The 288,358-nt window shown below is 36.5% G+C and overlaps 10 protein-coding genes and 1 long non-coding RNA gene across 24 annotated transcripts; 6 read left to right on the forward strand and 5 right to left on the reverse strand.

Moving 5' to 3' along the window:
• Nucleotides 1-8,909: 8,909 nt before the first annotated feature.
• LOC131438829 (oxysterol-binding protein-related protein 9) lies at nt 8,910-148,490 on the reverse strand. 7 transcript variants are annotated; one of them, XM_058609148.1, is made up of 15 exons: nt 148,246-148,490; nt 50,266-50,394; nt 49,968-50,198; nt 49,824-49,901; nt 49,707-49,757; nt 33,815-33,896; nt 33,612-33,719; nt 29,558-29,654; nt 12,036-12,598; nt 11,826-11,933; nt 11,574-11,748; nt 11,375-11,510; nt 11,097-11,314; nt 9,843-9,948; nt 8,910-9,777 (listed from the first exon to the last, which is right to left on the reverse strand). In XM_058609148.1, the coding sequence occupies exons 1-15, from the start codon at nt 148,351-148,353 to the stop codon at nt 9,691-9,693; spliced, it is 2,277 nt and encodes a 758-aa protein (XP_058465131.1). In that variant the 5' UTR covers nt 148,354-148,490; the 3' UTR covers nt 8,910-9,690. The 7 variants fall into 7 exon arrangements, with proteins under 7 accessions (XP_058465131.1, XP_058465138.1, XP_058465137.1 ...); XM_058609155.1 differs by lacking the exons at nt 29,558-29,654; nt 33,612-33,719; nt 33,815-33,896; ... (3 more) ...; nt 50,266-50,394; nt 148,246-148,490 and adding exons at nt 20,678-20,940; nt 21,117-21,174; nt 21,455-21,589; XM_058609154.1 differs by lacking the exons at nt 29,558-29,654; nt 33,612-33,719; nt 33,815-33,896; ... (3 more) ...; nt 50,266-50,394; nt 148,246-148,490 and adding exons at nt 20,678-20,981; nt 21,117-21,174; nt 21,455-21,589.
• On the forward strand, nt 27,641-28,641 carry LOC131438835 (uncharacterized). Its single transcript, XR_009230994.1, has 3 exons — nt 27,641-28,048; nt 28,116-28,334; nt 28,395-28,641. It is a non-coding gene; the product is annotated as an uncharacterized LOC131438835 (long non-coding RNA).
• Nucleotides 33,591-54,700, forward strand: LOC131438834 (elongation of very long chain fatty acids protein 7-like). 3 transcript variants are annotated; one of them, XM_058609162.1, is made up of 7 exons: nt 33,591-33,729; nt 52,698-52,826; nt 52,883-52,979; nt 53,045-53,138; nt 53,200-53,443; nt 53,506-53,648; nt 53,704-54,700. In XM_058609162.1, the coding sequence occupies exons 2-7, from the start codon at nt 52,787-52,789 to the stop codon at nt 53,878-53,880; spliced, it is 795 nt and encodes a 264-aa protein (XP_058465145.1). In that variant the 5' UTR covers nt 33,591-33,729; nt 52,698-52,786; the 3' UTR covers nt 53,881-54,700. The 3 variants fall into 3 exon arrangements, with proteins under 3 accessions (XP_058465145.1, XP_058465146.1, XP_058465147.1); XM_058609163.1 differs by having other exon boundaries at nt 33,637-33,776; XM_058609164.1 differs by lacking the exon at nt 33,591-33,729 and adding an exon at nt 33,803-33,910.
• Nucleotides 96,244-98,217, forward strand: LOC131438830 (elongation of very long chain fatty acids protein 4-like). Its single transcript, XM_058609156.1, has 4 exons — nt 96,244-96,898; nt 96,953-97,290; nt 97,349-97,488; nt 97,544-98,217. The coding sequence occupies exons 1-4, from the start codon at nt 96,714-96,716 to the stop codon at nt 97,772-97,774; spliced, it is 894 nt and encodes a 297-aa protein (XP_058465139.1). The 5' UTR covers nt 96,244-96,713; the 3' UTR covers nt 97,775-98,217.
• LOC131438831 (elongation of very long chain fatty acids protein 4-like) lies at nt 115,600-116,945 on the forward strand. The gene is made up of 4 exons (XM_058609157.1): nt 115,600-116,053; nt 116,111-116,448; nt 116,512-116,651; nt 116,725-116,945. The coding sequence occupies exons 1-4, from the start codon at nt 115,884-115,886 to the stop codon at nt 116,938-116,940; spliced, it is 864 nt and encodes a 287-aa protein (XP_058465140.1). The 5' UTR covers nt 115,600-115,883; the 3' UTR covers nt 116,941-116,945.
• Nucleotides 122,021-141,326, forward strand: LOC131438832 (elongation of very long chain fatty acids protein 7-like). 4 transcript variants are annotated; one of them, XM_058609160.1, is made up of 6 exons: nt 122,024-122,359; nt 122,453-122,573; nt 138,426-138,522; nt 138,608-138,701; nt 138,800-139,046; nt 139,127-141,326. In XM_058609160.1, the coding sequence occupies exons 3-6, from the start codon at nt 138,452-138,454 to the stop codon at nt 139,435-139,437; spliced, it is 723 nt and encodes a 240-aa protein (XP_058465143.1). In that variant the 5' UTR covers nt 122,024-122,359; nt 122,453-122,573; nt 138,426-138,451; the 3' UTR covers nt 139,438-141,326. The 4 variants fall into 4 exon arrangements, with proteins under 4 accessions (XP_058465142.1, XP_058465143.1, XP_058465144.1 ...); XM_058609161.1 differs by having other exon boundaries at nt 122,456-122,573; XM_058609159.1 differs by lacking the exon at nt 122,453-122,573 and having other exon boundaries at nt 122,021-122,359.
• A 15,231-nt stretch (nt 148,491-163,721) lies between the features above and the next one.
• LOC131434077 (putative gustatory receptor 28b) lies at nt 163,722-178,513 on the reverse strand. The gene is made up of 7 exons (XM_058600726.1): nt 178,219-178,513; nt 165,244-165,373; nt 164,909-165,187; nt 164,312-164,506; nt 164,002-164,200; nt 163,859-163,945; nt 163,722-163,799 (listed from the first exon to the last, which is right to left on the reverse strand). Exons 1-7 carry the CDS (start codon nt 178,511-178,513, stop codon nt 163,722-163,724), a joined length of 1,263 nt encoding a protein of 420 aa, XP_058456709.1.
• Nucleotides 178,514-178,623: 110 nt separating this feature from the next.
• LOC131436676 (putative fatty acyl-CoA reductase CG5065) lies at nt 178,624-208,880 on the reverse strand. 2 transcript variants are annotated; one of them, XM_058605535.1, is made up of 10 exons: nt 208,280-208,880; nt 194,930-195,042; nt 194,771-194,861; nt 184,358-184,612; nt 184,131-184,276; nt 179,764-180,066; nt 179,430-179,672; nt 179,192-179,343; nt 179,011-179,116; nt 178,624-178,949 (listed from the first exon to the last, which is right to left on the reverse strand). In XM_058605535.1, the coding sequence occupies exons 2-10, from the start codon at nt 195,040-195,042 to the stop codon at nt 178,847-178,849; spliced, it is 1,512 nt and encodes a 503-aa protein (XP_058461518.1). In that variant the 5' UTR covers nt 208,280-208,880; the 3' UTR covers nt 178,624-178,846. The 2 variants fall into 2 exon arrangements, with proteins under 2 accessions (XP_058461518.1, XP_058461519.1); XM_058605536.1 differs by lacking the exon at nt 208,280-208,880 and adding an exon at nt 195,162-195,180.
• Nucleotides 208,881-218,628: 9,748 nt separating this feature from the next.
• LOC131434078 (sodium channel protein Nach-like) lies at nt 218,629-224,964 on the forward strand. The gene is made up of 8 exons (XM_058600727.1): nt 218,629-218,912; nt 218,969-219,229; nt 219,390-219,498; nt 219,561-219,743; nt 219,799-219,886; nt 219,961-220,094; nt 222,128-222,224; nt 222,304-224,964. The coding sequence occupies exons 1-8, from the start codon at nt 218,629-218,631 to the stop codon at nt 222,423-222,425; spliced, it is 1,278 nt and encodes a 425-aa protein (XP_058456710.1). The 3' UTR covers nt 222,426-224,964.
• Nucleotides 224,965-224,966: 2 nt separating this feature from the next.
• LOC131436206 (FMRFamide-related peptides) lies at nt 224,967-284,793 on the reverse strand. Of its 2 annotated transcripts, none has more exons than XM_058604802.1 (2): nt 284,580-284,793; nt 224,967-226,328 (listed from the first exon to the last, which is right to left on the reverse strand). In XM_058604802.1, the coding sequence occupies exon 2, from the start codon at nt 226,321-226,323 to the stop codon at nt 225,307-225,309; it is 1,017 nt and encodes a 338-aa protein (XP_058460785.1). In that variant the 5' UTR covers nt 226,324-226,328; nt 284,580-284,793; the 3' UTR covers nt 224,967-225,306. The 2 variants fall into 2 exon arrangements, with proteins under 2 accessions (XP_058460785.1, XP_058460784.1); XM_058604801.1 differs by lacking the exon at nt 284,580-284,793 and adding an exon at nt 250,632-250,882.
• LOC131434079 (uncharacterized) lies at nt 260,218-272,749 on the reverse strand. The gene is made up of 4 exons (XM_058600728.1): nt 272,453-272,749; nt 270,588-272,168; nt 260,451-260,585; nt 260,218-260,391 (listed from the first exon to the last, which is right to left on the reverse strand). Exons 1-4 carry the CDS (start codon nt 272,747-272,749, stop codon nt 260,218-260,220), a joined length of 2,187 nt encoding a protein of 728 aa, XP_058456711.1.
• Nucleotides 284,794-288,358: the final 3,565 nt, after the last annotated feature.

The following is a 288,358-nucleotide window of genomic DNA, read 5'->3' on the forward strand; positions in this document are numbered from 1 at the left end:
GCCAATAATGAGACTTGTAGAGGAATTCAGGGGTATATCTTGTCATTGAATCGTGATTACTTTGGACTTCGCTGAACGCTTCGATCAGTAATGAGATGGATAGATAGATACCTCATTGTGCTTGTAAAAAATCAACCTACACTTTTTGTTTTCAAACAGCAGGTGTTGCGATTCATCTATTACATAAAGAAGGTGAATGAACTATGAACTGTATAAACTTCTGGAAGGATCAACACTCGTGTAATGGACTAGATCGGGTGGCGAAATGGGTCTTTATAAACCGATATAAACAGAAGAGGCTCGCAGCTGGCAAATGGATGGATCGATCAAGTATAGAATGACTTGCGGACCCTTCGCTGCTACCGGGGTTGGCGGCAAACCTGCCAATTTTGCGATACGTTATCCGATAAATGGGTACGAAATATTGACTATTACTGTTTCAACTTAATTTTAATAAGACTGGGCAAACAAACAGGCCCGTACTCAGGATTTCGTTTCGGGAGGGGCCCAAAAATAAACAAAAAAATAGTGTTACTAAAGATTGCTGATGTACCTAATTCTCGGAGTGCCCTATACGGGTGTTTTTAACAGACGCTTTAAACTTTTCCACTGGAACTGTTATTGTATTACATTTCTTTACGTTTAATGTTTTGTTATTTATGTCACATATGAGACCTTCTAAATAATTATATATCTGTTTTTGATTTCGGGAGGGTACATGACTGCAAACAAAGCAACTACAGGTTTGTATTTAAGAAACCTCCGTCTCCGACTGCAGGTTTTGATGATTGAAATGATCATTCCGGCAAAATACCTTTCGGTGGTTGTCCAACTAATGAGATGACTATTGCTACAGTCACCCTAGAAAAATATCATAAGAGTGAGTTCTGCCTCTGTTTAAAATCTTGGATCAAATAAGGTGAAAATGACTGCATTCGTCTCGGGCTCTCGTATTGTTTTGTTTGTTAGAGCTGAAGCAAAGGTATTATATCAGAATGCATCACATTTTTTTATTGTATGTGAAATTATCAGCACAATGATGTACTGGTTTAATTAATGAGATGCCTGTTGGTTTTATTGCCCTAGGTACTTTAAAAAACATGCAGTTGTACGTCGAATTTTGGATTTTTGAACATATTGAAATTGCATTACTATGATAACGAAAGAAATGTGATATAACATGTACGAAATTAGAGTATCAGGAATCAGAATAAAATGGCTCAAAAGGCACGTTCCCCGTGTTTTTTCGTGGATTTGTGCCTTGCTGTGAGTTGTCATCATTTTCCTGATGGGAAATAAAGGGAAGGGAGGTGTGGTATTAAGGAGATGTAGGGTTACAAGACGGCACAAACATACAGCAGGCAGTTTAAAACTTACAAGAAGTATAAACCACTAGCGAGAGAGCTAGAGATCTTTTCCACATTGAGTTAAAAATCCAAGGATATCTCCAAGTCTTAGTCCCTTAAACAGCGGTTCATCTATGTAATAGTAACCGAAAACACGATGTCTTAATGGTGAAACTGCAGGGCAATTACATATTAAATGATATGAAGTCCCATAATCTGATTCACAAAGGTCACATGAGAACGATTCAGCCCGCTGTACAGTGGCCATATGATAATTCAATCTGCAGTGACCAGTCAGACCTCTTACAAGTACACCGCAGTTACGTTTCGAGAAATGTAAAAGGTCCTTCGAAACGGCTCGGGAAGGTGCCTCCAAAAATATTTTTGTTTGGCGGCAAGTCTGCAAACGCATCCAGTTGCTTTTATGCTCAGAAGAAGCCCAAGTCAGAATCTTCTGCTTTATCCAACACTTCGAAATAGGTAAGGCCGGCTCAGGGCCAATGAAATTGATCTCTGCACCTGCCCTCGCCAATTCGTCAGCCCATTCATTTCCTGTTATATTGGAATGACCTGGTGCCCAAACGAGATTTACAGCATTATATATGCTGAGTTCTTCTATCTGAGTACGACAATCGATCACTAGTTTGGATCGTGAGTCATCAGAGCTTAGTGATTTAATTGCAGCCTGGCTGTCAGAGCAAAAGTCTATTATATTAACACCGCACATAATTGCAAAAATTTCAGTGCAGTAATTACCCAAGGAATAAGATTGCTCCCATCCCATTTCCCTACAATATACGCCAGCGCCAGCTCGACCCTCCATCAGTGAACCATCAGTATAGCAGACCACGTGTTCTTGCAGTTGGCTTTCAATGAAACCTGACAAACACTCCTCTCTAGAAGGAATTATTACATGAAAAGTCCTATATGGGAAACTACACGTGAGTGTGATGTCACTAGGGGCAAGGATCATCTCATCCCATGAGATCAATTCGGACCTCAGAATTGTATGGCTGTTACCCGAGTTTATTCGATTTTCTTTCCAGAGACTAGTCGCCTGTAGTCTGTAGGCACAAGATAGCGCTTCTTGTTTTATGTGCACGTGTAAAGGCCTTATATTGAACAGAGCCTCGAGAGCAGCAGTCGGAGTAGTAGTGAAAGCTCCTGACAACGCCATAAGTGCCATTCTTTGCAATTGATTTAGCTTTGATTGGACAGTCACCACTGCTCCTCTTTGCCACCACACTAGACAGCCGTAAGTCAGTATTGGACGTATGATTGATACATAAATCCAATAGATGTATTTTGGCTTAAGACCCCACGTTTTGCCAAAGGCCCGTCGACATTGCCCAAACGCCTCTTTTGATTCTGAACTCTATATGAGCATTCCAGTTCAGTTTGGAGTCAAGAATAACTCCAACGTACTTAACCGTGTCAGAACACAGCAATTCAGAACCATTGAACTGCAGAGGACGGGTTACGGTTGTTATTCGCTTCTTTGTGAAAAGAATCAATAAATTTTTAATAGAATTTACTGATAAGCCAACTTGTTGACACCATTCTTCGACTACCTTTAATGCCTGTTACATTATGTCAAAGATTGTAGTAATGCATAGTCCAGTAATTTGTATAAGATAATCATCTGCGAAACCATATGTAGGGAATCCAAGTTCGTTCAATTTTACCAGCAGTCCGTCAGCAACAAGGATCCAGAGTAAAGGTGATAGAACTCCACCTTGTGGACAGTCGCGAACGCTCACCTTCCTTATCTCTGCCTGTCTCAATGACGAATGAAGAATGCGATTGCTGAGCATTGCGCTTATCCAGCTTGAGACGCAAGTGGGTACTCGATGTCTACTCATCGCTAGATCTATGGAACGAAAAGATACATTATCGAAGGCACTCTCTATTTCTAAGAAAGCGCCCAAGCTAGATTGCTTTATAGAAAAGGTTCTTTCGATATTATAAACAACTTCGTGCAGATGCGTAATTGTTGATTTTCCCCGTTGATAGGTATGCTCATTAGTGTGCAGTGGATACTCAGCAAGGCACACATCTCTGATGTGATGATCGACTATGCGTTAGAGGGCCTTCAGCAGAAAAGAGCTTAAGCTTATAGGTCTGAAGCTCTTGGCATCCTCATAGTTCGGACGTCCACCTTTTGGAATAAATTTTACACATATTTATCTCCATGCTTTTGGGATATAGCCGTAGGCTAGACTGCAAAGCAAAGTTTTTTTCAAAACATGCTTAATTATATTGAATCCCCTTTGCAGTAAAGCTGAGAAAATTCTATCATTTCCAGGGGATTTGTATGGTGAAAATCTGTCAACGGCCCACTTGATCGATTCAGTTGTGACAAGTGACCGTGCCAAAGCCCACGACTCAGGAGTACCGTTATGAGGTTCGATATTTGTTCAGCTCTCCACCACGGAGTACCTCTCGTAGATTTTAGAACACGAGAAGGACATGCCTCTTCATAGGATAGGACGATGAGTGAGTTCATCGTGTCAACAGCAATGTCCTAGTCTGCGGGACATTCGATAGTAGGAAAATACCCGTGAAATCTGGGGTGGAATCACGTAAGGTGATTATCACCAAGTGATTATCACTTTTGAAAATTTGGAATCATGTAAGGTGATAATCACCGCAAGTTCTGTCACCACTGCTGAAAGGCTAACATCACTATCAAATATTGGCATTACGTAAGGTGATAGTCACCACGATTTAATCACCTTCATGTCAAAATGGAGGTGATAGCAATTTAGTTATCACTTTTAGTAGTGATTTGATTTTTTGAGAAGTGGCTTTATAAATTATTGTCCGTTAGGTGAATTTTAAGCCACTGATATAAACATAACCTACTAAAATTGGTCGGAGAGGATAATTTTTCAATAAAATTCGTACTGATATTGTGTCAAAATTAAATACCTAAATGAAAAGTAGCTTAGTTTGTATAGTTTGAAGAATTCATAGAATGAACGGTAGTATTTATCAATTAAATCAATTCATTTATGTTGTAATTATTATTTGAAGGAATATCATTGGGGTATTCGTAGAGTCAAAAATAAATTGCTTACTGGAAAAGTGATAAGTTTATGAATGTAGACATCTCCTGTTGCACATAACGTAACAACATAAAAAAAATCTATGCTAACATTTACAGTAGAATTAGATGGTCGTGACTTAGTGAGCGACATATCAGTCTCGTTCAACTGAACTAGTAAAAAATTAAACGTTCTTAATTTTCTTCTTGTGAGTTGAACTAAATGAGGCAATATTTTTGGACAATTAGTTGCTAATCATAGTGGATATTCGTAATGCCGGTGGGTAAAATTTCCAAAATGGAACTTGCATTCGAAAGCTCTGTGATCATGGTACTACAAGATATGCCATAATCGTAAAGTGAATGAAAACTATACACAAAATTAAATAACGGATCTTTCTCATTCCAGAGGAATGCCATCGTTGTGAAACTTCAAGAAGATCTAACAATTCGTGTTATTTCAAAGCTAGCAAATTTATCCCAAATAACTGACTGTAACATTGATTTCCATTGAAAAATAAAATTCGGCACTAAATTAAACCAACAAGTGAATTTTTTATTTGTTTGTGCCATACTCGCGAGGCAATTTTTTTCAACGTTACTCTTCGATCCATACAAATCATGGTTGATAAACATGACTCGAATTAATGAAAAGGGTTGAAAACTATGGGAATAAAAATTTAGATTTTAAAATATTATATGGGTACACGCCACTTGCATATGTTACACCTCCTTATATCAACGGTATACGCCACATTCATATTTTACTCCTGAAAAATTGACGTTTCTTGACAGGTGATAAATGAGTGAAGTTGGCTCAATCACCGGTGATGGTGATAGTAAAGTGATCACCTTCGGTGATTCCAAACATTCTGGTGATCACCTCTTTATCACCAGGAGGTTATAGTCACTTATCACCTTACATGATTCCACCCCTGGTTGCCAAGTTTTCACTATAAAGATCCCAATTTGTGGATTTAGGATTTCGATAGGTCGTCGTATTTGTGGTGACACCTAGGTAATCAAAGAATATAAACTTATGATCAGATAGCGAAGGTTCCGCTTCATCTTCAACTCACCAGTTACCTAGTTCATGGATAGCTTGGTTAGTGCAAAGCGTTATATCCAAAACTTCTTTTCTACCAGATTTAACAAAAGTTGGCCGACTTCATACATTGAGAATATGAAGACTTGCACTACTAATGTACTCCATAAGCTCAAAGCCTCTCTGATTTATGTCAGTGCTACCCCAAATGATATGATGAGTATTTGCATCGCTTCCAATGATGAGTGGAAGGCCGGTTCTTTCACAGTGCAGTACTACCTTTTTAAAATCATCAGTAGCAGACGGTTCATCATTAGGCATATACCCCGAGCAATAGACATACTTTTTTTTAATGTTACCAAGAGTTGCGTTGACTAAAACTGTACAAATGTCACGAGTGGTTAGTTCGGGTAATAGACACGCTGCAATCGAGTTGTTCACAAGAATACATGCGCGAGGCATAAGCAATGGACTGCTCATATCTACTCTGCTAAATACACTATAAGCAGGATTTATTAAATTTTCAACATATAAATTTTCTTTCCTAAAGTAAGGCTCTTGAACCAGTGCAATACTAACCGTACTTTCCTGTAATAGACGTGACAAGTTCAAAGTTACAGTGCGCTTATGCTGAAGGTTGACCAGTGCTACCTTAATCATGTCCAAGAGTCATGAAAGCACAAGAGACTGCCAAAAAGCAAAAACACAGTAGCAAAAGAGAACCAGTCAAGATGTGAGAGTATCGCTTTCAGCGACATTGTTCGCCCCAATAGAATGTCTATTGTGATAGTCGCTCGTATGACGAGGGGAGCTTCTCCTTCAAATATTCGAGAGATGATGATATGCATTTGGCAAATTCGCAGGAAGACTGTCCCCAACTCATGTGTCCACCCTAAGGAAGAGACACAACAGCAAGAGAAATAGTAAACCAGAACACGTTCAGTAAAATCACCGAAAGATGCTTTTGATTCTATAATACACCAAACAAGCAGGAATGCTGCACCAACCCAGTGATGGCCTCTTACGTCAGAGACAGGAAGACTCTTGGGACTATTCTTTGCTAGTTATAAGGTAATGGTATTAACCTGCCGGTCACCACACGGCAAAAATAAAGTTCTATGTAGATGAGAATTCGTTTTGATAGAGAAATTCATTTATTTAGTTCATCAAACACTGTATATGATTTCAAACATTCTGATTTCAATTTTGTAGATTGCATTTATACATTTAATTATTTATTTTTGTAATATTTTGATCTTGAGTCCGTCCTATAACTTTCTTGTCGTTGCACCGCAACTGAATAAGTGTGAAACGTTAGAAAATCTGAAAATTGCAGCACTCCAGATCCACGAAGGATGCATCGTCGACACCAAGAATTATGTTCCTCCGATCGTACGAGCGGTTACCGGTCAGGGCTAGGATTCTCCAGCCGTCCGTAGAGAAGTCGTTTTCGCCCACAATTGGGGAAGACTCCCATTAATCTGTGTAGAGGCGCCGGGGGTGAGTAATCGCGCACTGTTAGGTTCATAGCGGGGTTTCTTAACGAAATATTATGAATTGACGCTTTAAGCCAGTCAACACTCGACAGGTTAGCAGCCTCTATCCAGAGATCGCCCGTCTGGAAACCGAAGCCATTAAACTTAGGCGGGACCTGATCCATTGGAACCGCATCCTGGAGCACGTATAATTCGTTGAAAATAAGGCTGACGTGATTATCAAGAGTGCCACTTGTTGCTATGATCTCTTTTCAACCTTTTGCTATTTCTATTATCTTCGGGACGCGGTGCGGAGCTCTCACGTCTCCTCTTGGAAGATGATGACGCGGCATCTTCCTCACTTTTCTTGCACTTTTGTTCAGTCTCAACTACACCGGATTCTAAAAGTTTGTCCTCATCGATAGAGTCCATAATTGAGTCAGCTTCGTTATTGTTACTCATTTTGACCACTGCTAATGATAACTTCCCGCGGAATAAACGATATGTACGCGCCTAATTGAAAGACCAATTACAATTGTAAAAGCTGATGGTTGAGGTTGCTTCTGACTACTACTACTACTGAACCAACACACTTATGGGAAACTTAATATAAGTGATACGAGTAACACCGTTACTAGGTCAGAGCTCACATCCAATGGATGCTGTTGAGCCAAGAGTGATGTCTGAGCAAAATACTGTTGAGCAACTGAATGATCAACGTAAGCAAGCAAATATACGCAAATTCACGGACAGTGTGATTTCGTATGATTTGTTCTAGCTCAGTAACTTTATTCGCCTGATAGCTAGCAATACCCAACAGGGCAGAAACCGCGAGAGTGCGATTCGGGTTCACTGAGATGTTAATTTCGGGTGCACTGTGCGTGTGTGATTTCGGGTTCACTGAGCAGTCTTATATGTAGATCGTTATTTAGCGAAGATGAATAATATAAATTTACAGTATACGTATTATATACGAATGCCCACTTCTCAATGTAGTTGTGATATTGAAAAGGTAAAAAGAGTACTTATCTGAGCTAATGGAAACCATGTTTGTTGATTTGGTCTATCAAGAGATGAAGATTTCACCCGCGATTATAATTCACACAAAACACTATAATTATCACTGAACTCGATCTTGATAGCAGATCGGACACAAATTAAAACAGTTTGCGCAATAATCGGAGTTGTAGCAAAGCACATTTACTGAGAAATAACTGGAAATTCCACAGTGATCACATCACAACCAATCCAGGCGGCGGCCATTACCCGGTCATCACAACCAATCCAGGCGGCGGCCATTGATAACGAAAGGAATGTGATATAACATGTACGAAGTTAGAGTAACATAACCTTTTTTATTATTTCAATATCTATTAGCTCAACCACATTAGTATCCATACACACTTTAGCGTCAGATAAGAATTCTCATATCATCACGTTGACCATTCTTTTGGTGGCATCATCTATACCACCAATGTTCATGATGTTTAAAATACATGCTCAACTCGTTACGAATTTTATAATGCAACTGCTCCACGAAGTATTTTCTATATCATCTGTTTTTTTTTTAATTGGAGTGTGACCGATTTCTTTTTGCTGTTCAAGTATCTTGGGAACTTGTGGGCTTATTTTCTATGGTGCATTCATTTTTTAAGTTAAATGTTGCCATTCAACCGATATTTTAGGCTCATGTCATATTTCAGTAGACAGTTTATTCATAATATAAGATACTGATAATGATAATAATAATGATTCACAGCATGTGCCATTTCGCCGTATTATTAATTTACCATCTCGTATTATTTTGCTTACCACGAGACTATGTTAACATGTTACAAGTTATCGTTTGGAGCATTTCCTTTTCTGTTGCATTGATTTTCAATCAATCCGCGTATGTTTGTTTGAATTATATTCTCTGCTATTAATAAAAAGGAATTGCTTCTTTTGAATAGTAAGCGCTCAATAGAGAAAATATTAGTCATTCATTTCGTGTGAAATAACTGTACTATGTAACGTTTATTGTGGTATATAAAACAGATTTCTGTTTAATTTGTGCACTATCACAAAGAGCGTTCTCTTCGTTGGTAAACCTATTGTCCAACGTGGATTTAAACGTTGTGCAATGTGTTTATTTTATTATGTTTAAAGAACTAGTGGAAGAATTACTGGTCTTGCGAATCGCCGTAATGCATTAAAAATCTCCCAGAAAAGATATCCAAATAAGAGCAAAGGTGGTTAAAAGACATTAAGCGAATTAGAAGCTGTGCTTCCAACAGACAAAAAAAAAAGAAACAAATAATTTTTACGTATAAACTTACTGTGTGCTATTAGTAAACTTCATTTATAGATTGCAAATACGCAGGGCACGCATTGATACGTTTCGGCTGATTACCTAAGTTGTAATTATGGATTGGGTATAATTATTGGTAAACTAAACGTGCGTGTTTTTATATTTAATAACTTTTGGATTTGGGCTATTTTCGTGAAACATATTACTTTTTCGATAAGTGGTTCTACCATGTTGCTACCGTTTTTCGCATGTCTATAGAAATTTATTTGATCAACATATGCTGAATAAATAAACTGACTAATGCAAATTAATAATTTAGACACATAAAATAATGAAGCTTAGCAAACTGTGAATTTAACTATTATGCTAATATTTGTTCGTGATACCACAGTTGCAGGCTCTTTCCAATCGATTCTCATTAGTAACAAGTGTAGCTAATATTCTATCTTTAATACCTATCTTTGCTAGAAATCTTAGTTTTTAGATTGTTATCTTTTACTGTCGCGGTTTTCCAGAGTAAGTCTATGTAGAAGCGGATTGTTATAAATCCATGAATCTCCAACTGCTTTAAAATACTAAAAAGTCAAATATTTATTTTAGAAACGATGTGATTGAATAATAATACTATGATAAGCAGTACCTTATTTTCCCATTCGCCACTGTTTTCTTTTCGCTCCCGAGCTTCGACACGTTGTTTTTGCTCTACCTGGAACTTTGCATTCGTTGCTTTGTCGATATCGTTCATCCTATGAAACAAATGAACAAATGAAGATTAAGTACTGATTACCTATTTCACTAACATGTTCATGATAATAACGGTTTGCCTTTTTTCAAAATGTTTGGGTCAAATGACAACATTTAAACGTATATTTTAGCATTTCAACAGAATTGTAGTCATTGTTGACGGTTCACACATCAGACGTCAGTGGGTTTCGAGCTGCGGAAGAGAAACTATCCAAAGTCAAATTCGGGGTAGTCTTAGTGCTAGTAGAGTCGAAGAAACACCTTGCTTGAACGATATCGATATCGATGCAATGGTTCTGTACGTTTTGAATCGGCTGCGAAGTCCCTTGAAACTGAAGGTCAAATTTTACAAAAGGATTGTAAAGACCTTGCTCACTTGAAGCTATTTTATCTCTACAACTGATTGAGAGCATACCATACCTACCAGAAGCATCTTAATTTTATTTGAAAACGATCATCTGTTAACATTTACTTGGAATAGGAATTCCGTAAGTTTAGGAGAGTTATTTATAATAATTAACATACAAAAAACATCCACGAAGAAAATGCTTCCAAAGATTCACAGTAATCACAGCTCTGAATCACAAATATAGAATAGACATAATTCGATCGAATCTTCAATTAAATCGATTTGCAGTTCATAAGACAGCTTAGAAGTTTCTCTCATCTATTCAAGATGACAAAAAGGTTTACCAGTTTACCTACAACAAAAGTCACAGATTCGTGGAGGTAATTACCGGTGCTATATTTACTTATTTTTTTATCTCTGAGATAAATTAGTGACATTGCTTGACACAAACACAGATGCCTTTTTACCTCGATAATCTGAGTCTAATAGCATACCAATTTGTGCGAAGCAAACGTAGGTTCATAGATGTTGAGTTCCAAAAGTAGTTCAAACTTTTAACATTACTGCGCTTAGGCAATATATTAATCCTGATGTAACAGACCAAGACATGAAACATGACAGGATGATTGGTCGTTAGCAGATTTCGAAGCCGTTGAAATTAGTTGTACTGTACTCTGTATACTTTCCGTGAAAAAGATAACTTTATCATTACTGGAATAATTGGAGTAAATGTTCTTTCGTAACACATGATTTTTGCTACCGCATGTTGAATTGAACCAAACTATGATAATAAGTACTCACTTCAACCCGGCTGTAACTTCTTTCCACACTTTTCGAGACTCGAAATCGGATTGGTCGGCTATCGGGCGAACCTTTTTCTTGAATATCGGTATACTGTTAACGTCGACAAATGTCTCGAATTTGGATGGTTTTCCTCCGTCGTTGAATTTGTACTCCATTAGGCCGCTCCATTCGCCAGTTATCGAAACGAATGATTTCTTATCATTAGGGCTATAGATCTGAAATTAGAAAGTCATTGGTGTCATGAAGTCTAATTGAAAAGGGTATAGACAACCTACCTCGCCCTGAATTTTATTGCGCTTCCCACCATAGAAGGGCTTTGTGAGGAAATCTATATCAGCATGATAACCAGTCTGGGGACACGTAATGGTTACGGTTCCACCGAGTTCTATCCACGGAACAGTTAGAATTGATCTACAAAACGATGTGGTAGTTTTTGTATATGATCACAGTATTTTAGCATGTAGTGTACTTTACCGTCCATAACCGTTTGGGAAAGTTACGATGTACTCTTCGTTGAGATCACACAACGTCACTGTTCCTTGACCGATATTGTGCACACCGATCGATAGTCCTAGAAATTTCGATTTCGTCCAAACATGTGCCGAAAAGCTAATCTTTTTGTTGTGATGCTCAGCATAAAACGCTGAAACTGAAATGACATAAAAAACACATGTATGAATCCTTGAGTAATAAACAAAATGGTAATGTAGCCTATTTGTTAATTACTTGGGGGATGATGCGAGACCTGCTCGGCAATAAACGTTAATTGATCTTTGCGACACCACGGAACCGGTCCATCTTTTACTTCTATATTGGAGTTATCATCTCCTGTTGCTGTAGATGTAGAATAAATTATAGTTTTTAATTCTTCGGGGATTTCTTTAGATCTCTCAATGAGAAATGATTGGTAAATGATTGTTTTCTAGCATTACTTACGCATTTCAGGAGTGTCCCAGTGGCATTGAAACACTTCACCCAAAATGGGATTGTAGGGTTTCTTGGCGACGGAACTTTTTCGGCCTGCATGATAAGCACTGAGGTACCAGCGAACAACTTGCATCATTCGTTCCCGGGGATCTTTGAGGTCAGCAATCCGCAAAAAAAGATCCGGATGCGCAAAATAGTCAGCGTACATTTCAAGCAATGACCGTCGTTCCAGAATAAACGTCGGTAGGACTACCTTCGTAAGATCCATGCCGATTTTCACCTGTGAGAGAAGGTGGGTTACCACGGAGCCATGCGTCTCCATCGACAGATCGTTATCCGATTCGTCTTCGTATAAGGCATCGTAGTCCAGGCTACCGTCGTTCCGTATCGGCAGTGATTTTCGACTACCGGTACCGTGATAACCAACATCATTCGGAATAGTTGAAGCTGCTGATGTCTCAAGGCTGTCCTGCTTCTTGAGTGAGACACTGTTGCTAGTGTTATCCTCGGCGGTAACGAAGTGTTCATCAGCTGACAGCCGAACAGTCGGATCGGAAAGCGTGCGAGTGTTGCTAGAGAAATGAAAAATTGATGGAACAGTTTAATTGAGATTTTAAGGCTAAAATAACACTTTCTCAAAAAGAACCAACGGATTGTTCTGTGTAATCAATGAATACACTGAAATAAATTCGCTAAAATGACAGAAACAACAAATGAATGAAAAAATTGGCTAAATGATAGAAACAACGAATGAAAAAAAAATTGGGTGAATTATGAATATCACGCAATCTAGCTGGGTTCGATTCACAGTCCAAATTGTAAAAACCTGTTTTAATCCACCTAGTGGTGTAATGATGCCTTTCTCATATCAATCATACTATCATATATATTACTGTGACATTCTACAAAATAATTTTCTTCGTTTCTTAAAAGGATAACCGAAATCGGTTTGTTTGGCTATCTACTGATATAAATTATCAGTCCGATCCAAATAAAATGAAGGAATTTTGTATAAGACCACAGAACTTTTCATTTGAATCTAAGTTTGTGAGAATCGGTTCAGCCATCTCCGAAAAAAGTTGGTGCACTTATTTTCACTTTTTTTTGCACATTTTACCCCATAATTCCGAAACCGGAAGTCGGATCCAAATAATATTCAGGAATTTTGTATGGAATCACAAGACTTTTCATTTGAATCTAAGTTTGTGAAAATCAGTTTAGCCATCTCCAAGAAAAGTTAGTGCAAAAATACGTTACAAACACACACACACACACACACACACACACACACACACACACACACACACACACACACACACACACATTTTGCGTGCTCGACGAACTGAGTCGAATGGTATATGACACTCGGTTCGAAGGTCGGTTTTCACAGTGATTGCATAACCCTTCTATACGAGAAAGGCAAAAACGGATAAGGAAATGATTGAAATTGCCAAGTAACTCTACTCGGAAAATTTGAGTAAAATCTAAGAACCTTGGCAATTCCTAATTGGACCATTGCCAGTTATAATCGAAATCGTTTACTGTTTGTCCGGCGTCAGAAGTAAATAAAATATCTGATAATCCGGCATTTCAATCGTGTGATTGAACGAATCAAGCAAAATGCCTCTTTGTTGTTTGTTTGTGGTCAGATAATGACGTTTACGTTGACAACAATATTTACTCTTCGTTTAGCTTTACAATCTTTTATTTAGTTTGATTATCACGATGCACTGGTCGTTTTGGGTTCAATCTAATGTTTAACAGTACCCAACGAGAGAAAACACTGGAATAAGACTGACGAATGAAATAGCACGAATGCAATCTGCGAAATAACTCGTCTGAACTAGAATCCGCAATGTGAAACACAACTCAGAGGTGACTAGTCCGCACCCAATGACTCTTTTTCAGTATGACGGTTCATTAGCAATGTTATCGATTAAAATGTTGAACGTAATTTTGTTGCTTTTCTGTTCAATTGGAAACTTAAATTATTTTTTCTTCAAATGAAAGCATATGTCGCATATATGGAACGAAAATATGTAATATCATAGAGAAAGAAATATGAATTATACTGTCTGTGTAGGGTTCGGGTGTCACGACATTCCGACTCTTAATTTTAGTTGCTTCAAACATTTACCATTGGTTATCGTAATAGTCAGATATGTAACAGGAGATAAAAATGAGACAAGCACAACATGAAATTTCCTTAACAACCACTTTACTTGATGCATAGTCGATTGTACGAATAGGATCGTTGAAAAAATGGATGATAGACGGCAATTTCAAATTGAATAGTCTTCATTCAAAATTAACTCAATATTTGGCTCTCGGAAGAGATAAAAAGTCAAAAATTCTATACTACTATGTTATTAATAACATTTCGTCAGCATTCAGACGGCAATTATGAATGATTTTTAGTCTTGTAGGTATAAAATATGAAATAATTTTTCATGTACGTTTATGTATGATTGGCTTCGTTCGACTACCACCATTAATAAAATAAACATAGATTTCCCATTGTACGGAGACACTAACAGCGCTTCTAGTGAGACACGGGTGTACTTTTTTCCATTTGCTACTGTGGTTGTGTTAAATGCGCAGGCAGCTTTGTACATGCATTTTAGGAGCATTTACGCACTCATTCTACACCAGACGGCGCTTTTGGCGTCACGGGTTGCTCAACTACAGTACTATTACACTGGGGAATCTTGGTTTATTTTATCTATGCTACTACACTGAGCGTATCACATCAAAATAAAAATATTATGTGTATTATCGAACATATCATGCAATTAGGCTTCGTCGCAAATCGAAATTTCGATTCTTTATTCATTGTTGTCGTTTAAACGTAAGTATCAACAACTGTTGAACTAACATTCTTTGACAGTGGTTTTTCGCGTACTTGTATAGTTATGCCATTGACGATTACTGTTGTTATGAACATTTCACTTCGCTTTCCGTAGGTGCTTATAGTATCCATCCTGCTCCACGCATCCTGCTCCACACATGCACAATATTTTTTCACGGGTCTCCACTTGACTCTTTTCCATCTTGAGTGCTACAAACCACACACTCAATTAAAAGTTCACGTTCAAATTACTTGAAAAATCACGTGAAATGGTGTTTAAACGTCAAAGTGATCAACGCAACGAAATTGAATGTTTTTCGAGTATCCTCTAAAACTTATAGGATCCTCACAAACATGAATGTGAATTAACGTGCACCAATCGTAACGAATTGTCAAACAATCTAAATGAATTTCTACTGTGACAAACTCCATCCTAAAAATTGTGAGCAGTGAATCAGGATTAAAAGAGCTTGCATGGCTTTCGGCCAATGCAGACGAGCTTTTGGAAAATCATGGGGACTCAAACCCAGATATATTCATTGGATCTACACAACTATTGTTAGACCAATTTTAGCATATGGATGTCTTGTATGGTGGCAGAAAGGAGAAGTCGCGACAGTTCAGTCAAAGCTAAATCATCTCCAAAGGATGGTCCTAATGGCGATGACAGGAGCATTCACGACAACTCCTACTGCTGCTCTAGAGGCGCTACTGTCCATTAAACCACTTCATGTCTTCCTAAAACAAGAAGTATTATCTTGTGCTTACCGTCTTAAGGTTACAGGGCTTTGGAACAGCTACCAGCCACACTCGCTTGTGGTCTCAAATGGTTACGTGGGATGAGTATTTACTCGCTCCTAGTGACCTAACTCTCACATGCAGTTTTCCTTTCAAAACATTCAATGTGAGCTATCCTCTTCGTGAGGAATGGTTGTCTGGTTGTCTGGAACGACAACTTGATGAACACATAGTTTGTTATACGGACGGTTCTCTGTTGAATGGTCGTGCTGGTGCTGGTGTCTACTGTCGTGAAATGAGGCTGGAACAGTCTCATTCGCTTGGTAGATACTGTACTGTGCTCCAAGCAGAAATCTACGCGATTCTGTGCGGAGTACAATCGGCACTTCAGCAGAGGATCTGTGGTAAACGAATTTATTTTTGTTCCGACAGTCAGGCAGCCTTAAAAACACTCAGTTCGAATGACTCACGGTCGAATCTAGTGATCGCATGTCGAACTCAAATTGAAGACCTCAGCATTTCAAATGCTGTTTACTTCTTATGGGTACCCGGCCATTCTGGTATTACTGGAAATGAATGGGCTGATGAGTTGGCTAGAGCTGATGCAACGAATGATTCCGTTGGTCCTAAACCAGCTTTACCACTTTCAACTAGTTGGATAAAGCACAAGATTCGTTCTTGGGCTGCATCCAAACATGGCAGCTACTGGCGCAGCTTGCAAACTTGCGCTCAGACAAAAGCATTTCTACCAGATTTAAATCTGAAAATGTCAAAGTGTCTACTGCATTTCTCCAAGCATCATTGCAGTATTCTGGTCAGAGCTCTGACTGGACATTGCAAACTCGATTATCACATGGCTACTATTCAACGTGCTGAGTATTATTCGTGTGATTTGTGTGAATGCGATTATGGTACTTCATATCATCTGATATGTAACTGTCCCGCATTGACGCAGCTACGTATCCGGGTTTTTGGCTCTCCATACATGGTTGAGTCTGTGTATGCGAAGCTAAAATTGAAGGATATTCTCTCGTTTCTCACCCAATGTGGAGCTATAGTCGGAAGGGTTCATCGTTGTTCTTGGAGTGAATGAATCCCTTATGTATTCACCTTAAATAGGGTTTAGCAGATTGTTTGGCATCCTTTAGGGGGTACCGAATTTACTTCTGCTCGTAAATACTGCGAATCGTTCTGCATTCTTCCGGGAGTGCAGAATGGTGTCGCTTTTGTAAGATCTCTAAATCCTCTCGGGGGTTGGAGGTTTTATTAACAGCAGACTGTTCGGGACCTCGTAAAGGTTCAGAATTTACTTCTGCTTCCACTAAATGTGATCCTCAGCAGATTGTTCAGCATCCCTTAGGGGTGCAGATTTTTCTGCTGCTTTTATGTGTTTTTGTGTCGTCAATTTTTCCCATCCTTCTAGTCCAACCCTTACCATTTCCTTTCAATCCTTCCCTCTTATATATCGGGAAAATGATGCTAAAAACAAATTGATGGCAAGGCACAAATTTCCAAATATCAAGGGAAACGTGCCATTTGAGCCAATTTGTTCTGATTCCTGATCCTCTAAAACTTAAAGGATCCTCACAAACATGAATGTGGATTAACGTGAACCAATCGTAACCAATTGTCAAACAATCTAAATGAATTTCTACTGTGACAAACTACATCCTAAAAATTGTGAGCAGTGAATTCTTAAAGTGTAAATAGTTTCGTTTAGCTAATTTTCCAAACTTGACAGATTTTATCAGTTTATAACATAATCCGCCCACACCCACCATCTTATCGGTTGCAATTGAATATTATCAGAATTCGGCATCTGGTGCAGAGTAACACGTGTTACAGTTACTCGGATTGGCGGTTTAATGCATAGAGCGATGGTCTCACAAGCCAGTTGTCGTATGTTTGAGCCCCGACCTGGAAGGATTTTTGTAAATTTTCATATATTATACGAGGAAAGCCTTTAGAGTCACCGTGCAAACCGATTTTTGAGCCAAGGCCCTAAGCCTACTGATTGTTTTTACAAATCCGACTCCCTGTACCGGCACTACATGTTATGAGTATTAGACAAATTTTAAACTGCCATCAGCATTCGCATTTTGCACCAAAAGTCGCATACAAACCCAAATAAATGAATTTGTACACGAACACGTGCACACATTGTCAAATAGTTTTCCATTCCCTAACTTCTTATGTTGTCTAAGCATAGAGCTTAAATATTTACGCCGATTCCAAAACAATTCACTTATTTACCATACAGTAGAAAGCAATAACCAATGCATATTTATACACCAATCTTCAATAACTATCTATAATTACAATATTATTAGATGAACAAAAAAAACATTTTTATTCTCTTAGTGGTGTGATGATGCCTTTCACATAAGCGTCACACTGTGGAAAACTTTTTCTTGTCTCTTGAACAAAAGCAAAAAAAAAGTTTGAATATCAACACACAAGATCATTATTAGAAGTCATATAGTGGTTTTGGTACCTCGTGGGTGTTAGCGTTATGAGTTGCTTCTTAAAAGTCCCTATCTCATACCTCATATCATATATGTCTCATGATGACCGACGTCGATTGGGTGCTATCGCTTTCCGCGGTAGTAGCAGAATGAGAGGTTGCGAACGAGCAAGGTACAATAACCCTACCGCAGGCATATTTAAATACCAGTCGCAGGTGTGGTAGACAACAAAGGAACCCCCGAGGTAGGGACTTGGGACAGGCCTAACGAGCCAACAATGCTTGCAAGGAATACGAATCGTAACAATCAGTATCGACCTATGCGACGAATAAAGGACAACGATAGGAAGCTCGGCACATGGAACTGTAAATCGCTTGGCTTCTTCTGAGTGCGATTGAATACTTGCACCCCCTTCCGGTAATGAAATAGTGACATATACAAAATCGCCGCCTGCTGACTGTAATAAGATTCCAAGGATAAAGAAGTATCCCGATGATCCTTAGCTTTCGGCCGGTACCTATGTGGTTTATTTCCGGACCAAGAACAACAACAAATTTAACCTTATTAAAATATCTCCGATACTCTACTATTAGACGTATTGATAAAGTACGCCCAGAGAGGTAGAGGCACGCAAAGTAGAGATAGATGGCGTGGTCACAGATGCGAGTCTAACATGTAAAGATCTTCTTGAGTGCGGGGTTGGCGAATTTAAAAAACCCCTACTTAAGAATGTGAAAATAATGGATTGTAAACGATTGCATTCAGTACCGGTCGCTGAGGACGGAATAATGTCTTATCCCTAATCAGACTCTTATCGAGTGACTTTCGCCAGTTCGGTGTTGCCCAACTACGTTCTCTTGGACTGAGTTCGTTTGACTGTTCATCTGTTTGTACCGCGGGTCATGAGCTGTACCAATTGTAAACAATTGAGACATACAGCCTCTCGTTGTGGCAATAGACCTCGTTGTGCTACCTGTTGAAAAGCTCATGCGGATGGCTTTTGAGGAAAAACATTGAAAAATGTCTCTACTGTAGAAAAGGGCCCGCATGACCGAATCCGATGGGTACGGGTCCGGTTTGGGTTCAGAAAAAAAATGTTTGTCGGGTTTGGATGGGGTACGGGTGACGATTTCATTTTACACGTATACAGGTCAGGGTCGAGTTCAAAAACTTGGTCGAGTCTTGGGTATTCGAACCCGATTACCAAAGTTTTTTTCGGGTACGGGTAAAGATTTTTGTTTTTTATCGGGTACTTCTTGAATCTCGAGCACAGTGAACAGAGTAGATCGATCAAGTGGAGGGGGATTCACGAAGTATTCGGGTCTTGAGTGGCTGGCAAAGAGTGGTCATGGATCGAGCTACATGAAGACGTTTGCTATATACAGCAAATAACAAAAAACAACAATTAGGAGTTTATAGGCTAGATCGAATACGTATCGACTTTTCATTTTAATCGAAGTTGGGTCAGCCTTCTCTGAGAAATCGATGTGAGTTCCTTTTTGGAGTTTTTGGCCGTTACTTTCGGTGCTTCCGGAATCGAGAGCTGGGAAGGTGAAGTTACTTTGTACTTTGTAACAATATCTACGAATGAGAATAGTTTTAGAGAAAAAAATTTCCCAGTTAGGAGTTTGCTACGGGTTTGAGTCCCGTCTCTGCGGTAACATTTTCGCGGTTTTCATTACATCATTGTGTTCATATGTCCATTTTTCAATCTGTTTTCCCCGTTTGATACTGATCATTTTAAAACTAGCTCAAGACGACTCTACGTCTTAACAAAGACTAAAAACAAATCGTGAAAAAAAGTTGTTTATTATATTTTTTGCGTCGTCACTTTGGATAATGAATAGTGATTTACAAGATTCAACACCTCATATTAACGGAACCGAAAGTCGGACTCGGATTAAACTAGATTGGAACTTATGTGACTGTAAGATCTAATATTTGAATCTAAGTTCGTGAGAATTATTCGAAGTGTGCAATAGAACGACGTGTACAATAGAAGAATTTACTGACTAGTTTTGAGGAAATAGGTAATTTTCATTTATTACCGTAGGTTATTCTCATTTATTAACGTATGTTATTTTCATTTATAATTTCATCATCCTATCATTTCGGAATCAGAAGTCGGATACGGATGAAATTAAAAAAAAGGTTTGAGATCGTAAGACATTTCATTTTAATCTAATTTAGAAAAAATCAGTGTAGTTATCTCGGAGAAAAGTGAGACCATAATTCGTACATTTTTTAAATCACCACATTATCTTTCATAGTCGCGCACTGAATGGATAATTACACATCCACAGTAGCATTATCTAATAGATTTTGTCTTGTCACAAAATAATGATTATCCAGTAGAGTGAAAATGGTAGAACTTCCTATTGTTTCTGAAAAACAGTCACTTCGTCTTCAGTGTTCGCTGTATGGCATAACCAGCATTAGACGGGTGCATTGACGTCATATTAAGCATTGCAGCGTTTAGGGTGTCATAAATAATTGAAGAAGGATTCTCATAAAGAATGCCAAAAAAAAAATAGAGAAATGCGGCGTGAATTTCTGATCAAAAAAATAGGAATAAATACAAAAGGGTTTATTTGATTTACCTATCGACAGCCACGGAGCTACTTCTGCGGAAAGAAAATTTTTCTGCTAATGATCTGAACATGATTTTTGTTTCGTGAAAATTCGACTGTCACAATTTACGATAGTAGAATTTTTTACATCGTTGTTCGCAGTTCAGCTCTGAGTCTCCTTGGAAGCACAAATGTTTTTATCACTTTACTTTATCACATGATTTAATCCTAATCCGAATGACGGATCTCATCAACATAAATCTTACTTTCACCGGAACCGAATGTCGTACACGCTGTTAGTGTCAGAATAATATGCGGTCAAAGCGAAAGAGAACTGTAATAATATAAACTAATCGATAAACATACATATAGTTATACTATGTGCAACATCGCTCTCTATCCTATGATGGTTTCTCACATTCTCATGTGTCGCACAGTGCATATTCTAAACAGGAAAAATTTTATATACCCGTCTGTATAAACTATACGCTCTGGTTACGCTCGCCAAACTCGCATGGTTTGCTACACTGTTCAGAAAAATACATAATAATACCACCGTGGATTTAGGCGAAAATCAGGTGAAGAGAGAAGAGAAATGTTTGTCATCAAATCTAGCAGTGGCTGTAATTTGACTCCTAAGAATTTTCACTAATTTGATCAATACTGAGAAAGAATAAAATTTCACACAAGTTTATAGGAAACAGTACGCTCATTTTAAGGTAGCGAAAAGCTTAACGCACGTTATTCTATTGATCTGGTTTCAGAAACAAAAAATAACTTATTTGAGCAAATGAATTATTTGTTCACATCTCGATTATTATGCCAATTGCTTAATCACATGTCACTGCGAAACGCGATGAGCGAGTAGTGAAAAATGATTGCGGTGTTTCCTGCGAAAACTAGGACTGAGTTCATGGCTCTGTTAAAGAGAGCTCCCAAAATACGACTGGGCCCGAAATAGCCTGTGAGATGTTGAGAACCCCTAGTCAATGAGACCCAATGTCGTCATGTAAGACGATGTTGCCGAAGAAAAGAGAAAATGACGTCGATGACGATGACAAAGATGTCGACCATGATTTTTCTTATCATGGCTCGGGAGAAGGATATCGAAAAAAATCGCAGAAAGAGCATGTCGAAATTTTCAGAGAGCTTTTCCGAAGTATGTTCCTTTCTCATAAATGAAACCATTCTATACGTATCGAATAACCTTTCATGTATGTAGTTTTATTTTTTAAGCAGAATTCTTGGAATTTTATTCAGAACATAAGAATCAAAATATTCTACGATTGACGCTTTACGGTCTGTGATTTCGAGTAATATCGACGACAATATATTTTGTCATTATAGTTTCATGACTTCATGATTCATTGAATCTCTGTAGTATTCAGTTAAAAAAGGTGTTGTGTTCAAAAAAGTACTCATCAGAAAAGCAGAATAGATCTATAATCGTGTGTTTATATTCGTAACATAAGTTCATTAAGTTCATTCACCTTTTCCGCAATAGAATAATTTATGCTAGTAAGCAGTAGTACTGGTACTGAAACGAGTTAATCTCTTATATGAATCATGCGATTCCGAGAGTTGAAGTTCACATATTGAAAATTCATACCATATCTATTGGTCAAATTTGAACACAATCTTCGAATGTATTACGTTCATCAAATTGTATTTTATTTACTTTCATGATCTTTTTGCCTTTCTCGGATAGAAAGGTTATACAATCACTGTGAAAACCGACTTTTGAACTGAGGCCCTGAGGACCGAATGTCATATACCATTCGACTCAGCTCGACGTTCTGGGCCTATGGCTGTGAGTGTATGTGTGTGACAAATGATGTCACTCGATTTTTTCAGAGAAGACTAAACCGATTTTCACAAACTCAGATTCAAATGAAAGGTCTTATGGTCCCATAGAACTTTATCCCGATCTGACTTCCCGTTCCGGAATTACAGGGTGATATGAAAAATGAAAAAAGGTCACTTACTTCTCTCAGAGATGGCGTGACCGATTTTCACGAACTTAGATTTAAACGAAAGGTCTTATGGTTTCATAGATCGCTATTGATTTTTTTTATCCGACTTCCGGTTCCGGAATTACAAGGCAATATGTGCAAATCTATGAAAAAACTACTAGTGTCCGGTTTCCGTTTTCGAACGCACCGGTAATTGTGAAGAAAAGCTTCAAATATGGAACTGACTTCGTTTTCTCAGGAACGGTTAATAAAATTTTCACAAATCATAATTCAAATTAAAGCTCTCATTGTCTTGAAAGATACTGCGCAATTTCATCCAGATCTGACTTCCGGTTCCGAAATTATAGGGCAATGAGTATCAAAACTTTCAAACTATCATATAAAATGATGCGAAATCGGTACGCATCGGCACGTGCTGGTACGGAAGAAAAGGAAAACGTACCCGCCTAGCACACATCGTGCTTTGTTCAATTTTGTATAGCGTGCAGGGTTGCCACATTCAAATCAATATTAACTTGACATAACTGTTTACAAATTGAAAAGGCGATGGTTGTTTACACCGAAGAAAATTAAAACACTTTTTGCAGGCTGATTTTTCTAACGGTTCTTCGGTTGGTTTAGAATTTCTTGGCGATATCATAATCCGACAGCCCAGGGTTTGTGCTCAACTGTTCTCAACACCTTTAAATACAGCTTCCGATTCTTCTTTCCATTATTACAATGCTTGCTATGATCCTGTCGATCGATTATATGCCGCTCACGGAAATGTTTGAGAATGCGGTACACGGTCGAGTCTGCCAATTTAAACGACATTGAAATTTTTTAACTTGATCAAATCGGATTTTCAAAGTGGGTGCCCAAAATTATTTTCGGTTTGCGACTCTCGTAAAATATAGCTTTTTCGAAATAAAATGAATCGTAACGAAATGTTCAATATCTTATTTTTCTTCGCGGTGTCACTAACGTTACATGCTAAGGCCTGTAATAACCTATCTTGCAAAGTTTAGTACTGAAAGAAAATCATTTCAAAACTAACTGCTACCTAAACATTTTAGATTCAACCACTAGGTGCGCTACAGTAAAATAAACAGTGTGTTCAGGTATTAAAAGATTCACTTTGTGTTCATATTCTTATGAAATTGGTTGACAATCACATAAAGTAAAGTTATCATTTATTCCTATGTAGCAGGGTTTGGAATAATCATTCATCGGTGAATGAATATATAGTTTCCATTGCATTGTGAGCGAACAATTCCACCGCTCACAAAGAGGACGCCTTTCCAGCCAAGAAGAACCACACAAACAAAACGCTAGCGGAAGCAAATATATTCCACATATACACAGATGATACAGTGTGCTGGTATCAGAGTCTTCATGAAGCACAGAAGCCATGAATATAATTTTCTCTCTGGTGGTCTGAACGTCGTTCTTCTCACAAAACAATTCATTGCAAGTAAACTATCTTCACGGGGCTAGGAAGTGATGAAGATTATATATTCAGTTTTCGCTAACAGACTGATGACTGGCTCTTCGAACGCGAACGGCTGTTGATGATGACTTTATGCCACGAAAACTGTTGCATATCACTTATTTCATTCGTGTCAAGTTACTAGAGGGTAAGAATTCTTAGTTATACTTGAATATTATTAACACAAGTAGCAGGAGCGAAGCAATTAGCAATGGCAATCTGGTGATCTCACCAAATACTGCAAACAAACAAACGCTTCGTTTCCTAGCTGTTAGAGAGAAACTAGTTCCTGCACTCTGTTACTTCTGTAAATCAAATTCCTGCTGAATAGCTTTTAATTGGGTTTAATCGAAATAGTGCATGATAGTTAATCAACCAGTAGGATAAAAAATAAGTCTTTTAATTAGTATTCCGCATTGAACATTTTTTCATTGGATTTTAATTGTGTATTGCTATGAGCTGTGAAAGCTGTGAACAACACATGTCCCCATTACAGCAAAACCTTTACTCTAATAAACGCTCTAGCGGTGGCATTGCACACAAAATGAATCCTGTATAAACAAATGTGAATCGCGTTCGGATCTCCAAGAAACATGCGACAGTTAAGAGCCAGTCATCAATCCGCTAGCGAGAACATAATATTTAATCTTCATCTCTATCTTGCACCGTGAAGCTAATTTGCTTACTCTGAATTATGGGGCTAGAGCTTCTCTCTTACCGAGAGAAGGAGAAACAGTAGTAGGGGTGAATATTGTTCGCTCTCTTCCATTTTCGTGCATGGATAGCCATTTCAATAAAGCAACAAAGTTCACGTTTCCTCAAAAGCGACATGATCCATAAAGCAGGTATATTCATGAACATCATACGCCGTGAAGCATGTATACTCATCTTCACTGCTTCGTTCATCCAAACCCTGCTGTGTAGAGAAGATTTTCATGACCCGACCCGACCCGACCCGAACCGGAACCCGACAGGAATTGGTCGGGTTCGGGTTCAGAAAAAAATATGTCTGTCGGGTTCGGGTCGAGTACGGGTGACGATTTTTTCATTTTTAACGAGTACGGGGTCAAAAATTTGGTCGGTTTTCGTGTATTCTAACCCGAATACTCTAATTTTTTAAGGGTTTGGGTCAGGTACGGGTAAGGAATTCTTCTTTCATCGGGTACGGGTCGGGTTCGGGTTTGGAAGAAAAATTATTTTCGGGTTCGGATCGGGCTTAATTATTTTCACCTTCGATCGGATACGGGTCGGGTTCGGATTTAAGAAGTTACTTACCCGATCATCTCTGGTAGTATATGGTAATACTGGTAGTATAGGGTAATTGTATGAATAATGCGTCTTTAACCGAGGCATTACATAGCTTTCCTGATTACTGGATCCAAAATGGATGGTATAGTAATCGAGGTCAATGTCTTCGCTTAGGTTTCAATAAACAAGTAGTAAATCGCAGCAAGTTTAAAAATAAATACTGGATTATGTTGAACCAATAGCGCAAATGAGTTATTTTCGTTGCATTGATGTATATGCATATATGTAGCATAAAATTCATTCCACAGCAAAAAAAACTAAAAAACGTGTTTAATCCACCTAGCAGTGAGATGATACCTATTTTTATCAATCCGCATGTGTTTTTTGCATGAATATTCTTCGGTGTTTAAGTTTTCATGACATTATTTTAATGACCCTCGTTTTAAGCGACAATTTGAGATTTTAATCACTCATTACTCTGTAATGTCGAAACTGCAAATCGGATCGAATTTGAATCTAGAAGTGTGATAATCGATTAAACATGCCATGATATGTAAGTTCCACTCTAGAGTTTACGGTAATTTAAGGTACTTCCAGAGCCGGTATTCAGGAACCAGCATAACCCAAACCGATTCGTATGGCCATATGACGAATAAATTACAACAGTTTTGAGTTCAACTTTGAAGCTTTTCGGGATTGTCATCTTCTATATCGGTTTGAATTTTAAAAATTCATCATCATGTAATTCGAGAACCGGAAGTCATAATTGGATAAAATAATTAATTTTTGTATATAAGTTTGTTTTAATTAAAATTTTTGTTTCGGAAATTTGATTAGGCTTTTTTTGAGAAAACGATTGAGCTTTGAGAAACGATTTTATACTGGAACCGGAATTCTAAAAGCGGTATGGCCGAAGTCAGATAAATTCACCTGAGTAGCTGTACACTTTACATTTGTTTCAAAACATTTGAAAATCAGTTAAGACATCTTTGAGAGATCATAGCACGAATTAAATTTTTAGGTGCCTTCTGATCGACAACTGAATACCACTAAAACTGAAAAAAGTTAATTTTTTTATCGACTATCCAAATCTGCTAACCCGATAAACCTGATTAAATTATGTGGAATAGACATTTTTATACAATCCCCGAAACCGGAAGTTGGATCTGACTGAAAAGCAAGATGTTTTATAGAACTTTGAAACTTTTCATTTGAATCTTAGATGATTCTTAGATTTCATTTGCATCTTAGATCGGTTCAGCCATCTTCAAGAAAAATGAGTTACACAATTTTGATTTCGTTTCACATATCATCCTGTAGTTCCGAAACCAGAGGTCGGAACCAAACATAATGCAGGAACTTTGTTTGGGAGCATATGACTTTTCGTATGAATCTGAATTTGTAGAAAAGAAATTTTCCGAGAAAATTAATTGAAATTATTTGTCACACACGCCTTTGCTGATCTCGACGAACTGATTCGAATGGTATATGGATGTTATGTTGTTCCAGCATTTATTGCTGTAAGTAGTTTAAAACAAAATAATTAAAAAAAATTCTGCCATCATCTGGTTTATATATGTCATATTCGAACGATTATGTTGCCAAAAACGAGCCGTGCCAAAATCGGTCCGAGGCTAAATGTCATGAAAAAGAATGCTGTAAACAATCCTTTTGGTTCTTAGAAACAATTGTATGTAACAGTATAAAAAATCGTGTTTTCCGTTGCTCCCAAGCATTTCTTTGTCATACAGCGCTCAAAACTCCTACTGCTGGAATAGGGGGAAAAGTCGCTTACAGAAAAATTTCGATATCTCCGTTAAAAATGGACGGATTTTAACAATCTATGGCTTGTTGGATAGGTATTACCGTGCGGAATCTAAGTCTGAAAACATATTCTGTTTTCAAGGTCAATTGTGACAGATACTGTCAAAAAACTGAAAATTTTGACATAAAACTTTGTATAACTCAAAAAGTAAACATCTGATCTCAAAACCATTCAATAGCGTTTTGGGTGACGGGGAGACCTTTCATTTGCGACTAGTTTGATGAAAATCGGTCCAGCCATCTCTGAGATCTCGACCTCTTAGTTGACAACACACATACGGACACACACACATACACACACACACACACACACACACACACACACACACACACACAGACATTTGCTCAGTTCGTCGAGCTGAATCGATTGGTATATGTCATTCGGCCCTCCGGGCCTCGGAAAAATTTTCGAAAGTTTGAGCGAATTCTATACCTATTTTTTATATATATAAAAATAGGTAAAAAGGCATAAAGGTTTATTTCTCAAAAGGATTACTTTTCGACTCACTCGCATTTGTGATATTGAAGGGAGTTTCATAAAAGATGCAATGTGCTGATAGATGTTGTATTCCAAAACAAGATTTATGCAGCTGCATGCGAAATTCAAAGGTGACGGTTAAACATAGGAATGAGGATCCAAACATCCATCTATCACTCCTCCTGAGCATTTCCAAACACAAATATTATAGTTACTCGAAGGTAATCGATTATTCGATGAAAATTTAATTGAACCTTTCAATAATTAAGGTTTGGTAAATTTCATCCGAAAAGTTACGCTTATCATCGATTTTGTTGATTGTTGATTACTCGGCTCGGGAATAATATTAAAGAAAGTGTGAATAATGTGTAACAAGGTAAAGATATCACTCTGGGAGAGATAACAAAAAGGTATGGAAAATAAGCGAATCATATTTTATCTGTAAATGTTTATAACCGACTGTTAATTCTGTTGCAGTGATCGAAATATTTATTTCGCGTCGCGTAAAAGATGGTATTCAATTCGAAATTCATCTCAAAATAATGACACATTTTTTTTGGTGACAGATAGAACGTTGTCGAAGATATTTTTTTCGTCGTCATTTGGAATTAGGCGGCGTGTATACCTACGAATCGGTACAGACGCTGCTCAAAAACTATGGTTGAGATGCCGCTTTTTCTATATGAAACTCGTGACGTAAGATGCGTCTAATACTTAAAAAATTGATTGTGAAAAATGTTTTGTTTTTTTTTACAGCAGCAGCAGCAGAATGCATACCCAATATAAAAAATAACAAGTGTAATACAAAATCTGTGCTCACCCGAAAATTTGGAAGCAGCCATGAAATGTATCAAATAAGAGCAGTAGACATTTTCAAATTTTCTTGCCTTACCCATCTCGCTCGCATTAATTCACAAGTGACATCTTACCCTTTAAAACGGCATCTCTCCAAAATAAATATTTTTATTTGTTGCTAATAATTTATTATGATAATCATTGTTTTTTCTCCGAATAAATATATTGGAATAATAAGTGATATTTGTAGTATATTAAAAATAGTCAAAGTAACGGTTCGTTACATCCGGTTCATTTTACCTTAATTTAAGGAAAAGTTCGGCATCTCTCCCCATTTTACCCTATATATGTTACACAGGAGAGATTATTTATCATTTCTTTTGATCCAATGCATTGAACAAAAATAGCAGATTTCATTCTAAGTGAGAGAATATATACTTGAGATACTAGGGTAACAAAGGTATTTTGGCCCACTTTAGGATTGATTTTATTTTAGCCCACTTCGTAAAAATATCCACCAAATGTTGTAATATCTTTGAAAAAAAAAACCCTCCGCAATCGGTAATTTAATGTGATTAGCTTCAAATTGATGCAACTTGGCTTACTTAACATCGATAAAATCGATAAAGTTTGTCAGGTGAGCCAAAATATATGAAGTGGCCAAAATACCTCTGTTACCCTATTGCTGTACGACATACGAGGTAATTAGTTGTTCAGCTTTGTCAACTATCAACTACATAAAAATACGTATGTTCAAAAGTATTCATAAATCGAAATAAATCGAATTTAGCAGGTTTGATAACAACATTTATTCTGATCGCCGTTTTCATGCTTTTGAAATGATTTGCTCTTTTTGAATCTAGCCGTTATTGAAAGAATGGCACAACATGAAGGTACAGTGAAAAATCGCGTGTCTTGCTTTCATGCATAAATGCTGACATGATGCGCAAAAATGGAATGTTGTCATTTGTTGGCACATTCGGGTTGTTGCAAAAAATAATAATATGAGTTCTACCACAATAGCATTTCTGTGTTTAGTAAGATATTCCATTTACCAATGACAATCTAGTTGTATATAAAATAATTTAATTACTGTCATCCAGGTTTGTCTCGGCAGTATTTACCTTGTTGGTGTGTTCAGCTGACTAGAGTTGAAAGGATCATCGTTTGCGTCGAAGAAGTCGTCCTCTCCCTCTGAACTCGAGTAGGAAGTTTCCGGAACTGTGGAAAACATTGAACACTTGGTTAGCAAGGATTTTCGGTACTTGGTCAGAACATTTCGCGCGAGTAGTAAAATCCACAACGTTGCGAGGGCACCGCAAAACAGAACACATGCACACTCCAATATTTACAGATTTTCGTCAATCGAGAAATAATAGCTAGTTTCGTGAACAGTATTTTTGAATAGCTTCTTACGGACAATGACAGGTTGTTTCCGCAGTGGAGAAGTGGGTACTGGAGAGAGCCAGTAGCGTGAAATTTGTATAATACATATACTACTCATTGGTGCAAACTAACACATCAAGAAGGTCAACTGAGCACGTGATTTTAGTAGTTGTTATGAGAGAGCAAGATTCACGTGTCGTGAGATGTAGGGTTTGTTCACAAATTACATAATCACCAATAGAGGCCAAAGCAATTCAATAGTAAATCCATTCAATTAAACTTTATGTCTATAAATAAAGTTTTCTACACCAGAACACGTATCCTTCTCCCTCCTTCATCAATACCTCATTCACATTGAAGTATGCTCTCTCTAGCACTTTACGTTTTGAGTGAATGTACCCCAGTGTCAATTGTGATGGGCACAGGGTCTTTAGTTATTATGGAAACATTGAGTATTGTGATGGATGTTATTTTTATAGGTTTCTGGAAATGTTCATCTCAAACTTTCTAAAGCGCTACTGTAGGAATGCGTTAGCATCTTAAAATAAATGTTCTATGCAAAATTTGAGCTAAATCAGACATGGTTAAGTGGTGTCACCCGTTGGTCATAGTTGAAAATTTTCAATCTTTAAAAATCACCATGGGAGTGAAAGTGAATCTTCCGAAATCTGCTATCTTTGAAAGTTATTCGCCAAGTTATTGTTTGTATTTTTCTATAATTCATACGCTTTTTTTACTAACTTAAATTGAATTATTAATTTAGGTTTTAATGCATAATCTAAGTCGTCTGTAACTAAATTCATAGATAACATTGTAAAGGGGTCAATCATACACCACATAAACTCTCTGGGTTGGAGAGGGGGAAATTCAAAAACGTCTATGTGGAGCGAGGGGGGAATTTTGTTCGAAGTCTACGTAGTCTCATCATTTTGTTTAATTTAAAAAAATATTTTGCTGCGAAATTCAGTCAACCCATCCAAAACAATTTTTCATCAGCATGTCTAGTATTGCGAAAAATACACCTCAGAGGCTGAACTTGAGCATGCAAACTATTTCTTTTTCGTAAAATAGATCATTTGAACAACTTTTTGAAAAAAAAACCTATTTATTTTCCCATCCATAAGAACGTTTGAGATTCATTGTACACAGAAAAAATGATGAATTTTACAGGTGACATAATTCCACAAAAGGTACAATTCATAATTACTTAATTTTTCAAATAACGAAATATTCCACTCGCATAGAATTTTACATGCTACGAGTGTAATTTGAACTCCGGTATCGAGGGCCGCTGTACAGATTTATATGTATCAATTTTTCAACAAACAGATAAGTGCCTCTGTGGTTCAGTCGAGTAACCGGTGAGCTTATGATCTAATGTTTCTTTGTTCAAGTCGCGCTGCTATTATCAATCTTTTGTTTTTTATTTAATTGGAATTGAAGCCATGTTATTTTCAAATCACACAATTTTACATGTTCTTGAATATAAATTTGTGTGAAATACGACGCTCCATTTATGTGCATCTTATAAAATGTAAAATCCCAAGATTTTTTCGAACTGTGTATCTCATTGTTGCTTGTGTATCTGTAATACCTTAGCATTTATAGAATCACCCAATGAACGGCTTTCAAAGTTAAAAACGGGACAAAATAAACGATATAGCTAAGTAACTTCCAACACAAATAGTGTATTGTTGCGCTCGCTGTGTGGCATGTAGTCTCATCTTGTTTATAAACAAAACCTGTCTAGACCACTTTTTTAAGTATTTCTAGCAACACTAAGTACAAAAAGCAAAGTAAGGCTTGTAAGACCAGCGGCCTATGCGTTGAACCGCCAATCCGGGCAAGAACACTAAGAACACCAACGTTCAATTTTATCGATCACCTTTAATTGTATCACTAGATTTAAAGATAAATAAAGGCTGAAACATTTCATTTAAACAACATGGACAGAATACTGGTTATTGTTTTCGATCTGCTACTGATTAGTGCTTGAAAAAGGCTAAACAATATAATGTCTCGTACTTGGGCTCAGTACTGCGATATTTTTGGTCATATTCAGCTGACCGATTAAATTTATTAGTAACACTATTTCGAAGCGTTCACGAAACGCTTGGTTTAAATTTTACTGGATATTTTTTTTCAATTGTGTTCATGAATTTCCCCAAGGAAACTGTTAAACGAATTCTTAGCTATCAGAGAATGAATTCATGATAACAATATTCGTCACCGAAAATAGATTTAACAAAATTTTCATCATGTTTTGTGAAAACGGAAAATCTACGTGGATCTAAATAATTATTGCGAAAATAAAACGCGAAATATTTAATATAACAGGGATAGCTTCCTACAGTGGACTATCCGGAATTTTGCAAAATTTCAAAATTTTATTTTTGAGATTGGAGTTTGTTCCGGAAAGTATTCAAACAACTCTTAGATCATATCGAACTATGTTTTACATTTGATATTTTATATCAAATTACAGTCTCATCTTAGTTAAAGTTTTTTGTGTCCCAATGAGTAGATTTTCATCAGTTTTTTAGATCTCGACGTTTCACTATTTTTCGACTGTACATTTTCCGATTTTGTTTCAATTATAGAGATTATACACCATTTTGAGGCAGAAACACTTTCTGACCTTTTTATGCGGGGTTGGGAAACGAACCCAGATGGGCTGCATCGGCTTACTAAATACGCTATACCCGGTCCTGCGGAATATTTGCATGCAAAAATCAATGTTTTAAAGACATTTGTTTGAGGCGATGAGTGAGAGCTCGCATTGTTGTGATAGGATATAATTCTTTTTTGACGGCTCATTTTTCCGAAATCGTTGCTCAAATGGAACAGTGGCATATATCGATGATTTATCATTCGTCGCGATCTCGGAAGCACCACGATTGCATTTTCTCAACATTTCCGCCATTTACACACTGTAGGTCGCGATAGTACTTCATCACCAAAATTTTAAGCGAATTGATCGGTACACTGTCGTTACATTAACCATGGGTATAGTCGAGAGTTTTCTCGAGATAATTTCATTTTCTTCCGAATCAAATTTCGCAACTCACTACAAATAGTACAAGTAGACTTGAATGACAAAGTTTTCTGAGCAAGCATAACATATCATTTAAAATATTCAACCAATCGACGCTGATACCAGATTTGACGTATTGAACATTTTTGGTAAATTCTAGGAACACTCTCTTTTTGCTCGATTTATTGTTGAATTGGAAGCGAGTGAAAATTTTAAAATGGCAAAAATTGTAGTCAAAATCTATTTTTAGATGCATATTAACACTAAAAATATGTACCCAAAAGTGTAAGAAATATAATAACGACTACAAAGCATCACCAAAGTTTTGTTTTCATCATAGTGGAACTTTATCTTCAACAAATATGTTCTTTAAATCACTGTAATATTGCATTCTAAATTTGTTAAACCTATTTAAAAAAACGCAATTCACACACACAAATTAGAGTTAGAATTTTACAATCAGTATGATTGATTATTTTTTATGAAAGCGTTCAAACAAGCGTTTAAGTCCCTGTGCAAAAAGAAAAGCCATTGTGTGCCAGAACAGCTGTGACTCTAACTAAGAAATATTAGCTCTGCTGATAGTCAACGAAGGGTAACCTGCATAACAATCAAAAGAGAAAGTGAGAAGTACAAAGAGAGAGAGAGAGAGATTTCGGAAAATTTGCACAGCCATACCAATACATTCAGACATATTAGCCAAAATAACGCATTCAAAGGCTTTTCATTTCTCATTCAGAAAACAGAACGAAACATACCAGTAATCGAAGAATGTGCTAAGTTGCTTCGTCGCCGGTTTTCTCGACATTCGGATCCAACTTCGATACCAGTCTGCACCAAGGCTGGCGTTGTGACGGGCACATAATCTGTTTTGAGGTATTCGGTCGTTTGAAAACGGAACATTGGATGAAAATTTTCTCACGGTTAGATTTATTAACAAATAAGAGTTAGAATAACTTACCGGTGTCGCTGGCTTCGGTTTCCGTTTCCGATTTACTCATAATCGGTCCCTGGTAGATACCGTTTATTGGATTAGCAGTATTCTGAAATGAGACAAGTATAAAAAAAAGAATTTTTGGGTATTTGTTCTGAAATTAGTACGCATAATATACTGTGGAAAATCAATTCGTTTATTTGTGAGGTTTTAGAAGCAAAACGTTCGTTTTTCCTTCTCGCTTACGTTTCGTTCGCTGTGTCCTAGTGCTTATAGTGTTTTTCAATTTTCGAAGTGTTTCGTTAGTTGTAACTATTCGTGTCTATTTAAAATATCAGCTGGTATATACAGCAAACTTGTGCTGTCAAGTAGATGACCGTGATCTTCATTTGATATAATTTAATTATTAATCGCTTCGTGCTCAATGAAACGTTACTGTCTCATACTTAGCAGTTTTAATCCATCAGCAGAGTTATTCTGACTGAGCCCGTGTACTGAGTCGAAATTTGGTAATCGTTTTTTAAAGAGTGTACTCCTACAAATTCTTGTTTTTTTATTATAATTCAGAAAATTGAAACCTTTTTCGAGTGCAACAGTTGGATGCAGATTTTGGAAAGTAATTGAAGATAGTAAATTGTTCGTAGTAGTTCATATTTTTTAATTCCTGCGCGGATTGACGATTTTACAAGGATTATTGAGAGAATTTCATTTGATAATTCTATGCAAACATTTCGAAAAGTAGTAGTATCAAATTAAAGGTGCCTTTGTTTATTTTCTCTGTTTTAATTTGCAAAATGAAGGTTTTGGGAAAAATCTTACACATACAGTTGGTAAGGAAACGCAAAAGTTTGTGGTCTCATGAAATGTTTACATCGAATTAATGTCATATCTTGAAGCACTTTTTAAGAAAAGCGGTTCTCTTTATTGTCTTGTTTCTACACGTTCCACGCGAATGTAGTTTCAGTGAATTTAGTAAATGTTTCCATATAACGTTTTGGCGAGGAAATCTCGTGACCGAAACAATATTCGTACCTAGTACAAAACAACTGCTCTAATTTTTCAGAGCGCTATGTCGTACTTTTTCTAAATGTTATGAGAAGCAATCTGGATTGGATACACAAATTATTTACAATCGATTGGAAAAAGCACTGATCATAGGAGACCAACGCGGTCGTTGTATATTTCAGTAATATGAGTTAAAGCATGAAATGTAATCCGTAACGTAATCCTGGTGAAAGGTGCGTTTCAAATAACAACAATCTACACTTTCAAGTAAGAGTGGCAATGAAACAACGCCTCCAGTTAGAAAATGCGAAACTAGAGAATTCCCGGTAATTTCTCATCACGAGCTGACCGATTTTACTATGTTCAGTATCCATTGTTATGATTACATTGAATCACGAAAACTGCTGAAATATTTCAACATAGCAACCTAAATTAGCCCATCGCATTTAATTAAATGATGTCCGCTAAACGTGCAGTGACAATAATAGCTTTTAAGCAATAAAAAAGATAGCAACGATAGCTTTTCAGCAATAACATAGATAGTGCTAACTCATCAATTTACTTACATTTAGTAGCTATTTGAAAAAACAAATTGTATCATATTTACAAGTGACAGGGTATCAAAAGCATGGCGTTAGTCCTGGTTAAATTTGTTATCGTCATCATCACATAGTTCATAAAATATCAATAGCTGCAATTCACTTGAATATCGGTCAAGATCCATTTTTGAGTTCATGGTGCTTCTGGAATTGGAGAACGACAGCCAGGATAGTCGAAATCGGTTCATCCGGATCCATACGAAATTTCTGAATTACATCCGGATTGTAGGGTAAAGTGTGTTGAAAATTTGATATCGTCACCTGAAGCGGCGAAACAAAACACGTAACAAGTTTTCTGTACTACTCCTATCGGTAGTCGCTATCACTAGACGACCAAACAAACCGATTTCGGCTATCCTGGTTCCTGGTTTTCTATTAACGACCGGAGTCATGTACTCAAAAATGGATTTCACTATTTTTTCTCAGAGATGGTAGAACCGATACTCCTAATCTTAGGTCCAACGGAAAGGTCTTATGTTTCTATGAAAAGGAATGAATTTTTTTCGGATGCTACAAATTTTATAAAATCTTTAAAATTTGAATGAAATCTAATACCGTATTTGTTTATTGATCAGAGCAGTCCAAATACTGACCCAGAGTCGTCCGAACAACTTTTGAGATGTTTGTTTTAGCAACCTGGGGTCGCTCTAGATCGGACTCCAATTGCGTAGTTTCGCTCTGAAAATTTTCTCGGGTTGCACCACTACATCCATGCGAGTTTGTTTATTTTTTCATTTTTTATAAGCTGTTGTTTAGGGCGCGTTTTGCGTGTTCGTTTTACTCGGAGTCAGAGTCACCCGCGTGTAGGTTTAAAAAACGAAAATGATATAATAGAGTTTGTACGTCATGTTAGTTGATGGCCATACGAATCGTTTTCGATTATACCGGTTCCCAGGTTCCGGTCCCGGAAGTACCTGTAATAGTGGAACTCATTCTGTAGTTGATGTACAAACAAACCTTTTAGCTTTCTTTAAAGAGTCAATGAAAATTATTTTGGAGAATGCCACAACATTGTATATAAGAATTTGAATGGTATTTGAACACCATCATAAGAGTTTGCGGAAAAATACACCCCAGAGGCTGAGCTCGAACCTGTAAGCTTCCTCCGCCACGTAAAATGGTTAATTCAAGGAGAAAGCACATTTTCTTTTCAATGGTTTATACGATAGAAATGTTCGAGATATGTTGTATCACTTTTCCGTTTGAATATTTTGAATGACTTAGAAATAATGGTAACGTTTCAAGATTGCGAGATTACTTTTAGTTTAGATATTTCCCCTTTCTCAAGTTATACAAAGTTTTATGTCAGAATAGTTTTTTGGCAATATCTCTCACATTTGACCTTGAAGACAAAATATGATTCAAAATCCAGATACATTATGGTAATATCAATGTTTTCACGTCTGTCCATTTTGAACGAAGATATCGATATTTTTGTGTAAGCGACTTTTTCGCCCTATCTGCTAGGAGTTTTGAGCGCTGCATAATAAAGCGATGTTTGGAATAAAAGTTTTTAAAGCTGTTGTAAGAAATTGTTATTAAACATTTGAAAGACTTTTTCATGACATTTTGCCACGCTTCGATTTCAGCACGATTCATTTTTTCGCACAGTTCATCGAAAAACACTATTTCACAAAACAATCATAATCAAAATTGTTGATTCGTAAAAAATTAAAAATCAAAAACAGGGTAAAAAACTTTGCCATAACTAATGGCGTTTTCGTTTTTAATTTGCACTACACCGGTGCAGTGCTACACTGAGGCATGAATAAACGAACAAAAATGACGAAAACAAAAACAGTAACCATTGACTACAATAAACGATTCCATTGCACAGAGCTACACCAAACTTTTGATGAGTGCTACACCAGTGGTATCGGTGCAGAAAAAGTGTAGCACTGGTGTAGTGCAATTGGTAAAAACGAACGGTTTCAGTGCAGCTTTCGCTACACCGGTGTAGTGCAATTTAAAAACGAAAACGACATAAGTTCAGTTTTTGCAATGACTGAATGAAAACATATATTGGAGAAACCAAATGAATGAAAAAAAATGTTAGGTGGATTAAGTATGCTTTTTTGTTTTATTCGTTTTTACATGGTAGTTTTTTTTTTTTTTTTTTTAATAATTATTTATTGGAATATGAGTTAAAATTAAATTATTAAGATTCAAATTGGGTGTTCAGCCACAAGTGGTGACTTTTCAGCCCTATTATATATATGATTTGGTTATTACCATGAGGACATTATTTGCTTCCGCAATTCTGAGATTTTTGTGTAGGGAAAATTCTAAACCTACTTGTATTGTGTTTTTACATGGTAGTTATTTTTTTTGCATTGGTAGTTAGATTTACTTGCAAATACGACTGTACAATGAACGAAATCCTCAGATGATTTTTCATGCTTTTGTTATGGAAATCATAAATCTAATGATTGGCAATGTCCTGTCATATAAAATATTTTCAATTCTCATCCCATCAAATCCAACTCGAAATCATTACAGGGTCCGGCACTCGAAGTGTAACCAACTTCAGACCGCTCGCGCAGCTGACGCACGGGCATCAGCTCTCTAGAAATTTGCTGAATGACAGTTCGGAGTTGTATTGTTTACAAGCGCAAGAAAGCATTTTGCCAAAAGTGAACGCGAAAAAAAAATCTTGACTTGAGAGAGCGAAGGAGTTGCTTCGTTTGGCCGAAAGCGGTCAATTTCCGAACATTGTATTTTCCGATGAGAAAATTTTTCCAATTGAGCAATTCGTAAACTCTCAAAACGATAGGGTTTACTTGACCGACCGTTCATACGAGAATTTGAGTCATCGATAGGCCACCAGGAGGCAGCACCCGCAACAGATAATGGTTTAGGCCGCTGTAACCGCAGATGGGCGCTCTCTAATCGTTTTCATCGAGCCTGGCGTCAAGTTATATGCGACATATTATCGGGAAAGTATTCTGGAGGTTGCTTTGAAGCCGTGGGCAGACAAACATTTCGGTGGCAGACCATGGACGTTTCAGCAGGACTCGGCACCGTCTCACAAAGCTCGAGTGAACCAAGAATGGCTGAAAAACAACGTTCCGAACTTCATCACGTCCACACAATGGCTCTCGATTTCACCAGATGCGAATCCAATGGATTATTCTCTTTGGGCCATTTTGGAGAGCAAAGTCCGAACTAAAAGATACACCAGTCTCGAGGCGCTGAAAAAAGTTATTGTCCGCGAGTGGGCCTAAATACCTGCAAGTCACATTCGGCAACTTGCGATTCGTTTTTTGACCGTCTCAAGGCCATAGTCAAGGCAAAAGGTGGTCATATCGAGCAAAAGTGAATTTATTCTGAATTTTGTATTATTTTTACACATTTTGTACTTTGAATTAAGTAAAAGTAATTTTCCAAACTGAATTTATGGCCTTTTTAATTGGTTACACTTCGAGTGCCGGACCCTGTAGATGTACATATACCTAAAACTTAGAAAATCCGTTCTGCTACCATGTTAACAATATTTTCTAATATAACCGTTAATGGACAAACGACAGGTACATCCACCATGTCATCTCACGTTGAAAATGAAGTTGATGAGCAACTAAATTTCTTCAAATGCGAGTTGCAAAAAATCACAAGATAACGCTCTATTATTCTTAATAGGCTTCTGATTGCCAAGCTTCTCTTGAGGAATAACCAGAAAAATAACTAGAAAGTACGAGTCCTTTGCTGGTTCATAGTTGAGGACCTCACAAGGAAATTACACTTAGATTCACTGAACAAATCAAACCATCTTCTTAACCAGATTTCAATCGAATATTCGTTGTAAGCGGTGGATAAATTCAAAGTTGATAACTACAGTTCGGTTTTACATCTCATCCAAGTCAGTCGATAAAACAAAACCGCTTACGTTCGGGACAGAAGAAACCAAGTACAGTATTGTGTAGTGAACAATAGACCTCGAAATGAGTGAACCAAACGAACAAAAGCTACCGCCGACACGAAAGAATACAATTGTTGTTGATTTCAGGCAGTGCAAAATTCGACCTTCGATACGAGAACTTGAAGGTTTGCTTAAGGAGCAAATGCATCTTGACATCAAACGTGAGCATTTACTTCAATGCAATAAGACAAATAATGTTGTTTACATCCAGTTTTATAAAGTGTTGGATGCAATTCAATTCGTAAAAGACAATAACAATGTGCACTATGTGGAGCACGAGAACATTAAGTACAACATTCCAGTATATATGGATGATAGTGCTATAGAAGTGCGTGTGCATGATCTTCACTCAAGCGTCACCGATTCATATATTCGCAAAACTATGTCCCAATACGGAGAGATTCTCTCTATTGAAAAAGAAAAGTGGAAGAATTTTTCCCCGGTATTCTAAATGGCGTACGTTTATTACGCATACACTTGAAGAGTCCTATACCTTCTTATGTGATTTTCGGTCAAGATACAAGAATTCCGTGCAAATCACTTGTTACCTATGACAATCAGATGGCCACATGTCAATATTGCTGTTCACTACGGTAAGCCATGTGATAAACTGGACAAGGAGACAACTACACCAAAGGACAACGGTGCTTCCTTCACACCAACCCCAAGCAACTCCAGTACACCTGTGACAGCCACCAATAACAATGAAGCATCCCCTTCAACGAAACCATCAGTATCCTCTATAGAACAAAGTACACCGGCTGCAGTTAACAACTTACCCTCCAACCAACCAGCAATTGCAATCAATATACAACAAGGTGCATCTACAGCAACTCCCCATTGCCGTTTCAACCTTCCGAGTGAACGGACGTGCTTTGTGTTTACTGCGAAAGCGTTGAAAACCAGTGCCGTGTGTGATAAAGTGACCGGACGATCAAAACTAGATCGCTATTGTGTAATAGACAATAGTGCTTTTTCCTGTGAGAGGTTTTATGCACATTATATACTGAAGCAGTGTATTGTTGTGAGCGGACGATCGAAACAGTACCGTTAGCCGGTGATTGTTCGATCGATCAAAACAGGCCCAGCGGTGTACGTGATATCACTGTGCGGATTAAAAAAAGAGTGTGCTTTTTGCTCTCGGAGGTTTTTTGCACACCATCGCAGCGGCGATACGCCGATCGACGAGGGCTAGGCCTTGGTGGCCCCCGTTGGATTTAAGTTAAGTATCATTATTTAGTTTTTTTTTCCTTCCTGCATTCGACTGTTCTATCTCTCCCCGATTCACTTATTTCTGTGCGGAGGTAGCTCCGCAACATGTCTAGTCTAAATTCTGACCCCCCCGTTCCCGATGATCAAATGGAGACTTCCCTTGACTATAAAAAGTCTCGCATAAAGAGTTATCCGGATGGGCTCGCACTACCGGCCGGTCCTTATGCGGTCTATTTCCGGACCAAATCGAAAGAAAAAAAATTAAATATTTTAAAAATATCGCGGGACCTGTCCTCGCGATACAATACTATAAAAAGTTTTGATAAGATACGTCCAGACAAGCTCAGGGTCCTGTTTACCAGTTCAAAACAGGCTAATGAGCTCGTTCAAAATGATCCTTTTACGCGGGAGTACCGCGTCTACGTGCCAGCTCGCGAAGTAGAAATCGACGGTGTGGTCACCGATTCGAGTTTGACTTGCGAGGACGTTCTTAAGTACGGGGCGGGTTGTTTTAAAGACCCCTCACTTAAGAATGTCAAGATACTGGATTGCAAGCGATTGCATTCAGTATCGATCGCCGGGGATGGAACAAAGTCCTATCCCCAATCAGACTCTTATCGTGTGACCTTCGCCGGTTCTGCTTTGCCCAACTACATCCTCTTGGACCGGGTTCGTTTGCCTGTTCGCCTATTCGTACCCCGAGTAATGAACTGTACTAATTGCAAACAACTGGGGCATACAGCTACCCATTGCAGCAATAAGCCACGTTGTGCTAACTGTGGGGAAGCTCATGCGGACGGCTCTTGCGGTAAGGATGCTGAAAAGTGTCTCTACTGTAAGAAGGGTCCGCATGACCTCTCTGATTGTCCCGCTTACAAACTGCGAGGTGATCGAATGAAGCGTTCCCTAAAGGAGCACTCCAAGCGTTCTTTCGCAGAGATGCTTAAAAGTGCCACCCCTCCTAAACAGACAACGAACCCATATGCCTGCTTGTCAACTGACGAGAGCGATTCTGACGACCCTTTGGAAGGTCCATCTTCGGCGGTCCCTCATAGCTGTAGGAAAAGAATAAATAAATCCTCTCATAAGCTACCTAGTAAGGGTTCGAAGGTGTTTTCCGAAGGGCTTCGAAAAGTTACAGCTAACGGGAATCGGGACACAACACCGAAGCAAAAAGCTCCTGGTCTCGGAAAACTCAATTCCGAGATGGAATTCCCACGACTTCCCGGGACTACAAAATCCCCAAGCGTCCCAGAAAATCTGCCAGAGAACCAACTAGGTGCTGGACTTATCAAGTTCTCTGATGTTGTGGACTGGATTTTTACAACTTTCAATATTTCAGACCTTCTTAGAAGCATTTTAATTGCTTTCATGCCAACAGTAAAAACATATTTGAAGCAGTTGACTGCAAATTGGCCCCTTCTCTCAGCGATTGTATCCTTCGATGGCTAAATCATCCACCGAGGTCACGGATCTAATCACTGTTTTACAGTGGAATTGCAGAAGTATCATCCCAAAAATAGATTCTTTTAAATTTCTAGTAAATAATCTGAAATGTGACGCATTTGCATTGTGCGAAACTTGGCTAACTTCTGAAATATCCTTAAACTTCCACGATTTTAACATTATTCGCCTGGATCGAGATGATCCCTATGGAGGAGTACTTTTAGGGATCAAAAAGTGCTATTCTTTTTATCGAATTAACCTCCCCTCGATACCAGGTATTGAAGTTGTCGCATGTCATATTACAATCAAAGGTAAGGACCTTTGTATTGCTTCCATCTACATTCCCCCTAGAGCCTTGGTTGGGCATCGGCGGCTCAGTAATATCATAGAGCTCCTTCCCGCACCGACGTTGGTTTTAGGAGACTTTAACTCACACGGTACGGGATGGGGCTGTCTTCACGACGATAACAGATCAGCTATGATCCATGATATTTGCGACAACTTCAATATGACAATCTTGAATACGGGAGAAATGACACGGATTCCTGCACCACCAGCAAGACCAAGTGCGCTGGATTTATCCCTTTGCTCGACATCGCTACGGTTGGATTGCACGTGGGAGGTAATTCCTGATCCCCACGGTAGTGATCATCTACCGATCGTAATATCAATCACCAGCGGCTTAAAACCATCGAAGACAATCAATGTTTCGTATGACCTCACACGAAATATTGATTGGAATAGCTATGCGACCTCGATATCTGAGAAACTTGAAAGAACTCAACAACTTCCTCCGGAGGAAGAGTACACGTTTTTGGCTGGCTTGATTCTCGATACTGCGATTCAAGCTCAGACGAAACGTGTACCCGGCGCAAAAACTAACATCCGTCCTCCCAACCCGTGGTGGGACAAAGAGTGCACAAATTTAAACGCAGAGAGAGCCTCCGCGTATAAAAAATTCAGAAAAAATGGAACACCTGATAATTACCGGAATTACGCGGCGTTAGACGTTAAAACTAAGAACTTGATTAGAGCCAAGAAACGCGGTTACTGGCGTCGGTTTATAGACGGCTTAACGAAAGAAACATCTATGAGCACTCTTTGGAACACAGCCCGACGAATGCGCAATCATAACACCACGAATGAAAGCGAGGAATACTCCAACCGTTGGATATTCGATTCCGCTAAAAAAGTATGCCCAGACTCTGTTCCGGAACAGAAGATCACCCGCGCCGCGACACCAAATACAAACGAATCACCGTTTTCGATGGTAGAGCTTTCACTTGCACTTTTGTCATGTAACAATAAAGCCCCGGGATTAGACAGAATAAAATTCAACTTGTTGAAAAATCTGCCTGACCCCGCCAAAAGGCGCTTGCTGAATTTATTCAACAAGTTCCTCACGGGTAATATTGTCCCACACGACTGGAGACAAGTCAGAGTTATCGCCATTCAAAAACCAGGGAAACCAGCCTCCGATCACAATTCGTATCGGCCGATTGCTATGCTTTCCTGTATCCGGAAATTGTTCGAAAAAATGATTCTGTTTCGTCTAGACAATTGGGTCGAAACTAATGGTTTACTTTCAGATACACAATTTGGTTTCCGCAGGGGCAAAGGAACGAACGATTGTCTTGCGTTGCTCTCAACAGAAATTCAAATGGCATTTGCTCGTAAAGAACAAATGGCGTCAGTTTTCCTAGACATTAAGGGGGCTTTTGACTCAGTTTCTATAAATATCCTATCTGAGAAGTTGCATCAGCATGGTCTTTCGCCAGTTTTGAACAACTTTTTACATAATCTATTGTCTGAGAAACACATGTACTTTGCGCATGGTGATTTGTCGACAATACGATTCAGCTACATGGGTCTTCCTCAGGGCTCATGCTTAAGCCCCCTTTTATACAATTTTTACGTAAGTAATATCGATGAATGTATCAACACATCTTGCACGCTAAGACAACTTGCCGACGACAGCGTTGTGTCTATTATAGGACCCAAAGCTGCCGATCTCCAAGGACCATTACAAGATACTCTCGACAACTTATCATCATGGGCTCTTCAAATGGGTATCGAGTTCTCTACGGAGAAAACTGAGCTGGTTGTATTTTCGAGGAAGCGAGAACCAGCACAATTACAGCTTCAACTAGGGGGTGAAACCATAGCTCAGGCCTTCACATTTAAATATCTCGGGGTCTGGTTCGACTCCAAAGGCACCTGGGGATGTCACATTAGGTATCTGAAACAAAAATGCCAGCAGAGAATCAACTTTCTTCGTACAATAACCGGATCATGGTGGGGTGCCCACCCAGGAGACCTGATCAGGTTGTATCAAACAACGATATTGTCCGTGATGGAATACGGATGCTTCTGCTTCCGATCAGTGACGAACACTCATTTCATCAAGCTGGAAAGAATTCAGTATCGTTGTTTGCGTATTGCCTTGGGTTGCATGCAATCGACTCATACGATGAGCCTCGAAGTGCTGGCGGGCGTTCTTCCACTGAAAAACCGGTTCTGGGATCTCTCATATCGTTTGCTCATTCGATGCGACATTTTGAATCCTCTGGTGATTGAAAACTTCGAAAGGTTAGTTGAGCTTAACTCTCAAACCCGTTTTATGTCCTTGTATTTTGATTACATGGCTCAGAATATTAATCCTTCTTCGTTTGTTTCCAACCGTGCTCATTTCTTGGATACTTCTGATTCTACTGTGTTTTTCGACACATCCATGAGAGAAGAAATTCGTGGAATTCCGGATCACGTGCGCCCTCAAGTGGCCCCAAATATTTTTTATAATAAATTTAGAACAGTCAACTGTGAAAAGGTGTTTTACACTGACGGATCAAACATCAACGAGTCCACAGGCTTCGGCATCTTCAATCAAAACATCACCGCTTCTTACAAACTCAGTGATCCGGCTTCAGTTTACGTCGCAGAATTAGCTGCTATTCAGTACACCCTCGAGATCATTGAAACCATGCCCAAAGACCATTACTTCATTGTCACGGACAGTCTAAGTTCAATAGAAGCTCTCCGGGCAATGAAGCCAGGAAAGTATCCCCCATATTTCCTGGGGAAAATACGGGAACATTTGAGAACTTTATCTGAACGGTCTTATTTAATATCGTTAGTCTGGGTCCCTTCACATTGTTCCATTCCGGGCAATGAAAAGGCAGACTTATTGGCTAAAGTGGGCGCATTGGAAGGTGATATTTATGAAAGACCAATCTGCTTCAATGAATTTTTCAGTATTTCTCGTCAGAAAACTCTCGAAAGTTGGCAAACTTCATGGACGAATGACGAACTGGGACGATGGCTACACTCCATTATCCCTAAGGTATCGACGAAACCTTGGTTCAAGGGGATGAACATGAGTCGTGATTTCATTCGCGTTATGTCACGGCTCATGTCAAATCACTATACATTCAACGCACATCTCCGGCGTATCGGGATCGTGGAGAACGGGCTCTGCACCTGTGGCGACGGTTATCAGGACATCGAGCATGTCGTGTGGTCGTGCGTAGAGTATCGTGACGCCAGGTCGAAGCTACTGGAATCCCTTAGGGCCCGAGGTAGACCGCCTGAGGTGCCGGTTCGGGATGTGTTGGCGAGTCGGGATAGTTCATATATGCTTCTCATATACCAGTACCTTAAACACATTGATATACAAGTGTAATGTGTTATTCCTCGCTCAGAAAATATAATCTTCACCTACAGGTTCGACACTAACATCCGCCCGATTCTCTCGATCCCCGTCCCTGTTCACCATCTTCATTGGAATTAACAAGATCTTTTTTTTTTGTCACTAACTTTTTCGTTCCCCTTTCCCTGTTTTTTCACCATCTCGATGGCAACTAATTAGATCTCTGTCGTTTTCAAACATTTTGTTCCCACACCCCTTTTTTACCCCTCTGCCTTTTCATTGCCCGGAATGGAACAATGTGAAGGGACCCAGACTAACGATATTAAATAAGACCGTTCAGATAAAGTTCTCAAATGTTCCCGTATTTTCCCCAGGAAATATGGGGGATACTTTCCTGGCTTCATTGCCCGGAGAGCTTCTATTGAACTTAGACTGTCCGTGACAATGAAGTAATGGTCTTTGGGCATGGTTTCAATGATCTCGAGGGTGTACTGAATAGCAGCTAATTCTGCGACGTAAACTGAAGCCGGATCACTGAGTTTGTAAGAAGCGGTGATGTTTTGATTGAAGATGCCGAAGCCTGTGGACTCGTTGATGTTTGATCCGTCAGTGTAAAACACCTTTTCACAGTTGACTGTTCTAAATTTATTATAAAAAATATTTGGGGCCACTTGAGGGCGCACGTGATCCGGAATTCCACGAATTTCTTCTCTCATGGATGTGTCGAAAAACACAGTAGAATCAGAAGTATCCAAGAAATGAGCACGGTTGGAAACAAACGAAGAAGGATTAATATTCTGAGCCATGTAATCAAAATACAAGGACATAAAACGGGTTTGAGAGTTAAGCTCAACTAACCTTTCGAAGTTTTCAATCACCAGAGGATTCAAAATGTCGCATCGAATGAGCAAACGATATGAGAGATCCCAGAACCGGTTTTTCAGTGGAAGAACGCCCGCCAGCACTTCGAGGCTCATCGTATGAGTCGATTGCATGCAACCCAAGGCAATACGCAAACAACGATACTGAATTCTTTCCAGCTTGATGAAATGAGTGTTCGTCACTGATCGGAAGCAGAAGCATCCGTATTCCATCACGGACAATATCGTTGTTTGATACAACCTGATCAGGTCTCCTGGGTGGGCACCCCACCATGATCCGGTTATTGTACGAAGAAAGTTGATTCTCTGCTGGCATTTTTGATTCAGATACCTAATGTGACATCCCCAGGTGCCTTTGGAGTCGAACCAGAACCCCACAATATTTACTTCTTTTTTTCATTCTCTTCCGTAACATCACCATCACCGGAAGACCGCTCCAGTCAATGACCAGCATGCGGGCCACCCGCCGGGCCTTCGTAGCCTGGGGGTGTATCCCGCGGACCCTCACGGACCGAAGAATGCGGCCAACATAGAAAATTACCATCGCCATCTGGAATCATCTCATCCTAAATTCAATTCACCGGCCACTACCGATCGCCAGATACTATATTACATAATGATACTACTCTAGTTTTAAGTTAGACGATAATTAAGATTAGTAAATACCCTTGGCATCTTAGAGCTTAAGCAGTGTGCCTTAATATTATATTATATTATTGAATAAAAAAAAAAATCTACAGCAACGAAAAGAAGACGGAAATCGACAACAATACCATCGATGCGGCATGGGATGACGAGACGAACCACGAACGAAGTGCCCCTCAACCCTCGCAGGAGGGAAATGGAAGCTCCTCTCCCCCTAGAAAAAGGGTGACAACGAGATCCAACCCAAAAAAAAATTATTGAAAAAATCAGCTCAATCGGCCACGTAAAGCTTGTACGCAAATAGGCCTGAATAAAAAATATCTTTTAAATAAAAAAAATTTGATAACTTTTTCAATTTTATGAATCCTATTGAAATCAATGTCAAAATTATAACACAAGTAATGTCTCAAGACAAGTAAGACTAATTGTAATGAAGTTAGGCAATCATTAGCAAACCTTAAAACATGAAGTCTCCTAAGATTTCTTAATAATTTTATTAAACACCTTGAAACTTAATAGGCAGCCAGTAGAAGCTTCCAAATTACACTTATTTTTCATTATGAGCATTCATTGTGCTGTTATTGATAACAACTAAGGAAGCTCTTATGCTTTCTAATTGATTTAAAATTGCTGTCAAACCTTCTCAAAAATCGTTGTAAAGGGTGGGGCCAAATTTCCAAAAGATTAGATTAGCATAGAACCTGTATAGACTTAAGTTATTTGTAAACTTTTACTGAACGCTTAAACGCAAAATTGGGTATTTCCTCCTACATTTCACTTGCTAAATCAGGAAAACCATGATACTGAAATACTCAGATTTGGGCTAGTAATATTTTTTCCCGGCACCTAGAGGATGAAAACAAATTCCTGAATTTTTTTCGGTTTTCCCGGTCACTTGCCACCCTGAAACATACACATAACAAATCATCAACATACATCATATTTTATGTCTTGAGTGAGAAAACGTTGTGCTTCATTGCACATCGAATGCTCTCAGAAACTTACGGTGATGCTGCTTTGAGTAAAAGAACGTGTCGGGAGTGGTTTCATCGTTTTAAAAATGGTGATTTCGATGTCGAAGACAAACATGGTGGTGGAAGAGAAAAAAACCTTCAAAGATGAACAACTAGAAGCATTGCTTGATGAAGATTCGTGCCAAACCCAAGAAAAGCTTGCCGAATCGTTGGGAGAAAGTCAGCAAGCCATTTCAAAACGTCTCAAGGCCCTGGGCATGATTTAGAAAGAAGGAAACTGGGTGCCGTACGAGTTGAAACCAAGGGACATCGAGCGCCGTCTATTTGTATGTGAGCAAACTGCTTCAAAGACAATATCGTAAGGGGTTTTTACATCGAATCGTAACCGGTGATGAAAAGTGGGTTCGATACGATAATCCTAAACGCAGAAAATCATTGGGAAAGCCAGGGCATGCTATTATGATTTGTATTTGGTGGGATCAGCTCGGTGTGATTTATTATGAGTTCTTAAAACCGGGTGAAACCATCACAGGAGATCGCTACCGAACGCAACTGATGCGCCTTAGTCGCGCACTAAAAGAAAAGCGGCCACAATATCAAGAGCGACATGACAAAGTCATCCTCCAACACGACAATGCTCGGCCTCACGTCGCAAAAGTGGTCAAAAAGTACCTGGAAACGCTGAAATGGGAAGTCTTGCCCCACCCGCCGTATTCCCCGGCCTGGCAGATCAACATTATCAAACCTTCGAAGAGTTGGAAAAATGGATTGCTTCATGGATAGCGTCAAAAGAGGACTCCTTTTTTCGAGCCGGGATCCGAAAATTGTCGGAAAGAAAGTTGTCACTAGCGACGGACAATACTTTGAATAATATATCTGAAAGCACTTTTTCGCAATAAAGCAATAAAGAATTTTTGCATAGAAATATACGTAGAGTAGAACTTTTGCAAACAATTTCAAGGTCGAGAAAATCGAATTAAAAGGGTTGTTTTTATTTTAATCGAAATATGAACGGCTCGCCGAAAATCAGTGGAGTGACTCCGTCCATTGAAAAGCACACCAAACATCTTATTTTGATTCAGAATATCATGTTTTATTCATTGAAATCGGAGGTGCACGGTTACAAAAGTGCGTCGACAGTTAGCCTATATATTAAAATATATATTTAGTATACAAAAATTAAAATATATTCCACACAAAATCAGCCACCCAAATTTTTTTTTCATCTAACTATTTTTTTTTTGGGAAAGAACTCGAAAATATTCGACACTTATTTTTTTTTATTTCTATATGGTACGTGGAATTTTCGAGATACGATTTTTTAAAGTTTCGCGTTTACAAAAAAGAGCCTTTTTTCAACAGACTATACTATAAAATCTAATAAACATACAAAAATTCGTCCAAAACATGAAATGTGCGTCTTTTCTTTAGCTTTCAAAGTTCTAATAATCTCAAAGACGATTTACCATCTTATGTAAAGGTTATTGTTGAAATTATTATATTAATTGTGTATTATATCATAAGCGCACTACATCTCAAGTCCTAATACCAGTGTAGCATAATTTAAACAAAAATGATAGTAATGATACACCCACCTTAGTTATTTGAAGTAACACTATGGAATGCTTGATGTTATCTAACATTGCCTGAAACGAAAGCATAAAAAGTTTATTTATGGACGTCATATGTTTAAAACGGAAATTAAAACATACGTTTGCATTCTCAACGATTGTTTTCAACTTTTCTGCTTCTTCGCACTCTCCCAATGATTGTATTCGGTTCCCTATTTTCTAAAATAAGAAAACCAAAAACGATATAAAACTTTTCATTATCTTACGTTTAGGTAACAAAAATACCAATGTTTGCTCAATCATAAGCTGTAGATATGCATCCGCTTCACTGACTCTTCCATCAAACAACACCAAGTTATTCGTTCGCTTTGTACTGGATCCAGGAGTGCCATGTGAACAACTGCCACTTCCGCCGCTATATTGTTGCTCCCACAACGCTCGACTTCGATTCGCGTGTCGAAGAATAGTGTCCTCCAATCGGCGAACCCATTTCTCTCGTTCGTCAGCGTCTCGGGCCTATTGAAATTATAGAACATTTTTTTCTCATATTAGCAAATCGTCAGGTTCTTTATCATTTCAGTACCTGGAAATGGAACGTCTTGTGATCTACCGTGATCGTAAATGTGTTGACATCCTGATCATCAATTCCAATTACAGCTCCTTTCAATCGTACGCAACCTCTTCGCACTCCTTTCATCATTTTTTCTTTGGACTGAAATGAAAGAAATAAAAATAAGTTATTCAATTCTGACTTCAATGATTAAGTTTTCATCAGATTTAGTATATGCTAAACATTTTAGGAGGAAGAAATGTGAAATGAAACAATAATTATTGTTGTTCTTTCAATAATGATTTCTACATGATTAAATCGTAGCAATAGTTTTTAGTTGCTAAATTGTAACAACAGAACTGTAATGCAAAATTATTCTATGATTATCCGTTATGCGATCAAATCATGAATTTCGAATAAATTGAAAACGTGCCACTTGAGCCAATTTATTCTGAATTTCCGATTCCTCCCTGAAGTAAAGGTATTCAAATGAGTTTGAATTGTGTTGGAGTTTTACGAGTCGGATGTTGTTTATTGCCATTACCAAACAAACCATTTTTGATTGCACTGGTATTTCCTTATAGAAGAAGCTTCGAAGGGATTTAAAAAAATCTTATTTGCAAATCTACAATTTGTTGGTTTTTTCGCGACCACATCAATATAAACAGTTCAAGCATCGGAAGTACGTATTTTCTGAGCTCGACTTATTCGGCGATTTTTTTAAACAATGCGTTTCATGAAAGGTGTTTTCATGGTTCGATAATATCGCCTAATCTAGGTGTATCAATCGATTTCTTTTTATTATTTTCCTGGGCAAAGTTATTGGACTATTTATTGTTTAGACGGATAATTCACATCTTGGTATTTCATTTTAACGCTGTTTTGGATATATTTTTGAAAGAAAATCATAGGACAACTCATCTGAACCTAGGTGAAAATAAACGAGCAAGAGAATATATGTTTACATGCGTCGGAATACTAAGCGAGCTTATAAAGTGATATCAGTGAACGGAAAAGAGAATATATTACCCTAGGTCGTACTGTTCTTGTTAAGGATCAAGAGTAAACCAAGTTAACTTGTGTTGTAATTTCTGTATTACGTACATTTTATTTGGTACGTATGCCATTAATCTGTGTATTCATATATGCAGTGCACCGAGTTTCTCAAAGTGGATTGCATGATTGAGTTTCAAACAATCTTTTTCCACAATAATTTATTCTCAAATGAATTTAAAACCTGACATCTTGGATGAAATATCAGTTTTGATCAATTTTTCACCAACGTTTGATGGAAAATTGCTTACATTTTATGAATGTAGATTCTACTTCCCTAATGAAAAAGTTAGCAACACTGTTTCAATGAATTTTTATTAGATTGCGCTACACAAAATAAACAAAACTAAATATTTTCTGTTACAAAAGCAGTTTTCCGGAAACAAATAGTTTTACGACAACATTCCATATCCATTACCTTTCGCGTGTTAAATCAAAGGTTCCTTTTTCAGGTTTACTTGTAGAAGGTACGTAAATCTTTATGTCGCAATAATTGCTGCAAGAGGAAATCCATATGGGAATGTGTTTGTTACTAATCAAATGTGTTAGTGGAAGTAAGCTGAAACTGAAATAATTTTTCTCGAGCAGTTTCAAGGAAAACGGAAGAGTTTTAGACTAAGATTTTCGCTTTTCTTGAATTGCAATTTTAAGCAGTATGAACCGGTTGGTTTATTTTTCAAACATAGAAGATTCATTAAGTAAAATCAGTAAAAGAAGCGCCGGAATTTGTTTTTACGCACACATTGTTGGTATTACTCATACGCTTGCAAGAGTCTTGCTCCTTAAAGCCAAATGCAGCCTCAAATCTCATACACTTTTTTTTTTTCAAAAACCTATGTAAAGCGAATGAACAATACGTTGAAAATCACCGTTGCGTACGATGCGAGCTCATAAGCGATTACTGGGCTGCTCAAAGCGCCTCTGTACGCGAATTGCTACTCTGTGATCACTTTGCCAAACAATCGTAAAATTTCTTACACACATTGAGATCACTGTCTGGATGACTGTTCTCTGTGTGAAATAGAGATGGACAAAACAGTTCATTTTAAAGAACTCTTCAGAACTTGATAGTTCTACCGAAAGATCTAGTTTTAGAAATTTCGAATGTTTCCGCAAAAACCGCAGGAGAGCAAATGATTTTGTTTAGTTGGTAAACTTTTTAATGGAAATACAGAGACTTTTTTGCATGTGTTTTAAATAGCATTTTTTTGCATTTTTTCAGAGGTCGCTAATATATATGATTTCTAATGCATAATTGAAAACTACGACCGTTTCGAAATATACAAATATTAATACACTTTCTTATAAAATTAAATCACTTTTATTTCTTTTGAAAACATCCAAAACCATTTTCAACACATTCTTTTTAGACCCATTGCACACATAATTTAACTTGTTGTTTATTTTTTCAGTTAATTGATAGGTTACATGTAATAAGTTCTTAATTGATATCAACCAGATACAAATATAGGGTAGGCAATACACCATTGATTCGTATAAAATGATGGATTTGTATAACTACTACATATATGAAAATGCAGGTAAGATCATCTGATACAAAAAATTAGTTTTAATATACAAATGTTATCTAACGCAGATCCAAGAACGCATAAATGGTTTCTTGCCGGTTCACCATTCCCAATGCTAGGAATTATTGGAGTATATTTGTCTCTTGTTTATTGCATCGTTCCTAGGTGACATTTTTCAGCCAAAGGTAATATATATAAATGGCTAACACACTTTTGGGTACATATTCTAGATTCATGGAAAGCCGCAAACCGTACCAGTTAACTAAATTCATTGGAGCTTATAACCTTTTTCAAGTATTCTATTGCATTGGAGTGATACGTTTGGTAAAGAAAGATTTACTTTTCTCTCTCTTATGCAGCCTTAACTGGGTTAAACCTCTTTTAGTGCGTTCAAGCCGGTTGGAAAATGGATTACTTTTATCGATGCTACGAAACAGATTACTCTAACGATCCCAAGGCCATCAAAATGTCAGAAGTTACATGGTACATTCTGTTCATCAAATTCGTTGAACTTCTGGAAACGATTCTTTTTGTGCTTCGAAAGAAGCAGAATCAGGTTTCTTTCCTACACGTGTACCATCATATCAGCACCTTCTTCATAGCGTATGTGTTTTGCAAATACGTCGGAGGTAGCGTATTTTGGCTAATTATTAATGATAATATTTGACACTTCCAATCTCTTACATTTCAGGTAGTATGCTCACTTTCTCGATTGTGATAAACTCCGTGGTACATATTATTATGTACTCATATTACTTTATGTCAGCATCGGAAACGAAAATTTTTAAATTTCTGGCCTCTAGAGTAAAAAAGTACATAACCAGTATTCAGTTGGTAAGTAGAAGAAGCGTTTTTGTTGATTTGTCCATACCATATTTACGCATTCCAGGTTCAATTTGGACTGCTAACGATGAACAACTTCTTTGGCTTGCAACCAGGATGCAACACCTGCAAATCATTCCTTGCTATGTACATTCCAAATATCTTCATTCTGATCTATCTGTTTAGTAGCTTCTACAAAAGAACATATGATACAAAAATCACTGCCAAGAAAACGGTTAAGTAAGAACCACAATTAGTTAGTGGCAAAATTTTGTAACCAAGAACTGCACCTGCACGAGAATGCTTTGATCGAGCTGTTGAACATTGCTTCGCTGTTAGCAATATTGTGATATTTTACCAGAACGATTTTGGATAGTTGCAAGATCGGTACAAAATTTACTTTTTTCTTGAAACGCCGCTCAAACGAATAGAAATAAAATCTTCAAAACATATTTCTAATATAAATCTATTCCTATTCCAAACACTATATAATTAATATGGTTAAGCTGGAATACGCAATTTGTGAAAAAGCGCAGTCTTTCAATTAATATAATTCTTTTCTAGAACGTCAAATCTATGTGGGATCTCCAAAAAAGTTCTTTGTTGATAAGAAGAGATAGTCCAATTGCATTAGTATTCTTTTGTCTATGATTGGATCTTTATTGTATTATTTCTGATGTTTTTTATGTTATTTTCAAATAGAGCTGGAAACTAAACAATGCACTCATACTTATGACAATTACCTATATAGATTACATTAAAATAAGCGGTGTTTCCAATAAAGTAGATTGTTGTGCTGATCTATAAGATGCATCATTAAAATTTGCATTTGAGAGTGATATAGACGATAAATAGGAAAAAATTTAATCATTATGCTGTGATGAGTTGCTAGCACGCCTAATACTAATGCCTTTCAAATGAAATAAGGTTTAAAACTTGGCAAAATATCTTCTTCCGGTTTTGCAATATTGTTAAATGAAGGACGGCAGGATATGTTAAAATAGAATAAAATAGAACCGTGATTAAATAATAAAATAATTGCTAGGTACCAAATATTTGGAAAACATTCATTTTTTTTTGTGCAAAATTTACATTTCAGGGGTAAACACGTAACGATTTAGTAAGTAATATATGATAAGTTTTACAAAATGATCACTTTTGGACATCAATTTCATTTCAGTATTTCATCAGGAAAATCAGTACTATTAATTAATTAATACACGCAAAGACCGAAATCAGCTTTTTGGCGAAAAAATTAGTTGATTTGCTGATTTTAGTTAGTTATTTTTAGGACAACTAAAAAATTCTTATATTTGCTAATTCAGATTTGTTATTTTTGAACCCCTTAATAATGCTAAAAAGTTGGTTGAATTTGCTAATTTTTCAGTTGATTTTGCAACATTTACATGCTGTCATTTCTTAGCAAAGACACGCTCCACTTTCATTCAACTAATATTTTTAGCAAAATCAGCAAAACTATGGTTGATTTTTAACAAATAATTATTGTTGATTTCAGTAAAAAATGTTGTTGAATTAAGTGATATTGTTGTTAATTTCAATGAAAATTGACAGTTAATAATAACAATAAACCTTCTTGAGTTAAGTAAAATAAAGCTTGCTTCATTTAGAATTGGAACAAACTTTTGCTCATATTGTGGCGCTCCTGGTGGACGGATTTGGAAGCTCTTGGCGCCCACGTGTCGGGAATTTTGTCAGCTTCACGTATGATTTTTGACATTCCGAAAATCGACTGTACTTTGTAAACAATCAACATGGAAGCCGAAAGAAGGAAAAAAAATTGTGCACAGTTATTTGGAAAATCCATTGTGGTCTGCATCTAAGCTAACTAAACAGCTGAAATTGCCCAGAAATACCGAATGGGGCGTTTTCAAACGGTATAAGGAAAGATTGACGACGATTCGAAAGTGGAGGACAATCGTCGGAGTGGAACTGTCGATCGGAAACTTCGCGGTAAGATGTTGAAGACGATTAAGAGGAATCCTAATCTGTCGGACCGTGATTTGGCCAGAAAATTTGGTACTGCCCATAGTACCGTGAGAAGAACTCGACTCCGGGAAGGAATCAAGTCGTATCGAGGTAGCAAACAGCCAAATCGAACCATAAAACAGAATAGTGTGGTCAAAATTAGTGCTCGGAAACTATATGACCAGGTGCTGACCAAGTTCGACGGGTGTCTTCTGATGGACGATGAAACCTATGTCAAGGCTGACTTCAGGCAAATCCCAGGTCAAAGATTTTACTTGGCAACGACTCGGGGGGATGTTCCAGCCAAATTTAAATTTGTTTTTGCCGACAAATTTGCAAGAAAATTTATGATTTGGCCGGGCATTTGCAGCTGCGGCAAAAAAACGAAAGTTTTCGTTACAAATAAGACAATGACATCGGAACTATACCAAAAAGAGTGTCTCCAAAAACGAATTTTGCCGTTCATTCGATCCCACGACCATCCTGTAATGTTTTGGCCAGATTTGGCAAGCTGTCATTACAGCAAAGCCGTTTAAGAATGGTATGCAGAGAAAGTGGTCCAGTTTGTTCCGAAAAACCTTAACCCACTCAACTGCCCCCAGTTCCGCCCTATTGAGAAATACTGGGCAATCATGAAGAGGAGACTTTAATTTGTTGAATTCTTATGCACTGTAAAAATGATTTGCTTCTCCAAAGCAACATTTTGTTTGTTCATTGTAAACTCTCACTTACAATCACGAAGCGTAATTACAAACGATCTGCTTTTTTTTCCCATAAATACGTTTATTTCTTAAGGCAGTTTACATAAGTTTTTCTTCGCCGTAGCATCACTTTTACATAATATTCTTATCCTAATTTAATTCTAACATAGTCACAACGTTTTGAATTTATTAAAACATATTTTCTTATAGCTTAAATATCATCTTAGGTAACTCGTCATTAATTATGAAATCTACTCGGAAATATTATTTGAACCAAACGATTAACTTCTATAAATTATAAAATAAGCTGTTATTTTCAGACATTTTGTTGATAATTTCATAAACTGTTTCGAGTTTGTTTGTATCATTACATAATTTTTATTCTAATTTAGCTATTGGTTGAACTCATGGACGCAGCTGGGATCAGAACTAAGTCTTAAAAGGGGCCTTTATTAAATTGAAACTCCAATTTTCTTTATGAAATGATAAATAAGTTTCATGTATGAAAGGTCACGACAAGCAAGAATGTCTCGAACTGGGATATTGGATAGTCTACCTTGGGTACGCAAAGAATTTATTAGTTGAGATCTGACATCACGATACTCCACGCATGTCCAAACGACATGATCAATATCCCGATAACCTTCTCCGCAAGCACAATGATTAGTCTCGGAGAGCCCAATTCGAAGGAGATGTGCATCTAACGTGTAGTGATTGGACATGAGTCTGGACATCACACGAATGAAATCCCTACTCACATCCGGTCCCCTGAATAATGCCTTTGTCGATATTTTCGGAATAATTGAGTGCATCCACCGACCCAGATCATCTCTATCCCAAGATGCTTGCCAGCTGGCAAGTGTTCTTAGGCGAGACGAACTATAGAATTCGTTGAAAGCAATCGGTCGCTCATAAATTTCACCCTCAATAGCACCACGTTTGGCTAAATTATCGGCTCTTTCATTGCCTGGAATGGAGCAATGAGCCGGGACCCAGACTATAGTGATTAGATAATTATTATTCAATATGTCGTTCAGACACTGTTTTATTTTACCTAAGAAAAACGGTTCATTTTTGCCAGCAGCGATTGAGCGAATGGCTTCAATTGCACTCAGACTATCTGTGAAGAGGAAATAATGGTTTGGAGATAATGTGACGATTACACTCAAACTATAATGAACTGCTGCTAGCTCTGCTATATAAACAGATGCAGGTTCTTGAAGCCTAAATGAGGCCGAAACATTATTGTTGAACATACCAAACCCTGTCGCTTCTTCAATTCGCGATCCGTCCGTGTAAAACATTTTCTCAGAGTCAATATGCCTGAACTTACTTGAAAATATTTTTGGGATTTCCGTCGAGCGTAGATGATCCGGGATTCCACGCACTTCACGCTGCATGGATGTATCGAAAAATAAAGTTGAGTCAGGGGCACTTAGGATGCTGACACGGATAGGAATATATCTTGAAGGGTTGATTTCCTGTGACATATGGTTAAAATATACTGTCATAAATTTTGTTTGAGATCGAAGCTCGACTAGTCGTTCGAAATTATTAATTACCATGGGATTCAGCACCTCACATCTTATTAGCAGGCGTGATGAAAGCTCCCAAAATCGATCTTTTAATGGAAGAACTCCCGCCAGAACTTCAAGACTCATTGTATGTGTCGAGTGCATGCAGCCTAAGGCAATTCGCAAACAACGGTACTGAATTCGCTCAAGTTTGATAAAATGAGAGTTTGCAGCGGAACGAAAACAAACGCATCCATATTCCATCACTGAAAGTATCGTTGTTTGATACAATTTTATTAGATCTTGCGGATGAGAACCCCACCAAGATCCTGTTATTGTTCGAAGAAAATTTACTCTTTGTTGGCATTTCGTTATCAGATACCTAATGTGTCCTCCCCACGTGCATTTGGAATCGAACCATACCCCGAGGTATTTAAAAGTTAAAACCTGTTGGATCATTCTTCCCATCATATGGAGCTGAAGCTGCGCGGGATCATGCTTTCTTGAAAAGACGACTAACTCTGTTTTCTCCGCAGAGAATTCGATACCAAGATGAACAGCTCAAACGGACAAGTTATCTAAGGTATCTTGCAATGGTTTATGCAGATCAATTGCTTTGGGCCCAGTAACTGAAACCACGCCATCATCTGCCAATTACCTTAGTGTACATGGGGTTACTAGACAGCTGTCAATGTCATTCACGTAAAAATTATAGAGGAGCGGACTGAGGCATGAGCCTTGCGGGAGACCCATGTAGCTAATTCTGAATGTTGCCAAATCGCCATGTGAAAAATACCATCATTGAAAATGGGTTATTAATAAAACCATTATTTGGAGGAGATTCCCGTATAATGCTTTGCGTAGGAACAGAATCTGGGCAAACTTTCCTAGCAAAGTCAAATATCCATCGGTTCGAGTATTCATCACTCTCATTGCCCACGTTACGATTCCTCATTCGTCTGGCCGTATTCCAAAGAGTGCTCATTGAGGTTTCTCTTGACAAACCTTCGACAAAATGTCTCCAATAGCTACATTTTTTGGCTCGAAGTATGCTCTTGTACTTGGTTTCTAAAACCATAAGTTTTTCAAAATTCTGAGGAGTTCCTCCTCCTCGTTTTAGAAACGTCTTGCAAGCATTTTGTTTTGCGAGTTTAGCCTCTGAACACTCTTTGTCCCACCAGGGGTTGGGAGGCCTTCTGTTAGTCGTTGGCCCAGGAAAGCGTTTAGTTTGGGATTGTTCTGCTGCCTCCAGAATCGAACAAATGAGGAAGTCATATTCTTCAAGTGGAGGGAGCTCTTCCATTGAATTCAAAATACTAGAGATTCTACTTTGGTATTTAATCCAGTCGATATTTTTTGTCAAATCATATGGAATACTAGCTGAATTAGCAATACATTTGTTACAGCTAATTGAGATGATGATTGGTAAATGATCGCTACCGTGTAAATCAGGCAATATTTTCCAGGTGCAATCTAGTCGAATTGATGTTGAGCAAAGAGATAGATCTAATGCACTTGGGCGTGCCGGAGGTCTTGGGATCCGTGTCATGCTACCCATATTTAATACCGTCATGCTAAAATTGTCACAAATGTTTTGTATTAAAGATGATCTGCTATCATTGTAAACGGAACCCCACATCATTCCGTGCGAATTTAAATCCCCCAGAATCAATCGTGGAGCAGGAAGGGCTTCAACCATTTCATTAAGCTGTCGCTGTCCAACTTGTGCTTTTGGAGGAATATAAACCGAAGCTATGCAAATATCTTTGCCTTTAATGTTTATTTGGCAAGCAACAACTTCTATACTAGAAGTTGAAGGGATGTTTAATCTATAAAAGGAACAGCATTTCTTAATTCCCAAAAGCACTCCACCATACGGAGAGTCTCTATCGAGACGTATAATGTTAAAATCATTAAAATTTAAAGCTATGTTTGAAGTAAGCCATGTTTCGCATAAAGCAAATACATCACATTTTTGACTATGCAATAATATTTTAAATGAATCAAGTTTTGGCATGATGCTTCGACAATTCCACTGCAGGACAGTGATTGTATCATTTGCGACGGGTGATAAATTATCCATCAAAAGATACAAAACCTGAGACAATTGGCCATTGAGCTGATAACTGCTTCAAAAAATTTCTAGCTATTGGAAGGAATGCCATTATGAGGGTCTTTAAGGGTTCAGATATATTGAATGCTGAGAAAATCCATTCAACAATTTCCGAAAATTTCAGTAATCCTGTTGGTGGCTGTGAAATGGAGCCCACTGGATTATTATCTTTTTCTGTACTAGATCCTGGATTGGTTTGTGAATTTGACAAACCAGGAGGCACAGTCTTTGGTTTTGACTTTTTTTGTTTAACACGGGGATCTTTTTTTGAAGATGAAATTTTAGGTGTCTTTTTTGGTAATTTGGAGGAAGACTTCTTTCTCTTAACTGACCCTTGGGTAGTGATAAACGAATTACCTTCACTATTTTCGTCAGAGTCAGAGTCCTCTGGTTCCTCTAGATTTGAAAACCCGTTTTCGGTTTCCAAAGGGGGGACATCAATGACCGTTTTAAGCATTTCTGCATATGTGCGCTTAGACCGTGCTTTTAAAGAAAGCTTAATTTTGTCTTTGTGCACTTTAAATGCAGTGCATACTGAAACATCATCATGAGGACTATTCCCACAATAAATACATTTTTCAATTTCCTTGTTGCAATCATTATCTTTATGAGGCCCTTCACACTTAATACATTTTGGTTTATTACTACAGTAAGTAGCTGTGTGGCCGAATTTTTTGCAGTTCGTACAATTCATTACATTTGGAACAAAAAGCCGAACATGGAGGCGAATTTTATCGACATAGACATGGGACGGCAACGCAGACCCGGCAAATGTCACTCGAAACGAGTCTGATGGGCGATAAACTTTTTTTCCCTCTTCATAAACTACTGAGTACAGTTGTTTGCACTCCAGTATTTTCACACCCTCAAGCATAGAGTTCTTGAAACGACCAACACCATGCTTGAGTAAATCATCTACCGAAAGACTCGCTTCGGTAACAACACCGTCAATTTCGACATCTTTGGAGGGTATGTAAACTTTATACTCTTTAATGAAATGTTCCGAAGAGACAATATCATTCGCGTGTTTCAAATTATTTACCACAACACGAATTTTATCGTTATTTACTTTTATGATCTCTTTGATTGAAGAGTATCGTGATGTCAAACCTTTAGAAATTTGGTAAATGTTTAATGGCTTTGATATACGTCTAAAAAAGACTATCCAAGGCCCAGAAGAGCTCTCCTGATATTTTTTCGTTCGTGGGGGTATAGGATTCATGCTAGGATTTACGTCCATGGATTCATCCATCACATTAAAATTTTTAATCAAACTTTAATATAAAAAATGAAACCAAAACTACACAGTACTCAATCAAAAGGAAAAAAAAAACTATCTCTGTTGCACTGCCGTGTTGATCCTCGTTGCTCTAGATGTTCTTGTTGGATGTATGTGGACGTTGATACAATGCTGAAGCTCACTGTAGCGATAGAATACGATGTGATGCTACTGCTACCTGACATCCAACACAACTCGAATTCCGATTTACTTTCGTCTTCGCCAGCTGTAACCAGCGCAGGTCACCGGTGTATACCTGCGTGTTGTATGGCAGTGGAAAGACCGAGTTGTCTTGTCTCCTTCTTCCTTGTGCTCCGCACCGATATGCTTCTGCGCCGAAGTGTCTTCGCACCGGTGTGCTTTTGCACTCTCCTGCTTCTGTGTGCCTTTGCACTCTTCTTCTTCAATGTGCCTTTGCACTCTCCTGCTCAGCACTTGTGGCTGTATATTGTGGCCTGGGTAGAGCTTGGGAAACGCCCTTTGTTGTTTCCTTCACCAGCTTGGCCCAGCACTAGGGCTCTCTTATGCAGCACGATTTTACGTTTTAACGGCTGCTGCCAACAGGTCTCTACCTGTAGTTCAACCGTTGTCGTATTTAACGCGTGTAAACTAACCAGCGTTATTAAACTGTACGCTTCTATACACAACCTTCTCGGTTGAACGGCTATTACTGAATCGAAACGATCTGCTTTGGTTAGGCACTGAATGTAATGAATGGCCAATGAAAATGTCTTACCATTTCGGATAGTAGCTCTTTGATTCATGTGTCCTACTCTATTGTTGTAGATGCTGCTTGTAACATCACGGTAAATTTTCCAAATGACCGTACAGGGAAGTGTCAGTTTCGATTTGTTTACTTTCTTTTCTGATTATTGAGCTACTAAACGAGTATATTTTCGTTTATTTACGCATGTACTAAGCAGAAACCAAAGCATTCAGATGTCGTATTATACAAAAAGTTCAGAGATAGAAGTCGGAATGGCAAAGCAAGCATAGAATATGCAATAAACATGTACTTTCTGCACTGGTCACAGAAATGATTGTTAGTAAATCTTTTAATAATTCACTGATAGCTGAAAGCACTCCACAAATAAACTTAAACCAAACAACTTTACAGCAGTTTTACATATCGGTCAGTTAGAAATTTCAAAATCTATATATAAAATATATCAAAATAATTTCAGCAAGACTATCCTGTTTTGTTTTTCAACGAATTGTGTTGCTTTGACACTTCTCATGAGTTTTTGACTAATAAACTTGTTAATAAAATCAATTGCATTCTTGTTTTCTTTGTGCTGTCTTTCTGCAGTGATGATGACGGCCAAACAGCGCCAAACTATTTGATTTTAACAACAAAATTAGTTGACAACGAGAATTTCGTGTGGGATTGAAATGTTGCTGGTTTGTGTCCAGGATTTTCGCCATCTAAATATATTCGCTAAAAACAAGAACTTTTTTCAGCAAATTAAATTCTGAATATTAACCAATTATTAGTTATTTTGGCAGTTTTGATGTTAAAATAAACTAATTCAAAAACAGTAATACGAATTAGGCGCAAAGCTAATTTCGGTCGTTCCGTGTAGTAATTATAATTCCAAAAGTTGTTGCAAAAAGTATTCCGAAATACTAGTTTCTGTGTCTGTTACTATCATTGAAGTAGAATAGAAATAAAAACGATTCCGAATGATTTACAGAGCTAATTATAAGTCGCTAAAGTTTAACAATTGTGATTTGATGGTTTATTTGATCATATACACATTTGGCGAGAAAGTAAAGAATTTTTCTAATGTAGTGAAATTAAATGGAATTTATTTTCTTTAACCGTGACAGAACAGCCATTTTAACTAATTTAGAGACCGATGCAAATCAAAGTGCTGAGAAAAAACTGCTATATAAACGACACCTACTGCAAAAATATCCGTAGTTGCTTTTAGCATGGAGAAACATTGATGATAACGAGGACTGCGATGATCAGGGAAGTCCATTCGTGATTGTATCAAATCAGCATTGTAAACAGTCTTTCAAACATTTATAGGATCAAACACCGGATCCAGTTCAATAAACCGACAGCGATCCTTGTAACTTGGTTGAATAAGTCTCTCCGTGGTAGATCACGAAGTGCGATATGGCCAAAAATGTTTCGCACGCTTTGGATTCTTCTGATACGTGCACTATGATACGGTGCCCATAATGGAGCGGCATATTCTAAAAATCAACAGAACCATACATTACTTTCAAGTAGCACACGCCTACGAAAGGCTAGGGATTCCGACGAATGAAACCCAACATCGAGAAAACATTTATTGGGCAATTGGTGCAATGTGATCCGACAATTTTAATTCATAATACAGACATTCCTTTATTCCGGTGACTAGATCAATATTCAGTGATGAAATTCTATAGTCGGGAGTAGTTGAACAATGCAAATGAGAGAGTGTTATTATTTCTGTGTTGTTATGGGATGGTATCAGAGCTTAAAATTGTCACGCATTCTCAATGAAAGAAACCATTCCAACAGTCTCATTTTCAATGTTTTTCTGTCTCATTCGTAAACGACCGACACCAGAACAAAAGGAAAGAGAGACGAAGCATTTTCGTCTCTCATCGAAAAAATGAGAGAGCACAATTGCCACCGTCACTCTTTCCTCTGTGACAAGACGAAACCAAACTAACGTCTTCAGGTAGCAACTGCAGAATTTCAATTCTCATTCTTTCATCAATGTATTGAAAATCTGTGACGCTTGGCTATAAAAAGTAACTAAAATATGCAAATCGAAGTAATTACATCCCAGAGCTTCTTTGGAAACCAAAATTACTACAAATTCGAGCACCAACAGTTAAAACTAATTGTGAACCCTTTTTCTGTCGTTTTCAATTCTCACAGCTTTGGTTGAATATCGACACTGCATACTATGGGATTTTCACTGAAAACTGCAAATGACTGAAAGGGCAAATGATAGAAAAAACACAATTTTGAAACTACTGTCCCGCTTATGTCAATGACTGGACATGGATTTCGTTCTCATAGTTTGCAAGCGAAGCTGAGAGTGACAGTAATTTCTTGTCATTTTCATCTATTTTTCAGTCAATGAAAATGACTTTTATTAGCTCTGGATGGTATTCCGAACGAAGTAGATTTTGTGTGCCCAATACGCACGGTAGCGTTATGTCCAATCAAATATGCATAAATTCACTGAGTTATTCAACCTCGAATCTCGAGTCTATTCAATTTTTCGACAAGATGGTGAGAGGCTCTTTCGCATGCTTTGGACAAGTCGAAATAAATTGCATCCCCTTCCTGCCACTTCTCGATTTTCTAAATAAATTAGACCAGCAGAATTTGATTGAACTGTCAGAAAACAAAATCTACAGAGTTATCACTCCTGCGCGATTTCAGAGTAGTGACATGAAGCCAAATCAATTCAAAAGTTTCAATCATGCAGTCCGAACGAATTGTTCACTTAGTTTACCACAAGTACAAGTCTTGCAAAATCAGGTACTCCGTAACGATTAATGATGATTTCTTTCATTTGAAACGCCCACACACAGAAAATTCATTCTTACCCAAGAATGTTCATGTTCTGGAAACTACCTAAAATCTGTTTTGGTGTAAGTATCATCAATCAATATACCACCAATGTCATTGCACCGATATTGCTTCAGCAGCCTCGTGTAGAGTTTCCAGGTGTGCATTTTTAGAATATTCTTGGTTGGAGAAATCCGTTTTCGATCCGGATAGTTTCATGGACCTCTGGTCAAAATACAAATTATATTTAGGTTTGTGTTAAAATACTCCAACTGGAGTGGAGCATAACCACGGTAAGGATAAGGTTGTTTCATTAATCTTCTCTTGGTTTGTCTTTCGTTGGCCGTGAGGGAAACTTAAAAGTCATATTTTGCCTTTCTCACATAGAAAAATTATGCAAGACAGGCAAAACTCTGGAATGGAGTTTATTCCGGATTCTCAGAGTTGGATTAACAGATTTTCACTGACATTAAAATGGAAGCCTTTATGGTTTCATAGATTGCAATTGAATTTTATCCGAAGTCGATTTCCAATTATGGCAACACAGGGTGATGACTTACAAATAGAAACACTTTTAATCCAAAGTCGCTCTGAAGTATCATTTTTTGACGAATTATTGTTAGGTTTGTGGACGGTTTGACATTTTAAGCACACTTCATCCTGTACTTATGAAACCAGAAGTCGTATCCGGATAAACTCCACAGCAGTCGAGGACCTTAGGATTGTATAATCCTTTTATATAAAAACGGTAAAAATTCAAAATTCTTTAAATCGTTTAATAAGTAAAGTAATATTGCACCACTAGATGAAATGAAGCGTTCTGAAAAATTAGATTTCCGCTTGAAATGAGCAATCATCGATTTCTCGATTATTTGTTGTAATTGATTTTCGTTGAGCTTGGCTCTGCGTTCACTGTTATTCGTTCCTGGATCCGAAATGGTCGAATGATAAAAATTCATCAGTATTCTCAATATTCCGAATCCAGGATTTTTCATATAAGTGAACAAAATCGTTTCGGGCAGATTTTTTTCATTTCGACCGCAATCTTAACATTTATAACTGTACAACTAATTTTGTTGCTCAATTTTTTATGCAATTTAATTTTTTGTTCAAGTACGAAATAAGTTATCGACTAACTCTTAATGTTTCAATTCAATCGTTATTGTAAATCGTATTTTCCAATATTATTTAGTATAGATGTATGCAATGGAAATAAAATTGAAGTCACGTTCTGATTGTCTCTTTTGAATATTCAGTAATTGCATTAAAAATCTCATTTTTTTCATACATTTCATGTGATCGGATAGACCTGGTAGCATATGAATTGTTTATAATAGTTACTATTATTACTCCGACTATTAAATCGAAAAGTATGCACACCAACTACAAATTGGTATTGGAAAAATCAACACAATATTTGCGATCTGAACTCGGTTATGGAACTGAGACCCCGTATAAATTTTAGTTTACTTTTGATCTTTCAAATTTTGATTTACACAAAAATACTGAATATAGTCTCAATCCATTATAGAAATTATTCTTGATATTGGTATCTAATTAGCACACATTACATACGTTTTTATAAATTAATTCATGTGAAAGATAAATTTTAGTAAAAAGTCTTCATTCGAATATTTCCTGATTGTTAAGACTTTTTCTCCAGCCGACAATTAGAATGCGACGGAATCGCTGCAGAATAGCAAAATAATGAGCGTCAGAACCGCATATGCCAGGTTTGCTGACTTTATGAAAATTTTTGAAGACAATCGTCCAATGCAAATCGCAAAATTTTACTTGGCATCTTTGCCACGAGTTGGATAGTTGTTTTAACCCCTTCGCTGTCTGTTGCACTAAAATTGATAGCATTTTCAAATCAAGCATTAGAGCGTATAGAAAAAAAATCTTCGTTTCTACTGGTAATATTCTCTAGCGCCAAGTGTTATTTGTTTGTTTATTAAATGCATGTGTTATTATCATTAATATTATGTATTAACAAATTTGTTAACGAATATATATGTCGGTTTGAGAGTTTTCCGTTTCAATCCACTGTATACTTGTTATTGCAATTGTCAGTTGCCCTTTTCGACACTAGTACTACGCATATTGGTTCATACTCAGACGTGTGATGCACATCCGTAAGTCAAAAGCTAATTGATGTGACTTTGTAAAACAGATCATTTTTCCCTTTTACTGGATTTAATTAATAATGGATTCAACAAGCTATTTGTTTACCCAAGATGAAAAAGGCCCTATATTGAACGTTTAACTCAAGTAGCATTTGAGCTCTAATTATATTAATGATTAGTTTCGATGGAGATTCCAAATGAACTGGAATATTTTACAAACGTAGGGAAAACTTACTTGCCTTCAACTCCATATGTAAACCACACATGTAATAGTTTACGCTGTCAGAAAATGTTTAATTTAATCGTACCTGTTTAGGCAGTATGGAATACTATTTTAAGTTAGTAAATTTTGAATATTAAACATAAATTTAATTTATTAGGTCATCATCCTGTTCGTTCACGTGAATCGATTGTTCTTAGCCTGTTTGAATTATAAATCAGTTGCCTGATTCTATATTTGAATTTGAAAGACAAATCATCATTAAATGTCTATTATTTTCACTGTCATCAACATGATTTATATAATTGAGTGAAATTTCAAAGAAACTGTTTTCAATTTTTATTGAACACTGTAAATCCGAGCAAAGCCAAACATCAAAACGAGAACAAAACGAAATCTGATTATGATAGCAACATCGCATTGAAATCTTAATTTGATTTCAGCTCATCAATTTTTCATTTGATATCACATTTTGTTATTTTTCTGCTGTTTGCTTTTGGGAGATAAAAGCTTACGAGGCAAAAGTTTTATGAAACTCCAAAAATGATAGTATTAAAAATATTGAATGTTCTGACAATCATTTTCGGTTTTTGATTTGACCAATATTTCATGTGCTTCCAGAAATCGGAGATAGGTATGGCCAAAGTAAGTGTTTTTTCGAGCATCTACTAACAAGTCTCTAAAAATAGATCAATTTACCTGTAAATAATTCGTTCTTTATGTGATTATTTAATCAAAATTTAGTTCTTGGAATTTCAATATATAAAACATATACAATTCGATTTAACGTTTCGCTTTCAGTTCATCCGTGCGTCAGCAGTTTATGTTGTACTTCTAACGCCACCTAACGGTTCAACATAGGCCGCTGAGTAGAAGTAAAGTAAAGTAAAGTATTTACACTTATAGCACCGAAGTGCCATGTCTAAACTAACGTGCCGAAAGAAACGAAACTATGTGACGGTGTACTGACCGTCAACAGATTGTAGTTATTGAGGGGTTTTGGTACCGCAAGGGTACCGGTTTTGTGCTAAGTGCACATAACTAAATTCTATTTTACGACTCGCTTTCAGCTCACTTAGCACAAAACGGGTACCCTTGCGGTACCAAAACTCCTAAATAAATACACAATTCGGTTTCTGCAGAGATAGCATAGTATTTCTACATGAGGAAAGCAATCTACCCGCCAAACTCGTAACGTTATATTCAACAGTATGAAAAAAATCATTGTTCACGAAAATCAAACTGTTACTACATTGTCTCAGATTTCATGCTAATTCATAATAATACTTTAGTGGCTTATTGGTGCCACCTCGAAAATAAATTTTCAATTTGTCTATCCTTAAACAGCTCACAAACTGTGTAGAAGGTATCACTCTCCAGAAATAATAAAATCTCAGAACTCACGCTATACAAAATTAAACAAAGCTGTGTGCTAGGCGGTGGTGTTTTCTTCTTTCGTACCAGCACGTACTGATGCGCAACGGTTTTGTATAATTTTGTATGACAGTTTGAATGATTTGATACTCATCGCCCTATAATTCCGGAACCGGAAGTTGGATCTGGATGACATGGCACAGTATCTTTTATGATAACGAGAGCTTTAATTTGAATCATGATTTGTGAAAATCGGTTTTACCGTTGCTGAGAAATCGAAATGAATTCTTTTTGTGAAGCTTTTCTTCACTAGAGGGTTCTTAAGCGGAAACCGGGGACTAGTAGTCTCAAAGTAGATTTTTTCCTATTCCATTTAATTCATATTTGAAATCTTAATATTTTAAAACATTACGCCTGAATCTATGTTGCAAAGATTACCATCGTATCAGAAACACACCTGAAGTTATACCCATCAATGTCAAGTGCGTTGCGCTTAAATTTCAGCGAAATCAGTCCAAATGGATCATGATCCGAGAACTTGGTGTATTATCATAACATGAAAACATACTATTTTCACACAATCATGACTCGTTTTTCTCATTTCTGGAATCTGAATTTTGCCCGTGTACCAATCAAATTCTGTGTAACACTTGCGCCATCTTTCTTACACACTTTCATTTACGTTTCCTTCAAATTCTTGTCGTTTTTGAAGGGCTTTTTTGTTTTCCGAAGCATCGTCTCGTTGAACGATTTTACCACACGGGACACGGTCGGATTTTAGATTTCATTTCACGATCCACCCTTGAGGCTGACTTGGATCTTCCACAACCGCTCTTCTTGCTCTCGATAACCGCTTGAAAGACTTTACACTCGAAACTAGTTTTTCCCAAAATTTCATCAATTTTTACACATTCAATAAAAAGGTATACACAAAAGAAAGTATTGTTTTTTTTACAAGTACAGTCCTTAGTCCGGTAGTTCAGTATCGATTTGTAGAAGTCTCTTACAACGTTTAGCATATTTTTAATTACTCAACGGTTCAGTTTTCTTTAATGTTTTAAATAGTTTTTTTTATTAGAAGTATTATTACATAATAATTTATTTTTCAATAGGAATGATACAAATGATATGGTGAAACCCGTTTTTGTAAAGTTACCAACTAATGTATAACTTTTTGTGCATGGACATGTGATTCATGTTTTCTTGTTGTGAAATTTTCGTAATAAAAATAATAATCATTTCTCAAATTGTAGGTACTTGGTACTACAGGGTCTGGCAGCCCGCGCCACTTCCTAACAGTCATGCGAACTGTTTTCATTTAAATCACTAAGAAAAAGAACACCCTTACTCACTGCTAGTGTTTTGCTCAAAATTAGGTAGAACCCTATAATATTGATTGAAACTTTGTCTGATGGGAGTACCGCTGATTTTAAGTGGACGATAAGAATCGTCGTAAGCGTGACGAAACTACAAAGAACGTAGTTTCCCGGTGCCAGTTTCATTTCAAAGGTGTTTACCCTGAAGTCAGCCAAACTGTGGATTCCGAATCAGGCAGTGATTCTAATAATGATGTAGGTATTTTTTTATTTTCTAAGTAAAAACACATTCATCGAATCAAAAATCATTCGTTTCAGAAGTCAATTATATCAGCAATAAAGATGTGACATGAAAAAACTGACTTTTTTTATTTACTGCGAATCCAGAAATTTGCATATTTTTATATCTGATATATTGGGTTCTCGTTCTATAAGATCGTAGCAGTAGGATCATAGCACTGGCCATGCAATTGTCATATACATTATGGATTGGTCGAGAAATTTGTCGGAACAGAGGGTCAAGTTTCGCATCGAAAAATAGTACCAAATCCTTGCATAGTTTATATCAGTATAAGCCGTTTTAAAATTGATCGAGCAGTGTTCCTTAATGAGAACAAACATAACCCGACTGAATGGAATCGTCTTCTTCATAAATCTAATAGAGACGAACCAAACTGGGCATCATCAGTGTATTGCATTGTTACTATGCTAATATTTGATAGCCAACGAAACATAGAGCAAGCGAAGAGGTATTAAATAAACGTGCACGTCATTTCGTACTGGTCACTCGAAAAATAAATATCTATATCCGGGAACAGAAAGATGGGAAATATATCAAATAAAACTAATCTACTAGTACCGAGAATAATGTTCAGTATTCGATCGATTGCATTAGATCGGTCGAAGGTTAGTAATACATTAAACATTGATTTTCTTAAGTTCAAGAAATAAACGTGTAAAATTAGTTCCAACAACACGATGATTTTCAAATAATTTATAAACAAAGACAAATGCATTACACTTTCACGTCGTTGAGATTTTGTTTTGTGAGTTCGTGTTCTTCATTCTCTTATGGTTTACAATTTGTATAAGCAAATCTAAAACCAGAAGAGCTCTTGTGTGGGTCGATCAACCCTCATTTATACGAAAAGTATATACCCATGGTGGGAGTTCACGTGATTTTGGTCACAAGTTGCGAATAGTTACTTAAAAAAAACAAAAATAGAACCATTCTTCCTAATGATCAATGAGTTATCTGTCATCATCATGCTAGGGTCAGTGTATCACGTGAATTAGATCTAAAACGCTTATTAATAAACAGACTTGTGATGTGTGTGATCTTGTACATGATGGTGTACCGTTGTTCAATGTTAATTTAGCCTACATGCAAAAACAGAATACCATTAAGTGTATCTGACCCCGACCGATGGCATCTAAATATTTCCGGTAAATTTTGTCGACGGCGTGGAGTCGTAAACAATTGTATAATTATTGCACAATAAATGTTTGCTTTTATCATAAAAGGCCATTACGAGTCACGCTGTCTCTCCATGTTCATGATCATACAACAATTTTACTCATTCTGAATTGAAAACAAAATGTAACATATGCCGATTCATTTTAATGAGGCGTATAGACTGTAATAGGATTTTGGTTCAGAAGAATTTTGTTAGGCTAAACGTCACCATCAATTTGCAATTAAAATTTTCGATTGTATGTATGTAATAAACGGAGGTTATGAAGCTATAGAATGGCTTACCCGGCGAACGACCAGAATAAGGTTAAAGCCGGGTATAAATAAACGATATAAAAAAAAGAATGTCTTTATACACATATTAAATATTCATAACATAGCTTTCCGAAAAGCAATATGAAAAAATAACATAATTAATACGTCTTGTAAATAAGGCAACGATTGATATATGAACCCAGTTGTTTTGTAATTGAATATCCTGAAAATTTCAAATGCAAATGACTAAAAAGCTGCATATCATCGCTTCTTGTTGACAATATTCTAAATTTTTATCTACCTTGTCACTCAATTAGCATATATTAATCATCCGAATCATCTGGTAGCATTGAGATGATCCAGACAAGCAATACTTCGTTCCGAATTTACACCTTTTTTAGTGACGAGGAAACCTAAAAATCTTGACTAAGTGTCACGGACTTCTACTAATTCAAGACAAAACGTGAAAATTACCCGCAATCTCACGGTGGGACCAATTGTGATGTTGAATAAGCGGTCAATGTTATACACAAACGAAACAGCAATGTCGTGGACTCTTGGAATATACCGTCATGTTGGGTTTGGATTTTTTGGCAGTTTTGTTTGACGTTGGCAGCCGAAACATGTCGTTCCCGATTGCCTAACGAAGCTTATCTTTCGTAATGCGATCACTCAACCCGTTTGAGTTTGGTCGCATATAGTCGGAATATATGGTTTTTTATAACTTGTAGCAGTCGTCATGGGAAATTTGGCATAAACCCGTTTTGGATTCTTCTGTATGGAGAAGAGTGCGTTAGAAATGCGTTGACGTCCAGCATTAGTAATTGACGGTTACAACTATCGAGATTAAATTCGCAAAACAATATTCGATGATTTCATATATGATTAAATCCTAAGTAGATTGCTTTGAATGTTTATAGAACTTTGTGATAAGGAATGTAAAGTAGTTTGATTGTGAATAATTTAGTGTGATATTGTAAAGTTTAAACAGGTACACACTTAAAACAGATTCTTGAACTCGGCATAAGGAAATACCGAATTAGATCGGCAACACGACATTTTACTGATTGTTCAGTAATCCTTATGCTCTTTTCCGAAATTCGTTAATGTAATATTCTGATATCTCGGTAAAGCGCATTGCCGAAGTTTGGGAAAATATTATGCTGAGCTTGTCAGTAAACAACAAATATACCGAAATCAGCAAATCCGTTCGCCGAGATTTCGAACAGTGTGTTAGCTTTTACTGAAACTCGGTGAAACACTTGTCATTTAACATCTCTTGTCGAATGTGAAAAACACCACGTAAATTTTGCTGGTGGAGCGGGAAAATAATATATATTGGATGCAGGAAAGAGATTCTTATATTCCTCAAAAGATAAGTGAAATAGAAAAACTCTGCTGTTCATATATTCTTACAAAAGTTTTCTTATTTCCAGGCAGATGCGTTTTCTTCTGAGGTTTGTTTAGCTTTATTGTATACTGCACTAAAACGGACATCAATAAAACAACCCCTTACCCCAACCTTACACACTTAAAACCATTTCTTGAGCTCGGCATAATAAAATGCCGAAACTGATCAGCAACACGTAAATTTGCTGATTGCTCAGTAATCAATACGCATGTTTCTGAACTTCGTTAAATGCATTCACTGATATTTCGGTAAAGTGCTTCACTTTGCCGAAATTTGGCATAATTGCTTGCTGAATTTATCAGTAAACAACAGATATGCCGACATCAGCAGAGACGTTTGCCGAGAATATGCGCTAGCTGTTGCCGAGATTCAGCATGACAGCTGTCATTTATTGCCGCGTTACATTTTCGCTTCGCATTGTGCGATTATTTTCTGATGAAATTCTCGAGTGAAAAAATGGATAATCTTTGAAGAAGCATGGAACCACTTGCAAGTAAAAATATTGAATAAATATAGTGACATGTTTTGCTTTATAAAAAGCGACTTTATCAGAGCACTCGCGATTATAAGGGAAAAACACCCAACACGGGGCTCAAAGCGTCCTCGAGACAAAACTTTGAGGGATATGCGAAAAAATAACCCAATGCATGGAATAATTTAATAGATCAAAGTAAGTTTATTTTTTGAACAATACCGTATATGCATAATTGTATATTGAACATTTTTGTAAGCCAAATATCAATATATATTTTTACTTTCATATTTCCAGCTCGACTCAAGGTGGCCGCATCCGGAAACGCCGCTTTTTTTATGCTACATGTTTTCAGGTAGAGGCTTTAAGCACTACTGGCAACAAATTTGTAAGCCTCCTTTAAGTGTTAATAAAATGAATTTTTGATCTTGAATGGCGTGTTTATAATGTTGAGAAATTACAAACAAAATTAATTGACTAGATTTTTAATTACTGATGATTCGGTAATTTTTTTTTTCATTTTTTCGTTTTATTGAATTGCCGAATATTCAGTGAACGTTTCACTGAGCATACAGTAAATCTTATGCTGACGATTTCGGCAATATTTGACGTTTGTCAAATTTGAGGGTGCCGAGACGCTCAGTAATTTTATTTTTGCCGAGATGATTGCTGATTACTCGGCTGTGCGAATCTCGGCATTTTTTCGCCGAGACTCAGCTAAAAAATTTAAGTGTGTAGCTTTTGTGATATTTATTTCATACAATAATAAAGAAAAAGCCTTTCTACGTTCGATTACTGATGACTCGGAAATTCATTATTCGATCATATTCGCTTTTGTTGAGCTAACAGCAAAGTTGCTGCTGACAAGTTCGGCAATAATTGACAGTTTACAAATTTAGTATTGCCGAGATTGTCAGTAATTATTGTTTTGCCGAGATGATTACCGATCTCTCGGCTGTGCAAATTTCGGCATTTTTTTGCCGAGATTCAGCAATAAAATTTAAGTTTGTAGGTTCGAACGAAACTGAATTCAATAAAAATTTTTAAATTTTCGTGCTTCTTGTTGCGCAAACAGCAAATATATCTATACAGGTTTATATACCATTGCTTTAGAAATATTTGCAGCAGTTAAAGAACTTTATTTATAATCATTTTGTACAACTTACACAACGTACATGTCATTTCATTGCCCTTCTATAGGAAGGTTTGGTAAAAATTATGAAGCTCAACATTTTTACCAATGCTTGTGTCCTACACCTTTCACCTCAGTTCGTAGAATTCGAAATGTTCCTGTATTCATGTAAAGTATGCGAACAGAAAAATCTAGTCAACGTTTTTTAGCCATATCGTGTCAATATAAAGGTGTAAAGTGTGACCAACTTCGCTAACGCAATATCATTATATGTGAAGGTTTCGATACATGGCTTAATGTCACAAAATCATTGTTTCGAAAATTGAGTCGATATGACGATTATCAAGAAACAATTGCGTGGTCAACGATTTTCGACGCCAGAAGATGCTGTTGAAGTGTTAAAAAACTATGTACCATCTATCTTCACTGTGGCAAAAATTATATTCTGATTGGTTCGAACGCATGCAAAAGTGTATTGATCATCATGGAGAATACTTTGAAAAACAATGAAGCCATTTTCACTTAAAAATGTTTGTTTTTATTCGCTATTCCCGAAATATAAGTAGTGGCCCTCGTAGGTACATCCGTCATGTCATCCCATTTTTGAAATGCAACATGTTCACTATTTCAATGCGTTGGTGATCAAATCATAGATGTAAAAACTCACAAGATATCGATCTATTTTTTACTAATAGAATTCTAAATGCTAGACATCTCTACTGGAAATCCTTTTACAATTGAGCAGATTAATGTAACATTTGTAGTGAACTGACATTCAGGGTTTCAAATTAAGTAATGACAAGTTTAATTAGTCATATATTCTACAACCTTAGAACTAATCGGCATCGAAAGTAATGTAAACCCTGAAATTGTTATGGGAAATATCGATACAGTTATAGGTACATAATTTTAATCATTACATTATTGAAGTTAGGAATCTTTCAGCAGGGCTAGTGAAAGAGGTGGGTACGGTAGGTAGTACTACCCACCCGAAAATTCCAAAGGTTTATTTTTTTTTTTTATTGTAACTAATTGTAAAAGAAAAATTTCCAAAATTCACGTTCTGCTTGCGACAGTATTCTCATACACATTGAGTTCTTCACTGTGTTGATGTTTTTCTCAATATCGCTAGTAAAACGTCGGAATGAAAGGTTTGTTGGAACTGCTGCTTATGTCACATATCACAGAGTCACAGAGTACCTGCTGTTTAGTCTAGGTTGTAATCGATGTTTAGTAGCGCTCCACTCACCGCTTCCTGTTGGAAACCCATCATATTATTTTTATTTCTTTTCTTTTTTTTCTAAAAGACATTTGTTTTCTATATCGGGGTGTAATTTAAAATACATGGAATAAAAACGTAATAAAAGTGGACAGGTTTTGAACATCTTCATTTCAACCATTACTTAAATGATTTGCGATATCATTACAGACACTGTTTGGAAATATTTCTACGCATCGATTCGAGTAGATAAATTTATATATTTTGGGTAATTGGTGATCAAAACTTCAATTAGTAACGAATAATGTTTAATATTCCTTGTTTCCCAAACCATTGCCATGGTTTCCTGTAACAGATACGACAGTTTCGCATACATAAGCTCACGGTTTCCATATGATTTCCGCTTTTCAATGCGTTCGTTCGCATTTAAGAAAAACACTCACACAAAACAAGGTTCAGTATCGAATCGACTTACACTCTGTGCGGTTCATATCGTTCAAAAAGTTCAGGAAAACAACATTTCTTGAGTGAAATGCAATACAATTGTTCTTGTATCTTTCTGACTTTTTGATACCTTACTTATAGAATGATATGCCCATGGCCTCAAAATAGGCTTCAGTTGCGGCGATGACTCTCTCATTCGAGTGAAATATTTTTTTTCTGGATTATCTTTTTTGAGATCAGTATATGATATGACTACGGAGAGAAATGTTTCGTCCATAGTTTCATACCAACGCAAAAAATTCTTCAGTTTTGCAATGACTTAGTGGAAACATATATTGGAGAAATCAAATGAATGAAAACCTTACCGGAAAAGATGATTTTTTGGAAAAAGATACGCTCAGAGACAGGATTCGAACCTGCGTTCTTATGCATTTCGTGCATAGGCGCTACCATTTCGCCACTCTTAACCTTGTTATAGACAAAGCTCTAAAACGCAGTTAGACATGGTAGAACGTACATCGAACATAGTCAACATCCAGGCCGTCACCCGACCGATACCATTCATCTTCTCTGTCCATCAAACACTAGTCTTCTCGCTCTATACCTATTTTCCGTTCAAGCACTGAGAATTGCTTTTTTATTGCGACTGAAAAGTGCCGATCAGCTATAGTGTTGTTGCTTTTGTTCGATTGTGAGCGAACGCGGCAAAAGACCTTTGTTCAGCCCAGATTTTCACGTAAGTCTATTCAACTCAGCACAGCTAATTTCACGAACTTTGATTTTGCGTTCATCCATCACGATTTTCAAAACTTGCTTAATTTTTCCCGAATGAATGCTTTATTTGGCAGCTTTTAAAATCAGAGTACCACAAATCTTTGTCTTTAATTGATTCGGGTAACATTTCTTAAAACATTGCTAGGCTGGTGCGGTTTTCTCCTCTTAAAAAGTAATGTTTTATCAACACACGGAATTCGATGTTTCCATTTTTTTCAAAAATGAATTAGTAACGCCAATTATAAGTCGGTAGGTGCGATTGACGAGCAAATTTGACGTATATCATCTGAAGATTGGTACTTTCGAAAAAATGAGGATAGGTTGACATTACAAACGTCATCTCTGGGTCAGTTCCGGGACTTTTTAAACAATGTGTTATGGACATCAGTGGTTGGACTGTATGTGGATTTGTTTTGTGCGCCGTTCGATTCTCCCGAGACACATTTTGATCGAGAATCTACTATATCTTCGTATTGGCAGCTCATTAATATGCAATTTTGTTACCGAAAACGCTCTAAACGTCGAATTTACGCGTTTCATGCAAAGTTATGTCGAAACAAAACATTATAAAAAATCGACCTTACACTTTTTTCAATAATTCAATATTGTAATAATAATAATAGTAATTTCGCTCCCCCGGTACGAAAAATTGCCCACCTGAAAATAACATGTTTCCCTGACCCTGTCTACCAGTCCCAAAAGCTTAAACTAAATTAAATTCTCCTTCATCTACATCAATAATAACGTTCTTGTGATTCTACTATGGAATAGTTGAGGACTTTTAAAAGAAAATTAAACCTAGATTCACTGAACAAATCAATCCAGATTCTATGCTGGTCCTCAGAAACCAGCTTCAGCTCTCAAAGAAGGAACTCAAATGTTCTCTGCAAACGGTTTAGCCCTATTGTCATCTCACAGAAATATGAGCATAACACAAGTATTGTCTCAAGATGACATTACTGAGACAAATTTTGATGAAATAAGGGTCATCATTAGCAAACTTAAAAACATGAAGGTTACTAAGAATTTTTCAATAATTTTATTAAAAATTTTCCTGATGTTACCTTGAGACTTTGCCATCAATTTGACAAGTTTGTTGAATACTTATTCTAAAACTTAATAAAAATCAAACAGAGGCATCCAAATTATCCTTATTTTTCAAAATGAGCATTTATAGTTCTATTATTGAAAACAACTATGAAAGTTTTGATGCTTTCTGATTGATTTAAAACTGCTGTTAAACTATTTTTAAGGGCGGTTACATGACATGGGATGCTGGCTTAATTTCCAATGGAATGTTCAATGTAGAACCTGTATAGGACAATCAGTTATTTCAATACTTTTAATGAACATTTCGCTCAAACGCAAAATTGGGTATTGTCTCAAACTTGTCACTTTTTGAAAATAATCATGACGCTAACAACTGTTACTCATATTTGAGCTAGTAATATTTCTCACTAAAATTCCTGACTTTTTCCCGGTCACTTACCACCCTGTAATAAGTTTCAAATACAAACTTTTAAAAAATCTATAATTACGAAGACGTTTTTTTATCAAAAAAGCCGATATACGTGTTCATTATATAGCTGAAAAAATCTGATAATAAGTCCGGATATCTCGATGAATCTGAACAACACTTTCGCCATTTTAAAAATTACCGTATGGCGAAGACACGATGATCGAAACTCCACACTATGATGTGGATACTGAACAGTACTGAAACTCCCTTTTCTCCTCTTCCAAACGCCCTACTAAAACTTCCTTGTCTCCTCCTTCCGTACTAGATGTACGAAAAGCATCCATTCTTTTTCAATGGTCTTGTAATTCTATCACCAGGGTGGCAAGTGAATTGCCGATTTCAATTTCCCGGTTTTTTCCCGGTTTTCCCGTTTTTTTTAGATAAAAATTCCCGGTTTTTGGAATAGGCTCAAACCGCCCCTGTTTAGTTTTTTATTAATTTTTAGTTTAAACTTTAAACAGATATCCCATGTCCAAGAAGGATCATTGTAATAGGCCCGCTAATTGAGGATTCAATTACTTTCCAGGCATTTCGATGAATAAAAAAAAATATTAATTATAACATGTGCGTATAAGAAAAGCATAAAGCCTTTTCCAAGTCATTCAGGGGTTTTGGCTACACGTAACCGATTTCTTCCGAGTGCACATGACTGTTTTTATCATTTTTTTTGTATACATATGATTGAAAATAAATCAATTAGGAACAACAATCCCAATAACGGACGCTAGCCACTCGAAAAAAACAACAACAATCTGTGCTTGCAACTTCAAATCATTTTGTACAGAACTTTCTTCGCTCCTTCCGGAAGTAAAAGTGGAAATCTCATATTAGCGGGAAAATTATAAATGGCAGAATGGCCAAGGATGGCTTTTATCGTACCAAAGAACGCTCTCTACCAACTTTTCACAATATTCAATCATTGCCATCAAAGAGAGACGGATATCATCTCAGCAACAAAACACCGTCATGGTTCATATAACATAGAATAAACACCAGTGCGAGAGCGAAATTCTCTCGATGACCTGTCTGAGCATCACGGGTTAGCACGCTGCTGTGGGGATTCACTCTGAAGCAACAAACGGTCGCTTATTCTCGTATATATTATATACGGGCAGTGGATAATTGCGACAGAATCATTTTACTATTGCCGTTTATTCTAACTATGTACAATTAACCTTTGTATAAGTGGTGTCTATGAAAATGTCTGTGAATGCTCCAGATCAGGGTTTTGAGATATTGTATATTGTAACCTAGTATGAGAATCATCAAGTCGAATTACCTGCGATAATTATCAATTTGCGATTCTCTTGGATCATTGCCGGACTGTATATATTTTGTTAGGGGTGTGAAATACTCAGAGTATGAAGTGGAGCGAAGAAATGTAGAAAAATTTTTGCACGGTTCATGCATTGAGAGACAGCGAGTTCTTGTAGCAGCTTCTACCAGATTCAAAATTTTGTATACAATGTAGAAAAATATCGAGCCGCTTTCTGCCAAATTATCGGCAATAAATTGTTATATGGACATAAACTGTTTAAATTATGTCGCTTGCAAGCACATCTGTTCAATGAACGATACCCTCAGATGAATTTACACGTGATAGAATTGAATATAAAATCATTGGATGTATGTATATCTAAGATTTCGCAAAACCGTTGACTTGCTCTTTTAAAACACCTTTCTAATATATCTGTTAGTCAATAAACAATAATTACGATTTCAATGCGTTGATGGGCAAATAAATCTAATGATAACTATTAAAATGCACAATATATCGATGTGTTTTTTTAATAGGATTCTAAATGCTCGCAGAATAATCAGAAAGTACGAGTTCTTCATGATGAACTCTCCGCTGGTTTTAAACCAGTTTTATTTCCAATAGCTTAACTAATTTATCTTCTATGAGAAATCTTTCTACAATTGATCTGATTCTAGCAGATCAATCAATAACATTCAGGGTTTCAAATTAAGCAATGATTAGTTCAATTAGTTATATATTCTACAAGTTTAGAACTAATCGACTAGAATACTATCGAATGTAAACCCTGAAATTGTTTTGGGAAATATAGATATAGCCGTAAATAATTTAAATAATTACTTTATTGAAGTTCCAAAAGCTCAAACTTGATTCAATTCACCTTCATCTACATCCATATCAACGTTTTTGTGATCCTACTATGGAATAGTTGAGGACCTTTAAAAGAAAATTAAACATAGATTCACTGAACAAATCAATTAATTTTCTAAATCTTTCTAAGATTCTATACTGGTTCTCAGAAACCAGTTTCAACTCTTCCAATTTTGCGAGTCCTTTTGATATCTCACATAAATATAAGCATAACAACACAAGTATTGTCTCAAGATAACCTTACTGAGACAAATTATGATGAAATAAGGGCAATTATTAGCAAACTTAAAAACTTACATATTTTCCCTATGCTACCTAGAGATTTTGCCATAAATTTTGCAGGTGTTTTGAATACTTATTTAAAAATTTAATAAAAATCCAACAGAAGCATCCAAATTATCCTTATTTTTCAAAATGAGCTTTCAATATGCTGTTATTGATAACAACTTAAAAAACTATGATGATTCCTGTTAGATTTAAAACTTTCTGCAAGCCTCTAAAAATCGTTGGACGAGATATGGGGTGTTGGCCCAATTTCCAATGGACAATAAATTATTTCAACACTTGTACTGAACATTTCGCCCAAACGCAAAATTGGGAATTGTCTCTTACTCTTCGATTGCTGAAAAAAAATCATTATGCTAACAACTGTTACTCATAGGTGAGCTAGTAATATTTTTCCCGGTTTTTCACTAAAATTCCCGACTTTTTCCCGGTTTTTCCCGGTGAAATCAAATTCCCGACTTTTTCCCGGTTTTCCCGATTTTCCCGGTCACTTGCCACCCTGTATCACATAAAAAACTAAACCATTTAAAAGTAGAGATAAATTTGTGTTAGCAAGTCACCAAGCCAACTGAGGAAGTAAAGGTAATAGCAAAATAACAAACACAAGAAGAATTTTTACGAAATAAGACCAAGAAAGTATCATATCAAACGACACAATCACAATGCAGAGAATAATGTAAGAGAAGAAAAAGTTTGAAGTTATTCACATAGATTTCACAGTGATAACTTGGCGCTGGGTTATGCGATAACAAAATCGATATTTTTCCCATATCATATATTTATTATAGATATATTAATGACTTTTGAAACGAATGATTTGTTCAATTACTTTTAATTAGACGAATTTATCTTTTGTTTAAAATTTAACACTAGAACGCCCAGAACTTAGTATATACCTATATTGTTCTAATGCAATCAAAATGACTGAAAAAGAAAAAGTCAATATGTAAAGATTTTTTTATTCCATAATACACAGAAAGAAATAATGTAATTTACACGCGATGTAAATCTAAGTAACATGGAATAGACATGGTTTGAATCGAAATTTTGATTGAAAACCTTCATCGATGCAAAACTAAATTGAACTGCATAGAATTTTCAATGAATATAACTGTATCTTTCAATTAACGCTTATTTTGCGAATAAATTGTATTGAAACGTACAGAATTGTAAAGTAATTTTATGTTTAATTACCTGCTCCAAATATGTGCATGGAAATAGATGTAAATTCACAAAATATTTTTATCTGTGTACATATTTAAAGGCATACTGCTTAAGCTCAAAGATAACGAGAGCATGTACAAAGAAATGTTTTCAAAGAAAATTTTTCATAATTTCTATATTATTTACAGTAATATAAAAGGTTCTGTTCTACAAAAAAACACCAAATTTTAAGCAATTGTAGGGTGAGATATTCGATTGCCGATACCCTACCGTAACTTTTGACAGAAAGCAGATAGCGTAATTCCGACAAATGTCATGTGCAACAGACGCTTGTACTTTTTGCTGTGCTGAAAACAAAATTTCATTGCGTGAAAATCAACACAAACGTTTTTTCAGACTTTTTTTATAGTATCATAAATTTAAGAGTATCAATCGAAACGGTTCATGAGGAATATTCATGAGGGGAAATCGATCTATTTCGTAATTTAATACCGGATGCTATCAAAATTTTTACAAAGAAAGTTTTTTTCATAATTTTCAAAATTTTTACCGATTTCGATTACCGGCACCCAAAAGTATTCGGTTACCGGCATCCAAAATGTTCGGTTATCGACACCCTATGTTTTCGACAAAAACGGCTGCTCGGCCATCCATGGAAGTTGACCATCAATGTTAACTTCCCTCTCTGAGCAGCCTAGATAGCCGTGTAGTGTCGGTAGCGGTTTCCCAACTGCTAAGAATAACGCTACGGTCCACCTGTACCGGTGGTATAAGTCCACCAAACAGGTAAGCCGTGTGGCATCCGGCGGAATTATTTTTTACCAAGAATTGATCCACTGGTTTCCTATTCCATGTCGTAAAAGGCCACAAAAATAGGAACTCCTAAGTCAAGGTGTATTTCCGTGCCGATGGCTGAATGGCTGCAGGAGGTTAAACATTGCAGTCGTGAACGGAATATCTTGGGTTTTTCCCTTACTGGATACACGCAATGCTTAGCAATCAACTTCTTTGATCATCGCTTCGGTAGGCCAGAGATTAGAAAGCTGAGTGTCTGTGGGTGTCCTCAAGGTGGTGTACTATCCCCACTTTTATGGAACCTAGTCGCTGATGGTTTGTTAAGGAAACTTTATAACCTTGGATTTCCGACTTATGGTTTTGCCGACGATTATCATATATTGATGACCGGTATAAGCATTAACACTCTCTTTGATTTAATGCAGCAAGCCCTGCGATCTGTTGAACAATGGTGTTGTCAGGTTTGGATTATCTGTAAATCCGGGCAAAACATCAATGGTGCTTTTCACTCATCGTAGGATAATTACAGGAGCTCGTCCGTTGCAGTTCTTTGGTTCAGGGGTCACTGTGGTCGATCAAGTTAAATACGTCGGGGTTATTCTTGACTCAAAACTGAATTGGTCTGCTCCCATTGATTTCAGGATTAAAAGAGCTTGCATGGCTTTCGGCCAATGCAGACGAGCTTTTGGAAAATCATGGGGACTCAAACCCAGATATATTCATTGGATCTACACAACTATCGTTAGACCAATTTTAGCATATGGATGTCTTGTATGGTGGCAGAAAGGAGAAGTCGCGACAGTTCAGTCAAAGCTAAATCATCTCCAAAGGATGGTCCTAATGGCGATGACAGGAGCATTCACGACAACTCCTTCTGCTGCTCTAGAGGCGCTACTGTGCATTAAACCACTACATGTGTTCCTAAAACAAGAAGCATTATCTTGTGCATACCGTCTTAGGGTTACAGGGCTTTGGAACAGTAACCCATTAGAATATGCTACCAGTCACACTCGCTTGTGGTCTCAAATGTTTCCGTGGGATGAGTATTTACTCGCTCCTAGTGACCTAACTCTCACAAGCAGTTTTCCTTTTAAAACATTCAATGTGAGCTATCCTCTTCGTTAGGAATGATTGTCTGGTTGTCTGGAACGACAACTTGATGAACACATAGTTTGTTTTACGGACGGTTCTCTGTTGAATGGTCGTGCTGGTGCTGGTATCTACTGTCGTGAAATAGGCTGGAGCAGTCTCATTCACTTGGTAGATGCTGTACTGTGTTCCAAGCAGAAATCTACGCAATTCTGTGTGGAGTACAATCGGCACTTCAGCAGAGGATCTGTGGTAAACGTATTTATTTTTGTTCCGACAGTCAGGCAGCCTTAAAAGCACTCAGTTCGAATGACTCACGGTCGAATCAAGTGATCGCATGTCGAACTCAAATTGAAGACCTCAGCATTTCAAATGCTGTTTACTTCATATGGGTACCCGGCCATTCTGGTATTACTGGAAATGAATGGGCTGATGAGTTGGCTAGAGCTGGTGCAACGAATGATTTCGTTGGTCCTGAACCAGCTTTACCACTTTCAACTAGTTGGATAAAGCACAAGATACGTTCTTGGGCTGCATCCAAACATGCCAGCTACTGGCGCAGCTTGCAAACTTGCGCTCAGACAAAAGCATTTCTACCAGATTTAAATCTGAAAATGTCAAAGTGTCTACTGCATTTCTCCAAGTATCATTGAAGTATTCTGGTCAGAGCTCTGACTGGACATTGCAAACTCAATTATCACATGGCTACTATTCAACGTGCTGAGTATTATTCGTGTGATTTGTGTGAATGCGATTATGGTACTTCATATCATCTGATATGTAACTGTCCCGCATTGACGCAGCTACGTATCCGGGTTTTTGGTTCTCCATACATGGTTGAGTCTGTGTATGCGGAGCTAAAATTGAAGGATTTTCTCTCGTTTCTCACCCAATGTGGTAAGGAGCTATAGTCAGAAGGGTTCATCGTTCTTCCTGGAGTGAATGAATCCCTTCTGTATTCACCTTAAATAGGGTTTGGCAGATTGTTTGGCATCCTCTGAGGGGTACCGAATTTACTTCTTCTCGTACATACTGCGAGTCGTTCTGCATTCTTCCGGGAGTGCAGAATGGTGTCGCTTTTGTAAGATCTCTAAATCCTCTCGGGGGTTGGAGGTTTTATTAACAGCAGACTGTTCGGGACCTCGTAGAGGTTCAGAATTTCCTTCTGCTTCCACTAAATGTGATCCTCAGCAGATTGTTCAGCATCCCTTAGGGGTGCAGAATTTACTTCTGCTTTTATGTGTTTTTGTGTCGTCAATTTTTCCCATCCTCCTAGTCCAACCCTTACCATTTCCTTTCAATCCTTCCCTCTTATATATCGGGAAAATGATGCTAAAAACAAATTGATGGCAAGGCACAAATCTCCAAATATCAAGGGGAACGTGCCATTTGAGCCAATTTGTTCTGATTCCTGATTCCTGATATCAAAATTTTTACAAAGAAAGTTTTTTTCATAATTTTCAAAATGTTTACCGATTTCGATTACCGGCACCCAAAAGTATTCGGTTACCGGCATCCAAAATGTTCGGTTATCGACACCCTATGTTTTCGACAAAGTGTGAGTGATATGCAGAGAAGCCAAATTTGCAAATTTGTCTGTAAATTATCAAATTCAGTAGTTAACTTGCAAACCTTTTTCTTCTGAAGACTTTTTACATACTTTTGAAACTTCGATTGTTTACAGACATTCGTCAGAATTTACAGTTTTGAAAATTGCTAGCTAAACTTATTGTATAAACTGGCATCTCTGGTGATATGAAAAACGTAGAAAAATTGAAAGCTTCAACACATCCGTCATACACGCAGAAAAATGGAACATTTTTAAAATAACAAAACTGTTAGAAGATTTTTATATATGGTTTATGATGATTCCTAGCTAGAATATTATTGTTTTCAACTAATTCTCCCTTCAACATAAACAATGTTCTCTGTTTGATATGAATTAAAATTTTGGTATGGTCAAATGAAAAAAAAAAATTTGTGCCGGCTGTTTTTGTTATTGAATTAAACTAACAATTTATAAAATGTTAACCAAAGTTGAGTTGATACCATCGGCAATATTATGTTGATTCTATCCTGCTATACCTTTATATCAAGACAAAATTTGGTAAATTTACTGTATTAGTTTTATTTGTTATGAACAAGAGCAATTTTTTCTCTAGCGAATAAATCTGAGCATAATTTTTATCGCGGATAAAGTTTGTGTGCATTTTATAGGTAAGCAAAATTTTATCTGTTTTTCCCATTTGCTAGGGGGTTTTCAACAATTCAAGCGCATGTATTGATAATTAATAATATTTTTGAAAATTGCTTAGTTTTACATAACACATTTTCTTCACAAAAAATATTTGATGTAGAGATCTTGACTGGACTGATGAAGTACCATTGTGGTATGTGAATAATTAATTCGTCTTGTGTGCCATTTAACTGATTAATGCCATTTAACACCAAAGGCTTCACAATCCAAATTATCGGCCAAGAGAGCCAAGGCGAAGTCACCATTAGGCAATGAAGACTTTTATCCAAAACGCCTTTGAAAAGAATTAAATAATTTCAGTCTATACTTATGTTGAGATCTCTAATAAAAAAAACCTTTTTTATAGCAGCTTTATTTTGTAGCAGCTTAAAACTGTAATTATTTATTTATTAGTAAATTATTAATTTTAATTCAAAACATCTTACAACGTTTGGTTTCCTTTTTTGTACCTCGTGCTAGCCCTAGTTTCCACTGGCAACGACGCGAACAATCTTCCGTCTACGTTGAATTTAATTTTAAGTTTAGGTTTAGTTATAGCTCAATTCACGTTTTACTAACCAAATGAAATATAGCAAATCCAATTTTCAATTTCACTCTGATTATTATAAAGTGTAAATTCCGGCTAAATGTAACATATTTAAATCAATTCAAATGTGTTTATAGGTGTTTATCTCATATACTCACTGTACTAATTACCTTTTCGTATTTCGTACGTATCGCTATAAACCGATATTATCTGTGATAGATTAACAAAAAACTGTGATAAACCTCTGTGATACAATAGATTATAAGTTTTAATTTAGATTAAGTTGCACAACTTCTGATCTGCTATCAATTATATCAGCTATCTCTTTTCTGCCTCTCTTTCCAACTGTCAACTCACTCATTGATCACTTCCGCATACCCAGTGAGTGTGGGCTCACTGGTAGAACTCAACAATTCCCCGACCTGTGAACCTGGTCCGGAACCGTTAACTGGATCAGCGTTACCCTTGTCAATCTCCAACACCGCCAAGTTGGTCGTTGCACGTCTAAATAACCCGCTGTTCGTTCTTACCATAGCCTGCCGTACTCTTCCGTCGCTCGATGGGATCAACTCGTCGATGATTCCGCGTATCCATGTCTTGCGGCGTTCTCCTTCTACAACGTACACAAGATCTCCTTTCTGTAATTGTTTAGATTCTCCGAGCCATTTGTTTCGTTGATTAATGCTGGGAATATATTCTCGTATCCAACGCTTCCACATATCATTTGCTAGTTGTTGAGAACGTTTATATGCATCTCTCAGTGCTTGACCTACATCTGTCGGAGGAACTATATCCCGAGGTTCATTCGGTGATGTTCCACGAAGGAACATGTTTGGCGACAAAGCGCCTACAGGTGCGTCCTGCGGAGAGAAGGTAAGAGGACGACTATTGATAATATCTTCTGCCTCGCAGAGTGTTGTTGACAGAATCTCGTCACTGAGTCGACGACCGTCGTTTAAAGCATACATCATTTCCTTAACTGTTCGCACCATCCGCTCCCACACTCCTCCCATGTGCGGGGTGGCAGGCGGACTGAAGTGCCATTTGGTCTTGGCATTGGTGAACTCTTCCGCGCATTCGACATTAATTTCTTTAAACAATTGCAGAAATTCTTTACTCGCAGCTCGTAGGTTAGTTCCATTATCCGAGAAGTACTCAGACGCAGGTCCTCGGCGAGATATAAAACGACGAATGGCCATAATACAAGATTGTGTCGTGAGACTGTGTGCTACCTCAAGGTGAATGGCACGAACTACCATGCACGTAAAAACTACGACCCACCGTTTTTCCGTACGTCGCCCCACTGTAACATTAACTGGACCCATATAATCAATGCCTACGTAAGTGAATGGCCGTTGAAATGGAGTCAATCGTTGAACGGGAAGTGCAGCCATTCGTGGCGTATGCGGACGATTCTTATGAGTTTTGCACCAGACGCATCGTTTTTCAACCATCGCGACTAACGAACTCAGCTTCGGAATCAAGAATCTTTGTTTCAGCTCGTTTTTTACTGTTTCTCTAAAGGCATGACCAAACTTTTCGTGAATGGATTGTACGATTTTTTCCGTGATAGCACTGTTCTTTGGCAGCACGATAGGGAAACGTAAGTCCAGTGGCAGAATTCTCGCATTTGCGCTGCGCCCTTCTAATCTTAGGATTCCTGACATATCCAGGAGAAGAGTCATTCCCCGTAGCTCACTTGATTTCTCCAAGGGGAGCCACTTACTGCTGGGTAGCGGCTGGTTTCGTCGAAGTGTTTTGATTTCGTCACCGTAGGCTTCACTTTGAGCCATTTTGAACAACATTTCCTCTGCCTTTTGATACTCTGATTGACGCAACGACACTTTCACACTGGAGATATTCGTCTTGATTAGCTTTACCTGAACCGCAGTTGGCTTAAGAACTTCAATCGGGAGACCGCGGATTTTCTTACGACAGTTAGAAATGAATCTGAATACGCATGCAACGGACCGCACAAGTACGTTCCATTTTGACACTCTACTTATATCAATGAATTTCTCTGTCAAAACGATGTGTTGGAAAACATGTATAGCTCTCAACTCGGTTGAGGTATTTGCTGGTGGAAGTGCTTGTTGTGGCCAAGCTTCTGGAGCTAGATGAAGATAATCTGGTCCATTGAACCACGGGCTTCCCGGCTCCATTATCGGCGCACGTCCCCACTTTGTCAAACAATCAGCTACATTTAATTTCGATGGCAGCCATCGCCAGTCTGTTAAATTTGACAAGCTCAGAATTTCTCCGATTCGAAAAGCGACAAATTGTCTATATTTCCGCTGGTCCGATCGGATCCACGAAAGAACTGTTTGAGAATCGCTCCAGATAAAAACTTGATGTATTTCTAGCGAATGACTTTGTCGAATTACTTTTGTCATCCGCGCGGCCAAAACAGCGGCCTGCAACTCTAATCGTGGTATCGTTAGTTGTTTCAAAGGAGCAACTTTAGAGCGAGCCATTATTAAAGCGCACTTCACTTCTTGGTCGACGACTATCCGAAAATATTCAGCACAACCGTAGGCATTCTCTCCTGCATCGCAGAAAACGTGTAATTGTATCTGACCGAATTTTTTTGAATGAATATTCCCGAAGTATGACCTTGGAACTTGAACTCTTTCCAGGTCATATAGCATCATTGTCCATTGTTTCCATTTATCATAGGATTCATCGTCAATAGGTTCATCCCATAAGCACCCAGTTCGCCAAAGGTCTTGAATCAACATTTTGCCTAAAACAGTGAGTGGTGCTAAAAGTCCCAAGGGGTCAAATAAAGACATGACCAAACTAAGAACATCTCTTTTAGTTGGTCGGCTTTGTTCGAGACTTATCGGGTTTTTTATAGACGGAACGGAAAATGCCAACATGTCATTATGGGTATCCCACACAATACCTAAGACTCGCTCTCGATCTGTGACTTTATCGGCACTGAAATGGATCTGCTTATCTCGATTGGGCTTCCCTAGCTTATTTAAAACATACAACGAGTTCGATGCCCAATTGCGGATTTCGAAGCCAGCCTTCGAATGAATATAGCGGACTTGTTCCGCTCGCTGTGCTGCTTCGTCTTCAGTATCGAGACTGTCATAATAATCGTCAACATAATGACGATCAATAATCGCTCGTGCCGCTTCCGGAAATTGCTGAGCGTGTTCTTCTGCATTAAGATTCTTAATGAATTGTGCCGAGCACGGCGAACTGCTGGATCCGAAAATAGCGACATCCATCACGTACACGTCAGGAGCAGCAGTTGTATCAAAACGAAACAAGAATCTCTGTACTGATTTGTCCATTTCTCGTATACGGATTTGGTGGTACATTTCGCGTATGTCACCACCAAAGGCAATTGCCTTCTCTCGAAACTTACAGATGACACTAGGAAGCGAACATAATAAATCGGGACCTTTGAGTAAATTAGAATTTAATGATACTCCCTCGATTGTCGCCGCCGCGTCCCAGACCAGACGGACTTTGCCCGGTTTCTTTGGATTAATTACGACATTCAAAGGCAAATACCAAAGCTGCCTGCAACTTTCTTCTGCAAGTTCCGCTAGTAGCTTTATGGCAGTACCCCTTCTTAAGATAATCCGTGATTTGCTGAAAAACGTTGCGTTGTAACTCGGGATCTTTGGCAAGTCGTCGCTCTAACGCCTTCAAACGCCTACACGCCATAGGATAACTGTCTGGAAAAGTAGGGTTATCGTATTTCCAGATCAGTCCGGTTTCAAACCGATCTCCAATCCTGATGGTAGTGTTCGCCAATATTTCTCGTGCTCGTCTGTCGTCCTCAGATTCTAAGGTTGGTATGGCCGAGATACTTAGTTCCTCCAAACGATACTGCGACCCCAACATTTCGTGCAACTCCTGATTGCTTACAGGTTCAATCGCGTGGTAATTCACTAAACTTTAGGTGATGATTTGCTGCTAGTTGCTCCGTATATCGTCCATCCGAGAATCGAGCGCACGGCTATCGGTTCACCGGGTGCGCCAACTCTGGAATCCAAAGGTGCGAACAAATGCAAATTATCAAGACCGATCAGAACTCTCGGTGTATCCTTCCCATAATCGATGACTGGCAAATCGCGCAAATGTTTGTACCGTTTTGAAATATCTCCGAAATCAATGCTCTGTTGTGGTAAGACCAAATCTCTAACAGTGCGAGCCTCGATCAGCTGATGTTTAATAGGACTTCCTCTTGATGAGATCGATAAATTTAGTTTTATTGACTTGTCTTCATGTCGTTTCATGTTAGCGGTCCATACGACGACCAGCGGTTCCGGTATACCTTCGACATTAAGCCTATCAGCAATGTAGCTTTCCACTAACGTTGCCGATGCTCCCTCATCCAAAAATGCGACAGTGTCCACTGAATTTTTTCCGTAATATACGGTTATGGGAATCATCCGAAATAGAATCGAAACTGGGGTCTGATGAGAATGTAGTTCTACGCATGCTACTTGAATCATCTCTTTAGCTCCGTGAAGCAATGAATGATGACCGCCTCCACAATTGTTTACAGTGCATTTGACATTGAAAGTACACCGTGAGTTTCCGTGTTCGTTGAGACACATTGTACAAAGATTATACTGTTCAACTATCGTGACACGATCCTGCAGACTGAGCCTCACAAAATCATCACAGAATCGCAATTTATGATCAGTCCTTTTACATACAAGACACTGCCTTTTGGCTGATTGTGGCACCGTTGGCTTTGTTCCGCCAAACTGCCCGCTCTGCGCTGCATGAGTATGCAGGTATTCGTTTCGCTTTAACTTAGTTCTTGAAGGTTCTTTTATTGAACGTTGTTCAACTCCTGTAAACTCTGCTATTTCTGAAACTTCCGAAACGATTTCGTTCGTAAAATCAGTAAAAATTCTAAGAGGTAAACCACTTCTTCCCCGTTTAAAGCGCACCCAGTCGAGCTTGTGTTCCGGAGGTAATTTACAGACCAGCTCCTGCACAAGCATGGGATTACTTAAGTGATCATGCAGTCCAGCCGCTTCTAAATGATCGCATAATTGTTTAACAGTTATGCCGAAATACATAAATGTTTCCAGCTTGTCCAGTCTAGGAGCTTGTGCATTCCGAACTTTCATCATCAGCGTTTTGAGCAATCTTTCTGGATTTCCGAACAGTTTACGAAGGTCTTCAATGACGTCAGGTACCGATTCCGGTAGTAATAGGCGACTTTGAACTGCTTCTTTGGCTAAGCCTTGCAAACTATCCTGTAGTCTTTTCAAATTATCGGTGTTTGTATAACCGCATGCTGCCGTTGTGTATTCAAAGCAGCTTATAAATAGCGGCCATACCTCTGGTTCACCTTTGAAAACTGGTAAATGTTTCGATGCTGCTTGACGTGCAGCCAACTGCTCGTGTGTCGGGCCACGAGATATCGATTGGCTTTCTCGCATCAACCCCGACCTGTTTGGCCTTCGGCGGTTTAATATATTACGAACCATTTCTTCTTCCTCTTCTGTTAAATCATTCTCAAACAGCTGATTACAAAAATCTTCCTCGTCATTCGTCGTCACCTCGGGCAAAAATGATACAGGTCCTTTAACGGTGCTCTGGAAAGTATTCTGTTCGGCAGACCCGTAATGTGAATTAAGAAATCTTCCCGGTTTGGGTAATGTTACGTTGCTTTTGAATGTTTCACCAACTGCATCACCTGTCAAATCATCACGGCACGTCGTCTTCTCCGTACAGATCATCGAATCTTTTTTCGACACAAATTGTTCCACCTTCTTTGGCTGCTTCGGATAAGCGCCTCGCGAATCAATCCGATTTAGTTTCATCCAGTTTCTTACCTTTTCGGTAGCCTCTTCAGACTCATTATATTCTGGTACTTCCACTGCATTGAATTGACGAGATAATTCCAGCTGCAGTTGTCGAAATTGTGCCCGAAGTGATTGTTGTTGTTCTAAAAACTTTTTTTCTTCGAGTAAATTTTTCTCCATCATTTGCTTTTCCTGGAATAGCATATCTTTTCTCTGAGCTCTTTTCCTTTCAAGGAACGATCGTTCCATCTCAATCCGCTTTTCGTTCAGAAGCGCTTGTTCCGACAATTCCTTTTCTTTTGCTTCCTGCTCTAATTCCAGCAGTTGAAGTGAAGATTCAATATTCGAACCTTGAGCAGTACTTTTGCTTACATCCGATTCAATGTCGCTCTTTGTACCTGTCCGTTTGACCGACCCCTTCTTACTGGGCGCCTTCCGTCCGGGTTTAGGTACATGTAGTTGATTACTACATTTGGAACAACTCCATGGTTCATTTTCGACCGCTGCGGTCACATTGGCACATCGATAGTGTGCCCACTGATTACAATTGTCACACTGGACCATATCGTCCACTCCGTCCACATCCTCGCAAAATAAACAGTTTTGATTATTTGCCTCCGCTGCTGCTGTGCTTTCGGCCATTTGAGGTTAGATCTGCGATCAAACGTTTTTTAAGTTTGTTGAGATCTCTAATAAAAAAAACCTTTTTTATAGCAGCTTTATTTTGTAGCAGCTTAAAACTGTAATTATTTATTTATTAGTAAATTATTAATTTTAATTCAAAACATCTTACAACGTTTGGTTTCCTTTTTTGTACCTCGTGCTAGCCCTAGTTTCCACTGGCAACGACGCGAACAATCTTCCGTCTACGTTGAATTTAATTTTAAGTTTAGGTTTAGTTATAGCTCAATTCACGTTTTACTAACCAAATGAAATATAGCAAATCCAATTTTCAATTTCACTCTGATTATTATAAAGTGTAAATTCCGGCTAAATGTAACATATTTAAATCAATTCAAATGTGTTTATAGGTGTTTATCTCATATACTCACTGTACTAATTACCTTTTCGTATTTCGTACGTATCGCTATAAACCGATATTATCTGTGATAGATTAACAAAAAACTGTGATAAACCTCTGTGATACAATAGATTATAAGTTTTAATTTAGATTAAGTTGCACAACTTCTGATCTGCTATCAATTATATCAGCTATCTCTTTTCTGCCTCTCTTTCCAACTGTCAACTCACTCATTGGTCACTTCCGCATACCCAGTGAGTGTGGGCTCACTGGTAGAACTCAACAACTTACATTTTTCCATTTTCTGCGAAATTTCTTGGGGTGCCGGTAACCGAACACCTTTTTTGAAATGGCAAAATTTTATCACTTCACTAAAATGGTAATAAAGTTTTCTCAATCAAATGAATCAACTTAGTTTCTTAATCAGTTTTTAGCTAGGGACTTTAGCTTTTGTGTGCACTTAGTCAGAAGTTATAAGCTTAAAATAAAAGGTGACGGTAACCGAACACTCTCCCCTACCATCTAATTGGAATAGAAAAGCAGTCAAAATGACTCCCTTGGGCAATTAGGTGTTTACAATGTCTTCATCGTCTTCATCACTGACTGATTCGGAATCAACAGTTTATCTGGCTTCCGGGGAAACACCTTTGTAATGAAACTAATGCTAGGTAAATACTTTCAATCTAGTCTCGTCACGCTTACGATGATTTTATCCTCTACTTAAAATCACTTGAAATAAATGGCAATTTCTTTAGACATCGGGTTTTACCAAATTTTAAGTGAAATACCATTTTGTGCTATTGAGTAGCGGTAAGTAAGAGTGTATTTCTGCGTAATTATATTAATGAAAACAGCTCTCATGACTGTCACGAAGTGACGTGGGCTACTACTCCGTAAAAAATAATCGTTATTTTAGTTATATTATCCAATTTTGCAAATCTTGATTCACATTTTTAGGTGCAAAATGAACTTATCCATAAGAGTATGTTATCCGAATCCTTTTATTTCAATTTTTATCAATTTCATGAGACTTTATTCTTTACTTCTTTCTCGGACTTTCTGAGCTCCAGCTTCAGTATAGGTTTCGATTGGGCGTAGCTCAGTTCGCAGGATTCATGTCCTTGAGGGAAAATGTATCTGATTGGCCTCATACTAATGAAGTACGACTTTAAAATAATGGTATGAAGCTAAACTTCTCCAAAATAGTGTTTTCTCGTTGCATTGTATTAAGACTAGGATCCCATAGAAAATTCCTAATCTTCATTTTCAAGTGTTTTTTTTCCATAAATTTCTGATTCCAGAATTACATGAATTAAACTTTCAAACTGGTATTTAGATGATGCAACGAATGTCAAAAACACCCGGGTTGGCGGTTCAATGTATACGGCGCTAGTTTTACAAGCCAGTCGTCATATGTTCGAGCCCTGACCTGGAAGTATTCATAGTGTCAGTAGAATCGTAGTACTAACCATGCAGTGATTCTGTACGCTATGAATCGGCTGCGAAGTCTGTTGAAACAGAAAGGCCAAATTCCACAAAAGGAATGTAATGCCAAGACTTTGAATTAGATTCGAAACTAATAGAATTTATTAGCTGACGGCCATACGAACTGGCTTCGGCTGTACCGGTTCCCGAATTTCGGTTCTGGACGGTTCTGAAATAGTGAAACTTTATTGAATTAAAAGATAAACTTACACAACGGGATGTTTTACCACGAATTGGCCAACACTAAACATCAGTTTGAATATGTTTTCTATTGATTATGCTCATTACGATTTTCAGATTGACATAAAATCAAAAGTGATTTCATTCAGCATTCGAATTGACATTTCTACAGATGATAATACGAATCATAAACGATCGATCTAGAATAGAGACGCCTGGACTCATATTTCTTCTTACTATAATTACCATCCACTAAATGTATGTAGAGTATTTTCATATACAGAAAGGCTTTCCAGACAAAGCGCTAAAGAAAGCAGATTTCGCTTTGACTAATAGGTTAGATGGCATCGAGTATTGGAGATTAATATGTATCCGGTAACCCTATTTAGTATTTAATTTGATCTGTAATTACATCACTTGATCACACTTCCGCTTTTTACCTATAATAATGAAAATTGTCGTGATCCTACGTCGAATTCTCAAGATATAAAATACTGACGTAGTAATATGAATGGAAACTGTTCAGAGTGTAATGGGAAATAAAACTAAGTGACGCATAAGCATACATAAAGACTTAATTTGTTTATACTTATACTTAAATGGTTGAGAAATACACAGACTGTATATAGAAATATATTTTATTTTACTAATTTTTCCATGCTGTTTTGCAGTTGATATACTGTCTTTTATTACTGATGGATAATTATGAGCTAATTAATGAATTCTTTATTAGTTCAAAAAATTTTTTTTACCGAAAAAATTATGTGAGGAAACCCGATAGGTTTAACAACTAACGATAGATTGAAGTATTACCCATATAATGGTTAAAATTTAAAATCATAGAGCCAAAAATCCAAAGCCTTTTGGAAAGCATATCTTACCCTCGAAATCTTCATTGTAGTGCTTTCAGCGAAGAGATACATTTTGAAAGTGGCCGTTGAATCGTAACTTGCGCCTTTCATATCAGACAGAATTTAATACTACAATATCTGCTATGTTATTCGCCTAATGTGTAAGATTGAATGCGTCTCACTGTTTCATCTTGATCTCGGAAGGAATCACTAAGAAGAGAGGTGGGATATATAAATTCTCATTCACCTCCAGGCACCAATTAGCATGTTTAGCGTGCAACAATGATATTACCCGGCCAATTTTTCACCCAAGATTCTGGATTCTGCTACTACATATAAAGTAAAGCTTTTTAGACTGTAGTATATAGCGTTGTTTAAATAAGTTTGTCACCCCGAGAATAATTTAATAGTGCTTGTGTTAGTAGCCAGATCGGACACGGAAACACAACTGTTGATTCCGCACGCCCTTTAAGCAGCTTCACCAGCATGTGTTTATTCATTTGAACAGGTAGCGTCGTCATATTCACTGATAAAGAGTTATACGAAGCCATCCCAAGCCAGGGCACACTTGCAGTTTCGCAGTCCGGTGTTTTATTCTTGAGAGAACTGTTGAACTGTTCCGGTGTTAAAAAGTAGATTTGGATTGGAATTCATGGATTCGACAAATATAACAAGCCACTGGCTTCAAAATGTGAACGGTTTAGGCGGAATGTACAATTTCCTTGTGTATGATTTAGCAGACCATAGAACGAAGGATTTACCGCTGTTGCATAATCCAGCATGGATAGCTTCTTTTCTCGTGATATATCTGCTGCTAGTGTTGCATTTAGTGCCAAAGTGAGTTGAAACAATTAGTGCAAGTGGTTTAAATTATAATACTCACATTTTTAGGTGGATGGAAGATCGAAAGCCGTTCAGACTGAGAGAAATAAGCATAATTTACGATATTTGTCAAATTATCGGTAGCGGAACATCCATTGCTTTATATTTTAACTATGGATGGAACTGGGACTTTTTCTGGGAATGCAAGGCGCCCGATTTCTCCAATGATATTAATTCGATTGGATTTGCCCGTGCAGCTTATTTTACGTACTTACTCAAACTATCAGAATTGATCGAAACAGTGATGTATGCACTTCGGAAAAAGAATAATCAAATTAGTTTTTTCCACGTTTATCATCACTGTTATGCCGTAATCACTGCCTCCGGGTTCGCGAAATACGGAGGAGGTGCGTTATTGGTTTAGATACATATGAAAAAAATAGTAACGCAAAATGTTCATTGCAGGAAGCATGCTGAGTTACACAATCATCGTTAATAGTATAGTTCATGTATTCATGTACTCGTACTATCTGAGTTCTATCTTTGCAAAACAGTTGCCTTTCAGTCTCGTTCCAATGAAGAAAGTTATTACGATACTACAAATTGTAAGTTTTGCAGGAAATATTTAAAGCGAACATTTTTAAAAAGACACTTTTCTAGGTTCAACTGACGAGCGTGTTGGTGAACTTGTGCTATGCATTGGATACATCATGTCCTGTTCCAGTACTACATTGCATGTTCCACGGTCCAAATATGGCTTTGCAAATTAAATTGTTCGCCGATTTCTACAAAGCAACCTACAAATCGAAGAAACCTATCACGAAAACCTCCGACACATCTGAAGCTATCGCGGCAGGAACGCAGAGTGCACATAAACAGAAACAAATGTAAAGCAAAATTAGAATTAGTGTGTAATATTAAACCTAGTGATTTTCCAAAAATTGTCGAAGATCAATTGAATTAATATCTGGACTGAAGCCGACTTCATTAAAAATAGGAATAATATTGAGTCTGCCTCGAATGATAATTTGTTAGTGTCTATAAATAACACAAAATACACTAGATACTTTTTTAATTTCTACGGTAGGTAAACAATGTTTCAAAACATGCAACCTTTTATGAATATGTATTATCATGAATGTTTATGCACGACGTTCAGTTGAATGGAATATGGAGAACCTAACAATATTAGCATCATGAAAAAAACGCTTAATGCATCATTTAGGTTGTACAATTGCATCGGTTTAATATTTTAAATAATTTTGTGAAGTTTATTGAGAACCCACGTCAACTAAAATGAATTGTTCTACAAATATTTCGCTCTTTTTTATTATTTATTTTAATATATTTGAATTTAATAGAAAGCAAATCTATTTTTGTCAATTTTAGATATACGTCGTTTTGACAATCGCAAAACCTATGCTATCTTCGAAATTTTGCGTTTTTTAGTAAACATGTATTGGACCCGGTCGCAAATCGAGTATTGTTCCGTGTGTTTGTATTCTCATGATCACACGTCAGTTCAGTCATTTGCGTCGGAATACGTCTGAGCATAAGCATGCACGGTTTGTTATTCGCGACACATACGAATACATGAATCCGTGTTTTCGCGTCTGTATTGTTACGATCGTATGAAAGTTCGCTTTTCCTGATTGATACGATTGCGTTTGTGTGGGTCGTACGAGTTTAATGTTACTAATTTGAAGGCTCGTGTGAGCTTCAGATCATTCTGTTGGCGACCAAGGGAGCGCGCACTTGATAAAAATGTCACAGAACACACTAGTACGTCTATTATGTGTGATGGATATAGCGCGCATGTTTAGTGTACTCAAAACAAGTTTGATAGTTGGCACATTTGTCTATTCTAGTTTTTGTGCAAGTTCTCTCGGTGTGTACTTTTTTCAAAATTTAGTGCAGGGGGATAGCGTGATGGGTAACTCGATGCCTTTCACGCGGCCAGCCCGCCTGGGTTCGATTCCCAACCCCGGACATAGGGTCGAAAAGTTTTTCTGGCCCGAATAGGCGAATTATCTTAAGGTTAAAACCTCTATAATCGGAACAAAGAAAACCTGTTTTAATTCACCTAGTGGTGTAACGATGTCTTTCTCATATCAATCATACTATCATATGTAATACTGTGGTAGTCTTCGAAATGATTTTTTTTCGATTTATGAAAAAACTACCGGAATCGTTTTGTTTGGCCGTCAACTGATAATGACTACCGATTGGAAAGGTTTGAGGCCGGTTTAGAATTTTGTTTACGTTTTTTGTTTCGCCCCTTCAAGTGATGGTTGAAAGTTTTCAACACACTTTACCCTATAATTCCGGAACCGGAAGCATGAAATTTAGAAGTGTTATATGGTAACGCCATCTATGACCAAAGTGAACAAGTAAATTGGAATTTTACACTAGTCATTTTATAATTCCGAAACAGCAAATCGGTTCTAGATGGAATTCAGAAGTTTTGTAAAAGACCATAAGACCATTTATTTGAATCTAAATTTGTAAAAATCGGTCACGCCATCTTTGAGAAAAGTAAGTACAAAAATTTGGTTTTTTTTGCACATTTTACCCTATAACTCCGGAATCGGAAATCGGATCCAAACAAAATTCAGGAATTTTATATAGGACTATAAGACCTTTCATTTGAATCTAAGTTTGTGAAAATTGGTTAGGATATCTCTGAGAAAAGTTAATGCACTTATTTTTATTATTAAGTCCGATCAAAATAATGTTCAGGAATTTGGTAAGGAACCGCAAGACCTTTCATTTGAATCTAAATGTGAAAATCGGTTCCGAGAAAAGTTAGTGCCAAAAAACGTTACATACATATATACATAAACACAGATATTTTGCGTGTGGGACAAAACTTCCCATTTCAGCGTTTCCAGGTACAATTCGGTTTCAATTCGTACGGCACCAAGTTCCCTTTTTTCTGAATCATGTCCAGGGCCTTGAGACGTTTTGAAATGGCTTGCTGACTCACTCCCAACGATTCGGCAAGGTCTTCTTGGGTTTGGTACGAATCTTCATCAAGCAATGCTTCTAGTTGTTCATCTTTGAAGGTTTTTTCTCTTCCACCACCATGTTTGTCTTCCACATCGAAATCATCATTTTCAAAACGTTGAAACTACTCCCGACACGTACTCAGAGCAGCATAACCGTAAGTTTTTGAAAGCATTCGATGCGCTTCAGCTGCATTTTTTTCGAATTGTAACAGAAAAGTAAAACTTCCCGCAAATGGCGAGAATTGGGCACATAAACAGACATTTTCGATCGTGAATAATACGAAAACAAGAACAACTGTCACTGAAACGGCGATGACAATTCGTTAGGCACAGGCACACTCACTTTAAAGGCATTATCATCTATGTATTTTGACCAGCCTTAGCCGTTACAGCCACCTTTCGGAAAATGGCGGAAGCAAAGTTGTACACCTGATAATGATTTCACATTTCAAAATGTGGCTTTTTTGGTTTGGTTTAACCTATTACCAGAATTGTGTTTTACCCAAAGTTGGCTAGAACCCTATTACATTGATTAATGCGATGTCTGAGGAAAGAACCGCTGATCTTAAGTGAAGGATAATAATCGCTTTAGGCGTGACGTGGTTACAATGATCGTAATGGCTCAAGATCAGTTACAGCGGTGTTTCTCCTGAAGCCAGTAAATCAAAGTCTTGCCAATATATTCCTTTTGAGAAATTTGACCTTCTGTTTCGAAAGACTCCGTTACCGATTCATAGAGTACAAACTCATTGCAGGGCTAAAACTACTGACACTGTGTGATTTGTTCGCAAATGCGGTGGTGTTTTCTTCTTCCGTACCAGCACATATCGGTTTTGCATTGTCAATTTGTATAGCGCTGTACTCTATATAGTCACTGCAACTGAGTTCCGTTTTGGAGATTTTCGTCACTATTATCGGTGATTTGGAACCAGAAACAGTGAACTAATAGCCCCAACGCCAACCATATGAATTTACCAGTAAGTTTTACGAAAATTTGCACCTCGTTTCGCCATCACTTGTGAAAAACCTCTAATGAAATTTAAATTTTTTCACTTATCACGCAGTAATACCGAAATCGGAATCGGATCCAGATCAAATTTTCGGGGACTTTTTTGCAGAGTTTAAAAAAATTTCATTTACATCTTAGTTTGTGATAATCTGTTAAGAAATTTCCGAGAAAATTTCTCATTAATTTGCACTTATTACCTTGTAGTTCCGGAACCGGAGGTTGAACCGGGATAAAATTCAATAGAAGCTTAAAAGATTGGGAGACCTTTCAATGGAATCTGAGTTTGGGAAAAGCGGTTCAGCCACCTCTGAGAGAATCGAGTGACATTATTTGTCACATACACACATACATGCACACACAGACATTTGCTAAGTTCGTCGGCCTAATCGAATGGTATATGAGATTCGGCCCCCGGGCCTAGGTAGAAAAGTTCTTTTTCACAACGATTCCATAGTCTTTCTATATGAGAAAGGCAAAAATAGTGACGACGCAAAACCGGTACGCAGTGGTATGGAAGATGTTGTCAGTGCGAGAGGAGAAATTAAATTTTCTCAGCCGGTAGTCGACAATAAAAACAGCAAATAATAATCTATTCTAAAAATCTAATGATATCAACACAGCTACGACTGCTGTATGTTTCAGACACACACAATCGTGCGCTCCTGTTACTTCTGTAAACCAAATTCATCATAATAGCGTTTTGGATATTAATCTAAATAGTGTTATTGTACCAAAAATCATCTCAATACTAGAGTTATGTTATTTTGTGGATTACTCGAATTTCGATGAACGAATTATGATGAAATCGAATATTATATATTCGATATTTTGTCCATCAACTTCCAAAAGTTCAAAGGATTTCGTACGTTTTTACATCGTCTTGTATAGAAACACGCTATTTATATTAAAATTTCTACACTTACCCAATGTAATTACGAAATTGAAGACAATTTGTAAAAACCGTCATTTCGATTCAAAAAATGGAAAAACCCTTCTTAATTTGGTTCAAAGCTGTTTTAATTTGTGAACTATGTTAGTTGCTTGCTGAAGAAACCAAGTCTAGCTATAACGGTTTCCAGTTCTCGCTTCTGGAAGTACCGGAAATAGTGGTCAACAATTTCAAAACGGAATTAACTCATTTTTTCTCAGAGATGGTTGAACCGATTTCCACAAACTTAGACTAAAATGCCAGGTCTTATAGCACAATAGATTGCTATTGATTCTTATTCAGACCCAATTTCTGGTTCCTGAACTAGAGGGTAAAGTGTGTTTAAATTTCCAATCTATCACTTAGAGTGAAGTGACATTGTTTATAAATTCAAAAGGTTTTGTAAGTTTAAGCCCAAATAAACTTTTTTATTTTTTATTTCAGTTTGCGGTAATTTTTTTTATTTATTTTGACAGTTGTACACTGGTGAAGTGGCAGCGTATTCGTGATATGTTCCACGCGCAAATGTCACAAAAAGACATTTCAACGGGGCTTAGACTGAGAAACGGGAGAACTATCCACAGGTCGTCCGAGGTCAGCTCGGGTACCGCTGGTTGTCCTTGTCAAAAGAAAGATTCGGGTGAAGGAACACGGGATCAGCGACTTCACGGTACAGAAGTTTGTGAAGGAGGATTTCGGGGCGAAGTCGAGGGTACGGAAAAAACTCACATGATTACCAACCGCATCCGAGAGCTACGAGTCGGGCGATGTAATAAAATCTTGAAGTTTTTCAAGTAAAAAATCCGATAATCCTGTTCACTGACGAGAGCATGTTTACCGTTGATCCCGTATCAAATTCCAGAACCGACCACTATATTAGTTCTCTCTCAGTAAACGACGTGGTCGACGAGCATCGAGGTTTTAATTAGGTTTGTTCTTCAGTGGAGCAGCACTTACGTCCGAGGCCAAATTTTGTATGTCAACAAGATGGGACTCCATACCGCACCTCGGGACGCATCAAAAAGTATTTGCTCTGCAGTTCTAGATGAAGGATATGTGGCCGTCATCCAGTATAGATCATAATCCGCAGGATTGCTCAACGCCTGTTTTAAAAGCCATCCCCGTACCTGGAGAGAAATTTGTCCAGGATACATTAATAAAACCTGCCGTGCGTCCCGGAAGCGTGTGAAGTCTGTAATTGCAAAAAGTGGAAAATGGATCGATGATTCACATAGTTCAAGACACATTCCCCATTTGAATAAATAAAAAAATCGAGCCGACATTTTAGGGAATTTTTTAAGTTTTGACATTTCTCAATGGTGCAAACATTATTACGCATACGGTACTTAGTTCATGAAACACGAAATATACTTTTAACGAGTCTGTTCAACAATTACTGTGTGCTAAAACCTGTGCTGTGAAGAAACAAAAAATAAACTTGATTGTGGCTCTTATTCTATAGTATAACAGATTCGGGCAGAGTACTGCAACGTGCATTTTAAAGTGTATTTCCGAATCCACGTCAACTATTAAAATCATCCGAACAGCTACGATTGCACCGTCATCGAGTGGTTACATAACGCACGTTTATCTATTTCTTTTCGAAATTCGGTTTTTTTTTCAGCTGGTTAAAATTGAGTTCCATGACATCAAGGAATTTCCACTTGATGTTTCTGTGTTTGCATTTCACCATGTGTTGGAACAGATTTGCATATTGTTGTTAATGTGCTACGTTGTTCTAGTGCAACTCTCCAATGTTCTAAAATATGCTTGAAACTTCATAAAATATAGAAGATTTGTATATAAAAACGCAGTTTTCAAAATTTACAATTATAATTCCAAACATGCAGTAGGGGATGTCACCACCTAAATTTAAATGTTTTGAACAATATAGTACATTACCGACGAAAGAACACAATCTTTGCGATACATAGAGGATGCAAAGGATCGGAATTGAATTTATGTGTATCTAAGAGTCTGGAATTTTTATTTAAAACTTTGGTATCAGCGTCATTGAAAGCATTGAATGAAGTAGCTTCCGAAAAAAACAGAGATTTTTGTTGGAATCAGGAAGAAGCAATCGAAGAATGAAATTGGTGTTTGGAAATTTTCCAAGAATTAAAAAAAAGTGCGGCGAGGCTTAAAATACGCCTTTTTGTATTTTTTAACATTTATGATTTATCAAAACGAGTATAATTTAGATTTGATGCTTATAAGATCGATATATTATCAAAATAACTTCGTAATAATTAAATACTTACTTTTTATTATCCTAAATTCACATAAACGATTAGAGTTTTGTAATCATATAGAGTATGAGTTCGGTAAAAAGAATTGATTACGAGCTCGACAATATATTCAACATATTTAATTTTCATTTGTATCTGGAATGTAACCTGTTGATAGCTTTTGAAATTCAAGATGCAAATATACTGCAGTAATAAACATAGTAAACAGTTTGATTCGATATTTTGGATGACATAACTCAATTGAAAGTTTTACTCAAAAGAATGTATCTGTAACAAATCACAATGTGATTATCATAGTAATATGATTTTTGGCAATAAGAAATGTTTTTCGGTTCGTATTGAGCTAAAATTAGTATTCTCTAAAATAATACATTTTTTTCTAAAACACTTGTAACCTTCCCACACCAGAAACCTGTGATTTAAGAATAACCATTTAGTCGGGAAAATATTAAATTTTGTAACAATATAGTGTAGTATTGGTGTGGAACTGAACGCGCAATAAATATATATATTTCTTATTCTTATAATTATTACGATTCATATAACTCTATATAGAAACTAATTATTGCCACAAATGTACTATGGATCTGATATACAAAATTGAACGATAATATAAAGTTCGTATTTTGTATTTAGTAATTTATAACTAACTAATCAAACAGTAATTCCGAAGCCTTATTTGAGAAATAATTGAGAGTTCAGTTTTCGGAACAGAAACTAGGGTTCGAAACAGTCTAGGTAAGTTTGTTTGGCCTTTCACCTTTGACATGCTTCAGGTCATATTATTCGGCAACATTGGTCAAACCAGAACTATCACCAATAACACATTTGAACTGAAAATGATTTGTCGATTACGTTAGTGCGACAATACACAAGATAACACTCGAACTTGCCTAAAATTATTGAAATCGATTCATCCATAGCTGAGAAAACTGAGCGATAATGAGTTGTGTCGTTTACGTTACTTATTCTATTTTCTTCGGAACGTGAAGTCATAGCGAGTTCATCTTCGAACTTGATCTATGACCTAGAAGTAGCCTTCAAACAAGCCTAAGCTTATGGAAATCGGTTCAACTATCTCCGAGAAAATTGAACGTAGAGAAAAGTCTTCGAAAGGTTGCACACACATATAGATTCTATGGAGAAAGGCAAAATGATCATATTTATCAAATCGGATCAATTCCTCAAATTCGTATATTAGTAAAATAATTTTAACAAGATTGTAACGAACAATATCATCACAACCTTGGAGAGTTCATATCATGCACTTGTCATTTGGAATTGTTTTTTTTTTATATCAACAAAATGAGTATCCTACTTGTTGTAGAATTTAAAGTCATAACTACAATCAAAATATAGTATCGTTATTATTATTAGTCGTTATTTGTTTCTAAATAAAATACCTGAAAAAGAACATAATCGAATGCGTGTTTAAGTCTTGAACTACAATTCAATTTCGTTCCACGGTTTGAATTTCATTGTAAATACTTCCTATCAATTCTTAATTCCAAACTTTTGTTGCCAAGCAACATGCTTCTTTTTCTTCGGAATCATATTATGGAAAGACAATCCAGTACAGTATGGCATTGCAATGGAAATGATTTTTGATTTATTTTAATTGACCCCCAAAGTATGTTTCAACCCCGACTTGGAAGACTGTTTAGTAAGTAGGATCGTTGCGTTATTGTCAGATACACTCAACATTAATTGCGAAGTATGTAGAAACAAAAAGTCTAGTTCCGCATCAAAATGTAGTACTGATGCTTTGTTTAAGTTAATAATTAGCTCAATTCAGTTCTCACAATCCAATGAAAAGCAGATTTCACTGTAAAAGACGTTCACCCGTTTTTTTTATCCTGCCGGTATATCTGATAAGATTCTTCAAACGGACAAAACTCAGAAGAATTAGATTGCTATTTTGTTTTCGTTATATTCAATTCAGCACAAACAAGCGAAAACATTAAGCTTTATAGCTGACTTCCAAACTTTATAGCTCATTATTCCAAGCTTTATGGCAAGACGAAAACGATGAAACCTTCTTTCATATCTATGTGGTACATTGGTAGAGATTCATCGTATAACAGTAGGATGGTATGACAGACATGACGCAAAAGATGATTCATGAACGCACGTTACTATTCGTATTCGGAAGAGGAAATAAATATAGAGAGTCTCGGCAAAACGGAATTCATGGAAATTATAGTTAATATATTTCAGAACAAGTTTTGAGTAGGGTATAGTGTTATAATATGTCCCCTTAAGAGAGCATTGAGATATTTCTATGTGTATTAATATATTTTCCTCGAGAATGAGAGTATTTAATTGCAATACGGCTGAGGAACATAATTTTCAATAAATGATTGATTTAAACACATTTCCCACAACGACCACATTCTCAGTTTTTTCGCTTGCTTAAACGTAATGCCCTACCAGCCGTAAGCCGTTGTCTTACAACAAATCAGTGGCATGGCACACAACAAGAGATATTTTACTCCACAACAATTATGCATTATGCTTCTTGAAATGTCCGTAAAGTGACTGTTTTGAGATAATCAGTATGTCAAAGAAATGGCGGATAAAACGCTTATTTAGTCGAAGCACTAAAGTCGAAGTGTATGGTTTCATCTAAAAGCTGCCTAATGAAATGTTCAGTTTTTCCATACTTTCCAGCAAACGACATCTACCAAACTTGCATAGCAGAAAGATCGTACAAAAAGATAGCGTTTGTGATTAAACTTTAGTACAGAAAAGTGTTTAATGTTTAAGTAAGGAAAAGAGGCATTTTGGTTAGCAGGGACGCTTTATAAGACTTTCCCCTAAAAAGCGAAAAGAGATTGGGTTTTCTATGAACCTTTGGAGAGACAGGAAATAAGGTCATTGTTAAAAAACGCAAGAGCAGTTTTTTATAATTCATGAAAAAATATCAGATCGTTTAGTAAATTTTTATACATAGAAATATTTTCGTTTTTCACGAAAAATTATGTTTTCCTAAGATTGTAAATGTTATAATATCATGTTTTATATTATCAGATCATAAGTAATAATTTTATTATTTGCATTAAAAGTATCGAGTTTCTGAGTTTGCAAAAAATATTTCATTTAGTAAGATGGTAAACATTTGTCTTGCCAATTATAAGACAGCTGTAGCATATGAACCTTGTAGTATAATAATTTTTTTTTAATTTGTATTTAATTGTGTTAATTATGAGAATTTTGTGTTAACTAAGCAGCATTTGCGAGAAGTTTAAATTTTCTGTTTTAATAGGAAGAAAAGTGCAGCTGAAGCGCATCGAATTCTTGTGAATGTTTATGGTGATAATGCTCCAACTGATGTCATGTAGGGAATGGTTTCGATGTTTCAAGAATGGAGATGGAAGACAGGCAACAGGCTCTAGGCAACCAAAAACATTCGAAGGCAAACAGTTGGAGGCATTGGAAGTACCCAACAAGCAGTTTCTGTATGGAATGATTCAAAAGCAAGGCAGTTGAACTGAAACCAAGAGACATTGAAAGGCAATTTTTCACTTGCGAGCAACTGACTCAAGGCAACAAAGATAGGCTTTTTACATTGAATTGGGGATGAAAAATGGATATTCTATGATAACTCCAAGAAGAAAAAATACTATGCTTCGCCTGGTCAATCGACCGAATATTCATGGTACGAAGGTCATGTTGTGCATCTGGTGGTACCAAAAGGGTGTGGATGCAACCCGAAAATCCTGAAATCGAAAATTGGCTTCAAACTTGGATCACCTCAAAAGACGAAACATTTATTCAAAAAGGAACTCGACAATTGCCTGAGAGGTAGGGAAAGTAATGACTAGCGATGGACGATACTGTAATTAATCTTTAAATTCTTTCTATTTTGAAATAAAGGTATATTTATATATATATATATATATATATATATATATATATATATATATATATATATATATATATATATATATATATATATATATATATATATATATAATATTTTCTAATTTATTTAATTATTTTACTTTCTTCTAGGCCTCCATCAATGTTAAGATCTAATTCAGCTACAACGTTCGAACATATGGAGAGTAACAGTACTCTTATTATTCGTTTATTTAGAGCCTCGGCTTTAACCGTTTGGTCATTCGCCGAGGTAGTAACAGTACTCTCTTCATCTCAGCTCCAGTAGTCATCTCATATAACAGTTCGGCTGAAACGTTCGTATCGTTTAATAGAAACACACATTTTTTTGCCAAAATTCGTTTTTATTATTCAACATAATTGCCATCAGAGGGGATACAGCGATTATAGCGATCTTCCAACTTTTCGATACCATTTTTGTAGTACGATTTGTCCTTTGCCTCAAAATAGGCCTCAGTTTCAGCGATTACCTCTTCATTGCTTTTAAATTTTTTACCAGCGAGCATTCTCTTGAGGTCTGAGAACAGGAAAAAGTCACTGGGGGCCAAATCTGGAGAATACAGTGGATGAGGGAGCAATTTGAAGCCCAATTCGTTCAATTTCAGCATGGTTTTCATCGACTTGTGACACGGTGCATTGTCTTGATGAAACAAAACTTTTTTCTTCTTCAAATGAGGCCATTTTTTTTTTAAATTTCGTCCTTCAAACGCTCTAATAACGCTATATAATAGTCACTGTTGATGGTTTTTCCCTTTTCAAGGTAGTCGATGAAAATTATACCATGCGAATCCCAAAATACAGACGCCATAACCTTACCGGCCGATTGTTGAGTCTTTCCACGCTTTGGGTTCGGTTCATCGCGTGCAGTCCACTCAGCTGACTGTCGATTGGACTCCGGAGTGAAGTGATGGAGCCATGTTTCGTCCATTGTTATATATCGACGAAAAAAATCGGTTTTATTTCGATATAACAGCTCCAAACACTGCTCAGGATCATCAATTCGTTGTTGTTTTTGATCGATTGTGAGCTCACGCGGCACCCATTTTGCACAAAGCTTTCTCATATCCAAATATTCGTGAATAATATGTCCAACACGTTCCTTTGATATCTTTAGGGTCAGCTATCTCGATCAACTTCACTTTACGGTCATTGAAAATCATTTTGTGGATTTTTTTCACGTTTTCATCGGTAACAGCCTCTTTTGGACGTCCACTGCGTTCATCGTCTTCGGTGCTCATATGACCAGTACGAAATTTTGCAAACCACTTACGAATTGTTGCTTCGCCCGGTGCAGAGTCTGGATAACACTCATCAAGCCATTTTTTGGTATTGGCGGCACTGTTTTTCATCAAAAAGTAGTGTTTCATCAACACACGAAATTCCTTTTTTTCCATTTTTTTCACAATAGCCCTATAGTGTGCGGAAAACGGAAAATATACTTGTAAACGAAAATCAAATTCTGTCAAACTTTTTTTTCTGTCATATTTCACTGAAGCCTATCACACAATTGGTCTAACAAACTCGGCATGAAAATTGGTGGATATAAATAAGGCATTGCAAATTATGGGGAGGTGCTTTCAAACGAGGAATCGCAGATGTTTTATCATGAATAGACGAAATTATTGAATATTCATTATCGTTCAATGTATTGCGAACTGTATGCAATTTCAACGTATTTGCAGTAGTCAGTGTTGACCAGTCGTTTGCACCGCACACGACCGCTCTTGGCTTCGGAAATTTTTTTTTGGCTATATCTAGAGTTGCGATTCCAGGCTTCAGTCTTTTTCAAGGCTACCTGTATCACTAACAGTCTTCTAAACTGAAAAGACTTCTAAACTGATACACTGAGGATGAGTCCAAATAGCTTTCGAATTGTTGCCTTTGCGGTTAAGCCTAATCTCATGAATCATGAATCATGTATATCGTGATCAAAACGATTGATGTCATGAACAATAACACATCTTTCATGAAAATGTTCATGATATCAGTCATTTTGCTCATGAAATTTCATGAGAAGATATGGTTCATTAAAAAATCATGGTACCGCCAAAAGATTTTTATCCGTATATGCCGTCTAATAATATTTACAATATTCTTCCTAAATGTGATTGTAGCGACATAGAAGAAAATTCTTCAAAAATTCCCAAAATGGACGCTTGCCGTTCTGGGAAGAAACAACAATCTATGCCACCAGTGACAGTGATGATTTCCGACTTCAAAGCATTCCGTACTGAGCTTTTTACTTTTCTCACGGCAGTAAAAGTCTCATTTCAAATAGGACGAGGAGAAGAATGTCGAGTCTTGGTTAATTGATTGAAAGATTATGAACGTCTTCTTCGATATTTGTCTGAGAAACTTCATAAATTTTATTCATATGATATATAATCCAAAAGACCTTCCAAGGCTGTCTTGAAAGGTTATCAAATGATAAAAGTACTGAAGAAATTTATAAACTAAAAAGAATTGCTTGGTTTGGCCCTTGCCAAGTATGAAAAACAACGAATAGTACTTCTAAGCCATACTCTGGGATCTCCCAAAATCTTTATTTAATACACTTCAATCAAAGTGATGTAAACAAGATGAAAACTTTAGAAAAAGTACGTATCATGTTCCACGTCAAAGTTCGTTGGGAACATTATAAACGACATAATGGTATTGCAAACTTATAGCACTGTCATCGTTGTCAAGGCTTCGGCCATGGTACTAAAAACTTCCATATGGCCATATGGTGTTTGAATTGTGGTAGTTCACTTTCGAAAGATGTTTGTCCAATGAATAAAACCACTGCCAATTTTTCTTGTTCTAATTGTGATGGATATAATAAATCCAATTATTTGAAATGTCTTGTCAGGGAAAAAATAGTGTTGGGCAACGAGTCAATTCTACAACCCTAAATTTACAGAACATACATGAAAATCAACAAAACGATGTTGATTATGTTATGTCTAGGCTTTTAATGCATTTGATTCTTTTAATGTTAACCAACAAAAAACAGGCCCACGTGCCACTTCATTTTCTAACGAAAACAATTTATTAATCTATCATCTTCTTCTTCTTCCGGTGATAGCTGTTTACCTGAATTCTTCCAATGTCATTTGCTTCTTTAAACGAAGTCGATCAGCTTTTTCAAATGATCATCCGAATAAATACAACTTCATCACTTTTCGAAGCGTTTCAATTTGGATGGCAATTTGTCCATAAAACTAAAATAATTTAAAATCTAATAATGACGTTAAATAATTATTTGAATATTTTAAGTTGGAATACTCGATCTTTAAAATCAAGTGAGGATGAATTTTATATTTTTTTTTTCAAAGTTCATAAAATTCATATTGCTATTGTGACAGAAACATTTCTTAAATTAAATGTCAAATTTAAAAGCACAGAGACTTAAATGCAAAGCATGTCCAGTTGAATTATAGGCAAAATAACCGCAACGAAAAATACTTCATAATCAACTCTCTACTGGTTACTTTACAGTTTTTTATCCCAGTAATTCGACTTGTTTATCTTCCGTGAGAAACCTCTCTACAATTGATCTGAATTCAGAATTTCCAATGAAGCTATAATTAATCCAATAAGTTCTATATTCAACTATCATAGAGCTAATTGAATACAGATCTCATATTCAAAAAAAAAAAATTCTCCCCGGTGAACGACCAAAATGGTTAAAGCCGGGGTAAAATAAATGATATAAAAAAATCATATTCAAAATCATGTGGGTCATGAAGTTATTTTAGAAAATTCTGCGGACATGGACACAGCAGTAGATAATTTAAATCATAACATTATTGAAGCAAACTATATTAAATTCTCCTATCGTCGATGACAATCTTCAACTGCTCATTCAGTTGAAGATTGTTCGTTGACGACAATATCAACGTGCTGAATTGACGTGAGAAGTTTAGTTAAGGATTTACAAAAAAGAAATTAAGCATAGGTTTACTGTTTTCCGAAATGAAGCTAAAGAAGTTGGACAAATAAAACTATATTTAAACCTTCTTGAGAAACCTAAGCAACTAAATCATGTTCTCAAGGAAGGAAATGAAATACTTCTAACAAACGGCGAAAAAGGCGCCAAAAACTTACCCAGCAATTCGAGAGTGTCCACAATTGTGAGTCCTATTGAAAACGATGTCTCACTGGAATATGATCATATTTCAACTCAAGTGTTGTTACAAGATGACTTTACTGAGACGAATTTTGATCAAATTAAGACAATCGATTGAAACATAAAGGCTCTAAGTAATGATGGAATCTTTAATATTCTTATAAAAAATCTTCCCATTGTTGCCTTGAGACTCCTGGTTAAATTTTTCAGTGTTTTTCATTAGCTTACTTCCCTAAAAGATGGGAAAACGCTAAAGTACTTCCCATCCTCAAACCTGATAAAAACCCAGTAGAAACATGAAGTTATCGACCAATTAGTTTACTTTCTTCTATAAGTAAACTATTTGAAAAAAATATCTTGTTGAGAACGATGTCTCATAAAAATGAGAATTCTTTTTTTGTACCAGAGCAATTTAGATTACCCCAAGAACATTCGACTACTTATCAACTTGTTAGAGTAATGAACATGACAAAATCCAATAAATCTTCGCTGGAGTTGATCTTCTAGACATAGAAAAAGCATTCGTCCGCTTTTGGCACAAAGGTTTAATAGCAAAACTGTCTGATTTCCAGCTTCCTATTTATCTGATCAAAATGATTCAAAACTATTTAACCGATCCTACAGGTTAGCTATCAGAACTGTAAATTTAAATTACTACCTGTACGAGCAGATGTTTCGCAAGGTTCGAGCGTAGCTGCAATGTTGTATAATATTTTCACTTCTGATCTTCCAAATCTACCCGTTGGTTATTAGAAATCTCTATTCTGTGACGATACAAGTCTATTAGTCACAGGTAGAAATCTACGAGTGATCTGTAGTCGCCTACAAAGAAGTTTAAATATTTTCAGTGATTATCTGTCAAAATGGAAAATTGCACCAAATGCAACAAAAACGCAATAATAATCACGTTATCAAACTGAAAGGGTTGGAATTGACATAGTCTAATCTAGCGAAATACTTGGGTTTAACCTATGATAAAAACTCACTTTCAAGGATCACATAGAAGGCAAAGTGTAATAAAAATATAAAATGTTTATATTCTCTTATAAACCGAAATTCTATGCTTTGTCTTTAGAACAAATTATTAATTTATATACAAACTTTTAGACCAATTTGGTGAAAGGGTTTTGGTGTCCACTAGGAGATTGATAGTACCTATTATCTTTGTCCGGACAGTACCAGCCAAGATGCCGTGTTGGTTCCGGTGGAAAAAAACTTCACCAAGAATCGATCCCCTGGGTTTTTTGCTTCCATGTCGTAAAAGGCGACAATTGTCGGTGTTTCTTTTTCCCTTCAGTTGTCACATTTCTTCAACGTTTCATATCTGATTACTCTATTTTACTAAATTATCACTTCCTTAAACTTATTAATTTCCGGCTAGCTTCTTTGTTTGGTAATTTTCCTTCTTCCATGTTACTGCTTGTCTTTCACGATTATAATTTAAATGGTAAAAATGAACTATTACGAAGATCCGTTAATATTACAATTTTAATAACAGAGATAATATACATACTAAAACCTGATTTAACCACTTAAATCACTATAATTATTTAATGTTTTTGCTTAATTCGCCACATTGAGAATAAATAGTCAAAAAACACTTCTGATATGTTTACAACTCTGCTTTTAATTTCACCTCAATAGAATTTTATTCAGTTTATTGTTGGTCCTTTATTCATCCTATTATTTAGCAATTGCGATAGCAATCAAAACAAAATATTGCACTATTACACTCTCAGGTTCAAAATGTCAGAACTATTCATAAAAGAACCTAATGCCAACTGTGAGGCAACACACGATATTTTTAGAACTAGTTTGGAATCAATGCGGTATTTAAAAAATATTGGCTCGTTCTCGTTTCCTTTTGTTTTTCATTTAAAATTTTATTGTAAGGTTAATCTGGTTTGGTGCTTTTAAATATATGAAAATATCAGATGTACAGCTGATGAAACATGCACACTTAACTGCGTTATGTTGACATATATCTGAATGAAACCAGTGCTCCTAGATTTGCCATTAGGTTATTTTGACAGTATTTCACACGCACTTTTTAGTAATATTCGAAGCCGACACAGTTTTATTGAAATATAATCAACAATAACGTAATTAAAATAATGTCCCAGATACAACAAAAAAACTTGTTGGTGGTAATTAAAACAATAAATTTTTTTTTCATTACTACATGAGAAAATTTGACAACCTTGTAATACGAAATGAGATGAAAATAATACGCAATCAAGTAAATTAAGTGCAAATATCCATCTCATATTTTTGAAGATGTTTTTTTGCTTGAAGAGTAATTTTAAAAGTTTTCAACCGCTGTTGTTCAAACAAGTGAAAAGCGAACATTACTAATTATGAAATTATTATTAACATCAAATAGTGGTGCAATTATGTGAAATAGTGATCTTGCTTTGATACGAATTAATTAGTAAATATTCCGAAACATGACGAACTAAAAAAAATGAGACGAAAATGTTTCCTAAACAGGAAAGTGACCTTTTGTCAAAATGGAAAAAACGATCACTGAAGGATTCAGAACCATTTTTTAATGGAAAAGTGTGACAAAAACTTAAATTTATTGCTAAAGTGTGTTAAACTCCTTAATGGAAATTTCAATTGTCAGCATTTTTCATATCATCCTTACATATATTGACGTATAAAGTAAAATACGTCTTATGTGCAAGAGTAACTGATATAAATAATAATTCTAATCGTATTATTAGTGTTTTATGCAGGAGTGTCTATAGAAAAAATATTCAGAAGTGTGCAATATAATACTATGTTCCAAGGATGTAATTGGCTGGTCCAGAAGACTGAAGGTTTGAAAGGTTTCGATATTGGTAAGAAATGAAACATTGCATGCAAACTCGAGCATTGGTAAGATTAGAAAATGTTGATTATCCTTACAAAACTGAAGAATTTAAAATAGATACGCGTCGATTTCTTGCCAAATGCAAGGGATCGAAAGTCTTTCTGTAATGTTTGAATCCATTTGATGCAAACATTTCATAAAGGCGGGGCTGGTCAATGGAACTGGACACAACACATGGAATTTTTTTTCTGTCAACCGCTGCCAGACAATAGGGTTTGGGATAGGTACACACACACAAGTGTGATAAAGAACTCAAATAAACCTTTTAAAACATTTCACAGTTTGGTTCAGGTACGTAGAAACATATGATTCAGATTCAAAGTTATGAGATGAAGGGATGAGATGGAAATAGGAGCTCAGATGAAATAGGGAGCCGTTACCCCATATAATAGGGCTGACAAGCTACCACTTGGAACTGAACATCCAACTTAAATCATTACAATTTTAATAAAAAAAACTTGATTTAAGCAATAGCTTCAGCAATCAATTGAAAGCAATTTCCCGGAAAATGAGAGGGTGTTTGTGGAAAAATGAGTCAAATAGTTTAATTTGATTCGGAAACTACTCTTAAGTATCCGGTTCGGGATGCTTATAAAACGCATCTTTATGCGTGTAGTTGAGTATCCTAGCACCACCAGTCGCAGTTGCCACTGAGCGTGGCGTGCACAAAAGACTATCATCTCAGTCGTTGAACGTCGAGACTCTCGGTCGGACCAGTTAAACGCTAAGAGCAGCACCGGCACGAAGGGTGTTACGTTTTCACTGATCAGTGAGCGACGTCGAACGTGGTCGCAAGTGTTACGTCTGTTTATTTGCGGTGCTCCTGCAACAATAATCCCAGTTGGTTGCCCGAAAAAAAAGAGAGTTAGTGTTCGGCAACCTCTTTTAACAATCTGTGAAAAGTGTAACCAAAGTCAAGTATGCATCAAAACGTATCAAGTCGGTTCAGTGAGTGGGAAAATTTCTACACATTCCTGATTGATGACTTGGCTGATAAGAGGACAGATCATCTTCCGTTTTTGCATAGTCCTATGTGGCCTGTTTCAATACTTTTACTATACTTCGGAGCAGTGTACATATGGGTGCCAAAGTAAGGAAACCATTACAGCATGATTATCAGTGTTAATAAGTACCATTTGTTCCACAGTTATATGAAAAACCATAAACCTTTCGAGCTGAAAAATTTCATGATGGGTTACAACCTTTTTCAAGTGATGGCATGCTATCTATTAATTCGACACTTTTTCAAGCATGGTTGGTCTTTCGAATATCTGTATTCATGCAAGTTACCAGATTATTCAAACGACTCGAAATCAATCGGTTTCATGTATGGGTCGTACTATAACTATGCAATTAAAACAATTGAACTTATTGAGACAGTATTATTTGCGCTGAGAAAAAAGCAAAGCCAAATCAGCTTTCTGCACGTGTACCACCATGCATGCACATTTTGTATCGCGTGGATCTTTGCGAAATACGTTGGTGGTAAGTTGAATGGGAAACGAGGATAAACTTCCACTTCCACTGCCTGATTTCTCCACCTTACAGGAAGTATGCTGACATACACTATCATCGTCAATTCGACAGTGCATATGTTTATGTATTCCTACTACTTGATTGCAATTTTTTCCAAACAATTGCCTTTCAAGTTGAGCGGCGTGAAGAAATTCATCACGGTGTTTCAAATAGTAAGTACAAATAAATAATCCGGCAAAAGTTGCATCCTTTATAATGATTTTTTTTTCAATTTTCTTTTGATAGGTTCAACTAATCAGCATCTTAGCTAACGTTGGATTTGCTATGCAGCGGAGCTGCCCAATGCCACCAATTTTGATTCTCATCTATTTGCCGTATATGCTGATCTTGCTGTCGATGTTTTTCAGCTTTTATGTCAGGACATACAAACGAAGTGATCGCATTTTGCGCAAGGGTGTAGAAATGAACAGCAATGAAAAAGCAACGCGGAAGATTCAGTAACCAAATTAGTCTCTGAAGTTTCATGTTTCATTGAAAGAAATGCTCCTGGGAAATCGGATTAAATACATGACGTTATGCTTATTGTTGCTCTTCGGATGTTGAATGCATTGACTTTACTTATATTTGCATTACTCTGTCAACTCATTAGGCATGTACGCATGTCAATTGTGATACGTTGCTCTGTTTGTTAATAATATGACGAAGGGTTTTTAGCACATCTCTTTGATTCTGAATATAAAGAAAAACTTTATTACACTATACACTTAACTTTTAATGTTCACGTATTTTAATGGTATTTAATGTTTCAACAAAGTCTAATTGAATAGATCAGGGGATTAACAACGATGAAATTGTATTTTCCTTAACAACATTCATCGAAATCGGGGATTTTCCTACGCGAGCAACGTTTATGGGGGTCTCGGAGGAAGCTAATGTGAGTATGCCAGAAGAGTCGATTATCTTCATTACAGACGCGCACTTAAGCAGAAGGTCCAACAATGTTTTTCGAAAATTCAAGTTGAAAAGTACCATTGAAAAATTTAGTTGTTTTGCAACATTTTTTTTAATTGGATCTGTTTTTCTTCAATTTCTGTTTACATAGGATATATAACTCTAACAATTTAAATTTAGAGATGGAATTTTTAAAGTATTTTGGCTTTGGAGAATTTTATATATCCGATCCTCATTCAAGATTATCCCACTTATTTTTGAAATAGAGTCTCTTACCGAAAAAAGTTTGGGAATGCTTTTTCTAAATTATATAACCTGGCAGTAAGCTACACCATGGCGTTTCGTAATCCGCTCACATAAGTAAATACTTAAATGCAAAACTTAAAAAATAGTGTGGTATGGTATGATCACTATCAATTCTAGATAATCCCAGTGTACTAACTGGGGTGAAAAATAAACTCGTTGAGAGAAAAAAAAATGTTTTTTTTAATTCAATGCAGCACTTTTTCTAACAACTTTCTAACTTCATGCGAACGTCCGAAAAGTAATTTTTCGAGGGGTCTACGAAACACTCATCTCCGGCATCGAGGATCTCCTCGCATGAGTTGATTTTTTCATTGTTTCGTAACGATTTCGGTCTTCAATCCGTTTTTGATGTAGTTCACGAATAGTATGCTTCCAAGAAAACCGACGCCATGACCTTTCCAACCCATTGAGCCTACTTAGATCGCTTGCGAGAACTTGTTTCGGTTTCTGTCCGTTTCCGGGTAGTTTTGCAGTTATTCAGGCTAGCATGGCCAAATACGCTTCTAAAGTGTACTCGCATTCAAGTTTTTGATCCATTGTCAGTAAGCGCGGTATCTATCGACAGGATATCATCATGAAACTTTCTAAACCAAAATCTCATACTCAGCATGATACCAAAAACGTGCACGCAAAATCATCTGTCAACACAAAATATATAACTGTATCGTGCTGAAGTTTGACATATTTGCCTAAACATGAACGGACTGTAATGCACAATTATTTTTTCCACAATTGCCGCATATTTTTGTGATCAAGAAGGTTGCGGGTGGAACTATGATTCATTTATCCTTATTATGGTTCTTATTGAGGATGGAATAAAAAGGGGTTGCGCAGACCTATAAACAGAGACACTCACAAATAAATAATAAATAAAGTTAGTAAAAAATGCTCTTACAATCATAGTATCCAGACCTGTTATTTATATAATTTGGTTATTAATAATAGGACCTACTTGGCGATTCTGTATTTTTGTAAGGGAAATTGTAAACCTACTTCTAATAGGTAACGGGGTAATAGGAAAATAGGGGCTTGTGGTTATTCTTTACCCAGACACCATTTAATATGACGCTTTAATGATTTTGAATACACTTTTCCTTGTTGACCTGTCGAATTTATGGAATCACTTGTGACCAAAATTTGAGTTTTTTTTGCCTGCAGCTGTTAATTGCTTGCCAAAACTGAATGTTTTCTAGCATTTGCGTAATTCATTCGATTTCTTCGTAAATTTAATATTTGCATAAAAAGAGTTTACACACAAATTTAAACTACTCAAGTGAACACTGTACAGCTTCGTTCAGGTTTAAGAATATGAATCGCTGGATGAATATTCGGAATCAAATTGGCTTAGCCGTGGCAATATTTCATTCTTTTCAATAATATGGTAAGGATTGCAATTTTTAATTCGTACATAATATTCAAACCTGGCATAGCTGTTCACGTTATGTTACGGAACCTCAGATCTCATGTTTTTCTGTGAATATATAAAGGCATTTGGTCAACAGAGCAATGCCGAACAGGATTTATCAAAGTAAAAAAATTATTCACAGAATAAGTCCAAAAGTATGGTATATCAATGCATACTGATGCATGTTTAATGGGATCTTTTGATTATGAATTGGAATGTGCAATAATTTTGGTTGTTATTGCAATTTAAAAAGTGTTGTCAAAAATTCACCCGTCTTATTCTCTATTCGGTTCATATTATTTTTGTTGAAATAGTCAGTAAAATATTTAATATCATCCATTGAAAACAACCGTAATACCTTATGATCAAAAAAGAACCGGAATTTTCATTTTAAAATTCCCGCGCTTGTCCAATCGGTAAACTTTTATTCTCTCAACGTTGGCAACACTTTTATACACATTCTGTCAAATTTTGACGCATATCGTACGATTAGTTTTTGTTTGGCGTCTATACAAAGAAGTTGACAAATTTTCGTGTGGCGATTTTTATAATGGATGAAAATTTAGAACAACGTGCGTGCATCAAATTTTGTGTTGCAAATGGATTTAAGTGTTCCGAAACGTTGAAAATGTTAGAAAAGGCCTTTGGTGAATCGTGTCTAGGAAAAACACAGGCATATGAGTGGTATAAACGCTGCAAAGGTGGTCGTACAAGCTTGGATCATGATGAGATTCCTGGCCGCCCAACAACATCTGTTACTGAAAAAAACATTGAATCGGCGAAGCAAATCGTGTTGCAAAATCGTTCTGTACCGATTAGAGAGATTGCTGTGTTGTTGGGCATCTCTCATGGATCAGCCGAACATATTTTAACTGATGTTTTGGGTTTGAAACACGTCGCTTCTCGGCTGGTGCCAAAAAAGCTGAATTTCATTCAAAAACAGCGTCGTGTTGATGTGGCCAAAGAGATGATTTCCAACGCAGATAGTGACCCCACATTCATCGAATGCATCAACGAAACCGCACAACAATCGACCGAATGGCGCTTCGAAGGCGAGCCGTTCTAAATTTTACATCCATTATAAAAATCTTCTTTGTATAGACGCCAAACAAAAACTAATCGTACGATATGCGTCAAAATTTGACAGAATGTGTATAAAAGTGTTGCCAACGTTGAGAGAATAAAAGTTTACCGATTGGACAAGAGCGGGAATTTTAAAATGAAAATTCCGGTTCTTTTTTGATCATAAGGTATAAATAAATGTTTCATCATGTAAGTATTTATTTTACATAGGTAGAAGTTCTGGCGTATGTAAATTTGTAGAGTTTAAGAGAAAGAGATCAGGTTCTTGTTAACTACAACGGCCCTTCCAAACAGCGACGAACATGTTCGCTTGATACAAAATTAGTGAACTTATTATATCGATGGATTGACTTGTTATGTTTTGTGAATAAACCAATATGACACACGAAGATCATTAGAAACGCATATCAAATTTCAAGCCACCTCAGAACAGAAATAATGTTACTGTTAAGTATGTGATTTAGCAAAGAAGTTACGGTAATGATATAGCATCCAATGAATTATTACGACCTGGTTTTTCGGCTTTACACTTAACTATTGCGAACACTAACCACGTTTATATAGCATCATAAAAGATTTGCGTCATTTATGAACTTCAAGTTTTTTAAACACGTCTCACACTTGATCAGTACATCAGTTTTCAGCGGTTAATGATAAAACTTAAATCTATACAGTTCTCGTTGCCTGTGAATGTGGCAATTGCTGACAGTAATAAAATGCAACTTCTGCAACGTTAAAAATGGAGTAATTTTCGGTCATCAAATGAGTTACGTGCGGCAAGCCATCATCTATCTAGCCTTATAAGCGTATGTTTCAGGTTCGATCAGATGAGATTTTCAAACGAGCATCATAAAAAGTTATTGCTTAAGTTTATTTGAAACAATTGAACACAATGCCAAAAGTTATAAATTAGAAAATGAACATAGAAATACGACAGTCAGTTAGTGGAATGCATGAACTAGCTCGAGCTGCAACGAACCTATTGTATAAATGCTGACCTCCGATCTCAATATCCATTGCAATCGATTTTCAGTTTAAATATCAAATGTTTGATCGTGTAACGCTTCATTGGATTTACAAATTCTTCGTACATTTCACATATGTAACTTATGGTTTCAATTCTTTGACAAATTCAGATTTCTTCTTATTTTATTTCAATTCGTTCATTATTCATTCCAAAGTTGTTTTGCGAACAAAAATGACGTATTGAATACGAAAGGTTTAACCGTACAAAGTATTTGCTAAGCTAATTACTGTTCACGTCATGCCGTATATCAGCTGATGGAAAGAATAGAATTCCAACTCAGAGTACCAAGTCGGACACAAATCGTTTCCGAAAACCATAAAAGTTCGCGGACCGAAACAACGTCATGGTGGGAGCAATTTACGCATAACTAAGTAGCCGATCGGATTGTCAAATGCGCTTGTTGTTTTAATTATCTCAAGAATTTGAATTCAATACAAATTCATCCACATCGAGAATGGATTGTTGTATCAGTAAATATTGATGTTGCCTAAGTGGTGGGCGGCTTTTTCCCTGCAAAATTTTATAGGGTTATTTGAAAAAAATCCCACCTATCAAATATTGGCATTAATTACTGAAAAAGGCCGACTGCAAATCGTTTTATTCACATTTGAAAATTCAAAACAAATTGGATGAATTATTATTGTGTTCAAATATTTATTCCTCATAAAATATATGGGATCAACTTTGCAGTGCCATTGATTACTATTGTGTATGTGACCGATCGTGCGATCATGATTAATTTCATACCTGCCACAAACTTCTGTTAGATAATAAATAAGTATTGTCAATATGACAAAAGCATTTTTTGGATGCACGCGATTTTTCAATCAGGTTCTAACCAGACGGTGTGATAAAAATATGTCTAATGTTCTAATGTAGCTGCCCCATAACACGATGTCGTTTTAGTAATTTGTAGAATTAAATGGACATTTACTGTAATCACACAGTCATTCACGGAAGTACACATTTAACAAGCTTAATGAGACGCTATAAAATGAACGCAGCATGAACTTTGTAATAAACAATATTGGCGAATCATGAAGTGAATCGTCGAAACTCAGCATGCATACACCAGTTCGTATGTCAAGATCCAAAAACATTCCGAAACGGAATGGACGCTTTAAAAATCGGACCCTACGAAAAGTATGGTAAGTAGTATATATTCATGGTATTTAGTATATAACATTTTCAATATTTTTCCATTGTTTTCAATTCATGATGTCAATGATAAAACAATTAAGCAGCACAAATTAAGCCATACAAACCGTCTACATTCTCGTTGTTTGAGGTTATCGTCATTCGACAGTTTACACATGGTGAAGCAGTCGACCGATCACACCTCAGCAATATAAGGAGAGCTCGGTAAGGTTGATATATACTTTCATTGGTCACATAATCTTAGAGTTTTATTTTGATATATTCAGCTCAATTCCGAAGCAATCAAAGTCGTTAGTAACAAAATAGTAGGGATACGAGGCCTAGCGGTGGACTTATCTACAGTATGTTACCATGAACCAACGAACACGAAGGTCAGGGTTCAAACATACGAACATATTAGTTCATAAGACAAGTGGCTTATTTTCTAGAACTTCAATCTCAGTATGCTGAAATACAATGGAATTTGAAATATAACTTTTTTTTAAATGTTTATGTGACGAACATTCAAAATACGCTTTGAAGGTAAATTTCCTATGACCCTCACAACTGATCTTTCAATTTAACGAGAAAGAAAAGTTAGTAAGTAATTTGAAATAGGAATTCTTACACTACACCTTGTATTTCTGGAACCAGAAGAAATTAAGGAGCTTTGTATGGTACAATTATACCTTTCATTTGAATCTAAGTTTGTAAGAATCAGTTCAGCCATCTCTGAGAAAAGTTAGTAAACTTATTTTCTTTGTTTTTTGCGCATATCACCCTGTAATTCCCGAAGTCGGAATCAGAAACATTGTATGGGGCTACAAGATTTTTCATTTGAATCTAATCATGGAAATCGGTTCAGCTATCTCCGAGAAAAGTGAGTGCAAAATAATGTTACATACACATACAGACATTTTGCGTACTCGACGAACTGAATCGAATGATAATCAAAAATCGTTTTCACAGTGATTGCATAACTTTTTTATATGGGAAAGACAAAAATTATTTATTATCAAATCTATTCTGTTCATTACGGTATGAAATGGCATGCCGCCTATATTCACAAAACTGAAGTAGAAGGTTGTTTATCTTTATTGTAATTTAGCCTAATATTGATAACAAATTGGGAGATGAGATAAACTCCATATGTAGAGCTGTTTGAAATTATTTGTTGGATTTCATATCAAACGTTAATTCTAAATAAACCCAAAAAATATTTTTTTATCCATCTGCCCTGCGTTGACTAGCTTCCCCTCAGTTCAACGCACAGTGAATATTGGAAAAACGACCAAAACCAAAGCGTCGAGTTGATGTCGCTCGGACATCCTTTGACAAAACAATCCAAAATTTGTTGGGGTATAAGAAAGTGTTGGTTATGCTTTCACCGACGGTTACGCAACCGTAAAAGGTTGAGCTACTACGAGTGGACCGAAAAATATTAGTTGGGCACCAGAGATTAGGTGCATAAATTACGGCTTACGTTACGGCTGAGAGATTTATTTTCATGTTCGTGACATTGAAAGAAATTCAGTACTGGATAGATATCGCAGTGGCATCAAAAGACAAAAGACAGTTACATTTTGCGTAGGGTTATCATTGGACTGTCGTTTGACAAATAGCAATAACATCTTTAAGACAGATGAGAAACAGATAGGAAATAACATAAGAGTTATTAACATGAAAGCTAATCTTTAGCTAGGATGTAGTTTTATTTCGGGTGAACTTGAAAAAAAATTAAATTGGTAGTGACAACTAATTATTACAACTAAATGCAGTACTTGTTCAGCGAGGTGAAATATAAACTGTTGATTGAATGGCATAGCATGTCACGGATATCAAGATCTTGGTTTGGTCATATTTATATGTAGGGTAACTGTTCCCTTAATCATCTCAGCTACGCCATACATTTTACATAGGAAAACCATTAATTAGAATGAGATATGCCATCTCTGGTCAATACATTGATTCAAAGAATAAGATGAAAATAGGTGCTTGTTCTTTTTATTCAGTGATATTGCTTCTTAGGACCGAAGCAAACATACAACGAAATCCGTTGATTGTAGCCGAGTAATAAACAAACATATTAGTTTGCTGACTCGACTAATGAGATATCTATAGGTAGAATTCCTCTTTTTACCTACTAAGGAATTCCAAAAATTATCAACAAAGAAGATGTCAAAATTAGGATCGACTTTCGCGGATATAAATAAAACTTCGAATATCACTTCAGTATAGCAAACTTTTTGTTTTGCACGGATGCACAGTGGTTCCAATCAAATCAAACCACGTGTTTTTTAATTATGTCTCAGGAGTTGGTTTTTGCGTTTTCGTGTCTTTAGAAGAACTTTTGGGTGGAATAGTCCGCGTTTTTTTGATACAATCAAAGTTGTTATTGATCCACCTAGAAGTGAATGTGAATTCATGTTTTTAGGAAAGTTATACACTATATTAAAACAAGAAAACACGTCGAAGAAATAAACTCTTTAAAACGCATTGGTATCAAGATACGAAGCATTGTTCATTCGAGACCCTCAACATCAAGTTTTTCCATCATAACTTTTTTAAATGATTTTAAAGAATTTTTCAAATGTTCTGTAATTATCTTTTAATAAACTATATACATATTTTGGTCAAAGGGTTGCATATTTTCCTATTCACAAACAAAAATTAAAAATTACTACATATTCATGTATCAATATCTCAAGAAATGTAGAAATATATGGAGTAAATTCTAACAACGTTTGAAAGTATGATTAAAACACTGTCAGAAAAATCAGTAAATACAACTTAAATACACCTCAATTTATATGAAAACACTCTTTCGAAAAAATCTGTCCCTACATTCGCCGAAATATAGGTAGCAATCTAACATACATTATTTGTTATCCCTGCATCTTATTAAATATTGATCAAAGCAAAAAAATAGGGTCAGCTGCAAATTTCAGTAAAAAGAATTTTATAAAGGTAGGCGAAGTTTTCAATGTATTTTTACCTTTTTTATAAACAAAAAAAAATGTACAGAATTCGCATAGGAAGAAATTTAGGAGAGCCGAGTGTTATATACCAATCGATTCAGCTCGACAAACTGAGCAAATGTCCGTGTGTGTGTTGTCAGCCATCTTAAAGACAACTGGACCGATTTTGATCAAACTTGTCGCGAATGAAGGTCTTTTCATCATCCTGAACGCTATCGTTTTGAGATCAGATGTTTACTTTCTGAGTTATACGAAGTTTTACGTAAAAATTTTCAGTTTTTTAAGATATCTGTTACAATTGACCTTGAAAACAGAATATGTTTTTAGACTTAGATTCTGCACTGTTATAGCTATCCAACAAGCCATAGATTGTTAAAATCCGTCCATTTGTTAAGCAGAGATTGATATTTTTGTGTAAGCGGCTTTTCGCCTTTTTTCCAGTAGTAGGAGTTTTACGCACTTGATGATAAAGCGATGTTTCGAAGCAAGGTGAAACTCGATTGTCAATACTGTTTTTGCAATTGTTTCTTAGCACCTAAACTATGCACTATGCACAACATCCTTTTTCATGACGTTTCGATTTTAGCACGGTTCGTTTTTGGCAACATAATCGTTCGAACATGACATATGTATAAGAAAGATGGCAGTATTTTCAAACTCAAAACAATTTCATATTTATATTGATTTATACTGCTTGCAACAATAATTGCTGGAAGAACACAACTACGTACACCCTCATACCACTCGAAGAAGTTCGTCAAGATAAGCAAGTTTGTGTGTGAAAAATAATTTTATTATTTTTCTCCGAAATGGCTTGAATGATTTTTAGACTCATGCAAACAGTTCTATGCTCCCATATTAAGTTTCTAAATTTCATTTGAATCCGAATCCTGGTTCCGGAACAACAGGATGATATATGTAATGAAATTAAAATAATGTCACTCATTTTGCTCGTAGATGGCTGAAGCGATTTCGTCCATCTAACATTCAAATAAAAGGTCTTAAGGTCCCATAATATCTGCCTGTTTTTTAATCAGATTCGACTTCCGGTTTAGATAATACAGAGTGATTAGTGTAAAAATTTCACATAATTTTTTCGGGTTTATCGAGTTTACAGATTTTGAGAGTCGACGACCAAATAAACTTATTTCAGTTTTACCGGTACTCGGTTTTCCATCCCGGAAGGTACCCAAAATTTTTATGTAGAACGCACTACGATTTCTCTAAGGCTTCACTGATATTCAGAAATTTCGGTCCATTTAGCGAATTTACCTGACTTCGGCTACATCGATTTCCGGAAGTATCGGGAATAGAGAAGCTAAACGAAGGACAAAACGAATTTAATAAACAAAAATTCAAATTAAAATAAACCTATGGTCCCATACAAAATTGATGAATTTTATTAGATTCCGGCTTCCAATTTTGAAATTACAGGGTTTTTTAAATTCAAACCGCTATAGAAGATGACAATACAAAGTTCCACAATTTTAATAAAATTTCATTTAAAACGACGATCATTAAAGTAATTTTATGAGAACTAAACACAACGAAGAATATTCACACGAAAAACACATGCTGATTGATAAAAAAGGTACCATCTCATTGTTAGGTGGATTAGGCACTTTTGTTTCAAATGGAGAACATAAGCCATTTTGAATGTCACACAATTTCAGCTTTCTTGTAGTTTTCTTCAAAGCATGATCAGATGGCGTTGGAAACATTTCTGCTAACCTGGGAAACTATGTGTAATTATCTTCTAAGTGAGCGCCAAGCTTTGTTACAATGCATAATTTTTACACGAAGTAATGAAACACTTTTATAATAGTGCTTTGATCATACTTTCAAACGTTGTTAAAATTTGCACCACACCTTTTCACTTTTTTGAGATAGCGATACTTGAATATTCAGTATTTTGTAATTAATTTGTCTAAAACTTTTTTTAATTGGTGAGCATAAAAATATGCAGCCCTCGATTTTGATAATTGTAAAAGAATTGTACAACATTTGGAAATTCTAAAATCATTGATAAAAGTTGTGATGGAAATAACTTGATTTTGAGAGTTTCCAATTAACAATGCTTCTCGACACCAATGCATTTTACAGAGTTTACGTCTTGGGTATGTTTTCTTGTTTCAACATGGTCGACAGCTTTTCAGATGACATGAATTCTCTATCTCGTATTGCATGCAAAATGATTTAATTACCTCATTTCTAGGTGGATTAATAGTAACTTTGATTATATAGAAAATAAAGCGGATTATTCCAAACAGAAGTTCTTCTGGAGACATGAAAGCTCCAAATCCAACCAGATCAAACAAAAAAAAAACGAAGAAATCATTCAACTGAAGTCTTTTTTTAAGGACGGATGTATATTTGAATGCACTTTCTTCAAATCGTTGAAACTCGGAATCAGTTAGTTGTGCAAAAAAAGATTTGTAGTTTTATCGATTTATTAAGTCGCCATAGCTAAGTTCGGTTTTGCAATGACTGAGTGGTAACATAGATTGAAAAAGTCAAATGAATGAAAAACTCACAGAAAAAATGATTTTATAGAAAAAGATACACTCGACTTTTTCAGGGCATATATTTTAAAGGACTCATTGAACTTCCTAGAACATCCTCTTTGACACTATATTTTACAGTTTTCAAGCTACAGCGATATAAAAACCTGTTTTAATCCACCTAGTAGTGTGATGATGCCTTCTCAAATTATTAATTTTCTTCTATATATTACAGCAGAAATTCCCCTAAATACTACAATTTAAAAAAATTAGAAAAGAGTTTTAAGGATTTCTGTTGCATAATACTACAGTGATATACTACATTTAAATTTAATTTAGTGGAAATCTATTCAATCATATGCGAGAAAGTGAAGTGAGCTTCTTTTAATCACATTTGATTACTATTATCAGTACATCCGGAACAAAAAGCTGGATATCTTACGACCTTTCAGTTGAATCTAAGATTGTGAAAATCGGTTCAGCCATATCCGAGAAAAGTGAGTGACATTATTTTGACATTTTTGATGCATATCACCCTGTACTTTCGGAACCAGAAGTTGGATTTAAATGAAATTCAGGAACTTTGTATGGGATCCTAAGCCCTTTGATTTGAATCTAAATTTGTCAAAATGGGTTCAGCTATCTCCGAGAAAAGTGAGTATTAATATTTGTCACACACCTATACACACAGACGTTTGTTCAGTTCGTCGAGCTGAGTCGAATGGTATATGACATTCGGCCCTCCGGGCTTCGGTTTAAAAGTTGGTTTTCACAGACATATGAGAAAGGCAAAAGGTGTGCATACAAAAAAAAATTTAATCCGTTTTAAAAGTCACGGTTGAGCCGAATTGGTCTCTCCATTCCTGAAGAATAAATGTTGTGTCATATTGAAAACGAGTGCAAAGTTTTATTTTAATCGAGATATGTGAAGCCTGCTGACCTACTAAACATTTCTGGAATCGTTCTATTGGTATAATATAAGCTTTCTGACCCTATGTGCAGGGTTGGGCATCTAACCCAGATGGGCTGCGTGAAAGGCATCGACTAACCCATCACTCTATACCCGTCTCCCGAATCAGGATTATTTCGAAAAACAATACAACAAAAAATTCTGAAAACACACGAATTTTTTGACCCGGTTTTTTCGAAACAGCGCGGATTTTCGCGGATTATATTCATAAACACAAATTTTACTCAGTTTTTTTTAAATTTAGTAGTTAGTATTTAAAAAAACCCAATCTTTTCCCTTTTCTTTATTGATACTGTTTTTGTACAACGAACATTTTCCGAGTAACAACGATTTGAAGAAAGTGCATACCAAAATACATCCGTCCATTTTCAGAATTAATTTTGAGTTGACATTGTCTTTACATCCATGCAAAACATATAGTTTTCTATACTAAAGACGTGTACAAAGCTTCTTCCAAATCTGAATAGGTGAAGACTGATGATTCGTCGCTCGTTATTCGTTCTTAGGTGTGAACTATTAAACACGTTGAACAATTTTTTATTTTTTCGTCACGAGATTTAGCAACCGAACAGGTCGACTTTCTCTGAAATGAAAAATGGATCGCGTCTTAGGGAACTTACTCAAAATTTTATTTCTTCAAGGTGATCGATAGCATCTCGTCAAAGTTACTTGCGAACATCTGCATTATGTGATTAATGCTCTGAAAACATAAACAGGTTGTCGCGACATGGCTCATCATTTCCACGAATCGGTTGGCTCAAACAAACGGGTTATCAACTCAATGTCCGACCGAATGATGCAGTCGGCGAAATTAAGCTAAAGAAAGTGAAAATAAGGTCATTCCGTGGTAACAGCGTCGGACGGTTATGTATATTTTGTTTATCCTTCACAAAACGAGAAATTTCGCCGTGAAGTATTAACAACCAAACACACCTTCAGGAGGGCAAGGAAAAACCTGTGTGATGTGTTGAAAGTAGGTTGAATGAATTCGAATTGTTTGCTGTACGCTGGACTATGAACGGTAACTAGTCCGAACCCTTGTCAACTGTATTGAAACAAGTGATCGACTATGTTGATGAATTTTTATTTATAACAATGGATGCTGTTGTCTAAAATTTCTGTTTTTCACAGACATTTCAATTTACTGAAGAAATACATACGTACGGGCCGAAAATGTAACGTTAACAGTTTCTATCGTTTCCGTCTCAAAAAGAGAATAAGTAATTGAGTAACGATAGCAGACTTTTAAATCAGATTGAAAACTAGATATACCAGCTCTTAGTCTAAGTAACGACTGAAACGCCGAATTTCCAATTAAATATTTTCGGGCCTTCCGAACACCGAACATCTTTGATGAACTTCACCATGGGTCCGGGCAAAGAGCTCGATCATTCGATCACCGTCGCCGATTTTTCTTTTTTAACGATCGCTTCGTGGATTGATGGCGGTCGAATTTTGCCTTCCCGCGTGCTTCTGAACGACAAACTTTAGTACTTATCAAAGGAGAGTGGCGTACGGATGCGCGTCGTTGTATCTCTGCAAGCTTATACAACAGCTCAGACATATCGCGTCGTGGTTTCGGTGTGCTTCCGTAGTTCCATTTGTCTCTGGGCTCCTCCGATGTGCATGCTTTTTGGATAGACGTCGTAGCTGGTGCAAGAAGTCGCGTGCTGCATGTGCCAATCTTTCTGCGATTCTAACCGTTTTTAACGTTTCCTCGTGCATTCAATCCTGTTTTTAAGTATTATATGAGTGTCAATGATGAATAACATCGAGTGGTTTAGAAGGTACTAGGCACATCATTCCTAAAGACGACAATTCCAAGAAATAGCTTGCTAGTGTTACTTTAGTTTGTCAGGAGAGTTTGAGTATAGTGGTTCACGTGGCAAGAAGATATTTATACATTCGTAGCAATGGATATTCTCCATCAAATGAACTTAACGGATTTTACGTTGTATGATTTAATCAACGTGAAAGGAGTTGGTGAGTATTTTTCTGAATCAGTACACGGCATGTGTCAAAATTTTTTTTTATTTAAATTGAATGCTCGAAAAACTGGTTATTCCGAATAAAACTACTTTCTTAAAGTGCCGAATGTTACACACTGGACCCGAAGCAACTTTATGTTCCTGAACGTAACTTTTAAATAATCGTATATCGCGATAAATTGTATAACCCAACAGCTTTCATTAGCCTTTTTTATTAAGAAAGCTGGATTTGGAAACCCACACCTTTGTCATCCTGAACTGTTAACAATAGAGCAATTAATTACGGAACATCGGTAGGTTCGCTATAAATTTTTTATGGTGTATAGTACAGTGCTAGAATTAGACAAAAAGAGCAATTTCAAATACTTCATGCAATGTAAAAAATTCTGAACCACGGAAAATGTGAAAAAGATTATATTAGCCATCATCAGAATGTTACAAAAACGTCTAAATATGTTCTAGAATTTACTGTTAATCTATTCTATCATAATCGATTGCTTCATTACCATACTTTAGCAGTGCTCATCAATTCTTGTATCCGCGAAACACTTGCTCGAAGTCGACACACTAACATATATCGTGCGATTGAACCGAGCCGGTGTGACCAACAAAATTGTGTTTTAGTTATGGCAAAGTTTTGGTTGATCAGCAACATTTTCCTAACTATAACAGAAAAGTGCTGTGGTGGCATCTCTTGACGTACGAAATTGTTAATTGGGTTAGTACTACTAGCAATAATTTGATAGCAGAAGTGAATTATAATTATTTCGATGAAAGATTTTTAAAATAGAAATATTACCGGACAATTGATGACTAAAACCGTTGATAAACAAAACAGATTGTACATCATTTTCACCAGAATTCTTTATTCTAAATTAAAACTAAATCGAAAGTGAATTTAATTATCGGAACAACGCACAGAATGTTTTGCTGAATAGTGGCAGTGGGCTTGTGAGCTTAGACAAAAAAACCACAGTGAAACCAACAGATTACAAACAGTGAATTCGTACATTCGTAGTACAAAGTGATTTAAAATTATTAAAAATTGTTATATTAGGTTTAACCAATATGGCTATAATTAGTACACTATACGGAGACTGTACAGATATCAGTTATGTTTTGGTTTGGCAAAACAATATTTCGAATTAGTGTAGTTGCGTGTTTGAACCTTTTGTATAAGGGATTACGGTATCTCCATTCATCTCAGCTCCAGCAGTTTTTTTTTAATAACTATTTATTGGAATATGAGTTAAAATTAAATTATTAGGATTTAAATTGGGTGTTCAGCCACAAGTGGTGACTTTTCAGCCCTGTTATATATATATATATATATATATATATATATATATATATATATATATATATATATATGATTTGGTTATTACCATGAAGACATCATTTGCTTCCGCAATTCTGAGATTTTTGTGTAGGGAAAATTCTAAACCTACTTGTATTGTGTAATGGGGAAAAGGAACTTATATACTAACTTACTAACTAATACAGAGAGCGAATCGATTCAATTGAAGATTGCATCGATTTTTGTCGGAATTTGCTTATAATATTATGTGACATTACATCTAATGGTTCTATATTTGTGAGTCTGTGTAACTCATTTGTACTAAACCAGGGAGGACGCTTCAAAATCATTTTCAGAATTTTATTCTGAATCCTTTGAAGCTTTTTCTTCCTGGTGGAACAACAGCTTGACCAAATTGGTACCGCATAAAGCATGGCTGGTCTGAAAATTTGTTTATAAATTAACAATTTGTTTTTTAGACAGAGCTTAGAATTTATGTTTATAAGAGGATATAAACATTTAATATATTTATTACACTTTGCCTGGATTCCTTCAATGTGATCCTTGAAAGTGAGTTTTTTCCAGCAGTCATTTCATATACACAAACCATAAGTTAGAGTGAGAAATGAAAATATGTGCATTCGCTTTGAGTTTTCGCGTTGCTATAACAGCAGTATTGAACAATTGTCGAGCTTTTTTTAATAAATATTTATTGGAATAGGATGGAGTTAAAATTAAATTATTATGATTTAAAGTGGGTGTTCAGCCACAATTGGTGATTTTTAGCCCTATTATATACATGATTTGGTTATTACCATGAAGACATTATTCGCTTCCGCAATTCTGTGATTTCTGTGTAGGGAAAATTGTAAACCTTGTAGCCGAAGCCGAAGCGAAGTCGTTGTATTCTATGTTATCACAATTTATTGATTGAAAGTCGAGTAGTCCGCAAAATAATATGCCGACTCTATTAATTAACTATTGACACAATACCTTAATAAAAATTATTAGATCCGGTAGTTAGAAAATGAGTTTCTCAAATTCCTCGCTCTATTTTGTTTTTGGAACAATTTGATCTTACATTGATATGTTTTTTTAGTGACATGAGCTTCGAATAAAAAGTCTATATTTGTACCAAAATTTCATTTAAAAATCATACTTTTAGGGTACATCAACGTTCGGCAAACACCTACTTCCAAAATGGAATTGATATTCTATCACTCGTTCATAACAATGCTGCATATAACAATTAAATATATATATTAATACACTAGCTTAACCAGCCCATTAAAAAAAAGAAGGAAATTTCAGAAATCGTGTTGAAATAATTTGTGGCGAATCAAAATTAATCTTCTTTTTTTTACGAATATAACAATGAGCCTAAGAATAAATTTATAATGATCTACTTTACCACAAAAAAAAGTTTGTTGTTCATTATGCTAAACTGAGCTGAGCTGAAGTAGATCGCCCGTAGTTGCACTTCGTGATTGACCGAATGAGTGAAAATGTACAATGAACCAAGAAAATGAAGCTTGGGAGAAGCAAATCATTTTCACTGTACATACCCACTCACTCCTAACTTTTTATTAAATGATCAATAACGACGCTGGCTACGACCGTAGGCTGTGCTACTGAGGGAAAGGAAGGAATGTTAGTCTGATACTCGTTATTTCTAGAGACCGCGGGTACCACTGTATCTCCACGAGCATCACGGGATAGAAGATTTGTTAGTAGGGAGGGAAAGAGATCCGGATATGTTTTGGTAAACAATATGATCTCAACAAAACCTGATTTTCGATACTCAGGAGAAATATAATAAGTAAGAAATTTTCTCCTGCTCGTTCTACTGTCAGCAATGCGAGATGAAACACGACCACTGTAATAATAAAATAAAAACACTCGCGAATGGGTCCACTGCAGACTAACTCTAGATCTTCAGTCTGAATGGCGATCGACTTATAAACTTTCACACATTCCATAGAATTCCGACAACACCGACAATGCAGACGGCGCTTCGATCGGTTAACAGGTTAACATCGCTGAATTTTGGAGCGGTAAATTCTCAGTTTCCGCCGCTTGAGCATCTTTAGTGTTGCGCAACAAAATTATTCAATAAATAGCACTATCACTACTAAACACACACTTGCCACACCTGAACTATCACTCAAAATAACTATTACAATCAAATTTTTAACTATACGTATCAAACAACACATTGAAATTATACTTTTTTGCGAGCAGCACTAGGACACCGCATGACGCATCGCACTTCCAGTGATGCCAACTCAATCAGTTTGTTTTTCATTATGCTTTCCTTTTACTTACTTGTTCTACTATTTGAAAAAAACAACGTCCTAGTTTTTTTAATGCTCTGTGCGACAATTTTTGTTTCGATACCGTAAACTATGAATATAATCACGATGATTTCGTATTTTGAAATAGTCAAACATCAATGTGTTACTACAGAGAACAGACATTCAAGCTCATACTAACTTTTTTCAAAAACCTGTGTGAAACATATAAGTGAAAATTCGTTGAATGACCATTGTATGCAAGCTCGAACGTAAGAGCCCATAAGCGATTGCTGAGCTGCTCAAAGCGCCCAAACGAATTGCAACCGTTAAATTTATTACACAAATTGAGATCTCTACTTGGATGTCTTTTCTCTGTAGTATTACAGTGTTTATCATGTTACTTTTTACTCTCAAACTTAAAGGTATGCATTTGGCACTTATGAAGTAACACACAGCATGCTATACGCAATATTTTGGCACATAACTAACGAGTTCAAGGTCTCGCCTGTATGTATGCAAATTAGCACGTAAAAAACGAAAAATATGAAACGAACCCCGAATACTCTCAGTGGTGAACGCCAAAAATAATTTGTCTATTGATGTTTGACTTATAGCTTACCGTATACTGAGTCTCGAAATCAATCGTGTTTGAAACTAAAAACTAGGCCATCCAAATCGTATTCGTTGATTGAGCTTCAACAAATTACATGCTCATTATATAATTATGGTAAAATGCTCGCTTCGCTACCACCTAAAATGAAAACAGCACTTCACTACTCACAATAGATGAAGTATGATGTTTTGCCATTTTTACAGCTACAGCATCGCTATTTTGATAAACCTGTTACGAAAAACACAAAACTGATAGATACTATGACAATATAAATTGAGAGTTACGACTGATGTTCTCTTTGATTGTGAAGTTTGTTTTATAGTATTCAATTAATGCTAACAAATAATACTAGCAATCTGACAGTTGAAATCCACATAGCTGTTTGCTTAATTTGAGGTACGAACATGCAATGTCCGCCTGCAGTTTGCATAGAAAGTTATTTTTACCCGTGTCAATACTGGACCACACCACGGCCCAAACCGGACATATAAGGCGTGAAGAAAACACTAAACGCCTAGTCGGTTCACATTTTTGTGGCTGCAATCTATTACGGAGCTAATTCATTAGTTTTATTAGCGATTCGGTTTAATGCCCGAAGGGTAGAAGATGTGGAAATAATCGTTTACTGAAAAAATATGAGCTTACTAAACTATTACGTCTACAAATTAATAATGGTGTGAAACAGAAACGATAATCGAATTCAGAATTCGCGAATTAAATCGTGAAGATAATCTTTGACTAAGAGGAAGTAGAATCGTTATTTTCAACGTATCGTTTACTCATTACTCGAATAGAGGTATAAGGTGAATGCAATTATGTAAATTTGTCAATAGAAAACATTCCAGAATGAAAAAAAATTACTATAACTATGCTACAATCAATAAATAACAATAACTCATATATCAAATTCACGGTATATAGAAAGTGCTAAACTAAAGATTGGAACCAAATAACATTATATGTTAGCCAATCTGGAGTAAAAAGAGTGATCGTCAAAGTTGGCTTGTCACAGTGTTACTAATTTGGTTTGTTTTAGCGTCTGTGGGGTTTGACAGTGGTAGTTACACTTAGTCTTTTAGTACATCTTTGTAGTATCTGGCGATGAGTTATATTTTTTCCGTTTCATTTTCGACCAAACAGAGTGTTCCGGTCAAGGTATGATGGAAAATATCGGGGAAACCGCAAACTACGCTGTCAGTCTAGAGAGAGACCTGAACTCTCATTGAATTGGTATACTTGATGACAGTTGTAATGATTGATGCAACTAAAAATATAGCCTGAGTGTTTGTTTTGTTATCAACTCGATTTACTTTGATCGTTGAGACCGGTTCGGGAAAGATGCACATGACTGGCACCTTGAAAACTGTTGAATGTTTGTGGCATTCCTGGGATAGTTGAATTGATTTCTCGTTCCGGTGCGAGTAATTGAGAGTCTTATACAAATGTGCATTTCACTGGGGTGGATTCGAAAGGACGATTCATCATTACTAAGGTAATGATAAGGTTAGTTATTTGAACTCGACAAAAATCGTAACTTTAACAATACACCGATTTCGAATCGAATGTTGCTCTGAATCTAGAATTTCTTTGTGCGTTAAATAAAATGGTGATTGTAAATCAGAGCAAAATAAACATAATTATCGATTTGTGATTGTGGTGCGACTATATCGTGTCTACTCTGGTCGGGGAATTGATTTATACCCATAATACGGGATTCTTTCTTATAGAGTTTTTTTTATCAATTTACGAAATTTGTTACGTTTAACTGGCATGTATTAAAAAAACCTGAGATGATAACATGCCTAAATTCCACGATGAAAAGGTCAATAAAACTACTACTGTTACATACTATGCCTTATATTAGAATAAACACGAAACAGCAATAGCATGGAAATGGAAATAAACGATGCTCCCGGCTCGAGAACTTGCAAGAAACTTTAACACCGGCAAAAATTTGTTTGAAGATTTCAAGTTTCATTTTTATTCAATATATTCTTTTTGAAGACCATTTCATTTGTTCCAACGGTGTTCCAACATTTCTTATTCTTAGCTTGAAAAAACGCTTCATTTTCAATGATGATCTCATCACTCGAAGCAAGCCCAGAGCAGAGCCCGGATAATACAGGGTGCACCAGCTGGATGTATCCCATTTCAACATTGCACAATTTCGCCCTTTTTCCTCCGATTTTCACAAATTTCTTAGGATATTCTATGCCGTCTATTCCAAACCAGGTTTAGAATACAACGTCGATTAATTGACCATCCCCATTTGAGCATCACGGGATAGGAGATATGTTAGTAGGGAGGGAAAGAGATCCGGATATGTTTTGGTAAACAATATGATCTCAACAAAAGATGATTTTCGATACTCATGAGAAATATAATAAGGCATTATAAGTAAGAAAAATATAAAATATCTCCAATATCTATAACAATCTCACCAGTATCCTTCTTTGAATTTGATTTATAGAAGTAACAGGAGTGCAGCATTGTGCATGTCTTAAACACACAGTAGACGCAGCGTTTGAATGAAGCGTCGTAGCGATAGCCTGCTTTTCATGCTACTTCTGCGTTTGATATTCAACCTAAATCGGCTAAAATTTTTTTTAATCAGCTGCACAACATGCTTTGGGGTTGTTTTTTATTTTCATTATAACTATTATTAATCACAGCACTTGCTGCTTCTATTGATGAAACTACTCGACCACCACGGCATTGCCGGATATATTTCGAATACATCACCACTATTGATCCACTTATCAACCACCATACGTACACTGAACATTTTCAGAAATGTTTATTCATCATGTATTCTGCAAAGGGTTGAGATACAACGGCTATGAAAATTCATTTCCCAAAAATTTTCTGTTCGAGAATAATATAAAATATATTCAATTTTTTTATCTTGAATATCATTAAGCAGGATGTTCGTTAATGAACTTTTCACAACTGATTTTTTGCCATGTAAAATCAGTTTCCGTGAGAATCGCATTAGCAAAAAACCAGTACTAAACTTTACTGTAGTGAGTTTTCTGATCGATGATTTTTTTTTGTCTGAAAACCAACTGTGACAGATACGTATTTTGTCTAATACTTATCCAAATCAGACACTTTTCATAATCTACAAGTAGACGAAATGCGTGTCTGTTCAGAATACGAAAATCACACGTAAGATTAGAATTACCCAATACAACTATGACGCACTAACTGATTTACTGATTTTTACACGTACTCTGTCTGTTTTGACATTAGTATTCAGGTTGGTGCTTTATCAGTTACCACACTAAAAGTTTTTTTCATTCATGTTTTCCTGACACTGTTACTAAGCAACTAATTGTTCTAAGAATCGGACGCATTCAGTATCATGGCATTGCCTTCCAGAAGAATTTTCTCAAGTGGTATTCAAATAGGTTTCTATTCTTTTTTTTCTTTGCAGAAGACACCATTGACAAATATCCGCTGATGGCCTCACCGGTACCGGGTTCGATACTGATAGCGATCTACCTCTACTTCATTTACAAATGGGGTCCAAAGTAGGTATCCTCCAATCGATCAAAAATCAGTCGAGAAGTGGTACCAGCGTTAATTTATTTTTTCTTCTTCTGTTTTTGCTTTTAGCTTTATGGAAAATCGAAAACCATTCGACTTGAAGTTTGTTATAGCAGCTTATAATATCTTCCAAGTCATAGCTTGCTCTTATTTGGTGTTGAATGTAAGTTTCCCCGAGGAATGCTAATCAGCTCAGCTTATCTATTATGAAGTGTACCTTTTTTTAATTTTAATTTTATTTATCGTTGTCGACATCACCAGTATATTAAAGTGGGATTCGAATTTAGTTTCATCGGAAGATGCACTCCAAAATTGCCTGTCCAGGAGTACGAACATGGATACGACGCTGTCTACTATGGTTGGCTCGCGATGTGCCTGAGAATGGTGGAGTTCATCGAAACGGTCTTCTTTGTTCTCCGCAAGAAGCAGAATCAGGTGTCAGCGCTTCACGTCTATCATCACATTAGCACCTTCCTAATAGTATGGTGGAGTCTCAAATTAAGTTTATGTAAGATAGATGCATACATAACATAGTAACCGAACAAATTCGCACTAATATGACAACTTTTTTTTACTCCACACCTGCAGCATACCAGGAAATGTCAATCATGGTGCTTAATTCGATAGTTCATATCATCATGTATTCGTACTATCTATTATCAGCGTATAAAATGTTTCGCCCGGTGACAAATCGTGTGAAACCCATCATCACTATCATTCAATTGGCTCAGCTGGTGACAATGCTAGTTCACGTGTATGCGGCACTGGAACCGACCTGTACTGCAAACAAGTTCATCTACATGCTCCACGCCATCAATCTCGTCATCCTGATCAGTCTGTTCACCAACTTCTACATGCAGACCTACATCAAGAAGAGTCGTAAAGTTAAACAAAGCTAACGAGCAAGAGCCTTCTCTAATGCGTTGTACCACTTTATCTATATAGCATTTACATTAGTCATGTTTGCCGATTGGTTATATTTTTTTTCGTCGACCAGAGTAACCAATAGAAGAAAAAGTGAAATTTACAAGTCAATATTTAAACATCAACTAAGCGCTACACTGATGCAATGGCCTTGCATTGCAGTATCGCACGGCGATCTCAAATGTTTCGTTTCTAAAGTTGACGGGATCCTCATCCGATTCATTGAGTCTAGGAACGATTCGGTACAAATGGTACCGATGATGTTGAAGACTAGGGATTAATGTAAACGCTACTCAATTTTCTGCCACAGTGAATGCTTCAACAAATGGTTATTTCTAGTTAGGTATAAGTAATACAATAAATTATTCGAATCAAAATAAATCCCAAATATCACATTACCTTCTATGACAACCATGTACGAAAATGACACAGTATAGCAGTATGTTACTAATTATTCCTAATTTTGTGGCAATCTCAGCCTAGCCAATCTATTAGTATCAATATAGATTCAGTACACCTTCTCTTTCTAGCTATCTAGGTTGACTGATATTACGCATTCATCCAGGTGATTGGTAGTGGATTCAAAATATTCACACTTAATAATATAGTGTTGTACGAATAATGTTGTATAAATTTTATTATCTGCCAAAAGCTACTTCCCCATAGATTCTTTCTTAATATTCAGCAATATCTAAGGATCACAACATAAGTGTAGTTACTGCGGTGTTCTGATGACAGTAGAGTGCCGCAGAGCACTCCACCGTTTAGAAAAACCTTCAATATCAGAGGCTCACTGCCGGCAATATTGGCGTTCAACACCGAGAGAACAAAATTTTCTGTACAACATGAGATCATGTAACCTAAGTCCTCTAAGTCCTGACTATACACTAAACAAAATGTATAAGTTTTGTTAGTGTGTAGATTTCCGACACAAAGTATCGTAAATTAATTATAAATAACGAATCAAAATATCTCGGGGACTCATGGTCAGTACGAGTACTTTTTACACATCGCAGTGAATGTGGAATGAAGGGCGGAAAACAAACAAAAACGAGCGAGAGTTTCGATAAAAAATGTTTTAAAATTTGAGAATTGCGAATTCTTTAATTGCCGGTTGATAATTACGGAAAGGTAGAGATATAAGATGGACATGTTGTTTAGCAAACTATCATCAAAGATTACCGTAATTCGAACTCGTAAATTTCCGATAACCAATGGTACGACATAATAGTGCTCTATAGAAACATGTCACACTAAGAAAATTCAATCTAAATTATAGCGAGATTGTGTAAATATTTTATTCAATATTTAACATCAGACGAAAATAATGATGAAGAATGAAGAATAAAAAGAGATACACAGATAGTTTTAAGTTTAAGTTTCACATATACATGAATAAAAAATGACACATAAATATGCAAGGGCAAAAAAAATTCACGTTCGTATTTATCCAGTGCAGAATTCGTCATTTGTTTAGCATTTTGATTGGGAAGTGTCGAATGGATGCTAAATGACTTATAATTAATGCCGTAAAGGTCGATGTTCGATCTAGTCAAAAAGTTTAGGAAAAGCACACTACATATCTTTTACGGTCATTCATGCCGAATAAAAAACCACCACCATGGAACTGAAAAAGGTAAATCCGATGTTATAGATTTAGTGAGATTGAAGTATCAAAATACGCAAACTTAACTATTGATATAATAAACTTATATCGGGAAATATGTATATTCAATTAGTTAAGTAGATCAGGGTATTACATTCCGATGCGGAGTTTGTCTTTTTTTTTCTTCAAAAGACTTTGCGACCGACTCGCCAGTTTACTGTACAATTGCATTCTATTGAAATACTCTGAGTCACCGATCCGGGATTCAATTTGAAGACTATAGAAGACTCTGTTTCAGTCCACCTAAAGGTGTGATGATGTCTTTCACATTTTATATTCTTATATATATATATATATATATATATATATATATATATATATATATATATATATATATATATATATATATATATATATATATATATATATATATATATATATATATATATATATATATATATATATATATATATATATATATATATATATATATATATTACAGTGGAATTCTTTCATATATTTTCTGTTTGGGTATCAAGTTATAAGACCTACAAATTGCCCAATTTAGAAGACGTTTTTACGTGAAAATTAAATGAATGTTTGAAATTTTAAACTTCCATCTCCCTGTAATTCCGGAACGGGAAATCGTTTCCGAATATTAATTAAAAGCGTTGTTTAGAATCGTAAGTTTTTTTCTTTGGAACTGACAGTCGTACCTGGATAAAAATTTTTAGCAGGCTATGGAACCATAAGACTTTTCATAAGAATCAAAGTTTAGGAAAACCGATTCAGCCAATGTGTGTGGTTGGGAATCGAACACATAAGGTGGGCTGCGTGAAGGATAGCGGTTTGTCCACTACGCAATAGCTGTCCTTATTAATCCATCTTTTACTTGGCACTCCGAGTCTTGGTTTTTTCGGTTACTACATAGCCGTTCTACACGTGAAAGACAAGAAAAAAAGTTAAAACAAATAGCAACACATTAGAACAGACAATATGTTCTAGATTACCTGTAGGAGGCATAAAAAACATTTCAAAATACATGTATCTGCTGGTTATGGTCATAAGCACGTAGTCTCTATTCTACATGAGGAAGTAAATTTTATTATTTCTTTCATTTTCGCATCAGAACGTGCCCTGTGTAGGAACTGGATGTCGAAAGTCGACAATATCTCGAGCTATTAAGCATTGTTTGTTCACGTGACACGCATCGTCATAGTCTAGAGATAAAATTGGCGAAATCATAGGTATACCGATATTGGGTATAATGAACGTCAGGTATAATTTGTTAAGTTAAAATTCTATTTCGGTATATTCGATAACCCAATCACAGATTTCAACTTTTCCTTTCTATGCATATGGTTTTATTGAGCTCATTCTGGATTGCACAAATCGCAAGATTATTTTAGTTGAGTACACTTACTACCATTCTTAGTTCGGTAACGCCCCCGCACGGCATCACATTTGACGTATTATGGCAAATGTTTTATTTTCTTATAAGAGTACAGTCCAAGCGCACAAGTTTGACTTCTTGTGTCGATTTTTCAAATGGCCGTATAATCAAGTGACTACTATGCGCGATTTTCGATACAGCTAGACCGAGAACGTCATGCTCGCAAAAAGGTATGTCGCTTATATTTTGTTCATAAAATTTTGGATCTGATCGTCTTGTCAGCAGAGCTGATATCGGTCACTATCAACTAGCAACATTGTATGATAAAGATTGGATAGTTTATGTCACTGGACAGCTGCCAATCAGGCTCTACAAATCACCATGTAACACATGGATCCCGAGACTAAAGCAGAGATGGCGCTCGTAGTAAACCAGTAACCACGTCTTTCTAGAGTACTAACCTTTGCTTGAAACGGGTCAAAATTTTAAGTCGTTCCGACCAGAAACAGCTGAGTTATCGAGGTTGGAATAAAGTCGTTTTGTAGTTTGTTTAAAAAATGGAAAAAACCGAGTTTTGTGTTTTGGTGAAACATTGTTTTTTAATGGGTAAAAACACCGTGCAAGCGAAACAATGGATTGAAAAATGTTATCCGGACTCTTGTCCATCAAAAGCAACGATTTGTCGGTGGTTCGCCGAGTTTAAACGTGGTCGTACCGACACAAATGACGCGGAACGCTTGGGTAGACCTGTGGAAGCCGTTACACCGGAAAATGTGAGTGAAGTGACAAAAATTATAATGAAAGATCGTAAAGTGAAGCTCCGTGAGATTGCTGAGATGACACAGATATCATATGGAAGTGTATTTACTATCCTTCATGAAAAATTGAGCATGAAAAAGGTTTTTTTCCAAGTGGGTGCCGCGATTGCTTTCGACAAAGACAATGCACCCTGCTACAAGTCGATGAAAACAATGGCGAAATTGAACGAATTGGGCTTTGATCTGCTTCCCCACTCTCCATACTTGCCAGATTTAGCCCCCAGTGACCATTGGCTCTTTGCTGATCTTAAAAAAATGCTCCAGGGAAAAAGATTTGGCTCAAATGAGGAGGTCATCGCTGAAACTGAAGCTTATTTTGAAGCGAAAGATAAATTTTTTTATAAGCATGGTATTGAAAAATTGGAAAATCGTTGGAACCATTGTATCACCCTAAAAGGTGATTATGTTGATGAATAAAAAAAAATTTTGCAAAAAAATGTTGTTTCCATTGTTAGTCTCGGGACATATTGATCCATGTGTTATAGAGTGTCATTGACATACCGGCTGTCAAACCCAGGCGCATATTCAGAAAACAATTTCGGGTAGTGTTTTCATAATGACCAGGTATATAACCAGGTAAATTTAATTTGAATAAATTAAAATAAATTTTGTTCCACTAGGTGTAATGTAATACGAATATAGTCGACAGCTGACAGTCAGGCCCGGGTTGTCGGTTCAATGCATAAGGCACTGGTCTCACAAGCCAATTGTCGTATGTTCGAGTCCCGACCTGGAAAGATTCTTAGTGTCAATAGGATCGTAGTACTAGCCATGCAATAATTCTGTACGTTAAGCAGGGCTTGTATTGTGAATCCTCAAACGAACGAAGCAACAAAAAACATCTACTGTGAACACTTTGCTTGACATAGCTGAATGAGAGACCTATATTAGAGAGAAACTGGATGCGTGAGAGTATATGCTACTGAACAGACCAATTCCCCTTGCCAAGTAAATTGTCTGTGCTCTCAGTCTCAGTTAATACATGAACTAAGCAAGCCATGACAATGTAATTAAATGAAGGGTTCGCTCTCGTTAGTATTGTACGAGAAAGAAGACCTTGCCTCACGGCGTGCTACAAGACGCGAAGCAAAGTCATATAGGCAATGTTTACGGTTTATTTTACAGAAATCATATTTAACATAACGTTCGCATTCCAAGACCAAATTTGATCACATTTCAAACATACTTTAAACATTTTATAGCAGAAATTTTGCATTTGAGCTCATTTTCAAAACGATCAATTTGTTTCTTGGCAGTTTACACTGTGTATATATCCTAGAAACACTAAAAGCAATGTTCTTTAAATTAATATTCATCGGAACTAAAAGCTATGAATCTAGTTTCCTCATAAGCATCTACAATATGAGAACCATTATTTGATTAATGGTTCTCATATTGTCATAACCACCATGAAGCATAGGTCTCAGCAACTAACCTCATGAAGCATAGGTCTCAACAAGCGGGTATATTCATGAACTAATGAACGAACGAAGCAGCTCTCCTTGCTTGGGTTGCGCTGTGAATTCTACCTGACATACGAATGTGTGTGAATAGCACAGATGGTGAAACCCTTTTGTTAATATTCGTTGCTTCAATTTGCAAGCCCTGACGTTAAGAATCGGCTGCGAAGTCTGTTGAAACAGAAAGACAGAATTCTACGAAAGGTATGTAATGCCAAGACTTTGGTTTGCAGTTGGCATTAAAATCATTGTCTTTACGTTTCGTTTTAGACTCGTTAGGGCAAGGCAGCTCAAATTGAACTTGCTTACTGCAAACTTAAGCAGTTCGATTTGAAACGCTAAGCAGACGTAAAGCTATTACTATTTGCAACACCCGGTAAATATTCTATTCATAGTTCGTTATAGACCAATAATAGCACCGATGTATCCATAATTAGTACTACAATAAAGTATATATGCTGCTTGAAAAAAACAATTGCTGCACCGAGATCCTTAACACATGTTGTTCTGTTGATTACTGCTTCACCAAGGCTGTAGTTGTACCTTATAGGAACTTTTTTGCGTGTGAACGTGATAATTGAGCATTTGTCAATGTTCATAGCCATGATCGTCAAATGGTGAGATAACTAAGTCCTCACAAGTTCCTATCTCATGCCTCCCCGAGCGTCTATGATTGTATTGTATTATGTTATAGTATATCGTTAGAATATATTGTGTAATGTTATGTTGTGCTAAATTATATTATATTATTTTATATTATGTTATATCACAGAGAACAGATATCCAACAGACATTCATACGTGCAAAGTCGTGTAAAACGGTGGTTTTTAACGGATTTTCACTTGTATGCTTTACACAGCTTTTTAGAAATGTTTGTTCTAGCTTGGATGTCTGTTCTCTGCAGTTATATTATATTATATCATGTTTGAATTATATTATATTATATTGTATTGTAGTATACTGTATTGCATTATATTATGTTATATTGTGTTGTATCATAATATATTGTATTGTATTATATATATTTTTATATTAATTAATATTATATTATATTATATTGTATTATGCTCAAGTATATCGACAACGGGGAGGGACAGGGAGTGCATCAGGGTATCTTACAAGTGAATGACTGGATGATGGAGTGGATTGCCAACCTGAGTCACGCGGGGGAAGCTTTGTGTTTCTCTCTGAAGGTCTGAAATGAGTAAGACGCACCCTTCTAACAAACAAACCATCAGGCGGGTTTAAGCTGGTACAGCGAAATTCTTTATTATTTGGCCGGATGTTCTTGCTGGAAGGCGCCGGGTCCTCAAAACCCATTTTGGCCTTCTTAACAGCAATTATATGAAAGCTGTCTGATAATCAAATTCGGATCTACTGTAAGTCTACCCGCATACATTGGTAATGCCTTGAACTGATGGTGGCTTCACACATACATACATACATACATTTGTCAATGTTCAAAGCCAGTCGATTTACCTCACATCACTTGGAAAAAAATCAAGTTGGTGTTGGAGGAAAACGGCATCCTCGTTACTTCGAACTATTTAGAATATCTTGAGATCATCAGCGAAAGATAAGCGTGGACATTGCAAAGAAAGATTCACATCATTGAAGTACAGGGGACAGACCAGAGGCCCATGATGGGTGCCTTGTGGAATCCCGATAAACTCTTTGGATACAGAGCAATTGCTTCTTGATTGCTAATCGGCGATTATTGATGTATGAGCAAAACCAACGCAGCATGTTAGAACCAAAGCCCAATCTGTCCAACTTATCGACTGTAATTGCGTACTTTATTTTGTCCTGAGAACAATATACCGAATGAAATCATCGTTCGACCTCAATCATGCTTTCGATCGTGCTAACCGCAGGCTAACTGGAATCAACCATAGACTGATATCGTTTTTCTCTCGATGTGCGGAAACAACAACGTGCAGTTTTCTCGTAAACGGTCTTCTCTCAATTCCCATTGCTTTCCATCGTTCCGTGCCGTGCCAGAAGGTACTCCGTATAGATACAGATATTTGCGAACATTGAAGCGCTACAGTCTTGGATGTCCCTGCACCGTCAGGCTGTTGCTGTACTACGAGGTTTGCTAAATATTGAATTCAGTGGTGTTAGACCTACTTCTCATGGCATAGTAACAGAAACTAAAAAAAATATTTACTTAGACTTTTTGTGAATTACGTAAATTTCATCAACAGAGTCAGTATTATAGATACAAATGAATTAAAATTTTATTAGGGAAATAATTTGTTATTTTTTTTTTTTTTTTTTTTTTTTTGTTTCAATTATAGAGGTTTTAACACCTTAAGGTCATTCACCTCTTCGGACCAGAAAATCTTTCTGATCCTATGTGCGGGGTTGGGAATCGAACCCAGGTGGGCTGCGTGATAGGCATCGACTATCCCATCACGCTATACCCGTCCCCCAATTTGTTATTAATAGAATTAATAAATCAATTAATCTATATTAAGACAATTTAACAAGATTTGTTAGTCTTACTGGGAGACCATGCACGCACAATCAGGCAATTATGATGGCATGTTGTACTTGATGTATCACATGTTCTGCTTAATGCACGTTATCGTTCTTGCCGAGGGCCTAGTTGAATCACTTTCACTTCCTTTAGATCGATAATGTTATGTCTGGACGAATTGATTACATGTAGCCTATGACAATTACTACAAAACAGAGTACTGCATTTTCATAATCAAATCTATTGATACCATTAGTTAGAGAGATGTTATCTCTAAAGCGCCTAATATAGGAAAATATTTGTATGACTTAGAATCAGAATGTATCAGGAGGTAAAATAAAGGTTGCCGTAAACATGAATATGAACAGAATTTGAGCGAATTGAATTAATCATCAGAACTCCTTTATTTATCAAATAAACAGATCTATTTAGTCATCTAAGGGTTTTGGTTACAAGGAACCGGTTTGTACTGAGCGCAAATGACAGTTTTTATATTTTGTATTTACGTTTTGTCTTTGAGATCTGTTTAGTATGCTTGACCTCAAGAGAAGGCCTTCGCTTTATTAAAATAATACAATAAAAAACTCATTACATGTCTGTGGCAATGTTGAACAGACAATCGTCATTATTTTATACGAGGCTTGAAAGCTGATGATTAGTTGTAATTGTTCTAAAAGTGATCTGAACATGATAAAAGATCATAACCACACGTAACATATTCATATTACATTTGAAATTTATCGAACAGAGACAAACCAGCCTCCAGTCGAAAGTCTTTTCAGGAAGAACGAGCACTAGGATTGGAAAATCGACATAACGAATAATTTAAGACAAATTGCTTCAAATATCATACTCTGTTGTTGACGTCGTCGTATAGGCATGTTGCAATTAAGCGACTGTTTTCGGCTGTTCAGAGCGATTATCCATTGAATAATGTTAACATGAGTAACGAAATAAGATATTCACAAAGACTAGGACGAATAAACGATAACATAGCATGATAAGATTAGTTTTTTGTACATACCGTGTAGTAGGACAGCAAACCCGCGTATTCATCCAATACAAACCAGCGATATTGCCAGCCTTTCATCACGTTTGTCCATTTGGACAGCGTACCTTCGAGCATTGCCATTTACAAAGCACTCGCGAATACTAAACTAATGCAATGAATGCTGAAAACACAACAAATCTGTCAAATGCAGTTTAAATTTTAGCGAAACACTGATTTACAATCCAATCGAATGAAAATCGCACAAAATATTATCACCAAACACGAAAATGCCGAGCTCAGACTGACAGAGCTAAAAAATGACAACAAGACATTGACAGCTGGCCAAGGCAGTGGCACAGGCTAACAGAAGGGGTTTGTGTACTTACACGTAAATAGAAAAATAGCTCTTTTCAGGTTCTTCTAGTTCAATTCGTTTTCTTTTTTGAGGGGGTATTAAGGGCAATAATACCAAATACAAATAATAATACCCCTAAGTCCCATATAAACGAATCGCCAATGTTTGGTTCACAGCATGAACAAGTAAGCCTAGCAAATATCTCCCTTTCGTTGCGATAGTGTGAAAATGTGAAAGGAGAGGAGTTTCTGGCAACGCTTTATCGACGACACGACCTGCCACTCGCCTATCAAAACTGTATCGCAAATTTAACTACCCCTCAGTAACTGGTAATGTCAAAATGAAACTATCTGAAAAACTATTAAAACTAGCAACACAAGTTGATCATTTATTAGTTTTGAATAACAGTTACCAAAACCTTGGTTACTGCATGTTGGAGACTTGAAGAAAGTAAACAAAACAAACTGCCTCGAGAGGAAGATCCTTGTTTCGCGGCAAGTTGAAAATTCTGCATCATCATCACGCGTTAGATTATTAGATCAATTAGCTCAGCTAGGGCTCGAACATACGAAAAAATTCTTGCAATACCAGCGCAATCAGGTTGCCGTATGCGGCCAAGAACTTTTGTATTGAGTACTGCGTTGTTGGTATGACGCAACGTTTCAATATCCACCGATGCTAGTTAAATATTTTAACGTAATCAGACTTAGATCTATGACAGCTCTCCGCTATGTACACGAGTTACAAAATGATAGCAAACTTTGCATCATTCATCATTCATGCATTCATTAAATTCGTCTGTGCGAAACTTTTTATCAGCCCAATCATCAAAATTTAGTAACGGAATATGAATGATATAGCTGAGTCGATCTGGTATATCAGTACTATTGTACGAAATGCAAGATACTCATTTGCAGCAAATCAAAGATACTTGAATTTTTGAACTATATTTTTATCCATGCCAAAATCGCACTTCATATGCAGGTACGAATATACTTATAAACAAAATTTAAATTTATTCTTTTCTAATGACATCCTATACTGAAAATTCCTGTCTGTGGCAGCAATACACCTATTGTCAAATTTGACATTGTACTTCCAGTTCCGGTCGCCGTAAATACACAAAGAACGTTGTAACATTAGCTTGATAGTATCTTACATATTTTTAATTTGTTCCAATACATGATAAACTGTTGAACCTGGCTCTGGTGCAGGATGATTCTGTAATTCGGAATAAATGAATTCAGTAAGGCAAATTTTATGCGTATTGTGAAAGCGTCTAACTCCGTCATATTTGATAATTCCATTTCAGCGCTGTAAACATGAGCATCTGTTTGTATTTTAGAAGTAAATGTTAAACGAGGGCAGGACAGTTGTATTCCCCTGGGGGTATCAGTTCACGGCCGATGGGTCGCAGGGACTCGTACAGCTTTCACAATCTCGATTTCTTCACAATAATTTCAAGTCTTTTAATTTGGTTCTGATGGCACAAAATTCAAATTATTAAAACTTTTCTACATTTTCTCAAATGGTTTGTTTATTTATTATGGGGCTCCGTGGAAACTAGCTCGTAGCAACTTAAAAAGTGTTGCGCAAGAAGATTATTTTTATCCTTATCAAGGGGTCGCTATATTTGTGGTAACTGGCGGTAAATCACTCACGAACACTTTTTATTCCTGGGGACGGGTATAGCGTGATGGGATAGTCGATGCCTATCACGCAGCCCACCTGGGTTCGATTCCCAACCCCGCACATAGGATCAGAAAGATTTTCTGGTCCGAAGAGGTGAATGACCTTAAGGTGTTAAAACCTCTATAATTGAAACAAAAAAAAAAACTTTTTATTCCTATCTTCCTTCGGAGTGCCTGGTCGTGTCGTCGGCTTTATGCTAGTTGCTGTAGGAGATAACAACCCGTCACCTTCACGTTTAATCATCTTGACCGTTACCAACAGTAGACGATTGCCAACCTCAACGACACGAAACTAGAGCGCATAGACATGCCACGTTTTTCCTTTTTATTATCCTGAAGTACTTTGTACAATAAACACGTGAATTAAACCTTTTGTTATATCGAATGTGTTTGACTTGTTTCTCGGTTCCTTTTTCGGTCTATTTGTCCGCTTTCGCGTACCGTGGTTCTGCCCACAGGTTATGGGCCCAGGCTGCGAGTAACCGGAAAAATTTAGAGAATCAGTAGTGTTTGCTTTCGGCGTGGATTCGCATGTGATAAATCTGGTGTAAGATTTTATGCGATCGACAAAATGGCTGATAGTGCAAAAGTTACTTTTGCTAAGTTAAGTTCGAGCAACTGGGGTTCGTGGAAACAGCGGATGGAGTGGTTGCTCGAGAAGGAGGATCTATGGGATGTTATTCATTTGGCCAAACCGGAAAATCCAGGAGCGGATTGGTTGACTCGCGATCGAAAGGCTCGTGCAAATATAGGTTTATTTTTGGAAGAGAGCCAATTTAAAATCGTGAAGGATGCCGATGGTGCGCGTGAAATGTGGAATGCTCTTAAAGAGCACCACGAAAAGGCGACAATGTCAACAGTAGTGTTTTACCTAACTCAGTTGTGCGGTGCGAACATGTCCGAGTGTGACGATATGGACAAACATTTGTCGAGTATGGAGGATTTGTTCGATAAACTGACCGCCGCAGGCCAGAATTTAGAAGAGTCTCTAAAAATAGCAATGATTTTCAAAAGTGTTCCGCAATCATATCGGGGCTTGGTGCAAGGCCTACAATGCCGGGCTGATGCAGATTGGACGGTGGTTTCCATAAAAACTCGGCTGTTGGATGAATTCCGGCAGCGGCAGCAGCAAAGTGAATCCCTTCCGGAAAGTGTGAAGGCGATGAAATTGAATGCGGATGGCAGTAAACAGGAGCGGCGATGTTTCTTCTGTAAACAACCTGGGCATGTGAAAGTGCAGTGTAAGAAGTGGTTATCCAAGAATAACATTGGTGTTTCTGTTTCGGGTGCCGATAAAAAGCGAGCATCAAAGGATGTCAATCCAAAAGCGAAACAAGCTCAAGAAACGAGTAACGCGGTGTGTTTTATGGCTGGAAATACAATGTTAGCTAGTTGGGTGATTGACAGTGGCGCTACGACGCATATGACAAGCGACCGTGCCTTTTTCCACTCATTACGCTCAAGTGTAGAATCGAAAGTGACTCTGGCCGATGGTAATAAAACGAAAGTAAATGGAATCGGCGATGGGGTAGTTTTTGGTGAAGATGGTCGTGGTGGCCGAGTGGAAATCACACTGAAAAGTGTGCTCTACGTACCTGAGCTAGATGGTGGTTTGATTTCGGTGAGCCAGCTAGCAGCAAAAGGTTTTGTTGTAAAATTTGGTGCGCCGGATTGTATTATAAGCAATTCTGCCGGTAAGACGGTGGTTGTCGGCGATAAGATCGGCAATCTCTATCGACTGCGTACTGAGCAGCGATCGCTGAAGGTGCGAGGTGTGCATAACGAGCAATGCCAGCATACATGGCATCGCCGTGTGGGTCATCGAGATCCTGCTGTTTTACGGCGTTTGGAAGTGGAGAATCTGGTAAGTGGTTTCAAGTTATCTGATTGTGGTGTTCGCAATACGTGTGAATGTTGTCTTAAGGGGAAATTTGCTAGGAAACCATTTCCCCCGGTGGTTGAACGGAAAGCGACACGACAACTCGATTTGATTCACACGGATTTGTGTGGACCAATGGAAACCACGACTCCTTCTGGAAACCGATACATTATGACGATGATAGATGACTTCAGCCGTTTCACCACTGTCTACTTGCTAAAGAGCAAGAATGAGGCCACTGGAAAAATTAAGGATTTTGTAAAACGTTGTGAGACACTTTTCGGAAGGAAACCTGCTGCTATAAGATCTGACGGAGGTGGTGAATATATCAGCCGAGATTTGCGGAAATTTTATGAAGTTGAGGAAATCAAACCGCAGTACACTACCCCGTATACACCACAGCAGAATGGAGTGGCTGAGCGCAAGAACCGCTCACTTCAAGAGATGGCGATCTGCATGCTGGCGGACGCTAATATGGACAAGCAGTACTGGGGTGAAGCTGTGATGACGGCGACGTACATTCAAAATCGTATACCGTCGCGGGTGATCAAGAAAACACCGTATGAGTTGTGGACGAACAGTAAACCGGACTTATCGAAGCTTAGAGTATTTGGATGCGTAGCATATGTGCACATTCCAGAAGCTAAGCGTTCCAAATTAGATCACAAGGCGGTAAAACTGAGATTCGTTGGGTACTCGGAGGAACATAAAGGGTACCGTTTTCTAAATCCTTCTACGAATCGCATTACCTTAAGTCGAGATGCAACGTTCATTGAACTGGAAGATGATTCGGATATGCCGATGAAAGAACAATCGACTACATTGAAAGAATCAACAAATGAAATCGAAATTCCACTGAATAGTCCTGCAGATAGTGATTCAGAATTTGAAGGTTTCGCGAGCGCAGATGAAGGTTCGGATGGACCCTTCCGAGAATGCGATAGATCACGTATGCAGGAGGAGCAAGATTTGACTCAACCGACAAGACGAACAAGGGGCGTTTTACCACATAGATTTGACGACTACGTGGTGGGTGTTGTGCAAACTTCGTGCGAGGAACCGACAGATCATCGTGAAGCACTTCAAGTGAAGGAGTGGAAAGACGCCATGGATGCTGAGATGCTCTCACACGAGAAGAACTCTACATGGGAGCTTGTTCCTTTGCCAGACGGAAAGAAGCCAATCGGGTCACGATGGGTGTTTAAGCTTAAGAGAAATGAATGCGGCGACACGGTTAAACATAAGGCAAGGTTAGTAGCGCAGGGATTTACTCAGCGTTACGGTGTGGACTATTTGGATGTTTTTGCACCGGTGACACGCCATGAGACATTGCGTGCTTTACTGGCAGTGGCCGGAAAGAACAAAATGAGCCTTAGACATTTTGATGTCAGGACGGCTTATTTACACGGAAAACTGGACGAAGAAATTTTCATGCGTCAAGCCCCCGGATATACTGTAGCAGGTAAAGAGGAGTTTGTTTGCAGGCTCAAAAGAAGTATTTACGGGCTCAAGCAAGCGGCGCGGTGTTGGAACCGTGCCCTCCATTGGATTTCACCCAATGTAAATCCGACAGTTGTCTGTATTTTCGACGTGATGGGCAGACCACCATTTTCTTACTCGTTTACGTCGATGATCTACTGGTCGGGTGTGTGGACCAAATGAAGATTGATGAAGTATTCCATGAGCTGAAGCAGAAACTGGACATAGTGGATCTTGGAGCAGTCAAGCATTTCTTGGGCTACGATGTTCAACTTGACAATGAAGTTTACAGTTTGAGATTGGAAAGTTACATTGATGCACTTGTGAAGAAGTTCAATCTACAGGATTGCAAGGCATCGAAAACACCAATGGATGCTGGTTATGTTAGGTCCACTGGTGACAGTAAACCATTCGCGGATATAACTCTGTACCGAAGTTTAGTTGGTGCACTTTTATACATATCAATTAACGCTAGACCGGACGTAGCCGTCAGTGTGTCGCTGCTTGGACGGAAAGCAAGCGGACCAACGGATCAGGATTGGAAAGCTGCAAAGCGGGTTGTAAGATACCTAAAGGGAACAAAATCGCTTAAGCTGAAGTACGGACCAGGCCACGACGGATGGAAACTCATCGGTTACTCGGACGCCGATTGGGCAGGCGACTTGGCCAGCCGGCGATCCACAACAGGATATGTTTTCTTTTTTGGGAGTGGCCCTATCGCATGGGTCAGCCGTCGACAATCCTGTGTGAGTCTATCATCCATGGAGGCAGAATACATCTCTCTAAGCGATACATGCCAAGAACTAATCTGGTTGCGAAGGCTTATGTTGGATCTTGGAGAGGAACAGCTTGAGGCAACTACGGTATTTGAAGATAATCAAAGTTGCCTGATTTTCGCTAGTGCAGAACGGGCTACAAAACGTTCTAAACACATCGACACAAGACGTCACTTTATCAAAGATTTGTGTGATCAGGGTGAAGTGAAGCTTTTGTACTGTCCGTCGGAGAAAATGACTGCCGATGCGCTGACGAAACCGTTGGGTGCTACTAGGTTTTGGCAACTGCTAGTACAACTCGGAGTGTCAGATGTCAAGTAGATTCGGAGCACGAGTTGAGGAGGAGTGTAGGAGATAACAACCCGTCACCTTCACGTTTAATCATCTTGACCGTTACCAACAGTAGACGATTGCCAACCTCAACGACACGAAACTAGAGCGCATAGACATGCCACGTTTTTCCTTTTTATTATCCTGAAGTACTTTGTACAATAAACACGTGAATTAAACCTTTTGTTATATCGAATGTGTTTGACTTGTTTCTCGGTTCCTTTTTCGGTCTATTTGTCCGCTTTCGCGTACCGTGGTTCTGCCCACAGTTGCTACGGTGCAAAACAAACTTGTTTGTTTATCGTTGCTGTATTAAACTGCAACAATCAGTCTAAATATCGCCGGCTAATAAACCGAGAAGCTTTCGAAATGGTGAGAAGTTGCTTAGTAGAGGGATGTGACACACGAACAGGGTCGTCCGAAATTTCGCTCCATAGTTTTCCTAAGGATCAAAATATGTAAGTAATATGTTTACATATTTTTCACTATAATAAACAGTAACTATAGTGAACTTGTTCTTACCCTTCAGTGTTGCTAGTTTTATAGGAAATTCGTTAAAGTACATTGTCACTCTGACAGTGTATCATTTATTATTATTTATTTATTTATTTATTATTCCTTCATCTGACCAGATATAGTCTACATGAAGCATTGGAAGGGGAAAAGCCCAATTGAAGATCCAAACAGAAACTATCTTCAATTTGGCATAAAAACCCCTTCTTCTTTTCTAATTTCTATGGTTGGCTGAACTGACAATATAATCACATCACAAACAGTTTCATGTTACATAAATTGACATATTGGTTTTTACATAAATTCTTATACACTAAGTAAATTTCTTAAGTCTATCTTTAAAATTATCACATGAAATGGAAAAGTCGAAAAAATCATAGACATTGTTAAAAATACAACACATCCCCCTTATGGGTTCGTTCTGTCCATAATCAGTACGTTGATGGTCAAGTTTTAAAAAGTTCCACGATCTTAAAGTTCTAGGTGGTACGTTAATATTAACTCGAGAAAGTATATATGGAGCGTCAATTTGACCGATTAATAATTTTCCAATAAAAGCGGCCCTAAAGATATTCCTTCTTTTGGCAAGCGTGTCCATACCAAGCAATCTGCAGCGATCTGTATAGGGTGGTAATTCTGTAGGGTTACGCCATGGCAGAGATCTTAGAGCATAACGAATGAACCTAGCTTGAACTGTTTCAATTCGGTTAATCCAGACATCTATGTAAGGACTCCAAACTACAGATGAAGTTTCAAGGACTGATCGCACAAGGGTGAAGTACAATGATCGAAGACAATATGGATCTTTGAACTCTTTTGCTATTTTGAATATGAATCCAAGATTTCGGTTGGCTTGAGCAATAATATGACAGTAGTGGTCTCTGAAGGACAGCTGTGTATCCAGTAGTACACCAAGATCTCTGACAACTGATACTCTCTCGAGACGTTCTCCGGAAACAGTGTAGCTCCAAACAACAGGCTTTTTCTTGCGTGTGAAGGTAATTACAGAACATTTGGATACACTTAGCGTCAATCGGTTACGCGTACACCAATCACAGAAAACATCGAGCTGTTTTTGCAAAACAATGCAGTCCTCTTCGGATCGAATGATGAGGAAGAGTTTTAGATCATCTGCATAAATAAGCTTACATCCTGGTGGCAGGATAAAGCAAATATCATTAAAAAATAAAGAAAACAGCAAAGGTCCTAGATTGCTACCCTGAGGTACGCCTGACAAGTTGGAGAAATTATCTGACTCGTTATTTCCAAGTTTGACAGAGAGAGTTCTACCAACGAGATACGATCTGATCCATTCAGTGAACGTTTTGGAAGCACCCAGTTTTCGAATTTTCGCAAGTAAAATAGCGTGATCCACGCGATCGAATGCTGCTTTGAGATCAGTATAAATCGTGTCCACCTGTGCCCCATCTTCCATACTTCGAATGCAATGCGATGTAAAATGAGCAAGGTTTGTAGCTGTAGATCTGCCTGGGAAGAATCCATGTTGATCTGTCGATATGTATGTTTTAATTTCACTGAACAGAATATTGCTCACGAGAATCTCGAATAATTTAGATCCGGCGCAGAGTGATGTAATTCCACGATAGTTTTCTACATTTTGCTTATTTCCTTTTTTAAATACGGGAAACATGTATGATTTTTTCCAGCATTGCGGAAATATTCCTTGCGAGAGCGACTGATTGAATATAAGTTTTAAGGGAGAGCACAAAGCATTTGCACATCTTTTCAATATAATAGCAGGAATGCCATCTGGACCAGACGATGATGATGACTTCAACTTATTCAATGCAGTGAGTATATCAGCGTTGGTGAACTGGATGTTATTAAGGCTTAGTACGTCACAAGGAACATCTCTTAGACCGGACTCCACCTGTGCTGAAGTAGATGGCACAGTCTCAAAAACACTTGAAAAGTGTTTCGCAAACAGCTTGCAGATTTCACCAGACAAACTTGAACTTTCATTCCCAAGAGTCATCATGGAAGGAAGACCGTTCTCCTTGCGTTTGTTATTCACAAAAGACCAGAAACGTTTTGGGTTCTGTTTAAGGTTGGCTTGAATCTGTAGAACATGTCTCGAATAAAGGAAGCGATTATACGCCTTATAATTGTTGCTGGCATGAGTGAATTCCCGTTTGGTAGTAGGATTACGTCGAATTGTATAGTGCCGAAGTGCAGCTGCTCTTAAACGTTTTAGTTGACGAAGGTGTCGATTTGACCAAGGTGGTTTTGGTCGAGGACGAGGGGCTGGTACATGTAGTCTAAACAAATAGTTGAGCACAGATGTAAACCTTTCCACCGCTACATTGACGTCTTTTGCATTGTCCAAGAGTAATTCCCAATCGATTGACTCCAATGAACTATTAAGTTTAAGAAAATCGGTTTTAAAAAAATCAAATTCTACATCTTCGACCACATCATTGAAACAGATTTTTTGGTAGCATGTTAATTCAGCCAACAGAGGAGGATGATGGCAATCTATACCAACAAGTGCTTCATCAGCTTGACGCACGTGACAGTTCGCTAACGCTTCCTCGTTAACGAACAAAAGATCCAAAGTGCGATTCAATGCATTAGTCACTGTACAAATTTGAATCATGTTCAATAAAGACATCCCGTCTAACAGAGTGCTACTAGATCCCGACACGACTGAGGATGACGGATCGGCAGACGCAAATCCATAGGAAGTGTCTTTCCACACAATACCAGGTTGATTGTAATCACCAAATATTAGATGAGAGGTTGAAGGATCAAGCGAGTTTGCAACATTCATCGCGGAGTCGATATGCTGTTGTACTATGCTTGCATTAATTGCCAAATCTGGCGGAATATATACTACACCGACGCATACGTCGAAATCTTGACTACCTATGTTCACCCAAAGCTGTTCGAGAGTAATGTTACAATTTTTGTTTTCTTTAGACATTAACCTATTAGTTACAGCGATGAGTACACCACCACCTCTTGTTTTACCAAACATTTTTGGATCGCGATCGTTCCGATAAACTGTGTATCCAGGACCAAACAACTGCAGTGAGGAGATGTCATCGTTCAGCCATGTCTCGGACAGTACAATTACGTCATATTCTGCATCATAAACAGCTACGAAGAGGTCGTCGATTTTTGTGCGCAGTCCTCTCACGTTCTGATAATAGATTCTGAGTTGTGCAGTAGTTGAATCATCGTCGGGTATCTGCAATCCAGATTTGTTTTGAGGAGGTGCAGTATCGTTTGTAGCTTCAGAGGGACATATACCCTCCCTGGCTTTACCTGGAGAAAAAATCGTGGCGGCACCAGGATCTGGGATGACAGTCGATATACAAGTGATGGGTACAGAATCGGAGACATATTTTTCAAGCGTTGACGGCAAACAGTAGTTGACGACTGAGTCGGAAGCATCTGTGTCAATTGGTGGCTGCAAACGGTAGTAATTTTGAGGAGGAGCAGTATCATGTGTAGCTTCGAGAGGACATACACTCTCATTAGTTTTACCTGGAGAAAAATTCATGGCGGTATCAGGATCTAGAGAAGAAATCATGGCGGATGAATCATCTGGGATGACGGTCGACAGGCGAGAGACGGTAACTGAATCGGAAGCATCATTTTCACACAGTAAACAGGTGTTGACGGAGACGGAATCGGAAGCATCTATTTCAATCAATGGCTGCAAACAGTAGTTGTTTTGAGGAGGAGCAGTATCATGTGAAGCTTCGAGAGGACATATACCCTCGCTAGTTTTACCTGGAGAAAAAATCATGTCGATAACAGGAACTAGAGAGTAAGGCATGGCGGTATCGGAATCTGGAGATGACTTCATGGCGGCATCAAGTGATTGCTATTCAGCGCGGTGAATATATTGGCGTCTCCGTTCAACAAGTTTCTTATACACTGGGCATTCCAAACTGTATGCTTCATGTATTGTGTCCAAGTTTAATTTCTGATTTTTGTTCATCTGAGTACAGTTAGCGCAGCACACTGTTGTTGATTCGCAAACAGCCGAAGCATGTTCACCAGCACATTTAGAACATATTTGAGGATGATTGCACTCATTGCTCTTATGTCCATAGGCACAACATTTAAAACAACGCACAATCCCGAAGCATTCAAACACTCTACATCTTTCCCAACCAATGTTCACACGACCTAACTTCAGCATGGAGTCATTAGCATCAGCGTTCACCTCGATTATAAAATTGTAAGTCGTGATGTCATTACGCACTGAATTGAAACATGTAATTAATTTCAAATCAGTCAAATTAACTGCTTCATTCTGTTCCATTATACATTCCTTAAGTTCGCTTTCAGAGAGCTTATCAGCCATACCAACAATCTTCAGTCTAGGTTTCATCGGTTTTGGTACTGAGATCTCATAGTTTTCACCAAGCTTTTCTTTAACGACGGCAACTGCTGGTTCTACAGCTTCAGCACATTTTACACCAAGAATGATACTACCATTATTACCTTCGCGAACAGTATGAATTTTATTCGAAACACGATCAATATTATCACTTAGATCGCTCTTCGTTTTCTTGGCAGTTTGATTAACTACTTTCGGGCGAACAACGATTACGCATTCATTTTTACGAGATTTTATCAAAGGCACACGAAGACATCGTGTATTAACGAACGACGGTGAGCAAGAGCCATCACTGGGTGATTTTGCTGGAATAGCCGTATCATTATCGTCAGTTCTAGGCCGCTTTCGAGATCTAAGGTTTTGACTAGGGCCTCTCGGAGTGACATCTTTCCTGTTGCGATTTTTTAGCACTTCAGCAAATCATGGCAATGTACCGCACGATGCAAAATGTGTCCTTGAAAATTTGTCGGAGTACTCCGTATTATAATTTGTATTTGATAATACCATGTTCACTATGCGCTGATATCACTTGATATACCAAGATGATATGCATATAAAATCGAAGTGTTCACATATGAACGAAATGTTATCGCTTGACAATTAAATTGTCATCTTGAAATAAGATCAGTAATGTTACCCTTCTCTCTTAAAACTCGATCAATAATTAAAGTTTGCATTTATTGGTCTTCGAACACCAGTATTTATTTAAGAATTCAAAATTATAATATCTGTTTATTGTAACTCTCGAAGCGACATTCATAAATGAGAGCGTTCAATGGCATTATGCGTGTTGCATTCATCCAATAGCATTATCCGTGTTGCTAATAGTTCCCCGAATAAAACATATTGTAGAAAAACAATACGGATTGTTGTTACAAAACCTTCGACAATTTTGCTTTGACCATTGAAAAATATCTTAATGTATGTATTGTTATACACTATTCGATTAATTGTGAAGATGCTTTTTACAATAGAATATATAGGTTGTTAAGAATCGTAACAATTCAAATCATAAAATTTTCTCATGCATATTTTCTTGGAAAACAATCAAATGTACAGTTTGCATATTGTTTGAAACACCACGTGTAAATTCAATTGTAGAATCGTTGAAATAATATATTGAATCGTTGGAAACAAAATCTCTTCAAGACACAATAAAATGTATTGTAACCCACAGATCTAATTGTGAATCAATTGTTTATGCTGTAAAATCAATGGTTTATTTTTACGGGTCGACATGATATCGTTCATTATACACTATTCATTCAAATAGTGATATGCGTTGACAATATTTATTTTGGCAACAAACGCAAGATAACATTTCTTTTCGTATTCTACAATTATTGATTCCCAGTGAGTACCAAATTCTGCAAAACTCTCTTCATAGTGAATCTTGACACGAAGCTTACTAGCCGTTATTACAATACACGCAAATAATTATGACATCGGGTTGTTGCAATTAAAAGTGGTGGGATATTTTAACTAAAGCTGGAAAACAAACCTTTTAACGGTTCTGGCAGTTTCATTTTTATATCCTTCTCCTACTTCGATGTCACTGTATGCCATTTCATAATTGGCGCTTGTCACATGGTGAGCTCGTTATGCGAATCGGGTTTGATAAGTAACTTATTGAAATCAATGTCATGCTAGTTTCTAACTTAGGTTTAGCAATTCTCGTTGGATATGTTGTTGCAGTTTGTTGTGGATATTTCAATTTATGAATGAATTTGAACATTGTATTTTGGATTTAATCGGTCTTGTGCCCAGCACAACCCCATAATTTTTTGTTCTCGTGTGTTCCGCCTTATAATTGTTCCGTTAAAATTATGCAAGTGGCGCATTGAAAGTTTGCGCTTCGAAGGCGAGCCGTTGTTCTAAATTTTCATCCATTATAAAAATCGCGCTTTGTATAGACGCCAAACAAAAACTAATCGTACGATATGCGTCAAAATTTGACAGATTGTGTATAAAAGTGTTGCCAACGTTGAGAGAATAAAAGTTTACCGATTGGACAAGTGCGGGAATTTTAAAATGAAAATTCCAGTTCTTTTTTTATCATAAGGTACATCGTCACACTATACGATGGCTTGAAATTTCAAACACTCCAATCCCTTGAAATCCGGGACCGAACGTCGGAACAGTCGTCGCGAAGAAATGTGAACTACCATTTTCTAATAGTTGACCACTATTTGCCGAGAACCCACTATTTGCACTATTTGCAAATTTGAATAGTCGACCACTATTTGCCGAGAATCACTGAATCTGTACAAGAAATTTGAAACATAGTACGGCGATTAAAATTAAATTCACGTTAAGTTAGAGCTAAAAATCGTACATTTCGGCAATGATCTTATGGCTGAGTTTTTATCTCACTTAATTCATATGTGTGGGGTGGGGTTCACTGTGATATTGTACTAAATACATCTAGATTTCCCAGTGTAATAGTAATTCAAGCAGACCGTGATACCAAATGCGCTGTCTGATGAAAAACCACAGTAGCTATTGAAAAAAGGTACACCCGTTACCCACTAGAAACGCTACCAGTATCTCCGTACAGTGGGAAATCAAGGTTTAGTTCATTTATGGTAGAACCAGTTACTCTTTTCCGGAATAAAATCAGTCTAGAGGTTGTGTGACATACGGAGAGAAACAGCTTTCCACTAGGTTTCTTGATCCATGTCGTGAAAGGAGACAATTTTAGGAGTTTCTTTTTTGTTAGTTTCTGTTAATCGACTCTTTTATGGTTTTACATCTGTTTTTCTATTTAACTAAAATATATCTTCGTTCACTGAGTAGTTTTTGAATATGACTTACTTTATTATGTGGCGCCTTTTCGAAATTTACCCTGTACAAGAATGGCCTTAGGGTAAAGTTCAGTGCCAAAATAAGGCGAGCAAAATTCCAAACACACGAATTGATTGAATCATCGCACAAAGGGTATCGTGCAAAACCGGCAAATAGAAATACGGAATATTTTCAGTGATTGAGTGCTGTGGGCTTACGACACGTTTTTGTTCGTTTTGTTTTATTTGAGTAATATGAGTAATATTTGTGCATGTTGTTTAAGATCGTCAATTTAGTCATTTAATTTATAATCGAAATGCTCTCATAATTGATTTTCTCACGTATAGCCAAATTGTTAATTCTTTTTTACAGATCAAAATCTTTGACATGAGCTGTGTACTGCTCTTTCGATTCATAAGCGAGAGATTTGAATGCTGAATGTGATACTTGTTGTGATCGACTGATCACCTATACATCTATGTAATTCTTTAAAAACTCTTCATATTTTGCGTTATGAATAGAAAATATTTGGTTTCATTTCATTTTTTACCTGTTATACGTCGGTAGTCACCATCATTTTACTTACAGTACCAATATGCAATTATTCCAAATTTTCGGTAAGATTCGACATAAATGCATTTCTATTATGTTTATTCACGTTTTCCCCTTTCTCATATATTTCTATAAATAATAGGTAAAGATTTCGTTCAAACTAAAGAACAATCATTAGTAAATAGACTTAATCTTGTACAAATCGGTACAAGATTTGGCAAAGTGAATCACCAAGTAGCAATTCACCTATATAGGCGTTTCGAGCAACCCAGTAATCGCTTATGGGCTCTTGCGTTGAACCTTTTATAAAATGGTTATTCAATTTAATTGGATTTTCACTTGTATGCTTTACACAGCTTTTTTGAAAAAGTGTGTACTACCTTGGATGTATGTTCTCTGTGGTCGCAACACAGTGAACTCTAATGTTATTTGAAATACTAATCTAGATGTATGTATCTATATGTTTCGTACCTTGTTTACTTTATAACATATTATCAACAAACTCAGTGAATACAAAAATACTCAATTTATTAGACAGGATGGTTTTAAATGCCATTGAATTTTTACTTATTTGTAATTTAGGATCGAAATAATTATAAAATAATGTGTTGGAATACCCAACCATGACTAAGAGTGTAGAAACTTTACAAACTTTGATCCTATTTGATTTTCTATAACATTGAGTGTTTGTTCTTCAATTCATTATCAAATCTAAATACTAGCTTTACTAAATCTTCTTGATAGATCTATCAACCAACATTTCATTCATTTCCCTTTAAAGGGCAGTTTGCGTTTGAGGTGTGACATCAAATTGTATTAAAAACACTAGGTACATTGTAACGGCAGCTAGAATCTGAAGAAAGAACATAAAACAACTTATTAAAAACCCAAACTTAACATACATAGCTTTACCGAAGCAAACAGTGGCCAGTCGAAGTTGAACAATCCACAAGAAAATGTAATTTCTCTCATTTTTAATTGCAGTGAGAAGGTAGAGAGCTGTGAATAATAAAAGATATTAATGCTTTGAAAGATAGTTTATCGAACGTGTTAACTTTTTCTACTAGACAGCTGCTTAATGTGTTTTGATGCATTCTAATGATTCGATGAACTGTATCTCCTATGGAAAAATTGGCGTTAACTGTGCTTGATGTTGCATAGATAATTGTTATCATTGTTATTAAATAATAAAAAATCCAAAATCCGTTCGCCGTTGCTAATAATTTGAAGGATATTGAAATGGCATTGAAGGCTCTGAAATATGCAATAATCTAGCAATAATTAAAGTGATTTGCAGTAGTCTTTTACAGTGCAGTTTCAAAAGAAAGCTAAAATATAGTATGCGTATAATACAACATAATTTACTTGTATGAAGCGAACAATCCAAACACCAGGAACAGAAACATCGCGCAAAAGTTTAACATGAGCTGAAAGGAATAGATTCTGTTCAGCAAAATTATAATTTCTCCAATTTTGTTGTGTAGATTAGATACGTTATCTATGAACTGATTTATTTCTGACGTAGATGAGTACTTTTCAATTTTTGGTCTCTCTACTTTCCTGTAAGAAGATTAATATTATTGTATAGAGATATTACATTAGAAAGTCTTATTTCAAAATTTAGTTCGATATGATAATGTTAATAATTACGAACAACATATGAGATGATAATCTTCAGCGAGATACGTTCTAAACTCCATTAGTGTAATATGAGTAAGATGAAGAGAATTGATGTGAACGTTGATATATTAAAAGTATTGTTCGAGAAAGGCTTTATGTAATTATGGTTCAATCCTAGAAACTATCAATACTTACACGGTATTATATCTAAATACACTGATTAGAAAGGTTTTAAAAGAAGTGTTGTCAACGCTTCTATTGTCAATGTTGCCCTTAGCCTTTGGTTTATAATTTAGTTTCAAGTTCTCTTTGGTTGCTCTATAAGCAAAAATCTCATCATACAAAATAGTTGGTGTGGCAGTTAATTTAGAATATTTTTCATCACATTCATCAAATAACAGCTGCTTTAAAAGTCTATTCACTAACTGGAGTCTGGTACGGGTTGAGATCACAAATGAGACGTAATCGATTGTGAACGCCATTGATGTCATATTGATGATGTAGTAGGAAACATACAATAGTTTCGTTTCAATTTTCAACTTATACGCCAAAAAGTAATAATAACTCAATATCACGATCAACAAAAATGAGTTCTGTACAACTAGAAGAAAATAGAACCACCTAAAATGAAAAATGAAATTAAGATAGTTTTCAGAAGTTTAAAGACTTGAACTCACCGTTTTAAGTTTTTATATGGAATTGTTACGAAAAAATATTTGGAAAGAATACTATTTATGCTTCCAAATGATTCCATAAGGGTCCACTTTTTTTGGTGTTGTAATAAGTTAACCATTCCCATGATGATCGCTAAAATTCCAATTGATTTATTATTGTAGTTTTACGTTTCTCTATCACACTAGAAACCAATTCTAATGCGAGTGAAAAATATTGATAATATCTAAATTAGATTTAGTGTACCTATGAATATATAAATTATTATATTATATACTACTGTGTCTGTAAAAAATATAAAGCAAAATACAAAGCATCATTCGAACCTCATTCCGTAATTTTTTCGTCGAAAAATATTGAGAAGTAACCCGGTGAAGGAGTATTTTTTAGGACACTTCTTAGAAATCAAGATTTGCAGTATCCACTGTGTCTCAGCGCAGACTAATCAGAAGTCAACAAATCAAACCAGTATAGATATTCCTGAGTTTCATATGGATCCGACTTTCGGTTCCGGAATTACAGGGTGATATGAACCAAAAAGAGGGAAAAAATAGGCACACACATTTTCACAAACTAAGAAGCAAATAAAGGGTCGATTTTTCAGCATCGGTTAAGCCGTTTTTCACGATTCATGATTCAAATTAAAGAACTATTCACACATTTCAGTTCCGTGACGGTTCAGTGAAAGTGCCTTCAGTGCGCCGTCAGTGTTCTTTTTTTGTCGGAATCCTTCCGTTCTGTTTCCGTGCTGTATCCGTTCCGGCACAGCAAATGCAGTGACATACCGACTTCAGTGAAAATAAAAAAATATCGGTGACGACGAATTTGTGTTTGCCGGACGGACGCTACACTGACGGCGAGCTGCACTGAAACGGTACGGTGCCGGATAGGTGTGAATAATATCAGTATCCGTGCACGGTGTCGTGCCGGCACTGAACCGGACCGGATATATGTGAATATCCTTAAAGCTCTCATTGTCTTTAAAAATACTGTGCAGTTTCATCCTGATCCGACTTCGGTTCCGAAATTATAGGGCGATGAGTGTCAAAACATTTAAATTCGAAATGATGATGCAAAACTGGTACGTGTCGGTACGTGCAGCTTTGCTCCGTTCGCAGCGTGCTTTGTTCAATTTCGTATAGCGTGCAAGATTGCCACATTAAAATTTATATTTTTCAGGTGAAAAATATGTAAATTTTCCTTTTATTTATTTTGTACCTACTTGTTAGTGTTATTACAAGATCATGATAACGATGTTTTTCTATAAAAGTACACTTATTGCCTTTCTAATAGAAAGTTTATACAATCACTTGAAAAATTGACTATTGGAAATTGGCTCGAAAGGCTAAGTGTTCTATATCATACGAAACAGTTCATCGAGCTGAGCAATGTATGTGTGTGTGTATGTGTGTCAGTATGTGTCAAATAATGTCACTCATAAAATAAAAAAATCTCGTAGTCCCATAGGTTGCTATTGAATTTCACACTGTCATTTAGAGCACCGAAGGGTAAAATTCTTCGCGATATGGCTTAAAACTGATTAAATTTGTAGCCTATGTCAGTTACTTACTAAACGAACCGACTTTGGCTATACTGGTTCCAAGTTCCCGGTACCAGAAGTACCTGAAGTAGTGGTCAAAAAGTTTAAAACAAGACGCACTCAATTTTCTCTGAGATGATTTGATCGATTTCTACAAACAAGCTCAAATAAAAGTTCCTATAGTCTCATAGGAACTTTTATTTGAGCTTGTTAATTTGATCCGGTTAAAATTTCCGGTTCCAGAACTATGGGGTAAAGTTTGTTTAATCATTTATTGCGACGATGAAAAATAAAGAAAAATTCTTATTAACTTGACATAACTGTTTACAATTTGAAAAGTCATTTAGGGGTTAGCCAAATTTTGTGCTAGGGCACATAACCGTTTTCATTATTTTTACGTTTCGTCTTTGACTCATCAGTGCAGAGCAGTTCAAATTGAACTGCTTAGTGCTAAACTCGGCAGTTCAATTTGAACCGCTAAGCAGACGTAAAGTTTCTGCTACTTACAGAACACATTTTGTTTTGCAACGAAGTGCAATGTCTTTTCTGACGTGCCGAACGAAAACGTGTTTTCGACTATTTCTGGCCGATGCAGGTATGGTCATTTAGGGGTTAGCCAAATTTTGTGCTAGGGCACATAACCGTTTTCATTATTTTTACGTTTCGTCTTTGACTCATCAGTGCAGAGCAGTTCAAATTGAACTGCTTAGTGCTAAACTCGGCAGTTCAATTTGAACCGCTAAGCAGACGTAAAGTTTCTGCTACTTACAGAACACATTTTGTTTTGCAACGAAGTGCAATGTCTTTTCTGACGTGCCGAACGAAAACGTGTTTTCGACTATTTCTGGCCGATGCAGGTATGGTCATTTAGGGGTTAGCCAAATTTTGTGCTAGGGCACATAACCGTTTTCATTATTTTTACGTTTCGTCTTTGACTCATCAGTGCAGAGCAGTTCAAATTGAACTGCTTAGTGCTAAACTCGGCAGTTCAATTTGAACCGCTAAGCAGACGTAAAGTTTCTGCTACTTACAGAACACATTTTGTTTTGCAACGAAGTGCAATGTCTTTTCTGACGTGCCGAACGAAAACGTGTTTTCGACTATTTCTGGCCGATGCAGGTATGGTCATTTAGGGGTTAGCCAAATTTTGTGCTAGGGCACATAACCGTTTTCATTATTTTTACGTTTCGTCTTTGACTCATCAGTGCAGAGCAGTTCAAATTGAACTGCTTAGTGCTAAACTCGGCAGTTCAATTTGAACCGCTAAGCAGACGTAAAGTTTCTGCTACTTACAGAACACATTTTGTTTTGCAACGAAGTGCAATGTCTTTTCTGACGTGCCGAACGAAAACGTGTTTTCGACTATTTCTGGCCGATGCAGGTATGGTCATTTAGGGGTTAGCCAAATTTTGTGCTAGGGCACATAACCGTTTTCATTATTTTTACGTTTCGTCTTTGACTCATCAGTGCAGAGCAGTTCAAATTGAACTGCTTAGTGCTAAACTCGGCAGTTCAATTTGAACCGCTAAGCAGACGTAAAGTTTCTGCTACTTACAGAACACATTTTGTTTTGCAACGAAGTGCAATGTCTTTTCTGACGTGCCGAACGAAAACGTGTTTTCGACTATTTCTGGCCGATGCAGGTATGGTCATTTAGGGGTTAGCCAAATTTTGTGCTAGGGCACATAACCGTTTTCATTATTTTTACGTTTCGTCTTTGACTCATCAGTGCAGAGCAGTTCAAATTGAACTGCTTAGTGCTAAACTCGGCAGTTCAATTTGAACCGCTAAGCAGACGTAAAGTTTCTGCTACTTACAGAACACATTTTGTTTTGCAACGAAGTGCAATGTCTTTTCTGACGTGCCGAACGAAAACGTGTTTTCGACTATTTCTGGCCGATGCAGGTATGGTCATTTAGGGGTTAGCCAAATTTTGTGCTAGGGCACATAACCGTTTTCATTATTTTTACGTTTCGTCTTTGACTCATCAGTGCAGAGCAGTTCAAATTGAACTGCTTAGTGCTAAACTCGGCAGTTCAATTTGAACCGCTAAGCAGACGTAAAGTTTCTGCTACTTACAGAACACATTTTGTTTTGCAACGAAGTGCAATGTCTTTTCTGACGTGCCGAACGAAAACGTGTTTTCGACTATTTCTGGCCGATGCAGGTATGGTCATTTAGGGGTTAGCCAAATTTTGTGCTAGGGCACATAACCGTTTTCATTATTTTTACGTTTCGTCTTTGACTCATCAGTGCAGAGCAGTTCAAATTGAACTGCTTAGTGCTAAACTCGGCAGTTCAATTTGAACCGCTAAGCAGACGTAAAGTTTCTGCTACTTACAGAACACATTTTGTTTTGCAACGAAGTGCAATGTCTTTTCTGATGTGCCGAACGAAAACGTGTTTTCGACTATTTCTGGCCGATGCAGGTATGGTCATTTAGGGGTTAGCCAAATTTTGTGCTAGGGCACATAACCGTTTTCATTATTTTTACGTTTCGTCTTTGACTCATCAGTGCAGAGCACGTCAGAAAAGACATTGCACTTCGTTGCAAAACAAAATGTGTTCTGTAAGTAGCAGAAACTTTACGTCTGCTTAGCGGTTCAAATTGAACTGCCGAGTTTAGCACTAAGCAGTTCAATTTGAACTGCTCTGCACTGATGAGTCAAAGACGAAACGTAAAAATAATGAAAACGGTTATGTGCCCTAGCACAAAATTTGGCTAACCCCTAAATGACCATACCTGCATCGGCCAGAAATAGTCGAAAACACGTTTTCGTTCGGCACGTCAGAAAAGACATTGCACTTCGTTGCAAAACAAAATGTGTTCTGTAAGTAGCAGAAACTTTACGTCTGCTTAGCGGTTCAAATTGAACTGCCGAGTTTAGCACTAAGCAGTTCAATTTGAACTGCTCTGCACTGATGAGTCAAAGACGAAACGTAAAAATAATGAAAACGGTTATGTGCCCTAGCACAAAATTTGGCTAACCCCTAAATGACCATACCTGCATCGGCCAGAAATAGTCGAAAACACGTTTTCGTTCGGCACGTCAGAAAAGACATTGCACTTCGTTGCAAAACAAAATGTGTTCTGTAAGTAGCAGAAACTTTACGTCTGCTTAGCGGTTCAAATTGAACTGCCGAGTTTAGCACTAAGCATTTCAATTTGAACTGCTCTGCACTGATGAGTCAAAGACGAAACGTAAAAATAATGAAAACGGTTATGTGCCCTAGCACAAAATTTGGCTAACCCCTAAATGACCATACCTGCATCGGCCAGAAATAGTCGAAAACACGTTTTCGTTCGGCACGTCAGAAAAGACATTGCACTTCGTTGCAAAACAAAATGTGTTCTGTAAGTAGCAGAAACTTTACGTCTGCTTAGCGGTTCAAATTGAACTGCCGAGTTTAGCACTAAGCAGTTCAATTTGAACTGCTCTGCACTGATGAGTCAAAGACGAAACGTAAAAATAATGAAAACGGTTATGTGCCCTAGCACAAAATTTGGCTAACCCCTAAATGACCATACCTGCATCGGCCAGAAATAGTCGAAAACACGTTTTCGTTCGGCACGTCAGAAAAGACATTGCACTTCGTTGCAAAACAAAATGTGTTCTGTAAGTAGCAGAAACTTTACGTCTGCTTAGCGGTTCAAATTGAACTGCCGAGTTTAGCACTAAGCAGTTCAATTTGAACTGCTCTGCACTGATGAGTCAAAGACGAAACGTAAAAATAATGAATTTGAAAAGGTTATGTTAGTTTATAGCCAAAGAAAGTTTCTTATTTTATTCAAGATTGAAAAAAAAATTTCCTCGCAAAATCTTCTGGTGATATTTTTGAAAATATAAGTAATATGAGAAAGGCATCATTACATCACTAGGTGGATTAAAATGGGTTTTAATTTTTTTCTCATAATAAAACATTTCAAGAATGTTTCGTCAAATTTTCAAGTCAATCAAAGCAGAACTCTTGGACCTATGCGCCGAGCGCTTGTTTCTTCGCAGTATGTTATAAACAAAGGTAAAGGTCCAACACTTCCATAATTTTCTTCCGATAGGCTTGAAAATTTTACAGAATATTCTTAAATTGTTTTAATATAAGAAAATACAAAGAAAAAACTACAAGGATCAGCCCCATGGGGTTGTTCGAGCCATTGATGTGGAACAAGGCAACCAAAATTTCTAATGATCGACATTTTCAGTTAATCGTCACACTTTTGAATCCGCAAATGCACATGAGTCTGCTTAGATTGATCTTCATTAGGAACCAACACCAAACACGCGAACCCAGGATATAGACTCTATTCGTCGTGATTTGTATTTGTTTTATAGCAGACGAAATTACATCAATAGCCCAAATGTATGCAATTATTTGTTTGTTCACGCTTGCGATACGGATATCGATATTTAAACTTCTCTTCGCCAAACTTGTATTCAAGTTTTGTATGCAATCAGTTATTTTTATAGCGTTAAGTTTCTCTACCATTCTGCGATTTCGGTTTAAGCGATAAACTTTTTCTCATTATCAATCGAGTTCATCTTATTTAAATTAGAAATTAATCTTACGTACTCAAAATTTACCCTGGGGTAGTTGTCAATTTCGCAGGCGAAATGAGATAACATGGAATTTCATCCGAGCTTGCATGACACAAGATCAGAGCATACCAATTAAAGCTCCAAATCGTTTTATGGCACTTTTTGTCTTGCTGTCTAGCAACAACCTACCTCTAGCATGCTACGCGTAGGACTGAAACGTTAGCAATAATTTTGCTTATATTTATAGTTTCGCGTGCTTCCAACAGTTTCGCTTTTGCATCGATTGACCAATCAGAGCGATGCTTCCCTTTGATATATCGCTTACACCTTCAAAACCGTCGTCTATGACAGGAAAATCCGTATGCCGGAGATTAATAGCATACAAAATAGGACACTGCTCGCTACTAATCAAAATTTCAATCATTTATAATTGATACATTCAAATCGAATCGTAGAAATATTTCCAATCAAATGGTGACATAATATTAATAATTGATACAAAATTGACTAAGCTGTAATTGTTCAAATTTGTACCCCTATATAGAAAACAAAAATGTGTTCCACATTAAAAAAATAATGATGATAATAATGGTCAAATGTTCTAGGCCCTATCCGCCTCTTAACAGTTTGGTTGAGTGGAAGGAATTCATTGAGCACGATAAAAGAAGAAAACAGTCAACATGATCCAAGGGGAGAGTCGCTTAACACAAACTATATTGTGCCTGTTAAAAAATGCGTGATATACTGTGAGTCTAAGTGTGCCACGCTGTGCCCCATGAAACAGCTACTTGTCAAAACTGAGCCCTTTGTGTGTCGCAACTGTGCAACGTCGTCGGTGCAACTGTATGAAACGAAAGTGCCAATATTGATAAATGCACCAACGCATTGTGTTAATGTGTGATTGGCACATTGTTCTAAGCGTCTTCCCCTTGACATGATCGATATTTTTGAACGACTTTTGGCGCGACTTTTTCGGTTCTGCCTCACCTTTAGCATGGTATTCACTCGGTTGATCGGTTGTGTAGTAGGCATAAATCCAAGTCCCGTCGCCCGTAACAATGTTTTTCAGCTTGACAGTTTTGTTACACCGCCACCGATAGTTTTGTTACACCGCCGATTTAAAAAAAGAAAACATATTCTTAATTCACCTAGTGGTGTGAAAATGCCTTTCCCTTTAATCAAGACAGTCTCATTAAAATATGTTTTGCCTTGTTATTTGGGTTAATTGCTGACACTCAAATCAAGCGCTTGACATTGGCGTTGCGTTGTATGAAAAGAGAGATGCTAATCTAAAAATCCTGTTTTAATCCACCTAGTGGTGTAATGGTGGCTTTTTCATTAACATTTCACGTTGTTTGAATATTATTCAGTTCATTTTTAGTAATTTTCACTGGTGGTTAACAAAGATTGCGATGCGACAAGATAGCGGCATTTTTGCAAAGATAACGAAACTGTCGTTCGCATCGATTCAACCCCTTCGAAACCACAAACCAGAAAAATATATTTTTAAATTGACCGTTAAATGACAGTCGTTTTTATAACCAGAATAATTATACAATAATACTTTGTATTCATCGGCGTTTTTGTCTTCAAAACCACGTTCTTCACTCGAAACATTATCTCAATATTAACTATAATAATAAACTACTATGAAAAAATTGTAAATCGTCTACTCTTAAAATTCAGTCGTCGTGCATACTTGTTGATGCTTTTTTTGAACAAAGAAATAATTCTTGTTGCTAGAGAATATTACTTGCCAAATCTGCAATTGCCTTTAATCCATCAGACGATTCATTTCTCTATTCGCTCTAATTCTTGATATAAAAATTCTGTAAACTACAGGCAGTAAAAGACATTATGAGGATTAATACAACTATCCAACTCCTGGGCAGAGATGCCAGGTAAATTTTTCACGTTTTCGCTCCAATGTAAGTGTTAAATTTCATAAGTATGACTAGAAAAACCAAACAAGAAGCCTGACGCAATTTCAAAAGTCTGTAAATTTGACGACGGTATATAAAAGTTTCAAAAACCTGTAAAAAGTCTGTAAAATTGCAGTCTGTTTACAAAAGAAATCGCCTAATTTACATGCTAATCTGCAACCTGGCACCTGTGATTCTGATGCTCATTATTTTGCTATTCTGGGGCGATTCCGTCGCATTCTATGTCACGCTGAAAATCACAATATAAAAAGATGCATGGTTGGAATCAGTTAGGTGAAGTATTGTCATCATGCCAAATGTTTTGATCTATGAGAAAAAATGAATAATTTCGCAATAGGCGAGAAACACAATTATAAGAGCACTTTGGCTATGAATTGAATGCCTAATTTGACCGTCTTAAACAGCATGCACGAATGTGTCTTCCTCATATTAGTCAATTAAAAATACTCACGGTTTATAAGCATACATAGTTAGTGTTTGTTTTACTAGCGAACAAAACATGTCGTAAGAACTCAACCACTGAAAATTAGAGGCGTGCAAAACAGCTCATTTTGGTGAACAGCTCCGAACCGATCAGCTCACCAAAGTGAATCGATTCGATGTATCAGCTCATCAGCTCTTTTATTTTGAACTTAAGGTTCATTTTGTGGTCCGTTTTTCTTATCACCGGTTTTCTTTCAAATGCATGATCGAAATTGATTTGCAATGATGCAATGAATGCAATGCGAAATAATTTATCTTTAATTGATGTCGACTAAATTGAATCTCCTAAAGAGCCGAAGATCCGATCAGCTCGTAGCGTGTTCCCTGCGTCATAATGCAGTGAACTGGGTAGCAAATGAGTGAGCTGGTGAGCTGCGGTTCTTTTGAAAAGAGCTGTGAGCTGTCAGCTCACTTCAATGATTCGATTCACTGGAACAGCTCAGGAGCGAATTGCCCATCTCTACTGAAAATATTCCGTATTTCTATGTGTCGGTTTTGCACCGAATGCTTTGTGCGACGGCTCGCTCAATTTATGCGGTTCGAACTTTGCTAATCCTATTTTGGCACTGAATTTAACCCTAATGCTCTTTCATACCAATCAATTTAGAAAATATCAATTTTGAATTAGTTATGGTTATCTCAGGCTACTGAAATTTTGATCATATATTGCTGACCATAATTTCGATGATATGGAGAAAACAATATGTTGCTGTGTTAAATGTGTTTTAAATATATTCGCGATTAAGTTCTACTCATAGTAAAGGAAGTAGAACTTACGACAAAAACTACACGACTAAATGCATTAACTTTTATCACTTCTTAACGTCTAGCATTGGAAATAAATAATACAAATAATGTTTGGAAAGTAGATACTCAATTTTTAAATTATAATTATTCGACAGGTCATATAACCTTCTTTGCCTATTGTTTCGCGAAATGTCGAAATATTTTTCATTCAAACAATCTGTCGAGAAATGGCGACGTGATGCGATACTAAATCGACGAATGACATTAGATGACAAGTGTCTCGCCGATTTTCTCCGGGAACAAATCATGCTTTGCTGAAATATCAAAATATTATTTTTACGAATCTCTGAAAAAAGTGTTTTATTGACTGAACAAACTTTTAAATTTCGTTATGCGAAACTCGAGAATCGGGTTTAAGCAAGTGGTTGTTGTATATTCAATTTCTGAAAGGCAAGGATTCTTAGACTCTGAGGATCGTAGCATTGAATGAAAAAGAGAATGAATTGGTTCTTTTTTATGTTCGTCCTTGAGGTAAGCCTTTTCATTGAATATTAGGTCCATCTTTTATTGTCAAAAATCGATTTCTGATGCTACGTTCATTTTGTTTGTTCCAATATTGATTAAGCAGACATTAAGCGTCAGACATAGACGATGGACTTTATTTTCCTTGGAAAAGGGTTACATTAAAGGCCGATACGTTTTCTTGAAAAATACAACAGTAAGTAATAATAAACCAATCCGAATGGCGCTGTCGTAGTCTTCGATCATTCATGCAAATGGCGTCACGTCGATTCGCCACTGATAAAAATGGCCTAGATTTGGATCGGCGCACAGCTCTAAGTTTCAGCTTGTCTTCTGGTGGATTTTGTCGTGCAGCATCTGTCCGATCACAATTTATCGTTCACATTGTGAGTTTTTAGCGCGAAACATCGAAGAGATACTAAAAGAAAGCATTATCGGGCCGACGTCGCCCCGTTCATGTGCTGAAGAGCATCGGGCTTTTTCTTTTGTTTAGATTATAGAGATTTTAACCTTAATTAGCCTTTTGTTCGGGGTTGGGAATAACCGTCCCCGATCTACCCATCCCCTCAGTATTGGGCATCCGTCGAGCTCCTTGCTTTGGTATCTCTTCATTCTTTTGTTTTTGTTTTGTTTGTTCAAAAGCTTACGAAAATACCTTGTTTAGTATCTCTTCGCTTGTTTGCTCTAACGATACACAATGAAAGCGTAAAGCTTTTTCAGGCTGACGTGGTTGATACAAATGGTGCAGAATTGTCCGATGACGACCCGATAGAAGCGCTACGATCTGGCAGATATCGTGCGCAACCGATCCTATTATCGCACAGATGATCGGACCGATGCGGGTCGACAAAATACACCGGATGGTAAAGCTTCACAACAGAGTAGATAAGCGCCTTTGGTTAGACCCTCATTATCATCTCTCATTGTAACCGGTATAGGAACTCAGTTGTTCGAGATTGAAACGAAAGAGTTGATCCACGCGCGCGTAAAGCAGGTAGAGGCAATCTGGAAATTGAATATGACTGGAACTGGATATGTTCTCTTATTGCCTGAGAGATTTAGCATTCTGTGTTTGACTCTGGACTTCGTAGGATTTGATTAATGATTTATTGATTATATTGATTAAATTGGTTGATGGGATTATATTGGTTGATGGAATCGGGCTTAGGCTCAGCTCACCACAGTCTCGTTACTCCATCGTAGCTGATGCCTGTAACGATGAAATGATCCGGCGGGAAGGGCCTGGTGAATTACTGTCTGATACTGATAAAGATATCGCGTTTGATTCTTGATTTGTTCAAAGATCTTCCCGGGTTGGAAATTTTCTTGAACAATCCTGTGTAGTAAACCGGAAATTTTTGAATGTTTTTTTGTTCACAGTCGTTCTTCTTAGGAAGAAGAGTGGAGTATGAGGCGGGACCATCATTATTTATTTATTTATTCATTTATTTATTTATTTATTTATTTATTTATTTAATCAACAGACAAACTTAAGTCTTAATGATTGTTTCTAAAAATCTTTAAACAAATTTCTCTTATTCGGCTACGGGAAAAATGGAAATCGAATCCCATAGAAACACCGTTGAAGGTTCTGGCAATCTGAGGAGGCAGGCTCGCGTTTATTTGTTTTAGACATTGCAAATAGTTGAATCAACTCGAACAATGTTATTGATTGGCGAAAATAATAAAAATATACTTACTGATACACGTCATGATTTATTTGAAATAAGTTCGGTATGTTGAGATTCGTGAAATAAATATCGTTGTTAAAATATAAACAGTATTTTATATTGACATTAGGGCTGGGAAAACCACCGATCACTGCTGATTTCAAGTGATCTTAACCAAGGAATAAATTACCATTACGAAATCAGAACTGATCTGATCTCTAAGTGATTTTGATTTTTGTATGATCATGATCATGTCAAGTCGAGATCAGTAAAGATCTAAATTCTAAAAAAATACTTCAGATTCGATCGGAAATGATTGATGTAGAAAAACGTTTTCAATCAGCAAAAGTGTCCGAAGGGGCGAGTAAATTAGCGAAATTATTAAATTTACCTAAAATCAGTATTGAAAGATGATGCCTTCAAATGGTTGAACTAAAGTTTTGCACTGATAATTGGGATTTGGAATTTTTCGACGGCAATTCAAACGCGCCATTCAAACGCAGCGCGTTCTGTGTGTTTGAAACCCTTTGCTCCTGTTACTTTTATAAATTAAATTCATGTCAAAAAGCGTTTTATTGCTAATGCATAAACATCATCATCGGTATCAAACAGCTGGAAGTAAAACAGTCTGCTGGAAGTAAATCAATGATCGAATTTGAAGCATAAAATTTTTGCGCATACCTGAAAGATTACGAGATGATCATTCATTAACATTTTCTAATTTGTCACCAAATTTTTATCACAACACCGCTGGTAAATAAACACTTGTTATCATAAATTTCTCAAATCGAATGAACACAATTTCACCAAACGCTTTAACCATGGATGTTGTTTTCATTGACATTTTGAAGCGACGCGAACAGATTTCAACTAAAAAAGTTGTTGATTTTGCATTGCGATTATTGTTTTGCTTTCAACTGTCCTCGGCATTTGACAGCATTCAAAACAACATATTTTTCAACTACTTGAATATATGCAAATAAGAAACCATATTGGTTGAATAAAAAAAATTAGTTAAATAAACTATCGCAAAAATCAAAAACTGCGATATCGCAATTTTATGATCGAAAGGTTCTCCGTGCATTACACTTGTCGTGTCAGTTTTTTGTAAAAATAAACGATAATTGTGCAGAAGGGGAACTAAAATTGATCAAGATGTTTTGTAAATAGTTGAATACTTTTTCTAGGTCAAAATTACTAAAAAACTGTTTAACGCTGATTGAGTAGTCATGAATATACATATATAGATGATGAAGGTTTAAAACGTTTTGACTTCAAAACACTCAGAAACGAAACCGTGAGATGAGTGATAGGGCTCGAATCCAAAGGAAATCATACGGGCGAGTTGGAAACTTCTACACGATGCAGACATGACTTTCTTAATAAACTCCTGCACAAGCACGGAGGAAATGATGTTTCGAAACAAAATGATCATCGTTAGACTTTAATTTCAAACGCCTGCTCTTTTACAGAACAAAAAAAATACATACTCTAAATCTGATATCGAACGTGTATTTCCGTTTTTTATAGCTTCACTTACCCATTATGAGACCGCTAATCACATGGATCTGAAGACCATCCTGTAAAATGTTAGAGTTCATCTGGCTCATATACTTGGTCCAAAGAACAACATCACTATTAACGAAGAGACAAATTCCAATGACACAATAAAGAGCTATTTGGTATGTAATGCTGGGCAGTGAAAACCCAGGTGATGTCCGCTTTAAAGTTTGAGGCCAGAGACCAGCTACTTTGGCCATATAATAAAGTGGCTGGAACGCGATGTAAATTTCGCTAGAATCTTGCGACGATATGTTTCCAACTTTCGCCCTCATTGTTCGTATATCTTGAAGAGACTGAGATAAAAAATTAACGAGAGAAAACTTCATTGAATGGGACTATCGGGACATGTGATATCCGTGATAATAAAATATTCATCAGATGATTAATGATATGCTAATCAATATGCGTGCACAATTATATTCAAACGATTGATTTTGATCATTTCTAAAACTTGTACCAAAAGGGGTAGCAGGTTTTACGGGTACAAATATGAACATCTATTGACAATATTGATTGCTTGCAATTAAACGCCAAGTTATGAAATACCTAGTATGAACGGGAAAAAATACTTATTCTATGGAAATGGTTCGTTTCATTTGGTGTCATCAGAAAGCACTAGAGAACACTTTTTTGAGCATCCATGTCCCGACATAGTAAAAGAAAGCTCCTGCAATTATGGCTTTGCAGATTTTATCCACAAACCACATGCTACAATAATAAAAATAACAATAAAAACTGCATACAATTTTGAGAACACCGTCATGCTTACATCTTCATGTGCCGTCGGGCGGCTGGTAATGTATCATCTGTTTCGTTAAGAATGTATCGCCTTGCACCCCAGATGCAGTTTTCAAAATATTCTTCGATAACAACACCTGTGAAGACGTAAATAGAATAGAACAGATAAATATGCAAATTACTGGGAATGAACAAGTTTTTCGATTTCATACCTCCAGCGTCAATTTTGAATTTGACCTTTTCCTCTTCGTTAATTTGCTCTCTCAGATAATTTATATTAGCATTATCAAAGTCCCACTGGTTGTTCGCATAGTATTCAAAAACTTCAAAGCCCTTGGCGATCCGTCGATGCACTCGGCAAAGTCTAAAACAATTGTTAATGGGAAGGCATTCAACTATGTTTATTTACCCACAGGACCTGGCATCATCCCACTGGCAAATTCAACTTACACTGGCTTATATCCGAGAACGTAAAGCAGACAGTCGATTAGCACCGCCGGAATCCAGTGGTAGAAGAGGGCGGAAAGGTTATGCTGCCAACGATATTTTTTCATTGTTCCACCTGGATACCAGAAAACACCATTCAGTGGCACCTTTTTAGCTGTAATGGATTTGCCAAGGTCGATGACACCTTCCCATGATACTTTCATTTCCGCAGAGCTTACTAAATTATAAATATTACGCGAGTAATCTCTGTGCAAATTTGAAACATAATGGACAATAATTCGAATAATTGGGATTAGATTGTCATTTTGCACATCTTCACTAAGATGCAAACACTTACTTTTGTCCAATGTAATTCCATGTGCTTACTAAAATGGCGCTCACGCCAAAATCAACGGGCAAATAGTCCCCATAGCCATCGGAGTTGCAGTACATAGAACGAATGACACCTTTTCCAGCACCGATCAGCATTCCAACGGGTCCGTTGATGTTATCGGTCCAACCCGATATAGGCTCTCGCCAGGTCGGTACTACGATTGAGGGGCGGAAGATTACCGCTGGAATATCCTTCATCGATTCTACTACTAGACCTTCTGCAAGTCCTTTGGTGTACGCATATGTGTTGGGACATTCTCCCAAAATTCTGCGAGATATGAATATAAACTCTGTTTAGATCATTGAATTAAATACAGTAGAGATAGAAATTCCGCTAAATGTATGAGTATGCTTATGTACTGTTGTCGTTCGTATTTTTTTCGATGTATGAATATTGGGTTATATATTTTCAGCGGAAAAATGTGAAAGACGCCATAACAATTTTGATATTGAAATATTCTAATACTGACAACAGTGTTTAAACTTCAGGCGAAAATACACAAAGTTGTAAATAAAACAATAATCTTCAACTACATCATTTTTAATCGTAATTGTCCCTTTCCATATCTAACAATTGTAAAGAATATCAGACTTAATATTTGTAAGCACCAAAGCAGAGAACACCTCATCTAAGTAAAACCCTCCCATTCCTATTTAAGAAATTCTGTATTATCCTAAACATAAGTTTGTTAGTAACACAAACTCCAGCACGTAACATCTCGTAGTTTTGCCGAAAGTGTCAGATTTACCATCCTGAACCTAGAACACCGCCAATTTTCCAATGGTCGTCGATGCATTTTTCCATCCGCAATCTTTACGATTACTTGACGGATTTTTTCATCAGTTCTAAAGAATAATCCGAAAATATTTTATCTAGAGCTCTTCGTTTACACACGAATCTAAGGATGGCCATCGAACAAGATTGCGTTGTCAAAGTGTGACACGTGAACACTGCGATCCATCTCTTCTCCTTCCACCGTCCTACCGAGACCTCAACCGGACTCAGATAGTCAACGCCGACTGCACTAAATGAAACGTAACTCGTTGAACTGGTAACGATGCCATCATTGGTACGCAAGGCACACACCGAGTAACCTTACACCAAACGCATTCTTTCCTACCTTGCTTAGTAGCGGTTCGAACTTTCGGTATCCAAAATTTCTGCTGCAACTCGTTGAAGACGGTTTCACGGTGCAAATGCATGATCAATTTTCTTGTAATTACATACTTCCTAGATAGAAAGATCGGATATCCTTTTTCGAACGGATTTGCATCATTCTTCTCTAGCCTACCTCGAACTCTAAGTGCCCCTTCCACATCCATCACCGGCGATAACTTGTATAAATTACTAGATCGTTCACTTTTCTTCAGTTGCTGTTTCCGTTGAAGATTTTCTGTCATCGTACTCATCTCATTAGGAAAACAATCAAACTGCGCTTGCTTCCACAAAACAGTTTTGGCTTTGTACATTTCATCCTGCTGTAGGGGTCTCTGGACGTTAGTGTATTCCTTTTTAATAAATTGTTATTGATTTTCCGTAGCTTTCGAAGCAACTATCGACTGTCCAGTTGTCTTGCGCCGACAGTTAGCAATAAAACGCAATACTGTTGCCATCACTCGGAACAGTTTAGTTCGATGAGAAAAACTTTCATCCTCCACGACAGCATGGAATAGCACTATCCCCCTTGATTCTTTGTCCGTCTCAAGGATGTTTTCCTTTGACGGCCAATGATCATCCGATTGATTATATATGTACGTGCTCGAATACAACCTTAGTAGAACCGTTCGTGAATCGGTCTATAGTACAGTTTAAGAGATTTGTGAAGTATGTGAAGCCAGAATCGTTTGACTCATTCGGGCGCCGAGGACTGTGGCCATCAATTGTGTAGGGATAGACTATCTCTTCAGAGGAGCTATCTTCTCTCGCAACAAGACTAAACTACAGTGTACTGGGCTATTTTTAGACGCACGAAGATATGCGACACAGTCGTAAGCGTGTTCACTTGCATCCGTAAAGATGTGCAGTTCCAACGAATCAGTGGACGACGATACAGCTTCACCAATGTAACATCCACTTCAGGAAGTAATTCCCTCCATTGCTTCCATTTAGTCCAACAGGAGTCGTCAATCAACTGGTCCCACTCACTCCGTTTCGCCATAAATACCGAACGATTATTTTACCATGGGACGTAAAGGGAGATAACAAACCCAGTGGATCGAAAAGCCGCCCCCCCTAAACTCAGAATGATACGTTTTGTTGGGGGCTTGCCATCATACAGATATGCTCGAACTTCTTCACGATGCTATATAGTAAACGCAAACATGTCTTGAGTTGGATCCCAGATCACTCCTAGTACACGCTAACTACACAATTATTTATCTTTTTTGAACAATATTAGTTAGCTTGTCTTCAGGAATTGGTGGTACGCGAAATGCAAGTTCTGAAAGTCTTGGCAAAATCGCAAGCGGTGATCCGTACGCTGACATACCCTACACGGCTTTTACTGTTTTCGATCAGGCCCTTTGGAATTATAGCTCTCCACTTCCTATGGCTGTAGAGCGCAGTTTTCTCTTTTGGTCTTGTTTTTCCACTTGTCAGAGTGCATTTATTGCATCCGGTTAGTATTCGTAAATGACACTTACTTCACAAACATCTGTCACAATCCTCGAAAGGAACTTAGCGTACGTTCGAAGTGTTACTTTGTTTCTCTTCGTTTTATAGTGAATCCATTGTCGCTTTTCTCACTGCTCGACTGTTTTTCTGAACGGTATGATCTTGGCGGTTAAAGCTTTCGCACTTTCTCTAAGTGACTTTGCAGTAACTGTTCCGGATGTCCGTAGAGCTGACGGAGTTTTCCTATTACTCGGGGAATCGATTTTGGAAAACGATGTTGACCACGAACAGACTCCAATGATGACCCTTTCAAACAATCCTGTAGTCTGACCAGATTTTCTACGTCTGACTGGTTATTTTCATCATCAATTTCATTAGTATTTTCATCTGACATCTCATTTTCAACCATTAGATTGCTACTGTTAAGCGCCGGATTAAGATAGGGCGTACCTTTCCATTTTTGCGACTTGTTGTCCTGGATCGATCAATGATTTCTACTTTTTTCCACTGTTCTCCAATTTTACCATTCTTAATTGCTCTTTTACAAAGGACATTTCTGCTACATAAAGATCTTGTATCTTCTTCAAGTGGCATACATGATGCTTATTTTCTTGCAGTTCTCTACGATGCTGAGACTTCTATTTTTTTAATTTCCTTCTTACGAAGCTCTCGATCATACTAAAGCTCGCTTTCTTGCAGGTCGCGTTCTAAACGAATTTTTTTTCTGGCATTAATTTTCTTAATTCAGTTTACCTTGAATAAATATTCCGCGTCCATTTCCACTTCCACACGCTTTTTCTCCACTTCCATGGCTTTGAATTTATCTTGCAAAGAAGAAGATAATGGCGGAATTCCACGTTTTTCGGATTTCGTACTCAAACTATCCGAATCTTCCGCGTTATTCTTCGGCCGTGATCCTTTCAGAATTTCCTTTACAGTTTCTTCATCTTCTTTTCGCTCTATATATTCCTTAAATCAGATGTTTGAATTTATCTATAAATTGCAATTATACCTATGTAGTACCTAACCTAACGTTTTAAAGCGACAATCAATGAAAAAATGTTTCCTCAAGTTAAAAACTGAATCCCTTATATGCAATATGGCTTCTTTAAGAGTTGCTCAACGATTACAAATTTGCTCGAACTCGTCAATTGTTCACTGATTGTAATGAGTAAGGGCAACCATAAAGGAGCTCTCTATACTAGTTTTAGCAAAGCATTTCATACACCTATGTTTTTATTCGAACTACAAAATATCGGAGCTCGTTCAAGACTACTCAAATGACTTTAGTTGTATTTTACTAAGCTTAAATGCATGAATTTTTATTTTTTATGAGAAATCATAATCATAAAATAAATAAATCGTGCTTCCAAAAAGTGGATCTACTTCATAGTCCTATAAAATCGGTTTCTTGCCAATTGGCAACATTCACGCATAAAATAAAGTGAATTATGAATTGTGATTGAGTAAATTGCTAAAATATGTTGATCTGATATTGAAGGCAAAGATTTTTATTTGACATGGGTTTGAGGAATCGATGTCGAATGGTGAACAAAAGGCTCAAGTGTGACATCAAACAGTTTTTGTTTGGCAATGCTTGCTAGACTGATAGCTATTGTAAAAATTTGTGCCACTGCGGCCTGATTGAAGAAACTAACAGGTAGTATGCAGCCATCGAATTTTACATTCAATACAATATTTTCAAATATTAAACTTACTTTCTGGTCATTCCTTCGACGACATCCTCCTCCAGCCATTCAATGGCTTTGATTACTTTGTGTGGATCTGCCGGTGGAGGGTACGGCTTTTCAAGCAACAACTTTTCGTTCAGATGGCAGTATGACGTTGATATATAACCAAACATCTAAAATAAATAAAATGCTGATTATACTGGTAACCAATGAACCTCATATATACAAATGGTAAAGAAAATCAGTTTTCTTACATCCAACTTTTTACACTGCTTTGCCAGTTCAACCATCAGTTTAGTTCCCCGAGTGTTGAGGATAACTGCTTTTTTTAGCGCTTCGTCAAATCGAATTGTGGCGGCACAGTGAAAGATGATCGACACGTTTTCGATGATCGTCTGTTTGTCCTTCTCTAAGATACCGAGGCCTGGTTCCATTACATCACCTCCAATCACAACACAGTGATCAATCAGTGTGTTGAGACCTCGAAGTTCTATCACTTTTTCAAATAACTAGAATAAAAAGATTCCTATAAGTATCGATTCATTGTTAAATTCGGTGCAACAGCATGCGACACTCAACCAAGTAATAGTATTAGTTATGTGAACGGTAGCACTCGGTAATTGTGCTAATTATGATTACGACTGGTTGTTTGAGAAATTTTGTTTTCATACAAGCGACACAGAAAGCAAACTAACGTTGTGCCTAATCGATTTGAGTAATTATTTTTAATTGTCTTCTGATAGGATAGTCTGACCGACTACTTTTATGATAGAGAACTTGATCACGAACGTTGTAGTTATTACAGCGCCGCCGTTATTACACCGACAAGCAAGTGTGCGAATGAAAACAAGTCTCTCTGCAGCTGGTAACAGGCTTAGAACATAGTGTTTAAGTTTGTCGATTCGATATGTGTGTGACCCACTTTTGTACACGTCCACTTCATTCAGACACCGGACATAATATGAAGCAACTATAATACTTGTTATGTGCTTCGTAGAATTACCTCATAATTATGAGAATGCAAATCAACCCAATTACAAAATGCGTATGTTTGGATTGAAGCTACCACATACTAAAATAAAATTGTTTCGATCAGAAATGGAGATGTTTTCACAAATACTTCATCAAAACTTCAAAACATCCTCCTCGCTCTGATAAAATGAAAAGAGTTAGCAAAACATTGTTCAATGGACGTTATACAGAAAATATTATTTATGTTTTTAATTTTATTTGCAACTATTTTATGTCTTGTATATTTGACTCAATTATGTTAAATGTACACAGATAAATAAATAAAATTTGCAAGTGATTCAAATCCACATATAACGCAACTCATTGCAAAGTAATTCGTAAATTTAGACGAGATTTTACGAAAAAGACTCAAATTTGTGACAAATAAAACCAGTCTTACACTTTTTGACACCTAAAAATGTATCAGAATGTATAAATCATGTGGTGAGCAAACTGTAAAAGCTAGTCATTTTTTCGGTTCCGGAATTACAGGGTGATGCACCAAAAAAATGAAAAAATAGTCACACACGTTTCTCAGAGATGGCTGAGCCGATTTTCACAAACCTAGATTCAAATGAAAGGTCTTATGACCTCATACAATTTTCTTGCATTTCATTTGAATCCCACTTCCGGTTCCGGAATTAATTGAAAAATGCGCACTTAATTTTCTCGGAAATTTCCTAACCGATTTTCACAAAATAAGAAGCAAATAAAAGGTCTTAAAATTCTTTAAAAAACCTCCGAAATGTTGATAGAGATCCGACTTCCGGTTCCGGTATTACAGCGCGATTAGTGAAAATTTTCAATTCTATGGGTATTTTTTTACAAGCAATGGCGAACGAGGTGCACATTTTTATAAACCTTACTGCTAAATTGATCTAGTTGACAGATCTTGTTAGTTAGTGAATATATAAAACTACTTTGGGACTACTAGTCCCCGGTTTCCGCTTCCGAAACCACCGATAATAGTGAAGAAAAGCTTCAAAAATGGAACTGACTTCGACTTCTCAGCAACGGTTGAGCCGAGTTTCACGAATAAGAATTCAAATTAAAGCTCTCATTGTCACTGTTAAATACACTATGCAATTTCATCTAGATCCGACTTCCGGTTCCGAAGTTATGGGGCATGCAAATTGTCATTCAAATGACGATGCAAATCTAGTACGCGACGGTACGTGCGGCTTTGCTCCGTTCGCAACGTGCTTTGTTCAATTTTGTATAGCATGCAGGATTGCACCATTTAATTTCATATTTTTTAGGTGAAAAAATATAATGCCTTTCTCACATAGAAAGTTTATGCAATCACTGGAAAAATTGACTAGTGAAAATGTTTCTGTGCGTGTATGTGTGTGAGTATTTGTCAAATAATGTCACTCATAAAATAAAAAATCTCATAGTATCATAGGTTGCTACTGAATCCCATCATTCTTTCATAGGGTAAAATGTGTTTAAAATTGCACACCGTCATTTAGAGCCACGATGCAAAAATAGGTAAAATTCTTCTAGATTTGGCTTAAAACTGATTCAATTTGTAGGCTATGTTAGCAACTTACTAAACGAACCGATTTCGGCTATACTGGTTCCAATTTCCCGGTTCCAGAAGTACCGAAAATAGTGGTCAAAAAGTCTAAAACGAGACTCACTCAATTTTTTCAGAGATGATTTGAGCGATTTCCACAAACAGGCTCAAATAAAAGTTCCTATAGTCTCATAGATTACTGTTCAATTTCATCCAAGTTCGACTTCTGGTTCTAGAGCTAAAGTGTGTTCAATCATTTAGTGCGCCGATGCAAAATAAAGAAAAATTCTTGGAAATTAGACATCACTGTTTACAAATTGAAAAGGTTATGTTAGTTTATACCCAAAGAAAGTTTCTTTTTTTTATTCAAGATTGAAGATTGAAATTTCTTCACCGAATCTTTTAGTGATATTTTTGAAAATATAAGTAATATGAGAGAGGGATCATTACACCACTAGGTGGATTAAAAGATGTTTTTTTCCAGTGTGTATAGTATTACATAGAAACATTCATAAGCAACGAAGACTCACTAGAGGGAGGGCGGAATTTCTCAAAAGTCCACATTTTCTTACATGATGAAACGAGGTTTTTATATTGATTAAAAATTTTTAATCTAAGTCAGAAAAAAGCATAGAAATTTATGTCATCCGAGCAAGATGTGTACAAGCGACAGAAATAATAACTAGCTTAATATATATACAGTAAATATCAAGGGGAGAGTCGCTTAACACAAACTATATTGTGCCTCTAAAAACATCCGTGATATACTGTGAGTATAAGTGTGCCACGCTGTGCTCCATGAAACAGCTACTTGTCAAAACTGTGCCCTTTGTGTGCCGCAACTGTGCCACTGTATGAAAACGAAAGTGCCAATATTGATAAATGCACCAACGCATTGTGTTAATGTGTGATTGGCACATTGTTCTAAGCGTCTTCCCCTTGGTAATTATGGTTTTGCAGTATTCCATTATGCGTAGAATTACTTTCTTTTATCGTTACACGAAAATGATGAATTTTTGTGTAACATAATTAACTTGGAACGAGTATTTTCTTGCTTCGAGTGACATAACTCTCACATGCAGTTTTCCTTTCCAGACGTTCAGTATGATATATTCTCTTCGTGAGGAGGAGTGATTATTTGGAACGACAACTTGCACTCTTCGTTGCACGGTCGTGCTGGTGTTGGAGTCTACTGTCGTGAAATGATACTAGATCAGTCTCATTCACTGGATGGATACTGTACTGTGTTCTAAGCAGAAATCTACTCGAGTCGGTTTGTGGTACAATCGGCACTTCAGTGGAGAATCTGTGATAAATTATTTTTGTTTCGACAGTTAGGCAGTTTTAAAGGCACTCAGTTCGAATTATTCACGTTCGAATCTAGTGATCGCATGTCGGACTCAAATCGTAGATTTTAGCATTTCAAATTCTGTTTACTTTTTATGGGTACCCGGCCATTCTCGTATTACTGCAAAAGAATGGGCTGATGAGTTGGCTAGAGCTGGTGCAACGAATGATTTCGTTGGACCTGAACCAACTTTAACACTGTCAACTAGTTGGATAAATCACAATATTCGTTCTTAGGCTGCATCCAAACATGCCAGCTACTGGCGAAGCATACAAATTTGCGCTCAGACAAATGCATTTTTACGAGATTTGAATCTGAAAATGTAAAAAATGTCTACTGCATTTTTCCAAGCATCATTGCAGTATTTTGATCGAAGCTCTAAGGAAATTTCAAACTCAATTATCGCATGGCTACTATCCAGCGTGCTGAATATTATTTACGTGAATACAATTATGGTAGTGGTCATGCCCCAATAGTTATCTCGTTTGTAAAGATGTTATCTCAAAAACTTGATGTAGCCACTAACATCAGAATGATTTTTCCTCATATCTGCTTAATTCGCCTTACTCCATATTGAGAATCGAATCACATTTCTTGGAAATTAAACTTATATTCAAAAAGCAGCGGAAAACATTTATGATATGTTCACAACTCTGTTCCCAATTTCATCTCAATGGATTTTTATTCATCCTATCGTTGGTTCTATGTTCACCCTATTGATTAGCAATTGCGATTGCAATCAAAACAAAATACTGCATTATTACACTCTCAGGTTTCAAATGTCAGAACTCTTCTCAAAAGGGCGTAGTGCCAACTGTGGGACAACACACGATATTTTTAGAATCAGAAGAGCTTTTAAAAATGATTGGGTCGTCTTCGTTTCCTTTCGTTTTACATTTAAAATTGTACTGTGAGAATAATCTGGATTGACCTTTTTAAAAATATGAAAATATCAGCTGCACAGCCGATGAAACACACACAGCGCTATGTTAACATATATCTGAATGAAACCAATTTTCCTACTAGAAATGCTACTAGATTTGCCATAATGGTTATTATTGCACTTTCTACTAATATACGAAACCGAAACAGTTTTATTGAATATAAATATCGATAATATAATTAAACAGGTCACGGATACCAAAAATAAAATGGTTGATAGTAATTCAAAGAAGAAAACACTTTTTAATCGATTGAGTGGTGAAATGATGCCTTTCTTATATTATTTATATTTTCAAAAATACAACGAAGGTTTTGTCAAGAAAATTTTTATCAAACCTAAATAAAAGTAGAAACTTTTTTTGTGTATAAACATAACCTTTTTAATTTGTAAACAGTTATGTCAAGTTATGAGGAATTTATCTTTATTTTGCATCGTCGCACTAAATGACGGTTTGAAATTTTTAACACACTTTACCCTACAGCTCCGGAACCGGAAGTCGAACCCGGATAAAATTTAACAGCAACCTATGAGAATATAGGACCTCTCATTTGAACCTAAGTTAGTGAAAATCGATCAAATCATCTCTAAGAAAATTGAGTGAGTTTTGTTTTAGAATTGTTGACCACTATTTCTGGTACTTCCGAAACCGGGAACTGAGAACCGGTACAGCCGAAGACGGTTCGTTTAGTATGTAGTAATATTACATTACATTACAATGAACACTAACTCTAAACAAAAAGTAGCTGTCATTTTCAGATTCGATTTAATGACTTTTACATTTCGTTGTGCTTTAATTTCTTATCATTTTCATATACAGATTTTCAATACAGAATTTTGATCCCCCGATGTATATTTAAAGATTTTCTCCTAAAAATATAGATTTGAATGTGGCAATTCTGCACGCTATACGAAATTGTTTAAAACACGTTGCGAACAGAGCAAAGGTGGTGATGTTTTCTACCAGGTACTAGTTAAATACCCATGAAGTTGAATTTTTTTTGCTTATTTGAATCTTAGTTAGTGAAAATCGGTAAAAAAATTTTCGAGAAAATTGATAGCGCATTTCTCATTAAATTGTACATATTACCTTGTAATTCCGAAATCGGAAGTAAAGATGAAACTCAACTGTATGCCTCGGTACAGTAGATTTATTTACGCTCAAACCTGCTTGTGGATTTGGCGTGAAAGTTGTGCGAAAAGTCAAACGTAAAAAAGTTGATTATGAAAAATTATTTTTCTAAATTTAACGCGATCGGGAAAACAGCACACTCAAATGTCTTACTAACGTTTGAAACCATGTCACTTAGTTGTGAAGGATCCGTTATCCGGTTTTGTAGCGTGTACTTTATTTAACCGGCTTCTCGGCCACTCATGAAAAGTGACCTTCAATGCCAGTTTTCCTTTGCGAATAGCCTAGATAGCCGTGCAGTATCGGTAACGGTTTCCGTTCGGCTAATGAATACGTTACGGTTCACCAATCTCGGTGGCTCAGATAGATAAGCCGCGTGGCATCCGGCGAATTTTTTTCAATCAAGAAATGATTATCTGTTTTCTTGTTCCATATCGTAGAAGGCCTCAAAGCTAGAAGCTCCCAAGTCAAGGTGCAGTTCCTTGTCGATGACTGAATTGCTGCATGAGCTTAAATAAGGCAGAAATGAACAAAATATCTAGAACTTCGCCCTTGTTCTGTTAATGGGACCTTCTCCTGTAAACGGGGGTTCAAAAAAAAACAATGAATTCCCTAATCTTGATATTTTATGTAATTATAATAACTGTAGACTGCTACAGTGCTAATATTATGTAAAAATATTAAGTCAATTCCGAGATATGATTACTCGAAGTTGGCCACGCTACCCTGTGAACGACCAAAAGGTTAAAGCCGGGGTAAAACAAATGATATTAATAATAATAATAATAATAATAATAATAATAATAATAATAATAATAATAATAAGTGGGCCATGCTGAGATTAATAATGTGCATGGAATAACCTCAGAAGTTTATTTTGAAACAAACAATGTTCTAGGGGTTTTGTTTGTTTTTGCCTTTCTCATATAGAAAGGCTATGCAATCACTGTGAAAATCGACTTTTTAACCGAGGCCCGGAGGGTCAAAGGTCATATACCATTCGACTCAGCTCGACGAACTGAGCAAATGTCTGTGTGTGTGTATGTGTGTGTATGTAACAAAAATATGCACTAAACCGATTTTCACAAACAAAGATTCAAATGAAAGGTCTCATAGTCCCATAGCCTGTTATTGAATTTCAATCCGACTTCCGGTTCCGGAGATATAGGAAAAATGAAAAAAATATGCACTCACTTTTTTCAGCTATGGCTGAACCGATTTTCACAAACTAAGATTCAAATAAATGGTATTATGGTCCCATAGCTTGCTATTGAATTTCATTCCAATGTGACTTCTGGTTCCGGAGTTATATGCTAATATGTGCAAATTTGAGAAAAAGTTTACACTCAATTATCTCTGGAACAACTCAACCGATTTTCGCAAACTAAGATTGAAATGAAAGGTCTTATAATATCCTAAAAATTTGTAGAACTAAAGCGTGATAAGTGGAAAATTACCAATTTTATTAGCATTTTTCCACGAACGATGGATAAAAACAGGTACAAATCCCATGAAGCTGATTCATGCTGTTTAGATTGACTTACATATGAAGAAGTAACAGAAACGCAGGTTCGTTTCGTTTGTTAGATTTCGTTTAATTGGTTTAATCGAAATAGAGCGTAAAGGTTTAACTACGTTCAAAACTGTTCCAATTTGTAGGTCATATTTGTTGGTAGCAAACGAACCAACTTGGGCTATTCCGTTTATCTGAATCCGTGTTCTAAAGAATTGGAAATAGTAATTGAAAACTGCAAAAAAGGATCTCACTCACTTTTCTTGGAGATGGCCAAATCGATTTTCACAAACTTATAGGTTCAAAAGAAAAGTCTTACAGTTTCAAAGGGACTTGCTTAATTTGTTATGAGTATCGGTTCCGAAACTACAGGTTAAACAGGATTTGTAGAGTTTGTGAGAATAGGTCCGAACAAATTTTCCTATTTCTATTCAATAAACATTTTTTTTTGCAAATTTCGCGGTTATGATGTAATTAGTAATATGAGAAAGGCATCATTACACCACTAGGTGGATTAACATAGGTTTTTAAGTCTTCATCGATTAGATTTGATTAAATCGTTCAAATGAACAGATGAGATTTATAAAAGTTTTATTGTAAGATATCCTCTTCGTTTGGAACGACAGCTTGATGAACACGTAGTTGGTTATACAGACTGTTCTCTGTTAAATGGTCGTGCTAGTGACTACTGTCGTGAAATGTCGTCTCATTCACTGTATTGTCTTCGAAACACAAAATCTATGCGATTCTGTGTGATACACAATCGAATTTAGAAGAGAATCAGCGTTAAAGAAAAATTCGTTTTTGTTAGACTTAAATGGAAGATTTCAGTATTTCAAATATTGTTCACTACGTATGGGTTTCGGCCTGATATGGTATTACTGGAAACGAATAGGCTGATGAGTTGGCTAAAGCTGCACGTAAAAAAATAAACCATTGATTGTACAGCATAAACAATTGATTCACAATTAGATATATGAGTTACAATACATTTTATTGTATCTTGACAAGATTGTTTTCATTTCCAACGATTCAATGTATTGTTTCTACGATTCTAAAATAGAATTTATTTGTACACGTGCTGTTTCGAACAATATGCAAACTGTACATTTTATTGTTTTCCAAAAAACATGTATGAGAAAACTTTATGATTTGAATTGTTACGATAGTTAACAACCTATACATTCTATTGTGAAAAACATTTTCACAATTAATTGAATAGTGTATAACAATACATTAAAATATTTTTCAACGGTCAAAGCATAGTTGTGGCAGGTTTTGTAACAGCAAATCGTATTGTTTTTTACAATATTTTTTATTCGGGTGGAGCAACGCACGATATCGTTAGGCCAGATTCACCTTTACCACTCTCAAAGAGCAAGAATAAAGCACAGGATTCGTTCGCACCATTGCACTACTCTTGTTAACTAATTGAATCTGTGTATGGTGAGCTAAAATTGAAGAATATGCTATCGTTTCTCGCTAGATGTGGAATGGAGATATAGTTCTTCCAGTAGTGAATGAATCCTTTTTGTATTTACCTCAACAGGATTAAGAAGATTTTTGGACATCGTTCAAGGAGTGCCGAATTCACTTATATTATGAAATGTGTTGCATCCTTCCGGGGATGCAGAATTGACATGCTATGAAAAATCTAAAAATTCTACTGGGAATGGGAGATTTTATCAAATGTTTCATTTTGTAATCTTAAAACAACTCATTATCATTTTGGAAATGGAAAATGATTTATTTTGCTGTATTTCTGCCAAAAAGTTCCCTTGCATGCTCGTTTTATGCTTCTCTTCCTATGACGAAAATTATGTGACGTCGCAAGGTACCAATCGCCAAATATCCAACCGGCCGCTTGAGTCAATTGGTTCTGATTTCTGAGAGAATGTATGATAGCAATGAGCATGCTTTGTGAAATGGTTCAGTTATTGATGATCGAAACTATTCCGCTTTGCTATGCATTTGGCTGATCGTTTATGTAACATGACCGCTCTTCCTTTTGTTAAACTTATTTTTTTAATGATCTTTAATATAGTACATATGACAAAATGTGCGAAACATTTTCTTCATAAAATTATTCATACATTCTACACAGCATCGACCTTAAAGGGTCTTTCTGTATTCCGGATGTCAGTCCGCTCGAAGGTGAACGTCTCTTGAATCAACTGTTTTTCAATAAAACATGATTTTAGCACCTTTCTGGAACTAAGTAGAGACAAATATAATATTTCATTCTATTTACTGAAATTATGCAAATATGTTTACATGCACGATTACTCTCAGGTCTCTTACTAACTACGGATCAGCATCGTCATCGTATCGGTTAGTGGCTGTACACGATTACTTCATTCATCGATCGAGTTTGCTTTTTCTTTTTACTTCTTACGCAAGCCAAGGTTGCTTGGCCATCTCATCGTTATTTGCGCTTGGCCACATTACCCATCAGCGCAAGTTCATCCCACAATTTTACTGTTTTACTGCATATAGATATAAGATTGCGCTTATTGTTATATAATAAAAATATTTTAGAGCATATTTAAAAAAGTACTGTTACCATCTAGTAGAAATATCTATTAATTTGTAGCAATTTACGCTTGTTTTGCCTACGGAAATTAGGTTATGATCATTATGGTATGATGTGTGTATAATATAAGTACGTACGATTTCATTATGCTACGGCGAGTTTTTGACCTTGTCTCGCTTCATAGGAAATTTTCGCGTTCGCGGGTCATGGGCTGAGAATTGCGGGACAGATAAAATAATGTTGGTGGCCTACTTTATAAATGTTAAACTTGAGCGAGACATCACGGGCAATTCTACAGCGATTTTTTTGAATAAATTAATGTAATACATAGTTATCACATGTAATATTACTATCCAGTTTTGCACTTGAGTATTTCTCTTCGATTTGAATATATGAATGTTGATTGATATTCGCATTCCGTTGTGAATTTAAATAATTGAGCCCTTCATCACAAGTTAACTCCAAGTACTTAGTACTCCAAGGTACATCATTGAAATGTGATTTTCTAGTAAAAATATTTTGAATCAAAAAATGTTCAATGCACCGAAGCGAACACAAGTTCCAACTCAGGTTTTTATTGATTTTTTCGATAATTGTGTCTTTTTCGAAAGCTAAAGAAACAATTTGTCTCAAGGGGTAAAGCAGCAAATGAGTGTTAAAAAATTACTTACCGGATTAGCAAACATTTCTTCTAAGCGTTGTTTCGGGAATTTCCCCTTCTTCGGTCGGACTAGTAGATATATTTTGGCTACTTCTGTGCATCTGAAAGCGAACAGGTAATTGAGGTGTATTTTTCTATCAACCTCCATGATATACGCCGTAAATCGTACCTCAAAAGCTTTTCTATAAGCGCCTTTCCCATGAACCCAGTACCTCCGGTGATTAGCACATGTCGATTTCGAAACATTGGTCCAATACGATCTTTTCCATCGTTGTTGTCCATCTAGAGCGGTTGGAGAAGGATGTGAGAATTAGAATTGAATACAGAATTTCATTACTACGATACAAAATAACTGTGACTAATAAAACTACGATTGTGTTATAATTCAAGTTATTACTCACAAGTTTTATACGAATTACGTAAAGATAATGATAAGGTTACTTTATGTCCAATAAAATAATGATTTTTCAAATCCACATAACTTAGAAGAGGTTAGAATGCAACATGATGTTGCAGTATTGAAAACGAACGGGTGTTAGCAATATAATGGCTAAGTTTATAAAGGCACAAATGAGGTTTTTGATCGACGACTGACTGCACACTTGACTGGTGGGACACAGAAATTGAGAGTCATGTGTGGAGAAACTGCAGCCTTGAATTAGATACTGTTAGTTGCAATCAGAAAGTATGTTAGTGTTCGCAATTCTGCTAATTGTTAAGGTAGGTTCTATCAGTAATATATTTGCCATACAGACATTGTGCATTAAGATGTTGGCAGATCAACCTGACGGTAAGCAGAAAGTGCTACATATAAAGATTACCTGTGATAATGTTGGTTTGTTCAAGCGTGTTCAAGTAAAATTCAATCTTAATGAATGCTCGAATGATTTGAATTAAACTCAGGTTTCTTTTATCCAAAAATAATTATCGTAGGAGTTTAAGGAATATTTCTGCTCTCCACCCTAACCCGAGATTGTATGTCGGTTGACCCAGTCAGGTAAAAGTGAAATTATTTTCCAGCACAACAACGCCATCGAACGGCAGTAATTCAACATATTATGTCATATTCATCACTCGCTTGCGAGAGTGTCCCTTTTTTTCAACGCTCATGGGATAACTATAATCGGCGACACTGCGTTCTTGCTACTATAAAATAATCTTTCCAATCGTTCTCAACTACACTCAAGTCTATACTTAATCGATTTTTTCTTGCAGTTTTTTTTTCATGAAAATTTGAATTAAAAAAAGGGGTCGTCGAATGTGATTTTATGTCAAATTTCATATTCGATGTCTAATACAAGGTCATCAAATCAATAGATAGATAATTCTGTTTCATTGGTTTTCGAAATTTGTTCCTTTTTGATCATTTAGGGGTTAGCCAAATTTTGTGATAGGGCACATAACCGTTTTTAATCCTTTTTGATGTTAATTAATCGCGTGGTCGTTTGCTGGCGCATTATTACACTAATCGTCGCTTGGATATTAGTTAAGGAAACCTGTTTTAATCCACCTTGTGGTGTAATGATGCCTTTCTCATATCCATCATACTATCATATATAATACCGGGTAATCTTCAAAATTATTTTTCTTCGATTCTTAAAAGAATAACCGAAATAGATTTGTTTGACCGTCTACTGATAAAAACTATCAATTGGAAAAGATTTGAGGTCGATTTAGAAAACTTTTTACGGTTTTTCGCTCTTTTCAGTGATGGTATAAAATTTTTAACACACTTTACCCTATCACCCTTATTCTGAATAACGTCGTATCGTTTATTCCCTCGTATTTCATTTGTATTCCCCATAACGCTAGCAAAATCAAAGGTAGCTATGATTCGATCGAACCACATTCGATCGAACCACATTCGATCGAAAAATCAATACGTCGTTATTCAGAATACCTAAGTTTGTAAAAATCGGTGAGGCCATCTATGAGAAAAGTTAGAACACATATTTTAATTTTTTTGAACATTTTACCCCATAACACCGGAACCGGAAGTCGGATCCGAATAATATGCAGGAATTTTGTATGGGACCACAAGACCTTTCATTTGAATCTAAGTTTGTGAAAATCGGTTCAGCCATCTCCGAGAAAAGTTAGTGCAAAAAACGTTACATACACACATACGCACATACACACACACAAACATTTTGCGTACTCGACGAACTGAGTCGAATGGTATATGAAACTCGGCCCTTTGGGCCTCGGTTCAAAAGTCGGTTTTCACAGTGATTGCATAACCTTTCTATATGAGAAAAGCAAAAAAAAATTTTTTTTCGATTCTCAAAAGAATATCCGAAATCGGTTTGTTTGACCGTCTACTGATAAAAACCATCAAATTGGAAAAGATTTGAGGTCGATTTAGAATTTTGTTAAGGTTTTTACCCATTTTCAGTGATGGTATACAATTTTTAACACAGTTTACCCTATATTTCCGGATCCGGAAGTCGGAACCGCATGAAATTCAGAAATAACGCATGGGACCACAGGACCTTTCATTTGAACCTAAGTTTGTGAAAATCGGTCGCGCCATCTATGAGAAAAGTTGGAACACATATTTTCATTTTTTGCACATTTTACCCCTTAACTCCCGAACCGGAAGTCGGATCCAAATAATATTCAGGAATTTTCTATGGGACCTCAAGACCTTTCATTTGAATCTAAGTTTGTGAAAATCGGTTTAGCCATCTCTGAGAAAAGTTAGTGCACTTATTTTCACAACTTTTTGCACATTTTACCCCATAATTCCGGAACCGGAAGTCGTATCCAAATAATATGCAGGAATTTTGTATGGGACCACAAGACCTTTCATTTGAATCTAAGTTTGTGAAAATCGGTTCAGCCATCTCCGAGAAAAGTTAGTGCAAAAAACGTTACATACACACATACGCACATACACACACATACACACACATACACACACAGACATTTTGCGTATTCGACGAACTGAGTCGAGTATATGACACTCGGCCCTCCGGGTCTCGGTTCAAAAGTCGGTTTTCACAGTGATTGCATAACCTTTCTATATGAGAAAGGCAAAAATATATTCATTTAATGAAAAATGGCAAAATTTGAAATTATTTGCTTTAATAGTGTTAATTTTTTCCAAAGTATTCATAAGCTAGGGAAAAGTCTGTTTAAAATGTAAAATTTTGTTTCAACCCCGAACCAAGCCATAATTGCTGTTAGAACAGAATTTTATACGCCCACTTTTGTATTTACGGGTGAAAAAATAACCCTAGTTTTGGGATTTTTTTAGAGCTACATTGCATTGAGTCCTAAATATGGAACACGCATTTAAAAAAATTCTGCAAAACGTTGTAATGTATATTTTTCACCGATTGCATGATGTTCCATATTTAGGACGCATTCTCAACTTACAAAATAAATTTCATACAATTCCCTTCATATCGAGAGAAGTTAGAGGCATCTACCTTACAAAGCAGTATAGTTATAGTAGCTGCTTTTTTAGACCTTAACGTTTTGTTTAAATTTTTCAATTTTGTTGGTTGTTTAACTCAAAAATGCGATTTTTCATTAAATAATCGGCTATTCTGTAGCTGTGAAGCCTCCCCAAAGTAACAAAAAAACGAAAAGATAACGTCTGATCTGGTCTAGTATTTTACATGTAGAAAGTGTAGGCAAAGTTAAAAAAACAATGGTGAAGTAGTTTTCGAATGACGATGGACACGGATTTTCAAAACCTGCTTTCAAGAAAACCGGTTTTAAAGTTTATAGTTCATAAAATTGAAGGAAACAATCTGGGCGTCCTACGCTTTCGAAAAATCGTATTTTTATTTGTATTTTGTCATAATAAAACATTTCAAGAATGTTTTGTCAAATTTTTATGTCAATCGAAGCCGAACTCTTGGTCCTGTGCGCCGAGCTCTCGTTTCTTCGCTGTATGAGATAAGTAAACCCCCAAGCATTTCACAGAATATTCTTGAAATGTTTTACTTAATGTTTACTAATGCAAAAAAATAAACCATTTTTTTTTAATGTTAGACCCTACCCGCCCCTTAACTGAGTACTTCAAAAACATGCTTTGGCACGTGTAATTTTTAGCAGACTTAAGCATTCACACTTAATTTCGTTCGGTAATTCTTGCCTCTTTTGACGAGTTTTCAACAGCCGAACTACCGAATATTTCCATTCTACTGATATATCAGCACAAATGAACATTTGTTGACAGCAGTACCTCAAAGTACCGCAGTGATAAAACGTGAATTTTACCAATAAAATCACCTATCGAGATTTGAGCAGCTGAGGTCGGTAATCCAGTTTAAGTGTGTTAGCATTCTTCGGAACCACATTTTTGAGAGAGGAAATTTTCTAAAAACGTAAAAGGAATTTGAAAATTTTAATAAAGAAACGATTTTAAGATTAATTGAAATTACTTTGAAAACTAACAACACCGACGAATATCAGTGTAAAAAGTACATGTGGATTGATCATAAAGGTATCATCTCACTGGTAGGGTTAAGATCGTTATTGTTATGAGGCTTTTATGCGAATTTTCAAAGTTATGCGGTTTTTTATGCGGCACGTATCCCCCGCATAAAAAAAGAGTTTACTGAAACTTTTTCCATCATAAATTTATAACGAGTATTTATAAGGACGGATTGATGTGGGACTACTTTAATGATACGACTGGTAAAGTTTGTTATTCTTGGGTTTTATTACTCGTCGCTAAGCTATACACTTAAACTGAATTACCGATCTCAGCTGTTTAATCCTCGGTAGCTGATTAAAAAAAACATTAAAATAACGTTTCAACACAGCGGTACCTTAACTACTGCTGCCAACAAATTTTTATTTGTGCTAATGTGTGTTTAGTGTGTAGGAATTATCGGCTGTAAACGCTACAGCATATATACTTGTATACTTTAGAAATATCGGTTGTCTATGCTGCAGATTCTCCTGCTTACGATAATCGAAGTAATTAGGCATGTCTTTGCAGCACAGTTCAGTTATGATCCATTATAAAGAGTGCTTGGAACAAATAATATTGAACTATGATTTTCCAGACTGATTTTCTATGCAACACTCTAAAATGTGACAGGTATCACTCTGAAACTGTGTGTCATATACCATTCGTCTGTGTGGTTGTGTGTATGTGTGTGTAACAAAAATATGCACTAGATTATCTCGGAGATGGCTGTCCCGTTTTTCACAAACTTGGATTCAACGTTTGTAAAATAATGATGTAAAATATGAGGAAATGCACTAAATTTTCTCAGATACCGCTTAACCGAGTTTCTCTGATTTAGATTCCGATGAAAAGCCCTATAAACCCATAGCCTGCTATTGAATTTCATCCGGATCCGATTACTGGTTCCGGAGTAACGGGGTAAAATGTGCAGTCAAAAGTGCACTCGATTTTCTCTGAGACCGCTCGACCAATTATCACACGCTTAGGTTCAAATGAAGTGTCTGGCAATTCCATAAAATCATATAGGATGTTATTCGGATGCCACTCTGGGTTCCAGAATTACAAATTGATAAGTGTAAAGATTTCAATTTTAAGAGCAAGTTTCCATGACACTAAAAAATCAAAATTTCAATTATTCGTATAATTCTTTAATAGGACAGGCCTGGTTTATTTATGATCAAGTACATTAATTTTGGACCGAAGGACCGGATGTACCGAAAAAAGTGATTGTAACTCCAAACCGAAAATCATTCAAATTTCTCAGAAACGGCTGGACCGATTTTTTCAAATGATCATAGCCCCATAAGTTGATGAAGGATTTTTTTCGTATCCGACTTTGGGTTCCGAAATGACAGGGTGAAGTGTGCATGAAATTGCAATCCGTAATTTAGAGCGACAATGCAAAAAACGGAAAAAAATCTGTCAAATTTAGCTCAAAACTGTTTCAATTTGTAGTTTATGTTAGTTTCTGGCCAAATGGACCGTTTTCAGCTATGACAAATCTCAGTTCCGGTGTTCAAAAATTCGTAAATGGAATTCTCTAAACTTTCTCAGAGACAGTTGAGTCGATTCTCACAAACTTAGGCTCAGATGATAGGTCTTATGGTCGTCTAAACTGTTATTGATGTTGTTCGGATAGAACTCCCGTTTCCGAAACAACAGGGTGAAGCGTGATTGAAAATTCAAGACCGTCGTTTAGAGCGACGATGCAGAAAACCGAAAAATTCTTCCAAACTAAGCTCAAAACAGTTTAGTGTCATGGAAACCAATCGTCAGATTAAGATAGCTTTTTGTGACATGATTCTAATTGAACGTTTGAGAATTTAACTCTCATCACCCTGTAATACCGGAACCGGAAGACGGTTACGGATATAATGTAACAATAATCTTTCATATGAATCTAAGTTTATGAGAATCGGTTGCATAATCTCTGAAAAATCGAAATCAGTTCCAGTTTTTAAGTATTTAATTATTGTTTCCGGTACTTTCGGAAACAGAAACCGGAGACCGGAATAGCCGAAATAACTATTTATTTGCCAATCTTCTCAATAAACTAGAAAAACTTACTGACTAATATAAATTTGATTTTTTTCCATTCCATCTCAGCAAAGTGGGTGCCCATTTGGGTATGTTTTTCTAATTATCTCTCTGTAATTCCGGAACCGGAAATCGGATTCGGATAAAATTCAGTAGCAGGGTATGATATTACAAGATCTTTCAATTGAAGCTTAGTTTGTGAAAATTGGTTTAACTGAAAAAGTCCAGTGTGTAACTAGGATCGTAGTACTAAACAAGCAATGATTCTGTACACTAAAAATCGACTGCAAAGTCTGTCAGAAGGTCAAATTCCACAAAAGGAATGTAATACCAAGACTTTGCTTTGGAAAAGTCAACTGCACATTTTGTCACATACACATACTCATATAGGCATACATTTTCTTATCTCGACGAATTTTTCGAATGGTATATGGCACTCATCCTTACAGGCGTCGGTTCAAAAGTCGGTTTTCGAATTAATTGCATCCCGTTTCTTCATAAGAATGGTTCCATGTACCATATATTATGTACCATTTGAACGTAATCTGGTGCAACCATATTTCAATTGAACGTTGACCACACAGTCGAATTCTTCATGTTTACGTTATTTATATGATTATATCTCCGAAACCGGAAGTGTCTGCCAATTGTACTGTGAACTTGATCCCTATAGTAGCTTTCAAATAAGCTTAAGATTTTTGAAATCGACTCAATAATCTCCGAGAAAATTGAGCTGATAAAGCGTCGAAGGAAGTAATCGAATACACACACACACATACACACACACATACATACATACACACATACACACACACACACACACACACACACACACACACACACACACACACACACACACACACACACACACACACACACACACACACACACACACACACACACACACACACACACACACACACACAATGTCCGACGATTATTTTAGCAATTCTATATTGTGTCTATAGAGCAAATGTCAAAAAGAATTTCGAATAATAATGCATACCCTTGATTTTTAATGTCAGAGTGTGATAACTGCAACGAGCTATACGAAACCATTCGCCTTTTTGCTTTTATGTAAAATCTATTTCGAGAGCGCGAAAAGTTACATGCAATTTTGACCAAACTTTTCAGAAAGAGTTTAGCACCCAAAAAATTTTATTGTGCTATGGATCTATGATTTCCAGTGTTCAATTAATGTGAGGTCTTATTTATGTCATAATATTGAGTTGGATATAAAATAACATTCCTTGCTATGTGCTATAACAGCAAAACGTTGATTGATTCACTAAAACTTTCGATTTTTATTTCCTCTATGTTCCAATTTGAACTACGATACTCTTTTGATATCCCACCGATAACCTCCAAGACCGTCCGGTAGATGGTTTCAATTTTGTTGTTTTGGTTTCTTTTGAAAAGGAACCGATTCGCATGTCATTAGATTTTCGACTTTTCTGGGCCATCGACACAAGTTTGGCGGTCAATGTCAAGCGACTGAGCGTCTTTCAGTGTGATCAGCGACAAGTCGTTACGTAAAAGGACGGAGTTAAAACGAGTTGCTATGTTTGTAGTAGTTAGTGGTTTTGGCTTTGTCGAATGTAGTAGATTGTTTTCCTGAAGTCAATGGCATTAAATGGGTTGCGTGGAATAGATTTTGTGAGGCTGTGAACAGTCTAGCAGTTGCCGCTCTTGTACTAAAAGAGCTAAGATATACAATAAGATATTCTATAGCAAAAATCACTGTGATCGGATTATTATTTACATATCTGCTAGTAAACCAGCTATTTTGGGATACTACTATGAAACTAGGTTGATTAGCCATATTGCTAGACGCCTTGAAATGCTCCACGGACTCATTAATAATTCGTGAAGCAACGAAAACAGTTAACTGTATTATTATATTTCTGAACAAAAGTTATATTTTAATACTTAACGCAACACCGGACAAGCTTTTCTCAAATAACACCTCGATTCAATCAGTACACAAACTAAAACATCAAACTTTCCATTGGTTTGGCCAAACTTTCGACCTATGCCGTATAGTTTTGAGCAAACATACTGAATGGCATGTAATAAAAAATGATTCGATTTTCGAAGCATTTGGCAATAGCTTTGGAAATAGATAAGCAGAAAGCGTTTCAAAGTACTTGGTCAATTTTAAATTCAACTTCCTGAAAGTAATTGACCGACTCAATAACATTTCGGTTTGAGACATCAGTGTTTCTGGGAAAAACGAAGGCTTTGATTTTAAAGCAATAATTAAAATAAATCGCAGAACGTCAGCATTAGCTCATTGGGCAATAGATGTTTTATTTATCAAGATAGCTTCCACAATGGATGTTAGATCGTGATAGAATTTACTTCAAGGAAACATCAACTGCGTCTCGCTGCAACAACTTGGACAGCAATAAATACCTAATATATAGGTTTTTTTATGACGATCAACAGTGAAACTAAGATAATTAAAATCACTACTCAGATAACAAGGATAAACGGACAGCTCTACCGCAACCTTCGGTTTTTTTTTGAGAATAGCTGGGTTGCTGAAGTAAAGAAATTTTAGTTGACAAATTTGTGTGTTCACACGAGTATATTTTGAAGCTCCTCATTCGACTCTTTCGATTCAGTATGGATAGTTTTTTTTTCAATATTTCAACTTTTTCAAAATTTTTTCTCACCAAAGTGTGAAGTATAATTGTTACTATTCTGATATTCGTTTCGAATATTTAATATAAATTATTATATTTTTGTAATAGCCGGGTATATTAATTAAAAGTGCGACTTAGTAGACTAGGCATACATCGTCATTGTTTTTTTTATGTTATACAACTAAAACAGCAGCGTAACCATCAGTCGTGATGATGAAACGGCTATGAGCGGTATTATTTTAGACTCAACCGATTTTCGCAAACTAAGATACAAATGAAAGGTCTTATAATATCCTAAAAATTTGTAGAACATTTTATCTGGATCCGACTTCCGGTTCCGGAACTAAAGCGTGATAAGTGGAAAATTACCAATTTTATTAGTATTTTTCCACGAACGATGGTTAAAAACAGGTACAAATCCCATAAAACTGTCTGATAAATTCTTCTAGTTTGCAGAGCTTGTTAGTTTGTGGGGATGAATACTTAATTCGGCACTACTGGTCCCCTCTTTTCCTGTTCCGAGAGCACCGAAAGTGGAGAAGAAAAACTCCTAAATTTAAATTCACTTCGATTTATCTGCGATGCTTGAACCGATTTTCACAAATCTTGACTTCATTTAAAGTTCATACTGTCTTTAAAGCTACTGTGAAATTTCATCCGGATCCGACTTCCGGTTCCGCAGTTACAGGCCGATGAGTGTCAAAGTTTTCAAATCGCCATATAGAGTGACAATATGTACAACACCGAAAGAAGAAGAAAACACAAAACGAACAAGGCGTGCTTTGTTCTATTTCGTACACGTTGTATAGTGATGTCAATAATAATAATAATAATATTAATAATAATAATAAGAATAATAATAATAATAATAATAATAATAATAATAATAATAATCCTACTACATGTTTTATGCTGCTGATGCATGCTGTTTAGCTTGACTTACATATGCAGAAGTAACAGAAACGCAGCTTCGTTTCGTTTGTTAGATTTCGTTTAATTGGTTTAATCGAAATAGAGCATGAGATCGTAAGTATAGGTTTAACTACGTTCAAAACTGTTCCAATCTGTAGGTCATATTTGTTGGTAGCAAACGAACCAACTTCGGCTATTCCGTTCATATAAATCCGGTTTTGGAAGAACTGGAAATAGTGATTCTATTCACTTTTCTTGGAGATGGCCAAACCAATTTTCACAAACTTATAGGTTCAAAAGAAAAGTCTTACAGTTTCATACGGAATTCCTTAATTTGTTGTGGATACTACTTTCGGTTCCGGAACTACAGGGTAAACAGGATTTATAGAGTTTGTGAGATTAGGTCCAAACAAATTTTCCTATTTCTATTCAATAAAGAGTTGTTTTTTCACGGTTATATTTATGATGTAATGAGTAATATGAGAAAGGCATCATTAAACCACTACGTGGATTAAAATAGGTTTTTATGCGATTTTTCAAAGTTTAGCGGTTTTCTTGTTTCATCTTAGAAATGCACGAAACGTCAATATTTGCCCATTTCGAAAGAATCCAATGATTTTACATCTTACAAGATGCACATAAATGGAGCGTTACAGGTCACGTAAATTTACATTCAACAACATGTACATGAAATTCATTGGAAAAAAATACTGTTAGCGAGAGCGGTGACATGAACGGAGAATCGCAAAGAACGTCCGTTAATCGACTGAGCCACAGAACACTGTGGTGTTAAGTAGTGATTATAGTGATGAAAGTTTTTTTTTGAATCCAGCTGGGTGATTACCCTGCACTATTTAGATTAAACCCAATAAAACGCTATTTTGCAAGAATTTGTAAGTTTTTGCATGTCTCGAACACACAGCAGACGGAGCATTTGAATGGCGCGTTTGAATTGGCGTAGCGATAACCTGCGCTCCTGTTATTTCTGCGTATGATATTCAAGCTAAGTTGGGATGATAACTTTAATCAGCTGCATAATATGCTTTGTGATTAGATTTTTATTCATACGTTTACTATAATTTTGACTATTATTAATGTCGAATACATCACCACTATCAACAGAACATCAAAATTGCTAAAAAATTAGCTCTTTATTTCAACCACCATACACAGAACATTTGCAGAAAGGTTCAGATTTTGTTCATCGGTGAATTTATTCGTCATGTATTCTGCAAATGTTTGAGATATAACCGCTTTTCTGTTTGAGTCATATCAGATATATTCAATGTGCAACTTTTTCTTAAATATCACCGAGGAATATGTTCGTTAGTGAATTATTCACAACTGATTTTTTGCCATGTGAGATAAGTTTCAGTGAGAATCGCGTATTCAAAAAATTAGCAGTGAAATTTTCTTCAGTGTGTTTTCTGATCGATGATTTTTTTTGTCTGAAAATCACTTGTGAAAATTTTCCTTCGCGATTTTCGAAATTTTGTTTTTTTCCCAAGAATGATGCGATGTACCATCCAATGACAATTAATGCTTTAGTAATTTCAAGGAAGCAGTGGAAAAGTGAAAGGTCTCTTTATTGGCTCAATATATTAAAATGCTATAATATATTGAAATGTTGTAACGTGGTTTACAGAATTTTATTTGAAAGAAAAAGTTGAACGTGAATCATCTAGAGCCACACGAAACAAATCTGCAAATTTATAACTTAAACGTTTCTAGAGTATTGCGAAATCTTCAGGACTTAATGAACCTGTGGAAAGCCAAGTGAATTTTCCGCAGGCTGAATTTAAAGAATTAATTGTTTCCTAAAACGTATTTTTCTTTTCTGGAGCAGAACAATGAAAAAATCACAAATTTGGTTGCATTAAACATCATGCCAATGGAACGACAGTCCTAGCGAATATTAAAATACCTTTTTTTGTCTTTCTTATATTTATTCATCATGATACATCGCATTGAACCCTTAAAGATAACACGTTAAAGTGTTATCTTTTCCAGAGCAGGTTGAATTTCCAAAGCAAAAAAAAATAAATTTGCTGGTGAACATAATTCTCATAATCCAAAATTCATAAAAAATCCAAACCAGTTTGCTAAAAACCTCTCCATTCGCATTTCGTGAAACTATCACTGAGCGACAGAGAATCAGCTGTGTGCGACGTATTAGGAATTCTTATGTCAGGAAACGGCATGACAGAGTAGACAATCTCTAATTCATAAAAGTTGTTACTAGCGAAAAGGCAATAACCTAGCATTTAAATTCGCTAATGATGTTTCTCAAGTCATCTGGAATGCTAATAATGACGGGTTCGAGTTAACCAATGACCATGTGAGTTCTCTACTTCTACCGTGCGTGTGAGTATATATTTCGGAGAGGAAGATACTCGATTGTATTATGAGCTGTGTGAACAAAATGTATGAAACTGCTCTTGATGGAATTTCCAACGAAGCGTCATATTTGCCAACCGCATGATGTGCATATTGTATGATGCATTATCTTATTAGTTCTAAACTCAATGCACATAAGCAGTATAGAGCTCAGTGAAAAACTTTAGGTATTGGACTTTTTTTCTGTTGATGATGAGCTTCTTTCTATATTTCTTTATCTAATGCCAATATGCAACATGTGCGGTGAAGTTTATGTTGCACAGCATTTTTTAAAAAGAAGACATTGCTTATAAATTTATACGCCTAAACAAAAAATATGCTTGAGAGGTTGAATTGAAGCATAACTCAAGCGGCAGCTTATACATAACATATATATACTTATATTAGACTGAAACAACTGATCTAAACTGATACGATTGTAGGGAAATATGTTCTATTATTCAATGGTTCGACCTTGTGTTTTGTTTTTATGTTCAAAGTTCGTGCGACTAAAGACAAAAAACTCGTTCATAATGTGAAAACATTAAATTTTGACAACTTGCAATGTTATTTTCTTAAGAATAATAGTTCGGAATACCTGACATAGGTACTCTATATAGAATACATTCCTAATCCTAAAGCCGTCAGTTGGGCATTGAAACTGGACAATCGAAATAAGTCAGGATATTTTTTGTCGCAATTATTTTTTCTTAGTAAAGCTGCGGTTTACTTACTTCAATGCACTAAAACTTAAAAATCTTTCATTCTCAAATAGTTACATTCCATAGTGTGATTTCCAGAGATGATATCTGTCCAAATCACCTATAAATACTAATGAAAGTGGATTCGTATCTCTTCAGTAAAGTTGAACATAAAAGAGTCAACAATTTCGGTAATGATCGACCAGGTAATAATGGGTAGTTGACAGGTAACAAATATTTCGTTACATCGCGATAAGTGATATGATTTTTACTGTTATCGTTAAGTGACAGTATTACTTAACATAAAGGTGATAATACAAAGTCTTAAAAAAACAAATTTTTTTTCAAAGTGTAATGCAAAAACATTCAGAGATTCAATGAATTTATGTGAAACTCTTCCTACAAGCACTTACCTTTATCGTTGGGGAAAAAATAAATTCCTTTTACTTCGGCGAGTTGAAAAATAAATCTGCTTGTAGATCGCCGATATTCGTCTATGAACTTCACTTATAACTAATATTGAGAGGACTAGCAAACTTATAATTTAAAAAATTCACCTTTTTCAGGTCACGTCGTTTTTTTTTTCAATATAGTATGTACAAAACGGACACTAGCTTCAACAATTTATCTAAGCTAGGCTGTCGCCCACTTTTACTACACGTTTTTCGACCTATGTACCGAGGATTGTATCACTCAGACTCAGCTGTCTTGAGAAGCACTTACTATAGCTCCAGCAACGTCTAATTGCAATTGCCAAACAAGTCAAAAAGGCACAAACTATTTTTCTCTCGTTGCAGGTTGTCTGCGTTGGTTTGTGTGTAGAAAGAAAATCGCCTCAAGGTGGTTTAAACTGTTCACGCGCGCGCGCTCTCCAAACCACCTGCTTGAGTCTTGGACCGTCAGAAAACGTCTGGCACAGAACTACAACTACAGCCACGTTCTGTACGAGATCGATCGGACCACGAGGAGGGGATGTTATGTTTGACTGAGTTACACGTCTTCACTCGACACTGTTTGGATCTCAACTGAAATGATGGAAAAACAGTTCGCGCGAACTTACCTAAGCCAACGATAGAAGTAACGAACCGGACGCATTGAAGTCTCTTGCTCTCCACAATTTTCGCGTATAACGTCGCGATCGTAAGTGTTGTCGGATTTTTTGGAATTTGTTTCACGATAAGCACTACTGCTTGGCTAAGGTGAAACTTAACGAATGCTACTCAAATAGAATTCTGAACGATGATTCGAGCAACCGTATCTACCATTCGAGCAATCAAAAAACCGCGCTATAAATTTGATCTGTTTGCAATAAGCAAACTTAATGCGACTAATTATTGAATAGATATAATTTTATATAATATTCACTGGATGTAGTGCAAAGTAAAGTCTGAGTCAGAGAGCTGTATGCCAATGTTGCACTTGATCTTCTTTTTAAACAGACTTCTCAACCAATTAGCAAAATTACATATGAAGAAAATTTATAGTCCACAGCGTTCAAAATTATAGATCATAAAACACAGTAAACACTGTACAAACTGAAAACAATAACGTATAACAAATGGATTTCAATATTGAATTTTGATAGAAGAAATTATGACAAGTTATATTGTTTTCAGAATTTTCACAATTATATAATTTTTTCTGAGTTGTTCAGCTATAAAGTTCACAATTCCAGAATAAATGAGACCATAAATTGTCTAATAATAACGTTGTTTTTCCAATTTCGATAGTAAATGTTCATAATTTAATTATAAATCGGAACGTCAGGAAATTCATTGTGCTTCGGCGAAAAATAAAAGTATTTCGCAAATAGCGTTAAAATTACGTCTGCTTAAAGGTTCAAATTGAGCGGTTTGAGTTTGCACTAAGCAGTTCAATTTAAACAGCTCTGCACTGACAAGTGGAAGACGAAGCGTAAATAATTGTGATTATAAAGATTCGTTATCACTTTTTAATTCTAATTTATTGCTTCCACGGGATTTCACAGGATTCTTTAGAACACTATAAGCTTAACAATGTTTTATCGCCAGTTTTCAAGATTTCATTCGCTTAAGACCATAAGATTTTTTATTTGAATCTAAGATATCAACTCTTTCATGTATGAGGGAATGTAGTGAGCTGATTTTTACAACTATTTCCGTTAACTGGGTACCGGTATAGTGAAATTCAGTTTTGTTCAACCACCAGTTAATATAAACTACAAAGTTTTCAGCTCAATTTAATAAAATTTCTAAGTTTTCTGCATATTCGATTTAAAAGGCAGTTTGGAATTTTAATCACTTACCCAGTAAATAATTCTAAAACTGGGAGTCGGATCGAAAAGAAAAATTTTTTTTAATCCAGCTAGTGGTGTAATGATGCCTTTCTCATATTATTACAACATAAATTCCCCGAAATGCTACAACTCAAAAAAGTTTATAAAAGAATTTTGAAGATTTCTGTAGCACATTTGAATTTAAGTTAGTGAAAACCTATTCACTCATAAGTGAGAAAGTGAAGTGAGCTCCTTTTTATCACATTTGATTACTATTGTCGGTACTTCATGAACCGAAAGCTGGATATCTAATATGACCTACATTTTTTTTACAATTCTCTATGACGATTTGAATTTTGGAAAAAAATGTGACAGTAGTCGAACTTGGAGAAATTTCCGCAAGTCATTTATGGGACTATCAATCGTTTATTCTGTTACAAACTCTCATGGTCTGCAAACTAGACAAACTCAATAGCCGATATAAAGAGGTAGCTTATGAAAAAAATATTTTTGAAATTAACATTTTTACACTAAGCACCCTACTTCCGAAACAATGAGTTTGATCCAAATGAAAATTGAGATATTCTTAAGGCATCTTAAGACCTTTCAGTTGAATCTAAGATTGTGAAAATCGGTTCAGCCATCTCCGCGAAAAGTGAGTGACACTATTTTCACATTTTTTATGCATATCATCCTGGAATTCTGGAAAAGGAAATCGAATTCAAATGATATTCAGGGATTTTGTATAGGATCATAAGTTCTTTCATTTGAATCTAAGTTTGTGAAAATCGGTTGAACCATCTCCGAAAAAAGTGAGTGGTGTTGATTTCACTTTTTTGGTGCATATCACTCCATTCCTAAACTGGAAGCCGGATCCAAATGAAATTCCATCTTCGAGAAAAGTGAGTGACATTATTTTCACATTTTTGATTCATATCACCCTGTAATTCCAGAACCGGTAGTTGAATCTTGCTGAAATTCCGGAACTATGTATGGGTCCATAAGACCTTTAACTCTGAAACCGGAAGTCGGATCTAAATGAAATTCCTGAACTTTGTATGGGACCATAAGACTTTTAATTTTAACCTCTCCGGGGTAAGTCGGTTTTCTCAGTGATTGTATAGCCTTTCTATATGAGAAAGACAAAAATCAGCAATTTTGTATGACACCTTAAGAACATCAGTTTGAATCTTTATGATGTTAAACTAAGTATCGTTTCGGATTTTCGATCATTATTTCCGGTACATCAGGAATCGAAATATATTAACCAGTATAGCCAAAAACGGCTCGTATGACCATCAACTAACATGACCTAAAAATTGAAATTGTTTTTAGCCCCTTAAAAGATTTTTGATGGTTTGTGAACATCTGACTTTTATTTGAATTTGAGTTTTGTGCAATTCGTCTCTTATGAAACGAAAATGATTTGCAAATTGTAGAATTCGCTACTTATCACATTACAAAAAAATGCTCTTGAAATTGTCATTTTTACAATAATCCCTCTGTATCTCCGGAACCGGATGTTAGATTTGAATGAGCATCTGGATTTTATTTTATATTTGATCAACATCTAACAAGAAAAGCAGAAATGACGCCATATAATGAAAACTACGAAAATGTTACCGTAGAGACGGGACTCGAACTCGTGGCTAGCTCCTAACCGGGGAAATTGTTTTTCCAATTAAACTACCCTGCACATGAAAACATATGAAGAGACAGCCTAATTTACTAGAAGAACTAAGTAAGCTTCGCTTTACTTGGCTGTCACAGCATTCAGCATTACTGACTACTTCGGTGAGACTCATATCGGTCAAATGAATTTATTTTCGGAAGTGAAAAAGTAAAAATTTAGTCTGATTTCGAGAAAATTGTACGAGAAATGCTTAATTCTTCATAATTCCTGTGATTTCGGGATGGTAAGCAAGATTTTTTTCGCTACCATCAACGATGAATAATGATATGAATGATATAAATCTTGATTATATTTTTTTTTATTTATTGAGTCACTAACGTGACAGGTTAATGCCAATGATGGCCCATCTTGCCTAGTTAGAATCATTATTGAATAGAAAGTACTTAATCTAGTAGCAATACATAATTTAATTTGGTGGACAAAAATATCGTACGAGTTATTTTTAAATTTATGTGTTCCCTTTATTTCACTGGTGAAAAACAGAACAGTACACGAGGTTCAATAGTTAACGGATTGTTTGTAAATTCTAAAGAACGTTGGTAATGAATGTTGAACAAGTCAGTGTAATTATGACAGAAAGATGTTCAGAGCAACTTTACCGTTGTCGTAAGGCCTAAGGACAGGTCGCCCGTAGGTTTTGATTTCCTTTCGCGTTTGAGCCTTTGAAAACCTTGTTGTGTCAATTTTATTTCTCTCTTCTTTTTTCAAACGCTTCCGCAAATAAAATGATGGATGCATTGAAGCTGCCTGTGTTTCGCAGAAAAATATAAGACTTTAGTTTTATCGCGACAACAAATATTTTTCATGCAAAAATCGTATCTAAACTAAGTTATCTTGACTTCATCACTTTATATGAATGATATAAGCCTTAAAAAGCCTTATTCCATGAGCAAGTAAAGGTAAACCATTCCAAGGGTTGCAGTTTTCAGTAGTTCTTCAGATAGAAAAAAATACAACTCGAACGAAGAACCCAATGAAACATTCTGGAAATTTCACAGAATATTCCCAACAAAATTTCATCATCATCCTCACCAGATAGATTTTTCGATATTGATCGCCATTTCAAAGAAAATTTGATTTGAAATGGGGAAATATTTTAGAAAGTTCAAGTATTCCAAGATAAAATATTTTGGACACCAAGTATAAATAAAAAAAGCTGCAAACTCGTTGAGTTGTCGACAAATGGTTCTAAATGGCTCATACTGTCCGTATACCGTGTTTTGACTCTCAAGGAGCAACAAATTACGTTGACGAAATGATCTCTCGAGGTAGGTCTACCAACAGCACCTAAAAGCAATCTCTTTCCTTCTCAATTCCATAGGTTCACTGCCTAGGAGACGACATCGATCCTCAAATGACGGAAGTTCCATATAATCGTTCTAGGGTAAAAGTCGCAAAGCGTACCTTACGGACTTGTATTGGACTGCTTCAATTATCGTATTCCAGCTGAAATTATATGTGCATCATACAATCGCGTTCGTTTGATTCATGACAGTATATTTTAACCACATAACATAGGAAGGGTTGACGTCCTAGATATGTTTCAAGATATGTGTCTATCCGTGTCAGCCTTCCGGTTATTGATCAATTGACCTCATCAAAATGATCTACTTGAGTATTGAACTTTCTTCAGCATTCGGAAATTCTTTAATGAGATACTGTAAAATGTCATTATTACTCTTACCAGCAATCATCAAATCCGTAAGCTTTTTGTAAATCAATTTCTTTTCATAGATTTATCATGACCAACTAGTTCGGAACAACCAGTTTACACAGTATCTCTAATCCTCAGTTGCTCAAACTCAATTGAAGTAGTTATTTTGGTAATAAATTTATTAAAATTGTTCCGTAATCTATTTTAGGCTGCAGTTTTTGTGTGTCTCATTTCTCGAATGGACAGTGTATGGAACACTTGTATAACTAATTTGGTACTATTATTTTGCTAAAGAAACTATGTTGATACGTTAAGGCGTTTAAGAGTTATGCAATGTTTTTGAGTTTTTTGAAGATATTTTCAAGACTAATTTAAATAAGTTAAAAAATAATACCTTTCCAATTTTCTCTTAAATTTTTACTTATATTATGACCTTTCACAAAACGCATAGGAAACATTTTTAAAGTTCTGGCATCTAATGAATATTGATATTTGAAACTTGACTATTTTTTGAAGAAAAAACAATCATAACTTTTCACTGGTAGCTCATATGAAAAAACTTGGTTCGGCAAAATTATGCGCAATAATTAGTTCAACAACTCTTTCGAAGCCAGCTTTTCCACATAACGTTTCACAAAAAAGTTAGAACAAAAAAAATGATTTTCCAGGAGCCACTCTCCTTTTACTCGGGAAAATTGGTGTAACTCGATCAAATGAAAAGCTAGAGAGGTGCCTTTTTCAGCAAAGTTGCTCAAAATAAAATTTCCTTCAACTTTATTGCACAACAAAATCATTTTTGAGTTCAATTAAAAAACCTGTTCCTGAATCAACTTTATTTTTCGACACATCAATGCAGCCCGAAGTGCGTAGTATCCCGGATCTCCTACGCTAGATAAAAATTTAAATTTTTTTTCTAATAAGTTCAGGCATATTGACTTTGAGAAAATGTTTTTAACGGACGGTTGCGAATTGAAGAGGCTACTGGGTTTGGTATGTTTAATGATAATGTTTCGGCTTCATTCAGGCTTGAAGAACCGGCATCTGTTTATATTGCAGAGTTAGTAGCAATGTGTTCTAGCTTGAGTGTCATTGTCACATTGAACCCGAATCATTATTTCATTTTCACAGATAGTCAGATAGTCAGATAGCATTCGACTAAGTTCATCGAGCTTAGCACAGCTTAGCTCGTGTTTCGCCAGACGAGACACCCGAATTCCGGTTGGAGCATGGTTTCCGGTTCACTGGCGCCCCGACGACTCGACTTCGATGTTGTGGCTTCTACTCGGCTAGTCCCCGGTGAAGGATCTAGCCTACACCGACGGAGAGTTCCCCGGCAAAGGAAGTTTTTCCGACACCGACCATTCATGTTATGCCACCATGATACTCGAAGGAGTGCCGAGGTCGATCCGGTGATTCCGGTTGGAGCATTTTTTTTGCTAGTTCAATCCTCCAAGATTGAGTGAAGTAGTGTTTTCGAAGAGGGCCCGTATTACCGTATTGAAATCCCCCGGGCCCGTTTTTTTTCTCTCGGCGGCTCTGACTACAATCCTACCGACACAAAGAATCCTTCCAAGTCATGGCTCGAACATACGACAACTGGCATGTAAGACCAGTGCCCCATGCATTGAACCGCCAACACGGGACAGGTTCGAAAAGGGGTTAAAGCCTGGTAAAATAAACTATATAATCTTAGAAACAATCATTAGGACTTAAATTTGTCTGTTGATTAAATAAATCAATAAATAAATAATAAATCAGGTTCCAAAAGGCCCTCGAAATAAAAAGGTTGGAAACCACTGCAATAGAGTATCCATCACGTGAACATACAAGTATACACTTGCACCAGGACGACCATCCAACAGAGATCCGAACAAATTACTTTGTGATCAAGTAGTCGTTTTAAATAACAAGACAACGACTCTTCACGAAAAGGATTGTTTATATCGTGTTTTTCTCTTGACTTCAACCTAATTGGGGTCGTTCTTCGGCGGAAAACAAAAAGGATATTTCACATTGATTATTTTGAAACGAGAACTACATGTGAGATAATGCTTTTTGTTTCAGGAATACATATAGTAATGTTTAATGTCCAAGATATCTTGTAAAGCAGCAGTAGGAGTTGTCGCGAGCAGTTCAGTAGCAGTTCCACAGTTCAGTCGTAATTTCTCCTTTCTGCCACCATACAAGGCATCCACATGCTATAATTTGTCTAACAATAGTGGATATTGTTATTTTTATTAATTTATTTAAATCTTTAACTAAACAATAGTTGTATGGATCCAATAAATGTATCTCTCCATGATTTTTCATGCATCTCCATCCATGGTCGAAAGCCTTGCACGCTCCATTAATCTTGAAAACAATTTGAAGTGGACAAAGTGGATGAAGACTTCTACGAACAGGCGAAGTCCTCTTTGTAGAAGTCTTAGTTTGTAGATTTGAGATTACGATATGACACAATATCAAATGAAACATTCAAAGGATCCAAAAATATATACACACGATCAGATAACGAATGTATGCATTCATCATCACTGAGTTCAGCTCACCTGCAAATCGGTTTCAGAAGCATCACTGAGCGAGTTGAGTAACTGGGTAACCATTTGTGTAGAGAAAACATCTTCTCAACATCGTAGTGTAAAGCAATCAGCAGATGAGCGCTGAGTGCACATCAAATATTAGAACCCACTGAGAGACGATATGTGAGTTGTGATTTGATGTGTTTGTACATCAACACATTGAATCAGATTCTTATTATACTGTCTCGCTTGTATTCCCCATCCGCCAGAGTTGCCATGGGCGGCCAACGTTTGAATAGACCATTTCAATCCAATTCTCAACACATGTTCTCGTATACTGGAAAGCGCATTCGGTTCAGTATCCAGTTGTGTTAAGCTCGAGACATGAAATTCAATCGTTTATGGTATACATCACGCTACTGTTCGACTTTTGTTTTCGTACATTAATGCTCGTGTTCGTTTTAGTACCAGCGAAAACAGAACCGAAAATCTGGGTTGTTGGCAGCATATACTCACCGGTATAGCTCGGGACGGTGATGCCTAACTCAGTACTCACTTTTTAAAACTAGGATAACATAGTTAGATGCTATGAAATCAAAACTAAGAACCAATCATCATAATTTGATGTCAGTGGTGCTCTGTATAGGTGAGTGTGTTTGTTTAGATCAACGATGAGTTTCATCTTTACCATAATTTTACGGATTGCATCGTAAATCATGAGGTGAGCTGATGAATAGAAAAAATGGAGCCTCATGAGCTAGTTTTAGTCACTTTTGTTCACGTATTAATGGGCCCGGGAGCAAAATTTTGTTATGTGCCCCTAGCTCACTGTCTTTTTTTTTGTTCGATTGGTCCTTTCCGTCTTGTCCGTTTTGGACCATGGGCCGCTGCCTCCACTTCAGGAATACATATAGTAGTAAATGTAAAAGCGGGCTTGATGCAAACTCTGTCGGAGAAAGGAGTTACGTCCAAGATCTACTACCTACTAGATCCCGCAAGAGTTTTACGATTACATTCATTGTCTATTACAGATTTGAGCTACTTACAAACTCCATCAGCCCTTTCGACGTGATATTCGTGAGTTGGTGGATAAAACTACAAAATTCGTAGCTGTCGAAGGTATCCCACAAAAAAAATCGACTTTAAATAAGTAATAACAAAGAATGGTTTGATAGATTTTAATGATTATACATTTATTTGAAAGGTTGATTCATGAAATTTTTATGAAAAATAATGTCGTTCGAATGACCCTCACGGCTGGCTTGGTAGTAGCCAATCCGATCCACCCAATTTTTGAGTACATTTTTAATTGTTTCTGGCCTTATGTCATCAATAGTAACTTAAATTTCGTGCTTGAGGTCTCCAATTGTTTCTGGATGGTTGGCGTAACATTTATCTTTAATCGTAGCTTCTCGGAGATTGTTCGCAGAACATCGATTCATTCGTTAGCTGTGTGGCACGTTGCGCCATCCTGTTAAAACCAAACATTTTTCCTAAATTAATTTCATGAATCAACCTTTCAAATAAATGTATGATCATTAAAATCTATCAATCCGTTTTTTTATTTTTAAATTCGAAATTTTTCGTGGGACACCCTGTACTTTGTAGCCTAATATTTACAATAAACGTGTATTTCTATTTAGAACATCCCATGTCTAGCCAGCGACTGGCACCATTAAAGAAGGTGACAAGCGATTATAAATACACTCTCCTACTCAATGCTTGATCGGAGAAATAGGTATAAAGCGAGAAGACTAGTGTTTGATGGACAGAGAAGATGTTTGGATGTATCGATGGGTATCGATCGGGTGACGGTCAGGATGTAGACCATGTTCGATGTACATTCTACTGTGTCTGACTGGCGTTTTAGAGTGACTAAAACAAGATTCAGAGTGGCGAAATGGTAGCGCGTATGCACGGAATGCATAACAACGCAGGTTCGAGTCCTGTCTCTGAGCGTATCTTTTTCCAATAAATCATCTTTTCTGTTAGTTTTTCATTCATTTGGCTTCTCCAATATATGTTTCTGCTTAGTCATTGCAAAACTATACATATTATGACAATCTTAGGCTTATAGTGAAATTACTGTTAGACCATTGATTCAGTTTGGATGACTAATGACGAATACTTACTATCGATTCGAGTTAATTTTGAACGTGCTTTTCCTTACCTCCTGGCGACGACCAATTCAGATTAGATGAAAAGGAACCATTAAATAAATTGGATCATACGTACGCTTATTCGACTGGTATCTTTTGTTCTCAATATTCGTGACTAATTATAACATGATTTAAATTCTTAGCATTTTAACGAGTCATAACTTATGCCTGACGCATATGGTGGAAACGCTACGCTGGTGTTTAATGGTCAAGAAAAATTGTCAGCCTTGCCTATCGGAATAAAGCTCCGCAGCTGTAATTAAATTCCAACTACTAATGGTGTATACATTTTTTACATATGCCCTTACAAATGCAATATCCTTGTTTTCTCACACACGACTCACCGTTCTATCAACATATAACAGAACACGCACTAATCGACCTTCCACTGTAAACTATAACTGATAGAGGTTAATTCTAAGTGAAACGCGATTCTGTTTTAACGCTTCGGTGGCTGACAAAGAACGATTCGCCTTCTTGAACATGAAGTTACTTCATACCTGTGCCGAGGAATCTTCGGTGCATGGTTTGCATCATTTAGTTGCGAAAAATCGACATTGGCTGGAGAGATTGTTTTGGACGGTGATTATTATTTGTTCGCTTTACTCCTCCTATGCCATTTGCCTAACCACGTGGGAAAGGTACCAGAAGCACCCGATCGTACTAACTCTGCAAACTGATTACCGCAATTGGATCTATCGGCCACCGGCAGTGACGATCTGCCCTTCATATATCAATGAACTTCAATCGAAAGAAATGATTCATAGGTATGTATGGTTGTTTTCTAATATTGTATACGGTAAACGAAAAAATGATCTTGCAGGTTGTGGAACATTACAGAAATACATGCGAAGTTCAATTATTACAATCAGTATTTACACACCATTGCAAACGCCACATATAACAATTTAGTTTCTTTTGTACCATTTGAAGGCGATGCAAGTCTAGATAATGTAGATATGCTGGAAGCCGCTTGGACCGTGAGACGTTTGGAATTTTTACCATCGTCATACTTTCAACCTGTTATTACGGAAATGGGAATGTGCTTTAGCTCATCAAATTTTTCATATTTACAAAATGCTAGGTACGCTAGTTCTTACATCGTCAACTGATTTATACATATTATTATTTCATGCATTCGAAATCTTCGACGATCAATGATCAATTACAATTGACAATTATTGGTTTTTATCTTGGCATGACTCAATCGAAAATGAGGTTTCTTTTGCATATATCAATTGCAGCAGCACAGTGAATTATAGAAACAGAACATGGCCGAATAGTTGTTCTTCGTTTGATTACTGCAAATCGACGGTAGTTGTAAGCGCATATGGCAAAGCACGAATAAATCTGGTAAATTCAAAAACATAAATAATTATTGAAAAATGACGTATCTAACATCTATGTATCCATAGTATGTTCACACAGAAGATGAAGTAATGACAGCTACTGATACTATTAGTAGTGAAATGGGAGGTAATGAACAAGTGAAGATAGCGTTATGGGTAGATCAAATAGTTGCTTCCAGTAATCTAAAGCACATCTCTCCAGTACGCCGCAAATGTATCTATCAGCATGAAACTTCGTCGAATTTTAGGGTATGTAACCGAGCTTCTACATCGGTAGCCTATTAATTTACTTATGTTTAAGTAGGTACATACACCTCAATTGTGTAAAATCGATTGCCGGATAAAGAAAGCGCTAAAAATATGTAATTGCATTCCCTTTTTCTATAATATTGGTAAGATCATAAAAAATCGTGGCATTACTTATTTAAAATAGTTACATTACTTATTACTCATTTTCCATTGGTAGCCCATCTAGTCAAATGTAACGCGTCTGGAATGGTTTGTTTATCTAGAAAATTTCATAACTGGTATGATGCCAGCTGTCCTTGCATGGAACAATGTGAATCCACAAAGTTCACTCAACTATCGATTAGCATTCTGGTAAGCTAAGTAAAATGTGTTTATTTTCTTCCTACTAGTTCGAATCGAACTTACCCGTTTCATGCTAGCGTCAATACATTGGATAGAGACACATGGAAACGTTGATATGAATGTTAGAGTAAAACAAAATTTAGATTCCAGCTGCAATCAATGTTTCGTGAACCATTTGGGTTCTATAGGTACTATGCAAAAATTTAACATTACGCGTAAAAATGTTTTAGGCTCTAGGAGTTAATTGGAGGACTCTAGAAATTTTTAGTGAGCTGATAATGACAGAAAATGTATTTAAGAAACAACGCTTTGAATGGAGCAAACTAATTCGACGTTTGTGGTAGAAATTATCAAATAATAACCTCCGATGAATGGAAAATCATTAATAAATTCTCCTAGTAGCACTGCTGGTGGTACCATATAGAGAAAGTAGGGTCTGTGAAAAAACTGAATTATTAATTTAATTTTATTTTGAAAATGATACTTAGAAATTAATTGTCTCTAGAAGAGTATTATTGTTTTTTTTTTCATTTTTATGTGTTGTAGATAGCAATAGTAGGAGTTTATTGCACTTTAGGAGAAAGTAGAAAAAAAATATTTATAGTTAATAACAATAGTTCAATAGACTGCTCATGCTTAGACACCGTTTTCGTAATTGAACATCTATTCAAAGGATTTTTTATCATATGGCTAAATTTACCACTTCTTACTTCTATCTAATTTGAAACACACCGAACGATTGGATAAGTCGTAATCGGTCCGCTTATAATTCCTGTTTTTTGGCAAGCAAAACTAAGACAAAAAACTAATTCGTTGTATTAGAAGGCTGATCAGTGCCCTTTATCATTTCGCTTCTTTATTTATTTTCCAAAATAGTAGTTCGAACACCTGTAGCAGTGAAAAGGTATTGCTAGCAATATTTTTAAAAATATAGTTGAATGAAATGGAATTTATTTTCTTGTAATATTGATTTGTTATGTTGATTGATATAAGATGAATCTTGAATGACCACTGGCGAAAGTGATAGTTTGCAAAAGTAGCCGGTATTGTGTCATGAATTTCTTTGTGTTTTCTGTCGTACTGTAGATATCTTAGATCAAATGGATAAAATATATCACTGATGTCCCTTTTTCATATAAAATATCAGGAATAGTTGAAAATATAAAAAAAAATCGTTGAAGAAGATAAATCAGATGAAGAAAACTGTGAAGAAAGTTTACTATATTTGCATTATCAATTTTTGAAAATGATTGGGCCCCTATTCAGGGGAGCGTACCACTTGAGCCAATTAGTTCATATCAATCATATTCTCATATATAATACGTTGATATTCTGTTCAAAATGCTTCTCTTCGATTCTTGAAAGTAACTAAGAAGATTTTCTATTAACTAGTATAACCTACAGAATGAAACAATTCTCTGATCGGTTAGGCCATCCATGAGAAAACGAAGTGAGTTCCATTGTTGTAGGTACTTCCGGTACCGGTGTTCGAGCACCGACATAATCGAAGTCTACTAGTTTCTATTCAAATTTGAAGATTTTATTCCATTTTGACATCGTACTTTAAACGACGGAGTTAACTAAGATGGGGAATATCGGTTCTACCATCTCTGAGAAAAGTGAGTGAGATCCATTTTTGAATATATGACTATTATCTCCCGTCGTTAATCGAAACCCGGCGACCAAGATAGCCGGAATCGGTGTATTAGGCTGCCCACTGATGAAGACTACTGATTCAAATAGTTCAGAGACCAATTTAGAATTTTTTTTTCGTATTTTGTTCCGTCGCTTTAAATGAGGGTACATAATCATTAACATACGTTACCCTATAATTCGGGAACCGGAAATCGGATCCGGAACCACTATCTTCTCCAATACGCTAAAATTTGCACGTAATACATACGTATCCTTGTTTCACCATCACTTAAATGAGTACGAAAAGTTACTTGAAGCCAGAATATAACTCTTGCTGCTTTTTCATCTTACCTTTTCTTTCGATACTCATAGTTTATTTTCATTTATTTATTTATTTTTAATTTCAGAAAATTTTGCAACTAAACAATCAATTATCGGTGGAGATGTTTTTCCCAAAAAGACGTATAAAACGAAGTGTTCTTTTCAATTTGAGTGACCTTGTAGGTACGTCACAACAAGTTAAAACTTAGTTATGCTAAGAATGCCTGATAAACTCCTATTAATGATTCGCATTTCTTTTCAGTATCGTTTGGTGGTGCAGCCGCTTTATTTCTTGGAAGCAGTTTTCTCAGTGCTGTGGAATTTTTATACTTTTTCCTTGAATATATAGGCATCACTATTGGTCAGTTTTTAAGTAAACATTAATTATATGATTCATTTCGCTAACAGAAACTTTGGTTAGCTGTTGGGAAATAAATTTTTAGATTCATTTCCCTTCTTTACACCATGCATAGCATCGGCATTTTTTACCCAATCATTCTTAACAACTCATAACACCATAATCAGAAGTTTGATCCGAATAAAATTTATTCGATTTATATAGAAGTTAAACCAAAGAACTTTTATCGCTTGCTTTTGGGACCTTCGCCACTCAATATCGGAAATCAATGTGACACCGATTGTTAATCAATCATCAAGGTATAAGAATCGAAGCTTTTGGAGGTAAATTTGAATTTTCTTTTTTATTCTTCGATTGTATATGTCTTCACCATAAGTTCATTCGTCTTCTGGATCACAAAAAATTTCTTACTTTATGGGTTGGGAACTGGAGCCAATTTGTTCTGATTATTGGAGCCATTACCCATGTTTTTGTTTTTTGCCTTTCTCATATAGGAAGGTTATGCAATCACTGTGAAAACCGACTTTTGAACCGAGGTCCGGAGGGTACTATTCGTCATATACCATTCGACTCAGTTCGTTGAGTACGCAAAATGTATGTGTGTATGTGACGTATTTTTGTACTAACTTTTCTCGGAGATGGCTGAACCGATTTCCACAAACCTATATTCAAATGAAAGGTCTTGTGGTCCCATACAAAATTCCCGAATATTATTTTGATCCGACTTCCGGTTCCAGAATTATGGGGTAAAAAGTGCAAAAAATTGTGAAAATAAGTGCACCAACTTTTTTCGGAGATTGTTGAACCGATTTTCACAAACTTATGTTCAAATGAAAGGTCTTGTGGTCCCATACTAAATTCCTGAGTTTCATTTTAATCTGACTTCTGGTTTCGGAGTTATGGAGTAAAATGTGCATAAAAAATGAAAATATGTTTTCCAGATTTTCTCATAGATGGCGCGACCGATTTTCACAAACTTAGGTTCAAATGAAAAGTCCTGTGGTCCTATATGGAATTCTTAAAATTCATCCAAATCCGACTTCCGGATCCGGAAATGTAGGGTAAAGTGTGTTACAAATTTTATACCATCACTGAAAAGGGCGAAAAATCGTAAAACATTTTCAAAATCGACATCAAATCTTCTCCTGGTGGATTAAAACAGGGTTTTTTCTTCAAACCGATCACATACGTTGACTCGTAACTTTGGAATTGGACATTGGATCCAATGTGAACGAATTATTACAAACCTCAAAGGCAGAGCAAACTTTCATTTGAACATATAGTTGTGAAAATTGTGTGTGATGACCGATGTGAGTTGAATTTATAACGCTGAAGATCGCTGCTTATAACACTGAAGATGATTGATGATGAAAAAGATCAATGCGCTATAATGAATCATACCGAAGGTCGGTGGCCCGAAAGACAATAGCTTCAGGCGAGCACTTCAGTTATTTTACCATATTGAAGTACTCGTACTGTCAGAGCTACAACGATAATGAGGAAGAGATCAGAGAATAAGCGTTGGTTCTGGAGAATTTCTATGGTTAGGAATTCTTTGTCTGTGTAGTCTAGATCCACCAACGAGGACTAGACGAGTATATCGCGACATAGCACAAGCTAGGATCGTTGAGGCGCCAATGAAGCGGAGCCATCCTTCAATCACGAATATACCTGTATCGGGAGAATTCACACCGCAAGGAAGATCTCCGTTACTGTGGGCTAGATCATCGGTCGGGAACAAATTGAGAAGTTTCCATAGAACCTGTTTTGAGTCGTATAGGTGCTAGCGAACCGGAAGCCATGTTCGACGTACCTATTAGGATCGTCGGAGCGCCAGTGAACAGGAAGCCATACTTTTCCGGAAATCACTTAACTGGCCTCGGTATCTCTCTGGACGATGATGTGTTTCGGAAGCACCGGTTTCGGGAGAAGCATCATCAGGCATTTCTCCGTTGGTGTAGACTTAATCCGAAACTTGAGTATGTAGTCATACTTAAATCTTGGGTCTTCGAGACGCCAGCGAACCGAAAGCCATGCTCAACTATCAGAGATATATATACAACTAGGAATCACTGGACCAACCTCCGCACCTAACTGGTCAATCTCTCGAAGAAATGCGAAACCTATAATTAAAGAAAAAGTACATGTACATATCCCCGGGTCTTACACACCAGTAGTCGTAGGTTTGAGTCTTGACCTGAAAAGATTCTTAGAGTTCTTAAACTCGTAGCACTAGCCATGTAATGGATCTGTACGCTAAGCAAAGGTTGCGAAGTTTGTTGAAACAAATGGTCGAATATCACAAAAGTAATAACAATGTAATGCAAAAACTTTGCTTGCATGTGCGTAGTTTCTTCGAAGTATATTTTCACTTTCGAATAAAATCACGCTGGTCGAATCGTCATAATTCACCTGTACATTAAGAATCGGTTGCTGAAACTGAAGATTGAATCACATATCGTATATAGGACCAAGATTGAGCATTTACTGTTAAAATGGAAGGGATGAATGGTTTTCAGATAGTGTTTTAGTTCATTGAGCTTTTAAGTTTTTGATATTTTTTCATGCGTGTACTATTAATCTTGATTGATAAGTAAATCAGTATGACTTAGGTGATAATGATAATAACGATTACAATCATTTGTAAATTTATAAATATAGATAAATAGTAAGAATCACTTCATCTGGGTTTATTTTAACTTTTGGCATTCTGGAAAATGAGTATATCTCTGATTCAACTCGGCTGAACTTAATCGAAATCAGATTGCTAATCCCAGCCTTATATTATTCGTTCGACACCTTGAAAAGCAAGGTAAATATGAACGTGTTTAATACATCAACAATCTGATTTTGAGAAACTTGTCCGGTTTACTGCACTATTCAATGCATTCAGTTATCGTGAACGATCTAGGAGTTAACAACGTAAATTGGAGTAAGGATGTCTTCTTCACGTAAGTGAACATCGTAATCCTTGTTTGAGTTGGAAGGCGGTTTGAAAGATTCTTCACTCTCGTCGGATGATAATCGCTGCTGGTCCTGCATTCCATCATCAACAGAGGTGGAGGTAGGGTCAGCGGCAACGGTTCCATTTGTGGTTTTAGTTTTCATAACTTTATCAGATCGGCCAAATCGCATAAAGTTGTTATCCATCTTGATCAGTCGTAGAAAGTGCGGATCTGATCGACCGAATCGCATCAAATTTCCTTTAGATCTTCCAAACCGCATGAGATTGCCGTTGGCACGACCGAGACGCAGGTAGTTCGCACGAGACGCACTGTTTCCTGTCCGACCGAATCTCATAAGATTAGCGCGGTCTAACCGCGTGAATCTTCCCTCATCACCTCGTTTACCAAATCGCATTAGGTTTTTGGGAAAATCACGTCGGAAATACATGACTTGTTTCGGTTTATTTTGTTCTCCGGATTGATTTGTTTCCACTTCCTCAGAAGAACTGGGTGTTCGTTTTGATGGTACTGTTTCTTCATCCAAATCATTTGTTCTGTCAGCGTGTTCTGAACTATCCAGGTCAAAGTTCACAAGTGAGTATGGTACATCATTTGGCAGTCTGCCAAACCGTAGAAATCCCCTATCCGCACGTCCGAAACGCATCAGATTTGTTCCCTTACTAGCCCGTGAAATTCGTTGTAGATTTGGATCAGATCTGCCGAAACGCATAAAGTTTTTGTCGATTGCACTTCGCCTTCTCGCTTCTATTTCTGTGTTGTCACTTTTTATGCTTCTTTGAAATTCATATACTAACGCTTTGTTGTTATCGAAATAGTCTCCGACAACTTCCGGATCGTTGCCAAATGTAAGTGTGGCCTCATTCTCTGTCGAAGCTCCATCTGTCAGGTCATACTCAGCACATGAGAAGTAATTACTGCATTTGTATACCAAAATTGCCAGAAACAGATACATCTTCATAGAGTCTGAAAGGTAACACATAAATAAGCGTTAGTAAAAGACAATGTTTAATGTTGCTTATTAATATTATTAAATATTACGTATTTCATTCCCAGTCATTTTCATGATAATAATCTTTAATCTCATTTTCATTGGCAATCATTCATAATCGCCTTGAATAAATCTCGTTTATGTAACCTGTAATATGAATGCATTGAGAAAGCACATACACTCTCAATGTATTGTTCATTGCAACTATAACTATAAACTAAAGTGAGATGAATAGCGGAAATAAAGTTCGGTTGTTTTACAAAAATGCTAGGCAATTTCGGCGACCGTTTGTGCTATGTATAATTTTCTACAGAAAAGTAACTGAATTGCTGGAAAGCCCGACCCATAGTATTATATATAAGTCGGCTCAACTAGTCTCGAGATAAAAAAACGTATGTGTGTGCCTGTGTTATAATAATGAAAATATAATGTTGTTTTTGACGCAAAACGACAAAACCCATTATTTTTCGTCGTCAGAAATTATCTTAATAAAAAAAGCAAAAATGTTCCAATAAGGTTGTGTGAATGGCAAGAGAAAGGCATCATCATACCACCAGGTAAATTAAGAATAGTTTTTGTAGTAATAAATTCCCATCAATTTCGAATCCAGTTACATGAATTTTTTCCATAGAAATAACAAAATCACTAGTAAAATAATAAAAAAGAAATAATGAGCAAAAATTTGTTCTGTCCTCGTTACATTTTCGCTTACGCATTAGCTTACACTTTGAATAAAATATATAGTTTACAATCGTTCTTAATACTCGCTTATTTTGACGGAAAAACAAAATTTTAAACTTCCGCACCTGATACATGCATTGATCTCTGGTTTACTAAATGCACCATGAATTATCATGTCTTCTCATGAGATCGTGCTTATTAATCATGATTTCATGAGTAACGGGTGGCAACTAAAATTTTGAAATTTCTTTCTTAAGCTGTCAAAAAAAGACAAACATATTTGGAGAAGATCTGATTTATTGTAATTAAAGATACATTGTTCATTGTTGAAAAAAAATTAGTGAACATTTAAAAACGGTCCGTAACCGGATGTTCGGCGAAGCTTCCGTTTGATGTCGGAACAGGAGCGTTGTACGGCCTTCATGTCAACTTTGCGAATGCATCTCTTGATTCTACCAATCAACTGTTAGCAAATTCGTGGCTCTCCAGTAATTTTTGTACACCAAGGAGCTCAAAACCCCGAAGTAATCTTCGATTAGGCGACACTGAGGTAGATTTATCGGGTTGTCGTTTTTGGGTACAAAGGGGATCGAATGGGTATTGTGTTTTTTGGCGCAATGCGATGACGCTTTATCCGGCCAAAACACGTATTGTCCATCAGCATGATGTTTTTGAAAAAAAACGGGATCAAAACTTCCTACAAACATTCGTTCTGGTACACATCTTGATCGATTGCCAACCCAGATGGCTTGAACCATGGCTTAGAAATGCCTTTGTCGGAAATGACAATGTACAGCATCACTTTCTGTTTAAACTTAAGTTTTAACTAATATTTTATGTTCGGATGTACAGTAGAACTATCCGTTGAATAGTATCGATCGTTTAGGGGAATCTGCGTCTTCGAAAGAGGGAAGTAACTCTCGTCGTCCAAAACAAAACTTTTTCCGGAAAAATTTTTAATCGGCCAGCGGCATTGGGAATTCGGCATTGAAATCTGTGCGTCAGTATATTCCGGGGCTCGTGTTTTCTTTCGGTACTTTATTCCGAGTATTTTCAATGTTTTTCAGATGTACTGGTGAGAACAGTTGAACTTTTTTGCGGCATCCCTTTGACTCAGTGAGTTGTTGTTGAAGGCACGAGAAAGAGAGCGAAGTCCTTTTGCGTCCATAATTTTGGCTGGTCTTCCACTACCTTCCTTACGAGCAATTGTTGGGCATTTTAGGATATTGTAAACTGTCGAAGTCGCAACATTTTTGCTTTTAAAATGTTTTTTTTTTTCATAAATACGTTTATTTCTTAAGGCAGTTTACATAAGTTTTTCTTCGCCGTAGCATCACTTTTACATAATATTCTTATCCTAATTTAATTCTAACATAGTCACAACGTTTTGCATTTATTAAAACATATTCTCTTATTACTTAAATATCATCTTAGGTAACTCGTCATTAATTATGAAATCTACTCGGAAATATTATTTGAACCAAACGATTAACTTCTATAAATTATAAAATAAGCTGTTATTTTCAGACATTTTGTTAATAATTTCATAAACTGTTTCGAGTTTGTTTGTATCATTACATTATTTTTATTCTAATTTAGCTATTGGTTGAACTCATGGACGCAGCTGGGATCAGAACTAAGTCTTGAAAGGGGCCTTTATTAAATTGAAACTCCAGTTTTCTTTATGAAATGATAAATAAGTTTCATGTATGAAAGGTCACGACAAGCAAGAATGTCTCGAACTGGGATATTGGATAGTCTACCTTGGGTACGCAAAGAATTTATTAGTTGAGATCTGACATCACGATACTCCACGCATGTCCAAACGACATGATCAATATCTCGATAACCTTCGCCACAAGCACAATGATTAGTCTCGGAGAGCCCAATTCGAAGGAGATGTGTATCTAACGTGTAGTGATTGGACATGAGTCTGGACATCACACGAATGAAATCTCTACTCACATCCAGTCCCCTGAACCATGCCTTTGTCGATATTTTCGGAATAATTGAGTGCATCCACCGACCCAGATCATCTTTATCCCAAGAAGCTTGCCAGCTGGCAAGTGTTCTTTGGCGAGACGAGCTATAGAATTCGTTGAAAGCAATTGGTCTCTCATAAATTTCACCCTCAATAGCACCACGTTTGGCTAAAATATCGGCTCTTTCATTGCCAGGAATGGAGCAATGAGCCGGGACCCAGACTATAGTGATTAGATAATTATTGTTCAATATGTCGTTCAGGCACTGTTTTATTTTGCCCAGGAAAAACGGTTCAGTCTTGCCAGTCATGTTTGAGCGAATGGCTTCAATTGCACTCAGACTATCTGTGAAGAGGAAATAATGGTTTGGAATTAATGTGACGATTACACTCAAACTATAATGAACTGCTGCTAGCTCTGCTATATAAACAGATGCAGGTTCTTGAAGCCTAAATGAGGCCGAAACATTATTGTTGAACATACCAAACCCTGTCGCTTCTTCAATTCGCGATCCGTCCGTGTAAAACATTTTCTCAGAGTCAATATGCCTGAACTTACTTGAAAATATTTTTGGGATTTCCGTCGAACGTAGATGATCCGGGATTCCACGCACTTCGCGCTGCATGGATGTATCGAAAAATAAAGTTGAGTCAGGGACATTTAGGAGGCTGACACGGATAGGAATATATCTTGAAGGGTTGATTTCCTGTGACATATGGTTAAAATATACTGTCATGAATTTTGTTTGAGATCGAAGCTCGACTAGTCGTTCGAAATTATTAATTACCATGGGATTCAGCACCTCACATCTTATTAGCAGGCGTGATGAAAGCTCCCAAAATCAATCTTTTAATGGAAGAACTCCCGCCAGAACTTCAAGACTCATTGTATGTGTCGAATGCATGCACCCTAAAGCAATTCGCAAACAACGATACTGAATTCGCTCCAGTTTGTAATATGAGAGTTTGCAGCGGAACGAAAGCAAACGCATCCATATTCCATCACTGAAAGTATCGTTGTCTGATACAATTTTATTAGATCTTCCGGATGAGCACCCCACCAAGATCCTGTTATTGTTCGAAGAAAATTTACTCTTTGTTGGCATTTTGTTATCAGAAACCTAATGTGTCCTCCCCACGTGCATTTGGAATCGAACCACACCCCGAGGTATTTAAAAGTTAAAACCTGTTGGATCATTCTTCCCATCATATGGAGCTGAAGCTGCGCGGGATCATGCTTTCTTGAAAAGACGACTAACTCTGTTTTCTCCGCAGAGAATTCGATACCAAGATGAACAGCCCAATCGGACAAGTTATCTAAGGTATCTTGCAATGGTTTATGCAGATCAATAGCTTTGGGTCCAGTAACTGAAACCACGCCATCATCTGCCAATTGTCTTAGTGTACATGGGGTTACTAGACAGCTGTCAATGTCATTTACGTAAAAATTATAGAGGAGCGGACTGAGGCATGAGCCTTGCGGGAGACCCATGTAACTATTTCTGAGTGTTGCCAAATCGCCATGTGAAAAATTCATGTGTTTCTCTGACAAAAGGTTGTGCAAATAATTATTTATAACCGCTGGGAGTCCATTTTGGTGAAGCTTGTCTGAAAGAACATCAATGGAAACTGAATCAAATGCTCCTTTAATGTATAAAAATACAGATGCCATTTGTTGCTTTTGAGCGAAGGCAATTTGGATGTCAGACGAAAGTAATGCAAGGCAATCATTCGTCCCTTTATTTCTACGGAAGCCAAACTGAGTATCTGACAACAAACCGTTCGTCTCGACCCAAGTGTCGAGACGTCGTAGAATAATTTTTTCGAACAATTTTCTGATGCAGGACAACATCGCAATGGGTCTATATGAGTTGTGATTGGAAGCTGGTTTCCCCGGTTTTTGAATGGCGATAACTTTCACTTGTCTCCAGTCAGGTGGAACAATATTTTGCTCAAGAAACTTGTTGAACAATTCCAACAAACGTCTTTTTGCGAGGTTGGGCAGATTCTTCACCAAGTTGAATTTAATTCTGTCCAACCCTGGAGCGTTATTGTTACAAGACAAGAGTGCTATAGAAAATTCCATCATTGAAAATGGGTTATTAATAAAACCATTATTTGGAGGAGATTCCCGTATAATGCTCTGCGTAGGAACAGAATCTGGGCAACCTTTCCTAGCAAAGTCAAATATCCATCGGTTCGAGTATTCATCACTCTCATTGCCCACGTTACGATTCCTCATTCGTCTGGCCGTGTTCCAAAGAGTGCTCATTGAGGTATCTCTTGACAAACCTTCGACAAAATGTCTCCAATAGCTACATTTTTTGGCTCGAAGTATGCTCTTGTACTTGGTTTCTAAAACCATAAGTTTTTCAAAATTCTGAGGAGTTCCTCCTCCCCGTTTTAGAAACGTCTTGCAAGCATTTTGTTTTGCGAGTTTAGCCTCTGAGCACTCTTTGTCCCACCAGGGGTTGGGAGGCCTTCTGTTAGTCGTTGGCCCAGGAAAGCGTTTAGTTTGGGATTGTTCTGCTGCCTCCAAAATCGAACAAATGAGGAAGTCATATTCTTCAAGTGGAGGGAGCTCTTCCATTGAATTCAAAATACTAGAGATACTACTTTGGTATTTAATCCAGTCGATATTTTTTGTCAAATCATATGGAATACTAGCGGAAGTAGCAATGCAATTGCTACTGCTAATTGAGATGATGATTGGTAAATGATCGCTACCGTGTAAATCAGGCAGTATTTTCCAGGTGCAATCTAGTCGAATTGATGTTGAGCAAAGAGATAGATCTAATGCACTTGGGCGTGCCGGAGGTCTTGGGATCCGTGTCATGCTACCCATATTTAATACCGTCATGCTAAAATTGTCACAAATGTTTTGTATTAAAGATGATCTGCTATCATTGTAAACGGAACCCCACATAATACCGTGCGAATTTAAATCCCCCAGAATCAATCGTGGTGCAGGAAGGGCTTCAACCATTTCATTAAGCTGTTGCTGTCCAACTTGTGCTTTTGGAGGAATATAAACCGAAGCTATGCAAATATCTTTGCCTTTAATGTTTATTTGGCAAGCAACAACTTCTATACTAGAAGTTGAAGGGATGTTTAATCTATAAAAGGAATAGCATTTCTTAATTCCCAAAAGCACTCCACCATACGGAGAGTCTCTATCGAGACGTATAATGTTAAAATCATTAAAATTTAAAGCTATGTTTGAAGTAAGCCATGTTTCGCATAAAGCAAATACATCACATTTTTGACTATGCAATAATATTTTAAATGAATCAAGTTTTGGCATGATGCTTCGACAATTCCACTGCAGGACAGTGATTGTATCATTTGCGACGGGTGATAAATTATCCATCAAAAGATACAAAACCTGAGACAATTGGCCATTGAGCTGATAACTGCTTCAAAAAGGTTCTAGCTATTGGAAGGAATGCCATTATGAGGGTCTTTAAGGGTTCAGATATATTGAATGCTGAGAAAATCCATTCAACAATTTCCGAAAACTTCAGTAATCCTGTTGGTGGCTGTGAAATGGAGCCCACTGGATTATTATCTTTTTCTGTACTAGATCCTGGATTGGTTTGTGAATTTGACAAACCAGGAGGCACAGTCTTTGGTTTTGACTTTTTTTGTTTAACACGGGGATCTTTTTTTGAAGATGAAATTTTAGGTGTCTTTTTTGGTAATTTGGAGGAAGACTTCTTTCTCTTAACTGACCCTTGGGTAGTGATAAACGAATTACCTTCACTATTTTCGTCAGAGTCAGAGTCCTCTGGTTCCTCTAGATTTGAAAACCCGTTTTCGGTTTCCAAAGGGGGGACATCAATGACCGTTTTAAGCATTTCTGCATATGTGCGCTTAGACCGTGCTTTTAAAGAAAGCTTAATTTTGTCTTTGTGCACTTTAAATGCAGTGCATACTGAAATATCATCATGAGGACTATTCCCACAATAAATACATTTTTCAATTTCCTTGTTGCAATCATTATCTTTATGAGGCCCTTCACACTTAATACATTTTGGTTTATTACTACAGTAAGTAGCTGTGTGGCCGAATTTTTTGCAGTTCGTACAATTCATTACATTTGGAACAAAAAGCCGAACAGGGAGGCGAATTTTATCGACATAGACATGGGACGGCAACGCAGACCCGGCAAATGTCACTCGAAACGAGTCTGATGGGCGATAAACTTTTTTTTCCTCTTCATGAACTACTGAGTACAGTTGTTTGCACTCCAGTATTTTCACACCCTCAAGCATAGAGTTCTTGAAACGACCAACACCATGCTTGAGTAAATCATCTACCGAAAGACTCGCTTCGGTAACAACACCGTCAATTTCGACATCTTTGGAGGGTATGTAAACTTTATACTCTTTATTGAAATGTTCCGAAGAGACAATATCATTCGCGTGTTTCAAATTATTTACCACAACACCAATTTTATCGTTATTTACTTTTATGATCTCTTTGATTGAAGAGTATCGTGATGTCAAACCTTTATTAATTTGAAAAATGTTTAATGGCTTTGATATACGTCTAAAAAAGACTATCCAAGGCCCAGAAGAGCTCTCCTGATATTTTTTCGTTCGTGGGGGTATCGGATTCATGCTAGGATTTACGTCCATGGATTCATCCATTACATTAAAATTTTTAACTAAACTTTAAAATAAAATTTGAAACCAACACTACACAGTACTCAATCAAAAGGAAAAGAAAAAACTTCTACCTTGAAATTGTTGTCTATCTCCGTTGCACTGCCGTGTAGATCCTCGTTGCTCTAGATGTTCTTGTTGGATGTATCTGGACGTTGATACAATGCTGAAGCTCACTGTAGCGATAGAATATGATGTGATGCTACTGCTACCTGACATCCAGCACCACTCGAATTCCGATTTGCTTTCGTCTTCGCCAGCTGTAACCAGCGCAGGTCACCGGTGTATACCTGCGTGTTGTATGGCAGTGGAAAGACCGAGTTGTCTTGTCTCCTTCTTCCTAGTGCTCCGCACCGATATGCTTCTGCACCGAAGTGCCTTCGCACCGGTGTGCCTTTGCACTCTCCTGCTTCTATGTGCCTTTGCACTCTTCCTCTTCGATGTGCCTTTGCACTCTCCTGCTCAGCACTTGTGGCTGTATATTGCGGCCTGGGTAGAGTTTGGGAAACGCCCTTTGTTGTTTCCTTCACCAGCTTGGCCCAGCACTAATGCTCTCTTATGCAGCACGACTATACGTTTTAACGGCTGCTGCCAACAGGTCTCTACCTGTAGTTCAACCGTTGTCGTATTTAACGCGTGTAAACCAACCAGCGTTATTAAACTGTACGCTTCTATACACAACCTTCTCGGTTGAACGGCTATTACTGAATGATCATTTTTGCTTTTAAAATGTTGTACCGTATATTATTTGCCGAGATTTCTGTGCAGTTCGTAGAACTGTACAATGCGCTCGCGAAATACTTCTTGTTTCGACGGCATTTTGAGCAAAACTGAGCAAGCATGAACAGAACAGAAAATACTAGCAGAAAGAGGAGAAAGAGAGCTACCACATACACACTCTTAGTTCTTTCTGAGTTCGTTTGTTGTTGAGCATACAGGCCTCGAAAAAATTCCAAAATTTTAGTTGCCACCCGTTAAAATAATTCATGAATGAAAAACAATAACTAATCTCATTAAAAACTGTTGCTCATGCTCATATTGAACAATAAGCATGATCTCATGAAAAGATATGTTTCATGATTGCATGATTTTTTTTATCATGGTATCGGCAATGGATTTTTATCCGCGTAGTTTGTAGATTAAAATCAGTTGTGAACGCTATACCTACAACAGTAATATGAGTATCGCATTCGCATTCGAAAAATTATCATTAAAAAACATGTTGCTCTTTTAACGGTCCAAGTGTGAATAGAGATTGACTTTCTCAAAATACTTCATCATTTCACTTTATTTGCAAATCAGTGATTTTAAATCGTTCCAAATAAAATACAGACAACTCTTACTTTCAATTTTACAGTTTAATCTTGTAGAGTCAAAGTTGAATTCTTTGGACACAATGAAAATTTTTTTTGTCTTTGTTTGCACTTCCACGATAAAGGAAAATCATCGATATTCTTAAGCTTCTTGAAGTGAATAACTTGCTTACTAACTGCTTCGACTTCCCCAGGTAAGTTTCAGTAGCTGCTTGTCTACCTTTCTTTAGCAAATATAACAAAATTCTTCGAAGTGCGAGGCGTAAACTGCTATCATTCCGCAAAATCACTCAAAAAGCGACTGAATTCGACTAACAGCTGTTTATTTCAACTCTTACGACGGCTCCGGCGTATTCTATACCATCGAAAAAGAATTAAGGTACGCCACGAAAAAATGTTTACAACTGCCACTGTTATCTATGCTTTTCTGTAACAGACTGTATGAACATCATTGAATGAATTTAATTAGTTTATAGATCATGCTTGGATAATTCTCCTGCTTGAAAGGAGCATTCTTACAACGTTTTCAACTTTCACACACAGCTAACATTGATATCGTTGACAAAACCGTCTGAATTTCAAAATTATTGTGCAGCATTAAGCTCAATTTAATTCGTACATTCTGTAGCTATTTGCACACAGTAGGGAATTACTATTTTGCAGCGAAATATACATTTTTTCGTTTGGCAATGTTTCTGAAACCTCGACGTTAAATTGCATTGTTTCTGAAACCGGACGTTAAATTGCATACAATCGCGAAGGAAATAAACCCTCATTTGGTTTCAGTTCCAGCAATAGTAAAAATTTCATTCCACATTTACAAAACAAAGTGGCAGAAAAACAATCTCTCTGAACGGATTTTTATTTTTGCTAAGATAATTCATTATCATACAGTCACGCGGAGGAGGAAATCGTGATGCAGGAGCTATTCTAAAAGAGTATAGTTGTATGGAGGTTTATATTATTTCATTCGAAACAACTATTTTGCTTCGGAAGCTCAATCATAAACTTAATTTGAATTTAGGTATCCACTTTGTATGAAAATCTTGATTGTTTACAATCTAATCGAGTATAACATAGGTTATGTCATTAATTAAATGCTTCGTCCAGTACAATAAAAGAGATACAGTTACCCCGTGTCTTCGGCAAAATGAAGGCGGAAGTGCTAGCTTGTAATAATATCAAGGGGAATTTCTCCTGCAAACGAGGCTTTTCGCTCCTTGATTTCGAACGTGGATTGAAAAAAAGCAATGTTTTGCCTAATCTTGAAAATTCTCGTTTTTAAGGAAAGTGATTTTTACAAAAATTATAGCAAATAAGCAAAATTTTTTTTAAATGTTCATTGGGTTTTTTGAATAAGCAAAAACCGCAACTCTATAGAGAGCTCAAAAACAAACAAAAAACATCTAATATTTTTAATTCCAGAATCAACTACTGATGCTCCACAACCCTTTACTTCAGCATGGCACACTTCTAACAATCATATCTCAGGAATGAATCGATATTTTTACATAAAATTAACTTTGTAGCAGACTCCAACAATGAATAATAACTACATAATGTTTTAAGATTAGAAAACTTATAGATTCATCCACACTCAAAATTTAGGACGATTCTAAAGTGCATTTAAAACTCAAGCATGTCATTGTTCAGGTTGTTGGATGAAACTATTTTTTTCATAGCTATGACATTGTTTCATTCGCCAGAGAAGGTGGAAAATGGATGATACTGATCGAATAAAAATCTCAAATACAGGCTTTCAGCATATTGGGCGCGAAAGGAAGCGCACCTCACTAATGGATTTTCCCATTTTTAATGGAAAGCGTTGCATAAACAGTGCAGAATGGTATACTACAACGCACTTATATCGACAATACGTGTCTAATATCCACTTATCATCGCTTATTTACCTTTACAGCGTTGAAATTTATAACCTAAACCATTCAGAAAACCAGCACTAATGCAGTTTATATTTATTTTTAATCAACTTCGGAAGATATATGTAACCACTAAAATATTGTTGTGATCACTATTATTTTTTTATTCACGACTTTTGGTAATACTTCGCGACTTTTGGTAATACTACTTCTTAAATGATTCTTATCACATCTCATTTTTCGCACTTTATCTTCACATTTTTGCTCTTCAATTTGGCTCTACAATTTTTCAAATTCTTTCTCCTCTCACGATTTCTAGTTAGTTTGATATCGTTAAAAAACTGAAAAATAAATATTTTATTACAATGCCATATGCACCATTCCATGAGTTCCTCAGATGCCCTGATGTCCTGGTGCTCTCGCTCCGATTGATTTAATATAGTTGGTTTCCTAAGAAAATATGTGTGCTCGATTGGTGTATACGTGCTTCCTTACAATTCCATCACTTTCACGCACATACGACAAAAACTATGTAACTGTTGATCAAATCACAACTCAATTAAAATTGGCAATGGTATATAAACTGGTGAAAAAAATTGTAGTATTTCTGACGAAGCGTTATTTAAAAAAGTAGCGAAGTGAGCTCTCCACCACCGTTTTTTTTCGAAAATCTTTGCTAATCATGTACATTTTTTACTCTCTATACTCCCTGTTTACGAAATAGCTACAGCAATTAGAAACAAAACCTGAAGATTAAGAATTAATCGATTTACTAGCTTTTGAGATATCGTGAGCCTTTTTCATTGACATTTATATGTCAAGTCTATGTAATTTCCATTTCGAAGTTCGCTAGCCACTGTTTCCGATATTCTACAAACCCTGGACCGACATAACCGCAGTGAACCTTTGAATCACCCGAATACGGAACCGGATTTATGGTTTAGATGAGTCTTTGCGGTCATAACAGGATTGAAAATTTGAAAAATTTTGAAGCTTTTGTGCCTTCTTGCGTCACCACAAATATGACGATTTGAAATTTTTAGCACTCATCATCCCGTTATTCGGAAACCGAAAATCGAATTCAAATAACATTCGGGAGCTTACAAGGCAATAAGAAAATTGGTTTAGCCATTTCTGAGTGTTCAACGTGAGTTTCATGTCGAATCATTTTGATTAAAATGAGTTTACTTGCCTATCAACCATTAAACCCTCATGCAAGAAACATTCACTGGTGAGTTTAAGGAAATGTGCTTCTTTTTGCCGTTTTCATATAGCAAGGTTATGTAATCAACGTGAAAACCTAATTTTGAACCGTGGCTCGAAATGTCGGGTGTCACATACTATTCGAATCAGCTTGTCGATATTGCAAAATGTCGGTGTGTGCATGTGTGTATGCGCGTGCGTGTATGTGTGATGACGGAAACAAACATCGGACTGAAAGCTGAAGCTAGGCGTATCGGACTGGCCATAAATGCGTCAAAAACAAAATACATGAGAGGAGGAGGCTCTAGAGAAGAAACACTACACTGAAATGAAAATCTTATTTATATTCATTAGATTTGTCATATAAATCATATTCATAATATAATTTATTATATGGGAACTTATAATTTTTATTTGAAGTGTACGTTAAATCCAAACAAACGTTACCATAATGAAAATTATAAGAATATCCCATATACTTTATATGGAAATCCGATGAAATCTAACTCGTTACAAAATTTATATTCATTCAATGTGTCTTATGAATCGTAGGCAGATGGTATTTTACAAATGACATATGACAATTTGAGATATTTAATGGAACTCTACATAAAATCTAAATTATGTTCAATAAATTTTATTATATAATTTTATTATATTTCATAAATTTTTTTTTGTGAAAACTTATAATTTTTATTGGAAGCGTACATAAAATCTGCAACAAGGAAGAAAACGAGACACTGTTTTCTCAAGTTGAAGAAAATAGCAAGAAATAATATATTAACTTAGACATATAATGAAGTTTGTTTTTACGAAAGAATAATCGTGAATCTTACTGCTTGAAACTGAAGAAAGAGTTTTGTCTTCGATATTTATCAACTGCCCCTGATAGTTTGAAATAAATATCCGGTACATTTCATTGCTCTGTCTGTCTTGTAAGAGGATTTAAATTTTTATTTATAGTTTCGGAACCCCACAATTATCGGCAATTATCAGGAGGTGTTCCCTTATGGAACTGAGGACTAGTATAGTTTAAATCCTCGAAAAAAGAAGTAGTTTCCGATTAGTGCATCTGATTTGTCTGGTAACAGTAAATATCCGATGAAATCAGCCAGTCCCAATGAAATATTAAAATAAATTTGTATTATGAAACGCAAACGAAACAATAAGTTTTTGATAAGACAATTATTTTTATTGTAGTTTTTGATTCCTTCAAGTACCATAATCCCAGTATTTTATTTTTATTTAATTTGAATCATATACGTATCACTTGTTCGATCCAATAGCAATCATTTGATCTATATATAACTGCTATATAGAACGGGGATGACCTCCATCAAAAGTTATATACAAATTTTATAAAACTGATCATATTGTATAGATGAGCCTATCTATATAAAATCGAAGTGAATATAATATGCGCTTCATAAATTGTTCCAATGTATGTTGTGTGGATATCTACTAATGGTTATAGGACGAGCCAATAAATTTGTCTCAGTCTGGAAATTTAATTCGTTAAATGAAAATTTAGTACAAATAACGTTAAGAAGAGTTTTATGTTTCATAAGATTATCTTATATATTTAACATGATGTTGAATACACTTTGTGGCTATCATTGGAAATGCTAATAGCGCAAAATCATTAGAATATCATATAATGTGAAAAAGAAAAATTAGCGCGGTTAAAGTCGCTAATAAAATAAAACAAAAAAAAAACAAAACAAAGCTCAGTGTACGCCTCCCACCACGAATATTGATAGACAGTGACGATATCGAGGTGGTTGACGAGTTCGTGTTTTTGGGCTCACTGGTAACCGGAGTGCAGATGGAAGACAAAACGTGAAAACGGCGTATGAATCACGAATTGCAACAACTGCTAGGAGAACCACCCATCTTACGGACAGCTAAAATCGAACGTCTACGATGAGCTTGGCATGTCATAAGGATGTCGGACGACAGTCCAGTGAAAATGGTTCTTGAATCTAATCCGACTGGTACAAGAAGAAGAGGAGCGCACAGGTGGATCGAACAAGTGGAGGGTGATCTACGAAGCATCCGCGCCTTGAGTGGCTGGCGACGAGCACCCATGGACCGAGATATGTGGAGACGTATGCTTGGTACAGCAAAGGACACCCCAGAACTATAGCTGTTAGGATAGGATATAAACCAGAGCTAGAAATAAATCCATGTTGCGCATGAAAATGTGAATCAAGATTTCCGATTGTGAATAAAAAAACCGAAACCGTGAATTAAAAAATTGGGTAACAAAACTAAAATTGCGAATATGTTTTGAATTATGGGAAATGAAATTGACCTTTTTCAATTCTAAGTAAAGTGTGTGATATGAAAAGATAATACTGACTATTTTTATTAACTGTGAATAAAAAAAAATGCTTACTTCCACCCCTGATATAAACTAAATCATCCATGTTATATATATTGTTTTAAAGGTCACCCGACCAAAGATAAACTTAAGATTACAATGTTTCATACAGTTCGTTCAAAAATGTTGGATCAGTAATCGTGAAGCAGTGAACTTAGTAATAATGCAATGCTGTGGACTCTTCGTTAATAAGCGCCGATAAACATTGGAAAACGACGGTAAAATTCCATAGCAACAATACAAGTTTGAAAGGAAGTAAACATATCGCACACAATAGTTGGTTACTACCATTTACTTTAATGCCTCGAAGATAAGATTATATCAAATTATACAGATTCTTAGTAATAATTCTAATTGATTTCTCAAGTTTCAAGATCCACTCGATATGCAGCAAAATACCGCGATTTCTTTCATATTGCAACTTAAGATTAATTCTACATAAACAAACATTGTCATTGTTACGACGCGATTCGACGCTTGTTGTTTTGTTTCTAATAATAATTGAACGGCAACTGACGGTGAACCGATTTCATCGAGGTGTCCAATTGGAATGGTATATGAAAAACCATAGACTATTCCATCTTGAGTTTATCTTTGACTCGATCATCTCTAGTTTGAGCGTCGGTTTGTTATTAATTTTGGTTACTTGGCATTTAAAATTTGTCGTAGCAGATTTTTTCTTGTCTAAGCATGACAATCTGAAAGCGAACAATAAATTATTAAATCTATGTAACAATTATTTATTAAATCAATGTGCTTATGTATTTGAACGTCTCCCGGCGAGTAATCAATAAGGTGCGATTCATTGAGAAATAACAAATCTATATATATAAAAATGCAGAAATCATTCTTTGTAATCGCATCACGTAAGAACGGATGGACGGATTTACATGATTCTTTTTTTGTTTGATCAGTTTTTATCCCCACCTGGTTCGTATATTAAAAAAATAGGAAAACTTACCGGAAAAGTGGGAAAATCCATAAAGATGTTTTGTATGGACAATGGAATTTTCCACTGAAAAAGTTGTCTATGCTTGCTAGATCATCGATAGGTGTTTGGTGCATAACGAATTGCATAAGTATTTGACCGCCGAAGGAAAGAATACTAGATTGTTGAAAAAATTGCTTGGCGAGCAACGAGTTGTTTTGTGTAAAGATGCATACTTGATCGATGTGATTCGTCATTTCAAACCACGTGCTTAATTGGGTATTAAAATTAGTGCTTACTAATGTCGTCCTCGCTTGAGAAAACTGAAACTGACCCAGGATAGTTCATCAAACAAACACTTTTAACGAAACTGTGTTGTTTTCGCACTTAGCAACGGTGGTTTGAGCAAACCTGATATATCAACCAGGTTCGAAACTTACTCGATTTTCAGTTCAATAACGTTAAAACTAGGTTCGGAACTAGCTTCAAACAAAGGATTTGACAGCAGTTAGTGTGAAACTGGGTTAGGTATGGTATCAAGCGAAAATGACATAAATGACTCAATGACTGTTCTAGAAAGAAAGAAGTTTTGATATCATTTACCAGTTGATGAATTGAGTTCAATGGAGTCAGATGAATAGTATTGGTCATCGCGGGGGCAAGATTAACAATTCAGAATTTTTTTGAACGAATCAATGAAAAGATTATGCTGTAAAAGCGCTAAGGTCAAACTAAGAGATTTTTCTAGCATTTTTCTTTCTAATGATTTAGATTAGAGTAAGCGCACACAGTAAGTAGCAATTAAAAATCAATATTCAAGAAGATTACCATAATGAATTGAAACTGTCATTTTATATTTTATATTCTGTGAAGAGTGTTCAAACTGGTAAGATCAATATCAAATTAAAATTTAAGCGTCGTCTCCAAGCAATCAAAAGTTCCGTAATGCCTGAAAATATCCTTTTTATTAGAGCTCTAAAGTATGCATAGTGCTTTTTGATAACTTGAACAGACAGAACAGATTCTGAGAAAACTCGCTGCTTAAAAGCTGTACACACCAAATTATTTCTACGGATGTCGGTACAGTTTTACTGACTTTCAAGCAGCTGAACATTCGATAATCCGTTCAGTAAAAGTTTTATTTGCTAAATGATCGGTAGAGTTTCACTGACCTTCGATCTGTCATAATTCTACTGACTTCTTCATCATTCAATACCGACGTTCGGCGAAATTTACAAAACAATCCTAAAAATATGTAAACATCTTGATCCGTATAGTATTACTGTTTTTTGGTAAATTTTATTAGAGATCTATGAAACGAAGGAGCAATTTTGTTTTCAAAACATATTTCCATCCGATTAATTAATTTATTTGTGTGTGGTGAATGAATTGAATTACATTTGCTCTCCAGAAATAATTTATATAAATAAAATGATGAAATATCTTTCGGATGCAATTCAGTAGAATATAGAATTTCATATTTTCACATTAATCTTTGGTAATATTTCTTCTTTTTGAGCTAAAGCGAGTGTGTGTCAGATTCCGTTGTTTGTTTCTGTGAAATATTAAGTAATCAGAAAACTAATGGAGAGAAACGTTGACCACTTAGTCATTTGACAATTCTTCTGTCCGAAAACAAAAATGCGAACAAATAATTTTTGGGCGAAACGAAGTTCGACGGGTCAGCTAGTATATTATATATCAATATTGATCACTCCAAGGAATCAATGCAAATCAAAAAAGAAAATATAGTTACATTTTTTATGTTTTTTTAACGATATCAAACTAACTAGAGATTAGAGAAAGAATATGAAATTATAGAGCCATTGTACTCAAGGAAGAGCAAGGATGTGAAGAATAAAGTGCGGAAAAGTGAGACGTGACAAGGGTCATTTTAAGTAAGCAGAAGGCTTCTCTTAACAAAACTTTTACCTTCTACCATAGGAGTCGAACTTAGGCATCTTAGCGATACGATTCATCCGAGTCTCTGATACGTCAGAAAGTAAAGGCAAAGGTCGTTTGTCATTTACTATCCGAACCGGTAAAAGTAAAGTTACGAGAAGTTGTCACATTCTGCCCACGACGGCTTCTCACACAATTTGTTTCATTGTGTTGATATTTTCTCATCTATATATAGTTAGTTATAACTCCGGAATGGAAGATTTGTCCGAAACTATTGCTTGAGTGCCTGGAGTTGTAGCGTATGGCTATGCGTCCCAGGGTGCATGCGGCGCACGGACAGCGCTCCATTCATCGCTGTTTGTGATGGAATCCCATCAAATTTTTACTTTTTATTTATGACTTCTGGTCAGTCAGCATTTTTTTATTTTTTCCGGTTTTTTAACGATATCAAACTAACTAGAGATTATGAGAAGAGAAAGAATATGAAATTATAGAGTCATAGTACTCAAGGAAGAGCAAGGATGTGAGTAATAAAATTGCGAAAAAGTGAGACGTGACAAGGGTCATTTTAAGTGAGCAGAAGGCTTCTCGTAACTAAACTTTGACCTTCTACCAGAGGAGTCGAACTTAGGCATCTTAGCGATACGAGTCATCCGAGTCTCTGATATGTCAGAAAGTAAAGACAAAGGTCGTTTGCCATTTACTATCCGAACCGGCAAAAGTAAAGTTACGAGAAGTAGTTACACCATCTCGTGACGGAAAAGGTTACTAATTCAATATTATTTAATGGGTTGCGATTAGTTTGCAACAAAATCTGAAATGTCAAAACTAATTGAGCATGATGCAAACTTTTCTATATTTTAAGTGTTGTGTTTTCTAGTGAAATAAAATATAGCCTATAAACAACACGACAATCAAAATAACAAACCGTTAAAATTTATGTACAGAATTAGAATTAAACTTATCGTTTTCACATTCAAAAGTGATGAAGTAGTGTTCAACTTTTCTGAAAATAAAACAACCTGAGATTGTGTATTTATACTACTGGAATTTTATTCGGTAATAATCCTTTTACTAAAGACTGTCCCAGAAAGTATGAACGCAACCAAAAACCGCTGCTAGTTCGCAATGGTTCAGAATATGTCAATTTTTATGGCTGCGTCCTGTTGTTTACACTCTTCTCTAACCACTTGTGCAGTTGTTTATTCGTTTTCATTAGCTTGTTTCGAAATGCGTGGACTTTCAGCAGAACAACGTCGAAAAATTGTGTACAAATGGTGTACAGAACGCGGACTGTCACTGAGAAAGATAGCAAAAATGGAAGGAGTAAGTGAAAAAGCCGTGCGAAATGCAATCAAGAAGTTCGGTGAGAATAACACCTTTGAGGATAAACCGAAAACGGGTCGAAAAAAAGGTCCTGCTAACCCTCAGTTGGATAAACGAATACTGAAAGCGTTCGAGTAAATGTTTACGGAAACGACTTCTACCCATGATTCGAAGCCACAAGCAGAGATGGCATTTCACCAGAGTGATACACGCTAGAGTCAGATTTTTGCCACACCGAGGATGCAAAAAACGAAGCACCGCACAAAGAGGAAAGCGCACTTCTTCTCAGTGTCGAATAGACAGCATTTGAGTGTGTGCTTGTGGTTAAAGCAGCTGGCGCGAGTGAAACACATTCTCTTCGCATGAATCGCACACACGCGCTCTCGTCTAAATACACCCAAGTGACCACTGGCGCGTGATGGTGAGCGAACACTTCTGTGAACTTCAATTAATAGAGAGTAGATCTGGCCTTGCTATGAAAAATTTGCAAGGAAAACCGAAAATTTTACGATAAATTGTTTTATTTTGCTGATTTTGCGTGTCCACGCTTCATCTACGAAAACCATACAGCAGAGTGCTCACCGGCGTGTACACCTCTGTGAAAGTATCTGCATCCACCTCAGAGAATTTATTAGCTAATGCTCCAGCACTTTGGTGCGATTCAGTGGAAGAGGAAAAAGGAAATAAACAAACGCACTCATGACACTTTACACAACAGTGGTGTATAAATGTGAAAGAGAAGAGCTCTCGTTGAAGTTGTCAGTGCGAGGGGAGAAATTTTGCTTGCTCTTCGTCACACTGAGGAGATAGACATCTCTGGCCACAAGGATCCTGTTGTCTTCTGGCCAGATCTTGCTTCTTGCTACTACTCGAAATCAACGATAGAATGGTATACTACCAAAAATGTCACTTTCGTCCCAAAAGACAATAATCCACCAAATTGCCACAACTTCAACCAATTGAGGAATTTTGGGCATTAACGAAGGCACATCTTAGGAAACATGTATCGGCAGCCGAAACCATTCAACAGTTCGAAAAAGATTGGAAAAAAGTGTCAAAACTGGTCGCCAAGAAGTCTGTACGGAATTTGATGAGAAACGTTCGCAAGAAGACGCGCCAGCTAGTCTACAATGGCTAAGTAGCAAATGTTGAGAATAATATTCTGTTGTTGTAGTCTAATATTATCAGTATATCGAATAAAATTTGAATATATAACACTTGTGAATTATTTACAGCGAGATCAAAGTGCGTCCATACTTTCTGGGACAGTCTTTAAGATGGAACGTGAAGAAAAGTAAAAACCTGTTTTAATCCACCTAGTGGTGTAATGATGCCTTTCTCATATCTCACATATTCTCATATATACATGTGTGCACAAAGAGGTTTGCCCATGAACTAGTATAACCTACAGAGTGAAACAGTACTCAGGTCGATTAGGTCATCTCTGAAGAAACGGAAACAGGTACTTCCGAAACCGGAATCTGGGAACTGGTATAATCGAAGTTGGTTCGAGAAAAGTAACTGGGATCCATTTTTGAGCATATGGCTACAATCTTCGGTCATTCATCAAAAACCCCAAGAACAAGGAAAGCCAATTTAATATTTGACCATCTACTGACTACCGATTGGAAGAGTTTTGAGAAAAGTTAAAAAAAAATTTCTGTTTATTTCTGGTGCTCCCGGAATCGGAAACCGAGAAGCAGCATAGACGAAATCGGGTTGTTTGGTAGTTTATTGACAATGGCTACCGAATGGAATAGTTTCGAGGCAAGATAAGAAATTTTTTTACGTGTTTTGTGTCGCCGCTTCAAGTGACGGTATCCAATTTTTAACACACTTCACCCTATAATTCCGAAACCGGAAGTCGGATCCACATGAAATTCGGAGGTTTTGTATGAGACCTTTCATTTGAATCCAAGTTCGTTGAAATCAGTCACGCCAACTCTGAGAAAAGTGAGGAAATAATTTGAAATAAGAATTTTTTCACTAATCACACTGTAACTCTGGAACCGGAAGTTGGATCAAAATAAAACTCAGGAACTTTGTATAGGACAATTGTACCTTTGATTTGAATCTAAGTTTGTAAGAATCGGTTCAGCCATCTCCGAGAAAAGTGAGTGCAAAAAAATGGTACATACATACATACACCCATACGCACACCCACAGACATTTTGCGTACTCTACGAACTGAGTCGAATGGTATATGACAATCGGCCCTCCGGGCTTCGGTTCGAAAGTCGGTTTTCACAGTGATTGCATTGATTCGGCCAGTATTAACCGAAAACGACGTTTTCGTTCGGCACGATAGTAAAGACATGGCACTTCGGTGCCATTCAAAAAAGAGTTTTGCAAATAGCATTAACTTTACGCCTGCTTTGCGGTTCAAGTTGAACTGTTTAAGTTCGCAGTAAGCAGTTCAATTTGAGCTGTTCTGCACTGACGAATGATTATGTAAATATAGCATGATTAGTAAATATAGCATAATTGATAAATTACTCTCATGCGAGGAATAGGTATAACGTGTTGGGTTAGTCGATGTGTTCCATGTTGCTCACATGGGTTCCTTTACTATACCCACACAATAGGATCGGAAAGTTTTCTGGCCTGAATAGGCGAACGACCTTAGGTTTAAAATTACTGGAACTGAACTAAAAAATTATTTGAAAATAAAAATTTTGGTAATTTGGTAAATGAAAAAATGTAAAAAAGATGCGCACTAATCGTCACCTCTCCCATACTCGTGCTTGTAGCTGTTTCGTCAATCATTACCACTGAAACATTTCTCGATAATAAATATTTATTCTGCTTTTGAAAGTATATGACTACCAGATCATGTAGACAGTATTGAGAAAATCATGATCAGAAAAGTTCATTTCAGTATCACTCGTGAAAAAATCAGTTCAATTTTCTAAAAAAACTAAGTGACTGAAAAAATCACTTCCGAGATTCGCATTCATGAAACAAGCATCCACAACACTCAGAACCTCAAAGAGTGATTTTTTGTGTCAGTGACTGGCGACTTAATGGCGAATTGTCACCCACAAATATTAACAGATTTATTAATGATATTACTCCACCACCACGGTAGTGCCGAATACATATCAAATACATCACAACTATTGATTCACTTATTAACCACCTACGCACAATGAACTTGAAAGGTTCAGTTTTTGTTCATCATTTATTCATCATGTATTCTACAAAGGGTTGAGATATAACGGCTATGAAAATTCATTTCCCCAAAATCTTCTGTTCGAGAATCATATCAGATATATTCAATGCGCGAACTTTTTTTTTAAATATCATCGAGCTGAATGTTCGCTAGTGAACTTTTCACAACTGATTTTTCGCCACATGATATCAGATTCAGTGAGAATCACGTTGGCAAAAAATCATCACTGAATTTTTCTGCAGAGACTTTTCTGATCAATAATTTTTATTTCTGAACCTATTCGGCGTAACACCCGATGAACGACCACAATTAGGTCAGAGCCAGGTTAAATAAACGATAAAAAATAATCAAATAACGTAAAACACATAAATGTCGCAGAACATTTTCTTAATTCTTAGTATTGATAGTATTTTTTATTGATAATATTTTTGCATGTTTTCCATAATCGTAATCCTTCATACATTTAGAACACAAAGAGACCCGTATGATTGAAAGCCGTTTTATAGTTATTTCATCCATTATTGTACTCAATCACTATATTTCCGGAACTGAAATGTTGATGAAAATAGTTTTTGATACCACACTACCTGCTTTACAATGCTCGGGTGATATAATTTAGTAGTTTAATTTTTTTTCCTGTCTCACGTATTTTTGAACCGAGGGCCGGAAGGCCGACTGCCATACACCACTCGAATCAGTTCGTCGAGATCAGCAAATTGGCTGCGTTCTCAGTTCCTGGCTCCAAAAGTTTCGGGAATAGGAGTCATAAACAAAGAACGCAACTCATTTCATTTTCTCGTAGATGGTTTAACCGATGCTCGATAACTGAGGCACAAATGAAAGGTCTAATGGTTACATATATTTCTGTAGAATTTTATCCAAATCCGACTTCCGGTTTTGAAATTACGGGGACAAGTGTGTTTGAAATTTCAAACCGTTATTTAAAGCAACGTTGCAGAAAACGTGAAAATTCTTTTAAGTTTAGCTCAAATCTATTTCAATTTGTATGTTATATTAGTTGCTTATTACACCAATAGATGGTTTGAAGCAGGTTTTTTGAGAAGCACCTCAAAACATGAACTTTGACAGGGTGTTTAACAATCCTTTGAAGGAAGATTCATTAGAATAGACCACATTGCTCAAATCGCGGTCCGAGCTTTTCTTGGCCCATGTCACACGTTTTTACGCTATGTGTTATGGATTTTCCAAAGTACTCTAATGTTTCACTTTATTTGCAAGTAAGTGTTAAATTTGCTTTGGTCGCTTTGCTGACACATTCGATTTAAGAAAACATTAACATCATTATTGACAATTTTATAGCGATTCACTCACTTGGCTATATACTACTTCAACCTTCCCATATATTTCTCAGTAACTGCTTACTACTTGCTTAAAAGCGCGATTCGATTAACAACCACTTCCTTCCATAAAGCACAAGAGGCAGAGGAGTCATCGGTATCGTAGCAAAATAAATAGATTTCTATGACTTTTTCCATCATGTAACAAGGATCACATTCTTATGTAACAAACTGTTCCATACGCATCAATTCGTCGAAATCGCAAAATGTTTAATTGAAATGAAAGGTCTTATGGTCCCTTGAGCTGATATAGAATTTTATCAGAATCCGACTTTCAGTTCCAAATGTACAGAGTAATAATTGTAAACAGAACACAAACGTTTTTGGAAAATAGTTATGCGAATGAATTTTGATATAAGAATACTTCAACAACACTCATACTGAATTTATACTAACTCTAACACACTGGTTAAGTGTTTCAGAATGTAAAAATAGTATAATTCGTTCGTTCAATGTGAATATGACCTTAAACGTATGTTATCCGTAATATCACATGCCGTTACCAATAGCCATTAATAACTGATACGGTACTTGTACAGATACACTAAGGTCTCTTTTTACACGGAATTTTTTGGCACGCTTTTTTTAATCACGGCTTTTTTTACACGGATTCCGGAATTAACACGGTTTTTATTTACGCGGTTTTCGCAATAACAACGGTTTCTGATGAGAGTTTAAAAAGCACTGTCATTTGTTTTTTGAGACAAAATTTAAAAAGGGAACAGGTTGTCTGTAAGAAAACGATTATGAGAGCTAATTTAAAGTTAACTAAAATCATTCACTCAACAATTCACGAGATTATTGACTGTCGTTCCATAAAATGATTAATCAGTCTTCAGATCTTCAGTCCCTGTTGTAAATTACACGACAACGTCTCTTCCGCTCAGTTGTGGTGTATGATGTCAGCATCGTCATTGATATTATCGAGAATTTCGTAGCGTTGAAGAAATAGTCGGATTTACTAATCTCTTCAACTCTTCATCATATCGAGCAGTACAGTATTTTTTTTTGTTTCAATTATAGAGGCTTTAACATCTTAGGTTATTCGCCTCTTCGGACCAGAAAATCTTGATAAAATACTATCAAACCAACTTTGCATTTGAGCTTGTTGGTGTCCTTGGTACTTTGGCCAAAAATAAACTATCGAATTTGAAAAATACTTTGTTCGAATATGACACTTTTCGCGTGCCGTTCATTATCCATTTGAAGGTGCATATTTTGTGCATTAGACAGACCATATAGCAGATTCAGTACTCAAGCCGTTCTTATCAATCATTGTACCTACATTTGGTTTGAGTAACATTTTGAGCATATTCAAAGTTATTAATAGCTCAATGAAATATGAAAGAATCATATTGCAAGGCATATTGCAGGTACTAGTTATGTATATAATCATTTCGTGCGAATCCTAGTTATATTTTCTTTGCATACTTAACAAACAGTAATTCACTTCCACGGGGTTTACACGGATTATTGTAACTACACACCTTAATAATATTATTTTTGAAAATGATGTAACATGTCGGAAAGCTGTCTCAAGGTTCCACTGGACACTGCATTGGGCACAGGCACGAAAAAATTGCACCACGAGAATTGACCGGCGGTAGACTGGCACACTTGTTCGAACGAGCGTGTCGTGCGGGACAGTGAATTTCGTGTACACTACCACTGTTCGCCTAATTACGTTTGAAGAGGCTGGAGTCCGCTAGTCTACTGGCTTCAGTAAACCATTTTCAAAGCCGTCTGCCTGAAAAATGTAGCGCCAAAGCATAGAATATAGGTTTATGTAGCAGATTTTCGTCCTTTCCCAGCGTTGCGTACGCATACACGGCAATCGGTATCCCGAAAGCACAGCAAGGGGGAAGAAAATTTGTACCAGCGGCATGAAGCAATGTGAGAGCATCTTCATTCGAACCAGTTGTCAGTGCTCCCAATGGTGGTTTAGGTAATGCAACATATTTGCACACTGGGAATCACATTGTTAGCTATCTCGACTGACTCAGGAACAGAACAACCAATCAACAAAGTTTCTTTTTCGATTTACCACAGCAATCTGTGCTTGACGAGTAACGATTCATCAGGAGTTTTCGCTCAGTCTATTTCGACAGTTGACTTTCGCTGCAATCCTTGGAAAGTAGAAAGTTATATCAACAATGAAAGATTGTGTTTGTACACGGTTGGTTATAAGTGTACATTAGGTTAGATTTAAAATTCTTTCGTTAGCTTGTTGTAACACGTAAAATTTTGGTTAGGAATATAATTCCGAACATATTGTTTTGATTCTCATTCATAACAAAAACACTTGAGACATCTTTAGAATAAAAACAAACATTATTAACTTGTTTCAACCAACCAGTAAAATTTGTGCATTCAAAGCATATGCCAATGAAAGGATTTTATTCAACTGGCAACACTGTAGTATTCCTTGATGCGTCGGTCACTGCTAATACCAAAATTTTCACACGATCATGTTTTCAGTTTCTTTGTAACCACGAGCCAACGCATGGTGTTTTATGTAGAACGTCATCGGGATGGTTTGCTCTACCGTTATTTTCTCATGTTGCCAAAAACACATACCATTGAAAAACGACTCGCGTAAGTGCGGCTCTACTGGTGTTATGGCGTTCTGCCAAAGCGTGGATGTACACATCCGGAAAAATGCAACATCTCACTAAACGAAACTGGATAGCTAAGGATTATGTTTTCCTTGGTTTGGCATACTGCGAATGAAATGCAATGCGGGGAAATCGTTTCTAATGTGTACAAGATTCAACTGAGGCTGAATTATAGGCGAAAAATGAAAATATTTCACATGAATCATGTGCGTGGGTCACGCTAAGGAACGGTCAATAGGGACCAATAATATACTTGAATGGGAAGACTATTAGAACTGTGAATAATACGATGAATAAGACTTTCTTTGGCGTTAGTTTGAATGAAAAGTTTCTCATTCATCGTATGTATGGGTTTGATATTTTTTTCATTTTGCAAGATATGGTTGCAGTTTCGCGTACGTGTCGAATGTTTTTGACTATAGGTTAACAACGCAGTTATGGATATGAGTTCACTTTCAAAACCTAAAATTCACAAAGACAATAAACTTTTGTCATGATAAAATGTTTCAACTGAATATGGCTGTTCAAGTTTTAAAATGTGACACGAATGTGTTAATATCTCCACATGTTATAAATACAGCCTAGATAACAGATAACGAATTTATGGCTCGTGTTCAATTTTAGATTCTTATTTTAAATCAATTTTGTTCATTGTTTCGTTTTCGAATTGTTTTACCTCTTTGCTTGCTCATATAGAAAAGCTGTGCAATCACTGTGCAAACCGACTTTTGAACCGAGCCTCGGAGGGTCAAGCGTCATGTACCATTCGACTCAGCTCGCAAAATGTCTGTGTGTATGTAACAAAAATGTGCACTCGATATTCTCGGAGATGGCTGCACCGACTTTCATAATTTTCATAAGATTTAAAGGAGAGGTCTCTCGGTCCCATAGCCTGCAATCAAATTTATTGCGGATCGAGCTTCCGGTTCAGGAGTAACGATGTAAAATGTGCAAAAAATGGATAAAAGTGCACTCGCTTTTCTTAGAGACCGCTCATCCAATGTTCACAAGCTTCAAATAAGAGGTCTTTCAATCCCATGCAACCCTATCGAATTTCATCCGGATACGACTTCCGATTCCGGAATTACAGGCTGATAAGTATACAAATTTCATTTTCTGGAGCGTGTTTTTATACATGACACGGAAAAATCGATCCAAATACATTCAAACAACCAAATTATCCAATTAGGCAGGTATGGTTAGTTTATGGCCAAATACGTTGATTTTGGGTATACCGCATCATCATTCCTGGTCCCAGATGTACCGGAAAAGTGCTTGTGTGTTCCAAACCGGAAATCATTCCAATATCTCAAAAACGGCTAGACCGGTCGTTGCAAACTCAGATTCAAATGAAAAGTATTATGTTTCCATAAGTTAATGTTGAATTTTATTCAGGTTTGGCTTCCGGTTCCAGAAATACAGGAAATACAGAAATGTGTATAGAACTGCAACCTGTCGAAAACGGCCAAATTTGGCTCAAAATTGCGATTTTGCTATACTGGCTCTTTTCTCAAACAGATGAGTCGATTTTCACACACGGAAAGACCGAAATCAGCATTTTGGCGAAAAAATTAGTTGATTTTCTGATTTTAGTTAGTTATTTTTTGAGACAACTAAAAAAATCTTACTTTTGCTAATTTAGATTTTTTAATTCTAATTCCCTTAAAAATAATAAAATATTTGTTGAAATGGCTATTGTTTTTAGTTTAATTCACCAATTAAATGTGCTGTCATTTCTTAGCTAAGGCACGCTTCATATCCATTCAACTAATTTTTTAGTTGAATTAGAAAAATAAAACGTTGTTTTCAACCAACATAAATGGTTGAATTGGTTTCTGCCATTTGCAGCTATATGGCGCTCTGTCACCGAAAAAACGTTAACACCGTAATGACTCCTAGCCACTAGATGGCACACGACTACCGAAAAAAATTTCAGTCACGATTATCTTTTCTATATTGGCAGGTATAAATACGATGTTGTATTGGAGAAAAAGACATAAGCGAAACATAAACTTCTTTTTGAAAATTTTTCTTCTCAATTGCTGTTTTATTCATTCGACTTCGCGAAATTGACTATCTCACTGAAAACTTTGAGCACTCGGAAAACAAAAACCGAATACAAGTAGTACACCGGACAGCGTAGCCCAGAAGATTGGAAGATACAAAAAACATCATTTGACATATACAATTAGAGTGCAATATTCGAAACTCACTTCACTGTTCCCCGTAAAAACATTATTACGCACAATCGCTTTTAATGCGCACAAATTCTGAATAAATACACTTTCCACTAACAGTTTACGTCATTTTTACATATCGGTTTAGAAATTTATATATCGATATATCGTAACACATGCGAAAAACATCTAAACAAGCAGTTTGCACAAGACTGTCCCTTTTAGCTTTTTAATGGATTGTCTTGCTTTGACACTTCTCATGAGCTTTCAGCTAATAAACTTATTAATAAATCCAATTTCATTTTTGTTTTGTTTGTCCTGTCCTTCAGTAATGATGGTGATAGATAAATAGAAACAAACGTTCTGATTTTAATAACAAAATTAGTTGTCAATAAGAATTTCGTACTGGATTGAAATATTACTGGTTTGTGTACAGAATATTCGCCAACTAAACACATTCTCTAAAAACAAGAATTTTTTTCAGCAAAGTGAATTCTCAATTTTAACTAATTTTATAGTTATTTTGGAAATTTTGTTGTTAAAATCAACTAATTCAAAAACAGTAATACGAATTAGGCGCAGAGCTAAATTCGGTCGTTCCGTGCAAATTTAGACTCAAATGAAAGGTTTTATGGTGTCATACTGCAAATGACTTTTGTCCGGCGACTTCCGGTTTCGGAACAACAAGCAAGGTTAAAATTTACAACGTCATGTATAACATAAAAAGCAAAAGAAAACGAAGAATTTATAAAAACTTGAATCAAAACTTTTTATAAATTTAAATGGCTATGCTAGTGTATGCGGATACAATCTTTTTTATTCTTATTGAAGATTCAAATAAAAGCTTTTTGAAAAATCCCTTCGTAACATTTATTTAAACATAAGTTATACGAGAAACTAAGTGAATTAAAACAGGTTTTTAAATTTCTTCATACTACGACATGCATCTTCCATTCTATGATCATGTACCCAAAATATTACGCTTGGGTTAATGAACGCAGGGATTTGATAAATGACTGCTCAGTGCTCAATACAAAGAGCATGATTATGTTCAAGTGCAAATCTAAATACCTCAACAACATAATATTAAATCAGCTCTTGGAATCTTTCCATTGTGGTGTATTTGTTCTATTTGCAAAACTTTGATTTAATTTGCGGTAGGACGAATTCGTCGCAGCTTGGATTTGATTATTGTTCTGGGAGCAGTGCCAGCGGAAGCAAACTATTTTCGAATTATTTTACATTATCAGTGTTTTGTACAGCAAAAAACTGTATATCAAAAAAAATTATATTATATTCAGGATCATTTGCTTACGCTTAACATGGCCAAATATAAACAAACAAAAAATATAATTTGTAATACTAAATCTCATTGTGACTGTGTAGGCAATTGATTGCCGTAGATACCGGGAAAAATGATTCGTGCCTCCTTTTTGATGGACAGAATTAATTTCTCGAATATCGGCAGCAACTGAAGGAAGATCATGCACACGTAACTCTACATCGCAATCCAACACATATTCTGGTAAACTGTACTTGAAATTAGCATGCTTCACATGAGTCGCCTATTGTTGTTGTCTTTAGGCAAATCAATTGCTTTGCGTTCCTTACAAAATTGAATGTACATCACACCATTAGTTTTAATCAGCTGAAAAAAACTGCTTTAGCAAAGTTTCATCTTCTTGTACCAAATGTCGAAAACGAGCCTCATTTAAGAATCACTCATGTGAAGCATGCTAATTTCAAGTACAGTTTACCAGAATATGTGTTGGATTGCGATGTAGAGTTACGTGTGCATGATCTTCCTTCAGTTGCTGCCGATATTCGAGAAATTAATTCTGTCCATCAAAAAGGAGGCACGAATCATTTTTCCCGGTATCTACGGCAATCAATTGCCTACAAAGTCACAATGAGATTTAGTATTACAAATTATATTTTTTGTTTGTTTATATTTGGCCATGTTAAGCGTAAGCAAATGATCCAGAATATAATATAATTTTTTTTGAAATACAGTTTTTTGCTGTACAAAACACTGATAATGTAAAATAATTCGAAAATAGTTTGCTTCCGCTGGCACTGCTCCCAGAACAATAATCAAATCCAAGCTGCGACGAATTCGTCCTACCGCAAATTAAATCAAAATTTTGCAAATAGAACAAATACACCACAATGGAAAGATTCCAAGAGCTGATTTAATATTATGTTGTTGAGGTATTTAGATTTGCACTTGAACATAATCATGCTCTTGGTATTGAGCACTGAGCAGTCATTTATCAAATCCCTGCGTTCATTAACCCAAGCGTAATATTTTGGGTACATGATCATAGAATGGAAGATGCATGTCGTAGTATGAAGAAATTTAAAAACCTGTTTTAATTCACTTAGTTTCTCGTATAACTTATGTTTAAATAAATGTTACGAAGGGATTTTTCAAAAAGCTTTTTTTTTTATTCAATAGTATAATATATTTCAAAAAGCTTTTATTTGAATCTTCAATAAGAATAAAAAAGATTGTATCCGCATACACTAGCATAGCCATTTAAATTTATAAAAAGTTTTGATTCAAGTTTTTATAAATTCTTCGTTTTCTTTTGCTTTTTATGTTATACATGACGTTGTAAATTTTAACCTTGCTTGTTGTTCCGAAACCGGAAGTCGCCGGACAAAAGTCATTTGCAGTATGACACCATAAAACCTTTCATTTGAGTCTAAATTTGTGAAAATCGACTCATCTGTTTGAGAAAAGAGCCGGTATAGCAAAATCGCAATTTTGAGCCAAAATTTATATATATATATATATATATATATATATATATATATATATATATATATATATATATATATATATATATATATATATATATATATATATATATATATATATATATATATATATATATATATATATATATATATATATATATATATGATGTTTTAATTCACTTAGTTTCTCGTATAACTTATGTTTAAATAAATGTTAGGAAGGGATTTTTCAAAAAGCTTTTTTTTTTATTCAATAGTATAATATATTTCAAAAAGCTTTTATTTGAATCTTCAATAAGAATAAAAAAGATTGTATCCGCATACACTAGCATAGCCATTTAAATTTATAAAAAGTTTTGATTCAAGTTTTTATAAATTCTTCGTTTTCTTTTGCTTTTTATGTTATACATGACGTTGTAAATTTTAACCTTGCTTGTTGTTCCGAAACCGGAAGTCGCCGGACAAAAGTCATTTGCAGTATGACACCATAAAACCTTTCATTTGAGTCTAAATTTGTGAAAATCGACTCATCTGTTTGAGAAAAGAGCCGGTATAGCAAAATCGCAATTTTGAGCTCAAATTTATATATATATATATATATATATATATATATATATATATATATATATATATATATATATATATATATATATATATATATATATATATATATATATATATATATATATATATATATATATATATATATATATATATATATATATATATATATATATATATATATATATATATATATATATATATATATATATATATATATATATATATATATATATATATTAAAAGTATTATATTAAAAGTATTAGATGCATCTTCCGGTATGTATGGACCCGATCAAAAAACCACATCAGAATTATAATAGATTTAGATTAGGTTTTGTGTTATTTATAATATCCAAATTTGATACAATTTTGATAATCACATCTGATAGGCAAAGATGAGATAAAAACGTGAAAAAGTTTCATCTTTAATGTCTTTTATCTGTAAAACAGATAATACAAGAAGGTTGTGCTTGAATGACTTTGATGTAATGATCGAAAAAACTCTACTTCATTGAAGAATGTGTCTCATCTCAACGTCTCAAGACAACGCTCTTTAAACAATCGGATATATAGTATTTATTATGGCTTCTTTATATCACATATCACAAAAAGATTATTAGATCATAATCAGTCTACGTTTTTGCGTTTTTTTCCCTTATATTTATTTCTTGTATCATGTAGAGACAGAGCTTCATTAAATATTTGAAAGTAAGGAGGGATGCCACAAAGCTATCTTTCAATTTTTTGGAACCATTCATTTTGAAATCCACCCATTCACAAGTATGCTTGTTCTGTTGCATAAAACTTTGAATAACAAAATAGCAGAATAGATTTTTTCAACGTGAAGTTTTCAAGACGCAATCCATTAAATCAGACCGTTGTCTTCTCGTGCTCATTTCTGGTCGAAGCAGAAACCGATCACAAAAATTTTGCATGAATCATCCTTGCGGAAGCTGATGTGTGCTGAATGGGGCCAACGAAACGCGAAGGAGCAGACGAAAAGCTATTTACAATGATTATTGATGTTGAAATCCTGCATCTGCCGAAAGTTCACATTGAAAAAAATTTCTACGAGAACTTAGGCGCCGTGGAAAAAATATCCCGATTAACTATACTAACGCGGTCAGCGGTGAGACATTTTCAGTCAATTTGTAATGAGTGTTATGAAATAATGCTTTGCTTAAATAATGTAATGATTTTTAATAACCAAGCATTTCAAAAATACAATTTTGTAGAAGACTTTGGTACAACCACATGAGTTATGCAATCAACACTCGCCGCACTTTGATGTGCTTATATAGAAATAAATCTATCTCTAATGACTATGTTATTGATAGTCGCACACAAATTGGCATCTGGAAAACCAACAACCATTAAGAGGCTCGTTGAAATGGGAGTGGAAAATACCGCTAATAACGTTGTGGTTATATTGCATCTTATTTTCTTCGGATGCGTACATTGTTGTCGGAACTAAATAGGCTGACGACAAAAATTGCATAGGATAGTGAATTTTTCATTATGTACTTGTATCTCCATACAGCTCTACGTTGAGATGAATAATTAATTATGTTTCTGTAGTGGACACAATAACCTTATCATACATATGTATGTAACCATCCAAACAAACTTGAATTTTTAAAATTTTGTTTTTGTCGTTCTGTTGTTTTTTCTTCGTCCGACCGTCTGACCGTCTAGACGCATATTTCTAAACGACGCTGTGTTTTTATTTAACTTCTATTTAGTTTGTTCATTGATGCGTAACAGCAAGTAGGCGCTTTTCATCAACTTTTAATCTATTGCGTCATTTGTGTTTCTTTTTTGTGGAAAAAACAACTGTAAAATCATCTTTTATCGTTACGTATGGAAATTTACTGAGTCTTGAACCTTATATAATGACAGATTAGGAACGCATATACTTAACTGATATTTAATATAGTTCAAAGTAAAGGTAACGCACTGTAAGTTTTACCCGGTATATTTACTTCTATTTTTGAGGTTCAATAGTGGAATACAGCAAAAAAGATTCAGCTGAAAAAAATAGTTCATGTTGAAAATTATTTTTACTAAAGCTTAATTATTAGCTCAAGATAAGCCTCACATAAATTAAAGCAGTGGCAAAGCATTTTAATAACTGATGCATTTTCCTTCGGCTTTCAGGACCTGACGCGCTCCGGCATGCTTCCCATCGGATTATTTGGGTGCCATGGATTTTGCTCTTCCCAGGATCAATCAAGGGCATCCAAGTAGTTATATTGTTTGTAAACATTGGTTTATTTCAGCTTCATATTGTTTGTAAAGATTAGTTTCTTTGAGGTCAGGGATAAGTGGAAGCCACTACACCGGCTTGACTAGAAGTTTCGAGTTGTTGTTTTGCTAAATCAGTGATGTTGATCGTATCGAGTTTTTGAATGCTTTGCCACGAAAACCATTCCAAACTATCATATCGAGTAAAGTTTCGTGCAAATTTGGAACTTTACGAGCTTATGTTATAACCGACATCATCGTTATAACGTTATTAGATCTGGACGCAAATAAAATCAATTCTATCCAATAGCATTGATCATTTCAATTGGATCGAATTTTTATTGGATTGTATCGTTGTCAACTATTTGAGATGCTATTTAGTATACTTGTGGAGCTGAATGTAAATAGAATAAAAAAAAATTTTCAACGACTTCAGTATTTTTTATTAAAAAAATGTTTAGACTTCAAAAAAATAAACGTCAATGAATATTGGAGAAGTGGCCCTGGTCAGCCGTACGACGCAACTTAGTCACGATGCTCTCAAAAGAGCGCTGAACGGCACTGACGTCCATCTTCTGGATGCAATTCTGGATCCTCGTGATCAACTGCTAAGAATAGGGAGCCGAAAAAATCCTCAAAGGAACGACACAGGAGTAAGTTTGTCGGTTTCCTTTCATACGGCACGTACGGTATGCTTTGCTACTCAAGATACTACAGCGTCTTCTTGGCGTAATCGGAAGATGCCTTGTCCTGCCAGAATACGTACTTCCCATCCGCATGATGTTCCTTCAAGAACGGCGGAGGAATTTTCTCAAGACACTTTTCTGATACACTTGTGGATTGATGGCCACTCGGCTTGAACCAAGGCTTTGGAATCTCTCTGTCCTATATGGCGATGCACAACATGAATTTTTTTCAAGTTTACCCTTATACTTCTATTTTACTCCGGGGGATGTAGCCGACTTGTCGCTGGAATAGTAGCTGTCATTTCCTGGAATGTGGGTCTTCGAGAGCGAAAAGTAACTTTCGTCGTCCAGCACGAACGAAGTCCTGCGGTAGTTCTTCGTCATCCACCGGCACTGCGATTTCACAGTTAGGATTTATAGGGTAAAGTGTCCGTGTATCCGAATTTATAGGGTAAAATGTTTTAAAAATTTGATACGTGGCGAAACATAAAACGTAAAAAAAAAACTTAGTTGGCCTCGAAACTACTCCAATCGATTGCCATTATCAGCCGATTCCGGCTATCCAGGTTCCCGGTTTCTGATTCCGGAAGCACCGAAAATAGTATGAATGTATGTATGTATGCGTGAAGACACCAGTTCAAGGCATTACCAGTGTATGCGAGTAGACTTACAGTAGATCCGAATTTGATTATTAGATAGTTTTCATATAACTGCTGTTAAGAAGGCCAAAATGACCAACTTCGCACCCTCGCATTCTGCTATTAACACAGAAGGCAATAACAACCAGTCGCCGCCGTCCTATTGACCAAATGTCATCATAGACACATGGGGAGGCATGAGATAGGAACTTGTGAGGACTTATTTATCTAACCATTTGACGACCTCCGGAAGCACCGCAAATAGGGGCCATATATTCCAAAAAGGATTTCTCTCACTTTTCTCAACGATGGCTTGACCGATTTTCACAAACTTCGACTCAAATAAAAGGTCCAAAATTGAATTCCTGAATTCCATCCGGATCCGACATCCGGTTCTGGAATTACAGGGTGAATATTGTTAAAATATGGCTCTTATTACCGTTCTCACTTCCACTGTCACATTCACTTCACTTACATGTCACTTCACTTAATTTTACCTATTACCAGTAACACACATAGTGAAATGATCACTGTAGTGGAAAAAACTCATTTTTTCACAAAAAATGTTGGTGGCGTGATGTTTATAATGACATCAAGTTCATCCAAGTAATAACTTTTGTTTCTTCACTCGATTTTCATTCAGCAATTCCAGGAATGAGTAGACGAAAAAGTGACAAAATCAAAATCGACCTTCCCCGATTTGGATGAAACTTTGCACATGGCTTCAGTAGAGCAAACCATAAGTTTTGAACCGATTGAGAGGTCAATCCGACTCACGACTGATTTTTAAAAAGGGCGTATGTATTTTTGCATTTCACAAAAATTGCCTTTTTCAAATCGTTGTAACTCGGAAACCGTTAATTGTACAAAAATGGCGTTCAGGAAGAAGTTGTAGGAAATCGATTGGGCACTCTAAAACAATATACACTGAACAAAAATTTGATTTTTTTCTCAATAATTACAAAATCCGAAGACGTTAAATAAAAAATCAGGGTTTTAATTTTTTTTGATAATTTTTATTTTAAAGCTCTTATTAAAACCTACAGATTAAAACCTACATAATTATTATTATTATTATTTTCTGTTTTTGTACTGGGAGGCAGCTCCGTCAGACATAAGTAAAACCTTAAATATAATTAAGAATTATTCATGTACATGTATTAATTGTAGATATAGCAAGCAGATAAACAATTGATGGAAATATAAAAAATGGTGGTAATTAAATATCCAAGTATCTCAAGAACAGCTACTTTTAGAAGAAAGGATATCATGAACAAATTTATTGCCTTTAACCTGTAGAATAATATTTTACTGTTTAAATGATTATCTTTCAACGAGAACTTGAAATTTCGAATATATCTGTAAATTGTATTAGCTGTAACTTCTTCATTTTTCAAAAGGCACGGATGGGATAGCCATCAATCTGTAGGTTTCAATAAGAGCTTTAAAATAAAAATTATCAAAAAAAATCGAAACCCTGATTTTTTTAATTTATTTTTTTTTGGTTCATTTTGAAATTATTGAGAAAAAAAATTAATTTTTTTCAGTGTATATTTTTTTATAGTACCCAATCGATTTCCTACGACTTTTTCCTGAACGCCATTTTTGTACAATTAACGGTTTCCGAGTTACAACGATTTGAAAAAGGCAATTTATGTGAAATGCAAAAATACATACGCCCTTTTTAAAAATCAGTCGTGAGTCGGATTGACTTCTCAATCGGTTCAAAAACTTATGGTTTGCCCTACTGAAGCCATGTGCAAAGTTTCATCCAAATCGGAGAAGCTCGATTCTGATTTTGTCACTTTTTCGTCTACTCATTCCTGGAATTGCTCACTAGTCGAAATTATCGATTCTAACATGCTGGTGATAATTGAAAACTCAAATAAATACCGCCACCCTCTATTTATCATTATGGTCGGAGAGAGTTTTGTGTTATCGAGTTGATGTTTATGCCTATTCATTCGCACTTGCTCGCTACCCACAGTGAAGACAAGAAAGACAATGAAACTAAAAGACTACTTGTCACTACAAACTGAGCAAGTAAAACTTGAAGTGACTAGGTATGGTTATTCAATTGACGAAAAATATTGGGAGCTTCGGCAACAAAAGTAAAATGAATGTAAAGGGATAATGATGCAAAAGCATTATTTCAAATGAATGCTTGACAATGTTTAGAGGAATTCCGGAACTAGAAGCAAGATTCGGCTAAAATGTCACAGTATCTCAAGGGACCATGAGACCTTTTTTAATCTAAATTCGCAAATACCGGTGATTTTCGTGTTTTTGGAGTTTTTTATCACGAAATTATTAGCGCAGTTTCGCAGAGTGTTTATGTTCATTGCAGCGTCACTTTAATGACGGTTCGATATATTTTACAGGATCCGCCATCTAACATTTTTTTTAACTAGCGGTTATTTCGACATTGATAATCTTAATGTCACTTCTGATTTGACAGAAACTTAGTTTTATTCTTCCGCTGAACGAAAATGGTTGTGTATACGCATGAGGAACGCGTGAAAATAGTTACTTTTACTTTGAAAATCATGGTAATGTTGCGGAATGTGTGCGAAAAAAATCATCTTCTCAGATGAGGCACATTTTCATCTCGGCGGGTATGTTAGTAAGCAAAATTGTCGCATCTGGGGGACGGAAAACCCGCACGTTATCATGGAGAAGCCGAGGCATCCTCAGAGAGTGACGGTTTGGTGCGGATTTTGGTCTGGCGGCATCATTTGGGCCATTTTTCTTCGAAAATGAGACAGGAGCCGCCGCCACGGTCAACGGCGAGCGCTACCGCGCCACGATTAGCGATTGGTTCTTCCCGTTATTTGAAGAGGCAGACTTGGACACCATTTGGTTCCATCAGGCTCCGTGCCACGATCAACCTTCTGCGCACAGTCTACGAAGATCGAATTATCAGTCGAAATTCAGATGTCGCTTGGCCGCCTCGGAGCTGTGATTTGACGCCGTTAGACTATTATCTTTGGCGGGCTGTCAAAGATAAGCGTTATGTGGACAAGCCAGAGACAATTCAAGCCTTGAATGACAACATTCGTGCAGCCATAGCTGAAATAAAGCTGCATACAATCGAAAATGTATTAAAAAACTGGACCGACCGTATGGCGTACTGCAAGGCCAACCGAGGCAGCCATTTGAATGAAATTATATTCCACAATTAACCGGAGAGATTGTACTTTAATATGAAAAATTTTTGAAATCTTGAAATTTTTTGGATGAACCGTTTGTGTTTTATTGCATGTTTAAAAAAGAAAGTTACATGGTGCACCCTGTACTCCTTATAATTTCGGTACTGGAATTCGAATTTGGTTCAAGTTGCAGAGTAATCTTTTGGGGCATAATATTTTTTATTAGTAACAAAATTTGTAAAAATCATTCCATCCGTCTCTCAAAACAAGTTTATTTTTTTAGTTTCCATTCATTATATCCGGCACTTTCGAAACATCCGGTAATGCTGAAATGAGCTTGTTTGGTCGTCAACTAACTAGACCTTCAAATTTGAATAGAAGACCAGTTTTCTTTTTCCTTTTGTACCTTTCTACGTCGTCACATATATGATGATTATAAAATTAATGCTCACATCAGCTTTAATTCTGAGGCTGAAAGTCCAATTCGAACGGAATTCAGTAGCCTAGACTATGAGACTTTTCTTATAGTTTCTCTAAACAATCGACATGAGTTTCGTTTTCGACTACTGCTTCCGGTGTTTCCGGAAACGAGAAACCAATAAAGCCGAAGTAAATTTGATCGGAAAACAATTAACACATGGATCAATAAGTCTCGAGACTAAAGCAGAGATGGCGCTCGTAGTAAACCAGTAACCACGTCTTTGTAGAGTACTAACCTTTGCTTGAAACGGGTCAAAATTTTAAGTCAGTCCGACCAGAAACAGCTGAGTTATCGAGGTTGGAGTGAAGTCGTTTTGTAGTTTGTTTAAAAAATGGAAAAAAACGAGCTTCGTTTTTTGATAAAACATTGTTTTTTAATGGGTAAAAACACCGTGCAAGTGAAACAATGGATTGAAAAATGTTATTCGGACTTTTGTCCATCAAAAGCAATGATTTGTCGGTGGTTCGCCGAGTTTAAACGTGGTCGTACCGACACAAATGACGCAGAACGTTCGGGTAGACCTGTGGAAGCCGTTACACCGGAAAATGTGAGTGAAGTGACAAAAATTATAATGAAAGATCGTAAAGTGAAGCTCCGTGAGATTGCTGAGATTACACAGATATCATATGGAAGTGTATTTACTATCCTTCATGAAAAATTGAGCATGAAAAAGGTTTTTGGGTGCCGCGATTGCTTTCGATGGAACAAAAACAGCCTGCCACAAGTCTATGAAAACAATGGCGAAATTGAACGAATTGGGCTTTGATCTGCTTCCCCACCCCCCATACTCGCCAGATTTAGCCCCCAGTGACTACTGGCTCTTTGCTGATCTTAAAAAAATGCTCCAGGGAAAAAGATTTGGCTCAAATGAGGAGGTCATCTCTGAAACTGAAGCTTATTTTGAAGCGAAAGATAAATTTTTCTATAAACATGGTATTGAAAAATTGGAAAAACGTTGGAACCATTGTATCACCCTAAAAGGTGATTATGTTGATGAATAAAAAAAAATTTGCAAAAAAAAAAGTTGTTTCCATTGTTGGTCTCGGGACTTATTGGTCCATGTGTTAACTGTAACCTAAAATAATTTACATGTTAGTTTTAATAATTTTACATCTTACGTATAAAAACACCTCTAAAATCGAACATCACTTTTCTACTTGTAACTTTGTAAGTAATCTATAAGATCTTTCATTTGTGAGTTTCGATTTACCTATTTTTGAGAAAATGCACATTATTTTCATTTTTTGTGCATATTATTCTGTCACCAGAAGTCGGATCTGGATGAAGCAGGCTGTGAGATCCAGATGAAACAGTCTAGTCATTTAATCAGGATCTAGGTAAGTGAAAACCGATCTATCCATTTCTGAGAAAACACAGAAACACGCACAGGCATATATTATATACACACATATATTTTACGATCTTGAGGGACTGAGTCGAATGGTATATGACACTCGACCCTCCAGACGTCAGTTCAAAAATCAGTTTTAGAGTGATTGCATAGTCTCCCTATATGAGAAAGGCAAGGAACGACTATGCTAAAAACAGTCATGAAACTGCATGAATCTTTGTAAGAACTAGAATTTTTATTTTCAACTGCATGTACATAAAATTAGATTACCATTACTACAAAATGTTTTGAATTTTCTATTTACTGCTTTTACAGCATTTTAAACTGCTTTAGTATCTGTCATAAATGGCTGATATGTTTCAGCACTGTTAAAAGAAGGTTATACATTAAAATTGAAATTTTCAAACTGTACTAGGTAGTTTATGTTAAGGAACATAATCGCATCATTGTGGTGGATGAATCTTACGTTAAAATGGAAACATTGTACAGAATCAGCTCAAGACTTATGCAGTAAGGACAAGACAGATGTTCAGATTTTGTTATAGAAAATAGTGAAAAAATTATGGTATGGTAAGAGATTTGCACATGTACCAACGCATTTATGATAAACTGATCAATGAATAGCTTCAAACTCATTGCGGTTCAGTTATATGCGGTTTTGTCAAGACTAAAGGTCTTCAGATAACATAGTATCGCATCACTAGTACATGGTCTAAACTAGTTTTAATTTTATTTGAATTTAATGGCTATGCCCTATGACTTTAGACGGAAGGGGATACAATTCGAAGACTGTCTTAGGGTTAGGATGTGGAATTATAAGTAAATGCATCGCCAGTGTAAAGTGAAAACATTTCGTTAACACTGACAATCGTTCCATTTCGTCATTCTCGTGCATTCAACACACCATACATTATGTTTTAATGAATCTGACTATTGGGGGGTTAACGATACACCTGTTATATCTTGCGCTGGTCATAATATGGGTATTCAATGTAACGGACTTGCGAAACTTCATTTAAACTGATTCACCATGTGCGAACGCGACTGCAGTGACAAATGAACTGGAGATGAGGAACAACATCTCCACCATTCTGCTTTTCGTGAGCAATCACATAATTCCTGTGAGACTCTGGTGTGGTTGTGGATTTTATTAATGGGTTGTTCATAAACCACGTTATAGAATCACTTTATAAACTTTAAAAAATTGATGTCGTATGAAAAATGATGACCATAAGTATTGTTTGCTGAGATCATAAAGCCTTATCAAATGCGTTTTTGCAGTTCTTAACAATTATTTTCTCTGAATTGCGATCCGAATTATGAGGTTAAAATTTCATACGTCTTTAGTTAGTAGCTAAACGTTGACTTTTACGGAATATCACAATCTCGTGAGTTTACATAGTTCATGAATGACTCCTGACGACTCTGTGTTGTATTTAGAACGATTATAGTACCTAAAATTATTGCCAATATTATGGCATGGCAAAGTAAAGCGAAACTATCGTGATCAAAGTTACGAACGATGAACCGAACGCAATGGACTATGTACATATTTACACCTCTTCACTGTTTCGCCATACCAGAAGAGAGTAAATTTTAATTAGAGGTAACCGTACACCAAGGTCTCGCTGGTGATGAATCGAAAAGTAGACCTTGCTAGCATGACAACACAATCATGTTGCTTGCTGGCTCAATGAATTTAGTTTATCTGCTAGCCACAATTTGGCTCCATACCTAATGTGAATGCAAACGATAAAACCTTGTCGAAGCTCGGTAATCTAGTCCACTTCAACTAGGATTCGAGAAAACGTATTGAGTACAAGCAAGCACATGGGAGGTAATATTTATACCCTAATTGGGTACGAGTGACTTAAATAAATTAGCTGTAGCCAACATACCACAGGTAAAAAATTCTGAGAATATAAATATTGCCTGAGCATGAAGAGTCATCACAAGGATGATCAATGACTTTTCGTGCGAAATCCTACTCCATGGAAGCTATAATAAATAGATGTTATGTATAACACAATGAAAGTGAGATCTTAATGCATTGCTAATCTGAAAAGTTACAACAAAAAGAGTCTGAGATGGCAGTGTGATAGCGTTATTGTTGTGTGCTTCTCACATTTTACCGCATGTAATTGACGCCAGCGTTCGAGCACACGAAAAGAATATTTATTTTTTAGAAGATACTTCTTTTGATGGTACATTTATATGGCCTTTTGCATTGCATCCTCCATACGAATCGAGAGTTTTGATAAAGACTGACTGCGTAGAGTCATTGAAGCGATGAGACACATCTTAAGCAGATGGTTGCAGCGTTTAGTTTCAGGAGTTTTCAGAAAGTTTGGCAACAATAATTAAGGTTTACGATATATGAAACCTTTCAGAAACAGTAGAGAATAATATTCATAGCACTAACACGAATCTATATACTGGTGATTTATATTGTGGAGCGGCGCGTACTTTTTTAGAAAACTAAGAAAACGTACCGAGCCCAGGATTTAAACCTAGTTTGGCTACGTTCAAAGCAGATGCCTTACTAATCGCATTAAAGTCTTTATAGCTTTGAGGGGATGTATTGCCTTTAGGGTCGATAGTGCAGAAGATATTGCAGATCTTATATACTTAACGCTCTTATCCCCCAGAATGTACATGAAATGTACTATATTTTTTTCATCGAAAAATAAATACAACATTTTAAACCTTCGATGCATCGACTTTCGGTTCGCCGCCCTTTAAAACGTCAGAGAGAACAGTTTCAACATGTAGCGAAAAGTTTCTAACTACAGAAAGATCCAAATCTCCAAAGGAAATCGAAAACAATCCAAATGATACAAAAGTGTCATCAAGTGTGTAAATTAATGATTAATGATTGTGTTTGTTTGTTTATTATCATTGAAGTAAAAAATCTGTTTTCTGGAGTTAATTTATCAGTTATTATTCAATAATTTGATCAAATATAAAGAAAACCGCAAGTCAGACATCTTTGCTATCAAGTCTTTGTGTTGCTCTGGTGGAAAATAGAATTCTCATTTATATGAGACATCATTCTTACTAATATTTTTTTCAAAAAGTTTACTCATAGAAGAAAGTAAACTAATTGGTCGAGAACTTGATGTTTCCACTTGGTTTTTATCAAGTTTGTGGATAGGAATTACTTTATAGTTCTTCCATCTCTTAGGAAAGTAAGCTAATGAAAAACACTTGTTGAATTTTTTAACCAACAGTTGCCTTGAACATCGGGCTGGTTTTTAATAAGAATATTAAGGATTTCACCATTATCAGGAGCCTTAATGTTTTTTAATTTTTGAATGACTTAATTTCATCAAAATTCGTCTCAGTAATGTCATGTTGTAACAATACTTGAGTTGAAATATGATCATATTCCATTTATTTATTTATTTATTTATTTATTCCATTTATTCATCTGACAATATAATAAGTCTTAATGAATATATCAGTCAAGTTATAAAATATTCGATCGTAACACTTTCTGAATAAACTTATGTGTCGGTTCATTAAAATCGAAAAGATTTTCAACAGTGGAAAATGTTCTTATACATGTAGTTATCGGTTCATGGAATCCGAACGTCGTTCGATGATATCTCGGTTGAAATAGGCTAGTAGAACGCAGCAATCGTTGCGTGGCACGGAAATCAAGTAGAGACAAAAGTTGCGGTGAGTCGATATCGCCATTGATTAGTTTTGCCACAAACACAGCTTGTTGAATTTTCCTGCGCCGTTCCAATGAATCAAGACCTATCAGACGACAGCGATCGGGGTACGGTGGAAGGTCAAGCGGGTTTTGCCAGGGAAGATTTCTTAGAGCCAGTCGGACAAATCTTTTCTGAACACGTTCAATCCGTAAGTTCCAAACAATCTGATACTGGCTCCAAACTAAACTAGCATTCTCAAGTAGCGGTCGAACCAATGAACAGTATAATGCCTTCAAGCAATGGGGATCTTTGAAGTCACGTCCGATTTTGGCAATAAAACCCAGTTGCCGTGTTGCTTTTGAAATCAAAGTTGAGCGATGTAGGTTGAATGTAAGTTTGGCATCCAACAAAACACCAAGGTCGTTAACATGATCAACTCTTTGGAGCGTTTGTCCATCAATTTGATAATCAAAATGCAATGGATTCTGTATTCGGTGGAACGTTATGACCTGACATTTCGCAGTACTGATAATCAGCCAGTTTCTTTTGCACCAAGCAACAAATGTATCGAGGAGCTGTTGGAGCCGGACACAGTCGTCAATAGATCGAATTACATGGTACAATTTCAAATCATCAGCGTAAACTAATCTGCAGCCGTTACTGAGCAGCAAAAAGCATCATTGAAAAACAAAGAGAACAGAAGCGGACCCATATTGCTGCCTCGAGGTACTCCTGACACATTCGTAAACTGAGATGAAACGCTCGAGCCCAATTTTATTCGTAAAACTCTACCACACAAGTAAGAGTATAACCAATCAATGAACTTTTGAGTTCCACCTAATCGCGACATCTTTCGAAGGAGTATTCGGTGGTCTATTCGGTCAAACGCTGCTTTTAGATCCGTGTATACCGCATCGATTTGTACCTTTTCCTCCATACGCGAAATGCAGGTCGAAGTGAAATCTAATAAATTTGTGCTGACAGAGCGTCCAGGCATAAACCCATGTTGTTCAGTTGAGATATAATGTTTAGTGCGAGAGAGCATCTCATTGCTTACAATTATTTCAAAAAGCTTTGAAGCAGCAGATAAACTTGTTATGCCTCGATAGTTTCTTACATTACGACGGTCACCACTCTTGAATACAGGGAACATGAAGGATTGCTTCCAAATCTCAGGAAAAATGCCTTGCTCGAAAGATTTGTTGAAAATAATGCACAGAGGCTCAGCTAAAGCAGCAGTACAATTAGTGTAAACTGCAGCGGGTATTCCATCGGGTCCGGCTGAATACGATTTTTTCAGTTTCTTCGCAGCGGCGAGAATCATTTCAGGAGTAATTATAAAAGTATCCATACGCACTAAATTTTCAGGAACGTCCATAGCAGCGACATCAGCTTCGGCGTCGGAAGCAGTATTTCCAGCAAATACCGAAGCGAAAAATGTTGCGAACAGCTCGCACGAATCCACCGTTGAGTTAGACTCCACGCCGTCGAGACAAACATTTGGAGGAATGGATGAACATTTTCGCTTTGAGTTGACAAATGTCCAGAACTTCTTGGGATTCCGTCGAAAGTCAGTTTGAACTCGCATGACGTAATCTTTGTATAGCCGCGCGTTCAATTTACGATAACTTTCACTGGAGTGTTTGAACATTCTTTGTGTCTCAGCATTATGAAAACGACGATGTTTGCGTTGCCAGGCATTGCGATCCCGCTTGAGTTTACGTAGGTAAGCTGTAGTCCAAGGAGAAGCAATGGGTCGTTTTGCTAATGGAAGATTAGAACTGGGCCATTGAAACAAAATATCACAGAATAGTGAAGACATCTCATTCACGTTATCGATTTCATACAAAACAGACCAATTAACATCCTGCAAATATGCTTGAAAGGCAGTAAAATCAATTTTTCGGTAGTTCAATGGCATTGATTCGACAATAAGCTGGGTATCACATGAAACGCTTTCACAATCAACGGGCAATGAAACAGCTAAAGGCGGATGGTGAAGGTCTACGGGTAGTAGTGGGGCAACACAACGATCAACTACCAATTGGCTCTCTAACGAACAAAATATCAGATCGAGCGTTCGTCCGAGATGATTCTTATGGCGATTCCTTTGATATAAATTCAAATAATCCATACCATCTATCAGTGTCGTACTGGCAACGGGTAGAAGAGAAGGAGATTGTGCTACGTCTGATCCATGACCCCACGTTATCCGTGGCTGGTTGAAATCACCGCACACAAAAACAATATCACTTGCGGAACTTTTGCTGCACAGCTCCGAAACAGTAGAAATGTGCTCATCGATCACACCAACTTGCTGGCTTTTATCGGAAGGGATATACACACCGCACAGAAATATCTTTCGGTCCCGCACGGTAGCACATACACACACTTGTTCGAGGCAACGACCATTCACCGTTTGTACAACAGAGCTGGCATATTTTTGAGAAACAGCAACTAAAACACCGCCAAACTTTGATTTGACACTGTTTGCTAAGCTGCGGTCGCAGCGGAAAACGTTGAATGCATTTCCAAATAACTGTTGGGAATTGATCCGATCGTCGAGCCCGGTTTCAGTAAGAATGATGATATCGTAGTTGCAGTCACACACTGCCAGGAAAAGCTCGTCGATTTTGGTCCTTAAACCACGAACGTTCTGGTAGTATACCCATATTTTATATTCATTTCGTTCATCACTCTGCAACACGGGATCATTTAGTGAAGCGATAGTTGTTTTAATACAAAAATACTCGCCTCTGGTGGAAACCCGAAGGTTTCCACCGTCCACGAAACAACGCACGGAAGCAGGATTATTTTTTAGCTCTCCGAGCGAGAAAGCAGCAAACGACGATTTGAGTTTTTTGGCAAATCCACAAACTCTCGGAATAACAATCCGACGGGCCAAGAAGATGGGTCTAGAGCTTTGGTTTTCAAGCAAGGGTCCAATCCAATTTTATACGAAATGAACGACATGCCAGTTACATCCTTCCCTTTTGGTACGAGCCGTTTCAGATCAATTGATTCAGTTACACTAAGGCAGCGGGATACAATTTTTTGTACGTCATCGTCCGACACCAACGGATTAAGGCCAGAAAGATATAGCCAAAACTTTTCTATATTATCGGTGATAATAGATCGCACGGACAGGTCACTCAAATCGATTTGATTAGTGCCACGATCAGTCGGAACTTGAACTGTGGGTTCATTTTCTTCAGTCCGGCGACGTTTTAAGCCTCTAGGCCAAGCTGGTGTAGGCCAGTTGGACTGGGTAGCTGACATATCCTCTATTTTTTTTTATTTAGAGCAGTAACGGCTTTCGAAAGTTGCTGAACTTGCGATGGCAAGTCAGTTGAATTTTGCGGGTCAGGCGCTATTGTCGACACTTGTTGTGTCTCATCGATATAGGCACGAATGCTTCGACGGTCCAGCACCTCTCTGCAAGCAGTGCAGAAAAGCATGAGTTTGCCATTGGTGAAGGCTTCTCTTAGGCCTCTAGAATTTATGCCGCAACAAGTTTGGCTAATATGAATGTAGGCCTCACCAGTGCAGTAAAACTTCATTCAATTCAATTGAAACTGAATATGGAACACATTGACGATCTCTCTAATGCAGTAAACTTCACTCTCTGACACACACAATGTTTGTTGACGGCCCGAACCGGCAGCATTCAGATCATCACTCGTTTCTCTTCAATCGAGGCTCAGTTGAACCACCGTCAGTTGATCTCTTGAAGTGGCAAAATATCTCTTTCAATAGTGTGAGAGCGGCCTTCAAATGAGGTTCATATAAACATTCGAATTGGTTCAAGAAAATAGATGAAAGACAAACCAGATAACTGAAATATCAATCACAGAATACACATAAATTAATTGTTTCCTCCTTTAGTTTTCATTTTTAATACTTTACTCCATTTATAATTCTATTCGTTCGAATTTGCTGGTAGTAAGCAAAGGCATTGAAGCAGGTAGACTACTTGGCACTCGAAACTGAGCAAGCAAAACTTCAAATGACTAGGTACGATTGATCAACTGACGATGAATTCCGGGAGCTTCACTTTAAAATGGCAGCAAAAGTCAAATGAATTAGTAGGGATATGCTGACTGTCAGCGGCCATAAATTTCATTTTCATCTTATATTATTCGATTGAAAATGAAATTTTACCGCACTGGGCCTCACAGAAACCACAACGCATTGGTTCGATGTCGTTTACATCTCTTTTACACTCGGCGCATTGTTTATTCTCCATTGCGCTTCTCACTCGTTTCGTGAAACACGGACGGTAGATAAAGACGGCAAGAACTTAACGAAACCTTTGTAGCTGCTGATTATTGACGCGTCAACAAACGATAATAACCAGGCACTTTTGCAGCAATGGGATTACTGGCACGATAAACGACAAATAAAGTATTCCACGCTGTGTACCTTTCAATAGGTCTGCTGAGATCGAATCACAGGTACTGATCACGGAATATAACGTTTTACGGAACAAATTTTGAAAAAATATTAGAGCACAACAGAGGTATACAAACTCCAACTTGACGAGTAAAGTAAATCTGTGATATCAGTGTTATTATAAGATTTTTCCGCAGTACAGTTTCAAAAGCTCGTTTCAAATCTAGAAAAACGGTAATTAAGATGTGTTTTCGTTCTAGACATTCCTATCACTCCAGTGAGACATCGTTTTCAATAGGACTCACAACGTTCAAATTTAAATTGTGGAAACTCTCGAACTGCTGTGTAAAAGCTATAGCAGGATAAGCATGTGAAATCTGCCCCCAAAGGGAATTCATATTGTTATACCACATTCGAAAGGTCATAGACTGGAAAAAATTTTCTCAAAGTTTCAACCCTTTAACTGCCATATTGACGGAGCTAGGGTGGTTCTATAGATTTTTATTTTATTAGATTTTTGAAGAAACCGCTCCTCCGAAAAATTTGAAAAAAATCAGGTATATTTAAGGCATTATGGGAAAGGTTTATATTTTTTTCATAATTTTTGAACATGTATTTCTTCCATTAACAAATACTAGAAAATTTTGAAACATATGTTTTCCCTCTTCCAATATTTGCACCACCATGGATTTTTTAGTGATAAATAATGAATTTGTGGACATGTTAAAGTGATATGTTTTCATATTTTTAAAGAATGTAGACGACCACAATATTTGATTTTTTCTAAAAATTAAATAACAGTCGACCATGCGTCCCCATCAAGTTCTGTTAGAAGGAAACGCATGGTGCTTTATTCTAGTAGTTTATGCAACTCAAGCGCAGGGCGGTATAACGGTGTGGTATAACAATATGCAGATTTCATCCTGCTATGTCTTTTTGCACTTTTTCGTAGTTTGTAAAAAGTATTTGATTTCCTTCTTTGAGAGCTGTAATTGATATCTGTGGTTTCTTAAGAACCTTTAAAAGTCTCCAGAAAGGTTTAGAATATAATTTAAATTTTTCACCATTTTATTTATTATTTATGAATAGACATACAAGCACATAGAACGTTACTGAAAAGTACATGAGTGCTGTTATCATTTCGAACAGCACTGTATGTTTTTGAACATTTTGAAGGAATTTTTGCTAGGTCTTTCTCAAATGGTTAAAATTGTGAACTGATGATGAAATTTAAATCAAATAAAACTTGTACAATAAAACCTGTTTTGATCCACCTAGTGGTGTAATAAAATGAATAATTAATGTCTCATATATAAATGTGTGGTACTCTTCAAAATAATTTTCATCGATTCTTGAAAAACCAAAAGGTTTGTCCATAGACTAGTATAACCTACAGAGTGAAACATTATTCATGTCGGTTAGGCCATCTCTGAGAAAGCAAAGTGAGTTCCACTATTGCAAGTACTTACAAAACCGAAATCCTAGAACCGGTATAATCGAAGTTGGTTCGAGAAAAGTGACTGGGATCAATTTTTGAGGCTACGGCTATTGGGAACCAGGAATGCTGGAATTAGTCACGAACCCAGAAGGGCCCCTCCCGAAATCAGAAACGAAAAACAAGTTTGAGATATATGATGAAGCTGTTGGTCTTGTAGATTACACAGTTTCGTGATGATCAAAACCATTATGGAGGATGAAATTGGGGTAAAATAAATGGCAATAATAATAATACAAAACCTGTTTTAATCCACCTAGTGGTGTAATGATGCCTTTCTCATATCAATCATACTATCATACCTATATATAACTGTGGTATTCTTCAAAATTATTTTTCTTCGATTCTTAAAAGAATGACCGAAATCGGTTTGTTTGACCGTCTACTGATAAAAACCATCAAATTGGAAAAGATTTGAGGTCGATTTAAAAAATGTTTTAAGGTTTTTCCCCATTTTCAGTGATGGTGTACAATTTTTAACACACTTTACCCTATATTTCCGGATCCGGAAGTCGGATCCGCATGAAATTCAGGAATAACGTATCGGACCACAGGACCTTTCATTTGAATCTAAGTTTGTGAAAATCGGTCGCGCCATCTATGAGAAAAGTTAAAACACATATTTTATTTTTTTTGCACATTTTACCCCATAACTCTCGAACCGGAAGTCGGATCCAAATAATATTCAGGAATTTTCTATGGGACATCAAGACCTTTCATTTGAATCTAAGTTTGTGAAAATCGGTTCAGCCATCTCTGAGAAAAGTTAGTGCACTTATTTTCACAATTTTTTGCACATTTTACCCCATAATTCCGGAACCGGAAGTCGGATCCAAATAATATTCAGGAATTTTGTATGGGACCACAAGACCTTTCATTTGAATCTAAGTTTGTGAAAATCGGTTCAGCCATCTCCGAGAAAAGTTAGTGCAAAAAAACGTTACATACACACATACGCACATACACACACACATACACACACACAGACATTTTGCGTACTCGACGAACTGAGTCGAATGGTATATGACACTCGGCCCTCCGAGCCTCGGTTCAAAAGTCGGTTTTCACAGTGATTGCATAACCTTTCTATATGAGAAAGGCAAAAATACATAAAATAGTTGTTTAGTTTTTGAAGCTATACACGTTACGAAGTGTTTATTGGTCAATCTGAGTCAACACCTGAGTAAAGGTACTATGAATTTTTTTGTTCCGATTATAAATGTTTTAACCTTAAGGGCATTCGCCTCTTGGGGCTAGAAAAACTTTCTAACTCTACGTGCGGGGTTTTGGAATCGGACCCAGGCGGGTTGCGTGAAAGGCATCAACTTACCCTCTCAGCAGGCCGTTCAATTTTGTTGGTTTTTGAGCGCTTGTTGAACGACATACTGCACGAAATATTCGTTCAATTTGCTCAATTTGCTGGAACGGTTTGTTGTTTTTTCTCTTGCAAAAATAGTGTGAAAATTAAGTGTTACCTTTACATAGAAAGAAAATTTGTTGTTATTCTACGTGAAGTAGAAGTATTGTGCAGGTATGTATTGTTAGTCTAAACAAATAAGTGGAAAAAACTTCAGAAATTCTGCAGTAAAACTAGTCCAACGGGGCTCCAACTCCTCATGTTCAAAATGGCTTAACAATGGACCTCTGTCTGCCGGGTTTGTGGAACGAAAAAAATGGCATTCGGTTCAACGGTCTGTTTCAAAATCGGCAAACGAAGGTCCCGTGTTGTCCTCCCGTTGAACGATTGATTGGACTTTCATTAGACCAATGATCCAACGTATTGGACCAATGAAGGACCACCGTTGAACGTTTTTTTCTAAGTGGGATTTGACGAAGCGTTTCACTCGATATTATCGTGAGATGGGAAGCGTTACGTTTAGTTAAAGAAGCTAGATAGCGTTGCATACGATAATTTTCTTAAATTGAGGAGTACAAATCATATGAGTTATTTTGTGGAAATTATGAGTGTTTAAAACCGTTATAAGGGTTAGATACTTGCGGTAAACGAGTTACGATGCGTTACTTTTATAGAAGTTATAGGTGTCACGAAGTGTTACGTACGTAAGTTATAGACGTTACGAAGGGTTACATGCGTTACTTTTTTGTAAGTTATAAATGTTACGGTACATACGTCACTTTTTTGTAAGTTATAGGCGTTACGAAGCGTCACATGTGCTACTTTTTAGTAAGTCATAGGCGTTACGGAGCGTTACGAAGCATTATTTTTTTTAAGTTAAAGGTGTTATTAAGCGTTACATGCGTTAGTTTTTGTAAATTGTGACGCTACGAAGCGTTACATACGTTACTTTTTAGTAAGTTATAGGCGTTACGAAGCCTTACATGCGTTACTTTTTTTAATTTATAAATGTAACGAAGCGTTACATACATTACTTTATTGTAAGTTATAGGAGTTAGGAAGCATTACATACTTTACTTTTGTGTAAGTTATAGAAGTTACGAAGCGTTACATGCGTTACTTTTTGTAATTTATAAATGTTACTGAGCGTTCTATGTGATACTCTTTTCTGTGAATCATAGGCGTTACGAAGTGTTTTTTTAGATCTCCTTCCGAAACAAAATCCTGGGTACGGGCTTGTTGAAATTAATTTGTTTGATCGTCTACTGACAATGACAAAGATATTTGAGTTTTTAACCATAAAATCAACAAACGGCTTTCGATCCTACAAAAGTGAAACAAAATAATAATCGATGTTTCAAAATAACGAAATAATTATCGCGTTCAATTAAAAAAAATGACGCGTTTAATAAAAGAAATATGACGCAAACATTCGTCATACAGTCTGTTACATGAGAGCATGGTCACGATTACTCGCGATCGGTAAAGTGGAATGGTGTGATATTTTTTTTTAACATAGAGGACAGTAGTGTCCTTGATGCAATGCGAGAATAAATTAGCTGACTATTGTTTACAATTCGATTTCAGCATTTTACCAAAATGAGTACCGCGTACGCATCGAAGTACGCGTCGAAGCAGTTTTTTGTGCTCGAAAGGTCCCAAAATGACCCAAGCTGCCGCGGCGGAATACATGAAAAAGTCGAAACAGTTTGTGAGTAAATGGGTGAATCGTTTTAAAAACATTAAACATCAGTGATAAGAATAACACAGGCCTAAAACATTTTTTCCAAATTTGACTCTAATATTGTTTTTATATGAATTGCAATTAATGAAAAACGTTCTAATCTAAACAAATTAAGAATTATTTTTACGTTCGCCTCATCGCCTTTAACTTTAAACTCTCATAACCCTGTAATTTAACTTTAAACTCTCATAACCCTGAATGCCGGAAGAGAGAATGGCCTACGTGATATTCAGCAGAGAACCTGGGAGAGGTCGTCGACTGCGGGGTAGACCTCGCACTCGCTGGCTGTTTGGTTTTGTTTACAAATTGTTCGGTCATGTCCCGAAGACGGGATGTGCACCATTAAAGTAAAGTAAAAGTAAGTAACCCTGTAATTCCGGAACCGGAAGAAGGTTCAGAACAAATTCAGGATTTTTTTAGGAGGCTATAAGACCTTTAACTTGAATCTGATTTTGTAAAAATCGAATGAGCTCTCTCTGAGAAATCGAAGTGAATTCGAATTTGGAGTTTATGACTACTGTTTACGGTACTTTTGGCGCCGTATTCCAAGGACCGGTATAGCCGAAGTCGATTCGTATGGCCAGGTGCTAACATAACCTACGAATTAACCTAGCTTATAATTTTATTTACATCTTTGGCGTTGTCGCTGTCAGGAGTTATATATAGAAGTATTTAAGCTTACATTTGATTATGAGATTCTGAGAATCAGTTCAGCCATCTCAGAAGAGTTCTATTCTAGAGTTTTTGATCCTATTTCAGGTAGTCTGTGAGCAGGAATTCGGAGACCGTTATAACTGAAGTTGAGAAAACTTATCAATTGGAGGAGATTTGAGGTCGATTTAGAAAACTTTTTACGGTTTTTCGCCTCTTTCAGTGATGGTAAAAAAAATTTTAACACACTCCGGATGAATTTCAGGAATTACATATGGGACCACAAGACCTTTCATTTGAATCTAAGTTTGTGAAAATCGGTTCAACCATCTCCGAGAAAAGTTAGTGCAAAAAAACGTTACATACACACATACACACAGACATTTTGCGTTTTCGATGAACTGAGTCGAATGGTATATGAAACTCGGCCCTTCGGGCCTCGGTTCAAAAGTCGGTTTTCACAGTGATTGCATAACCTTTCTATATTAGAAAGGCAACAACACTTGATATTAATATTTCAAACAATAAATTATTTATTTTTACATTTCGTCTTTGACTCATTAGTGCAGGGCAGTTCAAATTGAACTGCTTAGTGCTGAACTCGGCAGTTCAATTTGAATCACTAAGCAGACGTAAAGTTTCTGCTATTTACAGAACACTTTTTGTTTAGCAACGGAGTGCAATGTCTTTTCTGACGTACCGAACGAAAACGTATTTTCGACTATTTCAGGCCGATGCAGGTTTGGTCATCAGATGCTCTGCACTGATGAGTCAAAGACGAAACGTAAAAATAATAAAAACGGTTATGTGCCCTAGCACAAAATTTGGCTAACCCCTAAATGAATAAAATAATATCAACCAATATAACCAATTAATAATGTTAATAAATAATTAAAATAATAAAGCGGAAATAATACAGAATCAAGACGCGCGTGAAATCTGTTGATCTTTATTTGGTGATTTAAAATGATTTTATAACAACTGTTTAGAATATGTCAATGCAATGAATCAACTATTTCGTCCAAATCCTATTCACTCGTTTATTTTGGGAAAATAAATAGGGAAATTTTTATTCTTTACGCGATAGTACTGTAAATTTTTCTTCAGTTTCGTCGAATAAGAGCTGTGAATCAAGACTTCTCGGGACTTCAATATAGGATATTGTTGAAACGTTCGCTCGGGAAGTCAGTGAGTTTAGTGGTGCATCCGAGCATCTTGAAACCGAAACATACTGAGTCGCGCGCGTATGCTACAATTACTGCATTTTTTACTAACAAATATCCTTCTCCCGTGACACTTGTGGAGTGCGCAGTAGTATATATGGTCTCTAGTAACAACAAGTGTTGGACTAACATCCCTTCCCATTGCTTAGACGACCTACGTTCGGGCCTGGCCGGCGCCGGTACTGATCAATGAATTCTGGTTTTACCAGAAGATGTATATTGAAGGATGATTTACCAGTCCCAGGTTGGATCATCTAGAAATTCCCTGTACAATTTTCTAGATTTATCAATCTAGAAATTCCCTGTACAATTCAAAATTGATCAAAAAAGGTTTAAATATATCGTACGGAACTGTTCGCAGACATTTGATCGCAAATAATTTGAAATTTCGAAGTACTTTGCAAAAACCGATGTTGAGTGATAAACATGTGCAAAAAAGTCTTGAAAAGGACTTGGGCAAAGGAACAAAATGGTGTCGTGCAATACCGTAGTGAGGGTGAGGCGAGTGAAAAAAATTCAGTTCCATAATTCAGGTTCAGTCGTAAAAAAAATCTTATATATTATTACTTCGGAATTTTATTGTTGATCGTAAAACAGGTTTTGAAACTTTCTTGAATTTTGAATCATTTCGAAAAAAAATTAATGCAGGTTGGTTGTTCCTTTCGCTTTATTTGATAAGCCTTATGATAAACGGTCCACTTTATTTTTAGCACTAGGATGCCAAGAGTATTTCTCAACTGTACTTAAGACTAGGATAATTATATTAATTATAACGTTTTTGTTCACATTGTCGTATGCTGACAATCGAAACTCTGAGGGATCCAGTCTCCAGTTTTAGTCGATAGTTACTGATGGGATGAATCTTACATAGGGATTGTCCAGATGACGTGGAGACTTGTCGATGGTGGTCGTATTCTTTTGTTCCTGTGGGAACTGTCCACTTGGCTGCAATATGATCTTATAATGGTTTTCAAAATGGTGTTGTGGCGTTTACAGTTTCAATGCGGGATTTCTGATACAACACTCAAGAGAGCCAAAAGTATTTACTAAAATTCAAAATGTTACTTAAGATAACCTTACAGGAAAACGAAATAATGTGTGTTCGTCTTCATGGTGTTTGTTAAAAAATTGGAGGGGGCGATTATTTTTGAGTTTGCCTCGGGCGCCAGAAATATTCACTACGGCTCTGGTGTCGTGACCTTGGATTGGCCCTCTCAGTCGCCCGATGCCAGTTCAATTGAGAACGTTTGGGCTCAAATGAAGATGAAGCTTGGGAAAAACCGACCACACAATTTGAAACAGCTTGTTCGCCGAATTCACAAATTCGGAGGTCGTTTTCAGAAGAATACGCGCAAAATCTCGCCCAAAGTATGCCTCGAAGGTGTCAAACCATTATTAACACTGAAGGGGATTGGACTTACTATTAATGTATTTGCATGCAAGTTTTTGATCTAATAAACCAATAATCAAAAGTTACAACTTCTTCTAACTTCATGTTGAGTCTTTACATTTTTTCAAACAACAAACAGTGACCACGCTCTTATGTAACAGACTGTACTTCCTAAAAAATGTAATTTATCTAATTGACGAAATAACTCTTATGCGTAGTTCGTAAAAATAATTCTTGATAATTCTTTTTCAGTGAAAATTGTCGTCTTCAAGCTATGTTATAAATTTGAAGGTAGTTAACAATAAAAAAAACAAAACATTTCAATAAAAACTTCCAGAGACGTCATAAACTTGAAAAAAAAATAAACAATTGATTGACACTCAGCAGCTGCCTGTTGGGTGCAACTTTTACAACCGTCTACCATTTCGTTGTTACTCTCATGAAAAATAAGCCCTAAATTTCGGCGTATACATAGCAAAGTTCGATGTAACTAATTTTCTTGAAATGGTAAAGTGCACTGAAAAACTTTGTCATTTAAACTTCTTGACAATTGCTAACCTCATATGGTTCGGTATATCTTTGCTACTCACTCAGTCAGTGTGCTGGTATTACATAAACATGAACATATAACTTTTTTCCGATTGTCTTCTACATTTGAGCAGCCTGCGGCTCTACGTATTACCGTATATTACCGAGATAGTAATTCATTGTCTCGCTATCAAACATGACCATCAGTTGTATTCTTTGACTTTGGTATTAGACAATGCTTAATAGTCTTTTATATGACAATATGCTTTTAGGTGACCATACACAACTTTCTTGAAAGCTTCTTCATATCGACAGCCTTACTACGGAAGGAAGAAGCTAACTTTCTTTTACACTGTCCTATGGTAGCAGTAGTTCAGAAGTCGTGAGGGGGCATTAGAGTCATAAACTGCATTTCCGTTGGAAACTCACTAGCCAACTTTTGGTACACGACAATGCTCCCATAAGTCCTCATAAGAGTAAACAAACTTTCACCTACTCACCCACATAGTAACAAAGATGGTTTGATATATAGTTTCAATGTTTTAATGGAAGCAGGCCAATGATGCAAGTCAAAAGTAAATTAGAAACATTTCCGACCGATTATCGATAGAATAAGCATATACGTTAATGTTTATTGCATGATTAAATGATTTTATGAATGACTTACTTAACTGATTGAGATAACATTTGCTTCGGCAGATCAGTGGTTTAAGTTGTAGGAAAAAGTATCATTTATATTTGGATCATATCCTTCATTTACAACTGGATACATTAATCTGAAATTTTAATTTTTTTTCATGAGATGAAATAAAAACGGTTTTATTAGGGCCTACTACGTTCAAACTAACTCGTAGAAACACTTAAACAACTGAACAAGTTTGTTAGCTCTCGTTTGTTAGAACCGAGGCACGGAAGACCGAGTGTCATATACCCTTCGAATCAGTTCGTCGAGTACGCAAAATACCTGTGTGTGTATGTGTGAGAGAAAAATATGCACACATTTTTCTCCGAGATGGTTTTCAAATTTCAAAACATGGTTTTGACCAATGCTGCAAAAAAATGATACAAAATCTTCTAATTTTGGCTTAAAACTATTTCGATTTTCAAGCCCGAACAAATGATTCATGATTCTTTTCAATGAGCAGTTTTTTTCAAGAATACCACAGTATTATTACTGAGAACACAAGTCACACGAGAAAGGCTTCATCACACCACTAGATGGATTGTAACAGATTTCCTTTGTCATTGTCGGTTGGACTCCGGAGCATGTAAATGAAATGAACTGCTGCACTACGTACGCAGGTAACCTTTTGATCTCCACACACCAAAAAAATCTGAATTTTACAGGTGACTTAATCCCACATACGATGTAATTCATAAAGACCTAATTTGTCAAATGACGGAAATTTCATATTTAATGACTTAATGTGAAATTAGTTTGAATTTTACTGGTTTCGACTGTAACTTGCATTCTGTTAGCAGGTGCGATTGTATGAATTTAAATGCACCTTTCACCTGCCAAGCAGTTGTGTGCTTCTGTGGCTCAGTCGATTAACAGACGTGCTTTGCGATCCAATGTTTCTTGGTTCAAGTCGCGCGGCGCTCGTTATCAGTATTCTTTTTTTTTAATTGAATTTCATGTTATGGAATTTTGGACACAATATTAAATGTTCTTCTAAGTAAATTTGCGTGAACTGCGACGCTCCATTTATGTGCATCTAATAAGATGTAAAATCACAGGTTTTTTTCGAAGTGTGCAGTAGGATGGTATTACTGATCATACAAGTGTGATACTAAGAACAGTCTAAGAAGTTGTTACTATGTTTTACTGCGATTTGCATTCACTTCTATTCCGACAACATAATATACTTTAGAACATAACTAGAAAAACATACTGGTTTACAACACTAATAATTTGAAAACACTTGAACATATGGATCAACTTGGTATATGCCAAAATGAAGAGAAAAGAAGCACTCTGGTTTATATTAGTTATTAACTCTATGAAAAAGGTCTTAGTTGTTTTAAAACCTATCATAGTTTTGTAACATAGTTATTATGTTATTATATTGTATGTATTATTTAAAACTGGCTTTAATGATATATTACAGACTGAACTTTCCAATAACTATAAGTTCCAAGCGCTTTTTGTCTGTTATTGTTATGAAGTACCGATGTCTTTAAATCCTTCTCTATTTAACTATTGTGTTGTTATCACCATAATGCTTATGTCACTTGGCTGCCCTGTATCACGTCTTAATGAAAAGTTCTACAAATCTACACAAAACATCAACCTTTCACAAGTTTTTTGGTTTGGTATGTCACTCACCAGTCTACGATCGATGAGATAAGCCAAAACTTTAAATGAATATTCTACTACATGCACTGTCGATCTATCAATATATAAACAAAATTTTGAAATTACACTACACAAAACGTTTTTTACAATAATTCCATCATTGCGTATCCTTTTCTCAGATGCATCACCAGTGGCTTATGCCCTCGTTTTATCAGTCTATCTACTGCTGATGTTCCAGCATTCACCAGCAATTTTTATCATCTAACCACAAAATATAAGACAACATTGGTTTTTATAATGCAGCCTGCTGAATGTGGTAAGGGACGTGAACCTGCCGTCAGATGTAGCGCACTCCTACAGACTACAATAGAAGCTGTTCCACGCAACTGTAGTTAAAAAGGACAACCTCCGTGAATGCTTCTCGTTTCTTGCAAATAGTAGCAGTGTTGTGGGTATCACGATTACAGATTATGATTATTAGCTTCACACCATTTATTAACAGCTTCGTCCACTCGCAGGAATTAACAGGCAGATGAAGAGTGATGAAATTTAAATCCTCATTTACTCGAAGGGCTCATTTCACATATACCGCACTACCAGTGCTACCAACGTCATATGAAAAACTGGCGCGAATAGGTCAGCTAACTGACCCGGCTTGTAGGAAACGAATAGATCCTTACTGTCGAGGAGCAATTTTGAGTGATTTTAGATGATTTATGATATTATTAATTTAGTTGTTGTATGCTTCGCATTTCTGATAGTAGCTTGATACTAAATATGTTCAACTTTTTCCTTCCTTTTTGCTTTTTCATATAGAAAGGTTATGCAATCACTGTGAATTTTGAGCCGAGGCCCGGAGAGCCGAGTGTAATATACCATTCGACTCAGTATGTCGAGTACGCAAAATGTATGTGTGTATGTATGTACCATTTTTGTACTCACTTTTCTCGGCGATGGTTGAACCGATTTTCATCAACTTAGATTCAAATGAAAGGTCTCGTAGCCCCATACAAAGTTCCTGATTTTTATTCGAATCCCACTTCCGATTTCGGAATTACAGTGTGATATGTGCAACAAAATGACTTACTTTTCTCAGAAATGTCAGAACCACAAATATAGATTTAAATCAAAGGTATACAGGGTCCGGCACTCGAAGTGTAACCAATTAAAAAGGCCATAAATTCAGTTTGGAAAATTACTTTTACTTAATTCAAAGTACAAAATGTGTAAAAATAATACAAAATTCATTATCAATTCACTTTTGCTAGATATGACCACCTTTTGCCTTGACTATGGCATTGAGACGGTCAAAAAACGAATCGCAAGCTGCCCGAATGTGACTTGCAGGTGTATTTTGGCCCACTCGCGGACAATAACTTTTTTCAGCGCCTCGAGACTGGTGTATCTTTTAGTTCGGACTTTGCTCTCCAAAATGGCCCACAGAGAATAATCCATTGGATTCGCATCTGGTGAATTCGAGAGCCATTGTGTGGACGTGATGAAGTTCGGAACGTTGTTTTTCAGCCATTCTTGGTTCACTCGAGCTTTGTGAGACGGTGCCGAGTCCTGCTGAAACGTCCATGGTCTACCACCGAAATGTCTGCCCACGGCTTCAAAGCAACCTCAAGAATACTTTCCCGATAATATGTCGCATTTACCTTGACGCCAAGCTCGAAGGTCTGAAGTTGGTTACACTTCGAGTGCCGGACCCTGTAATTATCCCATACAAAGTGAATTTCTTTTCGATCCGACTTACGGTTCCAGAATTATAGAGTAGCTGGTGTAAACCTTCCTATTTCAAATTACTTTTTCAATTTTCTCAGAGATGGCGTGACCGACAAACTTAACTTCAAATGAAAGGTCTCATGGTCCCGTACAAAACTTCCAAATTTCATCCGGATGCGTCGTCCGATTCCGGATTTATAGGGTAAAATGTGTTCCAAATTTGAAACCCTATTTTAACGCGGAAAAACAAAATACATGTAAAAATTCCTTAGTTGTCCTCGAAACTACTCCAATCGGTACCCATTACCAGTAGATAACCAAACAAACCGATTTCGGCTCTCCAGGTTCCCGATTTCTGATTCCGGAAGCACCGGAAATAGTAGTCATATATTTCAAAATGGATCTCACTCACTTGACTTCACCGATTTGCACAATGAAATATCTTGTGGTTCCATATTGAATCCCTGAATTTAATTTGGATCCGACATCCGGTTCTGGAATTACAGGGTGAAGATTGTTAAAATATTTATACCGTCACTAAAAGCGGCACAGTAGAAAAAATCTACCCTCTGAGAGAGTGATAAGTTTTTGTTCGTGAATATCTCTTGTTGTATCTAACGTATCAACATAATTTTTGCTACATGCCATCATATATTCCTATATCCGGTCATCAATTTATGATAACATCTTCAGTTGTACGACATAATCACAAATAAATAAATAATGAAGTTTCCTGTTCAGTTTACTGAGCAGGAAGTGAAGCAAGTGCATCATTTCGGTTGGGTAAGGTCCAGAGCTCAGTTCCAGTTCCAGTAAAATCAAAAAATCAAAAATCAGTTCAGTATTGAATCAATTGCGGGACAAGTGCAAATAAAGCCAGTATTTGACTGCTTCGCGTTCTACAAAAATGCTCCGAACAATGTTTAATATCGAAGAGAAATCCATAATTTGGCCGTTCTGAATGCCAGAAATGAATCCCGTACAGCATTTTGATAGTTTCTTTTACTGAAATATGCAAATCCGAAATGAAATAATCGAGCTCAAAATTTTACAGGTTGCTATTTTTGCCATTCTCATATAGAAAAGCTATGCAATCGCTGTGAAAACCGAATTTACAACCGAGACCCGGAGGGCCGAGTGTCATATACCATTCGACTCAGTTCGTCGAGATCACAAAACGTCTGGGCATATGTGTGTTTGTGACAAATAATGTCACTCAATTTTCTCAGAGATTACTGAATCGATTTTCACAACTCAGATTCAAATGAAAGGTCTTTTGTTCTCATACAATTTTCTTGAATTCCATTTGGATCCGACTTCCGGTTCCGGAATTACAAGGAAATATTTGCAAATTTATGAAGAACTCAATATTCTCGGAAATTTCTTACCCGATTTTCACAAACTAAGACACAAATAAAAGGTCTTGAATTTTTTTAAAAAGTCCCCGAAAAGTTGATTCAGATCCGACGTCCGGTTCCGGTATTACAGTGCAATTAGTAAAAATTCTCAATTTCATGTGTATTTTTTCACAAGCGATGGCGAAACGCGGTGCACTTTTTTATAAAACTCACTGCTAAATTCATTTAGTTGGTAGATCTTCACTAATAGTACTGTTGTTGTACCGTTGAATTCCACTATGTTATATCACGTCATTACACTCTCACAAAGTCACTATTTTCACAGTCACTATTTTTCGAAAGTGTATAAAACGTTATAATACAGATACGTATTTCGGAGTGCTATTTGCATCCTTCTTCAGTGTATCGGTTTTATAAGTTTATTGAAAGAATGCTGCAATGAAGTTCCTTTTATACAAACGTAAGTAGGTAGAAACGTAAGTAGGTAAACCACAAAATGAAAGGTAAAAACAGGTAACAGAAAACTGGAAGAGTTAAGTGTTTTCTATGTTTGTTTTTATCTTGGATATGGGTAGTAACTGGAAAAGCCAAGAAGATCTATTGCCTTGGTCTCGGTTTAATAAAGAGATGGAGTTATTTTTGAAAATTTCTAAACTTTCTGCTGAATCTAATTTCCATGGATTGGAAATTTGTCTTAAGATTTTTATGTCATTAGTAGAGAGTTCA

The sequence above is a fragment of the Malaya genurostris genome, chromosome 3, assembly GCF_030247185.1.
Source record: "Malaya genurostris strain Urasoe2022 chromosome 3, Malgen_1.1, whole genome shotgun sequence".
NCBI lineage: Eukaryota > Metazoa > Arthropoda > Insecta > Diptera > Culicidae > Malaya > Malaya genurostris.

Coding starts and splice junctions, on each gene's coding strand:
- LOC131438834 (XM_058609162.1), top strand. CDS start 52,787: ATGATGGATTTGTATAACTACTACATATATGAAAATGCAG. Junction 53,139..53,199: donor GCATTGGAGTGATACGTTTG/GTAAAGAAAGAT, acceptor AACCTCTTTTAG/TGCGTTCAAGCCGGTTGGAA. Junction 53,649..53,703: donor ACATAACCAGTATTCAGTTG/GTAAGTAGAAGA, acceptor TACGCATTCCAG/GTTCAATTTGGACTGCTAAC.
- LOC131438830 (XM_058609156.1), top strand. CDS start 96,714: ATGGATTCGACAAATATAACAAGCCACTGGCTTCAAAATGTGAACGGT. Junction 96,899..96,952: donor GTGTTGCATTTAGTGCCAAA/GTGAGTTGAAAC, acceptor TCACATTTTTAG/GTGGATGGAAGATCGAAAGC. Junction 97,291..97,348: donor GTTCGCGAAATACGGAGGAG/GTGCGTTATTGG, acceptor TGTTCATTGCAG/GAAGCATGCTGAGTTACACA.
- LOC131438831 (XM_058609157.1), top strand. CDS start 115,884: ATGCATCAAAACGTATCAAGTCGGTTCAGTGAGTGGGAAAATTTCTAC. Junction 116,054..116,110: donor GTGTACATATGGGTGCCAAA/GTAAGGAAACCA, acceptor TTTGTTCCACAG/TTATATGAAAAACCATAAAC. Junction 116,449..116,511: donor CTTTGCGAAATACGTTGGTG/GTAAGTTGAATG, acceptor TCCACCTTACAG/GAAGTATGCTGACATACACT.
- LOC131438832 (XM_058609158.1), top strand. CDS start 130,711: ATGGATATTCTCCATCAAATGAACTTAACGGATTTTACGTTGTATGAT. Junction 130,781..138,425: donor AATCAACGTGAAAGGAGTTG/GTGAGTATTTTT, acceptor TTTTCTTTGCAG/AAGACACCATTGACAAATAT. Junction 138,702..138,799: donor GCTCTTATTTGGTGTTGAAT/GTAAGTTTCCCC, acceptor CGACATCACCAG/TATATTAAAGTGGGATTCGA.
- LOC131438829 (XM_058609148.1), bottom strand. CDS start 148,353: ATGGCAATGCTCGAAGGTACGCTGTCCAAATGGACAAACGTGATGAAA. Junction 49,758..49,823: donor CAATCGTTGAGAATGCAAAC/GTATGTTTTAAT, acceptor CTTTCGTTTCAG/GCAATGTTAGATAACATCAA. Junction 11,511..11,573: donor TTCCCAAACGGTTATGGACG/GTAAAGTACACT, acceptor ATCGTTTTGTAG/ATCAATTCTAACTGTTCCGT.
- LOC131434077 (XM_058600726.1), bottom strand. CDS start 178,513: ATGAGGGCGAAAGTTGGAAACATATCGTCGCAAGATTCTAGCGAAATT. Junction 164,507..164,908: donor ACTGCCACACCAACTATTTT/GTATGATGAGAT, acceptor ATCTTCTTACAG/GAAAGTAGAGAGACCAAAAA. Junction 163,800..163,858: donor ACTGGCCACTGTTTGCTTCG/GTAAAGCTATGT, acceptor TTCTTTCTTCAG/ATTCTAGCTGCCGTTACAAT.
- LOC131436676 (XM_058605535.1), bottom strand. CDS start 195,042: ATGGACAACAACGATGGAAAAGATCGTATTGGACCAATGTTTCGAAAT. Junction 194,862..194,929: donor CTTATAGAAAAGCTTTTGAG/GTACGATTTACG, acceptor GTTCGCTTTCAG/ATGCACAGAAGTAGCCAAAA. Junction 184,613..194,770: donor AAGAAATGTTTGCTAATCCG/GTAAGTAATTTT, acceptor TTTTTATTCTAG/TTATTTGAAAAAGTGATAGA.
- LOC131434078 (XM_058600727.1), top strand. CDS start 218,629: ATGAAGTTACTTCATACCTGTGCCGAGGAATCTTCGGTGCATGGTTTG. Junction 219,499..219,560: donor GCAAAGCACGAATAAATCTG/GTAAATTCAAAA, acceptor ATGTATCCATAG/TATGTTCACACAGAAGATGA. Junction 219,887..219,960: donor TCCCTTTTTCTATAATATTG/GTAAGATCATAA, acceptor TTCCATTGGTAG/CCCATCTAGTCAAATGTAAC.
- LOC131436206 (XM_058604802.1), bottom strand. CDS start 226,323: ATGAAGATGTATCTGTTTCTGGCAATTTTGGTATACAAATGCAGTAAT.
- LOC131434079 (XM_058600728.1), bottom strand. CDS start 272,749: ATGTCAGCTACCCAGTCCAACTGGCCTACACCAGCTTGGCCTAGAGGC. Junction 272,169..272,452: donor TCGTACCAAAAGGGAAGGAT/GTAACTGGCATG, acceptor CCCGTGTTGCAG/AGTGATGAACGAAATGAATA. Junction 260,586..270,587: donor AGAGTGGTGACCGTCGTAAT/GTAAGAAACTAT, acceptor GTGAAATCGCAG/TGCCGGTGGATGACGAAGAA.